General features: G+C 39.1%; 1 protein-coding gene and 1 pseudogene across 2 annotated transcripts; one reads left to right on the top strand and one right to left on the bottom strand.

The window, feature by feature from the left end:
• Window positions 1-86,152: 86,152 nt before the first annotated feature.
• Window positions 86,153-283,101, top strand: FRMD4B (FERM domain containing 4B). 2 transcript variants are annotated; one of them, XM_054595254.1, is made up of 24 exons: window positions 86,153-86,394; window positions 159,839-159,904; window positions 162,287-162,381; window positions 169,722-169,814; window positions 182,447-182,531; window positions 220,020-220,076; window positions 220,907-220,929; window positions 241,648-241,731; window positions 243,217-243,282; window positions 247,376-247,433; window positions 248,810-248,896; window positions 261,296-261,372; window positions 262,541-262,679; window positions 263,150-263,291; window positions 264,186-264,319; window positions 264,420-264,539; window positions 265,637-265,865; window positions 269,326-269,382; window positions 270,616-270,763; window positions 272,691-272,810; window positions 273,619-274,424; window positions 277,448-277,580; window positions 280,200-280,291; window positions 281,502-283,101. In XM_054595254.1, exons 1-24 carry the CDS (start codon window positions 86,233-86,235, stop codon window positions 281,618-281,620), a joined length of 3,192 nt encoding a protein of 1,063 aa, XP_054451229.1. In that variant the 5' UTR covers window positions 86,153-86,232; the 3' UTR covers window positions 281,621-283,101. The 2 variants fall into 2 exon arrangements, with proteins under 2 accessions (XP_054451229.1, XP_054451230.1); XM_054595255.1 differs by lacking the exon at window positions 280,200-280,291.
• On the bottom strand, window positions 131,831-132,850 carry LOC129088103 (heterogeneous nuclear ribonucleoprotein A1-like; annotated as a pseudogene).
• Window positions 283,102-288,358: the final 5,257 nt, after the last annotated feature.

Here is a 288,358-nt window from a genome sequence, read left to right as displayed (position 1 = left end):
GGATAATCTTTTAAATGTATTGCTGGATGTGGTTTGCCAATATTTTGTTGAGGATTTTAGCATCTATGTTCATCAGCAAAATGGGCCTGTAGTTTTCTTTCTTCGTAGGGTCTTTATCTGGTTTTGGGATCAGGTGATGCTGGCCTCATAGAAAGAGTCTGGGAGTCTTCCCTCCTCTTGGATTTTTTGGAATAGTCTGACAAGGACAGGGGTTAGCTCTTCCTTAAATATTTTGTAAAATTCTCTTGTGAAATGGTCCGGCCCTGGGCTTTTGTGTGCTGGGAGTTTCTTGATTACTGCTTCCATTTCCCCAGCTGTTATCGGTCTGTTCAAGCTTTCTGTTTCTTCCTCCTTCAGTGTTGGAAGATTATACTTTTCTAGAAATTTCTCCATTTCATCAAGGTTTTCAAATTTTTGGCATATAATTGTTCATAGTAGTTTCTGACGATCATTTGTATTTCTGTGTTATCAGTTGTTATCTCTCCTCTTTCGGTTCTGATATTATTAATTTGGGTCCTCTCCCTTTTATTCTTGATGAGTCTGCATAAAGGCTTGTCAATTTTATTTATCTTTTCAAAGAACCAGCTTCTGGATTGGTTGATCCTCTGAATTGGTCTTTTTGTCTCTGTGTCATTCAGTTCTGCTCTAATCTTGACCATTTCCTTCCTTCTGCTTGCTCTGGGATTTATTTGTTGTTGTTTCTCCAGTTCTTGAAGTTGTAGTGTTAGGTCTTTTATCTGAAATGTTTCTATGGTCTACGGCCATACCACCCTGAATGCGCCTGATCTCGTCTGAAATGTTTCTATCTTTTTTTGGTAAGCTTGTATTGCTATGAACTTCCCTCTCAGGACTGCCTTTGCTGTGTCCCATAGGTTTTGGACTGTTGTCTGTTCATTTTCATTTGTTTCCAGACATTTTTTTATTTCTTCTCTTATCTCATTATTGACCCATTCATTGTTTAATAGTCTACTGTTGAGTCTCCATGAGTTTGCAAGTTTTTGAAGTTTCTGTTGGATGTTGATTTCCAGTTTCAATCCCTTGTGGTCCGAGAAAAAGTTTGGTATTATTTCAATTTTCCTGAATTTGCTTAGGTTTGCTTTCTGTCCTATCATGTGGTCTAACTTTGAAAAACTGCCATGAGCATTTGAAAAGAATGTGTATTTTTCTTCTTTGGGGTGAAAGGTTCTATATATGTCAGTTAAGTCTCTTTGAATGAGTGTGTCATTCAGTGCCACAATATGTTTATTAATGTTTTGATTGGAAGATCTGTCCATTTTTGACAGTGGGGTGTTGAAATCCCCTACTATCAGTGTGTTGCTGTCTATATCTTTTTTGAAGTCATCCAACAATTTCCTTATAAACTTGGGGGCTCCTGTATTGGGAGCATATAAGTTTACAATGTTGATGTCTTCTTGATAATTCTTCCTTTAAGTATTATAAAGTGCCCCTCTGGGTCTCTCTTTATGGCCTTTGTTTTGAAATCTACTTTGTCTGATACAAGTATGGCAACCCCGGCCTTTTTCTCATGCCCATTTGCTTGGAATATTTGTTTCCATCCCTTTACTTTCAATCTATGTAGGTCTCTTGCTCTGAGGTGGGTCCCTTGTAGACTGCATATGTGTGGGTCATGTTTTCTTATCCATTCAGCTACCCTGTGTCTTTTGATTGGGGCATTTAGTCCATTCACATTGAGAGATATTACTGATAGAAACTTACTCATCTTTTATCTTTGTACCTGTGTTCCTCTCTGTCTCATTCTTTTCCTTCATCTGCTTAAACCAGTCCCCTTAGCATATCTTGGAGTGCTGGTTTGGTAGAGATGCATTCTTTTAGCCTTCTCTTGTCTGGGAAACTCCGTATTTCCCCTTCTATTTTAATGGAGAGCCTAGATGGGTAGAGCAGCCTTGGCTGTAGACCCTTGCTTTGCATGGCTTGGAATATTTGTTGCCATTCCCTTCTGGCTTGTAGTGTTTCTGTTGAGAAGTCAGCTCCTAGGCATATCAGGGCCCCCTTGTGTGTTACTTTCTCCTTCTCCCTTGCCGCCTTGAGGATTCTCTCTTTGTCTTTGACATGTGCCATTTTAATGATGATGTGTCTTGGAGTGGACCTCCTTGAGTCCCCCTTGAGTGGGGTGTTCTGTGCCTCCTGGATCCATGAGAGCCTTTCTCTCCTCAAATTAGGGAAATTTTCCATCATTACTTTTTTGAGGAGGTTCTCTATCCCTTGCTCCTCTTCTTTTCCTTCTGGCATCCCTATTATACAGATATTATTGCGTTTCAGGTTGTCCTGCATTTCCCTAAATGCCTCTTCATTCTTTTTGAGTCGTTTTTCCATTTCTTGTTCTTTCTGGGAGCTTCTTTCTACCTTATCCTCCATCTCACTGATTCGATCCTCGGCTTCATCCAGCCTGCTTTGGATTCCTTGTACTGTGTTCTTCAATTCAGAAATGGTATTCTTCATATCCTCTTGTGTCTTCTTGATAGTTTCTATGTCCTTTTCCAGGCTGATATAGTTTGCTGTAAGACCCTGATAGTTTCTCTGCAGTTTCTCATAGCTATCTTTGAGCTGGCTGAGCTCATTGAGCTTCCTTAGAACCATTGTTTTGAATTCAATATCTGATAGTTCCCTTGCCTCTATTTCATTGAGCTCTCTCTGTGGGGAGTCCCCTTTTCCACTCGTTTGGGGGGAACTTCTTTTTCTTCCCTTTTTTGTGAGAGTTTGTTAAGTATTTTTGTCCTGTCCTTTTCTTCTGGGCCTGCCTCTGATGATGTCAGTTGTTGACACTATATGACCTTGGGTTGTTCCTTTGAGCCTTCCACAAGTATACTGTCTGTGTCAGACTCCTGCTTGGGGCAGCTCTGTGACCCCTTTGGTCAGTGCTGGGCTATTTTTTGGGATCACTCTGCACTCTCACATGGGCTCCTTGAGCGCTCTGCTGGCGCGGCAGGATCCCCCGCCTGCCTGGGCTCGCATATGCTTGCCCCAGCCCAGGGGGCCTATTCGCGACCTTGTGTACTCATCTGGCCCCCCTGTCCAGCGAGCTCCCCGGCACTGGTCAGTTTAGGTCCTTCCATTGTGTTTACCCCGCTTTTGGCTCTTTGGGTGCGTTGCTTGCCCTCGTCAAATGGGGACTATCGAAATGGTGTCCAGTTAATTCTGTCTCTGGTCTCTCCTCCAGGGACTCTGGGTAGCTCTGTGACCCCTTTGGCCGGGGATCTAATTTTTTCGGCTGCTCCGCTATCCCTGGCGGGCAGGTCAATTTATGCCTTCTCTTGCCGCTCTGTGCACTCCCTCGCAGGCCATATGGGTGCCAATCTGTGGGCAGCGTTGCCGGCGGGTGCAAGAGTTCACCAGCCTCCGCGCGTAACACACACACTCGCCTATGTTCGCTGGTCACTCGGCGCAAGTGTGCTCGCCTGCACTGGGTGTTTTTGGGGTGTCCATGTGTGCTTTTCGGCTTTTTGGCTCTTGGGGGTGTCGCCTCTTCCCGCGCAATGGAGACTATGGCATGGAGAAGGAGTTGGGACTTCCCGGTTCCTCCTCCCATTCTTTCCCCAGTGCCTCCGTTTCTAGTCTCTCCTCAGGGGTCTCTGGGCAGTTCTGTGACCTCTTCAGCCAAGGATCCACCACCTGTGTGGTCTGCGTTTCAATCGCAGGCAGTCTGGTTCCTGCATGCCCTCTTCTGCCTCTTTGGGGGCACGCCATTCCAGCCCACAATGAAGACTACAGAACGAGGAGGGAGTCGGTACTCCCCGGTTCCTCCTCCCGTTCTTTCCCCAACGCTTCCCTCTCCAGTCTCTCCTCAAGGCTCTCCCAGCCAGTCTGCACTCAGCCCCGCAGCTCACATGCACAAACTGTGTGCGGAGCGCACAAAAGGCAGGTTAATTGATTCCCTTATGCCTAAGCGAGATGGAAGCTGCAGAGTGGGAGGTGCGTTATCAACTGGGCTCCACCGGCCACCGTGTCAGTTCTCTTCACAAAGTTTTCCTCACCAGTCTTTTCCCAGGCACCAGCCCACCCTGCTGCCGCCTCTGCCCAGAGATCAAGGAGGGTGGCTGCCACTGCCATTTTTGCGTTGGCCCTTTAAATGTCTCTTTGCATCCCCAGCCACCTGTCTCTGGCAGAGAGTGCCCCTAAGCTTTTTGGGGTTGTGTTTTGTCTGTATTTTCTTGGTTTTCGCTGCTGTAGTTTAGGGGTCCCTCTTTATGATTCAGACCCCATTCTTCTCGGGGGAAGCTAACGGCTATTTCAATGTCCCTCTGGTGTTAGTGCCCGTGGGCACCCAGCCCACCCTCTTGAGCCTCCACCGCACTTCTCACCCTTTGGGATGTGTGAGAGTGAAATCCGCTGTCTGCAGCACCAATGCTCCTCTCCCACTATCGTTCCATTGTTTTCCAGGTGATTACTCCACTATTTAGTTGCAATTCCAGTTGGGTCTTGTGAGGAGGTCAGCATGACTCCCATTCACTCCTCCGCCATCTTCTCTACTCCTCTTTCTTTCTTTCTTAAATGCAGATTGATTTTATTTATTTTTAAACATCAAAGTAAATTATAAAATATTAAAAGATTTAAGACCATTATAAAACCTCAGCAATTAAAACAACATGACACTAGCACTGAAATAATCAAGTAGATCAATGAAATATAATGAACATTCTAAAACAAATGTATATATCCATGTAACAATGTAATATATGATTAAATTGATATTTCAAATGAATGGGTAAAATAAGCCTTATTCAACAAATAAGGTGTATGGACCACTATTACTTGAAATAAAACAAATATAGAGCCCTATTTCACACATTATACAAGAAATATGCTGGTGAGTTAAAAATCAATATGTAGAATCTAAGGAGTTTTAGGAGAAAATACAAAATAATATTTTTCTTACCCTGAAGTAAAATATTCAAACCCAAAAGCTATAAAGTAAAATATTGACAATATGACTGTATTAAACATTTAAGACTATATAGTAATATACATATAAAAAAGTTAAAGGACAAGTAATAGAATAGGAAAGTATTTGCCACATCTCTGAAAAAGCGTTAAGAGTTGTAACTTTCTTTTTAGGGAAAAAAAGTCTACAGAACTTTAATTGATAAATGGGTAAACAATACCAAAAAGTCATTTAAAGCTTTTTTTAAAAAATAATAAAAATAAGCAAGAAATATACAAAAGAAGGTTTAGTTTCAACAAATAATAAAGGAACAATTAAAATAACACATCATTGTCAAATTAGATTAATACATATTAAAAATATTGGTAATATCAAGTATTGGCAACTCTGAAAGGAACTGGGTATTCATAGACTCTTTTTCTTTATCTTCTTTAAGCAGTCCCTTTAGCATATTTTGCAGTGCTGGTTTGGTGGAGGTATATTCTTTTAGCCTTCATTTGTCTGGGAAACTCCTTATTTCGCCTTCCATTTTAATTGAGAGCTGGGTAGAGCAGTCTTGGTTGTAGGCCTTTGCTTTCCATTCCTTGGAATATTTCTTGTCATTCTTTCTGGCTTGCAGTTCTTCTGTTGAGAAGTCAGCTGCTAGCTGTATTGGGGCTCCCTTATATGTTACTACCTCTTTCTCCTTGCTTGCTTTAGGATTGTCTGTTTGTCTTTGATATTTGCCATTTTAATGATGATGTGTCTTGGAGTGGGCCTCATTGGGTTCCTCTTGAATGGGACCCTCTGTGCTTCCTGGACTTGTGTGACTTTTTCTCTCCTCCAATTAGTGAAGTTTTCCATCATGACTTTTTCAAACAAGTTTTCTACCCCTTGCTTCTCTTCTTCTTTTTCTGGTGTCCCTATTATATCAATATTATTTTTCATGTTGTCCTGCATTTCCCTAAATGCCTTTCATTCTTTTTGAGTCTTTTTACATTTTCTTGCTCTTTCTGAGAGTTTTTTCTACCTTGTCCTCCAGCTCACTGATTTTATTCTTGGCTTCATTGGGCCTGCTTTTGATTCCTTCTATGGTGTTCAATTTAGAAAATGTATTCTTCATTTCTTCTTGTCTCTTATTAATAGTTTCTCTGTCTTTTTTCATGCTGATATAAGTTGCAGTAAATTCCTCGTAGTTTCCCTGTAGTTTTTGGTAATTCTCTCTGAGCTCACTGAGCTCATTGAGTTTCCTTAGAACCCTTGTTTGTAACTCAGTATCTCATAGTTTACTTGTCTCTATTTCATTTCATTCTCTTTGTGGGGATTCCTCCTTTCCCTTCGAGTGGGGGATATTTCTTTGTCTTCCCATTATTTGTGAGACTCTTGTTTTCTGCTTCTGCTTCTTAAATTGATCTGTCTTGACTTCCTGACTTTGTGATGTGAAATTCTATGGTAGGAGACTGCTGGTTTTTCTTTCTGGATCTGCCTCTGATGATGTCAGATATTTTCCCTGTCTGATCTTAGGTGTTGTGTTCGACATGTCCAGGAGTCTACTATCTATGGTTGTCTCCTTCAGCTGTTAATCTAGTCACTTGCACTCAGCAGGCCAGCTTAGACAGCTCAAGGAAGGGCAAAGTCCCTCCTAGGAGTGGGGCTACTGGGTCCTCTCATGCTGCTGACACTCAGGGGAGAGGTCTCTGCCTGAGCAAGATGGCTGCTTCCGCATGGGGAAGGAGTCAGCACTGGGATCTCGCCAGCTACTCTCTCAGTTCTCTTCCCAAAGCCTCCTTCCCCCGTCTCTCCTCGGGCATCTCTAACCCACTCTTTCCCTGCCTTTGCTGGAGACCAGGGTAAGTGGCTGCAAATAAAAATTTATGTGTTGGTCCTTTAAACAGCTCTTTGCATCTCCAGCTGCCTGTGTCTGGCAAAGAGCAATCCTGCTGCTTTTCACAGCTGGCTGTTTTATGCGTACTTTTTTGGACTCTGGTGCTGTATGCTAGAGATCCCTGCTTTTGGTTTAGACCCCACTCTTCTCAGGGGATCTAAATGGCTATTTCAATATCCTTCTGGTGCTACCACCTGTGGGCACCCCACCCACCTTTTTGAGTTTCTACCACACTCCTCACCAGTTAGGTTGTGCTAAAGCCGATTCTTCTTTCTCCGAGATAAGTCTCCTCTCTCATCTATTGTTCTGTTGTTTTTTCCTCATGATTTCTCCACAATTTAGTTGTAATTCCAGGTTTATCCTGGGAGAAGGTCAGTGTGACTTCCACTCACTCCTCCACCATCTTGGTCTTCTCTAAGAATGAATCATTTCATTGTATTTTTAGATTACATTTGGTTTATCCATTGATCTGTCAGTGAGCACTTGGGTTGTTTCCACCTTTTGGCCTGCAAACAATAAAATAGATCATGCAGCTGTGAACATGGTCTACAAATATCTATTTGACTCCTTGTTTTCAACTCTTTGGAATATATACCCAGAAGTTGAATTGCTGGATCAGATGTTAATTCTTGTTTAATTATTTAAAATACTGCACAACTTTTTCACAGAGGCTGCACCTTTTTACATTCCCACCAGTAAAGTACAAGGGTTCCAGTTTTTCCACATTTTCCCCAACACTTGTTTATTTGCGGTTTTAAAAATAATAGCCAAAGCAATGGATGTGAAGTGGTAATGATGTCTCATTGTGCTTTTGTCCTACAGTTCTTTCATATGTAGAGAAAGCATTGTACATGGCTTCTGTCTGGTTGATCCATAATACTCATATCTTTTAGTATATCAGCATTTCCTCAATTGCTTTATGTGGATGATAAGTCCCATTAGTGGCTTCTGTCCAGAGGAGAGAGGATATCTGAGGTGAAATAACATGAGAGATGATGTAAACTCTAGCAAAGTCAGATCAAGTGCACATTTAACTCACATTTAACTTCAAAAACTCCAAGAAGAGGTGTGAGATGATCTCCCAAATCTCCCAATTCCTGCTTCATCTCAGTTTTTTCAAGCATTTTACTAAGCCGAGAGTGATTCTATTATTTAAAAATATGCATCTTTTTATACAAGTGTCCCATAAAGCATATTGTTTTGTAGAATTGCTGGAAGGAAATTTCATCTGTTATAACTCTGGAGGGAAAAATGGCCCTATTGATGGTGCCTGGGATGGTGGACTCGTCCACAACACTTTCTTTAAGGGATTTTCAGTGCAAATTTTGACCATGCAGTTTCAGTTTGAGCTGACTTTAAGAACTCTTTCCCATGTAAGATGGGGTTTTACTGTATATCTTCCTCTTGAAGTTTGAAAATGTATGTTTTAAAGACCCTAAGAAATCCTACAATAAAAGAACACTAATTAACATAGTTTAAATCAGACTTTGGCAAATTATCTCTTTGAAGGGCTTGATAGTAAAAACTTTTGTTTCTGTGTCTCCATCACAACCAACAAACTGTGCATTTGTAGCTCCAAGGAAACCATAGACAATCTATAAATAATTGACATTTTCCATGTGCCAATAAAACTTTATTTAAAAAAACAAACAGCAGGCTGTATTTGAATGACAGGCAGTTTTATGGCCCCTAGTTTAGACCATTGTGAAAAAGTTTATTAAATTATGGCCCTTCCCTCCTGTAAAAAAAACCCAACACCTGAGAAGAGAATCAAGATGGCAGAGGAGTGAGTGGAAGTCACGCTGACCTCCTACCAGGACAAACCTGGAATTATAACTAAATTGTGTAGAAATCACCTGCAAACAACTGAACAATAGCGAGAGAGGAGCCTTGTAACCTCGGAGACAGAAGAATCGACTTTAGTACAATCTAACTGGTAAGAAGTGTGGTACAGACCTCAGAAGGCAGTTGTGGCACCCACAGGTAGCAGGACCAGAAGGATATTGAAAGGGCCATTTGGATCCCCTGAGAAGAGTGGGGTCTAAACCAAAAGTGGGGATCTCTAGCCTATAGCACCAGAGCCCAAAAAGTACACAGAAAACAGCCATCTGCGAAAAGCAGCAGGGTGCTCTCTGTCAGACACAGGTGGCTGGAGACGCAAAGAACCTTCTAAAGGGCCAACGCAAATTTTTATTTGCAGCCACTCACCCTGGTCTCTGACAAAGACAGGGGCAGAGTGGGCTAGAGACATCTGAGGAGAGACTGGAGAAGGAGACTTTGGGGAGAGAACTGAGAGAGTAGCTTGCGGGATCTCGGTGCTGACTCATCCCCCATGCTGTGGCAGCTGACTTCCTCGGGCAGAGACCACTCCCCCTGAGCAGCACCAGCATCAAAGGATCTGATAGCCCCACCCCCAGGTGGGATTCCACTCCACCTTGAGCTGTCTAAGCTGCCTGCTGAGTGCAGAGTGACAGACACAGACAGTAGATCCCTGGCTAAAGGGGGCACAGAGATATCTGGTGACACTTGAGGAAAGATTGGGGACAGAAGCTTTGGAGAGAGACAGAGTGAGTAGCCAGCTGGATCCCAGTGTGGACTCCTCCCCCATATGGCAGCTGGGTAAGAGGACCCAATAACCCCGCCCCCGGGAGAAACTCTGCCCTGCCCTGAACTGTCTAAGGCGGCCTGCTGAGCAGAGTGAATACATTAACAGCTGAAGGAGACAGCCACAAACACTAGATTCCTGGAAGTTTTGAACATACTGATTAAGGTCAGACAGGGTCAACATCTGACGTCATCAGTGGCAGATCCAGGAAGTAAAAAGAGCAGTCTCCAACTATAGAAGTTCACACAACAAAGTCAGGAAATCAAGACACATCAGTTTAAGAAGCAGAAGCAAAAGAGAAGAGTCTCACAAATACAGGACAACCTGAAATGTAATAATATCCATATAACAGAGATACCAGAAAAAGAAGAAGAGAAGCAAGTGGTAGAAAACTTGTTTGAAAAAGTCATGATGGAAAACTTCCCTAACTGGTGGAGAGAAAAAGTCACACAAGTCCAGGAAGCACAGAGAGTCCCATTCAAGAGGAACCCAATGAGGCCCACTTCAAGACAAATCATTATTAAAATGGCAAATATCAAAGACAAACAGACAATCCTAAAGCAAGCAAGGAGAAAGAGGTAGTAACATATAAGGGAGCCCCAATACAGCTAGCAGCTGACTTCTCAACAGAAACACTGCAAGCCAGAAGGGAATGGCAAGGAATATCTAAGTCATGGAAAGCAAAGGCCTGCAACCAAGACTGCTCTACCCAGCAAGGCTCTCAATTAAAATGGAAGGCAAGATAAGGAGTTTCCCAGAGAAAAGAAGGCTAAAAGTATACACCTCCACCAAACCCACTTTGCAAAATATGCTAAGGACACTGCTTTAAGATGAAGAAAAAGTTTCTGTTAACACCCAGTTCCTTTCAGAGTTGCCAATACTTGATATTACCAAAATTTTTTAATATGTATTAATCTGTGACAATGATGTTATTTTAATTGTCCCTTTACTATTTGTTGAAACTAAACCTGTTTTAGTATATTTCTTGCCTACTTCTATTATTAAAAAAACTTTAAATGACTTTTTGGTATTCTTTATCCATTTATTGATTGAAGATTTGTCAAACCCCCTCTCCTCCCAAAAATACAAAACTTATTAACCACGTTTTAGATGTGTTGCAAAAACTTTTCTTCTATTCCTTGTCCTTTAACCTTTTTTATATGTAGAATACTATATAGTTAAGTGTTTAATATAGTAATATTTTCAATATTTACTTTATAGCACTAGGGTTGAATATTTTACTTCAGGTCATGAGAAATATTAGTTCTATTTTCTTCTAAAACTCCTTTGATTCTACATATTTATTTTTAACTCACCTGAATATTTCTTGTATAATGTGTAAAATAGGGCTCTATATTTGTTTTATTTCAAGTAACAGTGGTCCATGCACCCTACTTGTTGAGTAAGCCTTATTTTACCCAGTGATTTGGAATATCAATTCAATCATACATATATCAATCAGATATATATGTTTGTTTCTAGAATATTCATTATATTTCATTGATCTACTTGATTGGTTCTGTGGTGGTGTCATGTTGGTTTAATTGCTGATATTTTATAATGGTTTTAATTTTTTTTAATATTTTATAATTAACTTTGACATTTAAAAAAATAAATAAAATCAATCTCCATTTAAGAAAAAAAAAAGTGAGAGATGGAACTCCTACCTTTTGCAACAACATGGATGGAACTGGAGAATATTAAGCTACGGAAATAAGCCAGTTGATAAAAGACAATTACCATATGATCTCACCTATAAGTGGACTCTATTCAACAAAATAAACTAATAAACAAAATAAACCACAGGAACGGAAACATGGAGCAGACTGTAAGTTCCCAGAGGGGATGGCAAAAGAGGACAATGGTGGAAAGAAAGGGAAGGTACTAGACAAAGGGCATGTATGAATGACCCATGGACATGGACAACAGAGTGGGAATTGACTGTGGGAGTGGGGGTTGGGGGTGGGATGGATGGAGGAGGGTATAGGGGGAAAAATTGAGATAACTGTAATAGAATACATATGATTTATAAATTTTAAAGTAAAGAAAAAACAAAACTTCAGAAATTTTAAAAAACCCCTAACACCTATAATAATCTTGGATTTCTGAATACAAATATTAGAGGGCTTTAACTCTTCAAGAATGCCATTGAAGTTGATGCCATAAGCTGAACTAGTTACCTGTTGGGTGTTATTGGCTGAATTATGTTCTCCCAAAATTCATGTATTGAAGCTCTAACGTCTAGTATCGTAGAATATAGATAGAGCAATAGAGCCTTTGAAAAGGTGATTGGATTAAAATGAGGGTGTTAATGTAGGCCCTGATCCAATCTGACTGATGTCCCTATAAGAAGAGGAAATGTGGACAGAAAAAGACACACAAGGGATGTGCAAGCACAGAGGAAAGACCATATGAAAAGGCAGTGAGTGGGCAGCCATCTGCAAACCAAGGAGAGAGGCTCAAGAGAAATGACCCCAGCCAGCACTTTGATCTTGAACTGCCAGCCTCCACAACTGTGAGAAAATAATTGTCTGTCGTTTAACCCCCTCATATATGTTGTTATGGCAACCTGAGCAACTAATACAGTGGGTGATCATAACTCACTGAGGCCTTGAACTTCTTTGGTCATCTTTTTATCACAAGTATCTTTCACATAACTTTATGAGTGAAGTTATATGATATGCTGTAATTTGCAAACTTAGCATGTTTGAAAATCTTAAGATATATCAGAGCCATTGTAGAATATATTCTCATAATGCTCTTACCTCTCTTCCTTTCTTTAGTCTCCTTCCAAATACTCTCCATTCTGTTTGCATTCCTGCACTGAGGTTTCAGAGAGATGCATATTTCTGTGTTTTATAGTGCTGCGTGTCACAGGCAAGAAATTGGTGTGCATGGTGGGCCATGTTATCAGAGAACTGACTAGCTGTGTATTACATTAGATAAGGTATCGTATTTCACTGACTCAGTTTTCTCATGTTCATGATATAATAACACCTATATTACTTTCAGAGTTTCTAGAAATACTAGCAACTATTTAAGTGGTATGCCTGAGACCCTGGCTTATGGCTCCATATATGGTAGTTTTCATAGGCCATCAGGAACTATGTTTATTTTTTTTCTGCTTTGTGGTCTGAGCTGACATCAGCTGTGAAGTCATTGTTAACCTAAAGAAGTAAAGTCATTAATCTGTTTCTTACACATGATGTAAACACTGCTTGTTGTACAAAGTTTAACCCTCTCAAGAAACAAAATGACAGTTGTGGAGAGACGTGTCAATTAAGCAGAAAACATGTTGAGTCATTCCAGGGCCAGGATCCTCGTGGGTCCTTTTGCAAGTCACCTTCTCTCTCTCTCTGAGCCTCATTTATTCTATCTGTAAAGCACAGGCTTGGTATATAACATATCTCTACTGTATTCTTTCTAACCCCAATGCTTTATCTAAAAGTCATGGGAATTAAGGAGATGACTGGGTGTGAGAGGTCTTCATTCTGATTAAGTGCTACCCAAACCATTACCCATCCCATTGACTACACTCTATTAACATTAGCTTTCAGTATTTACATTTAATTTTGTTAACATTTTAATGTTTAATTTAAAATATGTAACATCAAATTAGCCTCCTAGTAGCATTAAGGATTTTCCTCCTAATAGGATACTGAAAAGTACTGCCTGCAAGAAACTCCAAACCTATACCATACTCATTGTAGTTGAGTTTGTTGAAGATCTAGTTTCTGTTAGAAAAAATAAATTTGTCATATGGCATCAGTAAGAAGAGAAGTGGCAACAGCACTTGTGATGTAATTGTCCTGAGTTCTTTCTGCTTCCTGCCACTATCTTTCACTTCATGCCCACATCCTCATCTAGGGAAATTGAGGACCAGATGGGATGAAGGTTCAGGGAGGAGGTGCAATGTAGTGTTCCTTTAACCCCATGGTAAAACAGTACACACTCTTTTGCTGCTCTGCCTTCTTCTTCTGGTCCAGTGTTTGCACAGTGCTGTCTGTGAGACAGTTTGGGCCTGGTGTTGACAAGGGAAAATCACAAATACATATAAATGAGTATCTTAAATGGTACAGTATGCTAAATTTCATCAGTATTCATGACCTGCCTTGCATCCCCTCCACACTGACATCTGTTAAAAATGAGATTCAGGAATGCCATCCTGGTTTCAATCATTCTGAAACACGAATTCTGACATGATGGCTTATTGATTTTTCCCCCACTTTGACAGCTCTGATTTTACAACTTACTGTAGATAACTTTTAGTGCTTCAGAATCTCCTACAGAAAAGGAAATCTAACACCTTGTTTTCAATGCAATGCATTTGTAAGAAGCCAAAGTATCAAACCTTTAGTTGTTAAGGAGAATAGCCTCAATTTCATCTGTATTTTGAGATAGCTCTATTCTAAATCGCATCTAATTAGGTGAATTCCTAAAACTGTGATTAAACTGTAGCCATCCAGGGGACATTAGAAATAAATTAGCAGTGTCACTGACCTGAGCTTTTAACTCTCTCCTACATGCCTACAAAAATAAAGGAACTTCTCCCTTCTGTGTTACAGGCTTTGATGAGAAATCCATAGGAAATAATATGTGAGAGAAAAAGATAACCTCTGTCATGGCAAACAAAATCTGAAGATTATTATAGTGACAACAGAGAAGGCAAGAAAACACTCCAAGTTCAAGGTAAGTGGACATCTCTGTAAATGCTGAACTTGAATGTATCAGAAGGAAGAGTGATTTTGTCATGTTTATATGTCAGTGTTCATCCACTTGACAAGTAAAGGTATGAGAGAATATGATAGGATCTACCATCAAAATGTTTGTTTTACAGTACAAAATGGGATTTGGCCCCCTGCTCCCATACACAAGCATAACACAATAATTGGTGAGGAAGGAAAAAGGTTTTTATTAACAGGTTGCCCAATTGAGGGGAGTTGGAGCTCCCTTGCCCAAGCCCTTCTCTTCTACAAAACCAGGACCAGGGCACACTGCTAGATCACTGCAGTAGTCATGGGAGAGGCTCCATCCACCAGGCCCTAGCACCTAGGGCTGCTTGCACCCTCAGGAGCTGGCAAAACATTCCCAGCCCAGGTGTCTGTGCACCACTCTCAGGGCAAGAGGATGGGAGCAGTCCAGGACCCATACCCTGTAGCAGGACCTTTGTGTGCCATCGTCAGGCCATTGACAGGCACACATCCTGCCTGAGCCTGCTCCAGACCATGTGAGCAGGGCAAGCAAGAGCTACAAGTGGGGTCCAGGGTCCACTGGGTCCCAGGAATGCTCAGGCTTCCCCCTGACTGGGCTGGCAAGAGGAAGGAAAGAGAGATTCTCTGTGTCTTCCATTTTTAATGTCTCGCATTTTAATGTCTGGTGGCAAAAATGCCACCAGAGGTGGAAGTATTCAAATTCCTAGCCATTTTGGGCTAGTGTCCACCACGCATGTCAGTCCTCACTGTGTCCCTGCCCCTCCTCCCACCACCATGGTCCGGAAGCAAGTAGGAAGTGTATTCTACCCATGCAGGGACACCATGTCTCTTTTGGGGCGGGAGAGTCACCTTGTTACAAGTTTGTTGTGACCTTTCTAACCCTGCACAGGCTCTGCGCAAGCTGCACCCTTCTCCCCCTATGGCCCACGTGTCACACCACACTGCTCAGTTGCCAGGGCAATGCATGCTCCTGCACTGTGCTAGCTTGTTTACTGTTGCCTCTGGGGGTATGGAATCACACCCCAGCTCTGGTTTCAACCTGGGGCTACCTTTGGCACTTTGCAACCCTCTCAGGGGTTCATTCTTTCTTTGGGGGAGTCAAACCTCTTGCTCCCCAGCCATCTGGCCAAAACCCTCTGTTACATTACTAGCAATGAGGTAAAAAATTATTTCATACATATGTCTGCTACTCTCAAATACAAGATAAATGCCCAAAAGTTGGATAATAGACTTACATTTTATAAAAGGGTTTTCTTCCCAGAGAGCAAAACAAACAAAATAAACAATGTACTAACTATACTGTGCTTATTTCCAATATTTTATATATAAATGTTTGTAAAATTATTTTCTTTTTATTTGCAGTTAAGCACTTGACCAGCTCAAGCCCCATGGGCAGTTGAGGAAAGATAATGGTTTATTGGCTCTGTGTGTTTTTCAAACTCTTATTGATGTAGGTATTTTGAAAAATATTGGGGAATATAGATTTAAATGATGTAGGCTCTTCTTAAATTACAGCATATCCACAAATAATGTCATTTTATTCAACATCATTTCATCATAATCTTGATTTTTTTTTTAAAGTCAATTTCTGGTGGGGCTGTTGTTTATATGGAGTTGTTTACATTCATTTAATGAATGTATAGAGATTTGAAGTTGTCTCAAACATACTTTTAAGGCCACAGTCACTTGTGATCTCAAGCAATTGATCCTCTTCTAGCATGGTCAAAGTTGATTTGTCTGGCTTAGTCACAAATGGGTGACAGATCCATTTCTTCCCAGTTTGGGGGTCTTTCATGGTTGGGAAATAATGCTCACACTCTTTTGAAAGCTGAGATAGGTGATCATGCACCAGCTGGGAGAAAGAAATCTCTGGCTTAGTCTCTTTCAAAATCTCTGCTTATGTTTGAAACATGTCAAAAATCCCGATGTTTGTTCATCATCGTACCCTATATTTCAGTTTGGCTTTGAATGCAGCCACTTTACCTCTTGACTGGAACACATTGTTGTTCTCCCCTGAAGTGATAGACTGAGTTCATTGAGCAGGCTGAATATGTCACAGAAGTAAGCAAGTTTTGTGACCCACTGTGTGTCATTCAAATGTGCTGCCAATGGTGACCGTTTTTCTAAAAGAAATTCCTGTAGTGGCTCTTATAACTCAAAACTTCTGGTCAGTGAGCTACCTTTAGAAAGCCATCTCACTTCTGTGTATAAGACACGTGTGCTCTGTATCCATCTCCTCACAGAAGTGTGTGAACAGACGTGAGCTAAGGGCATGTACTTTAATGTGGATGATAATTTAAATCACTTCCTACAACATGTTGTTAAGTTCAGGTGACATTTTTTGACTAGCCAGCATTTCTCTCTGGGTGACACAGTACGTAAATTAACATTCAGAAGTGACCTCTTTGACCCAAGCAGTGAAACCAGAAAGCCATCCAATCATGGCAGCTGCTCCGCCCATGTTTATGCTGACACAAAATGACCAATTCAGTTTTCTTGATATGTAATCATTCAAAGTCTTGAATAGTTCTGCAGCTGCGGTGTTGGTTGGCACCAAAATGCATATAACATATCCTCATGCATATCCTCCTGAAAAATATATCACACAAGAACAAACATTTTTGCCTGCTGTCAATATTGGTAGATTCGTCAAGCTGGATTGTGTATCACAGTGACTCATTAATTCTCTCTAACAATTGTGTCTCAATATCCTCTACTATTTCATCAATTACTCTAGTTATGGTGCTAGGCAAAAGAACATGTGCCACCTTTTGAACTGAAGCCTCTCCTAAAAGTTCACAACAAGTGTCCTTAGCAGCAGGCAGCATCAATTCCTCACTAATAATAAAGAGCTTTTTACCTTTAGCAATGCAGTTAGCCACTAAGAATGATGCTCTCAGTGCAGACACATTTGATGAAGTGGTGGCCTTCAATAATTGCTTCTGTTCTTTGTGTTCACAATTTTTTCTTTTGAAAAACTCCAAAGCCTTGTCTTTTAATGCAGAGTGCTTGGTCTCCATGTGGCGAAGCACTTTTGAAGGTTTCATGGCTTTGTTGGATAGCTAGTTGCTCCATGTTATGCAAATTGGGCTTGGAGAATGTGAATCACTGTTGCAATGAACCCATAATTTAAGTAAGACTCAGTGTTTTCTTTTAAATTCAGCTTTCTTTTTGTTGGCAGTCTTAGAGTCTTCTGCTGTCACATCATTGGGTCTTTCCCCCTTTTCAAAGAACAGTGACATTTATCTTTTACTCATTTTGGCTAGAGTCAGCAAGTGGGCTTACCAAAACTGCTAGTGAGACAAGTGTGCAGTGCAGGAAAGAGACACAGATGGAAGTGGTAAATAAAATGATGGGTGAGCCATGCATGGATTAAAATGTGTAAGGTTCTGACTTAAAGCCTGCCGCCAGGTGCAGTTGTACATTTGAAGTACATCAACTCATTTGCCTCACTACAAAGCCTGCCACCAGATGCAGCTTAATTGTCATTTGTCCACAAGCAGTTGATTTATTATGGTCTCTGTGCAGTCAAACCTCTCTGCTAATGATAATCTTTATTTGCAGCCTCTCCCCAGCGCTAGCATCACCATCTCAGCTCCACCTCAGATAATCAGGCATCAGATTCTCATAAGGAGCATGCAACTTAGATCCCTCATATGCTCAGCTCACAGTAGGGTTCACTCTTCTATGAGAAGCTAGTGCCCCTGCTGACCTGACAGGAGACAGAGGTCAAGTGGTAATGCAAGTGATGGGAAAGGGCTATAAATACAGATGGAACTTCACTCCCTCACTGCTCACCTCCTTCTGTGCAGCCTGGTTCCTAATGGGCCATAGACGGGTACCAATCTGTGGCCCGGGGTTTAGGGGTCCCTGCTTTATAACACTCATTACTATTGGGAATTATTTCACTTGGCTCTTTAGTTATTTTTACCTGCTTTGCTTACTGTTCTGTAAGTTTCACGAGGCCCGGGATGGTGTTTGCCTTTTCACAGTAATACTCTGGGATCCTGGTCCAGCAGCTGTTGTATATGAAATGCTGGAAGACATTAGGAGAATAAAAGAGGGAATGAGAAAGACAGGGTACTGCCCTCTGGAGTACAGGGGTTGTAAATGAGATAGACAATTGCTTCACAGTGCTCCTAAAGGTTCAGAAATAGAGCAAGGAGAGAATCAATGGGTCACTCAAAAAATTACTCATGCAATCAGAAGCAACATTCTAAGTATTAATAACCGGTCAGTAAAATAAGGATCCATTAGAACAGGCATCAGCCACAGTGTTGGGCAGGGTGTTCTCCCGTCATTACTGGGTTGTGGGTACATGCAGTAGGTTTGGAGAGTGGAGCCAAGGGATAGCTGCATGTGTGCATTTCCATTGAATATCAGCCCCAATCATAGTACCTAGTGGACGCTCTGCTGGCCTTGTTTGTCCTGAAATCCTGTTCTCTACCTTAATCTACAGGACTCTAACACCCTCAAATTTCACCCCCTCACCTTCTGCCCTCATATCATACCTGCACATCTTCCTTTATACCTACTTTAAACAACCAAGCTTATCACCATCATACTGTCAAGGATCAAAGATTTCTACATATTCTTTGTGGGAAGGATATGACAAAAATGCTCTCATACTCACTATTGGTGAGAATGTCAATAGGGGCGATATTTTTGGAATCAATCATAGCAGGATTTATCAAAATGTTAAATGCACATTCTTCATGATGAAGTAATAGAATTTTTAGGAGTTTACCTTCCAGGCAAACTGGTACAAATATAAAACAATGATGTACAGGTATGCTCACAATGATAAAAAAGATTTTATACTTAAGTAATATTTGATTTTATATGTGTACCACATCTTTTTAATCCAATCATTTATTGATGGTCACTTGAGTCATGTTTTCTTTTTTTTCTTAATTTTATTTTAACTTATTTTTTCAAATACATTTGTCTCTGCCAACCCCCCATCACTTTCCCTTGCCCCCTCCCTCTTTTCCTCCCTCAGCTCTTCCCATTTGGTTTTGTTCATGAGTCCTTCTATATGTTCCTTGACTTTCCCCTTCCTTGGCTTGTCCCCGCACCCCCTCCTTCCCGCTTGTCTCTGTTGATTTCTTTGCCTTTCATGGTTACTGGTCTTATTTTCCTTGCATCTTTGTATTGTTGGTTAGGTTCCACTTATAGGTGAGATCATATGGTATTTGTCTTTCGCCCCCTGGCTTATTTCGCTTAGTATAATGCTCTCCAGTTCCATCCATGCTGTCCCGAAGTTTAGTAGTTCTTTTTTTCTTTCTGCTGCGTAGTATTCCATTGTGTATATGTACCATAACTTTTTGATCCAATCATCTACTGATGGGCATTTAGGTTGCTTCCAACACTTGGCCATTGTAAATTGTGCTGCTATGAACACTGGGGTGCATAGGTTCTTTTGTATTGGCGTTTTGGTGTTCTTAGGGTATAGTCCCAGCAGGGGAATCACTGGATCATAAGGCAGTTCCATTTTCAGCTGTTTGAGGAAATTCCACACTGCTTTCCACAATGACTGCACCAGTCTGCATTCCCACCAACATTGTACTAGTGTTCCCTTTCCTCCACAGCCTCGCCAGCACCTGTTGTTTGTTGATCTGTTTATGATGGCCATTCTGACCAGTGTGAGGTGGTACCTCATGGTGGTTTTGATCTGCATTTCCCTGATGGCTAGTGATGCTGAACATCCTTTCAAATGCCTCTGGGCCCTCTGTATCTCCTCCTTGGAAAACCGTCTGCCCAGGTCCTTTACCCATTTTTTGATTGGGTCATTTGTCTTCTTGGAGTGGAGTCGAGTGAGTTCTTTATATATCTTGGAGATCAAACCTCTATCTGATGTATCATTAGCGAATGTATTTTCCCATACGGTTGGCTCCCTTTTCATTTTGCTGATGTTTTCTTTCATCGTACAGAAGCTTCCTATTTTGATGAGGTCCCACTTGTTTATTCTTTCCTTTATGTCTCTTGCTTTAGGAGACATATCAAAGAAAATATTGCTGCGTGGGATATCTGAGAGTTTCTTGCCAGTGTTCTCCTCTAGACTTTTATGGTGTTGCAACTTATATTTAAGTCTTTTATCCATCATGACTTTATTTTTGTGTATGGTGTCAGCGGATGATCCAATTTCAGTTGTTTGCATGTAGCTGTCCAGCTCTCCCAACACCATTTGTTGAAGAGGCTATTACTGATCCATTTGATGCTTCTGCTCCCTTTGTCAAATATTAGATGCCCATAGAGACTTGGGCTTATTTCTGGGCTTTCTATTCTGTTCCACTGGTCTATGGGTTTGTTCTTGTGCCAGTATCAGATTGTCTTGAGTATAGTGGATTTGTAGTAGAGTTTGATGTCCAGTATTGTGATCCCTCCTACTTTGTTTTTCTATCTCAAAATTGCTGAGGCTATTCACAGTCATTTATGGTTCCATATAAATTTTTGAAATGTCTGTTCTATTTCTGTGAAATATGTCATTGGTATCTTAATAGGGATTGCGTTGAATCTATAAATTGCTTTGGGTAGTATGGACATTTTGATGATATTAATTCTTCCAATCCATGAGCACGGTATATGCTTCCATTTATTTCGGTCTTCCTTAATTTCTTTATTCAATGTTGTATAGTTTTTTGCGTACAGGTCTTTTATGTCTTTGGTTAAATTAATGCCTAGGTACTTTATTTTTCTTCTTCCTATATCGAATGGTATATTTTTTTTCTGATTTCTTCTTCTTCTATTCCATTGCTGGTGTACACAAATGCCTTTGATTCTGAGTGTTGACTTGTATCCTGCAGTTTTGCTAAATTCACTTATAAGTTTGAGGAGTTTTTTGATAGAGTCTACAGGGTTCTCTATGTACACTATCATGTCATCTGCAAACAATGATAGCTTTGCTTCCTCCTTTCCAATTTGGATGTCTTTTATCTCTTTCTCTTTTCTGACCACTGTGGCTAGGACTTCCAATATGATGTTGAAAAGAAGCGGTGAGAGCGGACATCCTTGTCATGTTCCCGATCTTAGTGGGAAAGCTTTCAGTTTTTGCCCATTGAATATAATATTGGCGGTAGGTTTTTCATATATGGCCTTTATTACATTGAGGAATGCCCCCATTTATTCCCATTTTGCTGAATGTTTTGATCATAAATGGGTGCTGGACCTTATCGAATGCTTTTTCTGCATCTATCGAGAGGATCATGTGGTTTTTGTCTTTTCTTTTATTTATGTGATATATCATGTTTACTGATTTGCATATATTGAACCATCCCTGCATGCCTGGGATGAATCCCACTTGATTGTGGTGGATAATCCTTTAAATGTATTGCTGGATGTGGTTTGCCAATATTTTGTTGAGGATTTTAGCATCTATGTTCATCAGCAAAATGGGCCTGTAGTTTTCTTTCTTTGTAGGGTCTTTATCTGGTTTTGGGATCAGGTGATGCTGGCCTCATAGAAAGAGTCTGGGAGTCTTCCCTCCTCTTGGATTTTTTGGAATAGTCTGACAAGGACAGGGGTTAGCTCTTCCTTAAATATTTTGTAAAATTCTCTTGTGAAATGGTCCGGCCCTGGGCTTTTGTGTGCTGGGAGTTTCTTGATTACTGCTTCCATTTCCCCAGCTGTTATCGGTCTGTTCAAGCTTTCTGTTTCTTCCTCCTTCAGTGTTGGAAGATTATACTTTTCTAGAAATTTCTCCATTTCATCAAGGTTTTCAAATTTTTGGCATATAATTGTTCATAGTAGTTTCTGACGATCCTTTGTATTTCTGTGTTATCAGTTGTTATCTCTCCTCTTTCGGTTCTGATATTATTAATTTGGGTCCTCTCCCTTTTATTCTTGATGAGTCTGCATAAAGGCTTGTCAATTTTATTTATCTTTTCAAAGAACCAGCTTCTGGATTGGTTGATCCTCTGAATTGGTCTTTTTGTCTCTGTGTCATTCAGTTCTGCTCTAATCTTGACCATTTCCTTCCTTCTGCTTGCTCTGGGATTTATTTGTTGTTGTTTCTCCAGTTCTTGAAGTTGTAGTGTTAGGTCTTTTATCTGAAATGTTTCTATGGTCTACGGCCATACCACCCTGAATGCGCCTGATCTCGTCTGAAATGTTTCTATCTTTTTTTGGTAAGCTTGTATTGCTATGAACTTCCCTCTCAGGACTGCCTTTGCTGTGTCCCATAGGTTTTGGACTGTTGTCTGTTCATTTTCATTTGTTTCCAGACATTTTTTTATTTCTTCTCTTATCTCATTATTGACCCATTCATTGTTTAATAGTCTACTGTTGAGTCTCCATGAGTTTGCAAGTTTTTGAAGTTTCTGTTGGATGTTGATTTCCAGTTTCAATCCCTTGTGGTCCGAGAAAAAGTTTGGTATTATTTCAATTTTCCTGAATTTGCTTAGGTTTGCTTTCTGTCCTATCATGTGGTCTAACTTTGAAAAACTGCCATGAGCATTTGAAAAGAATGTGTATTTTTCTTCTTTGGGGTGAAAGGTTCTATATATGTCAGTTAAGTCTCTTTGAATGAGTGTGTCATTCAGTGCCACAATATGTTTATTAATGTTTTGATTGGAAGATCTGTCCATTTTTGACAGTGGGGTGTTGAAATCCCCTACTATCAGTGTGTTGCTGTCTATATCTTTTTTGAAGTCATCCAACAATTTCCTTATAAACTTGGGGGCTCCTGTATTGGGAGCATATAAGTTTACAATGTTGATGTCTTCTTGATAATTCTTCCTTTAAGTATTATAAAGTGCCCCTCTGGGTCTCTCTTTATGGCCTTTGTTTTGAAATCTACTTTGTCTGATACAAGTATGGCAACCCCGGCCTTTTTCTCATGCCCATTTGCTTGGAATATTTGTTTCCATCCCTTTACTTTCAATCTATGTAGGTCTCTTGCTCTGAGGTGGGTCCCTTGTAGACTGCATATGTGTGGGTCATGTTTTCTTATCCATTCAGCTACCCTGTGTCTTTTGATTGGGGCATTTAGTCCATTCACATTGAGAGATATTACTGATAGAAACTTACTCATCTTTTATCTTTGTACCTGTGTTCCTCTCTGTCTCATTCTTTTCCTTCATCTGCTTAAACCAGTCCCCTTAGCATATCTTGGAGTGCTGGTTTGGTAGAGATGCATTCTTTTAGCCTTCTCTTGTCTGGGAAACTCCGTATTTCCCCTTCTATTTTAATGGAGAGCCTAGATGGGTAGAGCAGCCTTGGCTGTAGACCCTTGCTTTGCATGGCTTGGAATATTTGTTGCCATTCCCTTCTGGCTTGTAGTGTTTCTGTTGAGAAGTCAGCTCCTAGGCATATCAGGGCCCCCTTGTGTGTTACTTTCTCCTTCTCCCTTGCCGCCTTGAGGATTCTCTCTTTGTCTTTGACATGTGCCATTTTAATGATGATGTGTCTTGGAGTGGACCTCCTTTGGTCCCCCTTGAGTGGGGTGTTCTGTGCCTCCTGGATCCATGAGAGCCTTTCTCTCCTCAAATTAGGGAAATTTTCCATCATTACTTTTTCGAGGAGGTTCTCTATTCCTTGCTCCTCTTCTTCTCCTTCTGGCATCCCTATTATACAGATATTATTGCGATTCAGGTTCTCCTGCATTTCCCTAAATGCCTCTTCATTCTTTTTGAGTCGTTTTTCCATTTCTTGTTCTTTCTGGGAGCTTCTTTCTACCTTATCCTCCATCTCACTGATTCGATCCTCGGCTTCATCCAGCCTGCTTTGGATTCCTTGTACTGTGTTCTTCAATTCAGAAATGGTATTCTTCATATCCTCTTGTGTCTTCTTGATAGTTTCTATGTCCTTTTCCAGGCTGATATAGTTTGCTGTAAGACCCTGATAGTTTCTCTGCAGTTTCTCATAGCTATCTTTGAGCTGGCTGAGCTCATTGAGCTTCCTTAGAACCATTGTTTTGAATTCAATATCTGATAGTTCCCTTGCCTCTATTTCATTGAGCTCTCTCTGTGGGGAGTCCCCTTTTCCACTCATTTGGGGGGAACTTCTTTTTCTTCCCTTTTTTGTGAGAGTCTGTTAAGTATTTTTGTCCTGTCCTTTTCTTTCTGGGCCTGCCTCTGATGATGTCAGTTGTTGACCTTATATAACCTTGGGTTGTTCCTTTGAGCCTTCCACAAGTATACTGTCTGTGTCAGACTCCTGCTTGGGGCAGCTCTGTGACCCCTTTGGTCAGTGCTGGGCTATTTTTTGGGATCACTCTGCACTCTCACATGGGCTCCTTGAGCGCTCTGCTGGCGCGGCAGGATCCCCCGCCTGCCTGGGCTCGCATGTGCTTGCCCCAGCCCAGGGGGCCTATTCGCGACCTTGTGTACTCATCTGGCCCCCCTGTCCAGCGAGCTCCCCGGCACTGGTCAGTTTAGGTCCTTCCATTGTGTTTACCCTGCTTTTGGCTCTTTGGGTGCGTTGCTTGCCCTCGCCAATAGGGGATTACAGAAATGGGAGGAAGTCAGCTCTGGGACTTTCCGGTTTATCCTGTCTCCGGTCTCTCCTCCAGGGATTTTGGGTAACTCTACTAATTTTTTCGGCTGCTCCGCAATCCCGGCGGGCAGGTCAATTTATGCCTTCTCTTGCCGCTCTGTGCACTCCCTCACAGGCCATATGGGTGCCAATCTGTGGGAGGCGTTGCCGGCTGGTGCAAGAGTTCACCAGCCTCGGCGCGTAACACACACACTCGCCAACCCTCCCTGGTCACTCGGTGCAAGTGTGCTCGCCTGCACTGGGTGTTTTTGGGGTGTCTTTGTGCTTTTCGGCTTTTTGGCTCTTTGGGGGTGTCGCCTCTTCACGCAATGGAGACTTCAGGAAGGAGAAGGAGTCGGGACTTCCCGGTTCCTCCTCCCATTCTTTCCCCAGTGCCTCCATTTCTAGTCTCTCCTCAGGGGTCTCTGGGCAGTTCTGTGACCCCTTCGACCAAGGATCCACCACCTGTGTGGCCTGCGTTTCAATCGCAGGCAGTCTGGTTCCTGCGTGCCCTCTTCTGCCTCTTTGGGGGCACGCCATTCCAGCCCACAATGGAGACTACAGAACAGGGAGGGAGTCTGGACTCCCTGATTCTTCCTCCCATCTTTCCCCAACGCCTCCGTCTCCAGTCTCTCCTCAAGGCTCTCCCAGCCAGTGTGCACTCAGCCCCGCAGCTCACATGCATACAAGCTGTGTGTGGAGCGCACAAAAGGCAGATTAATTGATTTCCTTATGCCTGAGCGAGATGGGAGCTGCAGAGTGGGAGGTGAGTTATCAACTGGGCTCTACCGGCCACCGTGTCAGTTCTCTTCACAAAGTTTTCCTCACCAGTCTTTTCCCAGGCACCAGCCCACCCTGCTGCCGCCTCTACCCAGAGATCAAGGAGAGTGGCTGCCACTGCCATTTTTGCGTTGGCCCTTTAAATGTCTCTTTGCATCCCCAGCCACCTGTCTCTGGCAGAGAGCGCCCCTAAGCTTTTCGGGGTTGCGTTTTGTCTGTATTTTCTTGGTTTTCGCTGCTGTAGTTTAGGGGTCCCTGTTTATGATTCAGACCCCGTTCTTCTCGGGGGAAGCTAACGGCCGTTTCAATGTCCTTCTGTTGCTAGTGCCCGTGGGCACCCAGCCCACCTTCTCGAGCCTCCACTGCACTTCTCACCCATTGGGATGTATGAGAGTTGAATCCACTGTCCGCAGCACCAAGGCTCCTCTCCCACTACCGGTCCATTGTTTTCCAGGTGATTACTCCACTATTTAGTCGCAATTCCAGTTGGGTCTTGTGAGGAGGTCAGCATGACTCCCATTCACTCCTCCGCCATCTTCTCTCCCTCCCGAGTCTTGTTGTCTTATCCATTCAGCCACCCCATGTCTTTTGATTGTAGCATTTAATCCATTTACATTTAGTGTGATTATTGATAATTGTTACGATCCCCGCAAGTATGAGCTCAGGAATTAGAGTTTGATCACATGCTCTTTATTATTTGGCCAAGTTTTACCTGCGCAGGGGCCACCTTTCCCTCGAAAGGAAAAAGGCGCGCCGCTGTAAGGGTACACGGGTTTTTATAAGCAGAGCAAGCAAGCAGGATACAAGGGCGGGAAGTGGCAGTTAGCGATAGGCTACTTTAGGCTGCTTCTTTTCTACTGATTGGGTTCAAGGCTGTTACTGGGCCCCCCTACTCTGTGGTCAGGCTGTTTATCTGAGGCAAGGCTCAACCGTTGTCCTATCTTGTTACTAAGGGGGGCTCTAATTCTTCTCTTCATCTTGGGGTATTGTTTGTTCTAGTTTGGGTCAACTTGTTCCCCTTAGTCTGCTCACATCCGTGTTGTTCTTGTCCCATCTGCAAGTTGCAGCACCCTGATGTTGTTTAGTCTTTCAGCTTAGTTCCTAGTTCCTGTTTCTTGTTTCGGCCTAGACTTGACCTAGTTTTAGAGTTTGGCCCCTTCAATAATGTGATTATTGATGTAATTATTGTCATTTTATTATTCATATTTATGTTCTTTGTTTTCCTTCTCCTTAAAGAAGTTCCTTTAACGTTTTTTATAATGCTTGTTAGGTGGCGATGAACTCCTCTAGCTTTTTCTTGGTTAAGAAGCTCTTTATCTCTCCCTCACTTTTTTTTTTTTCCCAAGCTGCAGAAAAACAGAGTAATTAATCACATTAGCAGAAAACTATCTTACAAAGTCCTGATCAACAAAATATTGAAGAACCATTTCTGGAAATGTGGCTCATTTATCAGGGTTGGCAAGAGGGCAGTATATCCTAAGAACAAGGCTGGAGTGATTTCTGAGTGATTAAAAAATTAAATAACAGCTTTCCGGCAGTTATCTTCTGAATGTAAATTCAAGAAGCTCCAATGAATTTTATACTAGCAAGTGAGTTCTCCAATTTAGATACTCACATCTAATTTGTATTATACTTTTGTAAATGAAAACATACATTCAAAAAATATTGATTAATCACCATGTTCTAGACACTGGGAATCAATAGTAAATGACAAAGACCCTGCCCTTAGTGAATTTATATTCTGGTTTGGACAACAGCAAACTAAGTCAGTAAATTATTTAGATGACAGATGATGTTATGTACTATGGGAGAGAACTATGGAGTTACCTAGAGAAAGATGATGCCAGCAGATCTTGCTGGTCAGAGAGTGGAAAAATGTCTGTTAAGGTTTCTTGGCCATGGAAAAAATGACTTTACTCAGAGATGGAAAACCACTGTAAAGCTTGAGCACAACAAGAACATAATCTGATTTACATATTTTTTAGTTTTTCATGTGTGTGTGTGTGTGTGTCTGTATGTGTATAAAATTGATTATGCTATAACAGTTGTCACATTTTTTTCTCCCCTTTATTCCCCTCCATCTTCCACCCTCCCTCTCACCATCATCGCCCACCCCTTAGTTCATGTCCATGGGTCATACATATCAGTTCTTTGGCTTCTCCATTTCCTATACTATTCTTAACCTCCCCCTGTCTATTTTGTACCTACTATTTATGCTTCTTATTCCCTGTGCCTTTTCCTCCCTTCTCCCCCACCTGCTCTCCTCCATCCGCTCTCCTCTGATCTCCATTTCAGTGATTTTTTTCCTATTCTACCTGTTTGCTTAGTTTGTTTTTGTTTTTGCTTTTCTAGGTTCAGTTGTTGATAGTTGTGAGTTTGTTGTCATTTTACTGTTCCTAGTTTTGATCTTCTTCTTTTTTCTTAGATAAGCCCCTTTAGCATTTCATATAAGGGCTTGGTGATGTTGAACTCCTTTAACTTAACCTTATCTGGGAAGCACTTCATCTGCCCTTCCATTCCAAATGATAGCTTTGCTGGATAGAGTGATCTTGGATGTAGGTCCTTGCCCCTCATGACTTTGAATACTTCTTGCTAGCCCCTTCTTGCCAGCAAGGTTTCTTTTGAGAAATCAGCTGATAGTCTTATGGGAACTCCTTTGTAGGTAACTGTCTGCTTTTCTCTTGCTGCTTTTAAGATTCTCTCCTTATCTTTAACCTTGTGTAGTGTAATTATGATGTACCTTAGTGTGTGCTTCCTTGGGCCCAACGTTGGGATTTTCTGAGCTTCCTGGATCTCCTGGAAGTGTATTCCCTTCACCAGATTGGGGAAGTTCTCCTTCATCATTTTTTCCAATAAGTTTTCAATTTCTTGCTCTTCCTCTTTCCCTTCTGGCGCCCCTACAATTTGGACTTTGGAATGTTTAAAGTTGTGCCAGAGGTTCCTAAGCCTCTCCTCATTTTGAATTCTTATTTCTTCATTCTGTTCTGGTTGAATGTTTATTTCTTCCTTCTGCTCCAAATCGATTTGAGTCCTGGTTTCCTTCCCTTTACTGTTGATTCCCTGTATATTTTTCTGTATTTCATTTTGCATAGCCTTCACTCTTTCCTCCATTTTGCAGCCATACTCAACCATTTCTGTGAGCATCCTGATTACCATTGTTTTGAACTGTGCGTCTGATAGGTTGGCTATCTTTTCATCACTGAGTTCTATTTTTGGAGCTTGGATCTGTTCTTTCATTTGGGCCATATTTCTTTGTCTCAGTGTGCTGCTTATGTTGGAAGGGGCAGAGCCTTAGGTATTCACCAGGGTGGGCAACCCATGCTGCTGTGTTGTGGTGCTATATGTGGGGGAGGGGTCTGAGAGGGAACAATGCCGCTTGCTCAGCTCTCGGCAGGCTTTCAGTCACTTCTCCCGCTACCCACAAGAAAACTGGGCCCTTCTAGGGCTGATTCCTGGGTGGGTGGGTTTGTGTACATTCTAGGACTCTGTGGGTCTCTCCAAGAACCTCTCCTGTTTCTTTAGGCTGGGAACTTATTCTGCTGCTGCACCCCCCACAGATTTTTATAGCCAGAGGTTTTGAGGCTTTCTTTTCCTGCACTGGAACCCTGGATTGCTCAGTCTGTCTCGTTCCCCAGCTGTTCCTCCTGGTTTATACACATGCAAATGTGGCACTGTCTGGTCTGCCAGCTGCTGCTTCACCTGCCTGGCTCTCCATCCACCACCCTGTAGGTGTAGGTGTAGGTGTTGCTGTAGGTCCTCTCCATCCTGGCTGCCTGTCTCAGCCCCTCCTACTCATCTGGATTAATGTCTGTTCTTTAATTCCTTGGTTATTGGGCTTCCAAACAGTTTGATTTTCTGGCAGTTCTGATTATTTTTTTGTTTTTACATTTGTTGTTGTCCTTCTTTCGGTTGTGCGAGGAGGCAAAGTGTATCTACCTATGCCTCCATCTTGGCAAGACTCTCCGTCAATTTTAAATGACAGCCTTGTGCCCTGGCTTGTCTGGCTCAGTGGATTGAGTGCCAGCCTACAAACCAAAAGGTCACTAGTTCAATTCCTGGTCAGGGCATATGCCTGGGTTGTGGGTCATGTCCCAAGTAGGGGGTGTATAAGAGGCAACCACATATTGGTGTTTCTCTTTCTCTCTTTCTCCCTCACTTCTCCTCTCTAAAAATAAATAAATAAAATATTTAAATGACAGCCTTGGGTTGGAGTGGTCTTGGCTGTAGCTCTTTGCTTTGCATCCCTTTGAATATATAATGCCCATCCCTTCTGATCTGAAAATTTTCTGTTGCGAAATCAGCTGACAGCCTTATGGGTGCTCTCTTGTAGGTAACTAACTGTATTTCTCTTGCTGCTTATAAGATTTTCTCTTTGTCTTCAAACTTTGGTATTTTAACTATGATTTGTCTTGCTGTGGGTCTTTTTGGGCTCCTTGTTAGGGGCTTTGTACTTCCTGGACTTTCATGTCTATTCTCTTTGCAAGGGAAGTTTTCAGTCTTTATTTCATTATTTCTTCAAATATGTGTTTAATCACTTGCTTGCTCTCTTCTCCTTCTGGTACCCCCATGATGTAAATGTTGTTACATTGGATGTTGTCCTAGAAGTCCCTTAAACTATCCAAGTATCCTCATTTATTTTACTTTTTTTTTCTGTTCCAATTGGGTGTTTTTTGCTACCTTGTCTTAAAATTGTCTTCCAAGTTGATGACTCAATGCTCTGCTTCATCTGATCTGCTGTTGGTTCCATCTAATGTATTTTTCATTTCAAGTATTATATTCTTCATTTCTGAATGGCCCTTTTTTACAGTTTCTATATCCTTTGTTAAGTTTACTCTCTTTGTTGAAATTCTCACTAAGTTCATCTATTCTTCTTCTAAGTTCATTAAGGATCCTTATAACCAATATTTTGAACTCTGCATCTTGTAGGTTTCTTGTCTTCATTTTGTTTAGTTCTTTTTCTGAGGTTTTGTCCTGTTCTTTCATTTGGGACATCTTTCTTTGTCCCCTCACTTTACCTGCCTCCTTGTGTTTGTTTCTACATATGAGGTAGGTCTGCTACATTTTCCTGTCTTGGCAGGGTGGCCTTATATAGTAGGTATCCCTTGGGGCCCAGTGGTGGAGTCTCCCTGGTCACCTGAGTCAGGTTTCCAGGGGTGTCTCTTCTGCAGGTTGTCTGTGCCCTCCTATTGTAATTGAGCTTTGAGTGCAGTTGACATGTCAGTGGGTAGAATTGACCCTCAGGCTGACTGGCTATGAAGACTGGCCATGACTACAGCAGACAAGCTGTTATATGAGGACTGACCCCATGGAGCAGGATTTGCTGTAGTGAGGTTCTGGTGCCTGCTGAATCCATCTTGGGTGTGTTGTCTGTGGAGCTATGTGGTACACTGATGTGGCCCAAAGCTGGTCACTGGGTGTGTGGCTCTGGGGCCTCAAGTGGAGGAGCTGCAGTGTAGACCCAGATCAGCTGCTTCCTTTGCTCAGCTTGGGGCCACCTGGTGTGAGCTACAAAGTATTCTGTGGTTGGTAGCTGCCTATGCAAGACTTGGAAGCACCTGGGAGAGGCTAGGCTCTAACCTAAGACTGGCTGCCACTAGAGCCTGGTTGGGGGCAGCTTAGCAAAAGGGATGGGGAACTCCATGGCCAGCCACCATCTGTCTGACATTTGTAGACCTTTCAGAGATTTTAGGTAAATCCATAGTGCGGGCTGAAGCCAACTGCTTGTGAAAAACAGCCACTGAAAGAGATTCTAGTCTGTGAGCAAGTTGGGTCAGGAGAGTTATCAGGGAATCACCAAGGTGGAGTGAGTTTCATGGAGACTCAGGTTTGGTCCCCTCCTATACCTGCAGGCTAGATTAGGGTAGGGCTCAGCAAAGGAGCAATAGTACCTACCTGCCAGTTCTGTGAAGGAAAGGCTCAACAAACAAAGAAAATGCCTGGGTGCTGCCCTGCCTGCCCTCACCCTGAAGCCTGACAATTTAATTCCTCCCCGTCTATCCTGGTTCTTTTTGAGCTGCTTTCCAGTGCTGAAACTCAGAGCAGGGGAGTCCATCAGTGAGGAGGTCCATGTAGGCCTTTAAAGAGGAACACCTGGTCTCCAGCAGCCTTTCATCTCGCCTGTAAAGAATCCTCACTGATTTCACAGCCAGGTGTTGAAGTAATCCTTTTCCCACCACTGCTGATCTGTGCTGGGGAGCCCAGTTTGATGGTGGGACCCCTTGTTTCTCAGGGGAGACCCTGAGATATCCTTCTTGATTCTCAACCACCATATGTGGGAGTGGCACCAGCCCGTTTCCTTCGATACAGCTTTTTTATACCTTTGGTTATAAGAATTCTGTTCAGCTAGCCTCCAGATGGTTCCTAAGGTTGGTTGTTTTATGATTCAGTTGTAATTTTGATGTGGTGGTGGAAGGAAGTGAGCAGAGTGTTTATTTACCTACTCCTCCATCTTGATAGGAGGTCTTGCCTGACTTCTTTCCCTCAGCACAATTATATTGAGGTTCATTCATGTTGAATTGTTGCATGGATATTCCATTTCTTTTTATTGAATAAATGCCAGTTTCTTTATTTATTCAACTCTGATGGACATTTGAGTTTATAGTTTTTCACTATTATGAATAAAGCTACTACAAAGTTTGGTGGTCAAGTCTTTTTATGGACACATGCTTTCATTTCTCTTTGGTAAATACCTAGGAGTGGAATAGCTAGATCAGATGCTAGATGTATGCTTAACTATTTAAAAAATTGCCAAACTGTTTTCTAAAGTAATTTTACCATTTTACATCTCCACCTGCACTGAATGAGGGTTCTTGTTTCTCCACATTCTTGTCAGTATTTGGTATGATCAGTCTTTTTCCATGTTATCCACTCTAATAGTTATGCAGCAGTAACTCATTGTAGTTTTTACCTGCATTTCCCTAATGTCAAGTTATTGAATATCTTTCCATGTTCTTATTTGCCATCTGTATATCTTTTCAATAAATTTCCTGATTCAGTCTTTTGCATAATTTTAGGGGGGTTGTTTTTTATTGAGTTTTGAGAGTTCTTTATTCTGGATACAAGTCCTCTATCAGGTGTATACTTTGCAAATATTTTCTCTGTCTCTAGCTTGTTTTCTTTTTTCTTTTTCTTAACAGTGTCCTTCAAATAGCAATAGTTTTTGATATTTAATTTGTTTCACTTTGAATTATTACAGTGAGGGCCTTTAAAGATATTCATCAGCCATAGGAATTTTTACATTTAGATACCTGCCTTGCATGATATCAAGCATATTAAAATGAACATTTTCCTCATTAAAAATAATTTCTTACTCTATACATTTTTAAAAGACCCTAAAATTTTGCTTTGGAAACATTTGTTACAAGGTATTGCCATAATTTATTAGGACTTATTATGTGCCCTTGATATTCATGCCAAGTAAAAAAGTCTAACCTAAAAATTATTATAAAGCCTAATACAATTTAATGAGTACAAGGACTTATCAACTAATGAAGGAGACAATGTGTTAACTTTTATAGATATTAAATTAAATATTTATTATTTTAGATTAGGTAGTTTTTTTCTCATATTTAGAAGCAAGTAAGTTTTTTTACTTGCTTTTTAGTACTAGATTAATTTTTTAAGTCCCTGGAAAATGTGTACTTTCTTGACTTTGGTTAAAATACATTTAAGGAAAATATATAATAATTAATAAATTAAAAAGAAAACAAACATCTTCCCAAGCATGTAATAAACAATCATTAGGTAGGAGTAGCAGGATTGGAAACAGATATTTAGAGACTGGCATTTAAAACGTATTTAAAACATTAACTGTTGAAGAATTTGATGTGTTTCTACTGGTACCTGAATTTTTTGCTGAGTTTTGATTAAAACAAACAGACTCTCCTCTGGCTCTGAAACCTCCCAAAATGGTGACTATTATTTTAAATATTTTCCTGTTTTTAAATTATTTTTATTTCAAAATTAATGCCTGATTTTTGTAAAAAATATTCAAATGGTAAAAGTATTTTGTGATGTTAAATTTAACTGTTAAACATTTTTTTAAATTTTATTTAATTTATTTTTTCAAATACATTTGTCTCTGCCTACCCCCCACCACTTTCCCTTGCCCCCTCACTCCTTCCCTCCCTCAGCTCTTCCCGTTTGGTTTTGTCCATGAGTCCTTGCTATATGTTCCTTGACTTTCCCCTTCCCTTCCTTTTCCCCGCCCCCTGCCTTCCCTCTTGTCTCTGTTGATTTCTTTTCCTTTCAGCGTTGCTGGTCTTATTTTCCTTGCATCTTTGTATTGTTGGTTAGGTTCCACTTATAGGTGAGATCATATGGTATTTGTCTTTCGCCCCCTGGCTTATTTCACTTAGCATAATACAAACACAAAAAATAGGTATCCTTTTTCTTCCTTCAAAGCAAGGAATATCTTTACCTCATTAAAGTTGTGTATGAATTTAGAAGAACCTAAATGTCAAGTGAGTGCTAGGGATTAAAATAAGTGCTGTTCCTATGGAACCCTGAAAACCATTAAAAAAGTGTTAAATTCTCAACATCACCAATCATTAGGGAAATGCATATCGAAACCATGATAATATACCACTTCACATCCATTAGGATGGCACATATATACACATAGATGTATACATATATAAACATGTAAAGTTTGGTGAGGCTGTGGAGAAATTATAATTTTGTGCACTGAGGGTAGAAATGTGAATTGGTACAGCCACTATGGAAATCAGTATGGGGAGTCTTCAAAAAAATTAAGCATCAAATTACCATATGATTCAGCAATCCAACTCTGGATATATACTTAAAAGAATTAGAAGCAGAGACTTGAATAGGTATTTGCACACTGATGTTCATAGCAGCTTTATTACAATAGCCAAAAGTAGAAACAGCTCAAGTGTTCATTTAGGAATGAATGGATAAACCAAATGCAGTATTTATTATACATACAAAGAAATATTATTCAGCCCTAAAAAGGAATGAAATTCTGACCCATGGCATTATACAAATGAACCCGGAAGACATTATTTCATTTATGCTAAATTTATGCTAAATGAAATAGCCAGACACAATAGGACAAGTATTATAGATTACAGTTAAATGAGATACCTAGAGGAGAGAGGGAAGAGAGGGCCTGCGGGAGAAACAAAGGGACACAGACTCTGGGGAACAATAGGAAGACCGTGGGGAGAAGAAAAGGTGAGAAAGGACTCTTGCTAGTGGGCCAGGAGAATGTGCCACCTTGGGTTTGGATTAAGAACTGGAGATCTTGGTGATGCAGCGGATGGTGCTGAGACCCGCGAGAGCCTGCCTAGCCAAGCCAAGCCCTGGACTTCTGGTCTTTTCCTTTTGAAGGATGATACCCCTTACTGGGCAAAGAGAGGGGAAGGGACACAGAAAGGGAGATGGACATCAGTGTGTGAGAGGAACATCCTTCTGGCAGGTCCCCACATGGTTGATTACATGGATTGCATGTGTCCCCTCCATTAGTTCTCGTCCACAGGTTCCAGAGCATAGAAGAGGAAGCATTACAGTCTCCTGACAGTTGAAAAGGAAATGCCATTCATGAGAGCTCTACTATTATGACTTCATCTAATGCTCATTTCCTGGAAAAAACTCTCCTTTCTAATATTATCAATTTGTAAATTCTATCAGATTTTCTTTCATGTATTTTTGGAAATACAGTAATTTCATCATTAAAGATCTGCAGGAAAATTCATTTGGGTTTTGCTGAATTCTTCCTGGTCTCTTGGGGCTAAGACAAAGGGCAAGGCTACCTGAGCCCTGTTTACACTTCCATCAGAACAATTCCATTTTTATCTGGTTTATTTCGTGGGATTCTATGGAAGCTTATGTTTGAAGAAACGACTGTGCTGCTGCAGAAACAAAGTCAAAACCTACACATGTGGTGTCAAGAACACTGCGCTCAGCGTCCGGAAATGGTGGTGATGATGATGGTCTTTGCTAATACAGATACAAATGTGAAGCAAATCTTCAGGCTCCTGATAAAAACTACTCAAGTCTGGATCAAAAAGTGAAATCATAATCTAAAAGAGGAAGGAGAAAAGATGATGGAGGAGTGAATGGGAGTCATGCTGACCTCCTCCCAAGACCAAACTGGAATTGTGACTAAATAATGGGGAAATCACCTGGAAAACAATGGAACGATAGAGGGAGAGGAGCCTTGGAGGTACGGACAGACAGTGGAATCAACTTTCACATATCTGAACGGGTGATAAGTGCAGTGGAGGTTTGAGAGAGTGGGCTGGGTGCCCACGGGCACCAGCACCAGAGGGACATTAAACGGCCAGTTGGATCCTCCTGAGAACAACAGGGTCTGAATCCTAAACAGGGACCCCTAGACTACAGCAGCTGAAACCAGGAAAACACACAGACAAAATGCAACCCCGAAAGGCTTAGGGGCGCTCTCTGCCAGAGACAGGTGGCTGGAGATGCAGAGAGACATTTAAAGGACCAACGCAAAAATTTGCAGTGGCAGCTGCCTTCCTTGATCTCTGGGTAGAGGCAGCAGCAGAGTGGGCTGGTGCCTGAGAAAAGTTTGGTGAGGAAAACATTGTGAAGAGAACTGAGATGACGGTCAACAGAGCCCCAGTGATAACTCACCTCCCCCTTGGCAGCTACCATCTCGCTCAGGCATAAGCGAATCAATAAACCTGCCTTCTGCGTGCTCCTGAGTGCAGAGCGGCTGGAAGAAATAGAGGATCCCTGGATAAAGGGGTCACACAGCTACCCAGAGACCCTTGAGGAGAGACTGGAGACGGAGGCATTGGGGAAAGAACTGGAAGATTAGCCAGGATTCCTGGAGCTGACCCCCTCCCCATTCCATAGCTTCCACTCTATTTTGCGTAGGCAGGCCATGCCACCAAAAAGGCAGAAGCAGAGGCACAAGCCGGTCAGCACGCAATTATAATGCAGTCCACAGAAATAGTGGATCCCTGACCGAAGGGGTCACAGAGCTGCCCAGAGACCCTCGAGGAGATACTGGAGACAGAGGCCTTGGGGAAAGAACTGGAGGACTAACCGGACAGTCCTGAACTGACTCCTTCCCCTTTCCATAGTCTCCATTTCACATGGGCAGGCCACACCCCTAAAGAGCCAAAAGCGGGAAAGTACACAACAGACAGCCCTAAACAGCCCAGGGTGTGCGCGCACTTACGAGTGACCAGGAAGTACATGCACGGCCGGCAGGTGCGTGCCTGGTCCAGCACTGGGGTAGGCCAGCAAGTGTGTTGCCGGCATGCAACTGCAGAGCGGTCCACAGAAATAGTGGATCCCTGGCCGATGGGGTCACAGAGCTGCCCAGAGACCCTCGAGGAGATCCTGGAGACAGAGGCATTGGGGAAAGAACTGGAGGAGTAACCAGAGGAGTCTCGGTATTGAATCCTCCCCCAGTCCACGTTCTCCATCTTGCTCAGGTGGATTACTCCCCTGAGTGACAGCAGCCTATAAGGACATGCCATCAGAAGGCACTGCTCTGCCCAGTGGTGCCTAAGCCTGACAGATGAGGAAAGAGTGACCAGATTGACAATTACAGGAGACAGATACAGACAGGAGATTCCTGGAAGACTCAAACAAATGACCCAAGGTCAGATAGGGTCAACAAATGACATCATCAGAGACAGACTTAGAAAGAAATTAAAAGAAAAAATAAATAAATAAAAGACACACCTAATACCATAGAAGTTTAATTCACAAAGTCAGGAAATCTAGATGGATCAATTGAAGCAGAAGCAAAAAAAAAAACAAAACAAGACTCTCACAAAAATGGGAAGAAAAAGAAGTTCCCCCCAAATGAGGGGGAAGTAGGAATCCTCACAGAGAGAGCTAAATGAAATGCAGGCAAGTGAACTATCAGATATTGTATTCAAAACAATGGCTCTGAGGAAGCTCAATTAGCTCAGCCACCTCAAAGATAACTGAGAAACTGCAGGGAAACTATCAGGAGCTTACAGCAAACTATATCAACCTGGAAAAGGACATAGAAACTATCAAGAAGACACAAGAGGATATGAAGAATACCATTTCTGAGTTGAAGAACACAGTAGAAGGAATCAAAAGAGGGCTAGATAAGCAGAGGATCAAATCAGAGAGCTGGAGGACAAGGTAGAAAAAAAGCTCCCAGAAAGAACAAGAAATGGAAAAAAGACTCAAAAAGAATGAAGAGGCATTTAGGGAAATGCAGGACAACCTGAAACGGAATAATATCTGTATAATAGGGATGCCAGAAGGAGAAGAAGAGGAGCAAGGGATAGAGAACCTATTTGAAAAAGTAATGATGGAAAACTTCCCCAATTTGAGGAGAGAAAAGGTCTCACGGGTCCAGGAAGCCCAGAGGACTCCACGCAAGAGGAACCCAATGAGGTCCACTCCAAGACACATCATCATTAAAATGTCAAATATCACAGACAAAGAAAGAACCCTAAAGGCAGCAAGGGAGAAACAGGTAGTAACCTACAAGGGGGCCCCGATATGGCTAGGAGTTGACTTCTCAACAGAAACACTACAAGCCAGAAGGGAATGGCAAGAAATATTCCAAGTCATGAAAAGCAAAGGCCTACAACCAAGGCTGCTCTACCCAGCAAGGCTCTCAATGAAAATAGAAGGGGAAATAAGGAGTTTCTCAGACAAAAGAAGGCTAAAAGAATACATCTCCACCAAACCAGCACTACACAATATGCTAAAGGGACTGGTTTAAGAAGATGAAGAAAAAGAGTGAGAAAGAGAAAAACACAGATACAAAGAGAAAAAATGAATAGGTTTCTAGCAATAATAACTCTCAATGTAAATGGACTAAATGCCTCAATCAAAAGACACAGGATAGCTGAATGGATAAGAAAACATGACCCGCACATATGCTGCCTACAAGAGACCCACCTCAGAACAAGAGACCTACACAGATTGAAAGTAAGGGGATGGGGAAAAAGCATTCCAAGCAAATGGGCAAGAAAAGAAAGCAGGGTAGCAATACTTATATCAGACAAAATAGATTTCAAAACAAATGGCATAAAAAGAGACACAGAGGAACATTTTATAATACTTAAAGGAAGAATCCATCAAGAAGATATAAACATTGTAAACTTATATGCACCCAACATAAGACCACCCAAATATATAAGGAAAATCTTGGACGACTTCAAAAAAGATATAGACAGCGACACACTGATAGTAGAGGATTTTAACACCCCACTGTCAAAAATGGACAGATCTTCCAAACAAAACATCAACAAGGATATTGTGGAGCTGAAGGACGCATTAAATCAAATGGACTTAACTGACATATATAGAACCTTACATCCCAAAGAAGCAAAATACACATTCTTTTCAAATGCTCATGGAACTTTTTCAAAGATAGACCACAAAATAGAACACAAAGCAAGCATCAGCAAATTCAGAAAAATTGAAATACTACCAAGCTTTTTCTCAGACCACAGGGCTTGAACTGGAAATCAACCTCAAAGAGAAACCTCAAAAACTTGCAAACTCATGGAGACTGAACAGTAGACTATTAAACAATGACTGGGTCAATAATGAGATAAGAGAAGAATCAAAAAGTTTCTGGAAACAAGTGAAAATGAAGATACAACAGTCCAAAACCTATGGGACACAGCAAGGCAGTCCTGAGAGGGATGTTCATAGCAATACAGGCCTACCTAAAAAGATAGAAACATTTCAAGTAAATGACCTAATACTACAACTTCAAGATCTGAAGAAACAACAACAAATAAATCCCAGAGCAAGCAGAAGGAAGGAAATAATCAAGATCAGAGGAGAACTGAATGACAGAGATGAAAAGAACAATTCAAACGATCAATCAACCCAGGAGCTAGTTCTTTGAAAAGATAAACAAATCAACAAGCCTTTAAGCAGATTCATCAAGAAAAAAAGGAGAGGACCTAAATAAATAATATGAGAAAGGAAAGAGGAGAAATAACAACTGATACCACAGAAATACAAATGATCGTCAGAAACTACTATGAACAATTATATGCCAAGAAATTTGAAAACCTCGATGAAATGGACAAATTTGTAGAAAAGTATAATCTTCCAACACTGAAGGAGAAAGAAGCAGAAAGCTTGAACAGACTGATAACAGCTGGGGAAATGGAAGCAGTAATCAAGAAACTCCCGGCACACAAAAGCCCCGGGCCAGACAGTTTCACAGGAGAATTTTACAAAACATATAAGGAAGAGCTAACCACTGTCCTTCTCAGACTATTCCAAAAAATCCAAGATAAGGGAAGACCCCCAAACTCTTTTTATGAGGCCAGCATTACCCTAATCCCAAAACTGATAAAGACCCTACAAAGAAAGAAAACTATGGGCCAATTTCACTGATGAGCATAGACGCTAAAGTCCTCAACAAAATATTGGCAAACCTCATCAAGCAATACGTTAAAAAGATTATCCACCACGATCAAGTGGGATTCATCCCAGGCATGCAGGGATGGTTCAATATATACAAATCAGTAAACATGATATATCACATAAATAAAAGAAAAGACAAAAACCACATGATCCTCTCGATAGATGCAGAAAAAGCATTCGATAAGGTCCAGCACCCATTTATGATCAAAACACTCAGAAAACTGGGAATAACTGGGGCATTCTTCAACGTAATAAAGGCCATATATGAAAAACCTACCGCCAATATCATATTCAATGGGCAAAAACTGAAAGCTTTCCCACTAAGATCGGGAACATGACAAGGATGTCCGCTCTCACTGCTTCTTTTCAATATCGTATTGGAAGTCCTAGCCACAGCGGTCAGAAAAGAGAAAGAGATAAAAGGCATCCAAATTGGAAAGGAGGAAGCAAAGCTATCATTGTTTGCAGATGACATGATAGTGTACATAGAGAACCCTGTAGACTCCACCAAAAAACTCCTCAACCTAATAAGTGAATTTTGCAAAACAGCAGGTTACAAAGTCAATATTCAGACATCAAGAGCATTTTTGTACACCAGCAATGCAATAGAAGAAGAAGAAATCAGAAAAAAAAATACCATTCAATATAGCAACAAGAAAAATAAAGTACCTAGGCATAAATTTAATCAAGGAGGTAAAAGACATGTATGCAGAAAACTATACAACATTGGAGAAAGAAATTAAGGAAGACACAAATAAGTGGAAGCATATACCGTGTTCATGGATTGGAAGAATTAATATCATCAAAATGTCCATACTACCCAAAGCAATTTATAGATTCAACGCAATCCCTATTAAGATACCAATGACATATTTCACAGAAATAGAACAGACATTTCAAAAATTTATATGGAACCATAAATGACTGCGAATAGCCTCAGCAATTTTGAGAAAGAAAAACAAAGTAGGAGGGATCACAATACCGGACATCAAACTGTACTACAAAGCCACTATAATGAAAACAATCTGGTACTGGCACAAGAACAGACCCATAGACCAGTGGAACAGAATAGAAAGCCCAGAAATAAGTCCAGGTCTATATGGGCAACTAATATTTGACAAAGGGAGCAGAAGCATAAAGTGGAGCAATAATGGCCTCTTCAACAAATGGTGGTGGGAGAGCTGGACGGCTACAATGCAAAAAATTGAAATTGGATCATCCACTGACACCATACACAAAAATAAACTCAAGATGGATAAAAGACTTAAATATAAGTCTCAACACCATCAAAGTCCTAGAGGAGAACACTGGCAGGAAACTCTCAGATATCCCATGCAGCAATTTTTTCCCTGATATGTCTCCTAAAGTAAGGGACATAAAGGAAAGAATAAACAAGTGGGAACTCATCAAAATAAGAAGCTTCTGCACAGCAAAAGAAAACATCAGCAACATGAAAAGGGAGCCAACCGTATGGGAAAATATATTTGCTAATGATACATCAGATAGAGGTTTCATCTCTAAAATATATAAAGAACTCACATGACTCCACTCCAAGAAGACAAATGACCCAATCAAAAAATGGTAAAGGACCTGGGCAGACGGTTTTCCAAGGAGGAGATACAGAGGGCCCAGAGGCATTTGAAAGGATGCTCAGCATCACTAGCCATCAGGGAAATGCAGATCAAAACCACCATGAGGTACCACCTCACACTGGTCAGAATGGCCATCATAAACAGATCAACAAACAACAGGTGCTGGCGAGGCTGTGGAGGAAAGGGAACACTAGTACAATGTTGGTGGGAATGCAGACTGGTGCAGTCATTGTGGAAAGCAGTGTGGAATTTCCTCAAACAGCTGAAAATGGAACTGCCTTATGATCCAGTGATTCCCCTGCTGGGACTATACCCTAAGAACACCAAAACGCCAATACAAAAGAACCTATGCACCCCAGTGTTCATAGCAGCACAATTTACAATGGCCAAGTGTTGGAAGCAACCTAAATGCCCATCAGTAGATGATTGGATCAAAAAGTTATGGTACATATACACAATGGAATACTACGCAGCAGAAAGAAAAAAAGAACTACTAAACTTCGGGACAGCATGGATGGAACTGGAGAGCATTATACTAAGCGAAATAAGCCAGGGGGCGAAAGACAAATACCATATGATCTCACCTATAAGTGGAACCTAACCAACAATACAAAGATGCAAGGAAAATAAGACCAGTAACCATGAAAGGCAAAGAAATCAACAGAGACAAGCGGGAAGGAGGGAGGGTGGGCAGGGGAAAAGGAAGGGAAGGGACAAGTCAAGGAACATAAAGCAAGGACTCATGGACAAAGCCGAAGTGGGGAAAGATTGAGGGAGGGAGAGGGAGGAGGGGGCAGGCTAAAGTAGTGGGGTAAGGTGGAGACAAATGTATCTGAAAAAATAATTAATTAATTTTAAAAAATGAGATACCTAGAGTAGTAAAATTCATAGACAGAAAGTAAAATGATGGGTGCCAGAGGCTGGAGGGAGAAATGGAGTCAGTTTTTTCGTGGATACAAAGTGTCACTTGGGGATGACAATGTCCTTGATATGAATGGTGGTGATGATTGCCCAACAATTTAAATTATTTAATGCCACAATACTGCATACTTAAAATGGGTAACATGGTAACATTTTTTTAAATGTTAAGAAAGGGAAAATTCCCAGTGTTTCAAAACAAAAAGGGTTAATAGCTTAAAATACCACCCTAATACATTTTATTGATGTGACCAAAATCTCTTAACAGTCCCATGACATAAAACAAAAATATATTTTTTAAACAGAAAAATAATTATTTTTTTAAATGATGTTTTATAGTCCTGATTTTAGTAGTGCAAATTCAGAAGCATCAAATTACTAGCCAAGTGCCAGGCACTCTTTTAAGACTTTATTTGGTCCCTTCATTTAATCATCAACAGAAGTAGGCAATACTGTTATTCCTATTTCACAGATGAGGACATCCAGAACTGAGGGGTTGTATAATAGCTCAAGATCATACAGCTAGTGAGGATAGAGCTAGTCACGAAACACTGGAGATATGTCTGTAGAGGCCACAGATCTTTGCAGACCTTTAGTGTCAGGAGAGCTGCCTATAACTGTGCAAGCCTTTCTAGGGTTTCCACTAGATGGTTATAACTGAAAAAGGTGAGCATATTGAAGCACTGTAAGCTTTTCTTCAGAGGAAGCCTGTTACCTGAAATATGTCGATGATTTGTCTCAAGCTGGGAATTACTCTTTAACGTTTACCCAGCTCTTTATAAATGCCAATAATGACAGGGATATAAGAGTATGGTATACATAAAAATATAAGTTTTTGAGATTTTATCAGGGAAAAACTCTGGAAATCTCTGCTTGAGAGGAGGAAACATGACCCCATAGTCTTTCCTTCCCCCTAATATTCATATCTCCCAAAATAATAGGTTAATTAAAATATTTTTCATGTGTATGTTCAGATAAATTTAGGAATTATTTAATGAAAAGATGTAGTTTCTTACTGTAGAATGTCTTAGGGACTTGCATACTAATAAATATTGTGATTTGCCAAGAGAGGAATAAATATGTTTAATATATTAAATAATATATGAGTATATAATATAAAATTGTTTCCTGAAGTTATTTTACCTCAGCGTACTTCTTTGGAAATCACGAAGGTTTCATGCTTCCTGGCACTTTTGTGACTCTCACATAGTTCTAGGGATTTCCCAAACCTGCCACGAGAGGGCAGTCCCACACACACTTCTATGTTCTGACAATGAAAGTTTACTTTCCTTCAGTACACCTAAGAGAGGCTGACTTTCAAGCAGACTTTGCTAAAAACTTTTAATGGATGAAAGAAATAAATAAAAAATAAAAAGCCATATAAGTAGTCACATTTCCAAAGTCCAAAAGGCTGAACCGAAGAAATAGCAAATCTGCCCATTTCTCCTGGGCCAGCCTGGGACACTAGTTCTCAGCCATAGTACTTTTTCCTCCTGTTGCTCAGCCAAGTGGCCTTCCTGTCATCTCCACCCCCGAGAGCTTTTCTTATGGGCTTATCTTGTCACAACTGATGATGAATCCCATGGTCTCTTGTGTTTTCACAGCTCAAATTCTTTCTGATTTAAATTTGCCAGATCTGCACTGGGACATTTCCTCTCAGTCCTGGTTAGCAGCTCTGAGGTTACTGCTGTGGTGATGAACAGAAGTGGAGTCTACGAATGTCACTTCCCATGACAGGCCAGACATTAATCAGCACAGAATGCTCCTTTGTAGGACTCAGCACCAGCCTCACAGTCCTTTCTCACTCTGGCTTCAGGCAGGCATTACCAACTGATTGCTGGTACTGAGAGTGGGACAAGTCTGTCCTCCAATCCTGCAGGTACAATTTTCCCACCTCCAGACAAAGCCTTTTGTGGTGTCTCTCTCCACAATCCTCTATCCCAAACTCTCTCTCTCTCTTCCTCGCTTGCTCTCTCTCACACACACACATTTTAAAAAGTGTATTTTACATCTGCGGTAATAAATGTCTCCCTCCCAGTCCCATGATACCTGCATTCATATCTTATCTAAATGTAACACACCACACAGATGCCCACCTTTTTGGAAGACGGGACTTGTTCCATCCCAGCCTGTGCCAGAGGTTTCAAACTTGGCCCATTCTGTTGTTTAAATTCTGATTGCTACTGATATCATGTGGTATGTGCGCCATTTAACTTAGCATGCCCTTGAACTTTGCTTTGTATAAGGTGCTCAGAAACAACCTGTATTCTTTGCCAAACAGAAGCAAAAGCTGTGTCAGGTATTAAAAGGTCCAACCTGTGTGGTAGGCTTTGAAACTATCATCCGACAGGTGTATTTTTTTTTAATGCCTAAAGTTTACTTTAATAAACTTAATATGTGTTCATTATATGTAATTTATATTAATATATAAACTTAATTAATTTAACATAGGGGCGGTGGAAGTGTAGTCATTATGTGTGACCTCTGGAGTCACAGGGGGTTCCACTCTTTGCTCTGCCAACCCCTTCCTTTGGAGTGTTACTACTAATCCCTCCAAACCTCTGAAAAATAAACATGTTAGTTATACTCATTTTGTTGTATATCATTTACAAAATAAAGGTTACTGTACATTATTGTGAGGATTGAGTGGAACCAGGCATTTGATTCCCCTGGCACCAAAGTTATACTATCATTACCCCTCTTTTAAAGTACTCTTGTTTCAGCTGAAGCTGTCATGAAAGGTGGGCAGAAAAAAGCTATGTGTGTTCCTGAATTCAAAACCGACCGGAGATAAGAATTAGGTGGCAGGCCAGCAGAGTATATATTTAGTTTTTAAACTATGCATTGGAGGTGAACATTCCTGGTGGCCAGTGAGGTGTGCTGTGTGAACACAACAGCTACTCCCAGGGCCAGTTCCAGGGGACAGGGTGACTCTTCGGTCCCGGAGAGTGGGATCTGAATATGACAAGCCCAATGAGCTGAAAGTGAATTCTGCTGCTGCTCTCTGGCTTCTGTTTCCTATTAACTCTGACTCCACCCACGTTTGTGTAGCAGCATACTTGAGTGACATTTATTAAATGTCCTCTTTGCCCAGTGTACTTCAGAAGTGTAAAGATGGGCTTGAGGATATTTCAATGTGAGAGGAGGTGACTGACACATTCAGTGATGGCTAAGAAAGCATTATGGAAATACTGTAAATGAGAAATTAACCACTGAGGAAAGAGAATGCCACTATGAAAAATTGAAAGACAAGGAAATTTTTTTGAAGCAGGTGGGCCTTCCACCTTCCTACCAGCCTAGTCACCAGTCACAGTGACAAAGGGATGGGGACAAAATGTAGGTAAAGGCAGAGGACAAGAAGTATGCAGAAATATAGGCTGTTATACTCTATGTCCTGATTACCAAAGAGGTAAAGTTAATATCAACAGAATCTAAGATTTTTTATATTGCTTGTATTTAATTTGTGATTTAGAATATTTAATTCTTTCATTCTTTAGCCTTGCTTCTTGAAATCAGCTTCAGAAATTAACCCAGTCCTCCTAAGTAAATTTTAGTTATCTTTCATTTTCAAAAAAGTTGCTTGTATTTCAACTGTGAATTGTTGGAATTTAAGATAGTCAACATATATCTTACATCAAATCATTTGATTTACAAAAATAACCCAGCTTCTGAGAATTTGACAAGACAAAAATTTATCTCATTTGTTTAATATTTATTTTTGATTATCAATGAAGTCAAGAATTTTTTCTTATGTTTATTGGCCATTTGTATTCCTTATGAAACTTACCTATTCCCATCCTTTTTTCTCTTAATTTGTTTATTACATTAATAAGTTAAGAAAGAAATAATTGATTCAGAGGTGACAGATCAAAATGTAAACAATATGTCTGAATACTGCAGGCCCAATCACCATGTGAATCCAAGTAGCTGCAGAACATCAGTGTTCAGTTTCTGCCTCATTTCCATAGTATTTAGTGCTGCATCTGTATGTCTCTCCACCTCAGACCTGAGCCCTGTGACAGGTGGCACAAGGTGGGGGATCAGCAGTCTGTGGTCCAGGTGGATCCCAGGGGCAGGTAGGTGGCACTGTCCCAGAGCTGGGCTGTGAGGGACACAGCTCAACTTCAACCAGCAGCTTGAAGAAAAGGAAATGCTTAGCATAATATTCTCCAGTTCCATGCATGCTGTCACAAAAGGTAGAAGGAGTTCCTTCTTTCTGCTGTGCTGTGTTTAAATGTGTAAATGTACCATAGTTTTTGATCCACTTATTTACTGATGGGCACTTAGGCTGTTTCTTGCACTTATGCTAAGTAAAATAAACCAGTCAGTGCAAGACAAATACCATATGATCTCACCTATAAGAGTAACCTAATGAACAAAATAAACTAATGAGCAAAATAGAACCAGAGGCATGGAAACAAGAAACAGAATGACAGCAACCAAAAGAGAGTAGGGAGGGGAGTAAGGGTAAAAAGAAGGGAAAGGGACTAGTCAAGAAACATATATGAACGACCCATGGACATGGGCAACAGCGTGGGTAATGACTGTGGGTGTAGGGGGTAGGCTAGGCAGAGAGGGCGAAGGAGGAAAAATTGGGACAACTGTAGTAGAATAACAAAAATATTCTTTTAACAAAGAAAAGAATGGGAGATGCATAATTCTTCCATTAGTCAGGGAGGCCAGGGCAGCGTGGTGAAATCATACTCAGCTCTCTGTCTTGAACTTTGGGCAAATGTTGGTTGGGGTAATGGGGGAATAAGTTATGTGTTATTTATTTTTCCAAAATATGGTTTCTCTTAGCACCATGCTGAAGGAAAGAGGATGCCTTCAGTAAGGTGAATACCTTCTCAAAAAAAAAATGTTTTTAAGTTAAAGTTATATTGAATTATATTTAAATACAGTTATTAAAACATTTGTGATATTAAAATTTGTGAAATAATAACAAACGTGCTTATTTATTAATGCAATAAATAACAAGATCTGGTGTACCATAATTTCAAAGCAGTCAAGAGTAGAAACAATGTTTTGCAATATTGACAATTAGTGTAATGTGATATGAGAATATTTGATTTCTACTCGAGACCAGTGATGGTACTGATAACATCTTCAGTTTGTTCCTTATAACTGAAGTAATGCTAAATTTTAATTAAAAGTTAGTGATATATTTTTAAAAGATATTCTTTTACACTAACTTAAGTTCTATTCTTGAATTCTGTGCAAGGATCCCTTGGTCTCTGGGTTGGGGTGGGGACAGGGGTTGACTCCAAAGGGCCACAGAGGAACTTTTTCAGGTGATAAAACTGTTCATACTTGATTGTGATGGTAGTTAAGTGATTGTATATGTTTGTCAAAAATGGGAAATTTTACACTGAAAGAGAAAAAGAGCGAAGAAGGGAGGGCAGGAATAGAGAGATGGAGAGCGAGTGAGAGAGATGAGTTAATTAGTTAGACATTGTTATTAATGGAAGTGGCCACTGTAAAAATCCCTTTTGCATTGGAGCTGGGTTTCTTCTACAATTATCCTGTTATTTATTGAGAGTCAATGTAGCAATAATGATCAAGGGAAAGGACTCTGAAATAAGACTCCCTGAGTTGAAATCCTGACTCTGCCATGTTTCCTGCATGACCCCGGGCAAGTTACATGATATCTCTGTCTCTTAGTTCTATCATCTATAAAATTAAGATGATAATAACTGTGCCTACTTCATAAGATTATTTGAGGAGTAAATCAATTAATATACTTAAAGTGCTCAGAATAGTGTCTGGCATAAAGTAAGTATTATAATGTCATCTAATATTTAGAATGCTTGGGGAAGAGGCCAAAACCATGATGAACTCAGTCAATGCTAATGATTGCAGCAGTAATTACTGAATGACTTTATGTGGTCAAGAGAAGTTAATTGTTAACAAAAGAAAGTGTGTGTATGTGTGTCTCTAAGATACGTCAACGTACTTGTTAATATTCTTTTAAGTGCATTTGAAACTTTTTTTCTGGCTCTGCTTGAACCTCGGCTCTCAGTTGTATCGGCTGCCAGCATCCTGCTCCGTTTCCATGTAACTTCCCATGCTGGACCACCTCACGTGATCTTTCCAAAGGATAAAGCCAGTGCATTTTATGCAATGTTGCAAATGAAAATCATTCCCAAGGACATAACAAAGGTGCGAGGTCTCCTGTAAAGCCCTGGTTGACCCACACAAGGAATACTTAGATTTTGGTTAGTTATTATGATTGATATTTAGTACCATTCATAGTCTACAAAACTGTGTTGAATATTTACAGTGTGGCAAAATGTTCACCAGCCAAATTTGTAAGAGTCCTACAGAGACATTAGACCTGGGGTGTTGGAGCACAGTTTGTGAGCCTGTAAATTACCTAGTAAAGTTTTTACTGAAAATAGCTTTCTGTGTCATATACCAGCAAACAGCCCATTTATCTGGAGAAACAAAAACCAAGGAATTGTGGAAACCTGAAATCATGAAATAATTAAATTTTTTAATTTAAAATAGTTTCAACCATTCTCAGTAAATATGAAGTACAACTTATATGATAGAGGAGAAGGAAAATACAGGATATCACAGGAAGAGCTTCTTAAAGCCAGTAAAAATGTACACAGTCAGTTCTCATTATTTGCAGCAGTTCTATTCTATAAAGTCTCCAGGAACACTGAATTAGTGAATACTGAACCATGACACTATTACAGGGTTAGGTTCCTTTGAATCTCTGGTCACAGCATTCTCATCAACCAATCAATACATAAGCTTGTTTTATGTGTGTGTGTGTTTTTAAGATACTTTATTCATTGTGCATCCATTAACATTGAACTCAGCCAACAGCACTGTATCCCATGTCTGAATGAAACCTACAAAACACACCTTTGTTCTCTGTAAGGCACATCACAGCCTTCCTAAGCTGAGTACCACCAACCAGCATTTCAGCACTAGGACCAGGAACCATTTTAACCAGCAAAGTCACCGACAAAAAGCACAAAAATGTGAAAACATTGTGCTACAAAGACCATGAAAACACACTGTTGACAGTATAGAGCTGAGACAAAAGACAAAGTCACTTTGCATGACCTCAGCTGGGGCCTTGTCCAAGGGGTGACTCAAATTTTTTGCCCCTCTGCACGTATCTGAGAATGACTTCAAAAGCACCGCAAGTACTGATTTTGGGGTTACATGTAAATTGTAGCAGGCAGACAGATTTACAAATATAGACTCTGAATAATGAGGACCACTCTATAAACACAGAAGTCACTAAGAAGGGCCTGTGTGTCCCCCCCTTCATTCCTGAACTCCTTTAATCTGAAACCTCTATCGGACAAAATGCCCAGTGAATCATGTACATGTACCAGAACACAATGCTCCCTGGCTTGTGGCCCACCAGTCTGTCTACCAGGAATTGCGTGGGACTTAGGGGTCAGCAAACTCCAGCCTGTGAACCAAATCCCACACACTATCTGTTTGGTATGGTCCCAAGCTAAGAAACTTTTTTTTCACTTATAATAAATAGAGGGGGGAAAAATCAAATGAAGACTCTTTCATGATACTTGAAAATTATATTAAATTTAAATTTTGGTATCCGTGGGTAAAGTTTTATTGAGACACAGCCATGCCCATTCGTCTACATATTGTTCATGACTGCTTTCATGCAGTAAGGCAGAGACCAGTAGTTGCCACCAAGGCCATGTGGCCCACAAAGCCAGAAATATTGAATCTCTGGTTCTTTATAGGAGAGTTCAATGAGCCCTGATCGAAAACCTTGCTGGTTGTCACAGTCACTTCAAAGCTCTAAGGAAGTGAAACTTCTTCTTCCATTGGGGTGGGGAGAAGGGTAGTTCTTAGCAACATAAAATAGGACTTCTTCCTTCCCTACACCCACCTCCTTTTCATGCAAGTTTAGATTTTAAATTCCTAGGAATTAAGTAACTCAAGAATTTACTTTGCATGTTGAGGCAGATTAGAAACTATCAGCTGTTTCTATTAACAAAACTGTTGAAACCAATTTAAATGCAGCTGTAAGGAACTCATCAGGGTGAAGAAAAATGATGACAGCAACCTTTCTGTGTTAGAGTTATGCAACAAAGTTCCAGTAGCTTTGTTTCCTATCAACTGAGAGAGTAAAGCTCATTTCATTTTGCCTTTATTTTGAGTTTTAAAAGCTGGAAGTTATCTTATAGATCACTTAGCTCAAGCCTACCAGTATTGTCTGTGACATTGGGCATGTTCCACATTTGCATTGCCTGGTAGGCATGTCCCATGCAGTGCCTAGGTTATTCCTCCCTTTGGTTTCAAAATGGAATTATTCTTAATGACCTGGCTCGGTTTTGGTTCTGGGAAGTATGGACAAATTCTCATCTTCATTTTTCTTCTTCTTATTTTTTAATTATATCTTATTGAATATGCTATTGCCATTGTCCTGATTTTATCCTTTGCCCCCCTCCATCCAGCACCCCCACTCCCTCAAGCAATCCCCCCACCATTGGTCATGTCCATGGTTCATGCATATAAGTTCTTTGGCTACTCCATTTCCTACACTGTATTTTACATCCCCATGGCTATTCTATAACTGTCTATTTATACTTCTTAATCCCTTCACCTATTCACCCATTCCCCACCCCCCAATCTAGCAACCACCAAAATGCTCTGCATATCCATGATTTTGTCTCTGTTCTACTTGTTTGCTGAGTTTGTTTTTTAGATTCAGTTGTTGACAGATATGTATTTTTGCTATTTTATTGTTCATAGTTTTTATCTTATTCTTTTTCTTAAATAAGTCCCTTTAACATTTCATATAATAATGGTTTGGTGATGATGACCTCCTTTAGTTGTTCCTTGTCTGGGAAGTTCTTTATGTGCCCTTCATTCTAAATGATATCCTTGCTGGGTAGGGCATCTTGGCTGAAGGTCCCTACTTTTCATAACTTTGAATATTTCTTGCCAGTCACTTTTGGCCTGCAAGTTTCTTTTGAGAAATCAACTGATAGGCCTTATGGGAACTCCCCTGTAGGTAACTCTCTGCTTTTCTCTTGCTGCTTTTAAGATTCTCTCTTTATCCTTAACCTTTGGCATTTTAATTAAGATGTGTCTTGCAGTGGACCTCTTTGTGTCCATCTTGTTTGGCACTCTCTGTGCTTCCTGGACTTTGATGTCTATTTCTTTCACCAAATTAGGGAAGTATTCTTTAATTATTTTTTCAAACAAATTTCCAATTTCTTACTCTTTCTATTCTCCTTCTGGCACCTCTATGATGTGAATGTTGGACCTCTTGAAGCTGTCCCTGAGGCTGCTTATACTATCCTCATTTTTCTGGATTCTTTTTTCTTCTCGTTTTCATTGGTGGTATTTTTTCCTTATGTTCCAAATCATTGACTTGATTCTCGGTTTCCTCTAATATACTGTTGTTTCCCTGTAAATTGTTCTTTATTTCAATTAGTTTATCCTTCATTTCTGACTGAATCTTTTTTGTGCTGTTGTCTTCACTAAGTTTCTTGAGCATCCATATAGCCAGTGTTTTGAACTCTGCATAGGAGAGGTTGCTTATCTCCATCTCATTTAGCTGTTCTCCCTGGAGTTTTTATCTGTTCTTTCATTTGGGCCATGTTTCTTTGTCTACTGATTTTGGCAGCCTTGCTCTGTTTGTTTCTATGTATTAAGCAGAGCTGCTTTCACTCCATATGTTGGTAGTGTGGCCTAATATAGTAGGTATCCTACAGGGTCCAGTGGCACAGCCTCCACTGTCACCCAAGCTGGATTCTAAGGTACACCCTTCGTGTGGGCTGAGTACACCCTCTCTTATAGTTGAGACGTGGTTGTTATTGGCACATCAATGGGAGGGATTTACCCAGGCAAGTCAGCAGCAAGGATTAGCTGTGATCACTTACCACCAACCTCCACCTTCTGTGGAAAATCAGCTGTTCAGGGGTAGGGTTATGTGCTCCAACATGGTCTGTAGCTATCCACTGGGTGAACAGGCTCTGGAGTTTCCTGGGTGGTGCAGGCCAAGATCAGCCCCTACCTGCATTTTGCCTGGGGCCACTCTGCCTGAGCTATAAAGCATGCTGAGATATCTACCACTTGTGCTGGGCTTGGACAATCTGAGGCAGCCAAACTGTGAATTAAGGCTGGCTGCTTCTAGTTCCTGGCCTGGGACTCACTGAGACCAGCTGTTGCTTGTTTGAGAGGATTTAGGAAGTTGTACAATATGAGTCAAGACCAGCCATTCATATGGAAAAGCAGCTTGGGTGAGCCTATAAATTGGGCAGGGCAGAGTCTCTGGGCACTCCAAAGTGGGTCAAACAGTATTAGCCAAGTTGATGGGGTCTCAGATATGGTACCAGCTTGCCAGCTCTATGGGTCGAGGGTTTAGAAAGGAGATAATGGCCTATGCTCACATTAATGCCAGACACTTCAGTTTTTCCCTTTATACAATTAGTGCCTTTCAAGCTGCTACCCCAGTGCTGGAGCTCAAAGGGAGTGAGCCTGTGTAGGTGTGTGTGTAGATTCTTTAAGAAGAAGTGCTTGGGGCTCCAGCACTTTCTTCTACTAACTCATCCTCACTGGTTTTTGCAGCCAGAAGTTGTGGAGATTTCTCCTGGCACTGGAACCCTGGGCTAGGAGGTCTTTTGTGGCACTGGATCTCCTCACTCCTGAGATATCTCTCCTGTATTTTTTCCACCACATGTGGTGTATGTGACTAGCCCATTCCACCTTTATGCCCCTCCTACTTGTCTGAATGGATTTGGTTTTTTTTAATTCCATAGTCGTCAGACTACCATTCAACTGGATTCCTGATGGTTCTGAGTGATGGTTGTTCTATATTTTAATTGTAATTTTCATGTGGTTGTGCAAAAATGTGAGCCATGTCTGCCTACATTGCTATTTTGACTGGAAGTGGTCCCATCACCTTATGGCTACTTCCTGCTGGTTAGGGAAGTAGAGTTGTTCCTACCTGAGGGTCCAGGTATGGCTGGAATTGGACAGCCCAAAAAGCAAGAGGTATGGCCAGTAGCCACTTGTGGAGGCACTAACCCAAAGCCCGGATGCTGTGCTGAATGAATGTTATGGAATATTTGAGGAGACATAGCTAAAAGTGAGAATAAAGAAAAAGGCTGCAATAGGTCCTAGGAAGGGAGTTAGCCAGGAAAACCAGGACCGTATATTGTCCTTAAAATCCCACCTGTCAAATCCTCCAGATGCAGTAGCCAAGGAATTGAGAGAAATGATAGCATTGAGGATGTCCATATATCCCAATGATCAAACAAGTGTTGGAAGAAAGTGGCCCTAGTGAGTGGGTCAGAGTAGAGCAGGAAGCCCCCATGCCTTATAAGATGTAATGGGCTTACCTGCCACATCAAGGCCAACTGAGGCTCCTCTGATATGTTGATCCAATGATCAGTAGGGGTGGCGAGATGCCTCAGGCACCATCAATTTTTGGAGACACTAGGTTCCCGTTAGAGCCTAGAATACTCATTTTCTATGGTCTTCCCTCTTGCAGAGGGGGCACAGTTATGGAGGTATTTCATTCTGATTTTCTGTGTGCACTCCCTTTCCAACATCCTCCTTGACTGTAAAAAGAGTTACTTGACTTTTTTCCCATTGCAGTCTGAAGGCTCGGTGACTCTGAAGTGGCATAAGGCTTAAAACTACAGCTGACAAGTAAGCCTTTTGTTTCCACTGAGTGGTCTTTTGCTCTCCCTCTGCTCTGTCTCAATTGTTAAAAACATTGAAAGCCATCTCCACCAATTGATCAGTGAGGGTCTGGGGTCCCAAGGCTAGCTTTGTAGCTTTTTCTTGATGTCTGGGTTTGCCTGCTGGGTAAAATGCATCCTCAGTAGTGCTTGGCCCTCAGCAGACTTGAGTCAATGTGTGGGTGCTTTTTCAGAGCTTCAGTTAATTGTCCCGGAAAAAAGGCAGGATTTTTAACCTTTCCCTCATGTTCTTCTTCTGTCCCAATTTGATAGACCCAGTTAGGGTCCTGATTTGTTGTATTCCCCTTGGATGAAATATGCCTTGGAAGAAAACTAGAAAAAATAGGATTTAATTTAGTTTTCAATGACAGTTGGGCATTGTGTTTTCCACTTAAACACAATTTCTCTCCCTAAAATTACCCTCATTTTTATCAAAGAGACTGCCTTTAGTCCAGCTTCAATTTGGCCTGATTATTTGTATGAACACAGCAAGAATAGTAATTGATTATATAGGCTGTTACAAATCTGCTTTGCTGGAATTTCACAAGGAACCTTCAGATTGAGCTTTAGTCAGCCCTTCAGGGCACAGAAGGCAAGCTACACAGTTGCCATAGAACTTTGCCTGCGTTACCTGCAAGTTTGGGTGGATTCCTGAAGTTCCGGGAGGTCCCCGGTGTGTCTTCAGGTTCTTACTTGCCATCTTTCAGAAGAGCAACCTTTGTCCCTTACCTGGAAAGACTACCAGGAGCCACATGACAAAGCAAGGTACCAGGCCATTTCTCCAAGGGGCTCTTATTTGCTTTGAAAGTCAATCTTAATTCTTTAAAGCTTTCTGGTGACATCCAGAATCCAGGCATGACTCTTTTGATCATGACATTCCAGACAAAGACTTGGTTAATAAAACCACATTTGGAAACTGGTAATATTATAAACATAACAGATTCTTATTGGATTTATGCAAACAAATATATTGTCAAATTTTGGAGGAATTATATAGGGAGAAAAATATAAATGCTTCAGTATTGTTTATGAGGGTATAACATCAAATTGCTCTAGGGAGAAAAATGTTTCCTTATATCTGGAAAATAAAAATATTTAAAATTAGCAATATTTTGAACAAAGTCATAAGAATAATAATTATCTTCAGTTCACTTAGTCTCATATAACCAATTTTGTTTGTCTTGATTATATACCAGTATTTCCATGAATCCAGTTATTCCTTAGGGTTCTATAAATCTTCATTTATGTCAAAGATATGACCTACTTAGATACCTGTAATTTAGAGTCAGTTACAGTATTTTTTTATGAACTTTTCCAAAGACATATTTGCAAATGCATTAGAATAAAACAATGACTGTTTATAAATGACAAATGGCATGGTTTATAAATTAAAATGGCATGGTTATAGATTCTATTAAAATGAAATTGATAAAATTTGCTTCTTTGTAAGATACAACATTTCAAGATAACAATTTCTTGGAAGGTAATAATGACTATCAGATGAGATAAAAGAACAATATAAAGCATATATTTTTATATTTAACACACAATCTCCATAAACACCAAACAGTATGCAAGGTTTTAAAACACTATAAAGGATTTATCAGAAGTGCAAACTGAATATTGGAAACAATTCATAAATTCCTAACATGTGGGTTACAAATACGAGAGTACTACTCTCATATCAGGGAGCCATCACTCTTGGCTTGTGCAGTGTCACTGACAGGACACCAGCTACCCCTGAAAGTTTATTATTTGAACTTAACTTTGAATTTTTGCAAGTTTTTTCCAAAGGCTGGTTGAATTTATACAATATCTATTTTGATAAAAATATGTGTATACAAGTAGAACATATTATTATTCTGTTTGGCAAAACTTTCCATATAATTTCAAGCATATTAAATAGGACTAATTAATTCAAAAACATTTCTCTTATAAGGAAAGAGAATAAATCCTTGATTCCAGGGCCCATTGGAACAACCCAAAGCCATTTCTCAGTTAAAATGTCTCCTGAAATTTAAACTTTGGGAATGTTGTCAAACAAGCTTAACTAAAAGATGGTAACATAATCTTCTTGTAAACCAAACATTTTTAATAATAAATCTATAAAACATTAATCAAATTTAAAACTTGTTTTGATATTAAACAGTTTATCTAAAGCACAAGATCCTGTTTAGTTTATATCAGTATTTAATTTCTTTAGACCAATAAAATATTATACGATAGTATGCCATCCAGAGGCAGAAAATGTTCAGGTACCACATGTAATATACAGATATACACATATCACATAAAACCACAGACATTAAGCCTGAACATACAAAGACGATACACATAATATGAATTTCTAATTTTTGAAGAGAAAGCCTATGACTTTTCTCATTTGCTTTTAACAACTTTCAGGAAGACTGGGAAAGGGGATGGAAGATCCTCTATACCAAGTAGGAAGACCTGTTGATTCTTAATGAAAGCTTCAAGGACTGTAAGTGAGCAGTGGAAATAAAGAAAATCTTGGCTTCAATCCAAGGAATCAAGCAGCAAGGAAGAGCCTGGGTGGGGCTGCGTTGGCTCCCTGAATGGTCAGAAACCCATGACAGAAAAATAAATGCTCCAGAAAGAGCACCAGATGTTATAGTCAACACCAGCAGAGAAAAACAAAAAGGTGGATGTGTTTACCCTTTGCCTGAGGGTGACCTTACCAATGAGGAGAGCACCAGCTAGATGCCCTGTGGGAATGCATTTAACCCACTCAGACAAGGGACTCAATAGAAAGTCCATTTGAGAGAGCCACACTGCCGAGAGAGAGAGAGAGAGAGAGAGAGAGAGAGAGAGAGAGAGAGAGAGAGAGAGAGAGAACATGTATGAGAATGAAAACAACTCCAGGTACCACCAGTCATCAGATAATGTCACCAGAGAGAAATTAGGTGGAGGAAAGGGTATTGTAGCCTGACTGAGGTTTCTTCCTTTACAACCTCCACAACATTCTATAAACCTTTGTATAAATTTCACAAACTTATCCATTCAGAAATAACCATCTTTAGAATAACTCATTTCCAAGTCTTGTCCTTCAAAATTGCATCTCCATGCCTTATGCCTTCTATTACCAAAACCATATGAAATGGGGTTACAATGATTTGTGACTGTGCACAGGTGCAGTTTGGAGGAGGAAGTAAGGTGGGAAAGTATTCAAGAAGAATTTGTGAGAGAACATAACACACCTAATTGCCTTCAAGCAGACCAGTCAATGAGGGAAATGCAGTAGGAGGTTAAGAGATCAGATTGTTGTGGGTCAAATTCAGGCACCATCTGGGCAAGTTCCACCTAGATAAGTGACCTTGAGTAAGTTATTTCACTTCCCTGTAAATGGAGATAATGTGAATAATGTCTCCATTATAGAGTATTTAAGAGATTGAATGAAATTATTATATATGTAAGCATTTACCTCATTAGTGATCAAGAAATATTAGCTGTTAGTTCTATTGATATTATTGATGAGTTTCATGTGTTAGACTAGTCGGGCATCTTTAATCCAGTCATTTAACAAACATGATTCATGCCCAGCATACATCAGACACTGTTCTAGGTGTCAAGAATGTGGTCATGAACACTTATCTAAGGCCACAGGAATTATTGTATGAGAAACGAATAAACCACTGTAGTGGAACCAATCAGGAGACCATGATAACTCTGGGACCCAGCACTAAAGGGAACTGCAAAGAAGTTTTTAGTGCCTGGATAGTATGAAGTTTCCCAGTGGCTTTGGAGGATCTGGGAAGAAAATAGAGTTTGTTGTTGGCATTCTCTGAAGCATCTTCTGCCTGCCCTCTATCCACCCTCCAGGGCTCTCACCCTGTAACCAGGCAGCATGGGGTCTGGCCCCTTGTCACAATGTATTGGGGTCTGGCCACTTGTCACAATGTATTTGCATAATATGAAGAATCATGGGGAAGAAAATAGGTTTTCATTAACAGGGTTCCCAATCTGAGGAGGCTGAGAACATTCCTGCTCCAAGCTGACAGAGCCAACCTCTCCTGCAAAGCATAGAAAATCAGCCAACCCCAGGGATTACATTTCAAATCCACATTCATAAGTTCCCCATTATTGTTCATCTGTAGCTGAAGGCTGTTACTCAAACAGGCCTCCATCTCTCCAGCTCCAGGACTGCTTGCTCTCTCTCTCTCCCTCTCTCTCTCTCTCTTTTTCTCTCTCTCTCAGGGTTTGGGGTACGCAGCCAGATCATTCTAGAGAGTAATGCAGGGGAAGCTCCCTCTGCAAGAAACTTCCCAGTTCATACTGCCATATGTTGCTTTCAATGTCTGTGCACTTCTCTCAGGTCAAGGGAGAGTAAGAAGTCCAGGACCCATGTACTGCTCTGCACTGGGTCATAGTGTCCCAAGGGCTAGAGCCTGTCAAGGCACACATCCCAGGATGGGACTCTGCCTCTGGGAGCTGGCTTCTGGCAATGTGAGGCCTAAGCCCCAAGCAATCCCAGCATCTGCTGCTCCTACCCCTTCAGGGCAAAGCAAGAGAACCCAAGAAGCCAAAAGGCCAAGCAACCAAGAGGCCAAGAACGAAGAGAGCAAGCCTCTACCCGCCTTCTGTTTAAAAGTCCTCTCCTAGAACACCACATGCACCAGAAGCCAGTAGGAGTGTCCAACTTTCCAACCAATGAGGGCCAATGTCAGCCATGTTTGTCTTTGCCCTTCTTCCAGCTGCTACATTTAGCAAGGGGGCAAAGTCTTGAACCACACATGCTCTGTACAAACTCCTTTCTGCCAGTCACCTGCCTCAGGCAATCTCTTGCCTCAGGCCCCTCCCTTCACAGGCAAGCCACTTTTAATCTTCAATTCCACTTTAGGGATTATTTTTCCCTGCCCCCTGCCTTTCCTTGGCCATCTGGCCTGATCCCTCTGTTACAATCCCAGTATCTGCTGATTAAGCCCCATCTTGAGCATTTGCCATAAGTTAACCCTTTCCTGCAATAACTCTTAAATGATTGGAGAGACTGCCAAGTTCTGCATCTCTGGTAACCTGAGTAAATTCATGGTTAGAAAATTATGAATGCCTGACAAGCTTACATTGCATTATATTACAACCATTTGTGCTTTAAAATGAATCTCAGCCATGTGGATTTCTCTTCGGCACCATCAGAGAACTTTCAGCAAGAGCTCTCTTCCTTTTACTAATTTAAGTTGGTCCACAGTTCAGTATTATCTCTTTTCTCCTTGCTTGTACCCGCTTTCACTCCCCTCAGTTCTCTCTAACTTTTGGGGAATCAAAAAGAATATATATATAGTAGTCAGTGAAATAAAATCAGCCTTCTGACAGCTGTCCAATCCACCATATAGTCTAACTCCAACAAGCTTTTTTATGTTCCAGGTGTCCTTTTTCTGCAATATCAAGTGTCCCCAGTTTATCTGTCCACTGTTCTTATTCAAGAGGCCTTTTTTCTACATTTCAATCCACTGAGGCAATGAGGCATGGGCATGGGTCCTAAATGCATGGGATTTGAAACCTGGCTCCCCCATCCACTGGCTGGAAAACCTTGTGTAATTTTCTTTATCATCCTCTGCCTCATCTGGAAAATTAGGAAAATAGTGTGCACCTCATAGGGTTGTTGAGCAAATTAATAAGTTAAAAAATGAAAAGTGCTTAGAGTACCGTTTGGCACATAGTAAACACTCAGTGAATGTTAACCGTTATTATTCTCATCTAAGGAGAAGAATTCTAACTAGGTGAACAAGTGGGTAACATTCCTGCTGTGTTCTAACTATTCAGCTACTTGTTTTGCAACTTATCTTAAAGGCAATCAAATTTAAACATCACTTAGGAGTTGCTCAGATTTGATATAAATAATTGTTCAGAAGCATGGACCTTAGATATCTTCCATTCTAAGAAATATATGGTGAAACCAGGATTTGAAGGTAGTATATCATTAATCAGAGAGACTTCCAATGTGAATTATATTACAACCACATCCCTAGATGGTTGTCCAAAATGTAAATTACTCAGTACTTTGTAATGGGCTTCTTCAGGGTTCCCCTACAAAGGAGTGGAAGGGGAACTCACTCATCTTTGCAGCTGAAGACTTTGTTCAGCAGGCAACCATTTTCATGAAGATGAGACAAAACATTTGCAATTCTCTATGTTTCTGGCAAAGAGGTTTGCCCTATGTGATTCATATCCTGTGTGATGAAAAATAGAATTCAGAAATCCAGTGCTGTCAACTCCTCCCTCTCTAAGTTTGAATGATGTTGCTTAGATGCATTTATAACCATCCAAGTGCATCTGGCTTCAGACTGAGGTGTGGTGGTTAATTGTACTTTTTGTGAGTTGAGTTGTTTTTGAACGGTTCTCCCAGGTCAATGAGTATTTAAAGGAATTTAGGTTAAACCCATTCTAATCTAAAGAGAAAACTGAGAATTTTAAGCATAGTTTACACACTGCTGACTTAAAGTTTAAATAGCATGGGAATTAATAGCCACCATACAAAAATTGGGATGGTTTGTGTATAAAGTTGGTGTGCTTTTAAAATCTATGTTCTGCCACCCCTAGGTCACCACTGCCACTTGTCAATGCTCAGAGCAAAATGTTCATGTCCCCTTCCATTGGGTATGCCATCTCTACTTTGCCACAGGAGAACATGGTCCACAAGGCTCATAGACTTCACCTGGATGACCCTCCAGCTTTTGCAGCCCCTGTTTCAAAGCCCAAGTAGGTTTTCAAACATTATATTACAATAAAAAATGTAGTTCCCATTTTCCTTTGTTCCACAACCTTTTATTATTTACTCTTATTAAAACAGAAAGCTGTGCCTTCTGGGTGAGTTATGCTATTTTCTTTCTTGGAGGTCAGCCCTGGATCATAATTCCTTCCTGTGTTATCAGAGGGCATCAGTGTGACACCACCCCTAGGTGAATCACTTTTCCAGAGACAGCTGTTCACACACTACATACACTCACACACATGAACATGCACATACACACTTGTGCATCACACACATACACTTATAACACACTTAGACATTCACTCCTTTGCATAAGAATGTCAGTAGCATGTGCAGAATTATGAGAATTTCAGAGTTGAAATTAGATCTGCTTTAGGGACTTGAAGTTGCTCAGATGTTGTTGATCGCAAATCATTCCAAAAGGAATGTCAGGAAAGAGAACAGTTAGGAGCCAGAGATGGGCTCAGAGGTAAGAAGCTGCCAAAATGAAGTTCTATCCCTTTGTCTAGGGATGCACAGCCTGAGGGCAGCAAACCAGGGTACGTACCCTCAGCTCTCCACTAGGAAATTGCACTTGATGTCAGGAAATGTGACCCCTTTAAGGAAAGGGTGGAGTTCTTCTTGGCCTTGCTGGGAGCTCTGAGAATCCTGGAGGTAAGAGAATGCAGGTGAGCAATAGAACCTCAATGTGAACTGGCTTAAACAATAGGGGTGTTTTATTGGCTCATGTAACTGAGAAATCCAGAGAGTTCTGATTTCAAGTGAGGTTTAGTCAAGAGGCTGACACAGTTCTCGAGTTCTCTCTGTTCTGTCCTCACCCACATGTGGGCTTGTTGTCACATTTTCTTCTTTCATAGCAACAAGCAGTCTAGTCCTCATGTCTTTGCCTTACATGAGCAAAGATATGGTTACTTTACCCAGAATTCCAAGTAGTAATCCTGAGACTCCAATGGACTGGCGTGAGCCACAGGGTCATTCATGTGCTAATTGATTCGTGCCAGTTATATTTCCCCATGGAGTGGGAACTGGGATCAGCACATGGGTTGAATAAGGTAAATAATTTTTAAAAATATGTATTTCCATGCCAAGAGGGAGGGTGGATGCTGTGGGTATTGCATTACCTGACAACTCCTTGACAATAGGTCATTATGTTCCTTGTGCTTTATGGGTACTGATGGATGATAATACCCCTGCTCCTGAGCTACAGCTACCTTGCTGTGGTAAACATGGAGAAACGGAGACATGCCTAAGGATCTCCCTGACTTTACTGGTTTATTTTTTGTGAGTTCTTCTTTGAAATCACTCTATAGCCCAGTAGATTTGCCTTTCCAGTTTAAGGAGAGAAGTTGAAGCATCTAGATCCAGGTAATGATTAAACCAGAATTTACTAGTAACCTACTGTTTCTTCCTTTTGTGGCCTCTGCTTGACAAAGGAATGCTGAATGAAGTGGAAGTGTCCTGCTGAAAAGGTCTGAGCATTAAAGGACTGGATACACCTCATGGAAACCCACTGGGAGACTGACTGTCCTGCAGATGCTACCGCTGTGCACTTATTGCTCATTAACAACCATAGGAAGGAAGGGTTTTCTCTCTACCTGACACATGAAAAACCAGAGCCTTAGAAGGTTCAATGATTTCTCCAAAGCCACAGAGCAAGTGGGGCAGAGCTGGGAATTTTACCCCAGGATGGGTAGAATCTGGCCTCAAACCTGCACCCACCTCTGTCTCATGGACTTGGAAGTCAGTTCTCCAGTCTTCTCCCCCTGCCTCCTTGACCTTCTCCCCACTCATAGCCATCCTTGCGCTCAGAGTGGCCCTGCCCTCTGCCAGATGTATGCAGTATCTCCAAATACTGTTGGCCTGTACCTCAGGACAGATGGGCTTGTTTCCTGCCCACTCAGACCAACCCTGCCCAGCCAATGCAGCAAGTACTGACACTTCAGATTTTATTTTCCCATTTTATTGCATTTTCCATCCAAAATATACATGTTCTGTGCCCCCCACCCCCGACTATCACAGCCCTGGTGTCTATTAGCTAATACATTCCCCAGCACTGTGGCTTTGTTGTACTAAGTGATCTACAGAGATAAGTTTACTTTTCAACAAGGGCATTCTGGAGAAAATATCCAATAGGTGGAATCTTCAGACCAGCAAGATGGTGCCTTTGGGAGCATTTGGCTCTTGTGCCATCTGATAGGAGCAGTGGTCTTTTGCTTGCACACAGGGAAGTCCATGTTTACATTGCTGACTACTAATTGGCCGGAATATTTCATGTACCAGAAATGCAGGTTTGCTATTACTTCAAGGGGTACTTTTCAGGTTTGCTTCTGAATTCCTTTACAGACACAAATTTCCTCCTGATTTCACTTTCTTATTTCATCCATGCATTGTCTCTTAGCTGTATCACTCATAATCTTGGTCAGGGGTCAGCAGGCCATGGCTTGTTTTGGTAAATAAAGTCTTATTGGCACACAGCCATGAAGGTATTTTCTCTTTCTGCTTTCCCACTACAGTGACAGAGTTGTATAGTCTCAACTAAGATCTTTTGTCCCACAAAGCCTGACATAGTTACTGTCAGCCCCTTTAGGTCACTAAGCTCCATACATACTCCTCCACGACCTCTAGCGATCTTCCCAATATGGCTGGAAATGAAAGCCTCACATAGCCTGGACAACAACAACAAAATCAAATGCCGGATGTTTGGAAAGAAAAAGTACAGTCTCACCCTCAGTTCTGTCTCAAGGAAAGCAAGTGTGAAACACTTATGCAGCCACTGACTTCCTACTACTGGATCCCTGGAGATATGGCTAACTGATCATAGCATTATGTCTGTTCTTCAAAGCAATTCCTTCTTCAAAGCAATTCCCAGGCAACCACTACCAATCAATCGGAGTTGGCAATCAAGTGGAAAACTATTTTCCACCCCCAACCCAGTGGTTACCATCAGATCAGAGAATTACATAAGACAAAAGTCATGTTTAATGGATAAATCTTGAACATCTTTTGGGTAGTCATATCAGAAGCAGACATAGTATTTCTTGTTAAGTCAGAGTTGGAACTTAACCCACTGTTTCTGTTTCTTTGATTAAGCACCAGATGAAGTAGTTGGTTTGCAATTAGGGACCATGTTGTATGAAAAATGCCTCCACCTCCTTTTATATTAGAGATTCATTATTTAAGTGAATCAGTGTTCACACCATGAGAGGCACCCAGGAACTGAGGTCCATGGAGAGTATTCTTGCGTCCCATATCAATGTCATGCTACCTAAGAGGCTTTATCTGAAGAATCACTGACACTGTGGACATTTTTTCTTTTTCTCTTATGGTTAACTCACTCTCTCTTCCAGCCAAGGTCCTGTTGTTGAATACATATCAGGTAAAAGCACATATGCCATGTTGCCAGGGGCTGGACTGGGGGCATCCATATTACCATACCTTCCTTAAACTCTGTTCTGGTTTATTCAAATTTCAGGAAGCCCCTGTAAGATACTCTTCTCAAATGCTGGTGCAGACATTTGCTGAAAAACCTGACATAAATAGGGGATAGGTCAGAATTGGCTAAAGACAGTTCTCCATTGATATCTGTGGGAAACTGCCCCAAAGGCCATATTGGCTACCACAACATTGGCTGAACCTACTTCCCAGGAGGAGGAGATGAGGATAGGTTTCAAATGAGGAAGAAGCATCACTTAGGAGTTTCTCCAGTTCTTTTTCCCTGCAGAAGTTGAAGAAGAGGGCAGGAAGAAAAGTGAATATTTTATTTAAAAAAAAACATGACAAGGATATTTAAAGGGGCTGTTGGTGGGAGAGATGTGCACCTTCTTACTGTCTTGGGGGCATGTGAGCCTGTGGGAGTAATGAGTACTGACTGGGAGGATCCAGGTGCACTGGGAACTGGTTCACACCTTGTATGCTTGGCATCTTGACTTAAAAGTTATAAGCACGACTGTGGAGTGTTGGCTGGGGTCTTCCCACACAGTGTGGGGTCTTCCAACAGCCATTGTTCATCAAAACTGGCACTTTAAAAGTTGAACCAGGGAAGGTGTGAACATGCCTTTGGACATTTAAAAACATTAAGCCAATCTTAAAATATTTTAGCATTTGGCACCTGTGTCTTTTTGCACTGGATTATGGAAAAGGCATAAGAAGTGCCCTCCCAGGTGGCAATGGTGAGAGCCTTTTTAATAATGCCCTAAGCTTTTAGATTTATGGAAACCCAATAAAATTGATAATGTGGTATTACTGATATTTTGGGTGTGAAAAACAAAAAAACAATGCACCCTTTCTGGAACAAATGGGAACATTTAATAAGTATTATACCCAAGTTAACATATAACCAAATCACTGAAAATGCAAAAGAATATTACTAGAAATCACTTTAATGTAAAGGCTGTGACTATGAATATGGTGAGTATCCTGGGATAGTGTTTCATTAAGAGGGACCAAGTTAAATTGAAATTTCAGTTGGATGGAACTGAACCAGGAGATCTTTTCTGCAGACCAGAAATCAGGTCACCATGAATTTTTTAAATTTCTGGTGCAAAAGAGGGAAGGACAGGAAAATAAGTATCAGTAAATCAGACCTCATGTTGTATTCCAGAGTAAGGGTGTCATGAGTCAGCAATGGTTCTGCTTTAGCTTGGGGTTGGTTTGCCTCAAAGGCAGGAGGCCTTAGAGAAGATATCTGCTCTTTCTGTTGCCCAATACCCCTTTACCCTCTTTTTCTGGGAACAGGAGGAACTGCCTTCATTGGGAGAAATGTTCTTTCCACTTTTTGATCCAGTTGTTTAGCTGGAGGCTGCCAATAATGGATCCCCACCCTTCTGGACCCCGGGATGGCTCCTGCTGCTGACTGAGCCAATCACTACACACACACCCAACCCCTCCATCCTGGTCGCCATGCTTATAATAGTTACTCAGCATTCTTTCCCCTGATTTAACATACGGGAACTGAGAGGAAAGAGTGCTTTCTTATCTTTTATTAGAAGACTACTAGAACATGCACCTAGAGCAGCTTTTGGTAGCGGTTTTACCCTGTTGAGATAGCCCACCTGTTGAGATGACACACCTGAGAAATGAATGAAATGCAAAGGAAAAAGTGGCAAGTACAAGGAGAAAGAAAATTCTTGGCACCCTCAAGATCCATTTGACCCTGACTGTTCCCCAATCTGATCATATAAGCTAATAAACTCCCTTTCTTGTTTAAATTAGAATTATCTTTATGACCCAGTGATTTTACTTCTGGAAATATATCCAAAGAAACCCAAAACACTAATTTGAAAGAATATACACACCCCTCTGTTCATTGCAGCATTATTTACAATAGCCAAGATATGGAATCAACCCAACAGCCCATCAATATATGAGTGGATTAAAGAGCTGTTGTACATATATACAATGGAATAGTACTTGACCATGAAAAAGAATGAACTCATACAATTTGTGACAGCATGAATGGACCTAGAGGGTGTTATGTAAGTGAATTAAGTAAGTCAGATAGAAACAAATACCATGTGATTTTACTTAATGTGAAATCTAAAGAACAATATAAAGAAACAAACAAAACAGAAACAGACTCACAGATACAGAGAACAAACTGACAGTACTCAGAGGGAGAGAGGTGGGGGGATGGGTGAAAAAGAAGAAGGGTGTGAGAAGTACAGATTGGTAGTTACAAAATCCTCACAGGGATATAAAGTGCAGCACAGGGAATATAGTCAATAATATTGTAATTAACTATGTGTGGTGTCAGGTGGATACTGGAAATATCAGGGGACCATTTTATACAGTCTATGATTGTCTAACTACTATGTTGTACACCTGAAATTAATACAAAATAATATTGAATGGAAACTAATTTAAAAAATTAAAAAGCAAACAACAACAAAAAGAAATTACAGCCTCTGTTTATATGGCACCCACATTCCTCCCCTAGGAGAACACATGTCTCACCCCTCCCATTTCTGCCTCTTTCAGTAAGATTTTTTTGAGTGCCTTGGGTGTGCCCCGTGACAGTCCCTGAATAGATAGCTGTGAGGAAGATAGTCATTCATGGTCCCTGCCCTCTTGGTAGACTCCAGTGGATATCACAAGACCCTTGTACTTCTTTCCATTCCTGCAGAGTTTTGGGTTCTGAACCACCAGACTCACCTTTCTCCATGCCTTGCCCTCCTTTGTTGGTGTCCTCATTTCTAACTGTTCACATGAATTTGGCTTTTGTCTTTCTTGGCCCACTTTATTTGTGCCCAACTCCACCTAGTATCAGGTGCTAACCTTACTGCTCTGCCTTTATTGTTGGCCTCTGGGTACCCCAGTGTCAGCCTCTCTCCAGGCTCTGAGTCTATCCTGTCACTCTCTTAACCCCTCTATGCCTCAGTTTCACCACCTGTAAAATAGAGGTAATAATAACTATTCCATAGGTGATGATGAGGATTAAATGTTAACTGGGTGCTTTATAATTAGAAATCAAGACAGAATAACCATAGATATCTCATACTTAACTCTATTAAGCAGGTTTAAATATACAGTCACATTTTTATCCTTAGTATTAAGAAAATGATATTAAAATGATTTTCTAAATTTTTACATTTTTTATGCATTTTTTAAATTTTTCAGTTTTATTACTGAACAGAAATTTCATGGGAAAAATCACATTTGCACTCATTTGTGAAATTACATTTCCCATTTGACTTTTTTTTAATTTATTTATTTTTCAAATACATTTGTCTCTGCCTTCCCCCCACCACTTTCCCTTGCCCCCTCCCTCCCCCCTCCCTCAACCCTTCCCCTTTGGTTTTGTCCATGAGTCCTTGCTATATGTTCCTTGACTTTCCCCTTCCCTTCCCTTTCCCTGTCCCCCCTCCTTCCCTCTTGTCTCTGTTGATTTCTTTTCCTTTCAGTGTTGCTGGTCATATTTTCCTTGCATCTTTGCATTGTTGGTTAGGTTCCGCTTATAGGTGAGATCATATGGTATTTGTCTTTCGCCCCCTGGCTTATTTCGCTTAGCATGATGCTCTCCAGTTCCATCCATGCTGTCGCAGGGTTTAGTACTTCTTTTTTTCTTTCTGCTGCGTAGTATTCCATTGTGTATATGTACCATAATTTTTTGATCCAGTCATCTAGTGATGGGCATTTAAGTTGCTTCCAACACTTGGCTATTGTACATTGTGCTGCTATGAACACTGGGGTGCATAGGTTCTTTTGTATTGGCGTTTTGGTGTTCTTAGGGTATAGTCCCAGCAGGGGAATCACTGGATCAAAAGGCAGTTCCATTTTCAGCTTTTTGAGGAAATTCCACACTGCTTTCCATAGTGGCTGCACCAGTCTGCATTCCCACCAACAGCGTACTAGTGTTCCCTTTTCTCCACAGCCTCACCAGCACCTGTTGTTTGTTGATCTGTTTATGATGGCCATTCTGACCGGTGTGAGGTGGTACCTCATGGTGGTTTTGATCTGCATTTCTCTGATGGCTAGTGATGCTGAGCATCCTTTCAAATGCCTCTGGGCCCTCTGTATCTCCTTCTTAGAAAAGCATCTGCCCAGGTCCTTTGCCCATTTTTTGATTGGACCGTTTGTCTTCCTGGAGTGGAGTTGAATGAGTTCTTTATATATCTTGGAGATCAAACCTCTAGCTGATGTATCATTAGCAAATATATTTTCCCATACGGTTGGCTCCCTTTTCATTTTGCTGATGTTTTCTTTCGCCGTGCAGAAGCTTCTTATTTTGATGAGGTCCCACTTGTTTATTCTTTCCTTTATGTCCCTTGCTTTAGGAGACATATCAGTGAAAAAATTGCTGCGTGGGATATCTGAGAGTTTCCTGCCAATGTTCTCCTCTAGGACTTTGACGGTGTTGCAACTTATATTTAAGTCTTTTATCCATCTTGAGTTTATTTTTGTCTATAGTGTCAGTGGATGATCCAATTTCAATTTTTTGCAGGTAGCCGGCCAGCTCTCCCAACACCATTTGTTGAAGAGGCTGTTATTGCTCCATTTGATGGTTCTGCTCCCTTTGTCAAATATTAGATGCCCATATAGACCTGGACTTATTTCTGGGCTTTCTATTCTGTTCCACTGCTCTATGGGTCTGTTCTTGTGCCAGTACCAGATTGTTTTGAGTATAGTGGCTTTGTAGTAGAGTTTGATGTCCGGTATTGTGATCTCTCCTACTTTGTGTTTCTTTCTCAAAATTGCTGCGGCTATTCGGGGTCGTTTATGGTTCCATATAAATTTTTGAAATGTCTGTTCAATTTCTGTAAAATACGTCATTGGTATCTTAATAGGGATTGCATTGAATCTATAAATTGCTTTGGGTAGTATGGACATTTTGATGATATTAATTCTTCCAACCCATGAGCATCATATATGCTTCCATTTATTTGTGTCTTCCTTAATTTCTTTTTTCAATGTTGTATAGTTTTCTGTGTACAGGTCTTTTACGTCTTTGGTTAAATTTATGCCTAGGTACTTTATTTTTTTTCTTGCTATGTCAAATGGTATTTTTTTTCTGATTTCTTCTTCTATTGCATTGCTGGTATACAAAAACGCCTTTGATTTCTGAATGTTGACTTTGTATCTGCTGTTTTGCCAAATTCACTTATTAGGTTGAGGAGTTTTTTGGTAGAGTCTACAGGGTTCTCTATGTACACTATCATGTCATCTGCAAACAATGATAGTTTTACTTCCTCCTTTCCCATTTGGATGCCTTTTATCTCTTTCTCTTGTCTGACCGCTGTGGCTAGGACTTCCAATACGATGTTGAAAAGCCATTTGACTTTTTTAAAGAGAACCCAGAAGAAAACATTCTTAGGAATAGACTTGTCTATGTTTCTAGGTAGAAATAACATGTGCAGCGATCAGTGCATGTGTTTGTGTGTGTGTGCCTGTGCACTCATGTGGAATAGAGAGAGAATGCTATACTATATTTAATAAATGAACTACATTTAAACTTGTAAGGTCTGACCATGTCCTTAAGTCTCTTTTATTTTCAAGCCTGATTGCATTAAACACATTTTTAAAGTTCCTACACACCAGAACCTGCCCAACCTGTTTATCCAGCCTGTGAAGTATCCTGTCACTCTGTTTGAATAGTGTCTGATATTTCATAGTCTCAGGGGTAAGCAGTAATGGCAGGAACTCTGTCTGTTTCTCCACTTACCTGATGAGGAAGGGTTTCCTCCTTCCTTGTTGTAATTTACCTATCACTGAGCCTTTTACTTTGCGAGGAAAGGACCTCTGGTAGAATGCTTTGTTACATTGCATTCCCTGTTGTATTTACCATTAAATGCATTATTTACTTAATGGAAGTAACTGCCCCTGTAGACCAATTTTAAAATAGGGATGGTGATAACATTTCTGAATTGTTGGGGACATTAGGATGGGTTGATGGGTGGGAAACTCCCCAACTCAATGTCTGACACATAGCTGCTTTTCTCAGGAATATCAGGAAGGACTAAATCTGTCTTTTCTGGAAATATCTGTGTGCCCTTTGGAGGCTCTTGAATCCATGTTAAACCTCAAAACACCTCTGTGATCTGAGCAGTACCTGCTAATGAAGTGGTGTGGATCTTACCTAGCCTTTGTGTTTCACCAGTGTAAACATACACAGTGTCATCAGGATAGCCTACACATCCAGCTGCCACTGTGCACTATTCCTCACTGGCATCCTGTGTTAGAATGATTACTGTCATAACTCAGACATCCCAGTGCTATGTCTCCTTTGACCAAAATAATCATTTTGTATCTTTTTCACCTGCTCTTTAGCCAGCCATTTTCTTGCTTGCATTTCATAGGTTCCTTATCCCTTTTTATTGCTGTTTGTCATGTACAATATTAGTAATAAAGTGAGGTCAAATGTAGTACTAGCTCCTGAAGCCAACACTCCACCTACCTTCATGGCACAGTACCTATAATCTGGATTGCTCATTTTGATATTAGATGTCTTGGAGGCCTGGAGTTGACAGGGATTTCCTGTTGTACAACTTAAGTTTGATAATTCATTCAATACATTCTTACATATATGAATTAGGCCCTCACTTATGTAGGATATTGTGTTGGCCTCTGGGATACAAAGACAAATCATACATCCTTACCTTGACCAAGCTTCCAGGCTAATGTAAAGTGTATTGTTAAAGATCTTCCGAAGAAACAGAGAAGGCACAAATTAATTGGCTTAAAAAAATTACCTCAAAGAAACAGCCTCCTGGGTGTGGGAACCCCAGCCCCTGCACAGAACTGCAGGTTTCCTTCTTGGGAAATGTCTTGCTTAAATCAATTTCTGCATGGCTTCATCCTGGAGTTGGTACAAAGTGGCTCAACCAGTTCCAGGCAAAGTTCCCCAGAAGCCCCCCGTAGAGTCACCAAGATGGACATGCCCTTTCTTAAACCAAGCACATGGGGAGGAAAATAGGAATACTGCAAGTGGCTTAGGCTAATCATGGGTAGAAATGGAGGCTGGTAATTGCCCTATGACCACAACAGTTGGACAGATGTGAGAAATGAGGAATTCACTGTATTGTGGCATGTGCTATGATAGAAGTCTCTGTGAGACTGCAGAAGAAACATGTATACATAGCCTACCATAGCTAATAACTTACTGATGAAAAATTTTTATTTTACTCAGCTAAAGGCTTTTCTAAAGTCTGTATAGATTAGAATGAATGTATCTCCTAAAGTCTGTATTTGTGCTTCTACATGGGATTAATGCAATCTCCTCATCAAGGCATTGGGAAAAAACAAGCAAGGAAAATATAACCAGCAACATTGAAAGAAGAAAGAAACCGACAGTAACCAGAAGGAAGCAGGGAGAGGAGTAACAGGGAAAAGAAGGGGAAGGGTCAAATCAAGGAACATTTATAAAGGACTTATAGACAAAGCCAAAGTGGGGAAGGATTGAAGGAGGAAGGCGGGAATGGGTGGGGCAGAGGAAAGTAGTGCCAGGCAAATGGAGACAAATGTATTTGAACAATAAAATAAAAATTTTTTAAAAAGGAAGTGTCCTAAGTAATTATTGGAAACGACAACAACAACAAAAACATGGTATGAACTTTTATACAGAAAAGCAAAGATATATTATGAAAAAGAATATAAAATCCATGTGAATCTTTAAAATATAATAGATGAATTCAATTCCTGATTGCTAAAATTGCTTTGGGACCTGCCCTTGGCTGCTGAGAGTTCATATCCGCTCCCTTTTGCTTTGTCGTTACTTGGAAGGAAGAGTTGAAAGCAAATTAAATTAATCTGAATACTCTCCTTTCCACAAAACCATATTTCAATGATTGTGGGCTTTTGAAAGTTCTTCTTCAGCTTGAACATAGTCTAATATTTATGGTAGTTGTGCTTTAACGTGTGCTTTAAAATATAATGTTTCCACTTTATATATTTATCTACTACATATCTTAAATTATTTATTTTAATTCTTTATCTTCTCTGAAACTGTATATTAGCATGTATGGAAAACGGTATTCAAAACCTCAGCAAAGAACGCCAGTAACTGCTGACATTATCTGCACTCTTGTAGTTAATCCGTTAACAGACTTAAGTATTCTGTTCTAGAAATAGAGACAGAGAACAAATCTGCAAGGCAAATGAGTTCAAGTCTTATCCTGCTCTTAGCACACCTTGAAGTAATAGAAACAGAACTAGTTTTAAATGTCCTAAAACACTTTTGAAAGGAGCTTTAGAGAACTAAACCACTCAGGAAGACAAATATGTCTCAGGTAATCCCTGCCGCTATTGTCCAGATCTATTTGAATCAGGTCAAATTAAAATTAACATAGTTCAGCTCCAGAGATCTTACATGTCACCTTCTTTCTCAGTCCACAGTGTGCCCAAATATATTAGAAATATCTCACACTTAAGCCACCTGATGGCCTTCCTGGTCTCAGCCATTCTCTCTCAGTGTGGTTGTTTTCCATCCAATGACTGGCCCTAATCCACTATCAGCCTCACTTTTCTCCCTACTTCCTCCTTGGAAAATGCTTCTAGATCTCAGAGTAGCTTTCAAGCTTTATCATTTTTGGCTCTCAATAAATTTCAAGCTTTCTTTTAAATTGCACCTGATTTTTTTAAATGAGTAATTTCTCTCCATATTCTCTCCATAGGGTTATGGGTAACTTTTACATTTCCATGTAAATGTAAACTCAATTAACAGGTTATTTAATGCCCACTATGAGCCAGACACCTTGATAAGCAATGGAGATGCAATGGTGACCAAGCAGGTGGTCCCTGCACTCACAAGTTTATGGTCTGGTGGCAAAATCAGGCTTTAAAAAGGTATATTCAATGTGATGAATGTTCAAGGGGAGATTAAGTTGCTGTGATGGAGAGCACTCACCTGCTTCTGGAGAGCCACATCCAAGCTAAGGCTGGAATGATAAATGGGAGTTCATTGGGTGAAATCCTGGGGTGAGAAGAATGTTCAGGAAAGAAGGAGCAGAAAAGGTGAACAGCTTGAGGCAGAGTTGAAACCCAAAAGACCAGCATTGCCTTCTGTGATGAGGCAAAATATAACAGAAACATAGACAAAAAACCTAAAATGTTAGTCAGTTTGAGAGCAATCCTTGTAATTCAGATCTCATAATTTGAATTATTTACTGATTTAACCATTATTACCCTAAACAAGTTGAAACTTCAGCCCAAGTTGAATGAATATAGAGATGTTGGGATATGAATTAATACAGTGCTGTAAGGATTTCTGTGTGAATAGTTTCCTTGTTTTGGAGGACACTGGAATGAATAAAATGTAAGTCCCAGCTTCACATGGGGGCACTCATTTTCAGGTTTCTCAGCAGATTAAAATCCAATTTTGCACCAAGGAAGGTGGACCACATACACGTCACATCTGCTAAACTATGGGGAGTGTGGTGAATGAAATACCAAATATGGATCCATTTGGCAATGAATAACGAGAAATTTCATTTGCTGCTTAAGCAATGTATGTGAATTGGGGATGGTTAAGGTGGAAAACAGTCTAAGAATCATCAGAGTTAGGGCTCTTCCCTTGAGGCTCATTTGTTCCAAACGTGCTTTCTTTCTTTAAATCCAATTTTACTATGTTTCTTTGATGAATTCTTTAGAAGTACTTGAATTCTAATTATATTTTATTGATCTTCCCTGCCATTTCTTCATTCTTTTTAAATAACTTTTTCATACAAACAGTATCATGTGTATGTTTGGATAACACATACTATGTCTGGAGGGCTATGCAAGAAACTGGACGTCATGGTTGCCTTTCTGGTATGGAGCTAGGCAGAGCTTCCACTTCTGTACACAGCATTTTCCTATGGTTTAGATGCAGAGGACTTTTTTTTTTAATTTTATTTTAATTTATTTTTCAAATACATTTGATAGAGGACTCTTTACTTAGAGCCATTCATTGCCTTAGCCAGATGCCCTTGTGCAGTAAACATCTTAACAACCTTACACAACAGCCTGGACCTGAGGAACCAGGATGCAGAGCGGTATATACTTCCTTCACTGAAAACCTTCATGTATGATGATATATGCATTTCAAAATTAGAAATTAAAAGTAATATGTGCTGATACAGAAAACCAGGAAAACAGAGCCCTCCACACAAGCAGATAAAAATCAGCCAGTAACACCAATTCAGAGATCATTACAATTTGATATCTTTCTACTTTTTTTTCTATATGTATGTACTCAGTTTCACAATGCAGTTCATGTGCAGTACTTTTTTCCTGTTTTCATTTTTACTTTGTTTTGTATAATAGGCAAGTCTTTTTCCAAATAAAAATTTGAACACCATGTTTTTAAATGTATTTATTAATCTTTTTAAATTTATAAATCATGTTTATTCTATTACAGTTGTCTCAATTTTTACCCCTTTACCCCTTTCCACCCATCACACCCTCACCCCCCACTCTCATAGTTAATTCCCACTCTGTTGTCCATGTCCATGGGTCATTCATACATGTACTTTGTCTAGCTCCTTGTTCTTCTTCTTTCCACCATTGTCCTCTTTCCCCATTCCCTCTGGTCACTTTCAGTCTGCTCCATGTTTCCATGCCTGTGGTTTACTTTGTTCATTAATTTTGTTGAATAGAGTCCACTTATAGGTGAGATCATATGGTATTTGTTTTTCATCAACTGCTTTATTTCACTTAGCTTAATATTCCCCACTTCCATCTATATTGTCACAAAAAGTAGGAGTTCCATCTCTCTTTCTTTCTTTCTTTCTTAAATGCAGATTGATTTTATTTATATTTTTAAATGTCAAAGTTAATTATAAAATATTAAAAAATTTTAAAACCACTATAAAGTCTCAGTAATTAAACCAACATGACACCACCACAGAAATAATCAAGTAGACCATTGAAATATAATGAGCACTGTAGAGACAAACGTATATATCTGTCTAATGATATATGATTAAGTTGATATTTCAAATCAATGGGGAAAATAAGGCTTATTCAACAAATAAAGTGCATGGACCACTATTACTTGAAATAAAACAAATATAGAGCCGTACTTCACACATTATACAAGAAATATTCAAGTGAGTTAAAAATCAATATGTAGAATCTAAGGAGTGTTAGAAGAAAATAGAACTAATATTTTTCATGACCTGAAGTAAAATATTCAAACCCAGAAGCTGTGAAGTAAATATTAACAATATGACTATATTAATCATTTAACTATATAGTAATATACATATAAAAAATTTAAAGGGCACGGATAGAATACAAAAGCATTTGCAACACATCTAAAATATGGTTAATAGGTTTTCTTGGGTTTTTTTTTTTTTTTTTTGGAAAAAAGTTCTACAAACCTTTAACCAATAAATGGATAAAGACTACCAAAAAGTCATTTAAAGTTTTTTTTTAAATAATAGAAATAGGCAAGAAATATACTAAAACAAGTTTAGTTTCAACAAATAATAAAGGAACAATTAAAATAACATCATTGTCACAATCAGATTAATACATATTAAAAAATATTGGTAATATCAAGTACTGGCAACGATGAAAGGAACTGAGTATTCATAGAAACTTTTTCTTCATCTTGAAGCAGTCCCTTTAGCATATTTTGCAGTGCTGGTTTGGAGGAGGTATAGTTTTTAGCCTTCTTTTGTCTGAGAAACTCCTTATTTTGCCTTACATTTTAATTGAGAGCCTTGCTGGGTAGAGCAGTCTTGGTTGCAGGCCTTTGCTTTTCATTCCTTGGAATATTTCTTGCCATTCCCTTCAGGCTGCAGTGTTTCTGTTAAGAAGTCAGATGCTAGCCGTACTGGGGGGCTCCCTTATATGTTACTACCTCTTTCTCCTTGCTTGCTTTAGGATTCTCTGTTTGTCTTTGATATTTGTCATTTTAATGATGATGGGTCTTGGAGTGGACCTCTTTGGGTTCCTCTTGAATGGGACCCTCTGTGCTTCCTGGACTTGGGTGAGTTTTTCTCTCCTCCAATTAGGGAAGTTTTCCATCATTACTTTTTCAAACAGGTTTTCTAACCCCTCCTCATTCTCTTCTCCTTCTGGTATCCCTATTATATGGATATTACTACGTTTCAGGTTGTCCTGCATTTCCCTCAATGCCTCTTCATTCTTTCTGAGTCTTTTTTCATTTTCTTGCTCTTTCTGAGAGCTTTTTTCTACCTTGTCCTCCAGCTCGCTGATTCAGTCCTCAGCTTCATCTAGCATGCTTTTGATTCCTTCTACTGTGTTCTTCAATTCAGAAATTGTATTCTTCATTTCCTCTTGTCTCTTATGGATAGTTTCCATGTCCTTTCTCATGCTGATATTGTTTGCAGTAAGTTCCTCGTAGTTTCCCTGTAGTTTTTGGTAATTCTCTCTGAGCTCCCTGAGCTCATTGAGCTTCCTTAGAACCATTGTTTGGAACTCAATATCTGATAGTTTACTTGCCTCTATTTCTTTTAGTTATGTTTGTGGGGATTCCTCCTTTCCCTTCGAGTGGGGTGTATTTCTTTGGCTTCCCATTATTTGTGAGACTCTTCTTTTTTGCTTCTGATTCTTAAGTTGATCTGTCTTGATTTCCTGATTTTGTGGTATGAACTTCTATGGTTGGAGACTGCTGTTTTTACTTTCTAGATCTGCCTTCTGATGATGTCAGATGTTGACCCTGTCTGAACTTAGGCAGTCTGTTCGAGACTTCCAGTAATCTACTGTCTGTGGCTGTCTCCTTCAGCTGTTAATCTAGTCACTCTGCACTCAGCAGGCCACCTTAGACAGCTCAGGGTGGGGCGGAGTCGCTCCTGGGGGCGGGGTAATTGGGTTCTCTGACCCTGGTGCGTATAGGGGAGGAGTTCGCACTGGGATCCTGCTGGCTAATCTCTCCTTTCTCTCCCCAAAACCTCTGTCCCCAGTCTTTCCTCAAGTGTCACCAGACATCTCTTCACCCCCGTTAGCCAGAGTTCTACTGTCTGTGGCACCACTCTGCACTCAGCAGGCAGCTTAGACAGCACAGGGCAGGGTGGAATCCCACCTGGGAGTCAGGCTATTGGGTCCTTTGATGCTGGTGCTGCACAAGGGGTGTGGTCTCTGCCTGAGCAAGATGGCTGCTGCCACATGGGGGAGGAGTCAGCACCGAGATCCCACTAGCTACTCCCTCAGTTCTCTCCTCAAAGCCTCCCTCCCCAGTCTCTCCTCAGGCAACTCTAGCCCCCTCTGCCCCTGCCTTTGCCGGAGACCAGGGTAAGTGGCTGCAGATAAAAATTTATGCGTTGGCCCTTTAAACAGTTCCCTGCATCTCCAGCTGCCTGTCTCTGGCAGAGAGCAACCCTGCCACACTTCCCAGCTGGCTGTTATCTGTGTACTTTTTGGGCTCTGGTGCTGTGGGCTAGAGATCCCCACTTTTGGTTTAGACCCTGCTCTTCTCAGGGGGATCCAACTGGCTGTTTAAATATCCTTCTGGTGCTGCTGCCCGTGGGCGCCCCGCCTGCCTTCTCAGGTCTGTACCGTACTCCTTACCAGTTAGATTGAGCTAAAGCCAATTTTTCTGTCTCTGACATTACAAATCTCCTCTCTTGCTCTTGTTCAGTTGTTTGTTCCAGGTGATTTCTCCACAATTTAGTTGTAATTCCAGGTTGGTCCTGGAAGGAGGTCAGTGTGACTTCCACTCACTCCTCCGCCATATTGATTTCCTCCCAAATTTTTATCCATTGCATGTGATTGTGAGACCAGCCCAATACACTTTTCTGCCCCTCCTACTAGTCAGGATAGATGTGGTTTCTTTAATTCTGTACTTGTCAGACTTCCATTCAACTCTGATATTTCTGATTTTTCTGAAACATCTGAAAATTTTATAAAACAGACACGGCTGTTTTATATTTTAGTTGTAAGTTTGATGTGATAGTGAGAAAAAGCAGACCATGTCTGCCTATGCCACCATCTTGACCAGAAATCTTGCTTTTTATTTTTAATTTTATGTTTTTATTCTTACTTAAGGACATGCCTAATGATTTTAGAGGGAGAAGAAGGGAAGGAGAGAGAGATGGAGAGAAATATCAATTGGTTGCCTCTCATACACACCCTGACCAGGGACCAAACTTACAACTTAGGCATGTGCTCTAATAATGAATCAAACCTGTGACCTTTAGGTTTACAGGACACTGCTCCAACCAAATGGGCCACACCAAGCAGAGCTTAACTCTTGCTTTTAATTCTTTGATCTATCTTGAGTTATTTTTTTGTATATGACATGAGATAGGAGTTAAGACTCATTCTTTTGCATGTGGCTATCCAGTGGTCCCAGCACTATTTGTTGAAAAGACTATCCTTTCCCACTGAATGGTGCTGGAACTCTTGTCAAAAATGAGACAACAATCAATGTAAGGATTTATTTCTGTATTCTTGATTCTATTTTACTGATTCATATACCCATCTTTATTCCAGCACCACACTATTTTGATAGTGTAGCTTTGCAGCAAATTTTGAAATGTGATCTATTAAAAGTAACAAAACATCCCATTAATATGAGCTTAAATTGTGTGAGGCCATCTATTGTTTACATCTCATTACAAGTTCTCTATAATTCAGCCGCTCCCAGGTTGTTTGACATCTAAATATTGTCAAGGATCCAGATTTTACCATCCTCTTTTCTACTGTCTTTGCTCTCAACACATGTCTTCTTGGTCACAAGATGGCTGTTGAAGCTCTAAGTGTTGTGTCTTCAAATAACTCTATCCCAAACAGGAATCAAGCAATATATTAACAAAATTCTTATGTTGTTTCATTTCTTCAAAACGGGAAATTTTTCCAAAATTCTTTAGAAAGCTTTCCTTTCTATCTTTTTGCCAGAATGCCTTCCGTTAGAGCAATCATAGGTGATCCTGGGAGCATGGAAAATAGCCACCTACAAAATCAGTCTTTGAAAAGGAGGTAGATATTGATGGATAGCCAGCCAACGCTATGTGACAAAATATATAAGCATACAAAAAATGAATCAAATTTATCTGTAAGGCCATCTAACTGAAATAATAATAGGATCTTTTTAGGGTGAGGAGAATTTATTTGAGGCCAGCTCCATCCAATGTGAAATCCCTGTTTTCTTTCTCTTATGGAGTCAAGACAAGATCATGGTTCTTCTGCTCATTTCTCTCAAACACTGCCAGGAACTATCTGAACTCTTGGTCTGAAGAATACACAGGCAGTATTCTCAACTTTATAAAATATCCATAGGTCTTGAGGCCTGTATCAAGCTGCTTTTGGCTTCTTCATCTTCTTGTAGATGATTTATTTAGTAGCTGAGAACAATATATTGTTACTGTCCACTTTAAGTTAATTTCAGGATAACAAAGTACAAGAAATACATTTATGCCCCTTTTTTTCTGGATGCTACTTTGCTTTTATTTCACTCTCACTTTTAAGGGCCAAATAGTTGAAATTTTTATCAAGAGGCCTGCCAAATCATTCTGTTTTTTAGTAATAATGTGAAAATGATATATTTTTATAACCTATTGCCCATATTGTTTGACAGCCAGACACCTGGCTTTGAGAGTCTTAGCTACTTTGCAGTGCATTGATCTTGGCTGATTTCAGTTTTTCATTTTACTGCAATTATCTGCACATCAATAGGATGGTTAATCATTGGAGAGTCAAGATTTTTTATATCTTTCCATTTTTCTTCTATCATTAATTGTATGGAGTGAAGATCCACTGGGTTTCAGTAACTATTCTCTTATCTCCCATTTAAAAAAAATGTTCCTTTTGTCATAGATTTTCTTTTTCTCCCCATTATTGTCTTATTCTTATTTAAATTGGGCAAACCTAAAGGATGGACATTTTGTCACAATCAGTTCCTGGAGTATTAAATAAACCTTAGAGCCATCTGTACCTCTTAAATTTTAGTATGAAGCCAAAGCAAAACAAAACTGGTAAAAGAAATTGTCCTTTTGCTCTCGATTAAAGTAGAACTAAAAAATTAACAGCACACCTGTTTAAAAATGCTTTTAAATGATTTTCCACTGCTCTTCAGCAAATTACCCAGCTCTTCTGTGCCTCAGTTTCATTACCCATGAAATGAAGCCAGTGATAGCTTTCTTCTCTAGACCTTGGGAGATTGTGAGAATCAACTGAAGCTTTATGTGAAGCTGCCTTTGTTAATTTAGAAATAAAGGGTGCTACATAGACCAATTTATTACTATTTTTGTCATTGTTGACACACATGTAAGTCAGGTGTAAATAAAAGGTGACAAATTATGGGGAGTGTAGAAAGTGATCAGACTGATACTATTTCTCTAAAGAAGAAAGTCAGCTCTTTCCCTCTGATATACGTGGGCTTCCTTGGAGCCAGCATCCAAGGGCCTTCACAAAGACCAGGTGACTTCTAAAATTTGAACTGGCTAAAAATCTCCATGTCTGTTCAGTGGAATAACTAGTAAAAGTAGATACAATACAGAGTCTAACATGTTGCTCTCTTTTTTGTACTTCTTTATACAATAAAGATAGCATCTGTCCTCTCCTGTGAGCAAGGAGAATTTGATTTAATAAACTAACAGATGGTTTTTTTTTTTAAGAAGATGGAAAAGTTTTGTTTTCTTTTTTTTTTTTTTTTTTTTCCTTCTAGGAGTTTGCCAAAGATAGAAGCTGGGTAGATACCTTGGCACTTGGATATTATGTGTATCTAGTTTGCAGTGTTTTAAGCTAAAAAGCTGTTGAATGTCATGAAGGCAGCTGCAGAACTTAACCAGCTTACTTACCAGTCAGCCATGGGCTCCGATGGCCATGGCTGATTCCGTCCCCTTCAGATTCCACTGCTCTGAATGCTCCCTTCCATCTCCTTCTGTAGACCAAGACTGAAGTACACACCTTGCTCTTTCAGCCACAGAGTGAGTGTAGGGAAAGCAGGAGAAGAAAGAGGAGCAAAACCACCCAGTCCTGGTCAAGTGAAATTGAAATAGAACTTGTCTCCCCACAAGCCCTCCTGCCTCCTCCTTGGGACAAGAGGTGGAAGGGGGAGGGCAAGCAGACCTGATGAGCCAACTGGGCAGCCTTGCCTCTGCACAGTTGGGCAGCTTTCCCAGAGGCCACAAGAGGTGCTTGCTTTGAAGGGGACAACTTTTCCCACCAAATGCATCCTGTGGTACCAGGGGATGCAGACACATGTTGACTCCTTTAGCTTAGATGTGCAGACATTCCCACAATCCTACCATAAGCCCTTTATTCTCAACCCTGGATCTCTTCAGCTGCCTCCCAGCTGGGCTTCCCTGGCCTCCAGACCTCTGAAGCATCCTCTTCTGCCCTTTTCCCTAACATTGCACAAACCTGAATCCCTCTTGCTGCAGAGCCTTAGTTCTTACAGCTCACTCTGCCTAGGACTGCTAGTTCTCCCTACTCAGCCTTCAGGTCTAGCTGAACTGTCACAGCTTCGGGGAGGCATTTCATCTCCCAAATCCTGCATTACACATCTATGTTACAGCTTCTGTGGCAGTGGGTGCTCCTCCGTATCACTTGTTCAACTGTCTGCCTTCCCTACTCTCCTCCAAGTCCCACTCAAACAGAGACTGTCTCTGTTTTGTCACAGTGCATTCCAAATACTTAACTCATGTCTGTTATGGCATGAAAGCTCAATACACAATTTTTTAATCAGTGAGTGTGTATTTTGAGAATGGATGAACTTCTTTCTGCATTCTCTGTTGAGACAGAGTCATTCATCTGTCAGCTCAGTAAATATTTATTGATTGTCTGTAATATGCCAGTCACTGAAGAAACAAATATGAATAAGGCCCTGTCCCTACTTCTACCAGTTTTTGACCAGGGTTGTCTACCACCCACCTAGGGGCACTCCAAAATGTGTTCTTGTTGCTCTCACAATACTTGGGGGCACTACCAGCACGTAGTGGGCAGATCCCAAGGTCATTAAACATTTTCCAAGCAGGGATTCCTTACTGAGCTTACAGACGAACAGAGAAAAATAGACTCAAGTGTCAGTACACTGTCAGAGCAGCACACAGCCCCAGGACACATCAGCATTGCATCTTGGGCTCGATGTGGGAGGATCTTTTCTCAGTGTGCTTCATCCCCACTAAGCAGCTTTTAATTTAAATGAAATAATAAAACTAGAACTTAAAGTAACAAAATATATATTAGCTTATGGTGAAAATTACTAACTTCATTTTTATGAAAAATATTCCAAAAAGGTAAATGAAAATAATGGAAATGATACTTCAGTTCTTTTTCAAAGGACTTACCTCTTTGTTGAGGTAATGAAAACAATTACATAATGATTGTTGCATTTCTTTATCAATTTGTCTTTTGGGGAGAAAATATCAAGAGGGAAATATGTTTCCCCACAAAACTCATGTGAGAAGAAGAACAGAGTTTAGTGTTTAACTAGACCAGAGTTCCTCAATCTTTGCACTATTAACATTAGGGAAGAATAATTCTTTGTCATGGGAACTGTCCTGGGAATTGTAAGATGTCAAGCAGCATCCCTGGCCTCTACCCACCAGATGCCAGTAACACTCAAGTTCTGACAACCAAGATATTTCCAGACATTGCCAAATGTCCCTTGGGTAGGAAGGAGGAGTACAAAACTGCCCTGATTGAGAGTCCTGTATCATATGCTCATGGTCTATCAGGATTTAGCCACATTGGTGTCACAGGTGTGTAAAGTACAGTTTAACAATGTCCACAGGCATCAGGTGGACTCTGTCTTCTGATGGACAGAGGAGACCTCTGGAAGCTGCTCTATTACCATCAGGCAATTTCTTTCTAAAGACAGGTTGGCATTTGTGCCGCCTTGGTGCTGATTGCTCAAAGGAGAAACTACAGGAGCCTCAGGGATGAGGAAACAGTTTCTCTTTTTCATCTCTAGCAGAACTCCCAGGAGTGTGAGTAATGCTGTCACCTGAAGCAGCTCTGTAAGCCTCCAGAGACAGCTGCAGGAAATTACAGTGAATTGCAGGGAACTCTGATGCTGGAGAGAAAACAAAATGCTCTTCTTAAATTAAAAAGAAAACAGAAAGAAAAAAAACAAAAGATAATTTTGAAGCTAGCTTGATTTAACAAACACCCTTTGTACAGAAAATTTTAGACCAGTTTCAAGGGTGAGTGTCTGAGATCTGGTATGTCCCACTTGGCTACTCCATTTTAAGAATGATGTCACACTTGGGTCACCCTTTTCTCCACTGTTACACATTCATATTCCATTGCCACCCAGTCAGTCCCCTGTGTGAAGGTCCTTGCACTTTCTTCTCTCAAAAATCCCACTGGTGCTACACTCAGCTTCAAATTTTTCCTGCAGGAGGTAAGAAGAAGCATCAGTGTTTATAGAGGTGGAAACAAGATATCTTTTCCTGACTTTGCATGCAGCTTTGAGCATACACTGCACAGAGTCCTCAGGAAAGATCGGCTGTGGTGGGGAAAATCAAGCTCCACAGCTTTCTGGGGACTTGAACAAGATTGGCAATACTACCTCCCAAACAAGTCACTACCAGCTTTAACGCCCAACACACAGAAAGGGATAGGAAAGCAAATGTTGATAATTAGTTGAAATTTTTTAGAAAGATCACACAGTTTACTTACACCATTTTATCTAACTACAAAAAATAAAAAGAAACAATTGCTGATTTCATTGGTGGTTGTAGTTTCTTTTCTTTGTGTGCTTATGTTTTGCCACCACTACATTAAATGCTTTATACTGAATGTTTTATTTAATTTCCCCCAAAACCCTCTGTGGTTAATTGTGATAGCATACCCATTTTATAGATGAGGACATTGAGGCTTTGTGGGTTTAAAGAGCTTGTGCAAGATCCCAGAGGTCTTAGAACAGGGATTTAAGTCGGTTGTGTCTCTCTTAGGAGACTTAGCTCTTAAATACTATACCCTACAGCAGTGGCTCTCAAACTCTAGCATAAGTGGAATCACACAGGCTTCAGGATAACTCAAATCCCTTACTTCATGTCCTGGAGCAGCCTGGGAACTGGCATCTCTAACCAGTTCCCAGTGACATTGCTGAAGCTGCTGGTTCAAGGACCACCCTTTAAGAGCCCCTAATATTCCACATCCTATTTTCTAGAAAGTAGTGTAAGCATTGACTTTGGAAATCTTGAGTGAAAATGACTGAAGCTGTAATCCACCACTGACCTTAGACCTATGCACAAGCAGATAATAGCCATGGTGTTTCCAGAGCACCCCTTCTGAGAGAGAGGTAGTATCATGAGACATGGGTAATTGCCCCGTCGTAGGTTTTATCCTGGTATTCCCTTGGCTGCTGAACATTTCCAAGAACACAGTCACACTGCATCATTTAAAAAAAGAAATGTACCACTACATTCACTCCTACAAATAGGCCATTTTTGAAGTTCGGGAGTTTTCCGTTAGAATTACAGCATTTCTTTTTCAAATTGTCCTTAATTTATTTTCTTTTGATTCAGTAAGACCTAGTATATTCTGATTCTGTGTAAACACTGTGACCATTATGTTGGAAAATATGTTTAGAATGCTAATATAATGAGCACGTAGAGCAGATTTCCTGTTAAAAAAGGATTCACAGACCTTGGATCAGATCTTGTCTCCTATTAACAAATTCAGCCAAAACTCTCAGGCAATTTTATTGATAATAAAAAGAAATAAAAAATAGTAAAAGAAGAAATCTCATTTAAAAGTTTCTTTGAAAACAACAGGCACTTTGAGAACAGATTTTTGTGTTCTTTTTGCTGATTGAGTTTCACCTGAATTAAGATTCCAATGGTACATTTGAAACCTGAAATAAAGCTGATTTACTTGTTGATAATCTGTTCTGAAGCCTTCTGAGCTAGTTCAGGAGAAAGGCTTTGGGCACCTTACCCTTCTGCCACTTTATGGCAGAGATAACAGCACAGGTGTGAAAGTGCCAGTAAAATACAGACAATTGTCTTATAGGTGGATTCAGGACAACATAATAGGCTGAAATGGGCTGCAGTGCTTTCGCTATGAGAAATGTGAGTCTACCAGAATGAAATCAACACACATCCTACTGAAAAATAGACTGGTAGTATGTGCGACAATCCTCAGGATCCCCTTTCCAAATGCTTTGGGCACTATCAATTCCTGGGGGTGGGGGAGACTTTAAAAAAACATTAACTAGTGAGTTCATGGGTGGTGGAATAGCTTCTCCTGGTTTGAGTAGAGAATAAACTACCTATGCAGGTTTGTGCTGGCAGCAGCTGCTAGACATGTCCAGTGGCTGAATTTTCCAGAATCAAACCAAGGATTCTCTTATGAGCTTTTATGTTCAGCAAATAATAAGCAGGAGCTACCTGCTAGAGACCAAGAGCCCCTCCTTGTTTTCTTACAACTGACTGTTGCATTGAAATGAGCACAGTTCTAGGTGTCCAGGGACCTGCCTCCTGGCTGGCAACAACAGGCAAGTTGTCATTTTTTCGTAGACCTGCAAGTTTGGAGCAAAGGCAGGTTCTGGAGCCACACACACACTGTTGCTTTGAGACTGGTATCTTCATCTCCTGGCTCCAGTCCAACCAAGGAAACATTCAGGGCTGTTCCCCCAGGAGTGGGGTCCAAAGGGATGCTATGGAAGATTTCTTTTTCCTCCTGCATGGGTTGTTGCCCAGGGATATTTATCAATGTGAACAGAGCCAGACGCCAAGCACAGACCCTGCAGGGAAAAGTAAGGTGGTCCCCGAAGCAGATTAGGAGACTTAGCGGCGGGGTCCGGGGAGGGGGGGGCGGGAGAGATGTGCAAGCCAAGCGCGCTGAAATGCAGCTCTCCTCTCCGCCTGCAGAGTTGCTCCGCTTACTCCTCTGCCCAGCGCACTTGGGGAGCGCCAGGGGGAGTCCTCGCAGGCCAGGGCTTCCCGCGCCCCAGGAGCACCCGAGGGCTCGCCTGGCAGAGCTTAGCGCAGCTTGCTCGGGGCTGCCAGCGAGCGGGAGGGGTGGACACTGGGCTTGTGTGTGCCAGCCGCAGCCGTTGGTTGGCGGGCGCCCAATCCCGGGGCATGCGGCCGGAGCCTGGCCAGCTCACACCGTGTAAGGCTAGTTTGGTGGATGGCTGACCCCCGGCTACTAGCAGAAGCCGCTGTCTGAGCCCAGGTGCTAGGGTTGCTGTGATCTGCTCGCTCGGCTGCAGCCAGGGGAGCCGGGCACCCCGGGTTCTGAGGGAAGGAGGAGGCATGGCCTCGGTGTTCATGTGTGGAGTGGAGGACTTGCTGTTCAACGGCAGCCGCTTCGTGTGGAACCTGACCGTGTCCACGCTGCGGAGATGGTACACGGAGAGACTGCGGGCTTGCCACCAAGTGCTGCGGACGTGGTGTGGGCTGCGGGACGTGTACCAGGTAAGGCAAGGCACGCGGCGCCTGAAAGACTTGCAGGGTGCCAGGAGCTCTTGGGAAGCCAGTTCCACCTGTATGATTTTTTTCTGTCTCCCTCCACCTCTCTTAAACTCCTAGCGGGCTGCTTTACTCTTGGGTCAAATGCTGAGAAGCTATGGGTAACTGTTGCCCGATAAAGCTTGTGAATTTTTCCCACTGGGCAAAGGGGGCACTTGTGAGTTAGTCCCTGCATATGCAGACATCTGGTGTAGAGTGAGGGTGTGCTGGCTCACACTCAGCTAAGAAAGCTGTAGCTTTGCAGCACAGGGTCTGCAGGAAGCAACCTTGACAGTCAGATGATTCCTTCTTTTTTTTATTTCAGGGACAGTGATTTAAGGGAGCAGTCTAATCAGGGGGGCATTAATGAATTTGCGTTTTACCCCTTTCATTTTATTTAGTTTTCTATCAGGCACCCCCAACTTTTAAGGCAGAGCCAGGAAAAGCTGATTCTGTGTCTCCTGGCTTTGGGAAGGAAGGACTGAAAATTGTGAACATTTGCAGGAAGATGATGGACTGGGGAAGGGAGGGGTGGCCTGGCTGGCCTTTGAAATGCCTACGTTTGTATTTACTCCCTGTCACACAATACAGCCCCTTTATTTCTTTGCTAAGTCCCATCCTGCAGGCAATAAAAAGCAGCAACTTTATTCAACTAGGAGACACATCCTCTCTAGAACGACAGCTTCCCTGGGTTTTTGTGTTTCTTTTAAACAGTCATTTGTAGATTTAGAAGTCATGTGCATTGGTTGTTAATATCTGTGGTTAAAAAAAAAAAACTACATTGCATTTAAGAAGATTATACCTGGTGTTTATTATAGGCATACAGCATCACGGTTTTTATTTTTTTCCTTGTTATGTGGAATAGCTTTGTTGCAGCTTCTAAATTCCCCCTACCCTGGCCCCAATCCTCATATAACTGTAATTTATATCTCACCTCACTGAGTTCCACATGTGACCAGAATCCTGGTTCTGACAAGCCACAGTCTTCCATTACTCAAGTAAAATGAAAAAAACAGCACTTGCCATTAAACTGGGCATCTAAAGAATCAGCGTCCCCTTGTCATCCTTGTTAACAAGGATGATGTCTCTGTTGCAAACCGAAGCAGCATGTGGGGGTTTGACAGTATTATGAAGCTGGGGATATATCCCATCTCACCATATTACACAGATTACCTGGCTTTTTGGAGCCAAAGGTATGTCTGCTCTCAACCTTTTTCTCTTTTGGGAAATCATTGTTCAGTTTGGTCTATAAGATAATTAACCTTGATATTTGTTTTTGCTTTTTAATGTTTGAAAAACTTTCAAAAGGAGAACACAAGTATTGCAGCCAACCACACAGCTGCCATGCCTCTCTCCCCAAAGAATCAGAAGACTTGTGTTTTATTTCTTTTATTATTAGTGACTAATTCAAAAGTGAAGTTTCCAGAAACCTCAGACCCAATGGGTTCTTTATAAGGTTGATCAATAATTTTAAAGCAGAACAGCAACTTGAAGGACTAACTTACTAAACTATAGGTTTTCTCTTTTATAAAATGGATGGTAGCTGAGCCAATAATACCCTCTCATAATAAGAAGAAAGAATATCTAAAATAATGATGCCCATTTTATGAGTCATAAGTAGAAAATGATCTCTAAGTTTAAACTTGCCTGTGTCTTTGGAGAAATAAAATTTTAAAACTATTTTAAAACTTTGAGAGAACCATAGATTTCTTCATTGCACAATATAGTTCATTGTTAGCAATAAAACACCATTTTCTCTAATGCTTTTGAAATATCTAGCAAGAAAGTAGTGACTTTAATTGCATAGAACTGAAAAGAAGTAAAATAAAGTGATTAACACCTTCAGCTCCAAGTTATATAGACATAGGAGTAAATACTACCTCTACCTATGTATGACTGTGAGTTAGTTATTTAATCTTACTGTGTTTTGGTATCATTGTTTATAAAATGAGAAATATGATAATACTAATCACAGACATTGTTAAAAGAAATAACATGTAAGATATTTAGAGAAGTACCCAGAGTTTTGGAAGCATTCAATAAATGTTATCTGTTCTGTCAGTTAGGACTCATTTATTATAATAGGAAGCCCAATTCAACTAACCTACAGAATAAAAAGAAGGGACTTTTGATACAACTGAGAAGTTTAGCAGTAGAATGAACTTCAGGTATGGTTTGATCAGGACATAATGCTTGTACCCCATGATTCTTTCAGCCCTGTCTGATTTGTGTGTTGATTTTTCCTCAGCTGATTTCTTCCCTCAGGAGAGCAGACAGCCACAGTAGTTTCAAAGCTTAGATTCATGTACCAACCCTTCAGATAGAAAGAGAATGCCTCATGTTCACCAACTACCAAAATATTTTCCAGTTCGTACTCTGTGGGTCAACTGAGGACCTGTGCCCACCCCTAATGTCATGCACTGATTGGCACAGGGAATAGGATTATAATAAATGCATTCTCAGTAAGAGTGATATGGTCCCCAAAAGGCAAAAATAGTTTCCTGAGGGTAGGAGGGAACAAAAAACCTTACTCTTTTTATACATACAACAGATATACAATACATGAAGAGATACATAGTATGTCCGTGGCCTTAGAAGACAGGGTAGGGGAAACTAGCTAACAAAAAATCTGCCCTGGCATGTGTGGCTCAGTGCATTGAGCACTGCCCTGTGAACTGAAAGGTCACCAGTTCAATTCATGGTCAGGGAACATGATTGGGTTGTTGGCCAGGCCCCCAACTTGGGGTGTGCGAGAGGCACGGATCAATGTTTCTCCTTCACATCAATGCCTCTCTCATTCTTTCTCCCTTTCTTCCCTTCTCTCTAAAAATAAATAAATAAAATATTTTTTAAAATCTAAACAGGTTTCTTAAGGGGGTGATAATGAACAAAATACTAATAAACACTGAATTATATTAATTGGTATAGGTATGGAGGAGAAATAGGTATACCTATTTCTGAAGCTGGGAGTGAGGTTGGCCACCAGACCACCACGTAGTAGCCAAACAACAAGAGAGGGTCAATGCTTGGTTGAAATGCAATCAGCAATGTTCACTGCACCTGCATTATTAGACTCTCAAATCTAGAGCTCCTTAAATAAAATAATGAGTTGGTTTTCAAAGTAAGTACAAAAGATTCTTGCATAAATACATTTGTAAGTATTTTGCCACAGTAATGTGAGTTAAGGAGTTTGGGACTCATTATTAGGAAATCCATATTGCTATCCCATCATTATGAATTCTAAACCATAGAAGGTAGTGTTCCATTGGACCACCCAGCGTTCTGGCATATGAACTAGAAACATACACCAGAGACTCACGTATTTTATTGAACCAAGCTTTTTTTATCATCTTGATAATAAAAAGGTGTCATTTTTCTTGCTTCTTGTCTGAATGGTCTTGTTTGTAAGGAAATCCAGACCTCAATCACTCTAGAAAGAAACAAGGGTGGGGGTGGAAATATCCTTTACATTAAATACCTGGCCTTCCCCTGGGGTGTTTTGTTTATTCATATACTATAAGTGATATAAGATCTCCCACCTATTCATAAGGAATTTAGCAACAACCTATTGCCTGACTGGCAGCACCAGGGAGGCATAATTTATTTGAAATGGAACGCTTCCTCCTCTTCTAGATACTGGAGAGGCAGGTGCCTTAATTTGCCAATAACCATGAATAATTAAGATACAAGCTATAAGGCACTTCTGTAGTAATGCAAATAAACGAAAAGCAGGCTGAAGATACACTGAGCTGCCTTTTAACAAATATGTACTTTGTGAGTGAAGCTTTGAATTAGGTTAAAGGTGCCAGTATGGAATATTCACCTTCAATTTTGAGCTAAATGCTAACAATTGATTTGTCAGCCATATAGCTATCCTGCTTATATCTTGCCTGGATGGATTGCATTATAGCTATTAATTAGGTGTTACAAGTTTCTGATAGGAGAATGTTGTTTTAAAAAGAATCAACACTCTTTGCTTCTTATTAAGGGTGACATGTCTGACGAAGCCCTCAGTTGTGACAGGATTAAGTTTTCACTTCCTTCCCAATGTCTCAAAAGTAGAACTTTGTACAAGCCCTGAATGAAGTCATTGCCTCCAGCAGAGGCAACTTGGATAGAGTCCCGGATATTTAAGTGACTGGTAGAGGCTGAGCCCACTCTCCTGAGGTAGGCTGCTGACACTGATGGGGTAGCATGCAATGCAGAACATAGCAGAGACTCCAGACTCAAACTTGAGCAAATTTGACCTTGAGAAAAGTTTGTTCCCTCTTTGAGCCCCATTTCCTCATGGATTAAAGGGAAGAACTGTAATACATGCACTGTGGAATAGGATCAAAAATTCATGAGATAACATGAACAACACTGAGCGCCCTGACTGGTACAAGCAAATGCTCAATAAATGTTGGTCCTTAGTTACATAAAGTACTTAACACCAAGCCCATAGAAAGTACATGATAAAAGGTAGCTAATAGTAATACCCATTACCATTGTTTTCATAGGTAAGAATAGTTCTCTGGACACTGAATTCTCATCTTTACATGTGATGATGTTCAGTAAGAGAAACTATGGAATTTCCACAGCAGTGTATATAAGATGGATCTTGGATATTTGTATTTGTCTTCCATGTAGCAGATCCATATTCTCTTTAAGCCCATTATATAAAATCTAGGAGACCATAGACAGTTTATACTAAGGTGATAATCTCATTATTGCAAGACACTGATGATCCATAAACTTGTAACACCTGAATTTAGCAACCTATCACATTGGATGGGAAAGACCAAGTCTCCCAAAGAGCAACTTCTCACTGAGCATTCAGTGACCTGTGTGCATTTCAAACCATCTACACTTTGTTTGCTCCCACCTTTCACTCTCCACCATCCTATGAATTATAGAGACTAGATGGGGGCTGACAAACTATGACCCACAGGAAAAAACTGACCTACCTTTGTGTTTATAAATAAAGTTTTATTGGAACACAGACTTGATCATTCATTTACATGTTGTTTAAGGCTGCTTTCTCACTATGGTAGAAGAATTTAGTAGTTGTGACTCAACTACTTAGAGATGACTGGTTGAGACAAAGACTGTATTGGCTACAAAATCAAAAACATTTACTATGAAGCCCTTTGCAGAAAGAGCTTTGCCAATCCTGAACTAGAAAAACATCAACAACAAAAAATGTTTCGGTTAGAGAATGCTACAGGAAATCCAGAGCTTGATCACAGAAAAACAAAACTTAAAGGAATAAGCAAGAATTTTCTCATGAAAAACTTAGTCACCAGGAAATTAATAAACAAATGATGAATGCTCAGTTTACTTTTACTGGGTTTTTCTTGTAGAACATAATAATTGGAGTTATATATTGGTTCATTTGTCTATTTATACCTAAAAACCATCAGTGTTCACCACATCCAGTTACTGTGCCAAGGTGTTAGCAACACAAAGTCAAATAGACATTTTTCTTTCCCTCCTCAAAAAGTGTATGGTCAAGTAGAGGAGACAGGTAAGGAAGTCAAACTGTATGGAAAAGCTCTTCCCAGAGTGCTTTAGGTGCACAATGGAGGGATCTAAATCAGACAGGGGTAAAAAATAGGTGCTGAGAGGAGCCAAAGAAGTTTCCTAGAGTTGAGCTCTAGCTGAGGTTTGAAGGACAAGGAGGAGTTCGGTAGATGAAGAAAGGCAGAGGGTATTTCAGGCATGGAAAGACATGGCTTTCAGGAATTTTAAAGCTTTTTAAGGTTGATGAGGGAGAGAGAGAGAGAGAATCAAGCAGACAGAGACATTTTGGGAGAGAACATCTGAACTTGATTGACCTTGTATTTTAGGATTAAGAGTTTGATGTTTTTCTTCAGAACTTTGGGGAAAAGGGAGAAGTTGGTAGAGAACAACACTGATGGCACTGACTGTTTCACTGACAGATTTGGGAGAGGGTGACATAGCAGAGGTAGGAAGGGGAGGGCTTTTGGAGGCTGCTGCAGTGAGGAAGGTTTATAAATCAGGATAGGATAGGTTTTGCTATAGCAACAAACAGCCCCAGGATCCTAGTGGCTTAAAACAATAAAGGTTTATTTTTGGTTTATACTACCTGTCCAGTCACAGGTTGGCTATAACCTCTGCCATCACTATCACTCAGGCTCTCAGAATGTTCCAGAACATTGCCAGTAGCCATGATAGAAAGTGAAGAACTCTTTGGGCCTTTTCATTGGCGATTAAGTGCTCAGTCCCAAAGTGGCTCATGTCACTTTTATAGGTCACTGGTCAGAGAGGGGCATGTAAACCACTCAACCACAGAGACCAGGGAAAGCATTCCTTCTTTGGAACAGCATGAATGTTGATACAGATTTGGTTCCTTAGGAAGATGATTATGAACTGGAGATTACAAAGAGGGAGTTTACTCTGAGGGGTCACGTTCTGCAGGAGGGAACAGGAAGAGGCAGAGTTTAGCAGAGAAGACAGACTATAATTCAGCTCAACAAAGCCCTCTGCTGAACTCATGGGTAGCTCTGAAACTGGGAATTGTCCCCAGTTGGAACAAGAAGGCTATATATTTCCTTCTTCTGCATCAACCTATCATTGTTAGTGGGCTGCCCTTGAGAAGGCTGTGTGACCTTGGACTAAGCAGCTCTCTCTGAGGCAGGGCAATTCCCAGAAGGACATGAGAGCTGAGAGCTGTCAGCTCACAACAATCTCAAGGGCTGATAAAATAAGTCTGGATGGCACATCACAGCAACGTCTACAAATGACTGCCCAACAAGTGCTGGGATCAAAGCCTGGACTAAGGTGGGGCCAGTGGGAAGGAAACAGAGAGTAAGGATTACATTGAAGGGAAGGATGTACAAAAGTCTAGCTTTAAAAGATGGCCTAGCTATCAGAGCGGTCTCCTGACTGGGTTCCTCACACTGCTAAAGGGACAGGTAGCCATGGAGTCAGCTAGCAGTAGTAACACATACAGAAAGGAAAGAAAACTTGGCTGATAAATTGTTCACTTACTGCTGAGCAAATTCATTTTCCACCTTTTCTGGGTTGAACCAGAGATTGCAATTATATGGCAGGAAACTAGGGTGCTAAGGTTCCCAAAAACTGGGAAAGAAAACTATCTTAATGTTTTAGCCCATCACCTGATATAAATAAATTTCTATAAGACCATGACATTTATTTAGCATCAACAAGATTAGTGTCAGGATCTTTGAAGTGATTTTTGCACCTTTGTTGCACAGCTTGAAAAGCACCAAGTTAAGAATAGACTCTCCCACCTTTTCAAATTGGTGTTTGTTTTTCTCATTCCATCTTTTCCTGGTGGAACTATAGCATAAAACAGCTTTATATTCATTGCCTATGTACATATATTCTGAATGATCAGTTGTGATGTCCAATTCAGTTGTTGTGGTAAAGTTTCAGTAATTCATACAGGGAATAGACATGTATTTCTAAATTTTATAAACAGCTCTGGCTGGTGTGGCTTAGTGGATTGAGCTAGAGACTGCAAACCTAAGGGTCGCCAATTGAACTCCCAGTCAGGGCACATGCCTGGGCTGCCAGCCTGGTCCCCAATAGGGGACACTCGAAATACAACCACATATTGATGCTCCTCTCCCTCTCTCCCTCCCTTCCCCTCTCTAAAAATAAATAAATTAAATCTTTAAAAAATAAAAAAAGTAAATATTATAAACAAAACTATATTACTGACAGCATGGAAAAGAGGCAGAAATTAGCCTCCATACAGAATTATATATGTGTATCTATGTGCAGACATAACATATACATTGTTCATCATTGAAATAACCTTTGCCATGAAAGAAATTGGAAAATGTGGAAATGAAATAGTACCATCGTCCCCAATGTCCTAATCATTTTTAAGTCTCTTGAATTTTATGTTTGGGTAAGTAAAGCTTGTTGATTAAATTATTTTTTCTCGTTAACTTGTGCTTTTATACCCTCATTATCGTGATTCAACTAATAGCTACTAATTATTAAACAGCTCCTGTGTGCTAGGCCTTGTGCTTGGAATTATCTTTTTTTTTAAAAAAAAAGGTTTCTGGAATTTTCCAATACACAAAAATGTAAAAGATAATATAGAATAAACTCAAACATCCACCACTCAGTTTTAAGATATCTTAATATTGTGTTATATTTGCTTCAGATACTTTTCATAATACAGTGAAATTTTACAGAATTAGTTGAAACCACCTCTATACCTCCCTCATTCCCTATAAATAATCTACACTGAAGTTGGGGTTATTCTCTTTTTTAATTTTTTTTATTGTTCAAGTACAGTTGTCTCCATTTGCGCGCCACCACTCTCCATGCTGCACCCAACACCACCTACCACCCTCAATCCTTCCCCACTTTGACTTTCTCCATGGGTCCTTTGTACATGTTTCTTAACTTGATCCTTCCCCTTATTTTCCCTGTTGCCCTCTTCTCTCCTCCCCTCTTGTTACTGTTGGTTTGTTTTTCCTCTCAGTGTTGCTGGTTTTATTTTCCTTGCTTGTTTGTTTTCTTCATTAGGTTCCACTTATAGGTGAGATCGTATGATATCTATCTTTCACCCCCTGGCTTATTTCACAGAGCATAATGGTCTCCAGTTCCATCCATGCTGTTCCTAAGGGTAGGAGTCCGTTCTTCTTTCTGCTACATAGTATTCCACTGCGTAAATGTACCAGTTTTTTGATCCACTCATATATTGATGAGCACTTAGGTGGCTTCCAGCACTTGGCTATTGTAAATTATGCTGCTATGAACATTGCGGTGCATATGTTTTTTTGAATTAGTGTTTTGGGATTCTTAAGGTATAATCCCAGCAGCAGAATTCCTGGGTCAAAAAGCATTTCCATTTTTAGCTTTTTGAGGAAATCCCAACCTGTTTTCCACAGCGGCTGCACCAGTCTGCATTCCCATCAACAGTGTACTAGGGTTCCCTTTTCTGCGCAACTTTGTCAGCACTTGTTGTTTGTTGACTTACGATGGCCATCCTGACTGGTGTGAAGTGGTATCTCATTGTGGTTTTAATTTGCATCTCTCTGATGGCTAGTGATGCTGAGCATCCTTTCGTATGTCTCTGGGCATACGAAAGTCCTGCTTGGAGAAGTGTCTGTTCAGGTCCTTTGTCCATTTTTTAATTGGATTGTTTGTCTTCCCAGAGCGGAGTGGTGGGAGTTCTTATATATTTTGGAGATCAAACCCTTGTCCAAGCTATCATTGGCAAATATATTTTCCCATACAATTGGTTCCCTTTTCATTGTGCTGATGTTCTCTTTAGCTGTGCAGAAGCTTCTTATTTTGATGAAGCCCCATTTGTTTATTCTTCCCTTTAAAGCCCTTGTTCTAGGAGACATATTGGTGAAAATATTGCAGCGTGGAGAATCTGAGAGTTTCCTGCCCATATTCTCCTCTAGAACTTTTAAGGTGTCACAGCTTACATTTTAGTCTTGTATCCATCTTCACTTTGTTTTAGTGTATGGTGTAAGTTGGTGGTCAAATTTCAAATTTTTGCATGTAGCTGTCCAGCTCTCCCAACACCATTTGTTGAAGAGGCTATTTTTACTCCATTTTATGCTCCTGCACCCTTTGTTGAATATTAATTGACCATAGAGACATGGGTTTATTTCTGAGCTCTCTATTCTGTTCCATTGATCTGTGTATCTGTTCTTATGCCACTACCAGACTGTTTTGATTACACTGGCATTGTAATATAGTTTGATGTCAGTATTGTGATCCCTCCTACTTTGTTCTTCTTTCTCAAAGTTGCCACAGCAAGTCAGGGTCATTTATGATTCCATATAAATTTTTGAAATGTTCTTTCTATGTCTGTGAGATACGCCATTTGTATTTGGTACAGATTGCATTGAATCTATGAATTGCTTTGGGTAGTTTGGACATTTTGATTATCTTAATCCTTCCAATCCGTAAACATCGTATATGCTTCCATTTATTTGTGTCTTCCTTAATTTCTTTCTTCAGTGTTGTATAGTTTTCTGTGGACAGCTCTTTTACCTCCTTGGTTAAATTTATTCCTAGGTAGTTTATTTTTCTTGCCTATAGCAAATGGGATTTTTTTCCTGATTTCTGCTTCTGATATTTCACTGTCGGTGTACAAAAATGCCTTCGATTTCTGCATATTGACTTTGTATTCCGCCATCCTGACAAATTCACTTATTAGGTCAAGTATATTTTTGGTGGAGTCTTTGGGGTTTTCTATGTACACTATTATGTCATCTGCAAACAATGACAGTTTTACTTCCTCCTTTCCACTGTGGATGCCTTTTATTTCTTTTTCGTGTCTGATCGCTGTGACTATGACTTCCAATACTGTGTTGAATAGAAGTGGTGAAAGCGGCCAACCTTGTATTGTTCCCAATCTCAGTGAGAAAGCTTTTAGTTTTTGCCTGTTGAGTGTGATGTTGACTGTAGGTTTTTCATATATGGCCTTTATTATGCCGAGGTATGCCCCCTTTATTCCCACTTTGCTGAGTGTTTTTACCATAAATGGATGCGTACCTTATCAAATGCTTTTTCCACATCTATTGATAGGATCATGTGGTTTTTGTCTTTCCTCTTGTTTATGTGATGTATTACATTTATTGATTTGCAAATATTGAACCATCCTTGCATCCCTGAGACGAATCCCACTTGATTTTGGTGGATGATCTTTTTAACGTATTGCTGGATGCAGTTTGCCAATGTTTTGTTGAGGATGTTACTGTCTGTGTTCATCAGTGATATTGGCCTGTATTTCTCTTTCTTTGTTGCATCGTTATCTGTTTTGGGGATTAGGATGATGCTGGCCTCATAAAAAGAGTCTGGGAGTCTTCTCTCGTCTTGGATTTTTTGGAATAGTCTCAGAAGGACAGGGGTTAGCTCTTCCTTAAATGTTTTGTAAAATTCTCCTGTGAAACTCTCCGGTCCAGGGCTTTTGTGTCCTGGGAGTTGTGATGACTGCTTCAAATTCACCAGCTGTTATCAGTCTGTTCAGGTTTTCTGCTTCTTCTTCATTCATTGTTGGAGGTTACATTTTTCTAGAAATGTGTCCATTTCATTGAGGTTTTCAAATTTCTTGGCATATAATTGTTCATAGTAACTTCTTACAATCCTTTGTGTTTCTGTGGTATCAGTTGTTGTTTTTCCTCTTTTATTTCTGATATAATTTATTTGGGTCTTCTCACTATTTTTCTTGATGAGTCTGCTTAAAGGCTTGTCAATTTTGTTTATCTTTTCAAAGAACAAGCTCCATGATTTGTTGATCATTTGAATTGTTCTTTTAGTCTCTATGTCACTCAGTTCTGCTCTGGTCTTGATTATTTCCTTCCTTCTACTTGCTCTGGGCTTTGCTTGTTGTTGTTTCTCCAGTTCTTGAAGCTGGAGAGTCCAAGATCTAATATAAGTATTGCTACTCCTGATATTTTTCCCTGACATTTTCTTGGAATATTTTTTCCATCACTTTACTTTCAGCCTGTGTAGGTCCTTTGTTCTGAAGTCGGTCTCTTGTAGGCAGCATATGTGGGGGTCATGTTTTCTTACCCATTCAGTTACACTATGCTTTTTTATTGGAGTATTTAATCCATTTATATTTAAAATTATTATTGATAGGTACTTATTCACTTTTTCCACTTGTACCTATGTTCCTCTCTTTGCACTCTTTTTCTTCATCTTCTTAAAGGAGTTTCTTTAGCATATCTTGCAATGCTGGTTTGGTGGAGGTGTATTCTTTTAGCCTCCTTTTGTTTGGTAAACTCTGTAGTTTGCCTTTCATTTTAATTGAGAGTCTTGCTGGGTAGGGCAGGCTTGGTTGCAGGATTTTGATTTTCATTACTTGGAATATTTCTTGCTCTTCCCTTTCTGGTTTGTAGTTTTTCTGTTGAGAAGTCAGCTTCTAGCTTTATTGTGGCTCCCTTGTGTGTTACTACCTGTTTCTCCCTTGCTGCCTTTAAGATTCTCTCTTTGTCTTTGATATTTGCCATTTTAATTATGATGTGTCTTGGAGTGAGCCTCTTTGAGTTCCTCTTGAATGGGACCTTCTTTGCTTTCTCAACTTGTTTGACTTTTTTTCTCCTCCAATTAGGGAAGTTTTTCATCATTACTTTTTCAAATATGTTTTCTACCCCTTGCTCCTCTTCTCCTCTGGTATCCCTATTATACAGATATTATTATGTTTCATGTTGTCCCACTTTTCTCTTTACTCCCCTTCATCCTTTTGAGTCTTTTTTCATTTTCTTGCCCTTTTGGGAACTTTTCTCTCCCTTGTCCTCTGGCTTGCTGATTTTATCCTCTGTTTCATCTAGCCTGCTTTTTATTCCTTCTACTGTGTTCTTCAATTCAGAAATTGTATTCTTCATTTCCTCTTGCCTCTTGTTGATAGTTTCTATGTTCTTTTTCATGCTTATGTAGTTTGCAGTGAGTTCCTCAGTTTCCCAGTAGTTTTTTATAATTCTCTCTGAGCTTACTGAGCTCATTAACCTTCCTTATAACCATTGTTTTGTATTCAATATCTTATAATTTACTTGACTCTTTTTCAATTTGTTCTCTTTCTGGGGATTCCTCCTTTCCTTCTGATTAAGATGTGTTTCTTTGTCTTCCCATTATTTGTGAGATTCTGCTTTGTTGCTTCTGCTTCTTAAATTGATCTGTTTTGACTTCCTGACTTTGTGGTATGAACTTCTATAGTAGAACACCTGTGAGAATCTGTGCTGCAATCTCCTTGATCTCCTAAACTTGATATTCTTTCTAGGATTTTTATGCCATTTATTTTGTTGTCTGGAAGTAATTGGGTTTTGATTGTTTTTTGGTCATTCTTTCATGGGTCCTTCCCTCCATCTGGTTGACTGAGTGTAACTTTACCCACCACACCTTGTATGTTTTTGTGCAGGTGCTGTCAGAACAACACCACAAAGCCCAGGAAACAAACCCACATCTGTAAAAATAACTTCCCCCTGCAATCCCACTATCAACAGCAAATTAACCAGTATTGATATGTCTGTAGAGAGATTAAGACTATTATAAGAAAGGAGAGAAATAAACTATTAGTATAAAATCCAATGACTTAATATGCACAAAATTGATGGACCTGAAATGAAAGTGAAAAAGCTATGTAGTAAAGAAAATATCACAAATCATCGGGATGACTACAGTGGATTTCATCTTGGTAGCCTCTAGTATTTACTGCTATTTTTCTTTCTGGATCTGCCTCTGGTGATGTCAGATGTTGACCGCCTCTGACCTTAGGCAGTCTGTTTGAGACTTCCAGGAATCTACTGTCAGTGACTGTCTCATTCAGTTGCTGATCTAGTTACTCTGCACTCAGTAGTCAGGCTTAGGCACTGCAGGGTGGGGCAGAATTCCTGCTGGGGTCAGGGCTATTGTTTCCCCTCCGGTTGCTCAGAGGGGAGTGGTCTGCCTGAGCACGATGGCATATTAGATTTATATTTGGGTGGATGTACATATGGATCAACAGAATGATGGTTGGATGGATGATTGGATGGATGGCTGGATAGGTGGATGGTTGGGTGGATGGATACATGGCAAATAATCTTCATATGTACTGTGTTCTCAATTTCTTATGCACATGAATAACCTTTAGAACTTCTAAAATCTGCAGAAGCCTTGACTCCTTTCTTTTCCCTCACCCCAGATTAAGAATTATAGGCCAGGAAAAGGGCCCACTGACCACTGGATAGAGACACTCTGCCCGGATGTTTTCATGATACAGCTTTTTATCTGGAGATTCTGACAACTCATTGCTGCTGTCTCATTGGTTTATTTAGTTGCTTAATTCTTTCTCTCCCACAGAAAGCTATTAAAATTTCTTCTTCGCAACCCTGAACCTTATTCCACAGGACTAAAAGCCCAGATTTTCATGCATGAAGGCTATGAGGCTCCACTGACTGCTTTCTCATCTGCGTAAGCTCACCTCCCATAGGACCCTAAGGTTTGCAACTACTAAGGAGACCCATCTATTACAAGCATCATGCTACCCTTGGGTGTGGTAGCCAGCAAATATTTTCACAGGAATCAGTTTGCCTCATTAAAATGTGATTAGATACTTAGTATCTAAGAAGGAAAAGGACCTTGGTAAAATAGGGAAATAGAATGGGTTATAGTCAGCTGGACTTGGGTAAAAACCAAACTTCATCATTTACCAGCTGTGTGACCTTGAGCCAAGCTACTTAATTGCTCTGAGCCTGTTTCTTTATCTCTACAAAAGATTAAATAAGTTCTACACTTTAAGTTTGGTATAAAGATTTGAAAAGCACTGATTGAGAAGTAGTCGCTTTTTAAATGCAAAAATGTGGACCCTTTGTACAAACTTGATCCAAAGCAAAAAGTGACCATGCTAAGTGGTTCTGAGTGCAAGCTCTGATCAGGTTCCAGCTCAAACATCCACAGTCTAGGAGCTCAGTGTCTCATTTTTTTTGTGTCCAAGGTGGGGATGATAGTAGTCCTACCTCCAGGGGTCATTGAGGGAACAACCCTAGATCAGATGAATGAAGATCTCATTAGGGTGCCTGGCTCATGGTAAGTATTTAAAGTGTTAGCTATGGTTATTTCTATTTAGTGAATATTTTCTGTGTCAGACATAGTGCTAAGCAGTTTATATTTACCATTTCATTTGATCCTCCTAACAATGACATGAATTAGGTATTATTAAACCCATTTGGCATATGTGGATATTATTTAGACATATTAAGTAACCTATCCAAGAGCAAAGATCTGTCTGAATCCAAATCCCATTCACTCAGTCATTGTATACAATGGACTTAGTTTGCAAACCATTCAGCCTCTTCCTTTTCTACACTTCCCTTCCCCGAGTTCTTCCCAGCACATTCCCAGTCTCTAATCTCTCCCTCTACAAAATCCCAGAGCCACAGCAGGAATTAATAAAGTCATTGAGGCTAAATGGATAATGCCATTTTCCCCTGAGGTCTATTCTCAACCTAGCATGCAGAATTTTTTCTTTTTTTTTTTTTTTGGTAGACAGACCTATTTTTTATTTATTTATTTAATCTTTATTGTTTTTTTCTACTACCATTTAGTCCCATTATATCCCCCTCCCCCAAGCAATCACTACACTGTTGTCCATGTCCATGAGTCCTTTTTCTTTTTTGCTCAATCCCTCTGACCCCAGCTAACATCCTGCTTTCCATCTATGAGTCTGTCTCTGTTTTCCTTATTCGTTTAGTTTGTTCATTAGATTCCACATATGAGCGAAATCATATGGTGCTTATCTTTCTCTGGCTGGCTTATTTCATTTAGCAAAATGTTCTCCAGGTCCATCCATAGTGTCTCAAAGGGGAAAACTTTCTTCTTTCTCACAGCCAAGTAGAATTCCATTGTGTAAATATCCCATAGTTGTTTTACCCACTCAACTACTGATGGACACTCTGATTATGTAATTTGCCTATTCAAAACCTTCCAATGACTTCCCAACTTGAGAGTAAGATAGAGGCTTACTCTACCAACAAGCCTTTCATGACTGGTGCCTTCTGCTCAGGGTTCCTCTGCCCATACCACCAGCAAATACACTCAAGGTCCGGTCTGAACTCCCAACTCTTTTCTCCCTTCAACGTCCCCCTTCGAACTTTCTCCAGCAACACTGGCCTCCTTGCTGTCCCTCAAACCATCTGTGCACATTCCAGCCTCAGAGGCTTTGCCCTTGGACTTTCTCTGCCCAGGAACCTCAGCACCCAGAAAACCACATGGTGTGCAGGTCTTCTTTCACATACCACCCACCCCAAGAGGGCACACCAACCATTCTCTTCACTGCTTCATTTTTCTCTGTACCCTATCATCACCCAATGTTGGGATGGATTTATTTACATGTTTATTGTATCTCCCTGCCCAACCAGAATGTCAGCTGGAAGCCTGGAGGAACTCATGTTCACTGTAATTTCCTCAGTGCCTGGAACCTAGTATGTCCTGCAGAAACACATGTTGACTAAATGAACAAAGGAATCAGCTTGCTCTTGCCATTCTAGGGGAATGACTGGGGAGGGGTAAAGGCAGTTAGGAGGCCTTTTCTCATGTCCAGCTAAGAACTGATGGGGACCTAGGCTAGAGTGGAGGAAGCATGTGGTATAGAAGATGCTGACAATTTGGAGGAGGAAGAAGCAGCATTAGGAGGGACTCTATCCAAAGAGAATGTTTGAATTCTAGGAAGTTTTGGAAACTTCAGGAAGAAAGCCATGCATGTTGAAATGTATCTGTACATGTGTATTTATTCTTTATTGTAATGGAAAATAGCCCCAAATCTTGTAAGCTGGTTAAGAATATATTTGTTTGGGTTCTCTGGTGGCCATTTTAGTAAGGAAGCAGCCTTTCAGAGAGCAGAGCAGGCCATTGCCTCCAGCCCCTGGAAAACAGGTTCACCCAAGAACCCTAGCTAGCTTTTATGTCCCGCCAGCTGCAAGTCCTAATCGTGCCCGGCCAGGGTGGGGAACTTGGCAGTTTCTGCAGTTCTTGTCAGCTCCAACAGTCAAGTGATGGCTGCTTCCTGTACCCAGCCCTGCTCTGGAAAGTGCCCTGCTTTGCCTGACCAACACTGACCAACATTTCAGAAAATTTTTTTCTCTTTTGGCATTCTGTGGGTGTCATTTTTCACTCGGACCCTGTCTCAGGTTTTTCTCATGCTCTGGGGTTAAATCCTTTGGATTTGCCTGGATTCTGGGAGGGGAAAAAGAAAACAGCATTATTTCTGGTTCTCATTAGAGTTTAATTAAAAACTTTCCTTCCCCAAGTCTTTGGCTACATCCAAGCTTTTAAAAATTCTGCAAACACAGACAGTATTATAAAGAGAGTTTGACCCTTTGAGTTACAAAAGCTAGTTATTGTGTCTAATTATCAACCTCAAATAATGACAGAATCATAATCTCTAGAACAAAAAGTAATGCTAAGTATTGCCCAAATAGTTCCTGAAGACAAAGTATATTTACTTTTAATAAGTAGTCTAACACCAATTTTTAAACAAAATTAATATTTAAGTTTGAAACAATTTGGTCAGGGTATAAAGAATCTTAACTCAGCTCATATTTAAATTTATGAGATTCTTTCTCCCTTAAGGTTTTTATACATTAATCTTTCTAGATATTGATGCCAGATATAGTTCCAGCTGAGCTCATAAGATTCTGCTTTCAAATTCTTTTTGAAAATGAGGGTTTGTTTTTTTTTTAGTGAATATGTTTTTCCTTTAATAAATTTTTGAGTTTATTAAAGAAACCAACTCAACTAAAATTTCAAAAAAATTGTTTGAGATGTTAGTGCCAGAGTTCGAACAGTGTCCTTTATTCACTACTAAGTTGCATCGGTTTAATTTTTTTCAGGCTCATACACTACATTACAAATATGACAAAATTTTTTTACAGTTTATGTAGTTTACAAATTTTGCCATTCCTTTGTGCTGTACACTGTGTGTTTTAAGTATCAAATTTACTTATGTTCTTTCTATCTTTTTCTCTTGTTTCCTGTGGGGGTTTTTTTTGTATATTTTCTCTGATCTAAATACGCCATGTTTAAATGTATAAATAAATTTTATATATGAGCACTTATATCAAAAATGTGTATATACCTGGACATATATATGTATATATGACTGTATCCAAATTTTTTCCAGAAAATAAAACCATGAACCAACATATTCACCAAATATAACATATTTTCCCCAATCTTCAACATCACATCTAAGGTTATGTTATGACCCTGAAATAAGTAGTCAATATCAATAATATGGTTAGGTTCCATAATATATTATATCCTTTAGGAAGTTGCTATCAATTTTGATGAAGTTCAATCAATGAAATTTTGGTGAAGAACCAGAAAACTGGTTATGTGCTAGAGCTCCCATGTAGCCTCCTGGTTGGCCTGGCTCACTCATCTGTGAAATGGGACCATATCCTGAGCTGCCTCCCTGGGGGCTGCTAAGTAGTAAATAGAGAACAGCAGAGCGAATCACTCAGTATTGAGCACTTGCCCACCCTCCTTCCATAGCAACCCTGTTCCAGAAGGAGGACCAGGTAGGTGGCTACAGGTGGGAGGGACCTGTGAGGAGAAAGACAGAGGGAGAAGCCTGGGAAACAACAGTGCCTTCCTTGGCCAAACCAGCTTCATTCATTATCTACAGCTATTTAATGACATCAGTCTCTTTTATAGATGTTATAATAAAATGAAAAGTCTTACCTATTTCCTTTGAGTGATTTGCACATATCCTTTGAATACATGTTATAAAAAATAATGAGATATGTCAGTATCTAAGGCATGTTAGTAAGTAAACACATTTCAAAACAAAATGTATAGGAGGATTTCATCCCTGTAAAATTTATATCAATATACATGTATGTCACTATATGAAGATGTTGGAGTCAGATGGATGTGAGATCCAATCCTGTGCCTCTCTGGCTGGGTGCTTAATCCCTCTGAGCCTCAATTTTCCCCTTTATAAAATAAGAACATAATATCTTATAATGTTCTTGTCAGGTTTAAAAGGGAGGATGCCATATGACTATTTAGACTGGTGTCTAGGACACGACAAGAACTCAACAAATTGTAGTTTAAGTAAAAAGCTCTGCATGTGTGTGGACCCACACAGGCTGGCGAGGGCTCGCACAGGCTGGCAAGGCCTCCCACAGGTTGACACCGATATGGCCTGTGAGGGAGTGTGCAGAGTGTCGAGGGCAGGTGTAAATTGACCCGGCCGGCCCGCAATTGCGGAGTGGCTCACAGAATTAGTGGATCCCTGGCCGAAGGGGTCACAGAGCTACCCAGAGTCCCTGGAGGAGAGACCAGAAACAGGATTAACTGGAGAGTCCTGGAGCTGACTTCCTCCCATTTCCATAGTCTCCATTTGGCGAGGGCAAGCAACGCACCCAAAGAGCCAAAAGTGGGAAAAGCACACAACAGAAGACCCTAAACTGAGCAGCGCCAGGGTGCCTGCTGGCCACGGCGAGTAAGCGAGGTCGCGAATAAGCCCCCTGGGCTGGGGCAAGCATGTGCGAGCCCAGGCAGGCAGGAGATCCTGCCAAGCCGGGGAGTGTGCTCAAGAGACTGGCATGAGAGTGCAGAGTGATCCACATAAATAGTCCATCCCTGGCCGAAGGGGTCACAGAACTGCCCCAAGCAGGAGTAAGACACAGCAGACTCCTAGAAGGCTCAAACAAATGACCCAAGGTCATATAGGGTCAACAACTGACATCATCAGAGGCAGGCCCAGAAAGAAAAGTAAAGGAGAAAATAAATAAATAACTAAAAAAAAGGCCCACCTACTACCATAGAAGTTTAATCCACAAAGTCAGGAAATCTAGACAGCCCAATTGAGCAGAAGCAAAAATAAATAAATAAATAAATTACTTAACAGACTCTCATAAAAATGGGAAGAAAAAGAAGTTCCCCCCAAATGAGTGGAAAAGGGGACTCCCCACAGAGAGAGCTAAATGAAATAGAGGCAAGGGAACTATCAGATACTGAATTCAAAACAATGGTTATAAGGAAGCTCAATGAGCTCAGCCAGTTCAAAGAGAACTATGAGAAACTGAAGAGAAACTATCAGGATCTTACAGCAAACTATATCAACCTGGAAAAGGACATAGAAACTATCAAGAAGACACAAGAGGATATGAAGAATACCATTTCTGAAATGAAGAACACAGTAGGAGGAATCCAAAGCAGGCTGAATGAAGCCGAGGATCGAATCAGTGAGATGGAGGAAAAGGTAGAAAAAAACTCCCAGAAGGAACAAGAAATGGAAAAACAGCTCAAAAAGAATGAAGAGGCATTTAGGGAAATGCAGGACAACATGAAACGCAATAATATCCATATAATAGGGATACCAGAAGGAGAAGAAGAGGAGCAAGGGATAGAGAACCTCCTCGAAAAAGTAATGATGGAAAATTTCCCTAATTTGAGGAGAGAAAGGCTCTCATGGACCCAGGAGGCACAGACGACCACACTCAAGAGGGACTCAAGGAGGTCCACTCCAAGACACATCATCATTCTAATGACAAATGTCAAAGACAAAGAGAGAATCCTCAAGGGAGCAAAGGAGAAGGAGAAAGTAACATACAAGGGGGCCCCGATACGCCTAGGAGCTGACTTCTCAAAGGAAACACTGCAAGCCAGAAGGGAATGGCAAGAAATATTCCAAGTAATGAAAAGCAAGGGCCTACAGCCAAGGCTGCTCTACCCAGCAAGGCTCTCAATTAAAATAGAAGGGGAAATACGGAGTTTCCCAGACAAGAGAAGGCTAAAAGAATACATCTCTACCAAACCAGCACTCCAAGATATGCTAAGGGGACTGGTTTAAGCAAATGAAGGGAAAGAATGAGAGAGAGAGGAACATAGGTACAAAGAAAAAAAAAGAATAAGTTTCTGTCAGTAATATCTCTCAGTGTGAATAGACTAAATGCCCCAATCAAAAGACACAGGGTAGCTGCATGGATAAGAAAACATGACCCACACATATGCTGCCTACAAGAGTCCAACCTCAGAGCAAGAGACATACACAGATTGAAAGTAAAGGATGGAAAAAAATATTCCAAGCAAATGGGCAAGAGTAAAAGGCCGGGGTTGCCATACTTGTATCAGACAAAGTAGATTTCAAAACAAAGGCCATAAAAAGAGACCCAGAGGGCCACTTTATAATACTTAAAGGAAGAATCTATCAAGAAGAAATCAACATTGTAAACTTATATGCTCCCAATATAGGAGGCCCCAAGTATATAAGGAAATTGTTGGATGACTTCAAAAAAGATATAGACAGCAACACACTGATAGTAGGGGATTTCAACACCCCACTGTCAAAAATGGGCAGATCTTCCAATCAAAACATTAATAAACATATTGTGGCGCTGAATGACACACTCATTCAAAGAGACTTAACTGACATATATAGAACCTCACATCCCAAAGGAGAAAAATACACATTCTTTTCAAATGCTCATGGCAGTTTTTCAAAGATAGACCACATGATAGGACACAAAGCAAGCCTCAGCAAATTCGGGAAAATTGAAATAATACCAAACTTCTTCTCGTACCACAAGGGCTTGAAACTAGAAATCAACCTCAAAGAGAAACTTCAAAAACTTGCAAACTCATGGAGACTCAACAGTAGACTATTAAACAATGAATGGGTCAATAATGAGATAAGAGCAGAAATCAAAAAATGTCTGGAAACAAATGAAAATGAACAGACAACAGTCCAAAACCTATGGGACACAGCAAAGGCAGTCCTGAGAGGGAAGTTCATAGCAATACAAGCTTACCAAAAAAAGATAGCAACATTTCAGACGACATCAGGCGCATTCAGGGTGGTATGGCCGTAGACGATAGAAACATTTCAGATAAAAGACCTAACACTACAACTTCAAGAACTGGAGAAACAACAACAAATAAATCCCAGAGCAAGTAGAAGGAAGGAAATAGTCAAGATTAGAGCAGAACTGAATGACATAGAGACGAAAAGAACAATTCAAAGGATCAACCAATCCAGAAGCTGGTTCTTTGAAAAGATAAATAAAATTGACAAGCCTTTAAGCAGACTCATCAAGAATAAAAGGGAGAGGACCCAAATTAATAATATCAGAACCGAAAGAGGAGAAATAACAACTGATAACACAGAAATACAAAGGATCGTCAGAAACTACTATGAACAATTATATGCCAAAAATTTGAAAACCTTGATGAAATGGAGAAATTTCTAGAAAAGTATAATCTTCCAACACTGAAGGAGGAAGAAACAGAAAGCTTGAACAGACCGATAACAGCTGGGGAAATGGAAGCAGTAATCAAGAAACTCCCACATACAAAAGCCCAGGGCCAGACGGTTTCACAGGAGAATTTTACAAAACATTTAAGGAAGAGCTAACCCCTGTCCTTCTCAGACTATTCCAAAAAATCCAAGCGGAGGGATGACTCCCAGGCTCTTTTTATGAGGCCAGCATCACCCTAATCCCAAAACCAGATAAAGACCCTACAAAGAAAGAAAACTACAGGCCAATTTTACCGCTGAACATAGGTGCTAAAATCCTCAACAAAATATTGGCAAACCGCATCCAGCAATATTAAAAAGATTATCCACCACGATCAAGTGGAATTCATCCCAGGGATGCAGGAATGGTTCAATATACACAAGTCAATAAACGTAATACATCACATAAATAAAAGAAAAGACAAAAACCACATGATCCTCTCGATAGACGCAGAAAAAGCATTCGATAAGGTCCAGCACCCATTTATAATCAAAACACTCAGAAAACTGGGAATAACTGGGGCATTCCTCAACATAATCAAGGCCATATATGAAAAACCGACAGCCAACATCATACTCAATGGGCAAAAACTAAAAGCTTTCCCACTAAGATCAGGAACACGACAAGGATGTCTGCATTCACCACTTCCTTTCAACATCGTATTGGAAGTACTAGCCACAGCGCTCAAAGAAGAGAAAGAAATAAAAGGCATCCAAATCGGAAAGGAGGAAGTAAAGCTATCATTGTTTGTAGATGACATGAGAGTGTACATAGAAAACCCTGTAGACTCTACCAAAAAACTGCTTATCCTAGTAAGTGAATTTGGCAAAACAGCAGGATACAAAGTCAACATTCAGAAATCAAAGGCATTTTTGTATGCCAGCAATGAAATAGAAGAAAAAGAAATCAGAAAAAAATACCATTCGATATAGCAAGAAGAAAAATAAAGTACCTAGGAATAAGTTTAACCAAAGAGGTAAAAGACCTGTATGCAGAAAACTATACAAAATTGAAGAAAGAGATTAAGGAAGACACAAATAAATGGACGCATATACCGTGCTCAAGGATTGGAAGAATTAATATCATCAAAATGTCCATACTACCCAAAGCAATTTATAGATTCAGCACAATCTCTATTAAGATACCAATGACATATTTCACAGAAATAGAACAGACATTTCAAAAATGTATATGGAACCATAAACGACCCCAAATAGCCACAGCAATTTTGAGAAAGAAAGACAAAGTAGGAGGGATCACAATACTGGACATCAAACTCTACTACAAAGCCACTATACTCAAAACAAGCTGGTACTGGCACAAGAACAGACCCATAGACCAGTGGAACAGAATAGAAAGCCCAGAAATAAGCCTAGGTCTCTATGGGCATCTAATATTTGACAAAGGGGGCAGAACCATCAAATGGAGCAATAACAGCCTCTTCAACAAATGCTATTGGGAGAGCTGGACAGCTACATGCAAAAAATTGAAATTGGATCATCAGCTGACACCATACACAAAAATAAACTCAAGATGGATAAAAGACTTAAATATAAGTCTCAACACCATCAAAGTCCTAGAGGAGAACACTGGCAGGAAACTCTCAGATATCCCATGCAGCAATTTTTTCACTGATATGTCTCCTAAAGCAAGGGACATAAAGGAAAGAATAAACAAGTGGGACCTCGTCAAAATAAGAAGCTTCTGCACGATGAAAGAAAACATCAGCAAAATGAAAAGGGAGCCAACTGTATGGGAAAATATATTTGCTAATGATACATCAGATAGAGGTATGATCTCCAAGATATATAAAGAACTCACTCGACTCCACTCCAAGAAGACAAACGATCCAATCACATAATGGGCAAAGGACTTGGGCAGACGCTTTTCCAAGGAGGAGATACAGAGGGCCCAGAGACATTTGAAAGGATGCTCAGCATCACTAGCCATCAGAAAAATGCAGATCAAAACTGCCATGAGGTACCTACCACCTCACACCGGTCAGAATGGCCATCGTAAACAGATCAACAAACAACAGATGCTGGCGAGGCTGTGGAGAAAAGGGAACCCTAGTACACTCATGGTGGGAATGCAGACTGGTGCAGCCATTGTGGAAAGCAGTGTGGAATTTCCTCAAAAAGCTGAAAGTGGAACTGCCTTTGATCCAGTGATTCCCCAGCTAGAACTATACCCTAAGAATCCAAAAATGCCAATTCAAAAGAACCTATGCACCCCAGTGTTCATAGCAGCACAATGTACAATAGCCAAGTGTTGGAAGCAACCTAAATGCCCATCACTAGATGATTGGATCAAAAATTATGGTACATATACACGATGGAATACTATGCAGCAGAAAGAAAAAAAGAACTACTAATCTTCGCGACAGCATGGATGGAACTGGAGAGCATTATGCTAAGTGAAATAAGCCAGGGAGCGAAAGACAAATACCATATGATCTCACCTATAAGTGGAACCTAACCAACAATACAAAGATGCAAGGAAAATAAGACCAGCAACACTGAAAGGAAAAGAAACCAACAGAGACAAGAGGGAAGGAGGGGGGTGCAGAGAAAAGGGAGGGAAGTGGAAAGTCAAGGAACATATAGCAAGGACTCATGGACAAAACCAAAGGGGAAGAGCTGAGGGAGGGGCAAGGGATAGTGGTGGGGGGTAGGCAGAGACAAATGTATTTTAAAAAAATAAGTTAATTAATTAAAAGAAGAAAGAAAGAAAAAAGCTCTGACTACTAAAATACCCCCCCCCCCACACACACACACAAATGAAAAGCATCCTAGAAATGGGATATTCTCTTTCTTTCTCAGGCAGATGGAATTAATTTTGAAGCAGAAATGATAAATCATAATTGATTTGGTAAATTCTTACAACCTTTTTGTAAGACAGTTATATCCAGTCAAAATGTAAGATATGTGCTCTCTTTGACCAAACCTTTCCATTTCAGGAAGTCACCTGAAATGACATTCTCATATATTGATATATGTGCAAGACTGTTTATTGCAACATTATTTGATATAGCAAACCAGTGGAGACATGAATTGGGAAATGATTAATTAAATGATAGTACCAGTTGACCCTTGAACAACACAGGTCTGGACTGCACAGGTCCACTTATATACAGATTGTTTCAATAAATATTGTAAGTGTATTTTCTCTTCTCTTACTAACATTTTATTTTCTCTAGCTTACTTTATTACAAGAATACAGTATGTAATATTACAAAATATGTGTTAATCGACAGTTTATGTTATTTGTAATGCTACTGGTCAATAATAGGCTATTAGTTGAGTTTTGATGGAGGTCAAAAGTTATTTGTGGCCCTGGCTAAGTGGCTTAGTTGACTGGAGCATTGTCCCATACACTAAAATGTTGCAGGTTCCATTCCTGGTTGGGGCACATACCTGGGTTGTGAGTTTGATCCCTGGTCAAGGCACATACAGGAGAAAACCAATAGACTTCTCTCTCTCTCTCTCACCTCCCACCCCTGACCTTCCCCTCTCTCTAAAGTCAACAAGCATATCCTCAGCTGAGGACTTTAAAAAAAGTTATATGTGGACTTTTGACATCAGGGGAATAAGGGAGTTAGGTGAGCACCCCTGACTCCCATGTTGTTCAAGGGTGAACTGTACTTCCCTACCATGGAATTCTGAGATCAGGAGGAAAAATGATCAGAGCTCTATGTCACAGAAAAAATCATTGTCAGTGATATGTTTGGGGGTAAAAACAAAAACAAAAGAACAATATACAAGATGTGTGTATGTATATATAAAGATAAATAGATAAGATATATGTAAACAATGTGTCTCTGTGTTCCATTACATGGGAGAATAGGGTTGGAAATATATACACCAAACCATTAATAATTTTTACCTCTAGGAAGTGTAAGTGGATGAAGAGAGAGGTTTCTAGTTATTTTACTTTCATAATTCTGAATTAAATTTTTATAGCAAGGGTATATGTAATTTTTGTAAAATTTTCTGTTCAAACATTCAATCCAGGCGCTTGTGTCAAGTGTTTCTGGAAAGCAGAGATCTGTCCAATTTCACCTTGAATCACAGCACCCAGCATGTAGAAGTGTCTCTGCAAGTGTTTATCTAGTGTGTCCATTTAATAAAGATCATTACTTACTATGATGTGATTACTGTTGGATAAAACGGAATATATGTGCTCATTTGAGAACCATAGATTTTTTTTATAAGTAAAATAAGTCCATACATTCAATTGTTATAGAAATGCATAACTTAAAAGTGAGAGAATTTTATCAGTGGTACACACTCATTAGATATTTTCTAAATATATAGTGACATACATATTACATCAATATAAATTTTACAAAGATGAAATCACCATATACATTTTATTTTGATATATATTCACTTACTAAGATGCCTTAGATATTGACCTATCTCATTTTTTATAGTTTGTGTATTCAATGGTATGAATGTAGCTTAATTAATTTCACCAAGCCCCTATAAATGGGCATTTAGGTTGCTTCCAAATCTCTTTTTTTTTTTTTTTAAGAGAAAGAAGAAGGGAGGGAGAAAGAGAGACAGGGAGAGAAAAACTGATGTCAGAGCAAAACTTCAATTGGTTGCCTCATGCCCCTGACCTGGAACTTAACCCGAAACCTAGGCATGTGCCTAGGATTGAACCAGCAATCTTTTTGCTTTGCGGGATGAGGCCCAACCAAATGAACCACATCAGTCAGGATGGTTGTTTCCAGTTTTCACTAAGACAGTGCTACAGTGAAAATCCTTATATATAAAACATTTGTGGGGAAATTTCTATAAGATAAACACCTTGTTTGGAAGGAATTGGATTTCCAGAAAGTTTGCACAACTCATGTTGCCATGAATGAGCAAGAATCCCCCTTTCCATACTCTAGCCAACAGCTTCTGATTTATATCATTCTACTAGCCAAAGAGTTATATTTTATACCTATTTTTATTTTATTTCATGCTTTAGTGGAGCTGTCCAGTTTTCATAAGTTTCTTAAGGGCCATGATGCTTGGAGCATGGGAATTGTTCTTGCCTGAGAACATGAGGGGAAGCATTCTGCCTTTTATCATACTGTAAATCACTCTACATGTTTTCAGAGCCAGGCTTGAGAGAAAATTTTATTCTCTGAGAAAATGTTTGTCATCTCAAAGTAATATGGAATTTCCTTGCATAACAATGCTTGCAACAAGCATTGTTGGTTGAACTCCTGTAGCATCATATAGAGTCTCATATAACCCCTCTGTCATGCACCAAAGTCTTAAGATTTCGAAATAGCTGAGCATAGTGCTTTCTTTTTACATTCACTATATTGTTTGGTTTCACACAGTACTTCCCCTTATCCATCATTTATTTGCCTTCTGCAGTTTCAGTTTCCTGTGGCCAACTGTAGTCCAAAATTATTAAATAGAAATTTCCAGAAGTAAACAATTCATAAGTTTTAAATTGTATGCTGTTCTGAGTAATGTGATGAAATCTCAGGCATCCCCCTTGGTCCTTCCTGGGAGATGAATTATTCCTTTGTCCAACGCCTCTAGCTATATCAGACTGACTATTGAGGTGTTGCAGTGCTCATGTTCAAGTCACCCATTTTTACTTCATCATGTCACATTCACATAACCTTCATTAGAGAATATTGTTATTATTGTTGTATTTCATTATTAGTTATTGTTAACCTCTTATGGTGCCTGATTTATAAAGCAGACTTTATCACAAACATGTATGGATAGGAAATAACATTGGATATATACAAGGTTTGGTACTATCCACGGTTTCAGGCACCCACTGGGAGTCTTGGAACATATTTCTTGTGGATAACGGGGGACAATTATATGGTTTTCCCATTTACTATTTAGTGGATTTCAGCAATTTATATCTTCTGTGAATGCTCTATACTTCATTGAGAAAGCTGGAAAATGATCACCATGGCATTTATTTATTATCTATTTATACAAGGGATTAAGCTTGGCAGAAGAAAAGAATGGTGCACCATTTATTTTCTCTTTTTCATCTTAGATACTTGAGGCCTCTAAGCTTATTTCGCCTTCTAAATCCATGTTTACTAACTTAAACATAATTAATCAGAGTTGAATTGTCTCAAAGAGATTTCATAGCCACAAGCAACTATCTATCATTTGTATCATTTTTGGAAGGCACCAAAACTGATTAGTTGGGAGATGATTGAAATTGCTGGTCCCATAAATGTCATGGTTATTTGCTAAAGAATGGGTTGACCTGCAGGTTTGCTCAGATATAGCCTTTCTCCAGGGCCAGCCTAACTCAGAGGTAAAAACAGGGGGCCCCTCAAAGAGGGCTTTTGTCATATTTTAGCTGGCCAGCACTCACCATCAGCATCTTGTTAGCTCTCTGCCTCCCTCCTAAAAGTGCTGACCAGACAAATATCCAAAAGGCAAGTCCCAGTGCAGGCTTCCTGCCCTGATCTTCCTGTCTGCCCCTGTTTAATTAGGGACAGGCCTAGGGCCTCAGCTGGCCAGCGGATTCCTGTACATTCCTTCACTCAGAGTGTTGCACTAGAGGAGGGAATGTTTGAAAGTCAGAGCCATCAAGGCAGCAACTGGGGGTGGGACAAAGACAAGACAGTTGTAGAGCATAATATTGGCTATGTTTGCTCCCTTATGGCTTCTCTTGTTCTTGTCCATTTTCTAAGCCTGCTTCTAAGAGCCGTTTTTTCCTTCTTCTATCTTGAGACACCTGATTTGGTTCAATATCACATACACACACCCTGCCCATGTAACTTGGAGATATCCTGGTTGGTCTCTAAGCCAGTGCTTCTCAACCTTTTTCCAAGTCATAGCATACATACAGAATGATAATGTCTGTATGGTATCCACGGAAAATGTATATGAGGCTGGTTAGGGCTTGAGGTGACCATTGGAGGGTCTCACTGAGGGCTGAGAGAATCTTATCGCAGGATAACTACTGCCCAGTATATCCACACATTTATTGTGAAGCTGTGGTCAAAGCTAATCAGGATGACCTTGTACCTCTTGCCAGGGGCTACTTTAGGGTAAAAATATGACCCAGCTGTGGCCAGTGGAGAGTGGCTTGCTGATGCATTTCTGTACACACTCTCTAGAGAAACATAGAAGAGAGAGGGTAGTCCTTTTTTTGGGAACAGTGGCAACTACATTGCCACCACTGGGATGAAATGTTAGCTTGAGGAGAACATGCTGAGTGAAAAAAGAGAAGGGACCTGGAACTTTGGTGGCATTGCTAATCTGTGGACCTCATCAACCTGGAAGTATCCTACCTTTAGACACTGAAACAACAGATCCATGTTATTAGTTATTCTCCCTTCTTACCCATTGCAGTTGTTCCAGTTTTTCCCCCTACAGTTTTTTTTAAATGTGATAGTAGTTTTGATTGGAAATGTTTGCCAGCATCTCAGAAAAACATTAGTGAAAAGGAAAGGATTCTTTTTTAATTTTATTTTTCAATTACAGTCTACATTCAATATTATTTTGTATTAGTTTCAGGTGTACAGCAGTGGTTAAACAATCATATACTTTACAAAGTGTTTCCCCCAATATTTCCAGCACCCACCTGGCATTATACATAGTTATTAGAATATTATTGACTATAGTCTCTATGCTGTTCTTTACATCTCCATGGCTAACGGAAGGGATTCTAATGAACAACTGCAAGAGGCAAAAGAGCCTACAGGTCAGGGGCCTGAACCAATGAGCAAATGGTTGCTCAGATCCTGCATCTGCTACTTCTGCCCTGTGTGACTTCATGTAAGTTACTCATCCTCTCTGTACTTCAGTTTTCTCATCTGTAAAAAGAAGGTAATAGTTCCTATCTCAAAGGTATTACTGAGTATAAGCTTATAAAGTATGGGAACAGGGTCTGGTGTATATGTGCTATTATTAACTTACTCATTTTGCATGAGTTATGCAAAAAAGAAGTCACATAAACTCTGGTGCTTCTACTACTACATAGTCACTAAAGTAGCTAAGTTATAAAAGAAGATCTGTAATACCGAGTGTCAGCAAAAGTCTCTCATGCAGTACTTGTGGAAGAGGAAAATGGTATAGCCTTTTGGAAAACTGGTCAACAGTTTCTTAAAAAATTAAACATATATCTGCTTTTTGATCTATTCTACTCCTATGTATTTCTATAAGCTAAATGAAAATGTATGTAAACACACATACAAACCTTGTAAAAGAATGTTCATAGTGTATGTGTTTATAATATCCCCAAACTGGAAACAGCCCAGGTTTCCATTAACAAGAGAGTAAATAAGTAAACTATAATATACTGATGCAATAGAATACTACTCAACAATAAAAAAATGAATGAACTACAAATATATGCAATGCCATGAATGAATCTCACCGTTGGCTCAATGAAAAAAGCCAGACACAAAAGAATACATACTCCAATATTCAATTTATATGAAGTTCTAAAAGAAGAAAAAATTAATCTATAATAATAGAAATCTGAACAGTGGTTGCTTATGGGGAATGGGGAAAGGCTGGCAGAGGTAAATTTCTGGAAGCATTTTATATCTTTGTAAGGATATGGATAACATAGGTGTATACATTTGTCAAAACTGATTGGATTATAATACTGAAAATATAATTTTTACTATATAAAGCATAACTCAATTTTTAAAAATGAAACAAAAGCAACAACATGCCGCAAAGTTCTTGGTTAGTAGTTGTATAAGATGAGCATCCTTTCATCCCATGTAGCAAGGAAAAACACTAAAGAGTATTAGGTGTCATTATTTTAATGACACCTGGTAAATGAAAGTAAAGAATCAAGCACTTGCTCCATCTTTCCTGCATGAATTGTATCACAGGGTAACTCATTAGTATGTGAGGGGAAATTTCTTGGTATAGAAATATCCTAATTGGTAAGTAAAGGGCAATAGAATTGGAAAGTCATCATATTACAACACTTAATTAAATGATCTAGCTATTGAGCATCACAGCTGCTAACCTTACAAAAAGAGATATCCCTTCCCCCATGAAAGGATTCAGGCTGGTGTCCTCTCAGACTGTCTTGCCATAAAAAATTCTAATCAGAATTTGATCAAGCTGTCAGACTCTTCCAACCTTTGGAAAATACAATAGACAGAGGAATATGGTGAATGACACAATAGAGATGTAATCAGCAATGTTCAGATGGTAGAATTTACAGCCCAGTTGCCCAGTTATTCAACAAATAAATTGCAATTAAGGGAGAGTAGAAAAAAAGAGATAGGGATTGATGGAGATTAACAGGAACCTAAAAAAGATGTCAATAAATTACAAAATATAGACTTTTTAAAGTCTCAGTTCAGACTTGAAAAATATTACATTAAGAAGACAATTGGAATTTTGACCACTAATTGAATATCTGATGATATTAAGAAATTGTTATTACATTTTTTAGTTAATGGGGGTCATGTTTTTAAAGAGTTCTATTATATTAAAATATTTACAGCTGAACTTATTTGACATCTCAGATTTGCTTCAAAATAGTACACACAGAAGGACAGAAAGTGGGTGGACATATTGATGAAACCAAATTAACAAGGCATTGAGAACTGTTGAAACTTAGGAGGGTTCATTACACCAGCCTGACACTGTTTGTAAATGCCTAAAATTTTCCACCATAAAAAGTTTTGTTTTGTTTTTAAAGGAAGAGGGAAAGGGAAAAACAAAACAAAAAGTCAGATTCTGCAGAAATACAGGAAGGAAGTCTAACAGCACGCCTGAATGTTAACCCCTGCACACATTTCTCATTGACTGTTGCAGCCAAATGGAAAGGTTGTGTTTAAGAATGTGGGCCTGGGTTCAGATCCTGTTCTTCTACACCCACCTGGAGGGACTTTTGTTACCAGATCCTCTGAGCCTCAATTTCTCATTTGTAAAATGGAAATTAACTAGTATCCACTCCATAGGGTTGTTGCCAGGATAAAAGAATATAATCTGTGGAAAACATTGGGTATAGTGCCTGGTACTAGTCAGCACACAATAAATGTGGGCTGTTGATTATTACTTTATTGCATGTAGTATTTAAAATCAGAAAATAAAATAAAAGTGAATATATCTACTTTTCAATAAAGGTTGGAGCATTTTTTATGGTTTCTGAATTTCAAAGGTCTTTTTCTGTTTATTTTTTCAAACACGGATGACATTACATTTTACAAAGCTTATGTCCATTGCCTGAAAAACTGCATAAGTCTATGGTAAAACCAAACCAAGAGTCATAGTACTCATCCTATTAAAACAGACAAAGTAACCACTGCCCCCCTACAAATACACACACACACACAATGCCTGCCTTTCTTTCTAACTCTTTTTCACCTCTGTTTTTCCATTTATGGTTAAGAAAGCAAGAGCATCTGCCTAGAAAAAGAAACTTTCCTCTTTTTCTGCCTGAAGGAGACCATGAGTAATGGACTTTTCCATCAGGGTTGTTTTTCCTGCCTAGTGTGTGACCCCTACAACTGCTAAAACATGTGATCCTGAAAGAGACCTTAAGTAAACTTCAAATATCCCCTATCGGTCAGAGATGCTGTCCCAATTTCTAATAAATTATGAATTAGTTTTCTGTATTTGGTGTGCTTCTTTTTTAAACAGAAGTTCCATTCATTCAAAACATTAGTTGAGAGATTTCCACATGCCACATATTGTAGCAGGACAAGGCAGAAATGGTCCTGAACTCAGCCCCCAGTCATCCACAGTCCTAGCCTGGCTCCCTCTCACCACCCAATGCTCTCCGTCCTTCTTTATCATGTCCTACTGTTTTATTTTCTTCATATGTCTTACCCTTATCTGAAATTGCCTTATTTATTAATTAACTTATTTTTATTGCTCACCACCCTCTAGATGTCTCTGCTTTTTACCGCTGTGTCCTACCACCTAGCCCAGTACCCAACAGAATCAGCTACATAATTTGCAGGGCCCAGGGCACAATGAAAAGGTGGGGATCCTTATTCAAAAAGTATTATTATAAGACAGTAAGCAGATATTAACCCAAGCACAGGAACCTTCTGAGCATAAGATGTTGTGGGACTACACAAGTTATAAACCTATACTAGCCCAAGCACCTAATAAGCACCCCAAAATAGTTATTGAAATAAATGCAAATCTAAGAAAAAATGTTAGTTAGCAAAAGAGCTCTGATGTACAGAATAATAAAATATAAAGAACACAAACCAGTATGTGTGTAAAAGGATGCATAATTCCAACCACAGTGTTGACTGTAAGGTGAAAAATAAGATGATCATTCTGCTCCCTTGGGAAACACCAAGTGTAGCCTGTAATCCCTGAGGATCAGGACTGCAGTGTTTCTTTCTGACTCTCTTACAGGGCCCTGCACATATGTCATGTTCAATGAACATTTGACCTGAACAGAATTGGTTCTAGAGGCAGAATTAGAGAAGGATGAGGAGTTATAGAAGAATTATTCCTTTTTTTTAGTGCAAACCTCGCTAAACTTAGAAAGAGGTGAGCCGGTCTTAAAGTTTGTCCTCTAAGTTTATGACAATGATTCAGAATTATACTCAGCTGTCAAAGTTCTAGAAATCTTATGTTTGGCCTGTGTTGGGATTTTATAGTGTTTCTGGTATTCATTCAGTATATGAATGTTTTGTGATGAAAGTGATAGTTTTGTGATAAATGCAAAGCTTCTCATAAAGATTCCTAAGACCCTGTATTTCTTTAAAATTTGGGACTACACTTCCACATATTTTTCCTAAATTGGTGGACATATTTCCCTTGTCCCACTTCCAGGCCTGGTAAAATCTCCCATGAAGTCCAATACACTTGTCCAAGCTCATCAGTTGGATGATCATCTAATTATGTAACAATTTGTATTATATAGGCATAATTTCCAGTATGCTTTTATTTCATTTGGACTTATTCTAGCATATACTACCATTTTAATGGGACTTCTTATCAGGGCTCTCAAAGTCTGTATTCCTAGATCCCAGGTTAAGCCCTGTCCTGCCAGGAGCCTTGTGAGAAAGCAGTTGTTTCAGACTAGATGGAGAGTGAGTTTTGTCACTATGCTTGTTTGGGCCTTTGAGAGACATTTCTCTAGGACCACTTCCAAACTGATTTACAGATCACAAAACCCCTGTCTGACACCCTAGTACTGCAGGAAATATCCATTCCACCACTATTGAATCCCTAGTACCCAAGCCTACCTGTGTCTGCAACTGGAGTTCCCCAAGCTCCCCAACTCTGTGTTGATAAGCACCCAATTTGTTGAACACTATTTGTCAGCTGGTAAAGAGTATCTGACTCCAGCTCTCTTTTCTCTCACAAACTAACATATTAAAAAATACTTTTTGTTTACAAGTGGATTGTTTTTTAAATTACAATTAGCTAAAGAAATGTGTGTTATGACTTCCAGTCAAGGTGGTGTAGTTAAACTCTGTGCTCACCCTCTCCCATGACTGCATAAAAATTATAACTAAATTGTAGAACAACTACTTTGAGAACCACTTGAGGACTAGCTGAACAGAATTCCTATAACTAAGGATATAAATAAGTTCCATGGCAAGACTGGTAAACAGTGGAAAAGATCAATGAAACCAAGAGCTGGCTCATTGGAAAGAGAAGCACAACTGACAAATCTTTAGCCAGACTTATCCAGGGGAAAAAAAAGAGAGATGGCCAAAATAAATAAAATTGGAAATGAAAGAGGAGAAATGATAACCAACACCACAGAAATACAAAGGATTATAAGAAAATTCTGCAAACTATTGCATGCCAACATATTAGACAACCTGGAAGAAACTGATAAATTCTTAGAAATGTCAGTCTTGCAAGACTGAAGCAAGAAAAAAACAGAAAATCTGAACAAGCTGATAACTGCTAACAAGCAAAGGCCCTGGGCTTGATGGCTTCATAGGTGAATTTTACTAAACATACAAAGAAGAATCAATACCTATCCTCAAACTATTCCAAAATATTGGGAGAGGAGGGAAGATTCCCGAGCTCATTTTATGAGGCTAGCATTTACCCTGATACCAAAACCAGACAAAGACAGTACAAAAAAAAAATTGTAGGCCAATATCTCTAATGAACACAGATGCAAAAGTCCTCAACAAGATATTAGCAAACCTAATTCAGCAATGCATTAAAAAGATCATATACCATGATCAAGTGGGATTTATTCTTGGGACGCAAGGTTGATTCAATAACCACAAAATAATTAACATGATATTCCACATAAACAAAATAAAGAATAAAAAATCATATAGTCATAGTAATAGATGAAGAAAAGACATTTGTTAAAATCCAGCATCTATTTATGATAAAAACTCAGCAAAGTGGGAATAGAGGGAATATACCTCAACAAAATAAAGGCAGTATATGACAACCTTATAGCTAACATCATACTTGAGGGGTAAAAGCTAAAAGCATTTTCCTTAAGATCATAAATAAGACAAGGGTGTCCATTTTCACCACCTCTGTTCAACATAGTATATTTTAAGTCCTAACCAAAGAAATCAGACAAGAAAAAGAAATAAAAGGCATCCAGATTGGGAAGGAAGAAGTAAAGCTGTCACTATTTGCAGATGACATATTATAGAGAGATTCCACCAAAATATTGGAACTAATAAATTCAGTAAACTTGAAATATACAAAATTAATATTCAGAAATTAGTTGCATTATTATATACCAATAGCAAACCATCAGAAACAGAAATTTATAAAAACAATCCCATTCATAATTGCATCAAAAAGAATAAAATTCCTAAAGATAAATTTAACCAAAGAGGTAAAAGACCTGTTCTCAGAAAATTGTAAGACACCAAAGAAGAAAACTGAAAATAAGGCAAATAAATGGAAAGATAGTGTGCTCATAGATAGGAAGAATCAACATCATCAAAATGTCCATACTACCTAAAGCAATGTACAGATTGTTGCAATCCCTATCAAAATACCAATGGCATTTTACACAGAATAAGTACAAATAATTCTAAAATATACATGGAACCACAAGAGACTCCAAATACCCAAAATAATCTTATTAAAGAACAAAATTGAAGATATCATGCTACATGATATCAAACTATACCAAAACTCCATAGTACTCAAAAGAGCATGGTAGTGGCATGAAAAACAGACATATAGATCAGTGGAACAGAATAGCGAGCCCAGAAATGAACCCACACCTTTGAAGTCAATTAATATATGACAAAGGAGGCAAAAATATACAACAGGGTAAAGAGAGTCTTTTCAAAAATGGTTTTGGGAAAACTGGACAGATACATGCAAAAAAAATAGAGACCACCACTTTCTTATACCATATAGGAGAATAAACTCAAAATGAATTAAAGACTTAAATGTAAGACTTGAAATCAGAAAACTTTTAGAAGAAAACATTGGCAGTAAACTCCTCAACATCAATCTTAGCAATAAATTTTTGGACATGTCTCCTCAGGCAAGTATAATAAAAGAAAAATAAACAAATGGGATTACATCAAACTAAAGAGTTTTGCACAGTAAAGGAAACCATCAACAAAGCAAAAAGAACATACTGATTAGGAGAAGGCATTCACCAATGATACCTCTTATAAGGGGTTAATATCCATGATTTATAAAGAACTCATACAACTTAATACCAAACCCCCTAAATAATTCTATTAGAAAATGAGCAGAAGACTTGAATATACATTTCACCAAAGAGAACATACAGATGGCCAATAGACATAAAAAAAAAGATGTTCAACAGGGAAATTAAAATCACCTCACACCTGTCAGAATGGCTATCAATAAATTGTCAAAGAACAAGGATGTAGAGAAAATGGAACCTTTATGCACTGTAGGTGGGATTGTATATTGGTGCAGCCACTATGGAAAACATTATGTTCCTCAAAATATTAAAAATAGACCCCACAATTCCACTTCTGGGTGTTCATTCAAAGAAATCAAAAACACCAATTTGAAAAGATATATGCACCCCTGTGTTCACTGCAGCATTACTTGCAATAACCAAGATATGTGTCCATCAACAGACAAATGGATAAAGGAGAGGTGGTGCATATAGTATACAATGGAATATTAGTCATAAAAAATAAAATTTTATCATTTACAATAACATGAATGACCCAGGAGGTATTATGCTTAGTGAAATAAGTCAGACAAAGATACCAATGATTTCTCTTATATATGGAATCTAAAAAACAAAATAAACAACAAAGCAGAAACAAACTCTTAGATACAGAGAATAAATTGATGGTTTCCAGATGGCAAGGTGGTTGAGGGAATGAGTGAAAAAGGTGAAAGGATTAAGAAGTACAGATTAGTAGTTGTAAAAATAGTCATGGGGATATAAGTTATAGTATAGGGAATATAGTCAATATTATTGAAATAACTATGTGTGGATGGGTACTAGATTTATTGCGGTAATCATTTTATGAGGTATATTCATATACATATCTAATCACTGGGTTGTACATGTGACACTAATATATTTTATGTCAACAGTAACTGAAAAATAAATTTAAAATTAATTCAAATTCCTTAAAATTCAAAAAAGTAAAAATTAAAATTGGCTTAATCAAAAGTGAAAACTATAGTGATTCAGATGGTCATTAGAGTCTGTCTCCAGTACGGGAATAGACTATTATTGGTTATTCCTGAATCACATGTTCCCCTGTGATATGGGGGCAGAAGTTTAGATTCTACTCATTTGGACGGTATCCTCATTGGAAAGCAGGTATCTGTGATTAGAAAAAGGTGAAACAGACCCACCCTGAACAGGCAAACACAACAAACACTCTGATCATCTCTAAGTTTTAATCATCTCATATGCTTCCATAGCCATAACCTGACCTTGCCCCACATGTTTTTGGTCTGGCAGCCTTCACTTCAAATTGACCATTTAATGGTGTTAGCCTTTCCTAAATGCCCTGAATCAAAAATTGCTTATCAAAATTGTAATTGTCCTTCAGCCCTGAAAAGTTTTTACCATCGGAAATGTCCCATGAGATCTCTCAGTAGTCTATCCAACACAATGAGAAAAGTCACTATTTATTGAGTTTTCACTGCCCATGCATCCAAATAGAAGATTTCTCCAACTAGAAAGTAATTACTCATTTTCCCAGTGAGTACATTTAAAACAAATGTTTTGGGTCAACTTGAATATATAAAAATTTAGGAATGTAGATGAAACTGTGGACTAGCTCTGATGTCTAAGTCATTCTGTAGATTAATCATTGGAATGATTGCTGTCTTGAACTTTCCCTCTTTTTTCAGCCTCTTTACTTGCATCCATGTGTTGGCCCAAAAACAAAAGTCCTTCTTTGAACCATCGTTGTGGCTTTCCTAAGCTCAGCACCTTTGTTTCTGCCTCAATACTTTGAGCTGCAGCATCTTTTGAATCTCCATGTGTGATATTTCACTGGAAAGAAAATGGCATGGCTCTTTCTTCCTTTTCTATCCATCCTGCAAGTATACATACAGTCTCCCAGAATAACCACCTACTGCAAATCCTTTTAAAGTAATGTTTATGTAACCTGTTTATTCTAACATCCAACCCCTCGAACTGTCAGGTCACATGCACAAAATAATTACTAAACTTGCAGAAAAATTGTTGACACCTCTCTATTGACTTCATCAAATGACCTGTGTAGGTGTCCAAACTTGTCAACAGGCTGTTTCATGCCCAGAAAATACATTATAGTTCAAGGAAATTAGCGTATTTTTAATTTCTTTTTTAATGTTCAAATACATGTTTCCATTTTCTTGCCACCACTTCCCCCTGCCCCACCCACTCTCAACTCCCACCCTCCATCCTTCCCCACTTGGGCTTTGTTCATGGATCCTTTATACATGCTACTTGACTTGATCCTTCCCCTTCTATTCCTCAAACCCCTCTCCCACCTCCCCTCTTGTTACTGTTGGTTTGTTTTTCCTCTCAGTGTTGCTGGTTTTATTTTCCTTGCTTGTTTGTTTTCTTCATTAGGTTCCACTTATAGGTGAGATCGTATGATATCTATCTTTCACCCCCTGGCTTATTTCACAGAGCATAATGGTCTCCAGTTCCATCCATGCTGTTCCTAAGGGTAGGAGTCCGTTCTTCTTTCTGCTACATAGTATTCCACTGCGTAAATGTACCAGTTTTTTGATCCACTCATATATTGATGAGCACTTAGGTGGCTTCCAGCACTTGGCTATTGTAAATTATGCTGCTATGAACATTGCGGTGCATATGTTTTTTTGAATTAGTGTTTTGGGATTCTTAAGGTATAATCCCAGCAGCAGAATTCCTGGGTCAAAAAGCATTTCCATTTTTAGCTTTTTGAGGAAATCCCAACCTGTTTTCCACAGCGGCTGCACCAGTCTGCATTCCCATCAACAGTGTACTAGGGTTCCCTTTTCTGCGCAACTTTGTCAGCACTTGTTGTTTGTTGACTTACGATGGCCATCCTGACTGGTGTGAAGTGGTATCTCATTGTGGTTTTAATTTGCATCTCTCTGATGGCTAGTGATGCTGAGCATCCTTTCGTATGTCTCTGGGCATACGAAAGTCCTGCTTGGAGAAGTGTCTGTTCAGGTCCTTTGTCCATTTTTTAATTGGATTGTTTGTCTTCCCAGAGCGGAGTGGTGGGAGTTCTTATATATTTTGGAGATCAAACCCTTGTCCAAGCTATCATTGGCAAATATATTTTCCCATACAATTGGTTCCCTTTTCATTGTGCTGATGTTCTCTTTAGCTGTGCAGAAGCTTCTTATTTTGATGAAGCCCCATTTGTTTATTCTTCCCTTTAAAGCCCTTGTTCTAGGAGACATATTGGTGAAAATATTGCAGCGTGGAGAATCTGAGAGTTTCCTGCCCATATTCTCCTCTAGAACTTTTAAGGTGTCACAGCTTACATTTTAGTCTTGTATCCATCTTCACTTTGTTTTAGTGTATGGTGTAAGTTGGTGGTCAAATTTCAAATTTTTGCATGTAGCTGTCCAGCTCTCCCAACACCATTTGTTGAAGAGGCTATTTTTACTCCATTTTATGCTCCTGCACCCTTTGTTGAATATTAATTGACCATAGAGACATGGGTTTATTTCTGAGCTCTCTATTCTGTTCCATTGATCTGTGTATCTGTTCTTATGCCACTACCAGACTGTTTTGATTACACTGGCATTGTAATATAGTTTGATGTCAGTATTGTGATCCCTCCTACTTTGTTCTTCTTTCTCAAAGTTGCCACAGCAAGTCAGGGTCATTTATGATTCCATATAAATTTTTGAAATGTTCTTTCTATGTCTGTGAGATACGCCATTTGTATTTGGTACAGATTGCATTGAATCTATGAATTGCTTTGGGTAGTTTGGACATTTTGATTATCTTAATCCTTCCAATCCGTAAACATCGTATATGCTTCCATTTATTTGTGTCTTCCTTAATTTCTTTCTTCAGTGTTGTATAGTTTTCTGTGGACAGCTCTTTTACCTCCTTGGTTAAATTTATTCCTAGGTAGTTTATTTTTCTTGCCTATAGCAAATGGGATTTTTTTCCTGATTTCTGCTTCTGATATTTCACTGTCGGTGTACAAAAATGCCTTCGATTTCTGCATATTGACTTTGTATTCCGCCATCCTGACAAATTCACTTATTAGGTCAAGTATATTTTTGGTGGAGTCTTTGGGGTTTTCTATGTACACTATTATGTCATCTGCAAACAATGACAGTTTTACTTCCTCCTTTCCACTGTGGATGCCTTTTATTTCTTTTTCGTGTCTGATCGCTGTGACTATGACTTCCAATACTGTGTTGAATAGAAGTGGTGAAAGCGGCCAACCTTGTATTGTTCCCAATCTCAGTGAGAAAGCTTTTAGTTTTTGCCTGTTGAGTGTGATGTTGACTGTAGGTTTTTCATATATGGCCTTTATTATGCCGAGGTATGCCCCCTTTATTCCCACTTTGCTGAGTGTTTTTACCATAAATGGATGCGTACCTTATCAAATGCTTTTTCCACATCTATTGATAGGATCATGTGGTTTTTGTCTTTCCTCTTGTTTATGTGATGTATTACATTTATTGATTTGCAAATATTGAACCATCCTTGCATCCCTGAGACGAATCCCACTTGATTTTGGTGGATGATCTTTTTAACGTATTGCTGGATGCAGTTTGCCAATGTTTTGTTGAGGATGTTACTGTCTGTGTTCATCAGTGATATTGGCCTGTATTTCTCTTTCTTTGTTGCATCGTTATCTGTTTTGGGGATTAGGATGATGCTGGCCTCATAAAAAGAGTCTGGGAGTCTTCTCTCTTCTTGGATTTTTTGGAATAGTCTCAGAAGGACAGGGGTTAGCTCTTCCTTAAATGTTTTGTAAAATTCTCCTGTGAAACTCTCCGGTCCAGGGCTTTTGTGTCCTGGGAGTTGTGATGACTGCTTCAAATTCACCAGCTGTTATCAGTCTGTTCAGGTTTTCTGCTTCTTCTTCATTCATTGTTGGAGGTTACATTTTTCTAGAAATGTGTCCATTTCATTGAGGTTTTCAAATTTCTTGGCATATAATTGTTCATAGTAACTTCTTACAATCCTTTGTGTTTCTGTGGTATCAGTTGTTGTTTTTCCTCTTTCATTTCTGATATAATTTATTTGGGTCTTCTCACTATTTTTCTTGATGAGTCTGCTTAAAGGCTTGTCAATTTTGTTTATCTTTTCAAAGAACAAGCTCCATGATTTGTTGATCATTTGAATTGTTCTTTTAGTCTCTATGTCACTCAGTTCTGCTCTGGTCTTGATTATTTCCTTCCTTCTACTTGCTCTGGGCTTTGCTTGTTGTTGTTTCTCCAGTTTTGTAGCTGTAAGGTTGTCATTTATTTGAAATGTTTCTATCTTTTTATACGTTGGCCTGTATTGCTATGAACTTCCCTCTCAGTACTGCCTTCGCTCTGTCCCATAGGTTGAACTGTTGTGTGTCCATTTTGATTTCTTTCCAGAAACTTTTTGATATCTTCTTTGATCTCATTATTGACCTATTCATTATTTAATAGCATGCTATTCATCTCCATGAGTTTGAAAATTTTTGAGTTTTTTCCTTGAGGTTGGTTTGTAGCTTCAAGCCCTTGTGGTCTGAGAAAAAGCTTGTTATGATTTCAATTTTCTTGAATTTGCTGAGGCTTCTTTTGTGTCCTATCATGTGGTCTATCTTTGAAAATGTTCCATGTGCATTTGAAAAGAATGTGTATTTTTCTTCTTGGGATGAAAGGTTCTATGTGTATCAGTTAAGTCCATTTGATCTAATGAGTGACTCAGTTCCACAATATCTTTTTTGATGTTTTGTTTGGAAGGTCTATCCATTGTTGACAGTGGAGTGTTAAAATCCCCTACTATCAGATTGTTGCTGTCTATATCTTTGTTGAAGTCCTCCAAGATATCCCTTATATATTTGGGTGCTTCCATGCTAGGTACATATAGGTTTACAATGTTTATTTCTTCTTGATGGACTCTTCCTTTGAGTATTATGAAATGTCCTTCTGTGTCTCTTTTTATGGCCTGTGTTTTGAAATCTATTTTTGTCTGATATAAGTATTGCTACCCTTAGGGGGTTTTCCTGTCCATATGCTTGGAATATTTTTTTCCATTCATTTACTTTCAATCTGTGTAGGTCCTTTTTTCTGAGGTGGGTCTCTTGTAGGCCGCATATGTGTGCATCATGTGTTCTTATCTATTCAGCTACACTATGTCTTTTGATTGGAATATTTAATCCACTTACATTTAAAGTTATTATTGATAGATACTTATTCATTTTTTCCCTTTGTACCTGTGTTTCTCTCTTTCTCACTCTTTTTCTTCATCTTCTTAAAGCAGTCCCTTTAGCATATCTTGTAGTACTGGTTTGGTGAAGATGTATACTTTTAGCCTTCTTTTGTCTGGGAAACTCCTTACTTCTCCTTTCATTTTAATTGAGAGCCTTGCTGGGCAGAATAGTCTTGTTTACAGACCTTTGCTTTTCATTACTTGAAATATTTCTTGTCATTCCCTTCTGGTTTGTAATGTTTCTGTTGAGAAGTCAACTACTAGCTGAATTAGGGCCCCCTTGTATGTTACTACCTGTTTCTCCCTTGCTGCCTTTAGGATTCTCTGTTTGTCTTTGCCATTTTCTATTTTAATGATGATGTGTCTTGGAGTGGGCCTCATTGAGTTCCTCTTGAATGGGACTCTCTGTGATTTCTGGACTTGTGTGATTTTTTCTTTCCTTAAATTAGGGAATCCTTCCATCATTACTTTTTCAAACAGGTTCTCTATCCCTTCCTCCTCTTCTCCTTCTGGTATCCCTAGTATATAGATATTGTTATGTTTCAGGCTGTCCTGCATTTCCCTAAGTGCCTCCTCATTCTTTTTGAGTCCTTTTTCATTTTCGTGCTCTTTCTGGGAGCTTTTTTCTACCTCATCCTGCACCTCACTGATTCAGTTCTCAGCTTCCTCTAGCCTGGATTCTTTCCACTGTGTTCTTCAATTCAGAAGTGGTTTTCTTCATTTCTTCTTGTCTCTTATTGATAGTTTCTATGTCCTCTTACATTTTGATGTAGTTTGCAGTAAGTTCCTCATAGTTTTCCTGTAGTTTTTGGTAATTCTCTTTGAGCTCACTGAACTTCCTTAGAACCGTTGTTTTGAACTCAGTATCTGATAGTTTACTTTTCTCTATTGCATTTAGTTCTCTTTCTGGGGATTCCTCCTTTCCTTTCGACTGGGAGGTATTTCTTTGTCTTCCTATTATTTGTGAGACTCTTCTTTTTTGCTTCTACTTTTTAAACTGATCTGTTTGACTTTCTGACTTTGTGGTGTGAACTTCTATGGTAGGAGACCACTCTTTTGTCTTTCTGGAACTACCTCTGATAATGTCAGCTGTTGACCCCATCTGATCTTAGGCAGGCTTTTCGAGACTTCCCATAATCTACTGTCTGTGGCTTTCTCCTTCAGTTGTTAACCTAGTCACTCTGCACTCAGCAGTCAGGCTTAGGCACCACAGGGCAGGGCAGAGTCCCTGCTTGGGGCGCGGTTATTGTGTCCATTCATGCTGCTGCCACTCAGGGCAAGTGTTCTGCCTGAGCAAGATGGCTGCTGCCATATGGGGAATGAGTCAGGACCAGGACCCTGACGACTACTCTCTCAGTTCTCTTGCCAAAGCTTCCTTCTCCAGTTCCTCCTCAGGTGTCTGCAGCCCACTCTGCCCCCGCCTTTGCCAGAGCCCAGGGTAATGGCTGCAAATAAAAATTTATGCGTTGACCCTTTAAATGGCTCTTTGCATCTCCAGTCACCTGTCTCTGGCAGAGAGCAACTCTGCTTCTTTTCATAGGTAGCTGGTATCTGTGTACTTTTGGGGCACTGGTACTGTAGGCTGGAGATCCTCACTTAAATTTAAAACCCCACTCTTCTCAGGGGGATCCACCTGGCCATTTAAATATCCCTCTGGTGCTGCCACCCGTGGGCACCCAGCCCACTTTCTCAAGTCTCTACCACACTCCTTACCAGTTAGGTTGTGCTAAAGCCGATTCTTGTGTCTGTCTGAGGTCTCTCTTGCTATTGTTCAGTTGTTTCTTCCCGTGATTTCTCCACAATTTGGTTGTAGTTCCAGATTGTGGCTGGGATCAGGTCAGCATGACTTATATTCACTCCTCTGCCATCTTTAAGTCTAGCGAAGTTAGAGTTTTAAAAGAACTTGAAGATAAAGATACTTCCTGATTTCTGAGGAATAATATTTTGGGGGTGCAGTCATAGGAGGGCACCGCACCCTTTATTTACATAAATGTTTATGCCTATGTGGTTTGCATGTTTTATCTCATTTAATTCTTCCAACATTCCATATGAGGTAGGGGTTTTTATCCCTTTTCACTGAGGAGGGAATGCATTCTCAGAGCATTCAACTAACTTTCCCAAGGACAGACAGCTACAAAGTACCAGGTTTGTCTGACTCTATAACTCATATTCTTTGCCATACCACACACTTGAACAAAATTCCAAACTGCTCTTTTTTTTTTCTATTTAGATATCTTGCATAGGATGTGTCAACAAACATTAATAACCAAATAAACTCCATATGACCTGGAGTTCACCCTTTTAATGGTGAACTCCAGGTCACAACATAGTAACTTATCAATTCAACTGCACCAGGGTTTCTGAAGACAATGGCTTGTGTGCCCAAGCAGGTTGTAAATAAATTTCAAGTGGAATCTGGCATCACCCTGAAAGAATTCTAACTTAACACATTTGGGCTAATTTACCAAGATGGCTTCAGAGTAGGCTAACTTTACACAGCACATTTTTTTTTTAAAAAAAGAACGCATTTATTCAGTGTCATGATCAGTCTATTACATTTAGCAATCAACAGCATGGGTACAAAAAAAAAAAGAAGAAGAAAAGAAAAACTACAGTAAAAACCCTTTGTTGGAATGTGTTACACTTTCCACAGAACAGAAACTAAAATAACCTGTTATACAATTAGTCACAAATACAGTCCTCAAGTTTTTTGCCCATTCACATGAGTATTGTCTAAAACATGTCTTCTTTGTAGCAGCTAGGCCCTGCCACCACTGTGCTTGGCTGAGTTCATATATCTGTTGTAACCTGTAGCTTCCCTGTCACTTCTCTGGCTCTCATCTCCTGCTAAGCTTTGTTAAAGCAATTAAAACCTTCTGCCACTGCCATAGCTGCTGCTGCTGCTGCAACTACCATAGCCACTTTGATTTCATGGTTTGGCAAAGTATTGGCCTCCACCACCATAGGGGCCAGAGCTTCTGCCTCCAAAGTTTTCTCCCTTCGTGGGTCCAAAATTTGAAGATTGATTGTTGTAATTGCCAAAATCATTGTAGCTTCTGCCACCTCCAAAATTGCTTCCATCATTACCAAATCCATTATAGCCATCCCCACTGCCACCATATCCACCACCACCACGACCACCACCAAAGCCACCTCAACCACTGAAGTTTCCTCCACAACCAAAGTTGTCATCCCCACCAAAACCACCTCCACAACTACCTCCAAAGTTTCCAGAACCACTTTGACCTCTTTGGCTGGATGAAGCACTAGCCATCTCTTGCTTAAATAGGACTTTCCTTACTTCACAGTTGTGGCCATTTACAGTATGGTATTTCTGAATGACAATCTTGTCTACAGAGTCATGGTCATCAAAGGTTACAAAAGTAAAATGTCTCTTTTTGCCACTGCCTCAATCAGTCATGATTTCAATCACTTCAATTTTCCCATACTGTTTAAAATAATCTCTTAGGTGATCTTCTTCAGTGTCTTCTTTAATACCACTGACAAACTTGTGGAAATCTTTTTCACAGTGAATTGGGCATCTGGTTTTTGAGAATCTTCTCTTGGGACAGCCTTCTTTGGTTCCACAACTCTTCCATCCACCTTGTGTGGCCTTGCATTCATGGCTGCATCCACCTCCTCCACAATGGCATATGTGACAAACCCAAAGCCTCTGAAGCACTTGATGTTTGGATCTCTCATCATCACACAGTCTGTGAGCATTCCCCATTGCTCAAAATGGCTCCTCAGGCTCTCATCTGTTGTTTCAAAGCTCAAACCTCTGATAAAGAGCTTCCATAGCTCTTCCGGCTCTTTGGGGGACTCTGACTTAGGCATGACAACTGCAGGAGAGGAGGCTCCAATGGTGCTTACTCAGAGGCATCCACCGGCAGAAAGGAGTAATCTAACTAACATATCCCCTAGACTGTTCTTTTCACAATGGAAGACAATGGTACCTTGTAATGGACTCTTACTTAACCATTCTAAAAATAAATGGATATACTATTTTTCCTGGACTGTGTAATACAAGGGAGGACCCAAAAAACAGAATTTATAAGGAAAAAGCATTTGGTAAGGTATGGTGCCCATTTATGATTAAAAAAAAAAAAAAACCAACACTCAGCAAAGAGAGAATAGAGGAAGCATACCTCATTGAGAAACATATAGCAAACATCATAATCAATGGGCAAAAACTAAAAACTTTCCCACCAAGATCAGGAACAAAATAAGGTTGTCCCCTTTCACCACTTCTATTAAAAAAAGGAAAAAAGGAAAAGGAAAAGAAAAAAAATGCTTCTCCTTCAAATTGATTGTTTCAATACAGGACTCTGTTTTCAGTTTTACAAAGTGATGTGAGAAATGGGTCCAGATTTTGCAGGATACATAGAAATATTTTTTTATTTTGTCATTACCTCCATAAACCCCATTCATTTTCATGGCCTAATCTCATTTGAGGTTGGGATTGCTTTCTGTTTTTACTCTAATTTTTACATCACCAATCTTTGCTAAATTGATAGGTAATATCCTAAATATGTCCACTTGTGGGTTGTCACAATGTTCTATCACTATTTGACTCATTTATTCCTGAAACTCTTCATTTCTAAACTTGCTATTATTTTGATTAAAATTAGCTTTATTAGTTTTTTATTTAAAGACAAAACAGCTACTGTAATCTTTTGTAAGTCTCCTAACTAAGACTCATCCTCAATTCATCCAATGTCATCTTTTTAAAAAAAAAGAATTTATTTATAAGAAATTGTATATTTAGTCTTACATATTTAAACTCAGTCACTTTCAAAGTACTCTCCATTTGATATAACACACCTATCGAGACACTTTTTTCCATTGCTCAAAACAGCTTTTGGAACTTATCAATTTTGATGCCTTTTAGTGCTTCTGTCATTTTGTGTTTCTTCTCTTCCACATCTGCAAAACATTTCCCATTGAGGATTTTTTTTCATCCAGAGAAACAAACAAACAAAGTCATTCTGAGCAAGATTGAGTGAATAGGGAGGGTAGGCACTGGGGTCATGCCGTTTTTTGGTCAAAAACTGCTCAACACTCAGCACGATATGGGCAGGTGCACTTGTAAATCACCCATCAAGATATGGGCAAACACTTTGGAAGAGTCTTCAAAAAAAAAAAATTCACTGATGCAGAACACAACAACCCCAGCTGCTACACTGAGAGTTCCTAGAACACTCACCTAGCTGGGGAAGCCTGTACTACAAGGGGCCTGCCCTCCAGAAGATAATGCCAGTTTTAGGGGAGTTCCCCCTTGTACTTTTCTCTCTCTTTCACCTTGAAGTATAACGTATTTTTATTTATTACCTATTTGTTGAGTAATTTCAACAGGCATCCTTTTGTTAAATGCAAATGAGGAAATAAATCTTTTTTTTTTGAGACTACAGTCATGCTGCCAAGATTTTTGTTTGTGACTAGCCTTGCTGATTGATATTACAAAGGTTGTCCCATGAAATTCCGTTTCTTTCTGAGTGTAAAAGCAAAGTTGAATTCAATATTATTTCTACTTGTATACATTAAATTACTTACTTCATTCAGTGTATGTAGAAGCTAAAAAGCCACAGTGGAAGTTTGGATTCTTAAATGGCATAGCCCACTTGTGATTAATTATCCAGCTCAGATTGAGTATTATCAATGAAGTTTAGAAAATAATAAACATTTCATCATGTGTTTCAAACATACAAAGCATAGACACTTTAGGTGGCCAAAAGCAATAGCAGAAGTGTTTGGTTGTTGTTGTTGGGTTTTCCCCCTCCTTGCTCTCCTGACTCATGTTGAAAGGCTTTTGTTTCTAATCACAGCAACAAACAGTAAGGTCATTTCCTTGCGATTATATGGCAGCGGAAGGCGTAGGGGGTTTTTAGGTCCCTATTTCCACCAGCTTGTAGTTGGAGAACACACACACACACACACACACACACACACACACACACACACACACACACACACACCACAAGTCCTTAATACACGTGTTCTTTGTCCTGCACGTTCTCTCCAGTCCCTTTAAATGAGCCGAGATCATGGTTTGGAGGTAAGAATAATTTCTCTTATAATCTTCTTACTACAGATAGTGTAATGCTGCTCTTACTGGCATTTCTTAACAAAATCTTGGGAAGATTTTAATACTATGCTGAGGTAGACAGGGTATTAGTACTTCAGAACCCAAATTTCAGAAAAGGAGACTACGAGAAATGTTTATTTCTGCTTTTTTTCAAAGAATCGCTCTTTCCAAACAAGAATTGGATAAGCTCCAGTTTGACACTGAAGTGAAGATGGTCCTTACTACTAATGTTTTGGAGGGTTTTCCTGTCATTACTTTAAATGTTATCTCTGCTCCCTTCAAGCTCTTAAAAGGCTGATTTCTTGTTTTCACTTCAGAACTTTGGTAGTTACTGCTGAGGTCTATAATTCTACTTAACCTCACCCTCCACTTCACTACTACCCTTTATCCTTTTTTTTGTTCATTTAGTTTTTTACAAATTTAAAGACTAGAGCTCTCTATAGATGTGGGAAGGAGAGTGAGATTGTGAGAACTGTGTCAGTAAGCAACACAAAAATGCTCTGAGGTTGGCAGCTGTTAATGATCTCAGCAGAGTGTGTTTGGGGTCTTCTATATCTTTGTGAGCTCTTGGCAGCACAGATCCTGTGGGGGACCTAGCACTCGTTAGTAACTTTTATGAGACTATCTTAATATTCATCCCTGTTTTGTTTCAAGAAAAAAGCAGGAAAATTGATTCTGTCTCCCATTCTTGTTTATGACAAAAACTGCGATCAGATTTAGCAGCTCAAGGTAGCTGCTAAACACCATTCTCGGAAACACCATTTTTGGTGATGGCTATCAATTAATTAATAAAACTTTTATGATTTTTCAGAGGAAGTCTTACATCATAATTAAAGGGAAACTTTTTTTTCTTTCCTTCCTTGTAATGTGGTTATGGTAAACTCATCAAGTCCAACTCCTATGTCTGTCCATTTTTTCTTCCCTGGTAGGTTGATGTTAGAGATGGAGGGGGGTTGGGGAATCTAGGCAGACCTCAGAAAACAAAAGGAAATTGTGAACCAGGAGACTGCAAAGCTCTTGGGTATAAAAGGAAGTCTGTGGAGGAAGTGGGTAGGATTGGGGAGAGAAGAGAAACGTCAAGGAAATAAATATATCACAATAGGGACTGGGATAGTGCACCCTTACCATAATATAACACAATAATGTGGCCTTAGAAATGAATCAGTTTTCTCTAAATCAGTCCTGTCTAAAGGTATTGACTGATCTGAAGGAGTAAAAAAATATACAAATTATCCAAAATGCAACCCTTGGACCTGGATTGTCAGGACTGTCAGCATGTCATTATTAGATGACCCTACTCCTACAACTCAGTCCATAGAAGCTTCCTAGAAGTAAGATCATCTTTTACAGCAGCCCTTCCAAGAATCAGAAACTACACTTTTTAACAGAGAATCTAAAATATTCCCAGGCACTACAACATTATCCCTCCCTTATAATCATAATCTCCCATGTTAATAGGTCTGATTGATATCAAGTGACTTATTAATATCAGGTCAATGCTGCTTTGATAGCAACTCAGACTCTTCTGTCTTGTAGATAACTAGACCTCATATAGTTTCTTAAATTAACATCTGGCCAAAAGTTTGCCAAGAACACATAAAACATTTATTACCAAAAGAAGGGGGACATGTTAGAAAAGGTGGTAACAGTTATCCACTAGGTATTTTGTCCTCTGAATTTCCCAAAAAAGGAATCTGGATACTGAGTAAAAGGCAAAGATGCCGCCTATAATAAATACCTCAAAGCAGAAAAAACAAATAAATAAAATAAAATATTCCCAGGCATACCAAATCCTAATCTCAAGCATATTCTGTGTGTACAAATGTACCATTTATTTGGTCCTCCACTTGGAGTATGTAGTTATTCCCCCTTATTTGCATGGGATATGTTCCAAGACACCAGTGGATGCCTGAAACTGCAGGTAGTGCCGAACTCCTCTGTATACTATGTTGTCCCTATACATACATAACTATGATAAAGTTTAATTTATAAATTAGGCACAGTAAGAGATTGACAAGAGTAACTACTAGTAAAATAGAATAATTATAACAATGCAGTCTAATAAAAGTTATATAAAAATATCATTATTAAGTAAATAAGGCTGACTTGAACACTGGCACTGAGATACCTCAACAGTCAATCTGATAACCAAGATAGCTACTCAGTGACTAACAGGAGGGAGCACATATGGGGTGGGGACACTGAACAAAGGGATGATTCATGTCCCAGGCTGGATGGAGGGGACAGTGCGATATTTCATCACACTACTCAGAATGGCATGCAATTTAACACTTATGAATTGTTTATTTATGGAATTTTGCATATAGTATTTTAGACAATGGTTGACTGAAAGCAACTGAAACTGCATATAAGGGAGGACCACTGTACAGGGAGGTGGAGGTTCCTATGTCTCCCAGTAAAGAGGATGCTCAGTAACTATGGGAAGAGTGGTAGTCTAATACCATTGGTTGAGTTGAATCATTAAATATATTTATGTTGTGGAACATTTGAGCTGGAAGAAATCTTGTCTAATTCTTTCATTCTATTGCTGATGAGATTGAAATACAGAGAAATGAAGGAATTTTCCTAAAATCTTATCCTGTTAGGGGCAGAGCACAGCCTAGCATCCGTGTCTCCTGAGTCCTGATTCTGTACTCTGTCCACCACTATGCTGTTTCTAGAACCCACTATTGCTTTACCTGATGTCTGGCTTCTCTGCATTCCATGCAGCATGTTTCTCTCATGCACATATTTCTGTCTTGGATTAGAAATGTGGGAGCAGCATCCCTAATGAGGTTTTGCATTGCTCCCAGCTGCGGGCAGAAACCAGAGGACAGGTGCACGAAAGACCCTATGAAAGAGAACCAGCAGTCTTACTGCTAGTCACAACAAGCTGTATCCCTGACTAAAATTTACTAAAACACTTTTTCCTTGTTGTGTAAGGAATCTGAAAATATTAGTGAGCTCTTAATAGAGGCCTGTCTGCTTAATTTTAATGCAAGAATGAGATTATCACCTATCCCTGACATGAAGCTCTAATTAAGACTTTTTCTTGCTTAATGTTGGAGAACTATAAAAGAACTCAAATGAAAAACTTTTTGTTAACTGGAAAGATAAAGCGAAGAGCAGGTAAAATATACATTAGCATAGGTTAATACAATCTGACAAGTTTAGGCAACCTGTATTATTCCAATAAAAGCAATATAATAAAAGGAAAACATTGGGTACATTCTCTGTTTATTTCAGATGTTTTAAAAAAAGCAAAAAAATCTTTGCAGGTGGGTCTATAAAGGTATGTTCACCTCTGTTCCTTTATATATTGGTTTATTTTCTTCTTTTGGTTATTTTTTCCTCTATCATTGTAAGTTAAAATGAACAAGTCAGCCGAGTTTATACTTGATCTTTCAAGATTTTACTTTATACCACCCTATCAAATGTGTTTATATTCAGGTTTTCAAATCAAGAATGGAACTAGTCCAGAAGCTGACCTTCTATAATAGAGACTTGATCCCAGGTCTAACAGCCACTTTTTTGACAACCTCTATGACCTTGGGGAGCTCATTTTTCCCATCCAGGCCTTGGAATCCACATTTGTGGGTGAAGAGGTTAGACTAATACTGAAGCTCTTTTTTCATCTTTAAAATGCTCTGATTATTAGTAGTTCCTTCCATGTCATCCAGATAAGTTGCAGCTGTATCTCTCTCCCTACTCATCTCGGTCTCCTTGCTCTCTTTGATCCTTTTTTCTGTTCCTCCTTTCTTCTTCTTTCCTCTCCTTCTTTCCACTGATCTTTTCATTTTCACTAGAGAAAAATTCAGGGCTAGGACTACATGACCAGATGTATACAGTGCCAATGGCTGTATATGGTTGGAGAAAACTGAGTAAGGCAAGGTACAAGATGGAGAAATTACTGAAACCACTAACTGGCATCAGGCACTGTCTAAGAGATACTGTCTAAGAAGACATCAGGACCTTGTGGGTAATGGATATAACTCTTACATCGAAATTCGACAATGCTCCCTAGATTCCAAATTTTTAAAGCCAACACACATTTCCTTGCACCAGCAAGGAAAGTTCATTGCACCAGCAATGTGACAGGCTTGGGCTTGCACAGGTGAATGAGATTCAGCCACTGCACTTAGGAGGGCTGATCAGTGGGAGAATGCAAATGGGAACTCTCCAGTTACTGCAGCTCTCACAAGCTTAACTTTTAGTTCAGTTGCCACCTATGTTTGGGGAGTGTGAACACTGTTGATGTGAAATGGTTGTAAGTAGTGGAATTTAATTAATATGATTTTGAAGTCAAAGGGTTAGACAGACAGTGGTGAATTTAGGTAGAAATTGAGCAATGTCAACTACAATAAACAGTGACACCCTAAAGCATTCAGGGGTCCACTAGTAAAGGTTCTGTTTTTTTTAATAGGCTCTGTCTAAATGAAATACAGGGAAGGAGGAACAGTGAGAGAAAATTTTTTGAGTTTTAACATATAACCCCTGCTTTGCCACTTATGAACTGAGACTCCCTCTGGCCCTCTTATGGGGATAATTAAAATTACTTTATCAGGTTATTGGGAAGATTAGAGCTAGTCTCTGGCACTGAAGACATACCTAAGGAACATCTGTTAATATTATTCAATAATAATATTATTATACATCTATCTCAAGTGAGGCAAATAAAGACAATGATATGATGAAAATAGGTACACACCACACAAAGATTGAATATACAAAGTAATGACTGGGTAATTTTCAGGGCTCTTTATGATCACGATAGCATAAATATGAACCGCTTATTCATTACCCCACTTTAGGGTAATCTTTACATCTTCCCATTATCAGGATATCCATCATCCTTTCATCATTTTGGACACATGAGATCACTTGACTGCACATATTTGTCTAGATTTTACTGGGCACAAGCTCACAATTAAGTCATTGTGGTATATTGTCATGGGCTTGAGGTCAAGTTTTCATCTTTTTAAAGACCTGGTTCTAAACCATTTTAAGGATGTGGAACCAATACAAATCTGATGAAAGTTTTGGAAAGTCTTCTTGAAAAGATTCTCACTAACACATTTTACCTATACTTGCAGAGGGAGAAGCAATTTGCAAACCCTCCTAACCTCATAATAGACCTATGTGAGGTTCATGCATTCCAGCTGAAGAACTGGAATACACTGTGTGTGTATTTCAGAGAATTAATAGGAAACTAGTTGACCTCTGTGGGTAATGCCCAAGAAGTGAGGTTTTCTGAAACTCTTCAGCACCTAAACTTATTTTAGCCTGCCAGAAGTGTGGTGTCCCAGAATTGACATGGGCTCCACAGAAGATATTTAGACTTTCAGAATAAAGTCTGTATAATAAATAGTCTGTAGCTATTTATACCATTTCTCTGGGAGCGGGAGTCATACCTTTAGCAACACCAGGGTGTGGAGGAGGCAGTCTTTCTCCTGGTACTTGGCCATGTGTTGAGTTGAGAGTAAGGTCACTCTAGCGGGACTGGAGAGTAATAGCTCTGTTCACCATTGTAACAGTCATCTGACTATAAGGATGCATCTTAAACTCTGCAGAGATTTCTTAGAAATCACTATATTTGAGTTGGAATAATAGGAGATTGTTCTTGGTAACCATGCATAGCCCCAAGTGCCCACATAAAGGGGCAAGCACAATGCCTGAGGTCCCACACACCAAAAATATTACTTTGCATTATTCTTTTTGCTTTCTTTTTAAAAGAGACTATTCACAGATTAGTGCTACTTTGAAATATTTTATAAGAAAAAAGAAGGCTACTTTGCTTTCCCAATTTTTAGGAAGTGAATAAGCGCTCCATTTTTTCATTCAACAGATGTTTATTGAGCAGTTGCTGGGATCCAGTGGTTAAAAAGATTGAGATGGTCCCTAGCGGCAGGTATTATATAAAAAGTACCTCATTATTTACAATTGTGAAAAGTGTTACAAAAGAGAAGTATAGAGAGCTAAAAGAACAAATAACACTCAGAATAAGAGTTATGGAGCCCAGAGCTATTCCAGGTACACTCTGTGTATCAGCTCATTTAAACTTCATAGCAAGGCCCCAGTGTCATTTCCATTACGCAGATCACAAAGTCAACTAACAAAGAGATGTGATCATTTACCCACAAAGCCAATATTTGAACTCTGGGCAATCTGACATCAGAGTCTTCACTGATAATCACTATACATGGCTTTTAAGAGAAAGTGACTTTTAATCTGTTTTGATAAACTGGGACTGTTGGCAACTCCTCATGCTTTGAGGTGGGAGGCTCATACAGAGAAGGAACTAGAAGAGGATCAGTGTGGCTGGTGTCCTGAAAGTGAGGAGGCAGGACAAGACAGGGCCAGGTGGGCAGGAAGCAGGAGGAGCAGGGCTTGGGGGCTGCCCAAGGGATGAGAACATTCTTCAAATAGAATTCAGTCATCTCTAAAGCTAAGAAACCTGGTTAAGAAGACACCTTCAGGAGCCTCCCATGCTTGTGAAATGAAAGCATCGAGAAGCATTCTCCTGACCTGCTTGATTATTTCATGTCAATTTGTTATTGTGTATATAGAAAGCAGCCTGCTTGAGGATGCTTTATCTGGTAATCAACCTGTCCCATTGATGTCCTTCTCAATCCAAAATGTGTTCTGCCTTTTCTGAGACTTACAAGAATACATTTTCCATAATGGTTCATGTAGCCCCATTGTGCCTATGGCATACCCGGTAATCATCACCATCATGGTGGCAGGCACTGTATTGTGTGCTTTCCATGCATTCTGTGTTTCAGCCTCAACTCGGTGAGATAGGGACTGTGACAGTTCAAAACCAATCTACAATGATTTTCCCAAGGTCCCGCTGGCTAGTGTCAGAGTCAGGACCTTGCATACATGCTTGCTTAATGCCCCAGTCCATGCTGAACCGTACACAGTATTGCCTCCTTGCATACAGTACTTCCCATTTAACAGCTGTGAAAACTGCACAAAGTTGATGATTGAACAGATTCTAAAACTTAGGTTTCAGATTAAGTTACATTTTCTAGGCCAACAGTTAGATCTTGGAAAAAGAAAGGAAATTGAATAGAACACTATGACCTGAAGCAGTCTAATAAACATGTTACAGATTTACCAGCCCACTGGCTGAATTGGTGGAATTAGCAAAAACAGAGAGATCTCATGGGAGTGGGGGGTCTGTATTTGGATAGTAACCAATAGGAGTTTGGAAAAAAGAATCAAGAATAAAACAGAATAGTGTTAATATTTATTAGGTACTTCTTATGTTCTAAATTCTTTATATGTATTCACTCATTTAACCCTCACAACACCCTGGTGAAGTTGGTCAATTTGTATCTCCATTTTACAAATGGGATTTCAGACCCTCTGCTTAACCACTAATGAAACCAGGGTCTTTAAATAAAGGTACCTGGTAGGAATGGTGTTATTACAATTTCCTGGGCCCTACAGATTACTGTGTCAATCAGAGTTATCTCACAGGCAGAGGAAGGAACAAAATTTTTCTAAAGTTTTTTCCAAATTGCTTAAGCTCAATCCCACCCCTTTATTTTCTTCCAAGTTGTCACAACCAGGAATAAAAAGAAGGAAAGGAAACCTCAGTGGTTTCAGGTAAGGAGATCTATGAAGGAATATGGATAGTATTACCCTCCCATTTTACAAACAAGAAAACTGGAGCTCCAAAAGCTTAATCAAATGCCCAAGGCAACAGAGCCAGGAATTTAAAAGACTGTAAAGCCAACGTATATTCTTTAATCTTCTTCTAAAACCTGTCCTTGAAGCTAACACACCTGGTCATAGCTCCATTATTTTGAGTGTCAGCCATACACTACAGCCAACACACTCTAGAATGGTCTGTCATCATGGAGAGTTCTACTGGACATTGATGTAAAAGACTGGTCCCTTAGCCTCATCTCTGCACTTCCTTGATTGGGAAAGTGGGGAGGTCACTTAATGTGACATATCTTATGGTCTATACATCAAAGAAAAATAATTTCTAGTCTCCTACAACCAAACAAAAATGTGCAGTCACTATTTTATCCCCAAGAGCCTGACTTGGTGCAGGTGCTCAAAAAATATTTATTCATTGGACAGCAAACAAAACAATGAATGAAGCCAGCAAAATGGGCACTGTTCACAATTTTGTAGAAATTGAGTATTGTATAATCAGAAGGAAGAAATTGTAAAACAGAATAATATCCAATTACAGAAAAAAAAATAGTCCTGGTTGTTTTCAATATACTTTTCATCAATAACTTACCACTGTGTTTGCAGAAGAAGGAGACACACCTGAATGTGTGTAGAAATGAAGCAGAACTTCAGTTGACTATAATACAAAACAAAGGTATTATAATGGAATAAAGTGGAAAATTCTACAAATATTTCTAATACTCAGGCACAATATTTGTGGAAATCTAAGGAGTGACAGGCAAGCGTCTGACTCTGGCAGGTCCACATCTTCTTCCTTCACCCTCAGTCCTTGCCAGCACCAAGGGACCCATTTTTCTTGTTTAAATAAATCACTTTCTCTTTGATAAAACTCTTCTCCGTTCCAAAGCATCTAACCCTTTAGGTCTCTGAAAAGGTGACAGCCATTACAATAATTGTTCCCAGGCCATAAAAACCAAGACTTTTATTTCCAGGGCTGTTATAAAATTCTTCTATTTCTTAAAAGTGTGCCTCTTTTCACTGACTTCAGCGACTGACAGAGGGAGCCATCAAGGCAGCCAGGCTGTGCTGATGGACACTGCAGACTCTTCACAATTCCAATTTAATGTTATAGAAGCCTTCACACCATGAAATGCATGAGGTGAAGCATTGTGTGCAGAGCTGGCTTGTATTTCAGGGTATATTTTTAAACTTTATTTTTTGGTGAATACTTTTGTAAGGATGTCGAACTTATTTGGAGAAATAGAAAGCAGGAACTCCACATCTGGATCCTTGGATCTGTACAGCTGTGTGATGACAGAAAGTCACATCCTTTCTTTGGGTTCTCTTTAAAAGAAGAAATAGCAGTGAAGGCACTTTGAAAGTTTAAAGCACTCCAGCAAGTTAGGTGGTATTATGGCTAATTGGAACATTCAGACCAAGTTTGTTCATGGCCAGAGCTCCTTCAAGTTCAGGGGCAAAGTAGAATCTGCTCCCTGTCCACTAAGCACTGATCATGGCCTTTGAGAACATCCACCGTGAAAGAGTCTGTAGCAATTGCTTGGTTTTTAGTAGTAAAAAGTATAATAATATTATTTGAAATTGCAGGCACATTCATGTAAACCTCCCAGACCTGGAAGGGAGTTCTATTATTATCCTCATTTTCCAATGAGAAAACCAAGGTTCAAGAGAAGTGATGTACCCTGCATGAGGCCACACAGGTACTAATGAGCAGGGCTGGGGTTGAAACCCAACTGACTCCAGAGCCTATGTTCTTGACCTTCACACTTCTTAAAGAATATACTATCTGTACTTAAAAAAGGAATAATAGCTGCTTCTTATGGAATGCTTACAATGCACTCGGAAAAATTCTTCCCATTTTACAGTGGCTACTCAGAAAGGGTAAGTGGCTTGCCTGAAATCTCCAGCAACTTAGAGGCAGAGCCAGGATCAGACATTATGCCCATCTGATTTCCTAGGAGCTGACTTCCCAACTCTGCCCTGCACCAAGAGGCTGAGTAGGCAGCTCCACCCTGTATCATCTCCCTGACTAAAGCAAGTGTGATTGAAAAAGCACTGGGACTTACAGAGGTTAATGACTTCCCAATGAGTTTGCATAATGCCCTGTCCAAGCCACTCTTACCAGAAGCACCCATGATGCTTGTTTAAGTGCCCAGCCCATCATATCCCTTCAGTCATGCTGCTCCAGATCAGGAAGTCCAAGAGACAAAACTGAGCCAGGGCCATGGGGTAAATATTTGGTTCCCTGGATACAGCTGCAAGTATTGGGTGAGATTTCCTCTCACAAGACTCATTCCATCTGATGGAGGCAGGAGGGAACTGAGATTAGAAAGAGCAGGAATAGAAGTGGGGAGAAATTTGCCAACAGAGCATAATGACATGTGCTCAATTCTGCTTGTGAATGAAAACACTGGAAACAGCTTTCACCAAAGCTTTAAGGTCATGGTGGCTTCCCTCAGCAAGGAAAAGCGTGCCAATGGTTTGATAGACTCCAGAAGGACAGTAGCCACACAGTGGGTTGGAATTTGGTAATTAAAAGAAAAAGAAGTCGCTCAGTTCCCAATGAGATCTGAACAATGGAAATGATAGAAAACTCAGAAGTGAAACAGGAGATTCATTCATTGTGCCTATATTTGTTAAGCCTCACGAAGAGCTAGGCAATTTCTTAGGAGATAGCAAAGCAGCAGTAAATGAAACATTCTGGTGGCAAATGACAGTGAGCATGAGAGGTGCAGTCCTCAGCCAGGAGAACCTCAGAGGTGAGCTTTCCCACTGGGGATTGTTCTGGAAGTATGTGTAATAATAAATTACATAGTTATACATGAATCTTAGACTGCATAGGAGGTCCACACCCCAGCCCCCAGTGCTGCTCTAGAATTAATGGTGCACCAGTCACTTTTCATGCCGGCCTCTGTTTGCCAAGCTCCATGCCAGGCATCCTGAGGGCAGCCACTCTGTTGGGAGATATATTAGTCCCATCTTAGAGATGTACAAAATAAGTCCTGGGAAAGTTAACTGTGCTGGGCATTCAGCACAGTTCTGTCTGAATTTGCAGCCTCTCTTCTTTCATCTTTGCCACATGTCTCTCCATGGCCTCAGCATCCTAACATCACACTCTGAGGACGCACTCTCACCCGGACCTTCTCCCATTAAGCTTCTCCAGTGGTGTGCTGTTCAGTGTTAAACAACTAGCTCTCTGGGAGAAAGGGTGCCTATATGTAGCATTTACCAATTTCCATGGTGTGAATACTCTCACCATGACAGATTTCATGTTACCAATTAACATCACTTAGCTGGAAAAAGGTGAGCACACCATTAAATACCATGGCTACCATACAGATTAAACAGATATAAATCACCTCGAGAACAAAGATAATAGTGAAATGTCATAAAATAATTGAAAGTGACAAGTTTTGAGCATTTATTACCTTTGCTTTTAATACAATTTATTTCATTGTAAGTTCATAAACTTTAATTTTTAACATTGGTTGTGCATAACTACCAGCTTGAAAATGGGTCAGTGGGCTCTTGTGGGCTGCTGTGAGAGACCCCATGTCACCATCCCCCCACTTGAAGGGTTCTTTGTCCCTCATTCTATTCCCTGGTGTTCTCCCAGAAATATTTTTGGGCTCCTTTTTTATATTTATTTTGTCTCCCTAACCTGTGACCTTTCAATTTTGTTTTTATCCTTGAATATTGTGTTAGCTTCAAGAAAAGACTGACTCTCATTTCAAAACACAAGGAGCATTAGGTGACAAAAATACTGCTTCACTAAATGTTAGAAGAGTCTAAGTACAGAGGGAATGTTTCTTCTGTGATCTTAAAATCAGTCCTGGACATTATGATTAAGAATTTTTCTATATTGTCCCAAATGAATTTGAGTCTTCTGTTTAGTTTGGCAATGCTTTTCTAAATCCCCTACTCAAATATGGCAGTGCCACCAACCAAGCTAGGGCTCTGACCTAATACAATTTGTTTGTATGAATTATAAACTCCCTAAGAACTTATTTTAGCCTCACTTGTACATGGACCACTTAGAACAAAGAGGCTTTGAAAAGCAGAAGTTAGAGACATTCTAACAGGGTTAATGAAAAATCGAAACAGGAAAATTCTGACAAAGAGTACTTGAAAATTAATGTAAAGTTGGTTTAGATTTTCTATTTAATTTTTGTTTATTTTTAGGTTCCAGGGCAATGTATGTGATTTGTTTGCTCTGTGAATGGCTTATATTCAGCCAGAATTCCAAGTGAATAAATAGTATCTATACTATCTATAACTTACAAGCACTGCCATTTATTTTTAAAATCCCTTCACACTACTTGTGCTTGTCTTTACTTCTAAGTTTTTGAAAGTGCTCTTGCTCCTTCCTACAGACTGTTTTTCATGGGAAAAGAGAAAACTGACATTTGGCAAAGCAGAAAGTTTCCAGACCACAGGGTGTCTGCTACTTGCATAAGTGCTGAAGCCAAAATTTCCATTTTCTACAGTGTGCCTGGAGAACTTCGTTTTTGGTCAACCTGAACTGCACACAAGAGCTAAAACCCCCCGCAACCCACGGGCTGTGCTCTAGGCTTTTCTTGGTTACACTTTGTGACTTCCTGTTTACAATATCTGTGCCTTCCCTTTTTTTTTTCTTTTTTGACTCATTGATACTGTACTGTGACATCTAAAAATATAGCCTAACAACTGGTCTTAAGTAAAGAGGATGTTTCTTTTATGGAAAGGGGCAGCAGAAATATCCTGCATGATTTTCTGAAAATAAACATTTGACAGTCTCTCATCTAAGTTTCTAACTTGAAAAGTGCAGAGTATTTATAAAGAGAATCCTTCTTTTCACTACAGCTTCTTCCATGAAGACATGTCACCTGTTTTCCCCCTTGTCATTTGTTGAACTTGGCTCAGCCCTTTATTAGCTAGGAACCTCGGGCAAATTATTCTCAGCTTCTTGTGGTCTCAGCTTCTTCAGTATGAAACGAAGGGCACAACATTTACTTCAGGGGGTTTGTGAGAATTCAGTGGGTAAAATGTATCTCAGAGCACATGACGTAGACAATACAGGCAGCACACGTTCATCTCCACGTCCTGTTGATGAGAACAAAAGTGGCTGGCACAAGCCATCATCTGGTCACAGTCAGATAAGGAGCAAGGGTTTGCAAGAGTTCCTAGCTTTGGGCATATGGGCAGCTAAAAATGGGGTTCTTGAGTTAACCTGTTGATTTATCAAGAAATTAAAATGGAATTTATTTCTACCTTTTGGGTTGCTGATCCTTCCAGGGTTTAACTGGTGGGTTGATTTGCAACTTGAGTATGACAGTTTGACCTCTTATTAATCCAGGACAACTTTTTTCCTAAGAAAAATATCATTCATCCAACTCAAAATAACCACTTACAATTAACATAACAGCAATCAACAGCTTACAAATCATTTCCACTAATAATGGTACTCATTGCACTGAGGTAAAGCTGATAAAGCATGTTAGGCACTTAGCACAGACCCTAACAACCAAACTGTGCCCAATAAATAAAGTCTGTTACAGGTGACAGGATTATCACATGTACCTTTTGGGTAGATTTTAGGTTCATCCCTCATTAGTACTATAAAAGACAAACAAAACTAAATGAGATTGATTCTTACCATTCCCATTTCTCAGAGGCAGAAACTAGTATAATGGACAAGCTAAGACATAAACCTGCGCTTCCTGATTCTAAATCTTATGCACTCCTCAGGGATACCAGCCTGGGATCTCCTGATGGGCTGCAGCTCCAGGCTTAATAAGTTGTTTTGTTTCTTTCTTTCTTCCTTTGAAACCTGGCCTTTCTTTACTCCAGCCTTAGGAGATCTGGCTGTACTCTGATAAGGGATAGTCTTTTATGAGAACACCCTCTCCAGGGAGAATCTGCCAAAGCTGACTGAAATTGCTTGCCAGGTGGATGCTGGAGCTGCAGAAATGTCTTTCCCCTGACCAGCCTTTCTTGTTTGCTCTCCTCCAACCTCTGCCGCAGAAAGGAGCATGCAGTTGAGTGCTATTGTCCATAAAACTGGGTTATCCCTCCCATCTCTGCTGCAAGTCACTTGGTATGAGCAGCAGTTCAGTATAAGTTCTCTCCGTCGATTTCCTCATTTCTCATTTTCCTGGGTAAGCATGGAGTTTTGAAGTAAGTTTTGCTCATACTAGGAAATTCATTCCAGTCAAGCAATTTCAGAACCCTTGCCGTTATCTGAAAATATCTTATTTAAGTGTTAATAGTTTCTTTTCTTCTTTTTACCTCTAGAGCAATTGTTTTCAATCAGGGTTTTGTTCCCTGAGAGATGTTTGGCAGTGTCTGGAGACATATTTAGTTGTCACAAGATGCGGTAGGGTGGGTGGGGTGTTACTGGCATTTATTGTATGAAGGCCAGGGATGCTGCAAACATCCCACAATGCACAGGACAGCCCACAAGAGAGAATTATCCAACCAAAAATGTCAATAGTGCTAAAGCTGAAAACTTGTACTCTAGGACAAGCTCCAGAGACAGTGGCCTTGCTGATCTCATTTATGGATTTATATAAGTACCCAGTGCATTGCTTGCACTTAGAAGTGTCCAGCAAATACTGGTTGCATGAATAAATGAGCACATGATCCAGAGATTTTTCCATACTGAATTATTTCATTGTGTGCTAGAGTACATCTTGAGCCCAGCTAGTAATATGGAGGCAGGCCCAGGCAGCCACATAATTGATCAATATCATCCTGTACCCAATGTGTTCACATCAGATGAGAGGGCCAGCAGCCCAACAGGTGGGGATAAATTCTATCCTGAGACTCAAAGAAAATCGATACCAAACACATAGACAGGTGCCCATTTTTTAGGAGGTGCCCATATTTCTTCAGTGCAGAGCTAAGAGATGGCCAAGCGTGATCATTACAGAAACTCTGCTTCTCTTCTTGTCTTCCTTCTAGTTGAACCAGACAACTGCAGTTTGGGGAATCCAGATCCAGCTTTTCTAAAAGTGTTACACTTGACAATCAAATATGTGAAATCCCTCAGCTCTGTGTGATTTAACATATAAGGCTCATCAATGGGACATACAACAGAAGTAATACAGTACAGCAGGGAACAGCATGGACTCTGTAATCAGGGTGCCTGTGTTTCCGTCCTAAGCCACATCTTCCTATCTGTGACCTTGTCAGGTGGGTGAGGTCAGTCATGTACCTTCTGTGAGCCTCAATTTCCTCATCTACACGATGAAGCTAGTATTGGAATCTACCTCACAGGCTTGTGTGAATAAATTTGAACAGCCCTTGTAAATTAAAGCGAGGACTCTAGAGAGAGCCAGGCACATGATTAGCTGCTATTACTCAATAATATTTTTCCTAAAGCAGAAAGTTAATTTTGTCTTTGGTAAACTGGACTTACCACCTCTTTATCACTCCCAACTCCTGTCCATTTTCCTTTCTCCTTTTGTTCCTTTTATGCCTCTTCTCTCTCTTCCTCTCTCCAGTCTCTCTTTTTCCTCCTCTACTTCCGGTGAACCTGCAAGAGAAAGAGGCATACCAGAGCCCTGCTTTTTTTAGAGCCCCACAACTAATGGAATATGAGATTCTATCCCAGGTCATAGCCACATGACCCTCTCTGCAATTCAGTTTATCCATCTATAAAATCTAAACGTCTTACCTCCTAGGGTTGTTAATAGCATGAAGGAAGATATTATTATGTGTGTGAAGTGCTTAGAATTCCCAGGGCATCCAGCAAGTGCTTAATAGAATCTAGGAGAATCATTTATCAATACTGAGAAAGCAGCCTCCAATGACTGCACATTGGGAGGGAAGCACCCTTGAAACCTGAGGGAAAAGTCACAGCTGACATAGCTTGGAGACATCTGTGTTAGTAAAGGCCATTATCTGAACGTGAGTGTCAATAGCTCATGTTCAGTCAACACCCACAGATGATATAAAGGGGCCCTGTTCAGCTGAGGTTGACATCATTTGAGTGAAATATAAAACTCCATACACTCAATAGAACCCAAAGTAAGAATGTCCTAGATACATGCCTTCTACCTCTCTTCAGTTCCTCCAGAGTAGCTCATCTGATGAGGAGTTTAACAGCACACCTTGTTCTCTGGATGGAGAGCTAGCTTTGTATGTGTAAGTCTGTCTGGGTCAAGGTTTGGGAGGTGTTTTGGAACATCTTCACTTAACATTATGCTCTGTAAATTTAAATCATTTGTGAATTTCTTTTCACTGTTCACTGTGTCTAGGTTCTGAATAGTTAAAGTTCCTTCACTTAGCAGATATTCATTTACCACATTCTCATCATGTGCCAGGTACTGTTCTAGGCCCTGGGAATACAATGGTGAGCAAATCAATCAAGGTCTCTCCCATGAATTTACCTTCTGGTGGTGAAAGATTGGGAAGTATGAACAAAAAACAGGGAAGTGAAATACTAACTGTAGAGAAATGAAAGCAACATGATATGGGAGAGCTCCACTGTATTTGAGGACAGGAAAGGTCTCCTGGAAATGGTGTCATTTGATATAACGCCTGGAAGAGGCAAAATCACTCAATCATTCAATGATCTGGGGAAGGGTAGTCCAGACAGAGGGAACAACATGTTTGGTCTTGAAGTAAGAATAGGCTTTTATTCTGAGGAGGAAAACGAGGCCAGTGTGGCTGGTGTGTCAAGGCAAGGCATATTGGGGGCACAGGTAATGCAGACATTGTTAGTGAGCTGAAGATTCTCCACTGTTTTACATGAGAAGCCAGTGGGCAATTTTGAATAGAGAAGTGAAGGGAATGATCTGTATTTTAGAGATATCAGTATATGGCCATGCAGAGATTGCACCATCCTGGGGCTCAGTGAAAAGCATGCAGCCTGGACAGATAGCTGAGGTTGCACACATCCAGGCAACAGACAAAGGTGGGTTAGACTGTGGACAAGCAACCTCACAAAAAATCTTGAGGAGTCATTTTTGTGAGGTAGGCCCTCTCATGCTAAGTTTTCAGAGAAGGTCAAAAAGGAATGTGGGTGGGTGGGAGGGGGTTTGTAGGCTTGCTGCTTCCTTAGCAAACTTTCAAACTTCTATGTCCCAAAGAACTATTAAGCAAAAGCAGGTTGGGCTTCTGCTCTTTTTTTTATAGCTGTTATTCCCTGTTGCTCTCTAAGCTGATCCCAGTCACCCTGCATGGTCCCACACTGCCCTGCGCTGACTCGCCTTCAGACCTCTCTGTCTCCTTTCCTAAATGAAGTAGCGGGGTGGGGATTGGAAGAGGGTAATATTCACGCAAAATGACCCCACAATGGGCTACACATCAGGGTACTCCTGGAAACTAGAGGTCTGGCCTGAGGCCAATTCTTACTTCCCTCCTGATCTTCCTCATTTGACCAGTGACAGGGGGGACAAGTCCCTCCACCAACATGCAGTGCTTACTCTGAGGACCCGTCCTGTCACCTGGGGGGCACATGCAGGGCAGCCACTGACCAAGGTGGATTATTAATGTAACATACACAGTCAACCTCCATATTCCTGTGCTCTAATGGACGGGGAGGTGGCAGGAAGTGCCTCAAGTCTGGGTGGGTACTACATGGAACTTTCCAAAGAGATCATCTTGATGTTTTTTATTCCACACGAGGCATTGCTGCTTTTGGCTGTCACTGGATAGGGGTCAAATCTGAAACTTCCAATGGTCTCTGTGGGGTTCAAAAGTTACTCTTTGTACCTCAATTCCACACAGAGGAAGAGAGGAAATTTCTTATGGAAAGAAATTTGTACTTTTGGGGAACTCCTTAAAATGAAGTGTGTGGCCTAACTTAGCAAACTGGTTTTTGTCTAGGATGAGCGGACTGAAGAGCTAAACAGGGAAATACAGACTCGTCCATCTTAAAGAAGGAAGTTTGTAATGAGAAATGCTTATTTACTTACTCTTCTCCTAAGTGGAATTATAAAACTCCTGTTTTTGTAAAGAAAGCAAATTGTCAGGAGAACCAAGTAGAATGTGAAATGGAAAGACAATATATTTCATTCCTTCCATGGGTAATAATTACATTGAAAACTGGGGTAGCCCTGACTTCTGTGGTTAAATGAGTTGGTTGTCAGCCTACAAATCGAAAGTTCACCAGTTCTGTTCCCGGTCTGGGCACATGCCTGAGTTGTGGACAAGGTACCAAGTTGGGGGCATGTGAGAGGCAACTGATCAATGTCTCTCTTGCACATCGATGTTTCTCTCCACTCCTCCCTCCCTTCCTCTTTCTCTAAAAATAAATAAAATCTTTAAGAAAAAGAAAAGAAAAATGGGATAATAATGAACATGAGCTCAGGAGCTAGTCTACCAAGGCTGAAATCCCAGCTCTGCCTCTTAATAGCTGTGTGACCTTGAGCAAGTTACTTGGCTTCTCTGTGCCTCTATTTCTTCAACTATAAAATACAGATAATATAGAGATACTTACCTCATAGAATTAAATGAGTTACTATATATTAAATATATTGAATCTGTTCAATAAAATAAAGTGCTGTTTTTATTTTTAAATTTACTCTGTATTTATGGATATAATTATTGTGATCCATGAATAGCTTCCTACAAATGTAACTCCTGTTGTTGAAATTAGAAGACAAAAACATCAATGGGACTCATGTTTGAAATAAATAAGAAATGCCTAGTTTGGTGGTTTTTTGTAGTTACAGGTTTTTTTTTTAAAAAAAAATCAACCTGGTGGCAAAAATGCATTTGAATAAGATGGTATTATTTATTAGCTGAATAACCGTTACACAGCACTTATGCTCTGGCCTTGAGGTCAATGTCTTGAATTTTAATCCCTGGTCTCCCATTAACCAGCTGTGTGGTTTTGAGCAGATCCATTCCTTAGTTTCCCCAGATTTCAAATAATCAATGGTTATTAGATGCCTTGAAGATTCTTTCTATTTACAACCTCTATACTTCCAACTACTTTAGTCAATGGATTTTTCTCTGCCACCAAAAGGATTTTTCTATGCCCATTTAGGACACTTCATTTTCCCTTTTTAGCCCATGCATCTAACCATCAAGAAAGGGCTGGGTGGGGGACTGCCGGGGAGGCTGTCCCCGAGCTGACACTTGGCAGTGTACTGAACACACATAGCTAAGTGCGGAAGAGCTTGGGCTTTGGGTTTGGGTCTAGTTCTGCCATTTATAAATCTTGCTATTTATAATCTCTCTAACACCATCCACTTGTAATATTGATATAAAACTATCTCATGTGAATATCACAAGATTGAATATATTAATCTGTGACAAGTGCTTATTGTAATGCTGGAACATAGAACATGCCTGTTAATAGTTTTATTATTGTTATTATTAAAATGTCTAGCTGGGTGCCAGGCACACAGAATGCACACAGGAACCAGTGGGCCCCCCTTTTTCTTTATTTCTGCTCCATCAGCTCTAGAGGATATCTCTGCCATGTGATTGTTAACTAACTTGTCAACTTTACCTGTCATTTATCTTCTTAAAATGGGTTAGGAATAGTCTTATTAAAATGCTTCTTCTGTTTTTTTTATGGGAGAATAGATGGATTACAGAAAGATTTAGTTGATTGTTAATTTTCAAGCCGATAAGAACTATAATAAATGTAGCCTTCAGAAGTGGTTTATTTCCCTCTCAGAATATCAGATGGAAAGCAATCAGGACACTGCTAATGAGGTTTAGAAAGTTTAAGTGGCTTCTCCAAAGTAACACAGCTCCTAAGGGATGAAATACGATTTTTGAGTCTGAGTCTAGCTTAGAACTCCTGTGCAAGTTACATCACTTCTCAAGTTTCAGTTTCCTGATCATTAAAATGAGATGCCCCCTTCATGGGCTTCTGTAGAGGTTGAAATACTACACATTGATGAAGGTTGAGTGTCAGCACTTTGCCTGGTGCACAACTTCTTTGATGATGGTTGAGTCTCTTCCTTAGTGTCACATGAGCTTAGGGTTTGCTAATTCACAGGGCAGGGCTTCCAGGAACCTGCAGGTAACAGGTTTAGGTGAGCCAGAAACCACAGACCTCATCTAGACAGGAGCTGCTGTGTCCCACCTTGGCCAGATGTTGCCACAGAGGAAATCCAGCCCAGTGTTTCCAAATCTTACCATCCAGACTTTTATTAAGTGACATCTCTTGATTTATGGTACTACCAACTATAATTTGTTCAAAAGCATTGTCTTGATGAACAAAATACATCCACCACATTTCAGTCTTCAATTTAAGTAAGTGACAAGGGCAGGACTTGCTGTTGCTGGCTATGATCAAATCAGCCCTGTGACCTCCCAGAGCAGCCATCCTCAGGAAGGAAAGGGCTTAGTGAGCACTGTGAATGGATGTGCAGATGTGCTGGGTCGGATAAAACTGTAACTCTTTTTTCTCCATCATCTGCACTGCCCTTCTCCAGGATGAGCGTATCTTATCATGTCACACAGTGAGATGTTCGTTCAGAACTCCTCCCCACAAAATGTCAGCCTTGCTTTTGGCCATTGTATTGTCGTTGGTGGGAGCATCAGTGATTATAAACTGACAACTTTACCATATTAATAACATCACTGGGGGAAGATCATCCTTTGGAAACCTTTTGCCTTGTTTTAAGGTAGAGATACTTGTGGTATCTTATGAAGATGCTTTTAGTTGCAATAAGCAGAATCCAACTCAAGTTAGCTTAAGAGAGAAAGAAAAATGTGGATTTAGTGAAGGAGTACAGGGGTGTTCCATGGAGCCCAAAGACAAAAATTCACCCAGACCAGCGGAAGGACTAGAAGTGATAGGAAGACATAAGGGACACAGACAGCAATTCTCTCAGCTATTCCTCTGAGGCTGCAGGATTTCTCCTGCTTTCAATTAGCTGCTCACCTTCTTCCTTCTCTCTGCACATGGCTTTCCTTCTCTTCCACACACAGTAGACAGTGACTGCCTCTCAGCAACGACTTTGTCATCCTCTCAGACTTAATTTCACATTCCCTGGACTGAGGTGCTGAGTGGCCCATCTTGGATCAGATGTGCATCCCTGGTCCAATTAACTGAGGCCAAAGAGGACCATTTTATACAAATACAGCCACTACTGCCCATGTTTGTCCTGAGATGGGCAGGCACACCAAAAACTTTACAATTTAATTCTCTAAGATAAAATAATGTGTTCACAGAAGAAATATTGACTAGTCCAGAAGAAGTCCAAAGCAAAATAGAAAGGAAAAATTTTTTTAAAAGGTCAGGGAATAAAGCCCTGGCTGGGTAGCTCAGTTGGTTAGAGTGTCATCCTGATACACAAGGGTTGCAGTTTTGTTCCTTGGTCAAGGCACATACAAGAATCAGCCAATGAATGCATAAATAAATGGAACAACAAATTAATGTCTCCTCTCTCTCTCTCTCAATAAATAAATTTTAAAACTATATAAATAAAATAAAATCATGAAATAAATTCATTTAGATTATGCAACAGCATAGCTTGAAATGCTTTATGAGTTTTGATATATTCCTTAATGGATTCATACTGCGTGAGTTGATCTTTCGAGTATTATTTTCTTTCCATGGGCCATGTATTTGAAATTTTCTTGTGTGGGTTTTACAAAAGAAATAAAATGATTTGAACTGATACATTTATTTATTTCTTCCCATTGTAAAGTGGAAATAAGATGACTTTAAATCTTAACTTAGCTTTTTTCTTGCTTAGGTAACTTTGAATAAACTACCTTAAACTAAGTTTTCCTGTCTGTAAAGTGGAGATGTTGCAAGCACATAGATTTTTGTGGAGCTTTAATAAGGTAATATCCATGCAGTGCCACAGCTTAATACATGGAACAAAGGTGTGTATTTGGCTTTTGCCTTGCAAAGTTCAGGAGATAAAAAAATCCAGTGCAATCACTTACTAGCATGAACTTATATGTGAAATTGGGATAATAACACCAATCCCAGAAGGTACCTTTGATGTGCAGCTCAGAGATCATCCATACAAAGTACCAGAGCAACACTAAGGATGTAGTTGGTGCTCAGTGGTGGAAGCTAGTTTTTTTTTTTTAAATTAAACTTACATGTATCTGAGTTTCTAGGTCTTATTTATAGTGTTGTACAACAGCTGAGAAACAAAATGCTATGCGTGCTTTTCAAAAGTGACCCAGTAACTATACATCCGTGGGCAAAGCTGGATGTGCAAAGCTTATGTGACATTGCTTGCAATAACAAAAGACCAAAAACAACATGTTTGCCAGCAGGAGTCTAGCTAAATTAGTGCATGTCTGCATAGATGATTTGATACTTTAAAAAGAATGAGGTTGGACCATATGTTTTGACCTTGGAAAGATCTCCAAGAAATAGCATGGTTCCACTTGAACTGAAAACAGGAAAATGTACACACATACATATATACACACCCCACATACACAGGCCTACACACACAGAGTCGTGTGTGTGGGTGTATAAAATTTCTGGATGGTTACACACATACAAGCACAAATAGTAAGAGTACTTGCTTCATTTTCAGAATATGTGTCCAATATAATAATAAAGTAAAACACTGAATATGCAATTTTTAAAAAAATGTATCTGTATATACCTGAAAGTCTGTGTAAAGATGGTCTGGGGATTCTCCTCAAAATAGCAGGGTGGTAGTTTCAGTAGATCAAATGACTTGAAACATGAGTTAATCAAGGGAGACCTTTGGATTCTATGCGTTGTTTAAATATTTTACGAAGAATATTTCTCAGTATTGCAATTATAAGTGATAAAAATTAAATCTAATTGGATATGTACCCATCATTTTTAACTGTGTATCCTAATTGTTCTTTAAGTATATTTTGTTGATTATGGTATTACAGTTCTCTCATTTTTCTCTCCCTTTTATTCCCCTCCACCCTGCAGCCCCCCTCCTACCAGCATTCCACCCCTGCCCCCCACCGCTTAGTTCATGTCCATGGGTCACACGTATAAGTTCTTTGGTTTCTCCATTTCCTATACTATTCTTAACCTCCCACTGTCTACTTTGTACCTCCCATTTATGCTGCTTATTCCTTGTACCTTTTCTCCTATTCTCCTCCCTTCCCCTCCCCTCAGATCTTCATTTCTGTGATTCTGTTGCTGTTCTAGTTGTTTGCTTAGTTTGTTTTTGTTTTTGTCTTTAGGTTCAATTGCTGATAGTTGTGAGTTTGTTGTCATTTTACTGTTCCTAGTTTTAATCTTATTCTTTTTCTTAGATAAGTCCCTTTAATATTTCATATAATGAGGGCTTGGTGATGATGAACTCCTTCAACTCCATCTTATCTGGGAAGCACTTTATCTGCCCTTCCACTCTAAATGATAGCTTTGCTGGGTATAGTAATCTAGGCTGCATGTCCTTGGCTTTCATGACTTTGTATACTTCTTTCCAGCCCTTTCTTGCGTGCAAAGTTTCTTTTGAGAAATGGGCTGATAGCCTTATGGGAACTCCCTTGTAGGTAACCATCTCATTTTCTCTTGCTGCTTTTAAGAGTCTCTCCTTATCTTTAATCTTGCATGGCGTAGTTATGATTTACCTTAGTGTGTGCTTCCTTGGGTCCAACTTCTCTGGGACTCTGTGCTTCCTGGATCTCCTGGAAGTGTATTCCTTCACCAGATTATAGAAGTTCTCCTTCATTATTTTTTCAAATAAGTTTTCTTCTTTTGCTCTTCCTCTTCTCCTTCTGGCACCCTTGTGATTTGGATGCTGGAACATTTAAAGTTGTCCCAGAGGTTCCTAAGCCTCACCTCATTTTTTTTTTATTCTTGTTTCTTCATTCTGTTCTGGTTAAATGTTTATCTCTTCTTTCTGCTCCCAATCATTGATTTGAGTCCTGGTTTCCCTCCCTTTACTGTTGGTTCCTGGTATATTTTTCTTTATTTCACTTTGCATAGCCCTCACTTTTTCCTCTATTTTGCAACAATACTCAACCATTTTTATGAGTATCCTGATTGCCAGTGTTCTGAACTGTGCATCTGATAGGTTGACTATCTCTTCATCGCTTAGTTGTATTTTTTCTGGAGTTTTGATCTGTTTTTTCATTTGGGACACATTTCTTTATCTAGGCATTCCTGTTATGTTGTAAGGGTCAGAACCTTACATATTCACCAGGGCAGAGCAACCCAGGTTGCTGCGTTGTGACACTGTATGTGGGGGAGGGGCCAGAGAGGGAATAATGATGCTTGCTCAGTTCTCACCCCACTTTCAGTCACTCCCCCCATTACTCACAAGCAAATTGGGCCCTTCTGGTGCTGATTTCCAGGTGAGTGGGTTTGTATGCCTTCTGGGATCCAGAGGATCTCTCCAACATACACTTCAGTGAGGCTGGGAGTTTCTCCTGCTGCTGCAACCCCCACAGGTTTTTACAGTCAGAAGTTTTAAAGCTTTCTTTTCCCATGCTGGAACCCTGGGTTTCACGGTCTGTCTCATTCCCTAGTTGTTCCTCCCGGTTTGTCTGCACGCAAATGTGGAACTGCCCAGTCTGCCAGCTTCTGCCTTGCTGTGTGTCCTCTCCACCCCAGCTCCCCATCCCTGCCCCTCCTACCAGTCTGGATGAATGTTTCTTCTTCAACTCCTTGGTTGTTGGACTTCCATACAGTTCAATTTTCTGGCAGTTCTGGTTGGTTTTTATTTTTAAAGTTGTTGTTGTTCTTCTTTTGCTTGTGCCAGGAGGCAAAGTGTATCTACCTATGTCTCCATCTTGGCCAGATGTCTAATTGTTCTTAATTATAGTAGTGACATACTTATAAAGGGAACAGAAGTTTCAAAAATGGAAACTTTCAATTTGAACTTCAGAATTACAATTTTTTCCTATAATTATGCATATATCGTATTTATTAAAACACACCAATGGATAAAGGCATTTCATTTGAAAAATAAAATATTGATTCAAAGAAAAATATAGTAGTTTCCTCTGGGTATAAAAAGAAACCTCCTTTTTATAATAAAATCTTGTGTGCATGTATAGGTATTATTTTTTCAATACATTGAGTCATCTCTGGTTTGTTTCTTCTTTTAAATCAAAATGCTAAAAATGTTTAAATTAAGAAATCCAAGAGCTAATGCCTTATAATAAATGTTTATGATCAAGCTTGTTGATTAACTCAGGAGAAGCCATTTTTAGGCTGAGCACATCACATGTGAAATAAATGATAAATCAAGTTCAAAGGTTTTCCTGCCATCTCTGACACTGACACCTCTCTTGATGTCTTGTCCCACAGATGACAGAAGGCAGGCACTGCCAGGTGCACCTCCTTGATGATAGGAGGCTGGAGCTGCTGGTTCAGGTATGTGTTGCCCACATGGTGACAGTCTACCCTGGTGCCCTCTGGGAGCTTCATAGCCTGGATTCAGGTTGCTTGCTTACCTGTGCCTCGAAGCCAATGACTCAGGATTGACTGAGGAGGAAAATGTAGCTTTGAAACCAGAAACCTAGTCTGCATGGAACTGAAATACGAGAGGGGACCTAAAAAACAAAAACAAAAACAAAAAACAGAATTATCTTCTGAAAGGTTGCCCCCTTGTAGTACTGACTTCCCCCGCTAGGTCAGTGTTCTAGAAACCCATCTGTATCAGCTGACGTTGTTGTGAGAGGCTGCATTCAGCTTCAGTAAATTTTTTTTTTGAAGACTCAACACATTTACCCATTTCATGATGAGTGATTTATGAGCACAACTGCCCACACTGTGCTGAGTGTTCAGCAGTTTTTGACTAAAAACAGCATGACTCTACCAGTGCTCCACCCTCCCTACTCACCCAATCTCGCCCAAGTGACTTTTTTTGTTTCCCCAGTGAAAAAAGTCCTGAAAGGGGAACATTTTGCCGATGTGGAAGAGGAAAAACACAAAATGGCAGAAGCACTAAAAGGCATCAAAATTGATGAGTTCAAAAACTGTTTTGAGCAGTGGAAGAAGTGTCTCAATAGGTGTATTGCACCAAATAGAGAGTACTTTGCAGGTGACTGAAGTTTAAACATGTAAGAATAAGTACAAAACTTTTTATAAATAAATTCAGGTTTTTTGGGGTCCCCCCTTGTATATACAGAAATATTTGGGTTCCAAACTCAGCTTTGACACTCAGTATCTATGTGACCCAGACCAAGTTACTTTACTTCATTGGACCTTTTGTTGGCAAATTGGGGAACATAATGTTTCCCTGAAAAGGTTATTGTGAGCTTAAAATCTGCATTCCACCACTTTCCTGCTATATGATATTGTTCAAGTTAAATACCCATTTCATAAACTGTAAACTGGGATTAAGAGTGCCTAGACTTCCTTGCAGAATTATGGTTAAAATCAAGCTAGATTATATATGGGAATTAAATCTCTGTGTAAAATATATGGGACTATATGAGTCAGGATATAGTAATTGTTGATGCTACTCACTTTACCTAGCCAATACTGTGGACCGAGAGCCTTAAAAAGTGTGGAAGTCCCTGCTGACAGCCACACCTATGGCTATGGCTAGAATTCTTTCCTTTGACCAAATCTAAATTTTTCTCCCTTCTGAGGCTTATCCCAAGCTCACTATGCATAGGCTTCAATTAGAATGAAAATAGTAGAGTCAACAATAGTTTCAGCAAAGGAGACATTTTAGTCTAGATTTCTGCCTGCTTTTCTTTTCTTTTTTTCCCTTTTCATTTCTTTCTTCCTTTCTTTTTTCCTTTCCTCTAATCATGACTATTCTTTCTCATGAACAGCAAACATTCATGCCTCAAACTATCATAATGAATCCTAAACTGTTTGGCTCAAAGTTGAAACAGAACCCATCTAGTACACTCTCCTGCAAACCCCTTTTCTTCCCCAAATCCAGCAAATCCAGCACCCATGGTCACTCCAGACATTCTGGCTAATTCCAAACCATGCTTCTTGCCACCACCAAGTCCAGTGCTTCTTAAAAACTCATAGATTAAATCCTCCTACTACGTGCTCCATAAGTACTCATGGTCACCATCTATACAATGGGTATAATTACTCCCTAGAGAGAAATGAAAAGTTTAGGCCTTGTAACCAGACAGAACGGAGTTCGGATACATGCCCTTCCTAATTGCAACATCAAACAACATCCTTAACTTTTCTTGGCCTTGGCTGACTCATCCATAAAATGGAAATAAGAACTTGTACCTCAAAGGCTCATTGTAAGTATATGAGATAATAGAGATAAGGAGTTCAGCACGATGAGTGGTTATTGTTGTTGTTGTTGTTGTTGTTGTTGTTAGTTCGTTCTGTGATGACCCTTCTCCGCACCACAACCTGAGTCTTGATCCTCTTCAACTAGCTCCCACCAAGCGAAGTTATTTCTATAGTCCAGACAGAGAGGTGTTTAATATTCTTTGTCTTGGTCATTAGCACCATACTACATATAAAAGAGTGTTTTTCCAAAATACCAACGCATTAATAAGCACAGTTTTATCTTAGAAGAAAGAAGTAAGGTACTGGACTGAATTTCAAATATATGAAAGTAATGATCTCATTGATGTTCCTATTCCCATTTCCCTTCCTTCCCAATCGCTTAGAGAATGAGCACATTTTAACAGACAGATGCAGCACATGGTGGCAGGTATTTAAAAACAAACAAAAGTTGTTTCAACTATTTGGGGTAGAGGAAGTTGGTAGCAATAAAAGAGAGAGGCAACCAAATTGTTTCTAATCAAATTTTCACACTAACAGCCCAAACTTTTATCAAGAGAATTGCTGGACCTTGTGGCTTCACATTTCAACCTGAAAGAAAAGGAGTACTTTGGAATCACATTTACAGATGACACGTAAGTGTTTTTCCAATCGTTTTTATTTCTTTACCTTTTTTCTGGACTACCTACTCATTGTTCTTCAGAATGAACAAAAAAGGAGGAAAATTCTTCAATAATTGGAGTATGTCCTGCTTAGTTAAAGATTTTATAATGCAAGAGTTTTCTTCTAGGACTATTACAAAAAGAGAAGGAAAAGAATATTGATCGTTTTAAGAACTCAGAATATTATCCTGTTTTAGAAATTGGAATGCACTGTGCCTGCTTATTGAGCTCATGTTTCATTGAGAGAAATACTAGATAGTCACTCATTCAGATCTTAAAATTGAATAATGTTTTGGTGTTAGTGACAAGAAAGTTTAAAGGAAAATTTATGGCCCACCCATAAAATATGTATATAGTTTAATATGGAGTGGACTTTTTAACTTTCATCTAGGAACATTTTATGTTACATCCTTACCATCTTTTTTCTCTTTTATATCCATTTTTTATGATAACTTGGATATTGTATATATTTCTCAACAATTTAAATCTTCTCCAAAATGTGACAAGTAGAGTAACAATAAATTCGTGATCATTTAAAACTTCATGTAAACAAATGTGTTTGGACTTGTCAACACTTTTTTACATATGTGTGTGTATGTGTCTATCTGTCACTAGCAGCCCAATTCACCTGTATTCTAATTTGCCCATATTATATTCAGCCTGCTTCATTACATTATCAGAGGAATTCTCCCCCTTTCTGGGGATAACTTCCAAAGATCTCTTCAAATATTAAAAGTTAAGAAAATGTATTCCAGACCAACTATATTGGCCAACAACCAGCATTCTTTCTAACTGTCCAATTTAAGTATTCTTTCAGTCTGCAGCTTCACCAGGTATTATAGGATAATCACCAGAAGCTGTTTATTCATTTTTCACACCTGTGACTTCTGATGATTCCCAGCCTTGTGGACTACGAGCCTAGGACCTCCTGGAAATGCCATTGACTCAGGACTTGGGCTGGGGAAACCAGGCATCTGAGTTCTCAGGAGACAGGGAAAAACCTAACAACTTTGATTCTGGACTCAGTATATTGTCTTTTTTTAAACTTTTATTTTTTTTTATTTTTTATTCTTTTATATTCTTTTTTATGTTTATTGACTTTAGAGAAAGGGAAAAGGAGAGAGAAAGGGAGTGAGAGAAACATCAATGTGAGAGAGAAACATCAATTGGTTTCCTTTTGTAGGACCCCAACCAGGTGTGTGCCCTGACTGGGAATCAAACCCATGAACTTTCTATTTGCAGGACAACGCCCAACCAACCGAGCCATACTGGCTAGGGCTGAACTCACTATATTTTCTAAGTCGGGTTCAACAAAGCAGAGAAAAATACACTCAACATCACCTACCTCACTCTGAATCACAAAATTATCTCTTCACTCAGCAACTCATTGGGACCCTGCATGATCAGTCTTCTGCTGGATGAAAGAGGAAATGCAGGTGCCCATTGGCCAAGTGCTCTAGCATGAAAACCAGGACTAGTACATGTGAATCAGTGATTACACACACACACACTGAATCTGAATGTGAATGAAATAATAGCTAACAGTATAAGACATAAAACCACAAACACTTAATGGCTAAGTTATATGGTACAATCTGTATGTGGCATAAACACTATAATTTAAAGAGGTCACAGAGTAGAGGCTAAAAGCATCCACTAAAATGCTTTGCATGCCCCCTAATGCCAGGCATTGTTCTAAGTCCTGGGAAATCAGCTGTGAACCACACAGACAAGGTTCTTGATTTCTTGGAGCTTACATTGCAATGGTATGGTCTAGCAGAACAAATAAAGAAATAGATACATGGGGAAATACCAGAAATGATAGTGTTTTGAAGAACATAATATAAGAGGACATGATCAAGAAAAGCTGGGGTGCAGTTTTAGACAGGGTGAGCTAGGAAGGTTTTTAAATGTATAATAAAAAGGAAGAACCAGTATGGAGTTTCCTTAAAAATCTAAAAATGGAACTGCTGTTTGACGCAGCAATCCCACTTCTGGGAATATATCCTAATAATCCTGAGACACCAATCAAAAAGAATATATGTATCCCTGTGTTCACAGCAGCATTGTTTACAATAGTCAAGATCTGGAAAGAGATCAAATGACCATCAGTAGATGAGTGAATAAAAAAGCCATGGTACTCCTGACCAGTGTGGCTCAGTTGGTTGGATGTCATCCTACAAAACAAAAGATCCTCAGTTCGATTCCCGGTTAGGGCACATTCTTGCATTTTGGGTTTGATCCCTGCTCAGGGCACATATAAGAGGCAACCGATTGAAGTTTCTCTATCACATTGATGTTTCTCTCCCTCTCTTTCCCCCTCCCTTCCCTTTTCTCTAAAAATAAATAAATAGCCCTGACTGGTATGGCTCAGTTGGTTGGGTGTTGCCCTGCAAAGCAAAGGGCTGCCAGGTCAATTCCTGCCCTGGGTTGAGAGGCAACTGATCAATTTTTCTCTCACATATTAACATTTCTCTAAAATTTTTTTCAAGCCATGGTATATTTACAATGGAGTACTATCCAGCTATGAAAAAGGAACTCTTACCCTTTTCAACCGCATAGATGGACCTGGACATTATTATGCTAAGTGAAATATGCCAGTCAGAGAAAGACAAATACCTTATGATCTCACTTATTTGTGAAATCTAATGAACAAAATAAACTGACAAAATAAAAGAGCCATAGATACATGGAACAGACTGACAAATCGGGGGGGAGGGGCTGGAAGAAATTAAGCAAAGAATATATTTTTTGAGGGGTGCAGTGGCTGAGTGGAAGGAACAAGAAGGGGAGAAATGGGGAACATCTGGAATAGTTTCAACAATAAAAAATAAATAAATATATTTTAAAAAGCAAGAACCAGTTCTATAAATTGTAGGGTTGCATTCCAGACCCAAAAAAAAAGTAAAAGGCAGAGCTGAACTTGACTTTTTTTTTCTGAGAAACTAAAAAAAAGTGCCAGTGTAGCTAGAATACAGAGTAAGAGGCAAAATGAGACAAGATATTATATTGGGTGGGAGGAAGGGAGTCATGTCATAGAATGTTGATTAACTGTGTGATCTTGGACCAATTACTTAATATCTCAGACACTCAAGTTTTCTCATCTGTACAATGGGCATAATAATAGTACCCATATAATGAGAACTACATAAGGTACATGCAGTAGGGCACTAGTGTTACATACTTTTAAATCAGGTAAGTATGCAAAGCCCATAGCACAGGTACATAATAAAAGGAAGGTGTAGTGGCAGTAGGTAAGTGTTCTGCAGGAGACCGGAGGAGGACTGGGGTCGGATTCACACAGCAGGATATCTAAAGTTGGACCTGGCAAGGCTGGTAGATTTTAGATAGAGGGGACAGGAGATGACATTCCATAGAAGAGTCATTTTGTGGACAGTGCATGGACACGATAATGAATGTGGTACATTTCCCTGAAGGGAGGAGTGTGACCTAACTGTGGAGTAAAGTATAACAGAGACAAGATCTTGGTGAGTCTGATGATCATGACTCATGTAGGCGGAAGAGGAACCCCTCAGCCACAGGAGGGTGTTATTTAGGGGAGTGACACGATTCGGGACTGTGGGGTCACAGGTTCTCCAAACCACAAGGCCATGGTGGGTGGTAAAAAAGAGTGCTGGCCCCATGGAAACTTCTGGAAAAGCTCTGAGCTCAGGTGAGCAAAACCAGACCATGCATAAATCAGGAGTTCAGACTATAAGGCCGTTTCTTCAGAAAGAAAAGAAAGAATAATGAATGACTTCCTGAGCCACTGTCCCCCTCTCCTGCCCTGGGATTTCTTTCTAAATCCTCTATTGAGAGAGGACTGTCTCAATCAGGCATTGCTCAATTATCTCTTTTGGCGGCAGTGGCCAATGTTACAGTCCTTCCAAGAAGCCTGGCTCCAAAATGTCTTCTATGCATTCCCCTGCAAAGGACAGCAGAGTCTATTTTTGAATTATGACCAGTTTGGAAGGTGTCTTCTGGCTTTAGCTATGTTTATTTTCAGAAAAGTATGAGCTGGGCTTTTTGATGGAGTGGGAGGCAGTAAGTGGGATTAGCCGTTTCCACCTTTCTGTGCAACAGGTCTGGAAAATCGCTTCTGTCTAAGGGTGTCTCCTTGGAATGTCTTGGTCACCAGCCTAGTTCTTTTTGCCTGGTAAATATTTTTGGAAAGTATTTTCTTCCAGCACTCCCCCTTCACCGCCCCCACCATAAGACCACTGAGTCGGATCCCTACCAGGAAGCAGTCTGAACTGAATTTTCCAGCATAGATGCCACCTCAGCCGTTCGCTTTTGGGGACCAGCTCTAAATAAAGTAGAAGCAGAGTTGGACATTTTGTCACTAAAACTAGCTACGTCGATACCCTACAACACAGGCCAAAAAGAGAAATGGAAAAATAGAATTTTGCAGTTACATAATAAAAGTAGTGATGGTGACCAAGAAAAACAAATTCATGATCCTATTAGAGGGAGGGGCGTACAGTTCTTGAGATTTCTCCGTTACTTTGTTTACCTTCTGGTGTTCTGTGTGCAAGGTGAGTCTGTTACCCCTAGAGGGCAGTCACGTCCCTCCTGACACAGTGGCTCCTCTGTTCACAAGGGTTCCCATTTCCTTCAACCCATTTCATGCTTTTTCTTCCCTTGTTTTGAAAAGACTTTAGGAATAAGCTTTATCAAGTCATAACAAATAGACTTTACAACAGTTATGACTTTTGCCTATCATTCCATCTGATGGGCCTTGAACTGAAACAGTTCTAGCCAAAAAGGAAACGGGCTTTAAGGTTGACTTCCACAGCTTGATAGAAGTGAATGTGTAGATTCAAACATCTCACTGAGGAATTGATTAGATCTGTTATATTTGCTGATAGAAAAACTTGAGCAAAAGAGGTTACTGTATAAGCTTTTAAATCTCACATAAGCCTCAAAGACTATAAAATAGCATGTTAACTTTGATTACATCTCAGTGATAGAGTTGTGTAATTTTTACTTCTTGTTCTTTTATCCTGTTGATGAGATTATGGATGGATTTTTTTTTAATCTAATTTCTAATTTATCCTTTAGAAGTTATATTACTTTTACATAAACATCTTGTTATAAAAATATATAATATCATAGTTAAAGCCAGTCCCTTTTGATTGTAGCAATTTGTTTTATATGTCTCCAGAACTATATCCAAGAAGTTTCATCCATATATAATAGTGTTTTGAGTGTGCTTCTCTGGTTAATATAATTGATTTATTCATTCTTGGACATCATTCCATGCAAGTTCATATAAATATACATTATACTTTTTAAATAATGTCACATCTTTCCTATGTAAAAGTAAAAAAGACAATTAAAAATAAGTCATTTTCTACAAGAAAACTTTTAAGATCTGATACTATACAATATTTTATGTACTTTAAGGCACACATGTGAACACCTGTGAACCTGGGATGTGTCTTTAACTCAGTACCATCCTAAACTTGATAAAATATAATGTAAGAAACCCTAAACTTCCAGTCCTCCATTTTTATATTATTTTACACATAACACCAATAGTTCCATGAACCTCACCTTATCTCATTTATATCAGCTTATCTTCATAATATTCCTCTAAGAAAAGCTAGGAACAGTTATCAGAAACCTCAGTTTATAATTACAGAAACAAAAATAGTTTTTTCCAGTGTTAAAATTGTAAGTGACAGAGATCAAGCCATAAGTTTTTATGAAAGCTAATGCAACCCTCTCATCTCATTTTCTCCTGTATTGACTATCCAGAGTTCAAATCCCAGCTCTGCCACTTTCTTTGCAGAGTTATTGTTAAACACAGCATTCACACATAAAAGTCCCAGCTTGGCTGGCACAGAGCAGTTGCTCAATAAAGAGTAGCTATTATTATTAATATTAATACAAGTTATGCCCACTTTTCCTCTCTATTTATAATTAACACATCTTAGAGTTTTCTGATTTTTTAAAAAAGTACTTACTTAAAGACCAAAATAGGCTATAAAATGTTTTCTGGCCCATTACAGATTTTGTGATGATTTGACACACTCCACCACTGTTGGCATGTTCTTAGATTTTACATAAGCAGGCAAAATAGAGTCTGTACCCAGAGGGAATTCACAGTCCAAAACAGATCAACTAGTTAAACAACCTTAACTCGAGAAAGTCAAGTAAGCAGTCCTGAGCCACAGTGTCATCAATCCCTGCCATCTCTTGGAGGTCAAAAATTGGGAAGAACTATTTATACCCATAAACCCGGTAAGGATCTTGAGTAAATAAACAAATATACAGGGTGGGGCAAAAGTAGGTTTAAGTTGTGAGTATCAGAATGTAGAGCTTCTTCTTGCATTATTATTTATTAATTATAGTATTAATTTCCATATGAAGAACTGTAAATGTACTTTTACCCCACCCTGTATATGCTTAACTATTACAAAGTTCATCTCATATATATACGCGCGCGCGCACACACACACACACACACAGAATCAGCACCCAGAGAGTAGTCAACCCTGAACTTTTTTAAAAGCTCTAGTATTGTTATCTGTGTCTGTCCAATTTCATTAAATGACCCAAAGTTTTTCTCTTTAGTAACTATCTAAAATATTTCAGATTTTATATTTAATAAGAATTTAAAGATTAATATACTTAATGCCACCTGGTTTTCGGTGTCTGAAACAACCACTGTTATTTCAGTGTTTAACTCCCCAAAGGTATTTTTTATAGATATTCATATATATACATGTATACCTATGTGTGCACCTATTTTTTTAATTTTAAAAAGTAATCTACTGTATTTAGTGTTATACATCTTGCTTTTTCATTTAACATTATATCTTGTATATTGTTCAAAATAAGTTTGTAAGGATATTATTGATCTTTTGTATGGCTGCATCATATTTTATCACTCAGGTTAAATTCATTTTTTAAAACAATACCCTATTAGACATTTAGGGTGTTTCAAGCCTTTTTGCTATTACAAATAATGCTACGTTGAGTGACTTCATATGTATGCCATTTTCCACAAGTGCAAGTTTATCTTTATAAACTCCTGCAAGTGAAAATGCTGATTGAGAGGCAGCATTTTACAGAAACTTTTACAGAAAAGCACCTGAGAGGCAGGTGCTTTTATAATTTTGATAGAAATTGCTAATTGTTCTTATTACTAGTTGTAACAAGTGAAATAGCTACCATCAGTGTATGGGAGTAACTGTTTCTCCACAACATTGCCAACACAGTGTATTATTGAACCTTTCTCCGATTTTCTAGTTAATCGTTTCTTTTTTTGTTTCTTTCTTTTTTTTTTTTTTGCTTTGCTCTCACAGAGGTCAACAGAACTGGCTACAGTTAGATCACCGAGTCCTTGACCATGATTTGCCCAAGAAACCAGACCCAACCATTTTGCACTTTGCTGTGAGGTATGTAACTATAGACACACCCAGCATCCCTGCCTCCCTTTCAAAAAAAGAAAAAAGAAAAAATTCTGGTGATCAGAGATCAAGAATTAAAAAAAGAAGCCACCTATCAAAACATTATTATGTGAAAGAGGTTCTCTACTTTCTTAGTCTGGAAACCAAGTTACCATAGATACTGGGTAGGATGGTTTTCTTTGAAGATGAAGGACAGAATCATCTAACTTTATTACTCAAAACATCTTGGATCAATTTAAAGTTGAAAAACATAGGTAATGAAACAAACATTTTTGTTTGAATTATGGGATTTTTATATCTGAATTATGGGAAACATTTATTATTACATTTTCTGTAGGAATGTTTTATAGAGACTGTGGAAATAATGAATCTATATAATTCACACCTTTAATTTTAATAAAAGATAAAATGCAAACAAGTGCTCACTGAAAGAAGGATTTTAACAGTACAGAAATGTGAATTCAGCTTGCAGGCAGAGACTGCTGAGAACAATGCAGTCCTTGACTATCCTCTGAGCTCTGCTTGGGCAAGCCCTGTAATCACGTGAGGGGTGGGGGACGGGGAGTCAGCCATTTACTCCTGCAATGGATGTATTCGTTAAATCAATGATTTCTTAAAACCAGCCCATGATGGAAATATTTTTCACATTAATTATTCACATTCTAAGATAAGTGAAATGTTATGAGTAGTAACACCCATGTTCCTATACCTAAGAAATAAGACATTACCAATTTTGCTAAAAGCCCCTCTCCCCACTATTCTGAATTTGATGATAAATTTTGCTTTCCTGGTCTGAAGCCAAATATGATAAAATAAGCTAAGATAATATATTTACTATAAGTCTATATCAATCTGAAAAATGTTCCTTTAGTCTGAGCTTATGTTATTTTTCAGGTGTTGAAATGTGCTTTGTTTTATTACATGACAGTGGAAGCTTCTTATTTTTCTTTTTGGGGGGGTTTTATACTATGATTAGGGAAAATCATGTTGATTTTTACACTTGTTTTATTTAACTTCAGTGTGTTCCATGAAATCCAAAAGTGTGGTAATAAGATGTCCTCTCTTTAAGGATCTTTTTATGTATGAATTGATGGTGACTGTAGATGGTAGCCCTCTTTACTCAGTAAACAAATTGTCAACAACCCCAATTTGCTTTTTGCTTCCTGCTCTGAAATCTGGTTGAGAATTTCTTTTTTACCACCAGAAATACATTTTTAAACCCCGGGAAGGGGGAACATAATGGAGATTTGTCCAGAAATGTAACCAGTATGGAAAAATGCACAGAAATCTGAAAGAAAAACACAGGAGTTTCTTGGAAGCAGTGTGATGTGAGACTACTGCTTGTGTCCATGGAGATACAGAAAAAGACAAACATAAGCCAGCAAGGAACAGGAAAAAGTTCTAGTAGTAATTAAGCAGAGATCACAGAATAAAGAAATTTTAATCTTGTATTATATAGGGAAAATAGCTCAACATATATCATGTTTTTTAGAAAGAATTATATTATCACTGTAAACATTTCAACTATATGAAAGAAAGGATTAGAGTGAAAAATAAAAATTACTCTCTGCCAGGCTTCTTTCTTAACCTCTACCCCCAATTTGTTCCCCTTCTTAGAGAAAAGTAAGGGTGATAAGTTGTTTGGTAACTTACTTTATTTTTTTTATTTAGAGATCTTTCATTTGAATGGATAAAAATCTACTTTTGAGCTTCCATAATTAAGCTCTCCAGTCTCCTATTAAGCATCTCAGCTTCAGGTACTCCAATCTTTGCACACACGAGCAGTGCTCATGGAGAGGAACATAGCGAAAGTGTTACGTCTTTGAAGAATTTAAGTGCCACATATTTAGTCACCAGACCTGTGTTCTAGTTATTTACAACTCTGATGTGGTCTATTGTTGGTCTCAAAATACCAGGGGAGGAAACTATGTCTTCCCTTCTGTACAGTCATTCAGAGAGCCACCCTATCTTTTCAGAGCAGGTTCCTGAGATGCCAGAGCATCCTGCTTCTTGTCCCTGAGTTTCAGCACTTACTAGTGTTATCTCCAGAGTGCTCCACAATTACTTGGCATGACTGCTTAATGTTTAACACCCTTATCAAGTTTTTAATTATTCACTTAATCCTTCCTCCCAACAGAATAGTGAGATCATAATAGTCTTTGTTATTATCCCAATTAATTACTTGTTGCAACTCCAATTTAATTAAAGAAATGATCAAGCAAAAACACATACCAAAGAATTAAGGGAACTTAACAGAGATCATTGAGTGAAATGTAGTTCTAGGAGATCTTACCAATTTAGTTGCTGTGCATCTGGTGAAGTCATGCCTTCAAGAAAACAGAAACTGACGGTGATACTTACATCCCAACAGGTGATACTTACATCCCAACAGACAGCGGCACCAACCCTCTAGGTTGCCTGCATTACTAAACATTCACTGAAGAACGGAGCCAATGACAGTGTTTGCCTCTGATGGGTATTTGGTCACTATAGGAGCCTCTGGAAATACCCAGGACCTCTTAATATAGCAGAGGTATTTCATTGCCTCTCCCATCAGCAAGGTGCACTATGACTTGGCTGCCAGCCTCATTCACAGTCACCCAGCTATGCAGCTGCCAAGTTGTCGATGCACAGGGAGAAAAGAAAGTATCCAAATGCCAACAGTGAAGATAGGTTCATTAAGTTATGGCATTTTTATGGTGAATAATTGGTTTCTTTAGTAAAAGAGATAAGATGAAATGGTGCATTGCATTTCAGAGCTTCTCCCAGGGAGGGGACATAGATAATTATCCTGGGAAATTTTTCAAATGACACAGTCATATTCCTCCAACCCCCAAGTCCCCCAACCCACCCGCAATCCTGTCCCAGATTCTGGTACAGTGCCCTGGAGGTGGTGAGTATGGTCTTGGACAGGTCAGTTGTGAGCAGTAAAGAAAGATCAGGAAGTACAAAATTATTTTGTAAAGTATTATGCAAACATAATAAAATATCACTTTTTTTCATTGTAGTATTTTTGATAAAAGAAAATATCATACAATTTTGCTCTCCAGAACTTTCTTCTCTATTGAAATATAGCATTAACCTAGGGCAGGCACTAGGCTAAATATGGTTTCATTGATTCCTGAATTAAGACCTGGGGTCCTACAGATTTGGAAGGTAGGACTTTCTCCTCGGTATTATTTCCCAGGAGGTAGGAAGCAGCTTAGAAACACCTGCTGCTTCTGCATGGAGCAAAGAAAACATTTATGGTGAGAGCGCTTAGTTCACCCTTTATTAAACAGTTGTCTTTTCTTCAGTTATAAAATCTCAATGATATGTGCTAAATATGTACATGACAAATGTGTGTGCAGGTGACCCATAATTTATGCACCATAGTTCATTTAACCCAGTCTCCATTCCAATGTGAGTCCCAGCTCCCCTAGTTGCTGGTGGACTTCTCCAGGCAAGGCTTGTTATCGTTATCTGCTGCTGTAAATAATCTTCCCCAAACACATGGGCCTCTTTGGTAATGCAGCCCAGATGTGAGCATTTTAAAAGCTTGATAGTGAGTGCAAGCATTTAAATCTGAGAATGGGGACTTAGAGTGACCTCATGAGAAAAGCTCCCATTCCCTCCAGGGAGGGCAAGCAGAGGTAGCTCGGGCTGGTACCACCCAGCTGCAAGCAAAGCCAAGATCTTGGCATCTTTCACCCCCTTTCTTCTGAATACCTCTGGCGTTTTTTCTTCTTTCTGGTCTTTCCCTCCTTCTCCTCTCTTTTCCTCCTCCTTTTCCCAAGTCACCTTTGCTATTCCCCAGGACTATAAGGGGCAATGAGAGGTACCTTGAAGCATTGTCTGTAACACTCAGGCCTGAAAAGTCACCACATTAGTGAAAGTTCTAATAGGAAATGTGGGATGAACTGCCATGTCTCTGTCAAAGTAGCTGCAAAAAAAAGTAGTCTTTGAAAGATGGCTGAGTACCTTTTCACCATCCCCTGCCCTGGTTCTAGAATTTTTGGCCTTTAGAAAGACTTTAACTCAAGGAAGCATCATAAGTAAACCCATGGGTCCCCATTATTTGGCCTGATCTTTTTTTTTAAAGAGAGCCAAATATATGGAGTACAATCTCACAGATAAAGACTCTGGTGAATATGGAAAGGTGCTCACAATATATTGCAGGGAAACGAAGCAGACCACAAAACAGAATGTACGGCATAATTGCACTTATTTAAATGGATGGAAAAAAGTTTTTAAATGTTAATAGTCAATCTCTGATAGAATGATTGTAGGAATGATTTTTATTTCTTTTTGCTTTTCTATATATTTTTTTCCTACAATGAAGATATAACTTGAACATTTTTTTAATGCAAGTCTAAGGAGTAATAGAAGGAAGAAAAGTTAAAATGTTTGTGACTTTATAGCCATGAGTTATTTTAAAGATATCAAAGAGTCAGTCATTTACAATAAAGAGAGGACAGGAAAACTTATCTCTTTGGGAAGGAATGTTAATAAAAATCCCTGGGAAATTAGTGATTTCCTACTGTAGGTTTACCAGAGGCTATTTGAGGGTGAGTCAGGCAGAGCTCTTTGCCGACCCACCACATTCCCACCTGAATGCACGATATCCCAGCACCCAGAGAATGCACTGTCAGTGTTCCTAATATCCACCATGACCTAACTGGCCTAACCCATTCTTGAACTTCCAGGCAATTGGTTAGCGGCCTCCATCTTTGAGGACCCAACATTCCTAATTCATACAAGAGTTCCAAAAAGACACACTCCTTCAAAACTCATACCCAATTCTGAATCCAGTTTCTTACAGGATTGTATTTCTATGTGCTCCCTGGCCCAACATCAGGCATCGTTTTAGGAATCTGTTCAGTCTTCTCTGTAATCTTTCCTCAGGGTAACATCAAAGGGGCAGAAGGAAAGAATCAGGATTGTGAAGTATGAAAAATAGCTGTAGGATGCAGAAGTGAAAAGCTTGGCCTTTAGTGTAGTTTCTCAATAGTGGCACTATTGACATTATAGGCCATATAACTTCATTGTAAGGAGCTACACTGTGCCTAGGATGTTTGCAGCATCCTGGCTTCCACCCTCAAGATGCCGGTAACACCCTCCAAATCAGGAAAATAAAAAATGTGTCACATTATTGCCATGCACACTTCACCCACCCAAAGAGAACCAGTGCATTAGCATCACTCTTGGGTTCTGTAGAAGCTCTTCCATTTACTGAGAGCTATGTGGCTCTCAGCCCCACTATGGGCCTGTTTCCTCACCTATAAAACAGAGCTGAACTGGTTGTAGTAAAGAGGGTGTCAGAGGATTGCAGGTGTTAGCATGTAATGTAGAATTTCAATGCATGTTAACTGTTTTTATGATATAAATATCAGAAACTGCTTCAAGCACATGTTCAGCGGGTAAAATATTTATAATGTGACATATGGCATTGATTATGGAAGTGTGGGGACTATCTGGCTTGGGGCTAATCCATTCACTTTGTCTTTATCATTCACCAGGCCCAGTCCTACCTTCTCTATCTAGCTTACCTTTCCTGTCCCCTACCTGTCTCCTTCACAGAGCACACTCCTTACTTTCCTCTGGAGTGAGGGAGCAGACTGTTCTGCAGTTTTGAAGGGAAGAAGCAAGCACTTGGAATTCTGCGACCCTGACACTTCATATTTGCCTGGGAAAGAAGACTCCCTCCCCTTTTGGACAAGTCACAGCAAGGCCTTCCCCTCCTGGGCCTCCAGCCCTTTGCTGTAGAACTCAGAAAAAACACCATTGTGGGAGAGAGGTGCAGAGGGCAGGTTTCTACAAGCTTACTTGGAGGGCCGTCTTTGGTACTCCTGGCTATGCCTGTAAATTTAGAAGTGGGGAAGAGTTTTCCTGGCAGGGAAGTCACCAGGGCTGCACCCCTTCCAGAGATGAAAGGAACCTATGAGATTCCCACAAGCACAGCATAATAGCCTGGAGAAAGGGAAATACACTTAAATTACACTGCTATCTTCAGCAGCATTATAAAGTGAGGCTATGACGTTGCAGGGTCATTACAAGCAATGAACAGAGATCTCCCTGCTCAGAATGTGAATTAGGATCAGATCAAAATATATTTACACAGGTGGCCACAGTGAGTGACTAAAATTACCCACAATGACTAAATGAGGTGTTTTAATTTAGCCCTCACTGGATGCCAGTCACAAACTCAGCATTGTTCAGAATGCAAAAATAATTGAACAACCCTTGCCAATTTACCTTCTTGTCTGAGATATCACCCGGACATAGCAAAGGCCCTAGAACTCAAAGAAAATATGCACCATTGGGCCCTGGCTGGTGTGGTTCAGTGGATTGAGTGCCAGTCTGTGAATCAAAGAGTAGCTGGTTCAATTTCCAGTCAGGGCACATGCCTGGGTTGCAGGCCAGGTTCCAGTGGGGAATGGGAGAGGCAACCATGCATTGATGTTTTTCTACCACTTTTTCTACCTCTCTTTCCCTCGCTCTAAAAATAAATAAATAAATAAATAAACAATTTTTTTTTTTTTTAAGAAAATATGCTCAGTTGGTAAGGAAAAGTCATAACTGCTCAGAAGAGCTTTCATTTCACAATATTTTCTCATTCTGTGTCAAAATGGGTGCCTCTGCAGCATTTTGCTTCCTTGAAAGAAAGATCTTAGGAAAGATACCTCGAATTCCCATTCTTGCTTTTATAGTTAAAGTTTTAAAGAAGTTCCCAACTAAGTCATCACCTTTTGTTACAGTCCTTCAGTGGAAGAATAATGATAATACTGTAATAATCATCACCACTCAGTGACTATTGACTGTTGACCACATTTAAAACATCTCTCACCCTGGCTGGCATGGCTCAGTGAAATGAGTTCTGGCCTGCAAACCAGTTCGATTCCCAGCTGGGGCACATGCCTAGGTTTCAGGCCAGGTCCTCAGTTGGGGATGTGCAGGAGATAACTGATCATCTCTTACACATCTCTCTATCCTTCTCTTTCTCCCTCTTTTCCCCTCTCTCTAAAAATAAATAAGTAAAATCTTAAAAAATAAATAAATAAAATAAAACATCTCTCCCTTCTCTGATGTGTGGTGCAAGTGAGGAAGGTAAGACACTGAGAAGCCAAGCAGCTGGCCCAAGCCCCAAGACCCATCAGTGCTGGAGTTGGGGTTCAAATTATTAGGTTGGCAAAAAAAGTCTATTTAGTTTTCTCTGTAAAATCAAAGATATATTTTTCATTTTCACCAATAACTTTATTGATTTGGATTTTATTGATAACTATTGATTTTGAATATGGACTTTATTAATAACTTTATTGATTTTGAGTATGCTGGCTATCTCCCACTATTGGCTTCTAGTGGATAGAGACCAGAGGTGCTGCTAAATATCTTCCAATGCATATGACTGCCCCACGGTAAAGAGTTATTTGGCCAAAATATCAATAGTACCAAGAAACTTCACAAACCACTTTGACACGTTTGATCAGTCACAGCACCTTCTCCATATACTGCACAAATCTTTTCTTTGTGTTTCAGTTGCATTTTTACCTTTCTTGAAATAATAAAGCATAATACACTGAAATATTATGCTTCACCATCTTCAAATATAGCACACCATCTTCAATATTAAAATGGCTGCACAAAAATTCACCAATTTTTACATGTTTTTTTAAATGCACACCAATATGTCAGCTGTCATAATACAATCTAACAAAATTGCTTTGAATGAAGTTAAAGACAACTAAGCACTACTAGAGCCATTGTACAAAAAAAAACTAAACAAACACTTTGGCCAATCCAATTGTATCTCCCTAAATCCATGGTGTTGACTTTGACCATGATGAGCAAATGCCACAAGATAAAAATATTGGACACCTACAAGTAAGAGACAGCTGATGATAGCCCATGCAAACAATCAGTGTTCTGCTCTGTGATACGCATGTGTTGTCACCTGGCTAACAGGTCTGCCTCCCCTCCAAACCACCTCTGTCATGTCGTTGAGGTGAGATGTTCTACTACCACTGATTAGTAGTTAGGTGAACAGCTGTCCCATCAGGAAAGGGGAAAAAATGCTAATGGGAGGAACATGAAAAGTAGAGACAAAACCTCCCCAAATAAATTATCTTCTAATAAATTGCGCTTGTTACACTGTATGAGATTTGTCTCCAAAACATATTCCTAGTCAAAAAGCCTAGGTTCATTTTGAGTCTGAAAATTTCACCATGGGCTCCATCTTCACGAAATCCTAGTGAAATCACTCATAGTAAGCATGCAGAAAACAAATACTATCCTTCTGTCAAAAACAGCTGAAACAAAAGGTTTATTTTATGAGTCTGGGATAGTCCATTTCATTTAATGAAGAAGCTCTAGATTTGGGTTTCAGTTCATGGTACATGTTGATAGGTGTGCCTGGGAGTCATTCTCCCGGAGGACCATTCATATGTTTCATACACTCCATAAATATGAAGTCACTACAGCGGTCCCCTTGAGGGAGAGATGGGATCATGAGTTTAGGGAGCAGGTAATCAGATGCCGAGGCAGAGCGGTAGAAAGCAGTAGGGCAAGTAGCCAGAAAGTGGTGGGAAACAGGATAGGTACCTGTTTACTGGAACTAAGGTACAGTCAGGGGCCTGGGCTTCAGGAACCAGTTGAGCCCAGTTTCTAGTACAAAGGTGTATGTTCAGGGTTGAATAAACCACAGTTTGATTTGGTGCTCAGCCACCCATTTCCCTGCATTTGGTTTCTTAAATTCACGAAGACTAGTAGGAGTATTGCTCTGGCTAATATGCCCTTTCCCTGGAAGGCTGTTCCTCCCTTCATTGCCTGGTGAACTCATGAATTTTTTAAGACTCAGTTCAATTGTCCCAGGGGACACTTATACTTAGTCCTATGGATTTCAGTTTGGCAGCCTTCTCCCACTTGAGTCATAAGCTGAGTTCATTGTATCCTTCCCTTGGGACCCACTTCATTGTGTACATGTTATATTTCATTGTACTTGTTATTGTAGGAAAGCATTATATCATATTGGTTTGGAATATGAACTCTGAAGGCTTTAGTTTGAATCATGGCTCCACTACTTCCCATCTGTATGGCTTTGGAAAGCTGCTCTAAATCTCAGTTTTCTCATCTGTAAAATGGGTTTATAATTTGTTAACTACAGCATCTGTTTGTACTGAACATTAAGGGAAATGATGCATGCAAAGTCCTTTGTATTGTCCCTAGCACATAGGAAGGCCTCTATTAATTTGTAACCTTTGGTTGCCAGCAACAGGAGCCCATTGTGGCTAACCAACAGAACTGAAAGAAAACTGAATTTACAAGGCCTCAGAAAAGATACGAATCCAGGCAGGGACCTAGAGAGCAGAAGCCAAAGGAGGATTTCATCAAGCATTGATGGCAGAACATATTGTGTTCTCCACATATTGTGGCTCCAACCATCTTTGATCTTCAGGTCATTCAAATTATATTGATATTCCAGGGTGAAAGAATCTGACTAGTCTGGCTCCGTTACTGCTCACACATTGGAGAGCAAGCTTGAGCTGAGTAGAAGGAATGTGCTCTGCTCTTTCACATCAGTCAATAACCCTCACAGCTTTTTGCACATGTGACTCCTGCTGTAGACCACAAACACCAATTTAAAAAAAAAAGTTTTGGAGATAAGGAAAAAATTTGAATAACTAGATTTTAAATAAGGAATTATTATGAACTTTGTTAGTGTGAAAATTCATTGGGGTTCTGCTTTTAATACAATCCTTCTCTCCTAGATATATACAGGTGTAATTAAAAGTGAAAGGAAAAAAAGAATTACCCAATTTTGGCAGAGAAAATAGGTCCTGCATTCTGTCAATCTGACCTGAGATTTTTGTAGGACAGGAAGAACACTTCCTTCTGAGACAACTCCTTCAACTTTTAAAAAAGTGTCTCATAGGTGGATTTCAAACCTGTCACATTATTTTTTTCCCCACTGGTTCTCATTCTGTTTTTGCAGCACTGGAGAACAAATATACTTGTGTGTGTTAACCTGGGGAGCGTTGCAGTGATCTTGTTTCTGTGCCTGTTTTTAGCATGGTTGAGCTGCACACAGCTATCTAGGGCTTGGCTTCCCGCGTAAACACAAGTTGAATGCGGAGAGGCAGTCAGAAGGAGGTTTGCTTAAGAGCGTTATCTATGGAGTCCCAGCGACCCAAATCAAGATCTTGCCCTGCCATGTAGGCACAGCTCTAACACTCGGTTTCCGCACCTGTGAAGTGGTGGCAATGTTAGATATCTGTTACCTGGGGTGGTTGTGAGAATTAAATGAAGCACATGGAAAGCATTAGGCATGGCCAGGCCATCAGAGAGCTCAGGAAACAGCTGGGATGCTGCTGCTGAACCTGCTCAGTTTCTTAGAGGAAAGGGATAAAAGTACACGATGCAAAAGCAAAGAAAGCCGGAAACCACCATCACCTAGTTGAACCAGAAGGTCCTTCAGGCTGCAAGGAACTGACTGACACAGGTCATTCCAGGTCCCCTGACTTGTGTCCACGACCATCATGGTGACTCAGTGCTACATCAGCTCCTGCCCTTGACTTGTCCTTCCCTGCCTCCTGGCTGCTGCTTAGAACTTCTCTGTCTCCACCTTTTCCTTCTTGACCTGTCTCTCTGCGAGATTATGCATGGTTGCTGTGTCTAATCCTTTTCTCAACAAGGAGCGTCTGCTGCCACAGTCCTCCTTCACTCGCCCCACCCCCACAACCCACCCCCCTCACCCTGCAGAGGCTGCTCTTGAGTCAGGTGACTAACTTCAGTCTGTCCAGCAGTGGCCAGGGCAGGAGAAACTATACTGATGGGAGAAAACCCAGATTATAAAGAATTCTGCCCTGGTGAAAGCCAAATTATGAGTGTTGATCACTGAAAAGAGATGTTCTTTACCTACAGTATTTTCCCACCTGGATTTATTTTTATCTTTCAGAATCTTGTTTTATCTTAGCCTTCAGATATAGTTCAAATCCCATCATGTCCTTTAAACTGATTTAACACACTGCAAATTTTGCTGTTAGAATTTCTTGAATTCCTTTTGTGTGATAAGCACCATATTGGTACTTCATGTATATCTCATTTAAATTACACTTGTAGGTAAGCATCATTATCCTCTTCTGTATACTAAGGATCTTAGACTCAAACCTGAAGCATTAAATTCCAGAAAATAAATTTTTTTCAAAAAATTGTTGAATAGTTTGTTTAAAAATTTGTTAACTGTCAAAATGTATTGAGTGTTTTACATATATTATCTCATTTAATTCTTCCCAAAACCCTGTGAAGTAAGTGCAGTCATGACACCCATTTTAAAAGAGACACAAAGACTCTGTATTCTAGATCTTTCTGATTCCAAGCCTATTTCCCCCAACCCTCATTGCCCTCCCTACCTAAATCCTTAACTCTCTCCTCTCACAAACCTAACACTCATCAATCTTCATTAATCTCACTTAGAAGTGAGGCAAACCCTTGTACATAAAAATATAAAGGACTTATTCTCTTTCTGGAATTTCCCTTGATGATTCAACATTAGAGGTGGAATTCTTCAAATGATTTTACCATCTCAGTGATAAAACCTTTCATGGCCTTTTTCAGTTTTATTTATTTCTTAAATGTTTTGTAATTGTTGAGACTGGTAGGGGGCAAGCAAATGCCCAAGGTCTAGCATGATTTTGCAGAACTAAGGACAAGCGCACCACACCACAGTCAGCTGGCTTTGTCTTGACTCTCAACCATTTGAGAGTAAATTCTCTTTCAGGACCCAAGCTTTAAACTGTCTTGGGGCATTATGCTCTTCCTGCATTATTCAAGTGGGGTTCCAGCTCTAGAGAAACGGAACCTCGCCTGGCCCACTCTCTCACCCCAGAGGCCACAGCTTCATCATATAGGGATTAAGAAAACAGAAATTGTGAAGGACTCTCCTCTCCTCCTGTCAGTTCTAATAAAAGAGGGTCCTGCAATCTCTGGCCAAACAGACTTGACTGAACAAAAGCCCTGACACAGGGTGGGGAGAGTGGGGCCCAGAATGCTCTGATTTGCATGAGAAAAGACCAAGGTTAAGTACTACTGAGACCTTGGCTTCCAGCCCTGGGAAAGCCCAAAGCCTGGAAGAATGACGGAGAAGGAGGAGGCTGTTACTGACACTCTCCTGCTGGAAGCGGGTAGGTAGGCAGTGGGCGTGGGGCCCTCACACCAACCATGACTGTAAACCACTGCACTGCCAGCAGGCCTCAAGGTTCAGTTACACAGTGCTTACTCAGCTGACTTCTGCTTTCAACCCTCAAAGCTCACCTGGCCCTGTTTTGAAGCTGCCTGGGGTATTATGAGCTCCCAGAACATGTGTCAAGGAATGAGCCCCACAGGGAAAGTGGAGTTTACTGTTGGATGCCACTGTGGATTCACTTTAACTCACCTTCCAACACACAAAAACCTAAGAGACTTTATATGCAGACATTCACCTGCATAAATACATGTTGCAGATTCTTTGAAAAGGGAACAAAAATCACAACATCCCCTGGTTTCTCAAAACCCTCTCATTGCTTTGGGAGAAATTAAGTAAGGAAATGAAATCATGCTGAGAGAAGGAAAAAAATCTGAAGAAACACATTTATGTTATTGTTTTTCAGGTTTTACATTGAAAGCATATCGTTTTTAAAGGATAAGACCACCGTGGAGCTGTTTTTCCTGAACGCGAAGTCCTGTGTGCACAAGGTAAGGTGCCTGTTTGTTATCTTCAAAGAATGAGTCCAGACAGACTGGAGATGTAGGCAAAAATGGTGATGCTTGTGTTTTCATGTTCAAATGAAAAAAAAGCCATGATCTTTTCTGTTGATTCTCCTACCTCAGCTCCAGCCCCAAAATGGCAGCTCCTCTCAGATTCTGAGAGGGGAAGACAATCATCTGCCAAGAAATAATGTTCACACAATCACTACTACTTTCAATACAGCTAATACTCCACACAGAAAAACCCAGAAAGAAAGATGCATCAATCAGATTGTGATTGCAACCTCCCAAAAGTCAGACCAATAATCTTTTTAACAGACTATGCCCCACATTCAGCACAAATTCAAACCCAGGATTGTTTAGGGGCCTCTGCTCAGATCCAGGTACTTTAAAGCAGTGTCTCAGTTACCTGCAGTGAAGGATCTTTTTTAAAATTGTTTTTTATATGTATTAAATTGTTTTTATATGCATCCAATTCATCAAAGACAGATTTCTTTTGTAAAATTCAATGAACACCTATTGTTAGAAAAATGACCCTATGCTTGGATGTTGCACCCATGTCACATTGCTGTGTTTAAATACACTCAGTTTCTGTCTTATCTCCTCACAGACTGGCATTGCTTTACATGCCTCCTGCTCTGCCTTCCTGGTTATGGTGGTCTCAGTGCTCAGGACCTCAGACTCCACGCCTGCGTCCAGGGCTGGGGTGAACCTCTTCAGCCCATATATATGTATTGCCCTAAATCTGAGGGTTCCCAGGGCAGCTGGGTGGTGCCTGGCCTGGAGAGACAGGCGAGAAAGGCTGTGGGTTAGGGCACTCACATTTGTGCTCTTCCCATATGCTCCCAAAACATTAAGGGTGTCCCACTGAACACACATGGCTTTAATTGGTGTGAGGCTCAGTAAGAGTGGAGTTTTGTTTGTTTTTTAACAGTTATTTGAGATATAATTGATTTTACATATTTAACTATTCAATATTTAAAGTTTTGATATACATAATAATCAGGAAATGATTACCATAATCAACATAGTGAATATATCCACCCACTACAGGATCTGCTTTTTCTCACAATAGATTAGTTTACATTTTCCAGAATTTTATATAAATGGATCCATATAGTAGATAACCTTTTTGTCTTCTTTCAAAATTATATTGAGAGTCATCCATAATTGTTGCATGTATCAGTAGTCCATTCCTTTTGATTGCTGAGTAGTAGTCCATTGCATGGCTATACCTTAAATAACTTATCTATTTACCTGTATTTTTCCCATTTTTTTTCAGTTTTACTGATATATGATTTTCATATAACATTTTGTAAGTTTAAGGGGTATGATGTGATGATCTGAAACACATATTAAATGATCCATTCACCTACTGATGGACATTTAGATTGAACTAGTTTGTGAACTATTACAAATTGAAGTACTATGAACATGTATGTACAAATCTTTGTAAGCATATATATGCTTTCTTTTCTCAAGGGTAATAACCTAGGTGTGGAATGGCTAGATCATATGTTAGATATATGTCTAACGTTTTAAGGTAATGCCAAACTGTTTTCCATATTGGGGTGCTATTTTAAATTTCTACTAGCAGTGTGTGAGTCTTAGCTCTTTCACATCCTTTCCCACACTTGGCATTGTTAGTCTTTTTCATTTAGCCATTCTAATAGGTATGCAGTTGTACCTCACTATGGTTTTAATTTGCATTTTCCTTATGACATATGATGTTGAGCATTTCTTGTACTAACTTACCATCATATCTTCTTTATGTTGGACCTTTTGCCCAATTTCTTTGGGTTGTTTGTTTCCTTCTACTGAGTTCTGAGAGTGTATATATTCTAGATACAAGTATTTCATTGGTTATAAGGATTGCAAATATTTTCTCCCTGTCCATGGTTTGCTTTTCACTCTCTTAGTGTCCTTCAAAGACTAGAAGGCTTTTATTTTGATGAAGCCCATTTTATCAATGTGCTGTTACATGGATTGTGCTTTTGCTATTGTACCTCAGTAAACTTTACCTAACAGAAGGTCACGAAGATTTTTTTTTCTTTATTTTATTCTAGAAGCTTAGAGTTTTTGGTTTTACCTTTACGTCTGTGATCCATTTTGAGTTCATTTTTATCTATGGCATAAAGTATGGATTGAAGCTCCTTTTCCTTTTCTTATTTGCATGTGTATATCTAATTTTTCCAGGACCATTTGTTGAAAAGACTGTCATTTCTCCATTGCATTGCCTTTCACCTTTTTCAAAAATCAGTTATCCATGTATGGGTATATTTATTTTTAGACTCTCTATTCCATTCCACTGATCTATTTGTCAACACTTATGCCAATAACATCCTGTTTTGATTACTGCAGCTTTATAATATGTCTTGAAATCTGAATAAATTTCAACTTTGTTCTTTTTCAAAGTTGTTTTATTTATTCCAACTTTTTCCATATGAATTTTAGAATCAGCTTGCCAATTTCTACAGAAAAGTATAATAAGAATTTTATTAGGATTGCACTGAATCTGTAGATTAGTGTGGAAAGAATTGACAACTCAACAGTATGAGTCATCAGACTAATGAACAAGGTATATATCTCCATTTATTAACATCATCTTGAATTTCTCTCACTTACATCATCTTGAATGTTTGATAGTTTTCAGTGTATAGGTCTTTTGTGAGATTTGTCCCTAAGTCTTCCATATTATTTGACATGATTTTAAATGCTATCTTTTCATTTCAATTTCTTAATATTCATTACTAACATACAGAAATACAATTAATTTTTATAATTGATCTTGAATCCTCCAATCTTGATAAAATTACTTATTACTTCTGGTAGTTTTTTGTAGATTCCATCAGATTTTCTTTATAGATGATCATGTCATCCTCTAAAAAAGATAGTTTTACTTCTTCCTATCTCTACATTCCTATCTCAACACCTTTTTATTAGTTGTCAAATTTATAGGCATAATTGTTCATAGTATATCCTTATTATCCTTCTGATATGTACAGTCTATAATGATGTTACTCTGTCAATTCTGATATTAATAACTGCTGTCTTCATTTTATTTTTTTATAATCAATCTGGCTAGAAGTACATCAGTTTAGAGCTTTTCAAAGAACCAGGTTTTAGTTTAAATTACTTTCTGTTGTTTTATGTTTTTCTCTTTCATTGACTTCTACTATGATCTTTATTGTCTTTATCTTTTATCTTTATTATTTCCTTTCTTCTCTTTCCTTTGGGTTTAACACATTCTTCCTACGTAGTTACTTAAGAAAGAAGTTGAGATCACTAGTTTAAAATGTTTCTTGTCCAATATAGGCATTTAGTACTATAGTATTTCCCCCTGAGTATTGATTTCATGGCATCCTACAAATTCTACGTTGTATATTCATAGTCATGCACTTTGAAATATTTTCAAATTCTTTTTGGTATATATTCACTGGTCCCTTGTTATTTAGAAGGGTGAAGTTTGGTTTCCAAATACTTGGGAATTTTTAGAGATCCTTCTGTTTGTTTGTTTTTTTTTACTTCTAACTTAATCTTTTTGTGGTCAAAGAACACACTTCGTACAAATTAAAGCCTTTTAAAATTATTGAGAGATCAAAGATGACGGCAGAGTAAATGGAAGTTATGTAACCTCCTCCCAGGACCAATTTAGAATTACAACTAAATTTGTAGAGAAATCATCTGTCTCTACAATAACCAACTGAACACTAGCAGGAGAGAAGCCTTTTAACCACAAAGAGACAGAAGAAAACACTTCACCACAATGTGACTGGTAGGGAGTGCAGAGGAGACATGAGAGGGCTGGCTGGGCTCCCAGGGCAGAGGAATATTTCAGCAACTGGGGGATTACCCCTGAGAAATGTGGAGTCTAAACTCCAATCAGGGCTCCCCAGCCTGGAGCAACAGAGCCAGAAAGGAACCCAGATAACTTCCAGCTGTGAAAGCAGCAGGGGTTCTGTCAGCCTGGGAGAGATGGCTAGAGATGCAGAGAACCTCTTAAAGGGCCAAAGCACAAAATTTCATTTGCGACCACTTACCCTGGTGCTGGCAAAGGGAGGGCAGGCTGGGCTAGAGACACTTGAAGAGAGTCTGGGGTTGGTGGCTCTGGGGAGAAAACTGAGGGAACAGCTACCAGAACCCATATGCTGAGTCATTCCCCAAACTGCAGGAGCCATCCTTCTAGAGCAGAGCACTCCTCTCTGAATGGCATCAGCCTGAGGAGAAGCAATAGCCCACCTGCAAGAATTACTCTACCCCGCCCTGTGGTGCTTAAACCTGACTGCTGATTACAGATTGATCAGATTAAAAACTGATAAGCTTAACAGGTGATTAGATTATCATTCTAAGGCAGAAAATACAGAGGCAGCCAAAATGGGAAGAAAAAAAAAAACAGACCCCAAATAAAAGAGCAAGAGAATTTTCCAGAAGAACTAGATGAAATGGAGGTAAGCAACTTATCAGATAAATAGTTTACAGTAATGATATAAGGATACTCAACAACATGAAAATAGTCACAGAAACCTTAAAAAAGGATCAGTCAGAAATAAAGAATGCAATGGCTGAGATAAATGCACTGGAAGGACTAAATAGTAGGTTAGGTGTAGCAGAGGATCAAATCAGTGATTTGGAAGACAAGGTAGGAAAAAACACCCAGGCAGAGCAGCAAAAAGAAAAAAGAATTTTTAAAAAATGAGAAAAGCTTAAGAAACATTTTGGACAACACGAAGCACAGCAGCATCCTCATCATAGGAATACCAGAAGGAGAAGAGAGAGAGCAAGAGATCGAGAACCTATTTGAAGAAATCATGACCAAAAACTTCCCTAATCTGGTGAAGGAAAAAGTTGCACAAGGTCAGGAAGCTCAGAGAGTCCTAAACAAGTTGGACCCAAAGAGGCCTACACAAAGACACATCATAATTAAAATGACAAGGCTTAAAGATAAGGAGAGAACCCTAACAACCACAAGAGAAAAGCAGGTAGTTACCTACAAGGGAGCAAATCTTGATAGATGTAAAAGGAGAGATTGACAGAAATACAGTCATAGTTGGGGATTTAAACACCCCATTGACTTCAATGGATAGATCTTCCAGGCAGAAAATCAATCAGGAGACAGACAAAAAAACTCACAACTATCAACAAATGAACCTAAAAAAAAAAAAACAACTAAGTAAACTAGAACTGGAACAGAATCACAAAAATGGAGAACACATGGAGGGTTATCAGTGGTGAGGAAGAGGGGGATAATGGGGGAAAAGGTACAGGGAATAAGAAGCATAAATTGTAGGTACAAAATAGACAGGGGGCGGTTAAGAATAGTATAGGAAATGGAGAAGCCAAAGACCTTATATGTACAACCCATGGACATGAACCAAAGGAAGGGGAGGGAATGCTGGAGGGTAAGGGTGTGCAGCACAGAGGGGGATAAAGGGGAGAAAAAAACTGGGACAATTGTAATAGCATAATCAATAAAATGCACTTAAAAAAAAGAAAGATAAATCTGAATTTTAAAAAAATTAAAAATAGATCTGCATTTGACCCAGCAATCTCACTTCTGGGAATATATCTGAAGGAACCCAAAACAGTAATTCAAAAGAACATAAGCGCCCCTATGCTCACTGCAGTGTTATTTACAATCATCAAGATAATGGAAGCAGCCCAAGTATCCATCAATAATAGTGTAAATAAAACAACTATGGGACATCTACACAATTGAATTCTACTCACCATAAAAAAGAAAAAAACTTTATTCTTTGCATCTATATGGATGAACCTGGAGAATATTATGCTAAACGAAATAAACCAGTCAGAGAAAGACAAATACCATATGATTTCACTCATATGCAGAATCTAATGAACAAACGGAACTAACAAGCAAAGCAGAGACAGACTCATACATGGTGAGCAGATGACAGCTAGTGGTGGGAGGATTTGGAGGGGGTGGACGGATTGAGCAAAAAGGAGAACATACTCATGAACGTGGACAACAATGTGGTGACTGCTTGGGGGAAGGCAGTATAAGGGGACTAAATGATAATGAAAAAAATATAATAAAGATTTAAAATTTTTTAAAAAATTGGCACTTGTTTTATTGGCTCCAAAATATGTCATATCTTAGTAAATGGTTCATGTGCAGTTTGGAAGAATGTATATTCTGTTGTCATTAGGTGAAATGTTCTATAAATGTTAATTAAGTCAACTTGGTTGATAATGGTGTTCAAGAATACAATGTCTTGTTAATTGTCTGCTTGTGTCAAACAGGGGATACTGAAATCTTTGACTATTATTGTGGATTTTTCTCTTTCTCTTTGCAGTTCTATTTCTGTTTCACGTATTTTAAATCTATGTTATTTGGACATAACTATTTAGGATTGTTGTGCCCTTTTGATTATCATTATAATTCTTTCTATCCTGGTAATATTTTTTATTCTGAAATCACCTTTGTTTGATATTAATATAACCAGTCCAAGTTTCTTTTGAAAAGTGATAGTGCAGTAAATCTCTTTTTCATCCTTTTAAGCTATGTGTTTGTGTGTTTAAAGTACATTTCTTATAATCAACATATAGTTGCATCTTGACTTCTGGCCAAGGTGGAGGCCTAAGTAGATATACTTTGCCTCCTCCCACAACCAAAAGAAGGACAACAACAAATTTAAAAATAAAAAAAACCCAGAATTGCCAGAAAATTGAACTGTATGTATATCTGACAACCAAGGAGTTAAAGAAGAAATATTCAAATGGACTGGTAGAAGGGGTGAAGATGGGCACCCAGGGTGGAGAGAATGTGGCAATGGGGCACCTGGAGGACCAGCCGGGCAAGGTGGCAGCTGGCAGACCAAATGGTCCCACATTTGCATGCAGATAAACCAGGAGAAACAACTGGGGAATGAGACAGATCACAAAACCCAGGGTCCCAGCATAGGAAAGAAAGCCTCAAAACCTCTGGTTGTAAAAATCTGTGGGGGGTTGTGGCAGCAGGAGAAACTCCCAGCCTCACTGAAGAGTTCATTGCAGAGACGCACAGGGTCCCAGAACGTACACAAACTCACCCACCCAGGAATCAGCACCAAAAGAATCCAATTTGCTTGTGGGTAACAGGGGCAGTGACTGAAAGTGGAATGAGAGCTGAACAAGCATCATTGTTCCCTCTTGGACCCCTCCCCCACATACAGTGTCCCAACACAGCAACCCGGGTTGCCCCGCCCTGGTAAATATGTAAGGCTCCGCCCCTTGCAATGTAATAAGAGCGCCAAGACAAAGAAATATGGCCCAAATGAAAGAACAGATCAAAACTCCAGAAAAAAATACAACTAAGCAATGAAGAGACAGTTAACCTATCAGATGCACAGTTCAGAACACTGGCAATCAGGATACTCACAGAAATGGTTGAGTATGGTCACAAAATAGAGGAAAAAATGAAGGCTATGCAAAGTGAAATAAAGAAAAATATACCGGGAACCAACAGTAAAGGGAAGGAAACCAGGACTCAAATCAGTGATTGGGAGTGGAAGGAGGAGATAAACATTCAACCAGAACAGAATGAAGAAACAAGAATTCAAAAAAATAAGGAGAGGCTTAGGAACCTCTGGGACAACTTTAAACGTTCCAACATCCAAATCATAGGGGTGCCGGGAGGAGAAGAGGAAGAGCAAGAAATTGAAAACTTATTTGAAAAAATAATGAAGGAGAACTTCCCCAATCTGGCAAAGGAAATAGACTTCCAGGAAGTCCAGGAAGCTCAGAGAGTCCCAAAGAAATTGGATCCAAGAAGAAACACACCAAGACAGATCATAATTAAGTTACCCAAGATTAAAGATAAAGAGAGGATCTTAAAAGCAGCGAGAGAAAAGGAGATAGTTACCAACTAACATGCCTTGTAATATTTAATTGGATGTTGGACATTATTTAATTTTATATTTTGGGGATGATGCATATTTTTCTGTTCCTGTAGATAGTCTTCACATTTGTTTTAGGATACATATTAGTTACTTGGGTGCAGTTTGATTTTTTTCTCAGGTCTTAATTTTATGATATGGTAGGCTGGTCCAGAGCAGTACACATTCTAGAGTTAATTATTCCCCATTACCAAGGTGAGGCCTTCCTGAGCACTCTACTCAGTGCTCCATGAATAATCAGTTTTTTCAGTCAGGCTGGTGGGAATAAGCACCATTTCCTATGTGAGAACCAGGCCCTCTTCCCTTTCATCCTTTCAGATAGTTACTGCTCCAACCTTGGATAGTCTTTTTCCATTCATGCTGTGATCAGTACTCTGATGAACATTCAAAGGACACCCTCTGCAGAGCTTCAGAATTCTCTTTCTGTAGCTGTCTTTTCTCTGGCACTCTGTTCCACGAAGTCTATCATTCTGGTCTCTCCAGTCTCTCAGCCCTGCCTCCCTAGCTCGGAGAAAACCCCACTCACCCCACCTGTGTTTCCCTATTACCACTTGGAAACCTGATGGCAATAAGTGGGGACAGCTGTGGGGTTTACCTCCAAGATTCACTGTGTTCCATTGCCTGATGTTCAGTGTTTTGAAAATTGTTGTTTCATATTTATTGTCTATTTTTGTAGGTTTTTTTCAGGTGAGAGGGTAAATCTTCCATCTTGGTCAAAAGCAGAATATTCAAAGCAGACTTTTTAGTAATACTATGGGGAAATTAAAATGTCCCCAGCACCAAAGACTTTATTACAGTCTCTTTTCTGAGATTTGGGCTTCCTTAAGAACTCTAGTGATAGGCTGATAAGTAAACAAAAGGGAGAGAGAGAGAGAGAAAAACATCGATGTGAGAGAGAAACATCAATTGGTTGCCTTCTGCCCATACCCTGATTGGGGATCAAACATGCAACCTTTTTTGTGATCCAACCAACTGAGTTCCCCAGCCAGAGCCTAATTACAGTTTTTATCAAAAATTGAGAATGTGTCCATAAAAAAGAAAATTTTACATCCATCCTAATATTTAAAAAATTCAAAAGCCCATTAGATTTTTTTCTTTAATCTTTTTACATATCAATTGAAAGTCAATAGTGATCTATTGGAAACTAGTTCTGGTCAACTCTAATTATGAAGCTTTGGTGTATAGTCCAAACTCAACCATGGCAAAAGCTAAGTACATATAAGAATACTTATTAAAGCATTATTTATTGGATGAATGCTACCTGGTCAACACTGTGTAGGCTGTGTGCAACTGAAAATGCTTTCAGGATTTCTTAATTTTTTTCTTGTTCTTTTTTTTAAGAAATAGCTGTGGGTTTTTTCTCTGCAGAATATTAAACAGCATTAAAAATACACAACATGGATAAATATTAGAAATCACAATATTTTTTATTAAAGTATAGTTGACATACCACATCATACTAGTTTCAGGACAGTGACTAGACACCTATGTACATTACAAAGTGAGCAACACAAAAGCCTACCTCAGCAGTAGTTATGACAAAACTGGTTTAATGTATGCCTGTCCTTATAAAGTAATTCAAATGATTGAGTGTTTCTGTTTTCTGTACACTATGACCTGCAATAATTTGCAATATAAGAAAATACATTAAAAATCAAACTATGTTTTGATCTTGAAATGGGTATGTAATTCTAAGGAAAAGTCCCTGGGCTAGAGCTACCTCTTAGCCATGCCAGCTGCGTGATCTTAAGAAAGGTACTTTACCTCACTGAGCCACTTTTTCCTTTTCAAAGTGAAATTAGGGCAGTATTTCTTATTGTGTGACCTTTGACTACTTTTATGAGATTTACAACAAATGCTCATTTTTAGAGAGTACACTTTTGCCACTCTGCCTCTCTCTAGACTAGTGTCAGAGCTGAGGAAGGAGCTAGAAATCAGCCTTTTCAACAGGGTTCTCAGGTGATTGTCCTGAACCCCTTAGTTGAGGAATCATGAGTTTTTCTACATGTTAAATAGTGTAGAATGTTTTCATAAGTGCTAAATTTCACTTTGAGAAATATGAATCAAAGTCCAGAGAAAAGACACTAGACAAATACCTTTTCATTCATACTCCTTTTTTACTGGCAGTTTGAAAAGAAAATGGCATTTCACCTTACCAGCTGGGGAGCAAAGGGAGGCACAAAATTCATTCCAGCTCTGAGACTGATAGGAAGGAAGGAGGGAGGGAAAGAAGGAAGGAAGGAAGAAAGGAAGGAAGAGACAGAGGGAGGAGGGAGGAAGGAAATGTCTTCCTGTACCCTACAGTGTGCCGACATTATGCCAGATGGTGCACATTTATTCCGCCCATGAAGAAGTAAACTTATGATCCCCTTTTACATGTAGGAGAACTTAAGCACAGAGAGGTTAAGTAGTTTGCTTAATGTCACAGAACTCATAGGTGGGAAAAGCGTCCTTTGCAAGTTATACCATCAGGAGACCTTGGCCCTTAAAAGTGACTCTCATTTGTCTCAGCTTCATTTTAGTCATTGTTCTGGGGAAATAAAAGTGTCCTCAGTAACTTACAACTCAGGGGCTATTATTACACAAAAGTCTGGTCGTAGTTGCTAACAAGTATTGAATATGCATAATTTGCTAAGTCGGCACGTACTATATATATTCATTCATTTAGTTCTCACTCCAACCCTACTAGGTAAGTTAGGTAACTTAGCTACTAGATAAGTTATATTATTATCCCCCATTTTACAGATGGGAATACTGAGGTACGATGGTTATGTAACATACACAAGTTTCTAGAGATAATAAGTGGAGGAGCCGAGCTTCATCCTAGGCAGTGTGACGCCAGCCAGAGTTTGTAAGTTTACCCACTGCACTTACTGCCTCTCAAGGGATGAGGACTGTGTACCCACTACAAAGGGAGGCACATGTCCACAGCATCATGAGTTCAAACTCAGTCTTTCTCTTATTTCAAACATTGTTTTACATGCTGATACTTGTAGCCCACAGTTGTTAATAAGGTGTCTCTGGGCATAAGGGCCAATTGACTTTCACAGGCTGGGCTGGGGCACAAACTAATGTAAAAGGATATTTCAGAGGTGCATTAGCACTCATGTTGGAATAGAACCTGCCAGAAAGTTACAAACTGCTCACACGGGTCAAATGTTCCCCAGGAGAGAACTGTTGTCTGAGTTGTCATTCAAGTGAGGGCTCTTGAACCTGTTTGGCTTCCTTGGTGAGAATGCAGAGGGGCACACCTTGCCTTTGCAAAACAAGTGCCTGTGCCAGGTGGTGATATGAGGAAATGCTGAAACTGACTCAGGAATGTGGAAGTGAGCACTCACCGTATGGACTGAGGTCCACCTTGGACCCCCTGTTGCCAACTTGGAAAAGCCTAAATGCATGAAACAGCTGTAGATTTTTTCCAAGTTATTATTTTTGGAGGCCTCCTTGACCATATCTGCAATTTCCATAGTCAATCCACATTTACCACCGCTTATTTTTAAATCAGCTATTTGAAGATGTGCTTGGAAAATTAAAATAGTATTGGCCACTTTATCTCTTTTGGTGTGTATACAATTATTATAATAATGATAAGGCAAAAACTGTGGAGAAGTAAATGGGGTTCAAAAAGTGCTTTGTGGTAGAGATCACGCACAGAGATGGGAGAGGAGAGCAGCTGGAATTCACCGAGAGCTCACCAAGGAGCAGACACAGTTTTCTCATGTACTAACAAACTCATTTAATCCTCACAGTAGTCCATACTGTTATTTATTATTACTTTGACATATGAGGAATTGGAAGCATAAGTAAGGTAAATAACATGGCCTGGTTAAATGACTCATTGGTAGTGGAGTAATCACCAGGCAGTCTGGCTCCAGAAAAAATAGTAATTGTCTTCATTTACATTCAATAAAAAAATTTTTGTGTTCCTCCTAAGGGCCAGGATTTCTGATGAGTGCTGCATTATCTGTGGTATAATATTTAGTTCTGGTACCTTGCTGTGGCCTGTCCTAAAGATTCTTTCATTTCTAGTCTGTAGGTGTGTATCGTTTATTTTAGAGGTTATATGTCTGATGTTATATTCTAAGATATAGTTGTGAAAGATGCTGGGAACTTGCAGATGCTGAGCATACCCAGAAGTCCTGATGACACTTGCTACTTCTTCCTACAATAATATAAAAAGAAGTTTGGGATTTTTCTTAGTTCTGCAATATAAGAAATCTCAAGCAGATTTAGGATTTTGTTATCACACACACACAAATACTGTACTTTATATCTACAGCTCAAGAATCTATCTCATGATCATAAGCTATTTTCATACCAAAAAGTGTTTAAGAAACTTTGAATATTTGACCACTTTCTTGGAGATTTACCACATGCTTTAATATATTAACTGCTACAAGAAGTTCTTCAACATATAAATATGTAATTTTTTAACCCAATATTTTTCAAACTTACTTGCATATGAAATTCTTTTTCCAAAGAATACTTATTAATGGACTTCTGACCACACTTTTGCAAATGGTGTTCTAAGTACTATAGCATTAAATAATAAAACAAAGATATATAACTCTAAGTCTCCTGGGTGTTACCCTAGGTCAGAGCTGGCCACAGGTAGAACCTAAGTCTATTAAGTAAAATATTTTAAGAGTCGATCAGAATCGAGAATCAAAATGGCATAGGAGTGAGTAGAAGCCACACTGACCTCCTCCCAGGACCAACCTGGAATTACAACTAAATCGCGGAGAAATCACCTGGAACAAACAACTAAACAATAGTGAGAGAGGAGCCCTATACCTCAGACAGACAGAAGAATCAGCTTTAGCACAACCTAACTGGTAAGGAGTGCAGTAGAGACTCAAGAAGGAGGCTGGGGTGCCCACGGGCGACAGCACCAGAAAGATATTGAAATGGCCAATTGGGTCCCCCTAAGAAGAGCGCGGTCTAAACCATAAGCGGGGATCTCTAGCCTACAGCACTAGAGCCCAAAAAGTACACAGATAACAGCCAACTGTGAAAGCGGTAGGGTTGCTCTCTGCCAGAGATGGGCAGCTGAAGACACAAAGAGACGTTTAAAGGGCCAATGCATATATTTTTATTTGCAACAACTTACCCTGGGCTTTGGCAAAGGTGGGGGCAAAGTGGGCTAGAGACACATGAGGAGAGACTGGAGAAGGAGGCTTTGAGTAGAAAACTGGGAGAGCAGACATCAAGATCCTGGTGCTGACTCATCCCCCAGACAGCAGCAGCCATCTTGCTCAGGCAGATCACTCCCCTGAGCGGCAACAGTGTGAGAGGACACAATAGCCCCGCCACCAGGAGGGACTTGGCCCTGGCCCAGTAGTGCTAAAACCTGATGGCTGAGTACAGAGTGGCAGCCACAGATAGTAGATCCCTGGCTATAGGGGATGCAGAGTGGTCTAGAGACACTTAAGGAGAGACTGGAGACAGAGGCTTTGGGAAGAGAAAATGGAGAGAGTAGCTGGCGGGACCCCAGCGTTGACTCCTCCCCCATATGGCATCAGCCATCTGACTCAGGCAGACCACTCCCCTGAGTGGCAGCAGCATGAAAGGACACAATAACCTCACTCCCAGGAGGGACTCTGCCCCACCCTATGGTGTCTAAGCCAGCCTATTGAGTCCAGAGTGACTAGATTAACAACTGAAGGAAAAAGCCACAGACAATAGCCCTGGAAGTCTCTGAACAGACTGCCTAAGGTCAGACACGGTCAACATTTGACATCACCAGAGGCAGATCCAGAAAGAAAAAAACAGCAGTCTCCTACCATAGAAGTTTATACCACAAAGTCAGGAAATCAAGGCAGATCAATTTAAGAAGCAGAAGGAAAAAATAAGAGTTTCACAAATAATGGGAACACAAAGAAACACCCCCCACTCGAAGGGAAAGGAGCAATCCCCAGAAAGAGAACTAAATGAAATAAAGGCAAGCAAACTATCAGATATTGAGTTCAAAACAACAGTTCTAAGGAAGCTCAGTGAGCTCAGTGAGCTCAAAGAGAATTACCAAAACTATAGAGAAACTATGAGGAACTTACTGCAAACTACATCAGCATGTAGAGGACACAGAAACTATCAATAAGAGACAAGAAGAAATGAAGAATGTCACTTCTCAGTTGAAGAACACAGTAGAAGAAATCAAAAACAGGCTAGATGAAGCAGTAGATCAAATCAGTGAGCTGGAGGACAAGGTAGAAAAAAGCTCCCAGAAAGAGCAAGAAAATGAAGAAAGACTCAAAAAGAATGAAGAGGCATTTAGGGAAATGCCGGACAACCTGAAACGTAATAATATCTGTATAATAGGGATACCAGTAGGAGAAGAGGATGAGGAAAGGATAGAGAACCTGTTTGAAAAGGTCATGATGGAAAATTTCCCTAATTGGAGGAAAGAAAAAGTCACCCAAGTCCAGGAAGCACAGAGGGTCCCATTCAAGAGGAACCCAATGAGACCCACTCCAAGACCCATCGTCATTAAAATGGCAAATATCAAAGACAAAAAGAGAATCCTAAGGCAGCAAGGGAGAAAGAGGTAGTAACATATAAGGGAGCCCCAATACAGCTAGCAGCTGACTTCTCAACAGAAACACTACAAGCCAGAAGGGAATGGCAACAAATACTCCAAGGAATGAAAAGCAAAGGCCTGCAACCAAGACTGCTCTACCCAGCAAGGCTCTCAATTAAAATGGAAGGTTAAATAAGGGGTTTCCCAGACAAAGTAAGTCTAAAAGAATACACCTCCACCAAACTAACATTGCAAGATATGCTAAAGTGGCTGCTTTAAGAAGATGAAGAAAAAGAATCTATTAATACCCAGTTCCTTTCACAGTCACCAATACTTGATATTACCAATATTTTTAATATTTGTTTTCTGATTGTGACAATGATGTGTTATTTTAATTGTTACTTGATTATTTGTTGAAATTAAACCTGTTTTTGTATATTTCTTGCCTATTTCTATTATTTTTAAGGAGCTTTAAATGACTTTTTGGTATTCTTTATCAATTTTTTGATTAAATGTTTGTAGAATTTTTTTCCTTAAAAAAACCCAAAAACTATTAACCCTATTTTAGATGTATTTAGATGTATCCTATTCCATTACTGTCCTTTAACTTTTTTATATGTATATTACTGTATGATCTTAAATGTTTAATATGGTCATATTGTCAATATTTTACTTTATAGCTTCTAGGTTTGAATATGTTACTTCAGGGTAAGAAAAATATTATTTTGTATTTTCCCCAAAAACTCCTTAGATTTTACATATTGATTTTTAACTCACCTGATTATTTTTTGTATAATGTGTGAAATAAGGCTCTATATTTGTTTTATTTGAAGTAATAGTGGTCCATGAACTTTGTTTGTTGAATAAGCCTTTTTTCCCCCATTGATTTGAAATACCAATTTAATCATATATTATATTGTTAGATATATATGTTTGTTTCTAGAATGCTCATTTTATTTCATTGATCTACTTAATTATTTCTGTGCTGGTGTCATGTTGCTTTAATTGCTGAGACTTTATAATGGATTTAAATCTTTAATATTTCATAATGTATCTTGACATTTAAAAAAATAAGTAAAATCAATCTGCATTTTTTTTTAAAAAAAGTAAGAAAGAAAGACCTCCTCACTTTTGCAACATCATGTATGGAACTGGAGAATATTGTGCTAAGTGAAATATAAGCCAGTCAGTGAAAGACCAATACCATATGATCTCACCTATAAGTGGAATCTATTCAACAAAATAAACTAATGAACAACTAAACCACAGGCAAGGAAACATGGAGCAGACTGAAAGTGACCAGAGGGGATGGGGAAAGAGGACAATGGTGGAAAGGGGAAGGGACTAAACAAAGAACATGTATGAATGACCCATAGACATGGACGACTGTAGGAATTGACTGTGGGAGAGGGAGGTGAGGTGGGATAGGTGGAGGAGTGCAAGGGGAAAAAACTGAGACAACTGCAAAAATAAAAATGATTTAAAAATTTTTAAAAAATGTCTTTCTAATCGCCAAGAAAAAAAAAGAGTCAGTCGAGATGTTGGCCTGGGCACTTAGGCAATTAAAATCTCATCTGCCCCAGGCTGAGCAGGAGACCATATCAAGTTCATTGCAGGAGACCATATCAAGTTCGTTGCAGGAGAAAATGGGCCTATAAATCCTTGATTGATTTCATTATGGTCCTTTTCCTTTTCTCATTAACATTCATCTCTTTGTACTTTGAATAAATGTAGATGTACAAATTAACCAAACATTGGTAATCCTATTAAAAAGTAGAATTATTGTAAGACTATCAATCATGTTTATTTTTATCCTCCTTATTGCCCCATTTATTGATTGAGACCTTGTTAGACATGCTCTTTCCTTAGCAGGCATGGTGAGATTCTCTCTATCATCTCAGAACACACTCTCACCCCACTCAGAGTGACATAGCCTATTGCAGAATGTCCTTAGACTCTTAATGGCATTTGCATTTAACTGTGTGAGCACATAGACTCCAACGCTCTCTTAAAAACCCACATGACTTTGGAAGGCAATTTGGCCATGTCCATTAAAATTAAGATCATGTATACCTTTTCACCCAGCACTCCACCAACTTTAGGAATAATCCCATGCAAGATCTCACTGAAATATGAAAAGATAAATGTAATATATCTGAGGTTATTATTTCTAATAGTGGGAAACTGAAACTGCCTAAACACACTTCACCAGGGATTAAATAATTTGCAGTTATCTTATGATAGGATACTGTGTGACCATTAAAAAGAGTAGACCAACCCTCCTCAGCTGACATGCAAACATGTCCAAACTACATTGTTAAGTTTAAAAAAGAATTGAGTTACAGAACAGCAAATATTGGGTGATTGTTTTTAACTGTTATTTACTTTTATGTATATAAAATGTACTCATATGAAAAACTATAGAAAACTGTATAGCATAGTGTAAATATTTATTGTTTCTAGGGGTGAGATTATGGAAGGGCTTTTTCTTCTAAGTAATTCTTTTCCAGTGATTTTTTTTAACAAGAAACTTGAATTATTTTTTAATTTTTTATTGTTGTTCGATTACAGTTGTCCCCATTTTCCTCCCATCACTCTCCCCTGCCCACCCCCCTCACACAATCAATCCTCACTCCCACCCCATTGTCTTTGTCCTTGAGTCCTTTTATACATGTTGCTTGACTTGACCATTTCCCCTCTTTCCCCTGTAATCCCCATATCCCCTCCCCTCTGGTCACTGTCAGTTTGTTCTTTATTTCCATGTCTCTGGTTCTATTTTGCTCACTTGTTTGTTTTGTTGATCAGGTTCCATATATAGGTGAGATCATATGGTCTTTGTCTTTCATTGCCTGGGTTATTTCACTTAGCATAATGCTCTCGAGTTCCATCTATGCTATTGCGAAGGGTAGGAGGTCCTTTTTTTCTGCTGTACAGAATAATAAAGACAAAAATAATCATATGTTCATTAAACTTGACCCCTTAAAGCTGCAGGAATAGAATAAAAACATGTGCTGATCACTTTCTCTCCTTAGAAAAGCTCTCAGTCATCTTTCTCACTGTACAGGGCTACATGGAAGTTGACAAAGTTCCTACTCACTTTATCTAGAAAAGCAAATGTTCTACTCTTAAAGACAACTGAAAGAATTGCTTTTATTCTGATCGTAAAAATAAGACTTGATGATTGTAGAAAATTTAAAGAATTCAGAAAAGTACAATTAAAAAAGAATTAACACATAATCCCAATACTAGAACACTAATTGCATTATTTTGACCTATTTCTTTCCTTTGAGTGTGTATCTTTCTTGTTTGAGATCAGTTGCTGCCTACATTTTACTTTTTGTTAGATGTTTCACTTTTTATGCATTTTGGCTGCTTTAACCTCATCTTGTCCACTTTTCTTCCTATATTATCTATGGTCTTGTATTATAAGATGAGTATGCCACATAAGGGAGGATTGCAGAGATACTTTGAAAATTCACATGTTTATTTCACTAAATGTAAACTTGCACATTGAGGGTAGGGACTAGGTTTTCTTTATTCTGGAATCTCCAGGTGTTTACTCAGATGTTAGGTAAAAGGTTGTTGAATGGATGAATAAGGAAATAAGTGAATAATTAAAGAATGAACAAATGGATGGCAAGATTGAGGCATTATAGAACATAAAATCAACAAGGTTTAATACCTCCCATACTTACCATTTTAGCCTGCCCCTGCTCCCTCAAGAACCATGTGATGTAGTGGCAGTGGTATTGTGTTTAGACTGAAGCCAGGCAGCCTGGTTTCAGAAGCATTGCCCTGGCTCCAACGTGGGCATGTTACAGTTTTAAGTCTTTCATCAACTGTAAAGTGGGGATAATAATAGTTCCTACCACATTGGATGAGTTCATATGTGCATGGTAGATAAGATAGTATCTGCCACAGAGACTGTTTTGCTATTAATATTTTTGCTCTTATAACTACTACGATTGCATATCAAGCCCCTTAACAGGACACACAAGCCCTGGCTTATCACTCCAGCCTCTTCCCACACTCACCCTCTGGTCATACTGAAATAACTTCTTATTCCCTGATCAATATCAGTCTTTCTCAAGCTTCTGTGCCTTTTTTTATATACTATGTCTTTGCTGAATGTCTTTCTTTTTTTTATGTTCTTGTTCCTCTGCTGAGTGCCCTTCTCTCTCCCTTCATTTCCCTGTGGCAAATTTCCACTTATCCTTCAGAACTCAGCTGCAGAGTTCCAGCCACCTAAGCAATTCTCTCCTTCCTTTGTGTGTACCACCACCCTTTCCTACAGGGAGTTAAGTTCTTCCCACCTCTAGAATATCCTTTAAACACTTTTTCTAACTATCTTCTCATTGTGTTGAATTGTTTATGTATCTGCCACCCCATAACAGGACTGACTCCTTGGGACCAGGGTCAGCTGCAGCTGTCACTCATCTTTATGTACCCACCAGTGGCTTAGAGCCGGACATACACTAGAAGCTCTCAATAAATATTTGTCAAGTGAGCAAAATAAGTCTAGTTTACATCAGTAACTAAATTGATCAAATTTTACAAAATGGGCTTGTGAAAATATCAAGCCTAATTGAAAATCAGTTCTGGTAACCATCATAAAATTAGACTTTTTCAGTTTTAAATTTTATTTTGTTTTTACTATCTACAAAAGTGCTACTGCTCCTAAATTCAGTTTTCCAGAGTTGGCATTGTACTTGTAACCTTTAAATTTAATATGCTGGAATACAATTTGACACCACATGATCAGATTTTAGAGCATATGAGTCTCAGCATTGCTGCCGCTTTATTTGCTCTAAGTGCCTTTTGGGGACATTTAGAACCATCACTGTAAAAATCATCTACAAAGATTGGTAGACACATTTCTCTATTTTTTATTGATTTTAGACAGAGAGAGGAAGAGGAGAAAGAGAGATAGACATTGATGTGTTGTTCCACTTATTTATTCATTCATTGGCTGATTCTTGTATGTGTGCTGACCAGGGATCAAACCCACAACCCTGGAGTATCAGTTAAATGCTCTAACCAACTGAGCTACTCAGGCAGGGATTATACTTCTCTGCTTTTAGATTCAAACACCTTTTTTTGGAATTCCAAGGAAATGTCATGAACTTCTGATTGCCTTGAGGACAGAGCAAGTATGTATAGAGAGAGTCCAGCTAATCTTAAAACATCATAAGAACCGAGTCTTCCAACATATTCTACCACCCAACCATTCAGCCAGACTATGCGGAATGCCACTGACTTTCCTTTTTCTTTCTTAGAAGAGCCAGAGTTATCATACAAGCAAAACAGGGATGGGAGAAAATTTCCAGGGATGGAGAAATGAATCATCCCAACAGTCAACATTGAGCTCCTGAATAATCAAAGTGTGACTGCTTTTTTGAGAAACCTTCTCCTAAAATCTAGAAAGATATGTTGATAATTTAGTACTATTCCAGCTGCCTCTTCTTATCAAAAAGCTTTGTTAAAGTACACATTCATGGTACTTTCCTTATTACTATTGCTATTACCTGTTACTATCCCTATTTATAATGCCTTAAGCAAGAGGAATTATTCTCAGCTCAACTTAAGCTAACAGAACTTGAAGCACATTCCTCTGTAACTAATGCATTATTGTTGGCATCACATTCATGGTCTTATCCTGGAATTATTCGATCTAGTTCAGCAACCAACAATTTGAGTAATTATAAAGAGCTGAAATATTTGGTACATCTGCTAACCTGACAGAGTTTCAGCATTTGGGATTTGAGACTGTTTGCCTATGTCAGTGTGTATGTGTGTATGAGTATGTGTGTGTGTGTGTTAATCCTCAAGCTAATTTCAATATGCTGAAATAATTTAAAAGATCAGAAACTGAATTTTGCAGCCCATAAATTCTGTCCATGGAGAGGTGAGTGTGCCTTCTCATAATAACTGGCCATTGATATTTACCAAATGAAGTCACTTGGATGAAGGAAGAGCCAGACCAAAGAAATCTTACACCATACTTTAAAGGGCTACTGAAAATTTTATAACCATCTCATCTTCGTGTTTCATATGGCTTTCCATCTAGATTTTCATAACTTTGAAATGATGTGTCTTAAGCCATGAGCTTTCAGATATATACTGCCTTTTGCATTTGTAAGAATCAGTTTTCATAATAATAGCTTATAACACATGCCAATTTTAACCCTCAGGGACTTCCCATATGCCCTATGTCATATGTCTTTACCACCTCTCGGTGGTGGTAAAGGAAGGTGTTGGGTCCTCAGATGAAAAAACCGAGGCCCATGAGGTAAAACAACCTAGTAATGGAGTAGAGGACCAGGAAAGTGCCCTACTGTTGGCACCAGCCAAGTAAACTTAACACAGGATGAATTCTTTGTTCACTGACATATCGCCATTACAAGTAGCCTCTCAAATATTTGTTGCGCTCACTTGTTGAGATGACCTACAAAAAATCCACGGGGAAGATGTACATTTCATTATGGTGCTGCTTAGCATACATTATCTTAAAACATTTAAATCTAATACTAATACTTTTGGTAAACTATCATCACAGAAATGCTCTATAAAATAGCATTACAGCTAAACTGTGACTCAAAAAAAGTCATAAAAATAGTATGATGAATGCTTGGATGGAAGTAGGAGGTAGAAGGTTCATTCAGCTGAAAATACAAAATTTTTAAATCTAGGTATGGGTAAAAGACCCTGTAAGATATTTTCTATTTATTTCAGATGTCAAATTTCTTTGTACATTCCCAGCTTTGGAAATGCTTAGGCTAACAGCCTTGAAGACACAACCATGTATTTCAAAAGGAATATGGCAAAGAAACTTCCAAAAACAAATTCACCCATACCATCCATTTACCTGTCCATTTACCATCTATCTGTTATCTCTTTTTTTTTTTTTTTACCCATTCTAGAAGCAGATGTAAGTTGCCTTTCTGCAGTGTTACAAGAGTGTGGAGGAGGTTTGAAGGGCCATCTTTACATTTTTTAGAAAGAAGAAATTGAGTAGAGGACCTTCATTTCATAATTAAGTAGGCCTAATATTTAATGTTTTGCAATGTGGATCTATTAGGTAGTAAACTGATATATCCATTTCAGGTAAACCTGTTGAATTGGCCACAGATAGTTACCATTTTAAATTTACTAGGAAAATATGTAATGTATATTATGAGTACAATTTATCTCAGTTAAAGCAAAGTCCGTAAGTATATTTCAAACCAATGAAGACTCCTTGGAGACTCCTTGTGCACTCCTTGGAGAGACCATTCAAAGAAGGGAGCAGGGTCTCCAGAGAAGAGGTCTACCTGGCTCTACCCCTTACAGGCTGGCCCTAAGTTCCTTTTTTTTAGTGTTTTCTTTCATTTTATTGATTTATTTTTAGAGAGAAGGGAGGGGAGGGTCCTTAAGCTTCTTTATCTTCCTAAGCTTCAGTCTCCTCACCTGTGGAGTGAGGTAATACCATTATTTCTTCACAGGGTTGTCCTGGGAATTCAAAGAATCAATGTATTCCAACATCTTGGAACAGATGATTAGCATATAAATGTTTCTTGTTTTTTGTTGTTATTGACAATATTATTCTAAAATTCCCAAGAGAACTGCTACAAAATGTTCTCATTTATAAGAATTACTTGAGCAAAAATAACCACAATTATGGCATGAAAGGAGAATGTTGGTGAAAATATTTTCAAAATGATATGCCCTGTGGGAAAATAAAATTATAAATGGGAGGCCCAACCAGATGAATGCAAAATAGTCTTGAAAATAAAAGTTTCATTGCATACTTACTCATACAAAATGTCCAGAGAGGACATTGACTTTAGCAAGGCCTCTTTATTCAAAAGCTCAGGTTTAACTTCATGACCATAGCTTTCTTGCTCCTCTTTTTGCCCTCTGATAACCCTTGATTATTTTGTAAGCACCTTGTACTTTTTAAAAAATATATATGACTGGTTTTCCATCAGAACACTCCACTCCTACAAATTCAAATTGTAAATTGGTGCCAGCCTGCATTTAAGCAATTAGAATGCTGTAATTAAAGTCTGTTCTGTATGTAATCTTATAATGAACAAGGGTAAGTACAGAAGTTGAGAGCTGGGTTCTAGGTGTTTGTTTAATGATGATTATTCATCTTTTCTCCAGTTGTCTCCCTGCATACTTAACAGATGTGGGTGCCTTGAACTTCCATGCTTATTAGCAGAGCCTGACCTAGTTAGGCTCCCTGCCTTTCTTGCATCACATAACAATTTGTCCTTAGATTGCCACACCTCTAATTTTCAGGGCAGTCCCATAACTATTAACTCCCTTGCTTTGAAAATACGTTGGTGGAAAAGTTTATTAAAAGGATTGGTGGAGCCAGTCTTCTGATGTTGACCATGTGACAATCTCATTCTTCCTGGGCTTAAAAGGTAAATAGTGGAACCAAAAGACCTCAAAACAGGAGAGTAAAAATAAGAATTGGGGGAGGAAGACTCAGTCCTGATGATTTTTTTCAGACTCATTTGGCAGAATATTGTCATCAAAAGCTTTAGCTTTTAAGTATAGATTAATTTGTTGAAATAGTTATTGAATGTCCACTCTGTGCTAGGCACTACTACAGGTGCTGCTGGCTGTGCAGTGGCTAGCTAAACAGATCTGTGTCTGTTGTGGAGTTTAGAGTTGTATGACATTAATCCCATATTTCACAAATTGTGTGTATCTAATATGTATTTATTGTTCAACATGTAGTTATTGGTCAAATATTTATCATCGTCTAATTGTCTCAATAATGTTCTTTATAGCTCTTTTCTCCATTTCTGATCCAGGATCCAGTCCAGATCCACACATTGCATTTAATTGTCATGATGCTTTAGTTTCCAGAATTGGAAACAGGTGTCCAGTCTTCCTTTGGCTTTTCTGACACTGGTATTTTTCAGGGTAAAAGGCAGTTGCCTTGCAGAATATCTCTGAATTCAATTTGTGAAAGATGGATCTTTCTAATTTAGTGGTTCCAAACATGTATTATGTTGGACATCTCCCAAAATTATCTGGGAACTTGGTGAAAATATAGACAGCCACACTGATTTCATCCTCCCCTACTTCAATGAGCCTGGGTGTGTCTGTCTGTCTGTCTGTCTATCTCTCTCTCTCTCTCTGTTCATTATTAGCTTTTCGGGTAATTCTGCTACACACCAAAGTCTGAGAGCCTCAAGTCCAAAATGATTGCCTTGTTGCAGGAACACTACATCTTGTCTTCTTCTCAGTGTGCCTCAAAAAGAGACTTGCAATGCCAGTAAGCCTTGATTTTGGTTAAGGCAGTATCTGCGAGTTTTCTCTTCATCTTTTCCCCTATGTGATTAATCACCTATCTGGAAATGATGCTTAGAAGTCATTTGGCTATGCTGCTTCCCAAATCTTTGCCCCAGTGGTCTTGGCCTCCAACGGGGACCTTGCCAAGTCAGTTAGCACTGTGGTGATTGGAAATGGTGAGTCTCTAATTCTACAACCTTCAACATTTCTCAGCATTCACTTGTAAAGAACAAATTTCCCTTCTTCTCCCTCTCAACCTTTGAAAAATACTTTTTTAATATCAACATGGACTCATAGATTCCTTTGTATTCAATGTATTGTAATCCATTCTGTCTTTCATTCATGCTAAAAATAGTCCCACTGCCATGGCCTTGGAATCAGCTGCTTTTCCTTTTAATGGAGAAACGGAGCTAGAAACCAAGATCTGGTTTCTATTTAAACTAGTTGGAACTTCATCACAAGGACAAAAATATATGCAACTTGTCCACCTCAAAGTAAAATGCATTGCACAAATTGCATCCGGGCTGATCCTCAAAAGCATGGTCTGGTTAATTTTCCCCCTTTTCCATATCCATATGTTTATTTGTATTATCCTCCCACAACCAAACACTAATTCACATGCTACAAACTTTATCTCTTTCTCTTTGGTCCTATCTTCATTGTGATCAAGTTTCTGAGAAGCGGCCTACCCAGATACCGTGGCCATACTGCTCATGTCTTTGAAACTGTGATAAATACCCACAAAAATGCCCATACTTGTTTGCTTTTCTTGTAATGCTTTTTTACTTTTTTTCAAAGTACCTTTAAATCCAGTTCTCCTTTTTGTCCTCCAAACTCCATGAAGTTGTGAGACAAATATTATTATTTTTCTTTTGCATTTTAAGAAATTGAAGCAAGAAAAGTGAAAGACTTTTTGAGATCTAGTGCCTCACTATGTTTAGTGTTTCGTGTTTACATGTCTACTCCTGCCCACCCAGGCACTACACTTGCAGTTCTCACCACTGTCATTGGAGAAGCCTGGGCTATGTTCTCACAGTTCAGAAAGCTGGGATTCTTTACTCTGAGTTGTAAACCAAGTCACATCAACAGCATCGTGAATCAAAAAACACAAGGAGCATTCCCTTAAAAGAAAGACTGATAAAAATACTCCTATCATCTTTTTACTTTACTACTCTTTTAGTTGATATTCTACAAATACATTAAGCACGTGCTATGTGTCAGGCAGTGTTCTAGGTCCTGGAGAGATAGCTAGGGTCAAAACATCTGAAAACCCATCCTCTTAAAGATCTTACCTACCAGGCAGGAGCAATGGCATGTGCAGAGAAAGACAAGAAAGAAAATAAATAAGATATATAATGTACTCAAAGGTGCAAGCAGAGTCACCAAATGCAGTTGCACAGGCTGAGTTACAAAGATCTGTACCAAAATATTGCTGGGAGACAATTCCACTTTGCACCTAAAAAATGAAAAAAAATTAGCTAAAACTTAATGGCATTATTGGCTTTGATGAAGAAATTGAATATAAGTTAAATATAATAAATAATAATCCTATAAAATGATAACCAGATAAAAAGTACAATGAAAAAAGTATCCTATTTATATTGGAAAATATAAAATACCATACTTTGCCATGTATAATGTGCACCCACATCTTTGGCCTAAACTTTTAAAAAAATATCTTTGTTTTAGTTTTTTAATTAAATTTATATTTATTTATATTTAGATACTTGTTTTTTGTATTATAAAGGAATTTTAGCATTTATTTTTGAACATATTCTGGTAACAAATAATTACAAAACACAAGAGCAGATACAAGTTATTTCACGTACTACCCATGTATAAAGCACATCTTTATTTTTCCCTCAAAAATTTGGGCAAAATAATGTGCATTATATATGGCAAAATATAGTGTTAACCCTAACACCAGATTATGTGATCTTTATGATATATCATAAAACTTTATGATCACTATAAAGCAATTTCAGTAGAGACATATTATGATCCCTGGGGAAGATAAATTATTATACCTTTTTATAAAGTTGACAAGATAACTTTAAAACTTCTTTTAAACATAAGTGAAAGAGATTATCAAAAATTTCATAAAATTAAAGCATTTAGCCTATCAAATATTAAGACATATTATAATGTAACAGTGATTAAATGTTATGGAACTACCAAAAAATTGAACAGTGCACCAGAACAAAGTAGATAACCATAGATCTCATGGTACATAGGAATATAAGAAGCAGCATGGCAAACATTAGTGCAGAGAGTCTTTGAGTGCTAGACTTTATGATAAATGCTTTGTATATGTATTTCCCTTAAAGCCCTAACAGCTCAGTAAATTCAGCATTCTGTAATTTTCAGATAAGGTACTGGGTTTCCGAAAAAATAGTTTGCTTGGGCTCCACAGATTCTTCCAGAGGGAGAAATAGGCCCCAGTCCAATCTGAATTCACAGGTCAGGAGGAGGCCAGAAGAAGGAGAAACATCAAAGGAGAACAGACTGAAGGACATAACTTGTTCCCAATAGGAAAAGTGTTAATATTGGTAGCTCAGATTAAATCTAACTCACTTCTCAAACAAGTAAGTTTGAGAACAAAGGCTTATTTCATACATGAGCAATAGCAAACAATATGTGATCGTGAGGAAAGTATGTACTCAAATTGGTTAGTAAAGAATTGCAAATTCAATTTTACAGTATTGTTTTATACTTTTCTCATTATCAAAAATAATTTTATTGATTTTGATGTGGTTTATAAAAATACATGCATTCTCCTCAGATGAAAAGTTAGAGAGAATGTTTGACATCTTGTCCTAGGTGATGGCTACATGAGTATATATACATTTCAAAATTCATTGAGCTGTATGCTAAGATTGGTGCATTTTATTGCATGTACCTCAATAAAAAAGAAAAACAACTAAAAATAAGAGATGAGATCAAAGTTATCTGTAAGAAAATAAAAGTAGAAATAATTCATTGCTCTCAGGGTTAAGGTTAATATAAAACAATCAGCATGGTTAGTATAATGCACTGAGCCCGCAAATGTGAAATTCAAGTTCTCTTAAAAGCCAAAGCAGAGAGGGGCTTATGACCACTGACATATCTTACAGAGGTCATTAGGGTCCAGACAGAGCAGCTGCTTGAAGGAACAGTCACTGCTAGTCCTAAGAATCAGAAACTTCTCCCAGGGTCCACAGAAACAGACATTAGATGGTGAAATGAAATGTGTCCTTGGCATGCCTGAAGTTATTAAAATAATGAGTTTCTGAGGGTTGTTACTTACACTGATTCTACAGAAGTCAGTGGAGTAATGCCAAAACATTGTTCCAAAAATGCAATTGTACCTGAAACAAACTTTGTGGTTCAATTTTGTAGGTTTCTGATGATTCTAGCTTAATCTAAGAATGAGATTTAGAGAATCAACTGGATCAGTTTTGTCTTCCAGGGATCATTGGAAATGCCTGGGGACATTTTTGGTAGACACAGCTCAGGGAAGGCTGCTGCTAGAATCTAGTCAGTAGAGGCCTGGGATGCTTAATACCCTACAATGTACAGGACAGTCCCACAGTAAAGAATGATCTAACTCAAAAAGTCAATTGTGCCAAGGTTGCAAAACCCTGACTTAGGAAAATGACCGAGCAATATATCATTGAATCCATCCTCCATAAACATTACCTCTCGCAACTAACTTGGACAAAAAGTAGAAAGCATTGGTTCATTTGCATGAGGGGAGTAGGGGAGTACAGATGTGGCAATATGGTCTGGCATAATAACCCCTAGAAAATAGGACATAGCATAGGGAAGTATGTTTCTTTGGCCTAGCAAGGATTGCCTTTTTAGACAGTAGGTAGGTATTAAGTGTTGATGTGGCCCCTCCACCAGCCTAACTGTCTGAAAACTAGTCAGCTCATAGATCTGGGCTTCTCTGGCCTGTCAGATTCCTCCTCCACATAGAGGTGTCTACAGAAGGAATTACAGAGGCTCCATGAAGCTACACCCCACTGACTGACTTATTTGTGTCCTTATCACATCTGCCCTTGGCATTGTTAGCAGACATAGTGGTAAACCAAAATGAGAGCAGCTAAGCAAGGTCTAAGGGATCATTCTTTTTTATTTAATTAATTAATTTATTTTTTCAAATACATTTGTCTCTGCCTTCCCCCCCACCACTTTCCCTTGCCCCCTCCCTTCCTCCCTCCCTCAGCTCTTCCCCTTTGGTTTTGTCTATGAGTCCTTGCTATATGTTCCTTGACTTTCCCCTTCCCTTCCTTTTCCCCCGACCCCCTGTCCTTCCCTCTTGTCTCTGTTGGTTTCTTTTCCTTTCAGTGTTGCTGGTCTTATTTTCCTTGCATCTTTGTATTGTTGGTTAGGTTTCACTTATAGGTGAGATCATATGGTATTTGTCTTTCACCCCCTGGCTTATTTCACTTAGCATAATGCTCTCCAGTTCCATCCATGCTGTCACGAAGTTTAGTAGTTCTTTTTTTATTTCCGCTGCGTAGTATTCCATTGTATATATGTACCATTACTTTTTGATCCAATCATCTAGTGATGGGCATTTAGGTTGCTTCCAACACTTGGCTATTGTAAATTGTGCTGCTATGAACATTGGGGTGCATAGGTTCTTTTGTATTGGCATTTTGGTGTTCTTAGAGTATAGTCCCAGCAGGAGAATCACTGGATCAAAAGGCAGTTCCATTTTCAGCTTTTTGAGGAAATTCCACACTGCTTTCCACAGTGGCTGCACCAGTCTGCATTCCCAACAACAGTGGACTAGGGTTCCCTTTTCTCCACAGCCTCACCAGCACCTGTTGTTTGTTAATCTGTTTATGATGGCCATTCTGATCAGTGTGAGGTGGTACCTCATTGCAGTTTTGATCTGCATTTCTCTGATGGCTAGTGATGCCGAGCATCCTTTCAAATGTCTCTGAGCCCTCTGTATCTCTTCCTTGGAAAAGCATCTGCCCATGTCCTTTGCCCATTTTTTGCTTGGATCACTTGTCTTCTTGGAGTAGAGTCAAGTGAGTTCTTCATATATCTTGGAAATGAAACCTCTGTCTGATGCATCATTAGCGAATATATTTTCCCATACAGTTGGCTCCCTTTTCATTTTGCTGATGTTTTCTTTCATCGTGCAGAAGCTTCTTATTTTGATGAGTTCCCACTTGTTTATTCTTTCCTTTATGTCCCTTGCTTTAGGAGACATATCAGTGAAAAAATTGCTGCATGGGATATCTGAGAGTTTCCTGCCAATGTTCTCCTCTAGGACTTTGATGGTGTTGCGACTTATATTTAAGTCTTTTATCCATCTTGAGTTTATTTTTGTGTATGGTGTCAGTTGGTAATGAAATTTCAATTTTTTGCATGTAGCTGTCCAGCTCTCCCAACACCATTTGTTGAAGAGGCTATTATTGTTCCATTTGATGCTTCTGCCCCCTTTGTCAAATATTAGATGCCCATATAGACCTGGGCTTATTTCTGGGCTTTCTATTCTGTTCCACTGGTCTATGGGTCTGTTCTTGTGCCAGTACCAGATTGTTTTCAGTATAGTGGCTTTGTAGTAGAGTTTGATGTCCGGTATTGTGATCCCTCCTACTTTGTTTTCCTATCTCAAAATTGCTGGGGCTATTCGGGGTCGTTTATGGTTCCATATAAATTTTTGAAATGTCTGTTCTATTTCTGTGAAATATGTCATTGGTATCTTAATAGAGATTTTGCTGAATCTATAAATTGCTTTGGGTAGTATGGACATTTTGATGATATTAATTCTTCCAATCCATGAGCACGGTATATGCTTCCATTTATTTGTGTCTTCCTTAATCTCTTTCTTCAACGTTGTATAGTTTTCTGCATACAGGTCTTTTACCTCTTTGGTTAAATTTATGCCTAGGTACTTTATTTTCCTTGTTGCTATATCGAATGGTATTTTTTTCCTGATTTCTTCTTCTTCTATTTCATTGCTGGTGTACACAAATGCCTTTGATTTCTGAATATTGACTTTGTATCCTGCTGTTTTGCCAAATTCACTTATTAGGTTAAGCAGTTTTTTGGTAGAGTCTACAGGGTTTTCTATGTACACTATCATGTCATCTGCAAACAATGATAGCTTTACTTTCTCCTTTCCTATTTGGATGCCTTTTATTTCTTTTTCTTGTCTGACCTCTGTGGCTAGGACTTCCAATACGATGTTGAAAAGAACTGGTGAGAGCGGACATCCTTGTCGTGTTCCCGATCTTAGTGGGAAAGCTTTCAGTTTTTGCCCGTTGAGTATGATGTTGGCTGTAGGTTTTCCATACATGGCCTTTATTACATTGAGGTATGCCCCATTTATTCCCATTTTGCTGAGTGTTTTGATCATAAATGGGTGCTGTACCTTATCGAATGCTTTTTCTGCGACTACGGAGAGGATCATGTGGTTTTTGTCTTTTCATTTATTTATGTGATGCATTACGTTTATTGACTTGCATATATTGAACCATCCCTGCATCCCTGGGATTAATCCCCCTTGATCATGGTGGATAATCTTTTTAACGTATTGCTGGATGTGGTTTGCCAATATTTTGTTGAGGATTTTAGCATCTATGTTCATCAGCGAAATTGGCCTGTAGTTTTCTTTCTTTGTAGGGTCTTTACCTGGTTTTGGGATTAGGGTGATGCTGGTCTCATAAAAAGAGTCTGGGAGTCTTCCCTCCTCTTGGTATTCTTGGAATAGTCTTAGAAGGACAGGGGTTAGCTCTTCCTTAAATGTTTTATAAAATTCTCCTGTGAACCGTCCGGCCCTGGGCTTTTGTGTGCCGGGAGTTTCTTGATTACTGCTTCAATTTCCCCAGCAGTTATCGGTCTGTTCAAGCTTTGTGTTTCTTCCTCCTTCAGTGTTGGAAGATTATACTTTTCTAGAAATTTGTCCATTTCATCAAGATTTTCAAATTTCTTGGCATATAATTGTTCATAGTAGTTTCTGACGATCATTTGTATTTCTGTGTTATCAGTTGTTATTTCTCCTCTTTCGTTTCTGATATTATTTATTTGGGTCCTCTCCCTTTTTTTCTTGATGAGTCTGCTTAAAGGCTTGTCAATTTTATTTATCTTTTCAAAGAGCCAGCTTCTGGATTGGTTGATCCTTTGAATTGTTCTTTTTGTCTCTATGTCATTCAGTTCTGCTCTAATCTTGACTATTTCCTTCCTTCTTCTTGCTCTGGGATTTATTTGTTGTTGTTTCTCCAGTTCTTGAAGTTGTAATGTTAGGTCTTTTATTTGAAATGCTTCTATCTTTTTTAGGTAAGCCTGTATTGCTATGAACTTCCCTCTCAGGACTGCCTTTGCTGTGTCCCATAGGTTTTGGACTGTTGTCTGTTCATTTTCATTTGTTTCCAGACATTTTTTTATTTCTTCTCTTATCTCATTATTGACCCATTCATTGTTTAATAGTGTACTGTTCAGTCTCCATGAGTTTGCAAGTTTTTGAAGTTTCTCTTTGAGGTTGATTTCCAGTTTCAATCCCTTGTGGTACGAGAAGAAGTTTGTTATTATTTCGATTTTCCCGAATTTGCTGAGGCTTGCTTTGTGTCCTATCATGTGGTCTATCTTTGAAAAACTGCCATGAGCATTTGAAAAGAATGTGTATTTTTCTTCTTTGGATGTAAGGTTCTCTATATGTCAGTTAAGTCTCTTTGATTCCGTGTGTCATTCAGCTCCACAATATCCTTATTGATGTTTTGTTTGGAAGATCTGCCCATTTTTGACAGTGGGGTGTTGAAATCCCCTACTATCAGTGTGTTGCTGTCTGTATCTTTTTTGAAGTCGTCCAACAATTTCCTTATATACTCGGGGGCTCCTATATTGGGAGCATGTAAGTTTACAATGTTGATGTCTTCTTGATAGATTCTTCTTTTAAGTATTATAAAGTGGCCCTCTGGGTCTCTTTTTATGGCCTTTGTTTTGAAATCTACTTTGTCTGATACAACTATGGCAACCCCAGCCTTTTGCTATTGCCCGTTTGCTTGGAATATTTTTTTCCATCCCTTTACTTTCAATCTGTGTAGGTCTTTTGCTCTGAGGTGGGTCTCTTCTAGGCAGCATATGTGTGGGTCATGTTTTCTTATCCATTCAGCTACCCTGTGTCCTTTGATGGGGGCATTTAGTCCATTTACATTGAGAGTTATTACTGATAGAAACTTATTCATTGTTTCTCTTTGTTTTACCTTAAATTTCTCTTTTTCTCTTTCTTATTCTTTTCGTTCATCTTCTTAAACCAGTCCCTTTAGCATATCTTGTAGTGCTGGTTTGGTAGAGATGTATTCTATTAGCCTTCTTTTGTCTAGGAAGCTCCTAATTTCCCCTTCTGCTTTAATTGAGAGGCTTGCTGGGTAGAGCAGCTTTGGTTTTAGGCCCTTGCTTTTCATTACTTGTAATATTTGTTGCCATTCCCTACTGGCTTGCACTGTTTCTGTTGAGAAGTCAGCTCCTAGCCATATCAGGGCCCCCTTGTATGTTACTTTCTCCTTCTCTAAGGGATCATTCTTGCCAATTTTGCACTTTAACCAGATTCTGAAGACTGGTCCAGCTCAGCAGTGGATACCACTGACTACTAGTGTCAAGAAGCCCCTTTCTGTCCATTTGCAGGCATTGATTCTCTTTGGTTCACTTCTTCCCCGACTTTGGGGGGGGGGTGCGGGGGAGAGAGAGAGGGAGGGCAGGAGGCAGGGAGAGAGGGAGAGAGAGAGAGCTTTCTACCTTGTTTTAATTTAGAAAATCGCTGGGAAGTTTCCTGGACCAGCATCCATTATTTGCCCACAAAAGGATGATTGTGTTTTCACTAGAGCCAATAGAAAAAGAATCACTTCTCCAAAAGAATGGGATATTCTGCTCAGAATAAGAGAGGGATACTAGGCAGTCAAGAAAAATCAGTATCTTCCACTCTAGGAAAATGTCTTTTTTTTTAAATAAACTTTTTATTTTGAATTTCAATCTCACAGAAGAGTTGCAAGAACAGCACAAAAATGCCAGTATGTCTATCAGATAAATCTGCCATTTGTTAACATTTTGCCACATTTTCACATACTCTCTCTTTCTCCCTCCCTCCCACCAGTAAGTGTGATTTTTTTTTTCCTGAAGCATTTGAGGGTAAGTTACACTGTTTATCACTAAATATTTCACTGAATGTTTCTTAGGATCAAGGACATCCTTTATATAAATACCACATAACAATGTTCATATCAGAACATTTAACACTGAATCTATACCATCGCCTAATATATTGTACAATCTGGTTGTACCAATAATGCCCTTTATAACAACTTCTCTTGATTCAAGGTAGTGCACTGCATTTAGTTATAACTCTTATCTCCTTTCCTTTGGAACAGCTTTCAGCTTTTCTTTTTTTCTTTTTTTTTGGGGGGGGGGGTCATTTATCACATTAACATTTTTAAAGAGTGTGGGCCAGATATTTTACAAAACACCCCTAGGTTTGGTTTCTTCTCATGCTTCCTCATGATTAGATCTAATGATATATTTTTGGCAGGAATACTAACCAATGGTGTGCAGGACCCAGCTAGTACCAGCTATGACAGCCAATTCTCACATCTTTTCCCAAAGCCACGTTCTGTGATATCATATTGGTAGCTTGAAAATCAGCCAAGGTGGGAGTATTTACACCATGAATATCAACAAATGCTACAAATCAGGACTCTCCTCTCTACTCCTACCCCCAGATTTCTGTTTGTGAAACATTTACATTTATAGCGCAGCACTGCATGTAGTTGTGTCCACATTGCATACCATCAAAAGGCACAGCATGCTGGTGTATCCAATTATTGGTGATATTTTGTTCATTGGTTAAGACAATATCTGTCAGGTTTCAATTCACCATGAAGAGTTACCATTTTCCCCTTTGTAATTAATTTTCTCCAAGGCCAGATCCTTTGAGATTATGTAACTATCCTGTCCTATTTCTCCTCTAACTTTGTCCCAATAGTTTTTATCTATTGAAGTCTCTGTCTGAATCGATTAGTACTATGATTGTTGCAAGTGGTAACTTTCTGTCTCTTTCATTTCTTCTACATTTGTCAGTATTGTACAAGTTAATTTTTTTTAGACTTACCCCTAAAATATATAAGTAATTGGAAATAGACTTGTATGTAAACTGAGGTCTCCCAACTATCAAGTTGTTCTAAATCCTAAGTATTTGTGACCAAGTTATTAATGCCCATTGTTATAATGCAGAATCATTTCCATGGACAACATCTATACAGAACAAGCAGAATGACTGTTCAGAAATTATTTTCCCATTCATTTATGAATGTGTGTGTTTGATGATGACATACTGTTCCACTAACAGCAGAGGGACAGTCTTTTTTCCAATCTACCTAATTCCAGTTTTTAACAGAGCATGGCTTTGTAACATATCTGGTGAGATATTTGCACTGGAGTCTAGAAAGTTAGCTAGTGCTTGGCAGAGTGGGAAGGGCACGGCGGGGAGCCCAGAGTAATATCTGCTATGGGATTGGGTAATGCACTGAGGATCATGTCCCTGTGGAGTGCCATCATCTGTAAAATAACAGGAGTCATACTTCCACTGAATTTACTCTCACATTCTAAAACTGCCTTGTGCTTTGTTCTCCTATTTGGGAAGCAATAATGAAGTGAGTTCACCTCATTAGCATGATGTCTCCATCAATTAAGCCAACAAGCCAGGGGAAAAAATAAGGTATCCAATGTGGGAGCCTGAACCCAGTGACCCAGTGATTGAATCCACAGTCCAGTTAAATGAGCCATGAGGGTGAAGCACCAGGACTTGATACTGTTTTATATTACCTCTGTGCATTCAGCCACATCATCTGACTGACTTCTCTGCTTCTCTTTGTTTATCCTTGACAGTCATGTAAACCCACTGAAGGATCCCATTACCTCTCTCTTTGAGGAGATCCATTTCTCAAGTGTTAGTTTGCCTAGTACCTATAAGGTTACCTCTGTTGCTGTGGTTGTAAGTAAAAGAAATGTTCTGTCCTAGGCCAGACTGCAGTTTCTAAAGAACTTTTAAACTCTAGGCATGAAATTCTAGAGTTCAGTGTAAGTCTAAATTAAATTTCACTATGTGGAATTGCTGAGAATCAAGCAAATAATATTAGTTCTGGTTTATCCATGGTTTGGTGAATTCCATGCAAAAGTCAATTAATCTTGACATGAGTGTTAGAAGTCAAAATAGGTTGCCTTGCATTTCAAGAACAGAGGTTAGCCTGAGGGTGAGGTGGGGGCTGAGGTATATGAAAGAATGCAGGGCACTGCCAAATTATGCTTTCTCTCTCTCCCTGGATTTTGATAGGGCCCACCCCTCCAGCCTATCACAGCCCCCCTCCACCAGGATTGTGTCGGGGTCCCTCGTGTCGGTAAGAAAGTCTACAAGTGAGTTGTGAGCCTGCCTCCTGACTCTGTTGGAGCTGTCTCAACCTGGTACTTCCATGCTCCAGCTCCACATTTCAGTGTTTTTAATATTTAATGACCCTTCTAAGGTAGAGAATTATTTGGCAGCATCCTTAACAGTATCTGTTTGAAGTCTTCCATCTGCTGAACTTCCATTTACTAAATTGAAAAGTTGGTATCTAAAATATTGTTTGGCCCTGACCGGCATGGCTCAGTTAGTTGAGTATCATTCACGGGGTGAAGGGTCACCGGTTCAATTCCCAGTCAGGGCACATGCCTGGGTTGTGGGCCCATCCCTGGCTGAGGAGAGGGGCAATTAATCGATGTTTCTCCTCCACTCTTTCTCTATCCCTTCCCCTTTCTCTAAAAATAAATAAATAAAATCTTTTAAAAAGTATTGTTTGGATGACTCACCTAAGGTTCTGATGAAGCAAAAGGGATCTTGAGGGGATGACAAATATTTTCAATATATTTTATTCAGCTCTAGTTATTTTAATACCTAAAATAATGCACTTTTTCTCTTCTCTAAGATTTTAAGACAAATTTAACTTTAACTTTGAATTTAAGCCTAATTTCAAATTCAAAGATGCTTTAGAATTTCCTCTCCTCTTCCCCCACCCCCCTCACTCTACATGAGTTTCTTTTACTTTGAAAGCAAGGAATTTAATCTTTCTAAAATTTAATCTTGATCAACACCCACCTCACCTGTTGGGTTAACTGTTCCATCATCTTTCACCAGATTAGAAAACCACTGCCTCATGCCTGAAAGACAGAGGGCAATTAATTTCTACCATCAACCTGGCTTCTCTTTGATTGTATAATCTGTTTCTAGAGATAATAGGCGAGCTTTAAATTCCAAGGCTATGGGCCTTTCAGCTTGTGAAGCAGAAAACTTTGAAGCGGAGCAGCTGCCTCAGGTTTCAGAAGGGACACTTGAGTGTTGGTGAATGAAGTTAATTTGTGTTTATTTTGTAATGTAAGAGAAAAATGGATAATTATCACTACTGACATTGTAATGTTCTGGGTGTTTCATTTGTTTATTTCATTTTATGGCCTTAGTTTAGTTTAGTTTTGTTTTGTTTTTGAAAACCCCAGCGAAATCATTCAGAAACCTGAGAGAAAAATATAATCCTTCCAGAAAACTTCACAGAGCTAACTGCTTCTGTAAATCCACTGAGTGTGCCTTTACTCTGATCTACTTAATTGCTCCCCATTGCTGTACTTGGTATAACTGGAAAAACCTCCAGCCTGGATTCTCAGGTAAAAGGGAAAAGGAGACAGAGCAGGGCAACTTCAAGGCCCAAGAGTTCCACATCATTAAATACTATGCACCCTCAAGTGCTGATTTACACAGGACCTGGGCAAGGGGTGGGTGATGTGGAACTGTTTTTACGTGTGTGCATGCTTACAAGCAAGAATATCACCAAAAATTTTTGTAAATAGAGATCCTTCTAAACCACATATTGTTACATTATGTTCCATAATGCAGAGACAGTATTTACATATGTAACTGTATTTAACAAAATAAATGAAGGTGCATTTGAGTGTTATTGATAGATGCAACATCCCCTCCACACACACTTGTAACAACTGCTATTGTTACAATCAGGCCATTGAAAAAGCATTTCTGTTAACAAGCCCAGAACTCCTATTGTATTTGAGATCTTGAAAGATAAAAAAAATAATGAAAAATGACAAATTAGAGCTCATCAAACTTCAATGTAAAGCAACAGAATTTTAGTCTTTGAAGCATTTGCTGTAACTACTTTTTAAGATTTTACACTTTATCTATAATGGTACAAATATTAATTCAATAATGTGTCACTGTCACAGAAGTGAATTTATATTTTTAACAATATTTGCATTGTATGGATACCAAAATGAGCATGCTATGACACAAAGAAAAAAAAATTCTCAAGAAAATACTGAACTGATCTATGAAAATATCATAGTTTATAAATAAACTTGTAGAGACATAAATTATTTATTTAGAAGTTGTCTGAATTTTCAGCCTCAAAGTCATTCATGTTCCTTCTAGAAGTGCTCTCTAAATAAACTCCCACAGCTAGCTAATTCTCTCTCTCTCTCTCTCTCCCCCCCCACACACACACACACCCACGCACACCCACCCACAAATGTGGCTTTCTCTTAACCCTAGAGGCGGCTCTGCACAGCTCCTCTCCCGACCCCGCCCCCTCCCCCCCCCCCCCCCCCCGCCTTTCTCTCAATGGTATGATCTGCATTTGATCCCACACTGAGGTGCCAAACTCTGACAGCTTCTCCAACTCCACAGCCTTTTGCTACAACCAGGGGTGGCCTGAGTCCACTGATGCTTTCCTTTCCCACCAACAGGGGCAAATTGAAGTAGACAGTGAAACCGTCTTCAAGTTAGCCGCGCTGGTTTTACAGGTAAGAACGAACCAGCTGCTCCTTTTTGTTTGTTGCTTTTATGAACGGCCTGCCACTACGAAACTTTTGCAGGGGCCAGTTGCCGATGGATTTTTAAGCCGGGAGTTTGTTTGCCGACGAAAAAATGTGAGCCACCATGTTCTGTTTTGGTATAGTTTGTATGAGCTACAGGGTGAGATTGTATATCTCAAAGGAAAATGAATTTGGACTGCTCTAAAGGAAGAGTTAAGACCATCTTCCTGGAAAGGAGCTCTGAGTTACCTGAAGGGCAGCAGTTGTTACAATGGCTGCAGTTGTCATTTAAACTTAGTAACTTTCATTTACATTTTCTTGAGGTTGAGTTAAAGGGCCCTTCAATTCTTTTTCCCCCTTTTTATTGAATTTATTGGGGTGACTCTGGTTAACAAAATTATACAGGTTTGAGATGCTCAATTCCACAACACATCATCTGTACATTGTAGTGTGTGTTCACCACCCCAAGAGAGCTCTTTAATTCCTAAAAGTACTGGTAACTAAAAAACCAAGCATGCCCCATGCTGGTTTAAAAAGCGTAAACAAATAGCATGTGTTGATTTACCTGTGTCATGGTTTAAAAGGTCTGCTCCCAAACTGAAAAGTGTGCTGTTCCAATAGACAGCTTATGACTACTAGTGTTTCCTTAAGGACACCGCATTCTTCCCTGCAGAGGTAGAGAAAGTGTTCCTTGGTACATTTTTCAAAACAAAAGACAATTCAGGGACTTTAAGAGGGGTAAATGATCAAGAGTAAAGTTCATTTAGCTTAATTAACATAAATACAAATCGACCATCTATTTTTGTTTTTTATTCCAGGAAGCTAAAGGAGATTACACCAGGTAAAGTGGTTTCTTTTCTCATACTACTGTGCAAAATAACATGGGCTGAGTCTTTTTATGCTATTTTAAATAACAATGGATGCAAAATCAAAAGAAAGTAGATCCCAAAGCAAGAGACTGAGATCTCTTCCCTCTTCACATAGATACCTATTCTTTTTGTGAACAAGTCAGGCAATGAAGCTTTCTTACCACTTTTCAATCCAGGATGACAGTGAATTGTAACAAGAAGCCCTCAAAATTCTATTTTCTATTATCTGCTAACTTGATGAAGAAATCTATAAAAAGCTTTGATATCCTGTGCTGACTTTTTTTAACTTACAATAATCCTATGTTTGAAGAGTTATACCATAAACACAAAAAGATTAAATCAGCTGCTTAGTTAAAGGATTAATAGGGGCTTTCTCTTTGCAGCTGCCCTGAAGGGGCCTCACCCCTCATACACTTGACCTAACAGTTGTATTGTTGCCACTGAATCTCTTACTGGTTCTAACTGCATAACCGGTCACATCATCACAGACTTCATATTTGAATTTAGCCTCTTACCTGCTCTATTCTGTCCTTTTAATGTGATAGTTGTAGTTGGAGAAGTCGAAACAGTTCACGGTGGTAGAGTGCATGCCTCGCCCCCATCGTGTTTGACCCCTGTAAACTTTACCCGTGGATTAGTTACAGCTGGGGTAGTGCTCAGTCCCAGCCAAGTCTTTGAATAGTGTGTTCCTTAACAAAGTGATAAACTAATGCCTTCCAAATTTGAAAACTTCCAGTCTGGAGTAATGCTTCACTTCAGACTCAGAGCACTCTTCTTGGCTGCCCATTTGCTTTGGTAGTATGACTGAGGAGTGCACTTAAACACATCATGATCTGCTCACCAAGTCCCTTGCTAGCTTTGTTTGTGCTATGTTATTATTTTTAATTGTTTTAGGTTGGAAATATGTTTGAAGAAATAATATCAATACACACCATTTTCTTAATTAAAAGAAAATTTCAGGAGATAAAATGAGGATCAATTATCAATAGTTTCTGGGTCATTAAGATCAAGAACTACTGTGTCCTCCTTGTTGTCTTTCCTGGAGGAGCCTTATTTCCTAGGAAGATCAAATAGGCAAGAAATACCATCATGTAGGGGGTGATTCTGAAGTTGACTTAAAAATGAGGGCTTCAGGGCCAAAAGCTCACACTGTGCAGTCTGTGGATGGCTAGCCCTTCCTTCCCTCAGTTTCTCCCAGGCTCTCTGAGCCTTGTTTCCTCATCAGGAAAAGGGCACCCATCCTGGACCACTGTTTTGGGATCAAATGTATGTAAATATTTCCTAAGGCAGCATCTTGCACTCATCAAACTCTCTATACACTTTGGCTATTATTATTGTTACAGTATCATTATTGCCCTGATCATTATCATCAACCTGTGTAATCTCTTGGCAACCTCTGAAGAGATTTTTGGGACTAAGGTGGGTCTGGAGAAGCCATGATAACATGTCAGGGGGAAGAATAGAAGAAAAAGGTTGACTCCAAAAACTCTCCTCAGAAGAGGAAGAAGTTTTAGAAGGGACATTCCCGTGGTCGTCCAGACCTTTTAGCCCTAGTACTTAAGGGTTAGCAAGTTAGTCTGGCCAAGTCCAAACCAACCCATTTTCTTAACTTCTGTTTGTTCCTGGTGGGTTCCTGAGTGATTACTAGCCTGAAGAAATGCGGGACACAGGTTTGAAATTGTCTAAATAATGCTGACCAGTAGGAGCATGGCACTGGGAATCAAAAAGTAGCAACATGACCTGGAGGGAGCCATTTGTCTTTCCTGGGCCTCAGTCTCTTCATCTGTAAAATGGGACTTATAATAATAGTATACTTCCCATAGGATTGCTATGAGGATTAAATGAATTAAAATTTACAAAGTCCTTAGAATAGTTTCTGCAATTGCCAGGTTAATATTCCATCAAATTGATGGACATGTCACTCCCCTCCCCTGTTGTTTCAAATATGAACTATTTCTCACTTTATTGCTAATATGAAAAATGCTGTGGTGGACAACAACTTCATGTCTTAGGATTGTAGTTAACAGTGGTTATTTTCTTAAGTGTTCTCAGGTGGGAATAAACGAAGGGACATTCCTTAAAGGAGGTAAAGTGCTAAATGAAATGTACTCAGCCCTGATACCACTAAATTAAAATCAGACAAAACTCATAACTCTATCCAGTAACATCTAGTGGATGCCTGAAATTTGACAGCACCAGCCTTGGCTCTGAGGATGCAGACTTACAAGGGCAAGGTCTTCCTTCCAGGGAACTTGCTTTCTAGCAAGACTACCTAGGGGACAATTCTAAATTCCACAGTATTTTTGTTCACATGTAGGTGACTGCAGCTTTTGGCTTGTAGAACTTCACAGAGTTTACCCGGACCTTTTAATATGGGCCAGAAGCTCTCCCCAGATACTTTCCTAGGTCAGTGCAACTTGGCTTTTTCAATTAAAATGAATTGAACACAGTCTTACAGCTCTAGTCTAACCAGTCCTTGTGAATATCTCCCTCTTTCTCAAATTCAGTATTTCCCAAGCTGATCCCATCAGCATCCCAGCACCCAGACCACCTCTTCTTCCACTGTCTGCCCTTGAATAACATCACCAGTCTCTCGGTCATCTCTGAAGATTGTCCTTCTGTCCTTCCATCCTTTTCTCCCTGTCAGCTCCTCTTTTTTTGCCCTTTTTATCAGAACCCCAGCTTGCTCAGACACTTTCCTTCACCTGACCTGACCACAAAAGTATATGTGTGTATATTGTTTGTTTGAGTGCTTTCTATGACAATATTTAAAACATCCATCTCTGATTTCATTCAGTCTTTATATAACTGTTATCATTGCCATTTAACAAATGAATAGATGATAATTGTAGGCCTAAACAGACTTTGTCCCAAGGCCAGTGAGTCCCCAGATTAGTTCTGATCCCATTGCACACCACCCCTTGCACATAACCCCAGTTAGTTTCCTAAGACATAAACTTGATCTTTGCTGTTGATTCCAACAATCTCTTAGTTTCTCATTCCACTGTCCCACACCCTAACCTGACATTCAAGGCTGTACTTAATCTGTATTATACATTTTCATTTCCATTCTCTATTGTTCATGCTCCTTGAGATCCACCTATGCCTCTTCTTTCTCTTCTCCACATAGCCTTTGCTTTTGTGGCTTTGTTCAACTCCTTTTCCCAGAGTGCCTTTAAAAACAGCAGTCCTCCTGTTCTTACTCTGCTTCCTGCCCTGTTTCCTTAAGAATATTTTAAGTTAATATTATCATAACCAGTAGGAAACCTCAGTCTCTGAAAGTTAATTAAAATAGTGAAGTGAAGACTTCCATTTTCTTGAAATAGTTGACAGTCTGAATTTCCAAGTCAGCCTTTTAAGCTGCAAAGATAACAAGCTACTGGGGTGGCACAACACAGACAAACTCAGAGAATTCCTAAAAGCTGTCTTGACAAGGTGAGAAGGCTTGATCACTGAGCAGCCACAAATGAGTTTGTAAAAGCCAGGGTTTTTTTTAAATTTCTCTCTCTCTCTCTCTCTCTCTCTCTCTCTCTCTCTCTCTCTCTCTCATAACTATGCAGTTAGGTCACTTCTGCTTATAAGAAAAAGCAAGTGACTAGAACTTACAATTCAGTGCTGGGTCAAAATGAGAGTATATTGTCACTCAGCTTCAATGGGAAGGGTTAATTCACAAGATACAGCTGTGCTACCAAATGCACCTTTTTCCATGGAAAAGGAGCTTCTCTGGACACCCTGACAATAGTTAAAGAAGAGAGCAGGGGTGGGAAATCAAAGACTTTAAAGAAATTCTCCCACAGTCCTTACACCTCTAGAGCACTTAAAGCTCTAAAATGTCATTCTATTTCTCGGACCTTTAAAATCAGTGACTACCCTGGCTGGGCGGCACAAGTTGGTGGGAGCATCATCCCATGCACCAAAAGGGTACGGGTTCAACCCCCAGTCAGGGCACATATGGAAGGCAACCAGTTGATGTTTCTCTCTCACATTTCTCTTTCTCTCTCCCTCTCTGTCTAAAAATCAATAAAAAACATCCTCGGATAAGGATTTTTTTTAAAAATTAGTGACAGTAATAACAATAGCAGCTCCTAGGGGATGGTGCTGTGCTGAGTATTTACTCTCACCAATGAGGAGGACACAGTGAAGGCAGGAGCTCTAGTACTTAACTGCATGGGTTCAAAAGCAGGCCCAGTCATTTGCTGCATAGCTGTGGAATTAAGTTTTTATCTCAATATTTATTATGTGTTGTTATTATTATTTATATGTTCACTCTCCACATCAACCTGTGATGATAGGCACTGTTAGTGTCCACATTTTATAGTTAGGGAGGCTGAGCTTTGCAGCAGTAAATAGCCTGCCATCCAGGTCATGGCTAGAGTGCAGGGTCAGGGCTCTAAACCTCATGCTCTTGATGTACAGGAGCCTCCATCTTTTTTTTTTATTTCAGCACAAACTTGTAAAAATCATTCCCTTCTTCGCTGGTAGAATGAAGAAACCTGACTTGACAAAAATTGAACATTTCTGTCTTATTTTAGGTCAGGGTTTTAATGAATCAGCAAAATGTTTGCGTGAAAACATTGTTGAGAAGTGGTTTTCTTCTCTCTGGGAAATGACTCTGTTAAGAATTGACTTAAAGATACAGATAAATTCTTTTGTAGATCAGTTTGTTGTATTTGTATTTTGTTTTTAATGATTTGTAAATACTGCTGTGTTAAACTGTTTTACATGGTTTACAAACATTGACTCATTAATTGTAATCTTCACCTTATGAAGTTGGTGTAAGAGTATCCTCACATTACAAATGAGATTAAGAGATTTCATGTGGCTTTATACTTGTATTACCATGCTATGGTTTAACATTTATTTATCCATGGCTTGGCCAAGATGTTAAGAGTTATTATTTAAAAAAACAGTAACATAACAACAAATAGGGCACCATGAACAAATAAGTATGGGAAATACCTAATTAAAAACTAAAAAGTTCAAGTTTTTTTCAGTATGTTTCCAATCTGCTCACGTGCGCTATGAATCTCCCAGGAAATACATAAGCAGTTTCCTACACTTAATTGTCCCATGATGTGTGAGCATCTTGCAGAACCATGTTCTATGGACTTCACTTTGTAAGGTGTAGTTTACTTATTTGCTGGAAGCTCAGTATTGAAAGCTCAGTAATGAAATTTAAAAGATAAGCAATCTGCCCTGACCAGTGTGGTTCAATTGGTTGGATGTCGTTCTACAAAGAGAAAGGTTGCCCTTTCAATTCCTAGGCAGGGCACAGGCCTGAGTTGCAGGTTTGGTCCCAGGTCAGGGCGCATACAAGAGGTAACTGATCGATGCTTCTGTCTCACATCAATGTTTCTCTCCCTCTCTTTCTTCCTCCCCTCCCCTCTCTCTAAAAATAAATAAATAAAATCGTTTTTAAAAAAGCAGTCAGGGGGAGTCTGTTCTTCAGACTCCCTGGAAGCTTCATTATTCCCTTGATTTTAATGTCATTAACCCTCAGACAGGGTAAACATCCATTAAGTTATGAAACTGCTTTTTCTGAAGAGCCGTAAGTTTGGAATCATACGATGGGTACTTTTTCATCGCTCTGAGCATAGAATGTTAGCGCTGCCCTAAATCATGCATTTGACCCCTCTTTTCACAGCTGATGAACTAAAGAGTGACATATCCATGACAATTCAGGTAGACAAGACCAGGTCTACAGTCCCCAGGTCTCTCCAGCTATCTCAGAGGGACTGTTTTAACTTATACCTACTTAAAGAGGCCTACATGGATCCTTGCTGTCCCTGATAGAAGCCAATGAGGGACAGCAAGCAGTGGACTCCACCATGCTTAGTGGTGTTATCAGTGGAGTGGCCCCAAGTCTAATATTAGTCACTTGATGAGATAGCTTAAGAGTGAGAAGGCAGGAAATGAGCACTCTCATTAGTGCCCTTGGAATACCTTCCTTTTTTCTCACTGTTCAACCCCATTCATTCTTCAGAATTAAATACTTACAATGTACAAGGCACTGGGCCAAGCAAGGGCTATGATGGAGACAGACTGAGTGTCCAGTTTTCCTTTTATTACTAAACCAACAATTATTCTACATCCTTTATAGGAGCCGTTCCAGAAAGGCATGAACTCTGGATTCAGAAGTGAATTTGAGACAAGGTCTCATCTTCTAGTGGGGCACCTTGAGCCAGTTTCAAGCCATCTGAACCTCAGGTCCCTTTTCTTTGAGAGGTTTGTTGTGAGGATTGAATGAGACAAAGCACATTGCACAGTGGAGACTCAGTACATGGGAGTTTACTTCCACTGTCCACTGAATCCCATTTGTTCTAATGAGATGTGTTTTTTTCTTTTACCATCTTAGTCATTTTAAGTCCAAATTTAGTGGTATTGAGTATATTCATATTTTGTGCAACCATCACCACAATCCTCCATGACTTTTCATCTTACAAAACTGTAACTCATATCCACTAAAGAATAACACATCCACTAAGCAATAACACATCTCTCCTCCTCCCCCGGTCTCTGGTAACCACCATTCTACTTTCTGCCTGGGTGATTTTGCCTTTTAGGTACCTCGTGTAAGTGAAATCAAACCATACTCATCTTTTTGTGATTGGCTTATTGTATTTAGTATAATGTCATCAAGCTTAATCAATGTTCTGCCATGTATCAGAATTTCCTATATTTTAAGGCTGAGTAATATTTCGTTGTATGTATATACCACGTTTTGTTTATCCATGCATCCATGGATGGACTCCTCTGTTGCTTTCACTTTTTGGCCTTTAAGAATAATGTTGCTGTTTAAACAATAAAAAAAATTAAAATTAAAAGAAAAGAAAAAAAAGAATAATGCTGCTATGAACAGGGGTATGCAAATACCCCTCTTTGAGACCCTTATTTCAATTCTTTGGGGAAAAGAGATGTATTTTTTAAAAAGAGTCCCTGGCTTCCAGGTACTTAATTATATTCCACCATTCATTAGGGTTGGGGTAGGGTTTGGGTATAGGAATATAAGATGGATATCAGATCATTATTCTAAAATATTGGAATTTACCTATTAAAATTAATACTTTACATTAAAAATACTGATGTAGGTGAATGCTTATTGACATGGAAAGATGATTACCACATATGAAGTGGAAAAAAACAAACATATACATATTATTCATTCTTTTTTTTAACAAAACACTTATATACCAATATGTTCAAACACATGATACATATATAAAAACTGGTGTACTGTGACCTCTAATTTTGGGGGGTATTCATTCAGCCCTATATATGTACTCTCAATACATGTATACTTTTTATTTATTTATTTATACAATTATGTACACTTAAAACTATACTAACATTGTATACATTTCTAAATATTCACTAAAGATGTTGGCACAAGTGTTGCCCAGTGTCCAGTCTTCCTTCACCTTCAGAGTAGTTGGCTTATAGCATGGGTACATATTCTTACTTCCCCTTTAGGGGGTGGCAGAGGCAGGCTCTGCCATGCCAGGGGATATCTGAAAGTTTCCTGCTTTAGTGCCTACAACTGGGTCCAAAAGTTCACCTGATTCTGTGGAAAGACTGAGTTATTCAATTGCGGCCTCAGGCTGCATTGTCCAATTCAGGCTTACCATAATAAAACCAGTATGTTGATTTGTATCTGGGAAAAATTTTCACAAAGGAGCAACATGTCAGAATGAATGAAGTAGAGTAACATGTTCAAAGAAATGGATAAAAATAAATATCATTCAAAGTTCCAATATTTTCTTTCTGCACAGCTGCAGACCTCTCCACCGTAAAGACTACACTAGAGTAGATTCAGAAGATAGGGCAAAGCTGAGTTTAGTTCCAACTTCCACTTCTCAATGGTGAACAATATTGGCAAAATTATTGAACATCTCTAAACCTGTTTTCTCATGTAAATAGGCATAATTGTAGTTCTTTTTTAGTTTTTATTACTGAGGTATGATTGACATATAACAGTGTGTTAGTTGCAGTTGTACAATATAATGATTCACTATTTGTATATATTGCAATATAATCATCAAAATAAGTCTAGTTAAAATCCATCACCACACACAGTTACACATTTGTTCCTTATGATAAGGACATTTAAGATATATCCCTTAGCAACTTTCAGATGTGCAATTCAGCATTCTAGTGCTTGCACCCTGATTTATATAGTAGGAGCAGAAAAAAATGAAGCTCTTATTGCTGTCAGAACTAATGGTTGCTTCAGGATGGTGGGAGTAGAAATGTTTTCACCTTTTCTTCTTGATATGGCATGGTGTTTTCATTTAACAACAATGAAAATGTAGTGCTTTTGTCAGAATTGTTTTGTTTTTTTTTATTTTTTAAAAACTCAAAGCTTAGCACAGTCACTTACCCTTACACTGAATCCTCTCTCAAAATGAATTGTAAGAGTTGTGGAAGACTACTCACTTTGCCTTATGGAAACTTCCAAGCCTGTCCCTGCCCCCCAGAGCAGCAAGCCTTGTGGCAGCCCTGTCCACAGCCTGCTGCCCGCTGGAGACCTGTGTGTCTCTGTGAATAGCTCACTCAGTTTTGGGCACAGGGGCCTGAGGCTGGGCAGACAGAAAGGAAGCAATTAAGAGAGTGGACACCAACCAGCGAATAAGCTGTGGGCAGGGCTGACTGCTTAGGGTGTTACCTGTGCAGTCACAAAGAGTCCCCTGCTCAGAAGGGTCCCTTGCTTTGCTGAGGCTCCTCTGTCGCTAAGTAATTCTTAATGATTTTTTTAACAAAGGTTCTGCATTTTGTTTTTTCACTGGGCCTTGAAAATTGTATGGCAGATCCTGGCTGTCAAAAACTGTAAGGCGTTGAGAAGGTCTGAATGTGGAATGGATCATTAAAAGAAGGGGCCCTTCTGTAGGCATCTGAATAGGAGCTCCACCGGGACAGGTGGAACCACCCAGAATTCTACAAACCAGCTTTTTTGCATATATATCTGGGAACCTCTTAGCACTTTCTGATTACAATATGCATGATCTCCCAGGTCCAAACATATCCTCTACCTGTTAATGAAAATCAAGAGGAAAAATGCATATGAAGGAGTTAGAATAGTGCCTAGCACCTGAAACACTCATTTCTAAAAGCTTCCTCAGTATTCAGTCCCTCAATACTTTTATCAGCTCTATGAGCTAGGCAGTATTATTATCCTTATTTTACAGATAAGGAAACTGAGCCCAAGAAAAGTGGAGTGAATTGCCTAAGTCACAAAGCTAGTAAAATGTGGAGCTGAGATTCACACCCAGGCCATCTTATGGCGGAGCTCATACTCTTGCTTCACCATTATGTACGCTGCTTTTGCAGTTATCTATAGGTGCCAGGCACTCTTACATACTTTATACATTTTCTCTTCAAACTGTACCTGTTGAGATGCTCATTGTGCAGATTTGGATACTGAGGCTTGGCAATCAACGTCACATATCTGCTCCACATGTGGTCATCAATATTATGACATTATCCAAGACAGGACTTGGGAGAACCTGTAGGAGAAGCTCTCACATCCCCTGTCTGTGATGGGATGTTGGGGGAGGTGGAGGGAGGAGCTACGAGGACTCCACAGTCATAACCACCCTTCCCCTAACTTCCTCTTACCCCCTTGAAAGAGACCTGCCCCGTTCTTTGTCTCAAAACTAGCTAAGGATCCACATACCAGACTGCAATACTTTCTCTGTCCTCGAATAAATCCTTTTTTCCTGATGGAATGCCTAGTCAGCTTTTTGTTTACATTCACGTGGTGGAACTTGGATTTGAATCCACATCCTCTGAATTTCCACTCTGCCTTTCCACTTGATAATTTCTCAAAAGTGAATCCAAAAGATGTTTAATGATATCTGATGGACTGGGTTGACAATGCAGGTGCAGTTGGACTTTGGGGAACTCCTGGACCCACTGGACAGGCAATTCTAGGTTTTTTTCAGGCAGTAATGAAACGTCCTCTGCACTGGCTCAGACCCTGGAATCCTGCCCAGTTCCAATCCCGACTCAACCCTGAGCAGCTGGCGCAGACTTCTGCACACCTCATCGCCCCTTTATGTCTTAGTTTTTCCCTTTGTAAAATGGGGTGGTAATCTTACCTGTGGAAAGGATTGTTGTGAGGATTACGTAAAGTAGCTCATGTCATATGCTTAGTTCAGTGCCTAGTATTCCAAAAGGTGATATCTTTACCCAGCTACCAACAGCACAGTGAGGATCAGTCCTGTGTAGGAAGTGACATTCTTGACCTTTTCCTCTCCAGGTGTGAACTGGTCCATTATACCCATTCCTGGGACTTGGTACCAAAATGAAACAGTCTATCTGGGCTTTTCAGATAGCGGCTAACTACATTGGCATGTTTGGTGTTTGGTATGAATAGAAGCTAGCATGACATGCACACCATCCAGAGCTTACCCAAGCTATGGGATGGCATTCGGGGATGACATCTATATTCCCTCACGGGCACACATTCAGCACCTTTGGTTTGGTTCAAGAAATACAGAGAGACAACATAATGCATATTCAGCCTCATTATCTGTGTTCAAATAGCTGATGTAGTTAATCCAGTTTTTTGTGTGTTCAGGAAGGACACACGGGAGGAAAGAACAAAGCTTTGGGGCTGTAAATTGACCATAAATAATTCTCGCTTGTCTAGTAGGAAATTTCCCAGGAGAGGAATAGATTTCTTTGGCTTTACATTCTTTTGTAGGAGAACACTGTTTGATTGCTTTTCTTCCAAGTGCCTTTTTTTTCTAACTCTAAATTTGTATGAGAGGAAATTTTTTAAAATTGTGGTGATATATACATAACAGAAAATTTACCATCTTAATAATTTTTGAGTATATAGTTCAGTAGTGTGAAATATATTCACATTGTTGTGCAACCAATCTCCTGAGCTCTTCATCTTACAAAACTGAAACTCTGTGCCCCTTAAATAATTCCTTCATTCCTCCTTCCCCTTAGTCCCTGACAACCACCATTCTGCTTTCTGTCTCTATAAATCTGTGAAATATTTTTATTTTAAATATTTATAGATTTTCATTTTAACCTGCTCCTCATTGTAAGTCACTCTTGTAAGAGAACTGAAAGTTCAAAGTAGATGCAATCAGAAGCCTCAGCGGGCTGGCTAATGTTTAGAAAAATCTTTCATCACATTTTCATTATTATTAGATATTCTTTAGAATTAAAAAAGAAATAGTTTGACAGTTGATCCCTATCAAGCATGCCGATGAACAGTGTAATTTGTCCTCTATTACTGGTTAGGCCACAGACGAAAATTTAATGGCAAAATATTTCTAGCTGGGACGATTCTCTGTTTCCCAGAACACAAGCAGCTTTCTTGCATCTTTGGGAGAGTGCTGAGATAAAAAGGGTCCTACAGAGTCCACGGTTCAGCCCTGATGTTGGGAGAGCAAGTGTTAAGGCTGGACTTCCCCAGTGACTATTGCTCTCTATTGAAAAAACCCTAAAATTGCTTACAACTTTGGACTTGTCAGTGATTTTTAAAGTTCTTTTCCCTTGTGGTTTATTACCAACCCTTAGGGATGACAGATTTAGCCAATAAAAATATAGGATGTCCACTTAAATTTGAATTTCAGATAAACACTGAATTTTTTTTTAGTATAAATGTCTTAAATATTTAAACTGGCATTCCTGACCTAGATCACCCACTGTACCTTCTTAGTGGTAATAATCCACCCCTAGCCCAGTCTGAGAGTGGTAGGAATACAATGTTTGGAAAAATCTTTTTATGATGAGGAAACCAAGGCTTACAACGATTAGTTTATCTAAGACCACAAAACTCCTTCGAACATGGAGATGTGGTACTGAATCCAGTTCTATGTCCAAAGCATATTACTGCAAATCACAGTTCTAGGGCCAGTTGGTGGGTGGGTCTGTTGATTTGTTTCTAAGTCTGTGGAAGTTTTTTAGTAGCCTGCATCTAAATCCTGGTTGCCCACACCTGCAGTGAGACAGTGGGCAGCTGTCTGAAGCTCCGTTTCCTTATCTGTAAATTAGAAATGGCACCTATGTCAAGGTTTGCTATCAGATTAAATGAATTCCTATAAGTAAAATGGTGAGCACTGGTCTGCCACACCACACTTGCCCCGGAGAGTCCCCTTTAAAGGCACCAGAGTTTCTTTCACTGTCCTGTGAAGGGGCTGAGAGGTCTGAGGGAGCAGGGAACCAGAGGCAGCCTAGAAATGGTCACACCTGAAACTCCTTCAACACAGTGACGGAGTTTCATTTTGTGAAGATGAAGGGGGCATCCCTTTCCCAGAAGCAGTGGGGCACCCCTAGCTTCAGCAAAGGCCAGGAGGATGGCTTCTATAATATTTCAACTCTCACCGTCCACACCATGGATGACTACAACCTGATTTGGCTAGAGGCACGATCAAGAATATTTAAAAGAGGTAGGGAGGGGCGAGGTGTAGCCAGTCCAGCCTGCTTTTCCAAGCCCTGCCCCTCCTCCATTCTCCTCACCACCCAGCTTTCCAATTCCCTCCATTCCTCCCTGCTGTTGCCCCAGGGCCAGCCCCCAGCTGCTGCCCCTCTAGCTTTAGGGCGATTTGGTAAGTGCTCACACAACAGTGGGGCTGTCTCCCAGCTGCTAACGGAGCGCTTCACAGGCTCGCTGGGGTTTGGCTGGGAAGGGCAGAAAGTCAGGAGGCATTTCATTTCGCTGTTATGCAGTTGCCCCGGTCTGTTAGCAGTTTTCCTATCTGAGTACTTAAAATAACCGGTAGTGGCATTAGACGTGGAGTGGATTTGAGCCCCAGGTCTCTGACAGCTCATTTCCAGTTCTCCCACTGGTCCCAGGCTTTGGAATCCTAAAACAGGTGCCTTGCCAGGGGGAGAGATCTTACAAGGAATTTTTTGAGTCACTATAAAAAGTTGGGCTTCAGCAGTACCTGTGTAATGTAAGGTATCTGTTGGGGTGTTGGGCTTCTCACCTGAAGTGACACGCAGGTGAATTTGGATGCCTTGTTTTACAGTTGTGCTGAAAATGATTGGGGTCTGATCTTGTAGCTCTTTTAGAAAAAAGAAATTTAAACTAAATTTGGTATCTTTGTTGTTAGGGGATGACTATTGACTGTAGACATTTTGGTTTGGTTCAGGAAACACTAAGTTATAACATATATATTTGATCTTGTTATCTGTGTTCAGGTCTCTTATGTGGTTTAATCCAGCTTTTGGCTAATTCAGATTGTTCTAGTGTTTAAAAGCAGCCTGTCCTCACCCAAGAAATAAACTTTTTAGTGAATTCATCAGTGACCACTATAATTATAAGTGCTGAAGCCCCAGGTTAAAATGAGGAAAGTCTTCCCTTCCTCCCCATTTACTCCTTCCCCATTTCTTTCCCCTCTTTTAGGAATTCTGGAGGAGTTAGGCAAAGTTACATAAAGCACAGGTTTGGACTCACATCTGCTTTCTTCCTGTGTGAGTTTGAATTAATCTCTCTTAAATCTCAGTGTTCACATCTGTAAAATGGGGATGCTGGTGATGATAGCATAATATGCCTATAGAGAGAGGGTTACCCAGCCTCTGGCACCTAGTAATGCCCAGTGAGTGTGAGCTGTTGTTCAAAGCGTTTATTTCAGGGACTGAATGACTGCTCACTTTGTATCACTGCTGGTCAGCCTCCAAGAGTTTTCTGGGCTGTCAGCCTCCTTCACTTTCTTTCCTGTTTTAAATTGTTGATTACTGTCTCTTTCTTGAAAACCTCCCAGTGTTTTATGATGTGTTATTCAGTTATTCTATTGCAGATTGCTGGATCCCGCCTTCAGCCCTTCTGATTTTATAGGTCTGGGGTAAGGCCCCAGAATTTGTATGTGTAACAAATTCTCAAATAATACTCATATTGTTGGTCAGGGGATTGTTGTAGGATTTGGCCCTTGAACAATATTAGGGGCTTTGATCTTACCATTATGTAGTCAAAAATTTTAGAATAACTTTTGACTTCACAGAAACTTAACTACCCTCAGTATCTGTGGGGGATTGGTTCCAAGACATCTCCCCACTGCAGATATCCAAATCTGTGGCTGCTCAGGTCTCCTTTGTAAAATGGCACAGAACAATTCATATAGTGGGCCTTCTGCATCCACAGACTCCTAACTGCAAAACAAAAACAGTACAAGTATTTATTGAAAAAAAATCCACCTACTGCATTTTGCTGTGTATAATGCACACTTTTTTGCCCAAATTTTTGAGGGATAAAACAAGAGTGTGCATTATACATGGGTATAATGATTTACATACTATGGGTATAATAATGGATGTAGTAGTCCCTTGTATAATACACACAAAAACATGTGTGTACATTATACACAGCAAAATATGATATGTGGGCATATGCAGTTCAAACCGTATTGTTCAGGGTCAATTGTACTGTGTTTTCTTATTCTTACTACCTTTAATAATATTCTTCTTACCTTTACCTAGGAATTGGTAGAGAGAAATTTATTGTTAGCATTCCATAGTTATTAAGTCAAGAAGATAATAAATGAGAATTATTATTGAAGGCCAAGTTCCCAGACAGCTGAGAGAAATGTGATTTTTTAATTAAAAATGGGTGATTTGAAGACAATCTGGCCAGTGAAAAACTCCTCTAAGTAAACTGATAACATACCTTAAACTGCTAACCACTGAGTTATTGATCAATGCCAGTAGCTTAGTTGAGGAAATTAGTGTTCATATCCTTGGTTCATTTTTAGAAGGAACCAAGATTCTTTCTAATAATGACATGTTTAAGCAAGCTGCAATCCTCAAACACTGCTCAAAAGCTTTAGTAGGTAAGTTAGCAACTGTTACACCATTTAGCAGACATGAAATGCACTTTCACTAATGTTATAATCATTGCTGTGTCCCACTCCTTCGGGAACACACAATACTTTGATGGTCGGCATGGTTTCTCGCAAGCATCGGTAAGGAAGAGGCTTATCACCAGGATCTGTACAAGGCAACACCCAGAGAAGTGCAAATGTCTCTAATTAGCACAATGCCCAATGACAGGAAATCTGTAGTTCGTATGGGACACAGCATTAAGTAGGGCTACCATCGGTGACAACTTGCCCAAGTTCTCGGACACCCCTTCTCGTAATCTTTTATTTAATTTCTGATGATATTTAAGCTACAGGTTAGATTTTATCCTGAGTGTTCAGATAGGTAGTATAACATTTTTACATTTGCATGTACATTTATATGAAATACATATTTTTTTAGTTATGCTCATGTGTGAATGGAAGAAGACTGCAGTCCCGAGTTACATTTTAAATGGCTCAGTTTATTTCTTTCTGTGAACTACACAAAGTTCCTACAGACATTTGCATTGAGTCATTGTATTTAATATATGCTTTTTAGGCACCTTTGCTTTGGGTTTCAGGTAAGGGAGAGCTTTAGCTTTGAAAAGAAAAGGAAGTTTGGGGCTTGGGACTTTTTTTCAGACCATCTTAAAACCGAGGGATGCCCCACACCAAGCAGAGCTGGGTACCATCTTCTAGGGAACTCAGTGATTCCTTTGCTCTAGGAAGGCTAATACCTATGGTTTGCTAATTTTCCCCAGTCCCTTGCCCTTCATCCTCAGAATGGCAGGTGGCTGATTGTCAGTGGGAGCAAGTTCCCAATTAGCCACAAACAGGTGCACACATTTGCTGGTGGTGGCTGTTTCCTCACAAGTGCTCCAGTGCACACAAGGGGAGGCCTCAATTTTGCCAACCATGTGGCTCTCCCGAAAATAAGTGAGGTCAGCACATTCCTACAGAGTTTTTGAGGTCAGTGAAGAAAAACACCAGGCTATGAAAGGGGGTTTGACAATGCCAAAAGGAATCATTGCCTGAAACATTGTTGCAGTGGTTAAATTGGTGGGTCATGGGCAGCTTCCTTCCAGAAAGCTGTCAGAACAGGAATCTAGAGCACCTAAAGGATAGCATGAGCCTAATCAGATAAAACACAAGCATGTTCTTCATTGTGACATCTGAATTCCTGCCAAAATTATGAAGGAAAGCAATTGCTGGTTTCATTTCTGAGAAGTAGCAAGTCTTTGGTTTATAGGCATTCTCTCCGTCTAGGACCTGAAGAATCAGTGCCCCCTGGCAATTCTGGTCAAGTGCATCTTTAAAATAACACTTCCATTTGCCATTTAGGTCAAGAACGTGCACCCAGAGTGGGTGCATTTACTGCTAGGGAAAGGCAGAGACACCCCATCAGGTGGCTCACATCCGGCCTGCTTTCAGGCCCTCCCTCTTGATCCTGAGTCACGTAAGCCCAGCCCCCTTCCTGCCAGGAGTGGGAAGGGGGCTCAGCGGACCCATGTGGCCTCAGGCTCCAGGCAAATTCCCCAGCCAAGGTTCTTCTAAGAGCAAATAAATAAACACTCAGATACTGTCCTCCACTCAAACGTGAAATCCTACTTGGTCCTAAACTCTGAAAATGACTGGGATTAACTTTAGGATAATGTGCCAGTGTTTCTAACATTCTGGTGGTTAAACTTTTTGGTTAGTAAGCCCTGGCCTCTTACACAGGCTGCTCCTCTGTACCCTCAGTTTTCCAGGTGAATTTTGTCATACTGAAGAATGCATAAAACCTGTATATAGGGTTTAAGGAACAAATTAGAAAATGCAAGGCTACATAAGCCCACCCAGTGAGGAATGTTGCCAAGACCCCACTCACTTCACTGTGTACAGTGACTCCCAACACCCTGCCCACCCACAATAAAATCCTCTATCCCGAGAGGTACTCTGACTCTGGTACACATTTTCTTGTTTTGTTTTATAGCTTTATCACCTCTGTATGATTCTCTCCAGTCTCATTTTACTTGTTTTGGAATTTTACATATATGGCATTTTAATATATGTATTTTGGCTCTTGCTTCTTTGCTTAATATTTGTGAGATTCATCATGCTTTGTGAAGCTCCAGTGTTTTTTTCTCTGCTCTGCAGTCATCTGTTGTATGATTACACTGCAATTTTGATCTCTATGGTTGGAGAATATTTGAGTTTTTTGTTGTTGTTCTTGTTGTCCTATTGTGAACAATGCTGATATAAACCTTTCTCTTTTGTGTATCTCTTGCAATATATACCTACGAAAGGAACCCTGGGTCCTAGGGTATGCAGATTTCCAAAATGATCATAGCAATTGCCCTACCCACTAGCAATGGATGGGAGGGAGTATTCCTCTTGTCCTACATCTTCATGTAAACTCTGTATTGTCAGAGTTTTAAAAGTTTGGTAGTCCAGTGCATAATGGTGGTTCACTGAGGGTTTAATAGACATTTCTCTGTGTACTCATAAAGCTGAACACTTGCTTCTGTCTGTTAGCCATTTGGATTTCTACTTCTGTGCACCATTTTTCTACAAGATTTAACCCATCTTTCTGCCAAGATGTTTGTTTCAACCATCTTTGGATCCTGCTGGAGCTTTCTTTTAGTGTTGCAGCTAGGTCCATAGCTCAGTCACCTTGATTTAAGTGGTGGCTTGTTTGAAATGGGTTATTGAATAGGTCCTCTTTGGAAAGTAATGCTTTATATTCACAAGGAAAAGATGTTTTGCAATAGCACAAGTAACCAGTTTCGGAGGAGCAGTCTTTTCCAATACAATGAGAAAAGGTTGTATTCTTTCCTGAGAATGTAATAATTTGGGATGGTCCAGATTTAACATTAGTCAAAATTACTTATGTATCTCTTTTACTCATGCACTACTAACAATTTTGAACTATTAATAAATTTTCTAAAACTGGAAACCAAGTTGAGAAGCTAAGAAGGCCTCTCCCTATCCATTCTTTACTAAGTTTGTGTCAGAAATTGCAAAGTGACAGTGATGGTCTGCTGGTATTTTTTACAAATATATGGCCTGAACTAAAAAATGTCTTAGTTTTTATTTTAGGCCGTTTTTGCTGACACGATATTTTAAAATTCAGATATCTTACATAAAACTGAGATTTTGCCTTATTTTTGAAAGCATGCAATCAGTAGTGGCTACCCATTCCGACATGGCAGAAATTTCCTAGATTTGAGTAATGGTTCCTTATCAACAATGGAGTCTGATTATTTTTCCCCACTATCCAATATCCCTTTCTTCCACATTAATAGAATTTTTAGCTAGCCATGTGGCTTCCCAAATAAAGACTACATACCCCAGTACCCCTTGCAGTTAAGGATACTCATGTCATTCTGGCCAATAGGATTAGGGAAAGTGGGTAACTTTATCATGTGACACTTGCTTTCTCTTGCTAGGTATGCAGTACATACACGTAATACATACTTGCTAAATGAATAAATGAACTTATAGTAAATCACAGCTTCTACTCTAGTGAGGTCTTGGTTGCCACAAAATTAACCATAATCCAAAGAATAAGTGAATGCGGGGCTCATACAGTTCACGGGGATCCAGAAGATAACACAACATGCATGTAGTTTGTGGTGATGATTAATAACAAAAGTGTTTTTTGCCTATAATTTTAGAACATAGACATGTATTTGCCCTTCATTAAAAACTTGCAAGCCAACTTCTTTAAAAAGGAAATTGGATTTGAAGGACAACACATCACATAAAAGAAATTATTAAGAAAAATAAATATCATTACTGGAAGTTGACAGGTGACCTTTAGTATGAATAAATTGGACTGTAATGTATTTTGGTTTTCAGGAAGCCCAAACCAGTTTCTCAAGATTGTCAGTGTGGTTAAGCCATACTGCCCAGATTTCAAATAAATAGAGAGACTTATCCTTATGTAAGAACAGGAGCCAAATGACTTTATTTCCTGTAGAAATTTGTAAAGCCAGATCTTTCACCTTGAAGAAGGGCCATGAACCTGATTTTGAAATGAAATGTTGGCAGGTGCAGATCATAGTGTCTCCAAACTAGGTGACACTCAACTCTAATTCTCTGCTCCTACTGAAAGACAGTAAGTATGTACAGTTTGCTCATTGGGTTCACTTGGTTGCCCATGGCATGGTCAAGAAACTTGGAAACCAGAACCAGAAAACAAGCTTCTGTAGACAATGAAGAAGGTCACTTACACAAAACCTGATCAAGTGACAGAAGTGAGCAATTTCTAAGATAGCACAGCACATTGTGGGCCAGACAATACCTGTCTTCTGGCCGTATTTGGTTCCCTGTTTGACCTATTATAAGTGATGTATGAGTGTTGAATGAATGCTTCAGTAGAAGATTCGCCTTGGGTTCAGTGTTTGGTCCTTCAGATGGGGGTTCATTTTCTTTCAGTATCATGATATGGGCAAACCCTAGGGAAGCTAATGTAAAAATGCATAAATGATGGATTTTGAGACTAATGGGTTCGTATTTTCATTGGTAACTAGGGGTGAGGGTTAAGGGGAGCTATGCCTTTGCAAGAAATGAGAATATCTATGTGGGCTCTCTAGAACACGCTCTGGGAGTCTGTCAGTGAATCGGGTAATAGAATATAATGGTTATGGTCTTGGCCTTTAAAGCCAAACAGACTAGATTTTACTTCTGGCTTCTCCACATAGCAGCTGTGAGACATTGAGCATGTGGCTTAGTCCCTCTAAACTTCACGCTCTCCTCCACAAAGCTGGGTAAAAATAGTACCTACTGCATGGGAAGAGCTATGATGAGACTTACATGAGGTCAGTAATACCCCCAAAGTGCATTGCATGGTGCCTGGCTCTTGGTAAGTTCTCTTCAAAGAGTAGCTAGGCTACAGGTATGAAGAGGTGGAAAGTAGTAGAGTTATTGGCACGCTGCTTGATGAATAGCTCCCTCTTCAAGTCTTGTAGTAGCTCTTTTAGGGACTTGTTCTAGGTTCTCATAGACTCTGGAAAATCAAGTCTGCTCCTCAGATCTAGGTGCTCATAGCTCCTTAAATATCTGGGCTAGGTAAAGAGTGTTTTCTCCCATGCAGTGTAGGACCAAGTATGACTGGGCCATATCATCAGCTCTCTTTCTGTTAAACTCTGTAAAGACCATACTCTTTTCTTTTGACAACCTGAATTTTGCCATTTTATAATTAGATAATAGCTGACCTTACATGGGGTACATTTTAGTTCACTTGATGCAATTTAAATGATACCTTGAATCTCATTAGAAATACAGTTTTAAGTCATCTATTCCAGTGATTTCCACAGATGGCTGACTTTGTCCATTTTATTTTAGAGTTATAGGAAATAACATATGAGTAACAGATAGGTCCACCTAAACCTTTTTATTGCAGTGATATCTATTATGAAATATTGGTGACACTATGTGAATGATTTTATGATAACTCATATTTTAAAATGATGAATATTATGTAGCCACTAAAGATAATTATGAGATTGCTATAGAAAGGTAGAGAAAGTATATAACAAAATTTGAAAAATGCTGTATTAAAATAGCATTGTGAAATGTGCACAATATAATAATAGTTATGTAATAATATAGATACATACAGGAAATATGTAATGTAAATGGCTGCAAGTTTATGAAAAGGAAAATGGTGTTAGGTAGCTTAATGTGATTATTTTAATTTTTTTGTCTTTTTAAACTTTAAAGTAGCAAATGATTTGGAAGGGTTGTCAAATTAGGAGCTATCTCTGGTTAAAGACCAGAGCCTTAATTGTGCTGAGAACATTTTGATAGAGCCCAGTGTGCCATAGCTATTTTTCAGATTCATCTGGTTACTAGCTTGGATAATACTGTAGGTAACAGTGACTGACATTACTGTCTTACTCTTCTTTTTAGTGATGAAAATGCCAGGAAAGATTTAAAGACTCTACCAGCCTTTCCAACCAAAACTCTTCAGGAGCACCCATCCCTTGCTTACTGGTAAGCCAGAGCGAGATGGCATGTGACCCCATTATCACAGCCTTCACTGAGAACTGCATGCTTCGCAGTAAATTAAAAGAAATATAAGTGAAGACAATATCAAATTGCCCACTAAATGTGTCAGAGTAACCATAAGAAGACTTTGATTCATTCAGTGAAAGGATCTTGTCAAAGTTCCCTGGAAATCGTTGTACCACGATCATAGTAATTTATAATGAACAGCTGGCTGTGTGCCTTCTTATCAAAGTAAGTGGAGATTCTGCAGAGTGTGCTTTTGTGACATAATGCTCAGTGGATGTGCAGTCATTGTGTAATATGGTCTGAAGCTAGAAGAATGCAATATAAGTGGTATAAAATACAGATTTCCTTGGATAGAGGTTTTCTTAAATACCGGAAATGACTTGAATGACCAGAAGTTTCCTATAAGGCCAGAAATTATTGTATATTTTCAGTTATTTGTTTGTATTTTAATGAATCTTTAGTACCAATTTTTTATGTGGCATTTTTTTCTAGGAAAGTTGTCCAACTCCCCTTTGAATTACTTACTTTCATTCCTTTAAATATATATTTGGTTTAAGGCTCTGAACCCTGAAGATGGTTTTCCTTTCTACTAAAAAACTGATTCAAAAATAAATATTCAACATTAACAGCTTTAATATGAAGGATGGAATACATTTCCCAAATAAGCAGTGAAAATGGCTACTGAGGTTACATTGCATCCTGAGTCTAGAATTTTCTAAACAAAATATTGTTAAGTGATATTTCCTTAAGGGGAAAGAAAGACTGATTACTATTGATTTCCAGTTATATAAAGATAAGAACATTTATTCTTCTAGCTTACACTTGAAATATGACTGAAAATGCTACCTATCTGAAAGTAGGGTACAACAGCTGAATGCCAAGGTCGCTGGACTTCAACTCATATCTCCCCCTTTCAGCTGCCATTTTATCCTAGGACAATAATGAAGGGTTTCCCCTCAAAGCCGCGTGTCCCAAATAGTGACAGTAGAATATTTTAGATTGAACATAAACTCAGAAGCAGTTTTATTTTTTTCTGAATCTTTCTGAACAATTTAAGCAAACTGCTTTTAATACCTAATACCTGTTGCTCTCTCTTTACTAACATTATTCTGTATTTACTGTATTTCATTCAGTTATAACAAAGGATATTAGTTTTTCATTTGATAAATTGATATTATGTTCCTTTTTCTAATAAATTAAGTTTTTAAAGTATTAATATATATTATATAAATACATTACATAAAATATGAATTAAAAACCATGACAAAGTAATCAAATGTCTGAGGTTTGAATCCTTCCAGAATCCATGTCCTACAGAAACAGATATCAGCCAGCTTCTCTTCCAATCAAGCTAATGAAGGCCTTCCTTTGCAAGCTTCTCAAAGAGCCACCTGAGAACCTTGTAATAAGCCAGTATCTCATGTAATCATGCATTGTCAAACTGTTCATTTCTTTGTTTTACAGTGAGGACAGGGTAATTGAGCATTACTTGAAAGTCAAAGGTCTGACTCGAGGTCAAGCTGTGGTTCAGTAAGTATCTTTTTTTTTCCTTTTGCTTAAATATAATTTTAATGTCTTCTGTTTGCAGAAGCCATCTGAAATTATTTCTGTTGTGTGGTTTGTGTGTGTAAAGTCCTTATCTGATTAGAAATATTGTACCATGAATTATAAAATGTCTTGGCTCATTCCATATACTAGTGTTATCAATTCAGATGCCATCAGTGTCAGGCAGGTAACAAAAATGAGAAATATAGGCCAAGTGTGGGGCAATGGGGAATGGTGGGAACTGTGGTAAACTGGAGAACTTTTGCCCTGGGTAGAGGCAATGCTACACAGCTTAAGAATTCCATCAGAATGTTACCAGATCTTCTGATATTTTCCAAGAAAAGCTGGAATTTCTGATTTTTAAATCCCATTTTAAACATTGCAAAGTAATTTTAAGAAATTTTAATTCAATGTGAGCCAAACAAAACCTGTATGAAGGCCTTGTTTAGTTGCCAGATTTGTGACCCTACTTTGGGTGGAACACAGTGTTGGTGTTGGATAATCTGCTTCTTCATGCTACCAAGAAAGGCCATACTGCTATAATTCTGCATTTTCCATTCTTAGAGTTACCATCCATTCATTAAGAATAGTTCACAAGTGCCCTGACTGCATAGCTCAGTTGGTTAGGCATTGTCCTGCAAAGCAGAAGGTTTCTGGTTTGATTCCCAGTCAGGGCACATGCCTGGGTTGCAGGGTCAGTCTCCCCTTCAGGCACATACAAGAGGCAACCAGTTGATGTTTCTCTCTCACATCGATGTTTTTCTCCCTCTCTTTCTCACTCCCTTCCCCCATCTCTTAAAAAACAAACAAACAAACAAAAGTTACGTTGAAACTTTAAAATTATAAAAACTAAATTAAAAAAAAACTATTGAATATAGCTCAGAGTATGTGAGAACTGAAATAAAGCCTTGGAGATCATTATTCCCCAGTCACTGTAGACATAGATTTCCCCTATATCCCTACCTCTTACACCAATCTCCTTAGCATCATAACACACTTTCTGTGATCTTCAATGTAAAAATCAGAAGTATGAGAAGTTAGTAGTCTTGAAGTTGAATCCCTGACATTTTCATTCATTTTACCTATTTTCTGAAATGAAATAACTAAAAGAGTAAGAATTTCCCTGAGGATTTTAGGTTAAGCTAGTGAGCATATTATGAAGTATACTTGCTTAAATGCAGAGTCTTTTTATTTCCCCTGATCATTATCATTCTGGCTCCAAATAAAAGACTATCTAACTTGATAGTTAAGGCTCTAGACTGTAAAATTCAACTCAATTTATTAGAATCCTGGCTACGCAGTGTAATTGATACATTATTTTGGCACACTTACCTGACCTCTTATATTCACTTACATGTAGACTCTTTGCTTTTAAAATTATCAAATTATTGATTACAAAGTCCAGAGCAATTAATCTTCAACTATTATTAAGTCCACTTTTATCAAATCTGAGCTTCAATTCCTTATAGGCAGAGAGGAAGTCTTACACAATTTAGTCCACTCCGTAGAGTCTTAGAGGTACACAATAAATACTTGTCGAATTACTAATAGCAAATGGTGACTTCCGGCCAAGATGGAGGTGTAGGTAGGTCCACTTTGCCTCCTCCCACAACCAAAAGAAGGACACAACAAATTTAAAAATAAAAGACAACTAGAACTGCCAGAAAATCGAATTGTATGGAAATCCGACAACCAAGGAGCTAAAGAAGAAACATTCATCCAGACCAGTACGAGGGACAGAGACAAGTTGCATGTCAGAGAGGACGTGGGGCAATGCAGTGGCTGGAGGACCCGGTGGTCCCACATTTGCATGCAGTTAAACCATGAGAAACAGCTTGGGAGCGAGACAGACCACGCAATCCAGGGTTCCAGCATGGGAAAAGAAAGCCTCAAAACCTCTGGAGGTAAAAACCTGTGGGGGTTGCAGCAGTGGGAGAAACTCCCAGCCTCACAGGAGAGTCCGCTGGAGAGACTTGAGAGGTCCTAGAGCACACACAAGCCCAGCTCCCAGAAATCAGCACCAGATGGGCCCAGTTTGCTTGAGGATAGCAGGGGAAGTGACTGGAAGCTGGTGGGGAGCTGAGCAAGCAGTGTTTTTCCCTCTCGGGCCCCTCCCCCACATACAGCATCAGAACTCAGCGATCTGGGTTGCCCCGCCCTGACAAATCCCTAAGGCTCTGCTCCTTACAAGTAACAGGTGCACCGAGACAAAGAAATATGGCCCAAATGAAAGAACATATCAAAGCTCCAAAAATAGAATTAAGCGATGAACAGAGAGCCAACCTATCAGATGTACAGTTCAAAACACTGGTAATTTGGATGCTCACAGAAATGGTTGAGTATGGTCTCAAAATGGAGGAAAAAGTGAAGGCTATGCAAAGTGAAATAAAGAAAAAAATACAGGGAACCAACAGTAAAAGGAAGGAAACTGGGAATCAAACCAATGATTTGGAGCAGAAGGAAGAGATAAACATTCAGCCAGAAGAGAATGAAGATACAAGAATTAAAAAAAAAATGAGGAGAGGCTTAGGAACCTCTGGCACAACTTTAAACGTTCCAATATCCAAATCATAGGCGTACCAGAAAGAGAAGAGGAAGAGCAAGAAATTGAAAACTTATTTGAAAAAATAATGGAGAACTTCCCCAATCTGGCAAAGGAAATAAACTTCCAGGAAGTCCAGGAAGCTCAGAGAGTCCCAAAGAAGTTGGACCCAAGGAAGCACACCCAAGACAGATCATAATTAAGTTACCCAAGATTAAAGATAAGGAGAGAATCTTAAGAGCAGCAAGAGAAAAGGAGACAGTTACCTACAAAGAGTGCCCATAAGACTATCAGCTGATTTCCCTAAAGAAACCTTGCAAGCAAGAAGGGCCTGGCAAGAAGTTTTCAAAGTCATGAAAGCCAAGGACCTACATCCAAGATTACTCTATCCAGCAAAGCTATCATTTAGAGTGGAAGGGCAGATAAAGTGCTTCCCAGTTAAGGTGAAGTTAAAGGAGTTCATCATCACCAAGCCCTTATTATATGAAATGTTAAAGGACCTTATCTAAGAAAAAGAAGATCAAGAACTAGGAACAGTAAAATGACAACAAACTCACAACTATCAACAACTGGACCTAAAAAAAAAAAACCAAAACCAAAAACAAACTAAGCAAACAACTAGAACAGGAACAGAATCATAGAAATGGAGATGAGAGGGGAGGGAGAAAGGGAAGAATGGGGGAGAAAGTACAGGGAATAAGCACCATAAATAGTAGGTACAAAATAGACAGAGGAAGGTTAAGAATAGTATAGGAAATGGAGAAGCCAAAGAACTTATATGAATGGCCCATGGACATGAACTAAGGGGCGGTGGCGGGGCGGGGGGGGGGTGCTGGGGGGAGGGGGGTGCAGGGTGGAGGGGAATAAAGGGGAGAAAAAAGAAAAAAAATTTTTTAAATGGTGTAAATGTTATCTGCAGTTACACTTGTGGGCCTTTTAGTACAATAGTAGACATGGGCAATAGATAGAAAACAAGCTATTTAAAAAAAAATAGCAAATGGTAGCACCATTAATTTTTATTTTGGGGCGGGAGTGGGCATATTTTTTAGTATCAGGTTTTTATAGAATAAACTTATTTGTTTTTAAGTGTCTATTTCTAAGAGGCTTGATGTAGGAGTTGATTATATATTTCTTAGAGTTTATTATGATCAATACATGGAATAGTTTTATTTTTTACTTACGAGAATGACCCAAAAGTTGATTTTCATTGCTTTGCATTATTAGGTGCTTAGTTTAAAAAATACTTGCAGTTTGAGTGTATCATATAGTCATATATGTTTCTAAGCCACATAACTCTTAATATGCTGAAAATAATATTTCCTATAGCTTTTTGAAATTGAAGTTTTGTTAGCTACTTTCTAACATTGGGATAAAGTAAATATATTATTCCCTAGAATGGTTTATTTTATTTCTACTTTAATTAAATACATGGTTATAATGAGGAAGGTAGATACAAAATGTGTTTCTTTCAAGCACTTCTCCCAGAAGAACTCTCTATTTTAATAAGAGCTTATAATATATATTCATTTTCTACAGGTATATGAAAATAGTAGAAGCTCTACCAACATATGGAGTCCACTATTATGCAGTAAAGGTAAATACTTGTACATGGCTAAGCTTTCATAATGCCCTTGCCCTTGTAATTCTATGAGAGTTACTGAACAACACCAACTTTCTAAAATTACATAAATCAATATGCAAATATATGTAAATTGTCTCTAGAAATTTGAGCATTGAGAATAGGATTGATTTTCTTAAAAAATATTAAAGCTTAATTATATCTTGTCAGTTTTAGCAAATTACAAAACACATTTCTGCCAAATACTTGCTATGTTTAAATGTTTCCCCAAAGCCTGTTTGTCCTAAGATATTCAGATCATCCTCTCAGCACACCTGTTCCATTAGCTATTCTTATTTATTCTTCTCTTTTCCAGTTGTTTCCTTTCCTAGTGCTACCAGAAATTCATTTAATAGTGCCTTTGTATGAGAACCATCCACTCTCCAATGTCATTTGAATAGCTTCATAAAATTCTCACATTTTTCTAGGATTTGCAATACCAATTTTTGCTCAATATGCTTTTATTTGTGCCGTGTTTTCAAGTATTTACAGTAGGGAGAAATATTGTGTAATGATAAGGGATAAATCAAGTTAAGACAGGAGTGTTGTTTGAAAGAGGAGTTAGTTTTCCAAATGATCAATCTTGATTGACTTTTCAAATTCCAACAATGTTTGCAATTCAAAATGGTGGGGAATGGGAACTAAATACTTGCATAATGGGGACACCCTGTACTAAAAATGTATACTAATGCAACTTTAATTCCTACTGATTCTTAGTGGGTTTGCCTATAGGTATATGTTTCAGCCTAAGTTTTTCTTTCCCTGTGTCAATACCTCTTTGCTTTTCAAGACCGAAAAGATAAATTTATGAAAAAAAAATTCTCCCCTCCCCATATGTGCCCCAAAGACATTATTCAAACATCCTGTTTTTCAGTCTTCTCATGTGCACTGTTAAGTGTATTATAAACATCAAGATTTGGAACCACTTTTTATATCTTTGTAATTCTTTGGAAAGTTCCCTAACCTTTACAGCTGGTTACTAATCAAGAGAACAAAGAGCTTTTCTTTCTTTCTTTTTTTTTTTTTTAACAGATAACTGGCTTTGTACTTTGGAATAATTCTTGAATTACTTACATTTTATTTCTTCTCCAACTGTTTAATTAAAACAGTAATGCTTTATTCTTTTTGATGGTATTAATAGCATTGGTCCCTTTTGACTTACAGATCTTATTTGAAGAAGCTCTAAGGAGGAATTTTAATAACAAGTTAAGTTTTCAAGTACTGTTTTGTTTACCAAGACAGCTTTATTTTGGCTTGCTTATACTTGTTAAAGAATGAAACTGGTGAACATTACTTCACCTCTAGAAGACTTAACAATTAGGTCTTGGTTCTCATGCTTTTCCATGTTCCAGGATAAACAAGGACTTCCTTGGTGGCTTGGAATCAGCTATAAAGGAATTGGCCAGTATGATTTACAAGACAAAGTGAAACCTCGGAAAGTAAGTGTGAATCACTTTAGACACTTTGGAGAACCTTGAGCTGTTCTAGAGCTGGGAACATTGCATTGAGAGGCACTGAAGAGTCTTGGGCAAAGGACATTTGATTGGTGAAGCCATGGGTTCAGGGAAGGCTCAGGTTAAGTGTGAAATGTGTGCACAAAGGTTAACACAGATAACAATATAGTTCGCAAGTGCACACAAGGAGGTTTCTATCTTAACTGAGCATAAAAAGGACGATGTCATTTTTTAAATAAATTTTATATATGCACATATACATGCAGTTACATATTTAATTGGATGGATAAACGGATGAATTGTAAAGACATAAGCCAAAATTTTTTGATGCCATTACCTCTCAACACTATAGTTATGAGTACTGTAGTCTTCTTTTTACTACTCTTGCTATATTTGCATCTCTTTGTTTCACAAATTCCCACACTAAACATGTCTGCTTTTTGTAAAGAAACTAAGTTATGTGCTATTTAGTAAAGAGTCACACTTTTGGGTTTGGATTTTCCAGAGCTGATAAGATACATTATTTTCAATTTGAAACTTGATTATGAAGTTGTTTCTTTTGATCAAAGCACAAACATACAATACATTTTTGCCTATGTAAGAACTGATGAGTCCATAGACATAACTACCCAGCTGCCCAGGCCTAGTCAGTATTCTAAGGATGTAAAGATTTCCTCATGCTGCTTGGTCTGTTTCGCCACCCTTGCTATGCTCTGCTGCATCACTAGGAGTCACAGCAAAGAAACAATGACCTATAATAACAGACCATGGTCAGGCTGCCTGCGTTACGACACCCCAACATCACAGCATTCAATAACTTCTATCATTAATGTGTTTTAGAAAAACAGCCATATTCTTTGTGAAGTTAGGCCCTTGTAATCATAACACAGGCTCTCCATCTAAGTGTCCTTTCAGTTTCAATCAATGTTCACAATATTCCTTTAAATTAAGAGAATGAGTAAAGCTTCTGTTTTCTCTCCATTTTATGGTGATAAACTGATGCAGACAACATAAAAGCACAGGCCAGGGTCATCAAAGTCCCCTTCCACTGCCTATCCATCTCTCCGAATCAGACTAGTTGGGCATTGAGGCTTATCCAAATTATCAATAAAAATATTAAAACATTAATTTATAATCAAGATCCATCTAGTTGAGAACAGTGAGAGAGCATTTATGTAGTCATACAAATAGAATGTTGTCTCTGTACGTCCTGTGACCAAGAGCAGTTGAAGGAAGGGGATACTTGAAAATTTGCTTTTCAGACCAAATTAGAAATGAGAGCCATATAATTTTTTCAAAATGATTTTTATTTACAGTGATATACTTTAATTTTTACCAAAATGTGTAAATATTCATTGTAAAAGAAAACAGGAAAAGCAAACACCACAGAAACATGTCAGTGATGGCAGGATGTCCTTCTGCCGTCCCCATTTCTCCCCTACAATGACCCGTGTCAAGAGAAGGCTATGAAATGGTTCATTTAGACTTTGTCAGTGTGTCCTAAGCTTTTACAGAGGAAAAAAAAAAAACCTAACTTTGTACCCTGTTCCACACTGTGTCATGTTTCTTCAGGTCACTTAGACACAGGTGTCTTCCACTCTTTGCAAAGCTGCCTAGTATTCCATTATGAGGAAATATACAATGCATTTAACGAGCTCTCTTTCAATGCCTGTTACAGGATTTCCATTGGGGGAGGGAGGGCAGGAGTTAAATCCCAGCCAAGGAAGCAACTAACCCCTAGTTTATCCATTTTATAAGATCAAATTATGGCTTATCCTGTTTTCTTAAGGTAGATCTGTTATTTTTTTGTAGATCTGTAGAACATTTTTTGTAATTTATTTCTCCCCTTAATTTTTACTTTAAGAAGTAACATTCAGGAGTCTTGCTGATTTTCTGAGTCTTGCATGTAAAAATATAATTCAAGTTGGCTCACATGTAATTTCTTAGCTAACATGGCTTGATAAAATTGAGATTCCCACAGACTGTATATGCTTCCACTGAAAACAACCAGCCTTCCCCCAGAATCACAAAGAATCAGAACGTGCACAGTGAACAGTGCAGTGAATCTGCTCTTGGTTGCTCATGACTCACAGACCTTTCTTTCCCTTCTCAGTTTCATAGAAATTGGTAAATGTTGTTTGACACTGATCATAATCAGGTGTGCTTGTTCATTCTTGAGACTAGACAGGGTCAGAAGCCACTTCCTTTTTTCAATTTGCAGTTTTCCTGTTTCATTTACAAAACATGCCATTCAGCTCAAAAAACCATAAATGAGCCATCTTGTGTCAATCACTGTCCTGCCTTCCCCTGATTGGTTATGTAAGCAGGTGTCCACTCTGTACCATTGTTTGCCTCCTCCTTTCTTCTTCTATTAAATCTGACAATGGGTTTTGCTTCTTTATCTTTATTTTTCTACATTCAAACAATTTAAGAGTTTATTGGAGGGAGAGTATTTTACAAGTGTCTGCCTTGGACCACCTGGAAAAAGTGAAAAAAATGCATTATTTAAAGGTCCATGAGAGCAGACTTATAAAAGGAGAATCATGCTTCAGCTGTTTGCATGGACCTGTGCATGCAGCAAGTTACCAATGGCCAGGCACAAATGAAGGTCAAATTGGCAAACTCAAATGAAACAAAGGCTGGAATGGGAGGCCTTGAACATGCTCAGCCTCTTGAACCACATGCCTGCTATATTATAATTATATGGTCTGAAAACAGGCCAGAAGGAGGAAGATTTGCCAACAGTAAGAGAACCGAACTGATGCCAAAAGGCTCTTTTGAAAAAGGGTTGATCAAAGATCCACAGGCTGAGTCCTCCTATCCTTTCCACATAATGTTTCTTAATTAAAGCTATGAATGTTGGTGACTGTGTTAGTCTTCCCTCCCAGAATACCCAGCTAGTGTCCTTTATGTATTTTGGCTGTAAGGCTTTTGCCAGTCATGGGGCCAAGTTGTTTTTAATCCTATAGTATTGTAGAATGATGAAGGAAACAGTTTGGGAAGCAACCCAAAGCCTGTCTCTGATGTCTATTTGCTGTGTAAACCTTGAGCATGATGTTTAATCTCTCTTTCAATGCAGTTTCCTCATTTGCACAATGGTAATGCCCCCAAATGTGTAGGGTGGTTAAAAGAACTAAATGGGGTTATATGTAGCACTGGGCCTGATACACAGCCATCACTCAATAACTGGTAGTTGTTAGTGAGGGTGAGAGACAATAAAGAAGGGTAGGAGAAATATTCTTAGATCACCATTTGGATAGAAAAAGACCCAACATTTCTACAAACTCACAGCCATTATGCTTCACCTACTAGTACACACTCAAATTTTTTGTTTTCAGAGACTGGTAAGCACTTTGTCTCTCCCAATTCATTAACAATAATGCATGATGCAAATTAGGAGAAAATTTTTTAAAATTCTGTGTTACAAAACACAAAAATTCAGGGTCTTAGAAGTTCAGATCATAAGCAGTTTTTTTTTTTCAATCTTCCCTTTGTGCATGAAACATATTGCAGACTCTTATGGAATGTGAAAACACACGAGAACTCAACTGAATTTCAAATATAGGACATTTGATCTTAAAAGCAATGAAGTTTTACTTTTAAAAGAAAACGTGCAGACTTGTATATCTTCTAGGTTTTTATTGTTTACTCAGTACTTCATGGAAAATGTCTGTTCTTCACAAAGTAGACTGTGGGTTAGTGGCTGATTAAAGTATATGTCATGACTGATTTGTACTCCCCTGGCAAGTTAGTTCACCTGGGAAAACCAGAACCAGTCAGAGAGGAGAGACAGAAAAATGCCATGCTAAGTCAAAGTGTCATACAAGTTGGTGGGATAAAAAGGCCTTTCAAGATTAGTATCTTTCTGTATTATACCAGGCAGAGAAAGTTTTATAATCATCCCAGGGCATTTCAGGGTGGGGAGAAAGGGTTCTCAGCCTTCAGTTAACTGATTATTTTTTTATATTAGAATTCCCAAATGCCTAGAGCCAGATGAATTAAGTAACAAGCACAAATGTCTTTCTGTTTCTTTATCACAAAAGTACAGGGTTCATTTCATTTAAACTCAGAGTGACTTGCTTGCTTTTCTAAGCAGAGCCATCTCGATTATTTCTAACCTACCTACTGTTGCTTTTCCCAAACTATCACATCATCACATCATCATGGGTCTCTCTTAGGATGCTACTTCTAACACTGCTCAAATGCTGGATGAGGCTAACTGAAGGAGAGAATGTGTGCTGTTCAGTCACACTTCCTGCCTCAATACAAAACACAGTATGGTGTGTAAGGAAAAAACTGAATCACCAAGTGCCAGCCGGAGACTGGTCCATCCTGTTTGTAAAGTGTATAATTAAGTTTCAGCCACACCAATAATCAATCTGATTGTTAAAACCTTCTTCAGGATCAGTAGGTGGAGAACTCAAATCCTATAGCTTGGATTTGAAATAAGAACCAGCCCTGCAGTCCTGCTTACCAGTTGGCTGACCTGGAGCTATCACTCAACCTTTCTGGGTTTTTATTTTTCAACTGTTAAGTTCAAATAATTCTGTCGTACTCTATGTACCTCAGAGATTATTCTGAGGACCCAATGAGTTAGTGGATTCCTTCACTGAGTAGATATTTTCCCTTCACACAATACTCTATAGAAAGTTTACTGGACAGCATTGGTATTTCTTTTCCTCTCCCACAACAATCACATTTGGGTTTTTCAGCAGCTTTTCTAAAACAAGGAAATCTTAGATAATTGGTTGGGCATTGGTGAGTTTTCATTTCAAAACCAGCAGGCAAATGGAAAGAATCAAAGGCAGGCAGCCATATTATTCATAAACCACCCAGTCTCATTGCAAGGGAGGCTGGGGCAGGTAGTCTCAAGGTAGCCACGGTGAAGCCTTACCTTAAGATGTTCTATTACTAAAGAAGAAGGAAGAAAAACAGATTCTGAGGGTGATAAGTAGCTTTTTTCACACTGTGTTGGTTTCTTTGAAGTGTTTTAGGGGGGTAGTTAATGAGAAACAAGTAAGCAAGAAATAAGGACGATTACAAATTTTCAATAGTCTCTGATGGAACCAATGAGATGGCAGGATAATAATGGGATTGGCGAAAAACATTTTGTGTATTCAGGGAAGGCCTATCGGGAAAGATGACACTTAAGTTGAAACATGAAGGGTGAGAAGAAATCGGGCTTGTAAGGAATACGTTGGCATGTTCTAGTCAGAGAACAGTGTGTGCTGCTGGGAAGAAGGTCAGCACCTTATAACGGCTGAGGGGAGACCACTGAGCTACAGCTTACAGAGTAAGAGTGATCCTTGTATAAACTGAGGATGGCATGTGAAGAGAAACACTTGCTGGACAGGCAAAACCATTAGATTTCATTATTTCATATTACCTTACCTGTCCAGGCATTTGCCAAATGGCTGAATTGTTGGCACATAGAGAAAAATGAAAGATAGCTCTTTAATAGGGTTGATTAGTCCAAATGCAGACAAAACAAAATAGTACATAAATCATTATGAAAAACTGTTCAATGAAGGTGCATAAACAGTAAAGGTTTCTTCAGTGTGTGTTCATGACTGAAGATTGGTTTTATTTTAATTCATTCAACCTTCAGGAACAAATTTCTAACAAGACAGTACAATGTACGAAGTGTTTTGTGTTTTTTTTTTAATTTATTGATACCATTGTGATTGCAAGGGCCTTGAGCTTGTACTTTTTATTCTTTATCTTATTTAAGGAAAAAGCTAAGTCCCCGTTATCAAGGGCATGACAATCCATCTGAAAAGACTGAATTATATTCAAGATTAGGGATTTAGTTGAAAATATTTAATAACCAGACTAAGTACCATCCTGTGAGAAGGGATGCCAGTTCTAAACATCTGGAAGAGCCACACAGCATCTGGTCAGCACTGGTTGTACCACATGGATGTGATCAGTGCTCTGATGCATGTACGGACAGGAAGGCATGAGGTCAGCCTGGAAGGTTAAACATTCAGCCACAGAGGAAATCTGAGGAAGATGACATCCTCCTAGAAGGTCAGATTTTTATTTTATGCATTTCATGATACCTAGAACTTCATCTAAACTTTTTCAAAAATATGCAGAATGTTTTACCCCTTGCATTTTGGATGTGATGTTTTATGTATGGAGGGTTATGACATTATATGTGAAAAGTAATTTTCACTACCTGAATGTGTGCCATTTGGGTATGTTATGAAACTTGAGTTCAACATACGTGACACTATTAGCAGGCCCTCTTCTGGCTTGATCAGGTGTTGTGAGTCCCTGTGGTAGGTAATATCTACATTTAGAAAACAATCTGAACAACCATTTTTTTTCTAAGACGTTATCTAGGTGAGAAAAATAGAACCCCAAACTTCACTTTTTTAGAGCAAAAATATTATCTTCCTCAGCAATACACTCCACTGACCCCAGTGTAGTTTCATCACCAAAAGTTATCCTCTGAGTCAGGGTTTCTCAGTCTCTGCACTTTTGACATTTGGGGCTAGATAATTCTGTCCTGAGCATGCTGTGATGTTCCACAGCATCCCTGGCCTCCAGTGTGATAACCAAAAATGTCTCCAGACCTCTCCAGATGTCCTGGGGTTGTTGGAGAGGATGGGGAGTGATGCAAATTCATCATTGGTTGAAAACCACTAGTCTAAGTAAAACGCTAGGGACTCAGTGTCCTTTTCTGCAAATGCCATAATTGCTGCTTTTTCTTCCTGTGAGGCAGAAGTGGGAGTTACTCCTCTTTTCTTTCTTTCTTTTTTTCTCTTTCTTTTTTCGTTAACATAACAAATGTCCATAGAACACACTTGTGAGAAAGGTAGGATGGTGGGCTGTGATTAGGCACTGGGGTTTTAGAGCCTGGTTGTGCCTTACTATGAATCCCAGATCTGTCCCCGTCTAGGCATGTAACTTTGGCTAATTTACTATCTGAGTCTCAGTTTCTCTTTTGTAAAAGGGGACTAAATGTAGTACCTCCCCATCAGGTTGTTGGGAAGATGCAATCTCAGTCACATAAACATTTGATGGATAGAAGGATGGCTGGGTGGATAAAAGGTAGGGCAATTTGGCTTTCTAAAAGACCATTATCCAGCAAAATTCTATTTTTGTGGTACTTCAGAAGGCAAAATGGATCCACTAGCGGGCTCGTGAACAGTATACTCATCAAGTGTACAGTTTTTTAGTAAAAAATAAATTAATCAATGATACCATGATTTTGTTTTCTTTAGTTTATAGCAGGAAATGATCCTATGTGAGTCATTGATGTACAATCATACACTGCAACTCTGACTAGCCCACATTTAGTCATTTCAAGGTGAATTTGTAGTTAAATGATTAACCTATATTATAAGTGCTATTATAAAAAAAAAAAAAAAAAAAAAAAACCTCTAGTGACGCCTTTCCTGTCCTAGCCTAGTGTTAATCCTCTGGGTGGTGTCTACTTTCAGTTTGTCAAGATTTAAAAAGACAGTTTGATCCTTTATGACTGAGGCTTTTTCTGTCTTTCATTAACCCAGGAGGTCCATCTGGCTGGTGGCAAGTGTGCACTCCTCAGCATTCTTGTATCCTACTGGGGCATGTTCCTTTACTGGGTACCCAAGACAAGAGGGAGCTTGCTGCCTTGCATCTCCCTGCAGGCATGCCCTTGACCCACTCCTCCTTCCTCCTATGTGACCTCCATGTTGCAGGACAAGTGAACACATTTCCTACCTAGAGGGTATATTCAGAAGCCACCGATGAAATCAACAGACACAGCAGTTTTCACAGAGGCTGAAACTTACAGAATTGGAAGCCTGAGTGATATAGGTGTGTCAACATAATAACTTGGCTGTTTTCATCAGCAGAAAGACAGATATGGGATCCAGACAGCTGTTTCTTGTTCCGTTTCTGCCATTAAATGGCTATCCTCCATCTGCACAAAGGCATGATAAAATTAGGGAATTAGACTGAGAGTCCTAACAAATATAACTAGCATTATCACTTACCAAGTGTTTATTCTCAAACAGTAGGCTAAGTCTCTCACAGACATAATCTCACTGTACCTTTCAACCCTCTGAGGCAGGCGCTGTTGGTCCTACTTTACAGATGAGGAAGCTGAGACTCAGGAAAGTTAAGCAATTTGTCAAATAAAACATAAGTGGTAGAACCAGAATGCAAACCAAGGTAGTCTGACTTGCTCCAATTGGTTCAGGTAAGCCCCACGAGGGAGGGGACCTGGCCATTATTCACCAACAAGAACAGGACCTCTCACATAGAAGGTGGACAAGAAATATTTGTTGATTCAAGAGGAATGAATAAATAACTCCATGAGGTACTAAAGTATGCATCACCCTGTCTCCTAAAAGTCCCTGTGCTTTTCCTTGTAGTCTTATAATCAAAAATTGACAGTAGTTTCCGGTGTTTAGGAACCATTGAAATTGTGGGATGGGAATGAGGAAGAGGTGATTTCTTCTGGTTCTTTTAAGTCTGTAACAGTGGTATCCAACTAAAAAATTGATTGTAGACTTCAAGAAAATGGCTTAAATATTCAACCCATGCATTTCATTAAATGAAGTGTAATGATGCATGGCAAATTATTCTAAAATCATCAACTTCCTTTACATCTAAAGATAACAGGAATTTGGTCTGATTACATAATATTTTGCATAAGTTCACTTTCAGAATAGGGTTTGAGTCTGCTTTGGTTTTCTGCATCAATTTTCTAAAATTCTGACACTTTAAAAAGATTTTATTTATTTTTTAGAGAGAGGGGAAGGGGGGAAACGGTATGTGAGAGAGAAACATCGACCAGTTGCCTCCTGCATGCCTCCAGCTGGGGACCAGGCCCACAACCCAGGCTGTACCCTGACTGGTAATCAAACCACTGACCCTTCGGTTCACAGGCTGGCACCCAATCCACTGAGCCACACCAGCCAGGGTGACACTTTCTTTTTTAAGACAGAATGATTACAGACCTTAGGATATGTTTTCTCCCTATTGTAGCTTTTGATTATATCTTTGTTAATATCATTGTTCATATTGCTTCTCTTTTACTTTTTCTGTTTTATCTATTTATTTATTCATTTTGTGGTCTCAAAGTTAATCCCAGCTATTATTTCATCAGTTGTTACCTACTTCCTTCTTTTGACGCTGATGAGCACAACTTGTTGTTCTAGATTGGTGTAGGGTAGGAAGAAATCTGGGAGACCTAATTTATAGTTTTATTTTTACCATATAAGTAATTTCCACCATAAATTCTAAACAATAGTACAATTTCTAACTATTAGCTACTAGTGACTATCACATAAACAACAATAAATAATAATTGATTGTTATAATGCTCATTTAATGATCACTTTAGAAAACAGTCCTGTTTCATACTCTTAACTCTGTGTTGCAAGGCAAATAAAACTCCTCATTTAAACCTCCAAGAATGGTAATTTGGGCTTGGCCAAAACATTCTTTTCAATTTTAATATGAAAATTACAAATGTGTTTGTGTATATACACATGCATAAATAATATATATAATAGTCTTATCCTACCCTTAAGACATTGTACCTGGTAATAATCCTACCCTATGTGGGCACCAGTTATTCTCTATATAATAGAAAATTTGCCTCCTTCTACCTTTGAACTTTGACCTCTTTAAGGCCCCTCATATTTCAGGTGATTTAGAGTATACCTCATTCCATTATAAGACCATTTCTCTAAAGTAGAGGGCCCAGTAAGTCAGGTCAGCCTGGTGGATAGTTCTTTGACCAATTCCCCCTTCTCCTTTCATTGCTCTGAAATCTGCATGATTTTTACAGGAACATGGAGGGGGCTCTTTTTTTGTGCTTTAAGGAAAACACTGGCAAAAAAGAAGCTAATGAAATTAGTTGCCTGCTGTGTACAAGGCCGTGTTGCGTGGGCAGTCTTTCAGTAAATGAATACTTCACATCAGCTCCATTGCCATTTTCAGTTTCATCCTGCCTGAGATCAGGAGCACAAAAACAATACAAAAACTCAATAGAAGAATAATTTCAGGAATTTCAAAAGAAATACTAGCCTATTTCTAGCTGCCAGCTGAATCTAGTGCCACCACAATTACAGGTATTTTCCTAGCAACCTCAAACATTGATAAGAATCACAATGATAATAAGTGTCTAGAATAGAGGCTTCTTAAATGGTTGGGAGGTAGACATCACACTGTTGTATAAGATAGACTGACCTATGTTCACTTTATGTAAGCATATCATTTTAATTTGAGAAATTTTCATCTCTTTTAAATTTTTGAAATATATAGGAGTACCAAGAAGATGACAACACCTACATAACCACTCAAACTGAAAATTACTAATATTTTGCCATATTTTATCCCTGCCCTTGTGGCAACCGCTGTCACAAATTATTTCATCACTCCAATTCACTATTACAGGCACATATATGAAGTTACATTTTGCATACACTTTTACGATTTCAGGTAGGGAAATGGCTTTGCCTTTCAGACTGAAAATCTCGTTCCCAGGACATCTTTTGCAAACCCAGTTGCCATCTAATTATTTCCAATTATTTAAATAAGCTGGAGCCCCTCACCTTTTAAGTAGGGTTTTGCTTGCAGAAGGCATGTTCGCTCTCAATGCAGGGACAGGCTGAATGGAAGCAAAAGCACTAGGATTTCTGTTCGCAAGTGCTGGGGGGAGGGGGTGGCTTTCAGAGATCATATTTCAAGTCCAGCCCTGGTTTTTATGTGTGTGGGAATGGATGCAAAGGAGAACACAGCTGAGCTGTGCTGTGGCTCTTCCTGTAGAACCTGTTCGTGTCCAGGGTGAGTAACAGGGTACAAATGGCTCCCTGGGCAGCTCGTGTGAAATCTGTACCTGCGTGAAGAGCAACCTACTTCCCAGGAAGATCGTCTGAATCCATACTATAACCTGTTTAAAAAAATGAGTCTCTCTCCTGAGAAAAATCTGCTGGTGAGAGCTTTGCTCTCTCCCACTGGCCGCGGAAGAAGGAGTGGAACTGGGGAGGTGTCACCTGATATGAGTTGCTGATGTCAGCCGTGGGAGGCTCGCTTTGTGAAACTGAGTTACACCTAAGTAAGTGTCTTATGAAACTCAGTTCAGAGCTCACCGGTACTGCTGCTCTTTGGGAGGGGGAAGTAGAAAGAACCTTCGGGTTTTCTTTCACATTTCTGTCCCATTTTTGGAAACTCTGGATTAAAAGAAACAAAAGCCTCAATTCTACGGACATTTTAGGAAATTGGTATGTTGCTTTAAGCTTTCACTAATAACTAACTCTTTGAACTGGGTGAGTGTTGTAGTTACTGATGACTGCATGTGTCTTAATGTGAGCTGGTGTGTTTCACTCTGGGAGTGCAGGTCTAGTTTGAACACTTGTCTCCTAACTGTATATGCATGGGACCCTTAAACTCATGCTTTTCCCTTACATGAGAGTTACATGTTTATGAAATACCTTGGTTTCTATACTTCATTAAATGGTTTTACTGATACTGCATTGCAGAGAAGTTATTTAGATAATGAAAATGCTCTTTGAAGAATATTTGAGCATAATTTTTAAAATCCGGCCAAAGTCTAATAATAGAATGAAATCACTGTTGCTATTATTTTCCTAATAATCAAGACTAGAAATGGAGTATGATGTCCAAGGCTCAGGCTAAGCACAAGGTCTAACATAATGAGGCTGAAAAACACAGCAGGGCACGCTCAGTTCTGTGAAGCTGCTTATTTACAAATCATGTGGTTTTCAAAAAGTCAGTTTTCTCCCAATAAACTGACAAAAAACACCAAGTGCAGCATTACAATGTCAGCAGTGAAAATATGGAAGTGGGTTCTACTTACAAAAGCTGGAGGCTTCAGCTCAGAAACCGAAAGGGCAGCCAGCTCCTGCATTAACCCCTACCCCACCTCTGCCTCCAATTCCTGGTTTCTGTTCCATTTAGGGGAACACTTGTAGGCAAGAAAATTGGTGTCACGCAGAATCACCCCTGTTTGGGGTTCCAGTTTATTTTCACTTTGCTATCTTTTGAAATTTAATCTGTGGTCTTAGTGAAACATTTCGTCAAATATCTTTCCATTTAAATATGATATCAACATCTTTGATCAGTAGGCATGCGCTTACTGGAACCTACGAGGATTTCCTTACTAATTCTTTTATTTGGTTGAGTCACAGGAAAAATAGTATGCATGTTCCCCACAGTTGCCTAATTTTATTGTTCAAAGAGTTGTTAGTAAAGATTATTAACAGAAGAAGGAATAAAATGGTTTCAGGTTGTAGTTGGTTTGTAAAGAGACTGAATCACATGTTTGTGCTTAATCTTGGTGCTCCTTCTTGATTGTGATTGTTAAGTAAAACAACATAAATTAAAGCTATGTGGTTTTGTGTTTTCTTAATTTATTAGCTATTCCAATGGAAACAACTGGAGAACTTATATTTCCGTGAGAAAAAATTTGCTGTTGAAGTTCATGACCCACGGAGGTGAGGATCAGTTTTTTCTCTGTACCGTCCTGGTGACTTTACGAATAATGCTATGCACATTCATATGCAGTTTTTGCATGGACATGTGTTCATTTCTCTTGGGTATATACCTGGGAGTAGAACTGCTGGGTGAAGGGCTAACTCTTTCTTTCACTTTTGGAGGAACTGCCAGAAGGCTTACCAAAATGGCTACACCATTTTCCATTCTCACCAGTAATGTATATGGCTCCATTTTCTCCACATCCTCCTTCACACTTGTTATTTTTAGTTGAGTTGTTTCTTTAATAGTCATCCCGGTGGTGTAAAATAGTTCATTCTGGTTTGGATTTGCTTTTTTCTCATGATGATGATGGCTGAGCATCTTTTCAGGTGTTCATTGGCCATTTGTATATCTTTGTAGAAATATTTATTCAGATCATTTGCTTATTTTAAAATTTGGTATTCCTAATCACTTCAAAAAATAGCTGCCAAGTTATCAACATTAAAGTCAGGATTGTAGTTTCTCCAAACTCTCCAGAGCAATTCTGTATCAGTCCTCAGTGGTTGCTTTTCAGATACATTTATGGATGTTTGGAGGTAAGAGGCATGGGGGCCCTTAACAAAAAGATGACCTAAATTCCTACAAAGGAAAGTGGTCCCTTTCTCCCTCCCTTCCCTCATCCTTCTATCTTTCACCCTGTCCTCCTTTTCATCTGTTTTGCGCCTAAGCCTCACTCTGGACTGGGTTTGGACTTGCATACTTTCAGTTAATATTATGTTCATCCTCTAATAATGTCTGAGCCAGACAAGTCTATCTAGATCCTAGATGCTCTTTCACCATGAGGAAGATGCTGATTCCATAGATCTGTACCTCTGAAACATTATCACATTTGTCCCTGACTGCCCGTGATGGTTTTAACCAAGTGTTTGAGTGCAACCTAATTTGACTAGTCTTTATCTGATTTTGAGAGGGTGTATGTATTTTTAATATGCTAGTTTTACAGAAAGATATTACCTAGGTGTGATTTTCTCCTTTGTCAAAAAAGGAGAAAACCAGAACCCTGTCAGCATGAGAGTGTGGCAGCAGAAAAACAGTTAAGAAGATGCTTTACTACATTACTCACTGGATATATTTTGTGCTGTGCTCGGCCAGAGACAAATAATTTGAATGCATTTCTTAATCTTTCAGGATTTCGGTGTCAAAAAGAACCTTTGGGCAAAGTGGCCTTTTTGTGCAAACCTGGTATGCAAGTTCTTCTCTCATCAAGTCCATCTGGGTAATGGCAATTAGTCAGCATCAGTTTTACCTGGACCGGAAGCAAAGCAAAGTAAGTGACTAGAAGAGGTTCTATCAGAAACTCATTTGCTTTGTGTTCAAAAGATAAGTATTCTCAGAAAAGATGCAAGCACATGGGTTTTTGCTCTCTTAGTTGTTTTTTTACCTTACTACTGTTTTAATTTGTCATATATTTAAAAAATGAGCTATATACTCATATAACCTGATTTGAACATTGTCAGATTTGACAGCTTTTTGGCACGTACGTCTATGTACCCTGGTGACATTTTAAAGCTATTGATTGAACTATACCATAAGAAAGAATAGTGCATTGCTATTAATGTTTCAGCTACAAAGCTTCAGTATCTTTTTTTTTCCTGAAGAGTGTCATTTTAGTATATGTATAAAAATTCTGAATTGTCCTCCATGTTGACATTTTTATTCTATCATAACTTACTCAGCATATTAACTTGAAATAGGTTTAATTAAGTGAATTCCATTACAATGTTTTATATCTTTTAGGCAAAAATTCCTTCAGCCAGAAGTTTAGATGATATCGCAATGGATTTGACAGAAACAGGAACACCAAGGACCTCCAAACTGGTCACTCTGGAGGCAAAAAGTCAGTTCATTATGGCCAGCAATGGCAGCTTAATTTCCTCAGGTAACTTCTGGGATTAAGGAAAATATAAGCAATCTTTATTTTATTTCACTTTTTTTGTTATAGTTGTAGACCAATTTTAAATGCATCTTTTAACAAATAAATAAGCCTGTTAAAATTACACTATGCAGCAGTTTTGAATAAAATTTTTAAACTTATTATACTTTATACTTTCAAAAAGTATAAAGTTATAAATAGTCAGGTTGCATAAGTAACAGTATGTACAAAGATAGTGAGTACCTAGGGGTGGCTTAGAAAGACATTTTCTCCTTATAAGTTCCATCAGCTTCTTATTCCCCCCAATATTTAGTTTTTGATACAGTTGTCTAATTCTCCATTTCATACAAAGTTAAATGTAACTAAAGGCTTTGAATACCCACCTCACCCCAGTCCCACAGTGATTGACCCCCCAATCCCTTCTTATGCAGAATTCAGGAATTTTTTATCACTAAGTACTCATAACTTCACTAAAATTAATATTCCCATTGAAATCCCATTGTCAACTTGTGAATCTGAAGCACAGAACATTCCTTTGCCCTGCTTGCTTGCTTTCTAAAAGAACATTCTAATCAAGTACCTCAAGGAACATCTAACCTTCTCACCTGCTCTGAAAAATTAAATGTTTTCCTTGGGTGTGTCTAAAACATTAAGCATTTTATTATTTCTAAAATGACTGAGCCAAAATGCAAAAGGCACATTTTATTACCAGGCTATGTTTGATGCCCAGAAGCATGAGAAAATGTTCTCCAGTTTCCTTTTATTATGTTCAGAAACAAGGAAAAACAAAAATAAACTACTATTTAATAGCAGGTTTGACTTAAAAATCCTTTGTCCTTTGAAAAGGAAGGAAACTTTCCTTGTATAAACCTTCCCTGACCCCCCTTTCCAATTCTCCAGGTTCCCAAGACTCAGAAGGTAGTGAGGAACAAAAGAGAGAGAAAATCCTTGAACTCAAGAAGAAGGAAAAGCTGTTGCAAGAAAAACTCCTGAAAAAAGTTGAGGAGCTTAAGAAGATCTGCTTGCGGGAGGCCGTGAGTGTCTTCTGCTTTGTGTTGGGGGGTGCTCCTCAAATTGTGTCTGACAACTCCAGCCATAGTCCATCATCCCCTCTAATTCTGTTTTGTGCTACAGGAGCTCACAGGCAAAATGCCAAAGGAATACCCACTGAACATAGGTGAGAAACCTCCTCAGGTCAGAAGGCGTGTAGGCACCACATTCAAATTAGATGACAACTTGCTGCCCAGTGAAGAGGTATGAGCACCAGCTCCCAGTGTTTCCATTAACAGTAAGACAGAAAATCTGTCCATTGAATGTAGTTGACTTGTTCCTTTGGTTTTTGAGTCAGTGCTGTGCAGTTTTATCTCACCAGTTGAAAGTGATAATGTAGACCAATTGAATTCTTTCTTTTATGCACAGTTCAATTGAAATTTTTTCTCACTGGCTACTCTTCCAAACATAGAGAGCATTCAACAAACCCCAAATGTTTATAAACTGAGAAACACAAGAATTAAGAATTCTGACATTAGACTCTTCCACTTAAAAATAAGCAGCAACCTTTGACAAATACTTTTCCCTCTTTGAAGTCTTAGTTCTCAGGTCTCAGTTCCCTTATCTTTAAAAAAGCAGATGCAATGATTGTTTTTCCCTCTGAGGATACAAGGAGTATTCAGTGAGATAATACATGTACAGCATTTGAGTACAATAAAGTAAAAAGATTTGTTAGACAATATAGAATGTCCTTTCTCATCTCATGTTATCAGTGTGACCTTACTACTGTTTCTTACAGAAATTTAGCCATCCTGAAATTATAGCAATTTCCATCAATAAGAGTGTGCTTTGCTATTTATTGAGTGCTCACAGTATATTCAGCTCTGAACTAAGAAATACACATAAGCTTATATAAAGTACATGTTATCTCTATTTTACAAATAACTGAATTATTAAAAAATTAAGCAGTGTGTCTAGGGTCATGCAGCCAGGAACCACCAAAAAGAAGAATCAAACCCAAATTTATCTGTCTCTAACACTATGCATGTGAACACAACATTCCACATCTATGAATCTTGGGTTAAGAATCCCTTCTTGAAATACATGATCTGTACCCAACTAACTGAATGAATGAAAGGCCATTCCTTTTGCAAAGGGAAGAGAATCAGAAGTTTATGTAAATGGGTGAGGGAGGTCTTGTCTTTTAGGGAAATGTTTGAGGATACCCAGGTAGTAAAACTTAGGAAGATTTTATTCCTAAAGGGCATCTGATTTGAGAATTCACAAGTTTATTACCCAGTGAATGTGAGAATGACTGTATGTGGCCATAGAAATAAAACAGTATCATTGTATAAATGCAGGATCCCACTTTGCAAGAGCTGGAGAGCAATTTCCTGATACAGCAAAAGCTGGTTGAAGCTGCAAAGAAACTTGCCAGTGAGCCAGACCTTTGTAAAACCGTGAAAAAAAAAAGGAAGCAAGAATACACGGATGCAGTGAAAAAGCTTCAGGAGATTGAAAATGCAATAAATGAATACCGAATTAGATGTGGAAAGAAACCTAGCCAGAAGGGGACAGTAATTTTACCAGGTTAGTAACAAAGTTTTTTTGAGTCCCGTAGTCAAGACTCTTGATGGTATGTAGCATTTCCAAAGCAGTTGATTTTGTGAGACATAAAAGAAAGAACAAGATTAAAAGTAACTTTCTTAGGATAAAAATGGTTTGGAATTTCAGCCTTACAAGAATGTAAACTTGGTTTTTGGTGACATTCTCACTATTTTAATAATGCTATACTACTGCATTACTTTAATTTTCAGGACAAAAGAGCTTTCACAACAATATTAGTTCATAATACAGGTTCACCTTTAACTGTCCTGACGTCATTTGACAGCACAGCATATTAAGAGAGTTGGGTCCTACCCAGTAGTTTTGCAAAGGTTTTTAATGCAGACCATAGTTTTTAAGGAGCTATTCAACTTAATGTGGCTGGAAAAGAGTTCTTACAATTACTATCATGTAATTCTATGGAGACCATTTAAAGATACAAGCAAGTGTTCATGATATAACATAAAATGCAAAAAGGCAGGATATGAAATTGTAACAACAACATGATCCCGACATTATATAAATACGTCCACACAAAGACTTGTTGGGAATATTTCCCAAGAAGTTGTGGAATTTCAAGTGACCTAATTTTCTTCTTAACACTCTTTTGTACTTCCAGAATTCTCAACATTATGTATTTAAAACTTTCATGTTCAGAAAAAAAGTACACTGAAAAATCTCATTTGCGTAGAGTTCAAGTCCAATTGGCCCTACATATTTATTAGCATGGTTTTTAGCCCTGATCATTGGTTGAAATCTGATTATATATTTTTTTCATTCCCCAACTTTTTCTTTTTCACATTTAAACATCTGTAAAATTGGGATAATTCTTATACTGAACTTATATAGTTATGAATGGCAGTAAATTTTTCTTTTTTTCACTGGGACATAAAATAACCGCATATATTAGATTTGACAAAATATGGTAACTAGGTTTAAAGCATATTCAGGTTTAGGGCACAGGATTTTAGAATAAGAGATAAACCCTGGCCAGTGTGGCTTAGTTGGTTGAAGTGTTGTCCCATAACCAAAGGGTTTTAGGTTTGACTCCCAGTCAGAGCACAAGCCTAGGTTGTGGGATTGGTCCCTAGGTGCAAGCATTGCTCAGTGCTGGGGTGTACGGGAGAGAACCAATCGATGCTTCTCTCTCTCTCTCTCTCTCTCTCTCTCTCTCTCTCTCTCTCTCGTGCACATGCACGTTTCTCTCTCCCTTCCTCTATCTCTAAAAGCAATTTAAAAATGTCCTCAGGTAAGGATTGAAAAAAAATTTTAAAGCAGAGATAAGACTTTTGCAAAGCAAATGCTCAGATATCAATACACAGATGTTAGTCAACTACAGCTGGAGAATTTAGGATGGCTGTGACTCTGAATACAAAATCCAGCTGGCCTTGGTGGCGGTTGTGTTCTGTACTTACAGGGAAGGATAATTAGCAGTGCACTTAACTTTCATAGCCATTTGCTGTGGCCCATTCCTTTCCAGATTGTGCAGGATTCCATTGTTCTCGACAGTGACTGACGTTTATTTGGGCACCAGGTGGTGCCAATGGTTGAGCATTTACACTGGATAGATGTTTTTTAAGAATGCCTTACAGCTGACTATACTGGCATCTTACCTTCAAGCTCCACTCTGTGTCCAGTTAAGAGATAGTCTGCTTGACTCTGATAGAGGTTAATATTTGAGATTAGATGGGGTAGATTCCCTTCACAATGGCTTTGAAGCTCACATTGGAGGGTCGTATTTGCCTGTAATCTTGCCAATACTTGACACCAAGTAAGGAATGTTTGCCAAAGCAGACCAACTAATACTGAGAGCACTGTGGGCATGTCCAACCACCAGAGTTCTTCTGCCAGAACACTCTATCTAGCTAACAAAATAGTTAGTACAGTTAATGTTTATTGACTATTTGTCCTCTGCAACGAGCTGGGCTAAAGTCTTTACATCCATTATTTCATTTAATAGTCACCTCAGGACAACTCACCACGTCCTGTTCTTAATCCTACTTTAAAATTGAGCCAAATAGTATTCAGAGAGATTAAGTAACTTACCAAGATTTGAACCCAGGTCTGTCTAATTCAGAGGTTCTCAACCAGAGCAATTTTGGCCCCCAGGGAACATTTGGCAATGTCTGAGGTATTTTTGATTGTCAAACTGAAGGTGAGGGTGCTGTGGACATCCAGAAGTGGGAGCTGGAGATTCTACAAAGCAAAGGGCAGCTCCCCCTGACAAGAATATACAGTCAGCCCAAAATGTCAGTAGTGCCAAACACTGCTGAGAGACCCTGGTCTAACTTAAAAGCTTATATACCACAAAGAGTCCACACCCTATTAAGTAAAGGCCCTGTTCTTCAGGAAAGGTTTCTAAAAATAAGTAATACCAATAGATTCTCAAATGAGTGTTCATTTATATGAGGTCTGTCTGGGAAAAGTCCAGCTATTGTTAATATAACAAGACAATTTGCGACATGATGTAGCTTGATAGGCAGGAGAGTAGACTGGAATGTGCATTTGTGAACAATGACAACTTCACTGTACCAGTAAGCGTGGGTGGTAGATGCCATTGAGTGAGTATGTGTGCTGTGCGGCCATTGCGTTCAAAATGACTGAGTAGAGAAACAAATCTGCATCACATTTTGATTTAAGCATCAGCATTCCTCCATGGAAACTATTTGAATGATTCAGAAGGCCACAGCTATGGGCAGCTGCTGATTGTCAGCTTCATCATGACAACTCACCCCCTCACACATCATGTCTCGTGCAGAGGCTTTTGGTGAAACATCAAATTGCCCAGGTGACACAGCCCCCCTACAGCCCATATTTGTCACCCTGTGACTCCTGGCTTTTCCCAAAACTAAAATCACCTTTGAAAGGGTAGAGATTTCAGGCTTCCGGTGAGATTCAGGAAAATACAAGAGGGCAGCTGATGGCAACTGGGAGAACTGTGTAACGTCCCAACATGCGTACTTTGAAGGGGACTGAGGCATCATTGTCCTGTGTACAATGTTTCTTCTATCTTCTATCTTCTTCAATAAATGTCTCTATCTTTCACATTACATGGTTGGATATTTTCTGGACAGACCTAGTATATTATGTAACAGTTAGTACTTATGACATGAATGGCATGATTTTTCTTTCCAGTTTGTGGGTTATAAACCCTCAATATATAGAGTAAAGTTTTCATCCCATGTACAAGCTATACTGAAAACTAGTTGAAAACAAAATCTCCCTTGAAGTCTATTCCATTTGAGAAATAATCCAATGTAATATTTATACAATATGTGAGATGTTTACATCTTCAGTAGTAAATGGTTGCTCTCTTATAATAATTAATCTTAATGTACTGTAGTTACATTTATCTAAAATACACTCGACTAAGAATTGCTTTATTAAACTCACAATAGGTGTGTAAATGCACAATTATACTAAAGGCATTCATTGTTATTCACAGAAGACATAATCCCCTCAGAGAGCAGCTCCTTGTCTGACACTACCACTGGTGACGATAGTAAGTAACTCCCCTTTTTTGGTTTAAATATTACATATTCTGAAATAGTAAGATAATTTTTTAGTTAACCGAAGGCTATTTATTACTCTTCAGGGAACAGCAGAATCAACTTATAGTCATGCAGAAAGGCTGGGAAAGGGGGGTTACAATGAACTTCTGCACAGGTCAGCACTAAATAACGTACAAATGTCATGACTCTGGGAATAAGGAGACTTTGTAAGGTTTTTTTAAAATTTTTATTGAAGTAATTATACACCTGCATAAATAATACAGATTCCTTCACCCAGACTTTCCCAGTGGTGACATTTTGTATATTTGGCATCTAACATCACACCAGGAAATTATAGTGTAGACTGTATTTGAATAACTGGGAGTTTAGTTTATTTTCCTTAGGAAGAAATACACATTTTAAAAATTAGGTTACATGTCACTATGTCAGCTTCATAGACACAATGTTGTACACAATGTTGTGTCGTTGTGTCTATATGTTATGTTGTGCAAGAACACAATATTGTGATTTCCTGTGTTTGTTTCCATTTCATGATGGAATGGATTTCTTTTCAAGTGATAGAGTGTTTCCTTGTAATCCCCTGTGCCGAAGCAGAGGCATGACTCTCTTTCTGATGGGATTTCAGCAATTTGGAAGAGCCTCTGACCCATACTGCTTTATCTTTCCCCAAGTTCTATGGTGCATGAAATGCCACCATCTCAGAATTCTTCCTTTGGGTTGAGGTTTGGTCATACTTGCTATTTCTCTTTGAAAATACAAATATTAGTGTGAGACAAAGCAGGTCTCCAATCTCTCAGCGTAAATCAGTTTCATCACTTTTCAATGACTAGACGAGCCTTTGGTCAGCCAAAGAGGCCTAAGAACTTCAAAAAGTAAAGGTGAACAACTTCCTCTTGGCCCTGTATGCACTGGGGTTTTTCTGTAATATAACTTCTGAAAAACTATAGTATCACCCGTACCACCTAAGTAATTTCTTTGCTCAGAGTGGCACCTATTTGGCAAAAGTTGGATTAGACCCCACAAGACTATTCAGCAACTTCCTTTTTATAGTGTATAAAATATAAAAATAATTTTTCAAAAGTTACGTGTCTCTAAAAACGTTATCATTGGAACAACAGTTTGTTGACCAGATTTTCTGATTCCTTCTTTGGGATTGTTGGCATGGTATTTATTAATATTTATTTACCTACTTATTCATTCATTCATTCATTTACTTCTTATAGCCGGTGACACCTTCACACTTGCTGGGCAGCGATCAAGTTCAGTACCTCATTCTCCAAGGATTCTTCCCCCCAAGTCTCTTGGTATTGAGAGAATCCATTTCAGAAAATCCCCCATCAATGAACAGTTTGTGGATGCCCGGCAGTTCAGGTGAGAAGCTGTTCAGACTCTGTTCACAGTGCTTTAATGTATATTAATGAATTTAACCCTCACAACAATTCTGACAGTACTGCTACTATCATTGTCATTTAGAGATGAGTACATAAAGGGCCAGAAAGCAGGCATAACTTTTTGGGTTCATCAACCAGTAAATGTCAGAATTAGGATCTGAACCTAGGTAGCCTACTCCCGAACCTGTGATATGATTTTAGTCAATATGTTATACCATAACTCATGAAGATGGAAATTGGTTTCAAAATAAAAGATTATTTAGATTAAATTTTTCACTCATGAAAATTAAATCAACCTTGGTTATATAACTGATTTGTCAAAGATCATATTATCTCTAGTTTGTGGAGATATTCCACAAACTTTTAAGAACTGACATTTAAGAACTGTTGCCTTAAACAGGAGAGATCTAAGTGTATAGAGCTCTGCTATTCAACATAATTAAAAGTAAATAAAATTAAAAATTTATTTGCTCAGTTATACTAGCCATTTCAAGTGTTAATAGCCTGGTGTGGCTAGTGTCTGTGCTATAGGACGGAATAGATATAGCACATTTCCATCCCTGAAGAAAGTCCTGTTAGATAACACTGGACATGTGTAGAAAGGTGGGCAAAAGTAGGTTAATAGTTGTGAATACACAAAACACAGAGTTTATTTTTGTATCATTATTTATTTATTATTGTATTATTTTCCATATGAATTATTGTAAACCTACCTTTGCCCACCCACTCCTGTATTTATTATATAGGAAAAACAAAGCTATTTCAGCAAAAGGAAGAAAGCTATTTCAGCAAAAGGAAGAATTATTACTAAGAATCGTTATCTTAAAAATTACTATGCCGACATCCATTATAGTTTTAAAAGGGTTTGCTCTTTGACCCAGTAATTTCACTTATAATAATTTTTCCTGTTGGACTAATTAAATACAGGATACTCATTGCAGCATTTGTTTGTATTAGTGACACATTGAAAACAACCCAAATGTATTATGTAAATAAATTATAGTAAATCTCTACAGTGGAAAGTTACATAGTCATTAAAATAACATTATAAACAAATATTAAGCAACATGAAACATTAGATATAATTTAAATTTTTAAAACTGTGTTCTAAAAGAAAACATACAGTAAGATCTCATGTTTGTTGTTTGTACATATATATGCTTAGGAAAAGTATCTGAAAATATTTAGTATTCATTGGCTACATCTAGGATATCAGGTTATGGACATTTAAAAATTTTTTAAATCTGTATCTTTGAACTTTTTTTGCAATGAACTTGACATGCTTTTGTGATAAGTAAAAAGGTAAGCAAAGTCATTTAATAGAGGATTTAAGTATGTTGCCTTCTAGACCAGGGGCCAGCAAACTATGGCCCACTGGCCAGATTCTTCCTAACACCTATTTTTATATGGCCCATGAGCTAACAGTCGGTTTTATGTTTCTAGATAGTTGGAGGGGAAATCAAAAGCAATATTTTGTGATGTGAAAATTATGAAATTTAATTTCAATATTCAGAGTCAAGTTTAATTCGCTTACATATCTCCTGTACTACCTTCACACTCCAAGGGCAGAGTTCAGTAGTTGAGACAGATCACCTGGCAAACACAGCCAAAAATATTTAGTCTTAGGCTCTTTACAGAAAAAAAAGGTTTGCTGTCTCTGCTGTAGTTGATTTCAATCTACTTAGTATACACTTTATTTTAAACTTTTTAATTTTTTCCTTCATATTCATGACTCAGAGAATCAAACCACATGAATGTCCTTAAAACTTACCTAGGACATACCAGGATCCCATACCACCAAGACATCTTTCTAAGTTTCTCCCCAAGCACCCTTTCTGTCAGCTTATGACACATTTGCTAGAGATGTTGGGAACTCATCATTTTCTGAATTCTTTTTACCATCACAGAGAAATGCTGTCAACACACAGCAGCCCTTACAAAACCCTGGAAAGGCGGCCCCAGGGAGGACGAAGCATGCCTACCACCCCTGTGCTCACCCGAAACGCGTACAGCAGCAGCCACCTGGAGTAAGAGCACTTTGTGCGGTCACTTGGGCTTTGTTAATCTTTGCTTTAAGATTTTGTTTCACTTGCATTTGTAATCATTTTAAGGGACTTTGGCAGCAGGTCACCATTTTATGAATCTGTATTTTCTACTCACAGTTTCACATATGTCAGCAAAGAAAATATATTATGTTCAAGTTGATATTGGATTTTTTTGTACCTTAATTTTTCCAAAGAGATGTTACAATTTATTATGTATGTCATGGTGAGGATGAAAATAATGACAATAGCGACATTTTGAAGTGTTTCCTGAAGACTGTTGCTAACATTTTATACACACCATACTATTTAGTCCCAACAACAAGCCTAATTGTAAATACTAGGTACTATGTTTGTCCTCACTTTAAGGGAAGGCAGCAAGGCTCAGACAGGTTAAATACCTTGGCCAAGCTCACACACCTGGGAAATGGCAGAGCTGAGACTCACCCAGATTCTGCCAGCGGAGTCCAGGCTCTGTGCGTGTATTTTCCTAGCCTGTTGGAAGACAGGACCCATCAAAGAATTTTTTTCAGACTTAGGTGCAAATTTGCATCATCAGTTTATCTTCCTAATTCCAAAGAAAGGATGTGGCTTACGCAATTGACGGAACCTGGTTCTTTTCTCGTTTTGACCATTGCAATGAACTGTAGGTGAACCAGTAGGTTCTGTTGTGCGGGTCAGCTTTGAAAACCTTAAAAGTCCTATTAAACCCTTCAATGTGCTGTTCTTTTTCCTTTTTCCAATCGCCCTTTCCTCCTTTCCCTTTGACAAGTTTGCCTTTCTTCTGTTTCAGGCCAGATTCCTCTCAGCACTGCCGCCAACGGAGTGGCAGCCTAGAGTCCCAGTCTCACCTGCTGTCTGAGATGGACCACGACAGACCCTTCTTCTCCCTCCGCAAATCCCAAAGGAGCAGCAGCACTGAAGTCTTGGATGACGGGTCCTCCTGCACCAGCCAGTCCAGCGCTGAGTACTACTGTGTGACGCCCGTGACAGGCCCCTATCACTGTGCTCACACCCTGGACACCCGTGCCAGGGGCCGGAGAAGGTCCAAGAAACAGAACGTTTCCACTTCAAATTCGGGAAGCATGCCCAACCTTGCCCAAAGGGATAGTCTGAGGAATGGCGTCTATGCAAAGAGCCATGAGCAGCCTTCTTCCAGCTACTACATAGCCGGGTACACGCCATATGCAGAATGTGACCTTCATTACAGTGGCAGCTATGTCTATGAGAATGACACTGAGGGACAGTACAGTGTCAATCCTTCCTACCGCTCCTCAGCCCACTATGGATATGACTGCCAGAGGGACTACAGCAGGTCCTTCCATGAAGATGAGACAAACCGGGTGCCCCATAACCCATATGCAACCCTCCGGCTGCCGAGAAAGGCAGCTGCACCCGAGCACATCACCAAGAACATCCACAGGGCCTTAGTTGCAGAGCACCTGCGTGGCTGGTACCAGAGGGCCTCTGGGCAAAAGGAGCATGGGCATAGCCCACAGACCAGCTTTGACTTGGACAGGGGGTCACAGGGATGCCTAGGGTTTGCTGGGCTACAAGTACCCTGTTCTCCAGGCAGTCGTGCATCTTCCTACTCTTCAGGTAAGAATACTGAGGAAGCACTTGATACTCGGATATAATTTATCCTTGTTTCCCTCCCACCCAAAACTATGCCCCTCAAGGATCAGGAGACCAGTACCCAAGATCAGGAGGGTGGTACCATGGGGTGGACCCAAATTGCCAACATAAAAATGGTTCCCTCCAGCTTTCCAAAGAATACCATCACATAGGTCTGATGAAGCAAGTTGTAGATTGAAATCCAGCAAACATTTATTGAGCACTGGCTCCGTACGCTGCCCATATGAGGAGCTTTCACATGCTTTATCTTTTCTAGGTCTTGATAGTCACATCTCTTAAATGTGTTCAGGTCATTGAGTTTTGATATATTAGAAGAACAGACTAAACCCTTCAGGTACAAAGAAAACAATTATACATCCTTCCCTGTACACCACTGGGAGTTTGATCAGTGTGTTTTGAGTGCTCTGGTACCTGCATACAGCTTTTCATAATTGTAATGGAAGCTGGCATTTATTAAGTACTGTTCCTGACACTGTTTAAAGAATTTTGCATGTCTTGACTCAACTCAATAATCATATATAGTCCAGTTTACAGTTGATTTAAGAGATTTTCAAGATAGTTTGTATTACTGTCCCCCTTGTGCATTGCCTTTGGCCCCTAACTCTGATGACACTTTTGGTGAACTTACTGAATATCTTCCAGCTGTGCCAAGTATTTTAAGTAGAGAAGTGGGTGATAAGAGTGTTAGTCTCTGGTTTAATTTATTTAGTAATAAATGAGCACATCCAGGATACTGGGGAGCCAGTGCTGAAACAGTTCTGTGCCTTGAGGAGCTCACGCTTTAGTTAGCAGCCAGAAGAATGTATGAAAATTAAGCAATTTTAAAGCTTCTAAGAAATGAATGAATTCTTGAACAGCATGAAAACCTGGGAGCATGAGTCTTGCCCCCTCCTTCAAGCATGACTCTTTAGTGAGACATGCACAGGGATTCCCAAATCATGGTGTAATTAGTCAGTGAAAACTGTGCCTTTAAAAGTTTCATAAGCTTGTTGACCAGAGGCATTTCCATGGAGATTTCTGTTTGGGTTTGAGTTCTGTTTGTGCAGGACTTTGGACTTCGACTAATACTTTCCCGTCTATTGCCACACCTAACGTAGGAAAGTCTCCTGTAATTATATCTTGTTACTTATGGCTTCAATCTAGAAAATACCTTTCCTCCCCCTAAAATTCAAGGCATCTCATGAGAAACTGACAGAACCCAAACCTGGGCCGAGTGCTGCAAAGAAAGGACTAAAGAGGGCTGAGAAGCTTGTGGGTGGTCCTCAGGATGGGGGTAATGCCCCCTTAAGCAGCAAGGCCAGGGAGAAGTAGGTGTGACCCAGAACCATCAACGCTCCTAGCAGCTGGCTCATTTCTGCTGCAAAGGTGAGAACGGAGTTAACACATCCTGATTTGGACCCGGTGTGAGCCTTGCTGATACCTGCAAGATTTGGCCCCACAGAACAAAAGGCACCATTTTCCAAGGGATGAGAGATATGGAATCAGTTCTCCCAAAGTTGCTTTTGAAAACTTCCTTGTTCCTGTCTATATTTTATAGCTACTGAAATGTATTATAACAGGCATGCCTCATTCTCATTCAGAGATAAGTTCCTGATTATTTGCCACGCTAGTTAGGGGTTTTGTATTTCCTTCCAGCCACCTAAAGGCTCTCAGTGACTCAGTTTTAGTAGTAATGACAGCCTCCATTTATTGGTATTTTACCATGTGCCATGCAGCGTGCTCAACACTTTACCTGTACTGTCCCATTTAATGTATGCAACAGTTCTATAGGCAAGTGTTTTTATGTTTATTATTATTGTCCTAATTGTGCAGCTGAGGCAATTCTGGCTAGGAGAGTATAAATGAGCCTACCCAAGCCCCAAAGCTAGTAAATGGTAGAGTGAGAATTCAATCCCAGCTCTGACATCTTAACTATCAAGCCTCACAGTGCCAACTGATACCAGTGAAACATTCTTGAAGCTGGAAGTGAGACTGTTACATCTTTGTGTCAAAACCAGGTGGTATCCAGGGTTCTGAAATGTGTTTGTCCCACACAGGTCATAAGTGCTTTGTAGATATGAGAGAAAAGAGGAAGGAATTAGCTGCCAGGAACAGAAATGGAGGACAGCTGGAAGGACCCATTAGTAGTGATGGTTATTTGAGTCTTAGATGACCAGATGGCACTGTGGTCACTTGTACAGCCTAAGTGTGGAAGAGGACTGGTTTTAGAGAGAGGACAACAAACACCCAGTTATGAGGCACCCACTGGGTTTTGCTCCCAGATTATTTCCTTGTCTTCTTCAGACAAGTCCCCCAGGAGAACTAAAGTTATTCTTCCTGAAATCCTTCCTTTACCAGTTACCTTCTCCACATCTCCACCTTTTCATAAAAGAAAAAAAAAAAAAAAAGCCTTGATTCTGCTAGTGTTCAGTTTGTCTTTGGCTGGGGAACAGTCAAGTCTCAACAACTCAGTTTACAGAATGCTTCCTCAAAAGGCCCCCAAGAGACTCAGTCATCACCTTACCTAGACAACTGAAGCCTTATGCACCAGCCAACATAAGCCCAAATGGGAGGATTCTCTCAATATACAAGGGGGCTTTTCTGGCTTGTTTTTGGGGTTTTTTTAAATAGAATGTCTTTTAATTAACCTTATCCCCAATAATAATATTGATAGTTATCATTTATTGAGTCTACTCTGTGCTAGGAACCGTGCTAAATATTTTCATACATAACCTTATTTAATCCTGATATTATCTCTATAAAAATATATTTATATTGTTATCCCCACTTTTCAGATGAAGAAACTGAGGTTTAAAAAAGATAAGCTATTTGCCCAAGGTCACATGGCCAGTAAGTGACCAAGCTAGAATAGGAACTTTGTTGATTACAAATATTGGCTCTTAATCTCTATTTTGCACACAGCTGATTATAAGGTACATGTAAATCACCTAAAAATTTTTCACTTTAAATATTACCACTAATTTTTCTATTTTTCCATTTTTTTCTAGTGTCTTCTACAAATGCTTCTGGGAACTGGAGGACCCAGATAACAGTTGGGTTTTCTGAATACGAGACCCTGGCACATCCTTCTTACACCAGCTGCTACGGCAACATCTATAATCCTTTGTCCTCTCCAGGCAGGTGAGGGAGCAGTGCTCAAAAATTCTAGTAGCCTGTTCCTGGTCAAAAGAATCCAGGAATCCTATTTTATTTTATGAATGCTAAATAATCTAGTTCAAGGGTTGGCAACCCTAGCCTATGGGTAAAAAACAGCTGCCATCTGTTTTTTGTAAATAAAGTTTTATTGGAAAACAGCCATGCTCATTCATTTCATGTTATCTATGGCTGTTTTTGCACTAAGAGGGCAGGGCAGAGTAGTTGTGACAGAGACCACATGGCCAACGAAATACACTCATATCAGGCCCTTTAAGGAAACTTTGTTGACCCCCAAATCTAGCTCATTCAAATGTGACCCTGTTCTTAGAGTTCTGTACATTAAATTTTGTGCCTGAAGGTTTTGTTTGTACCAATAATTGCAGTATTTAAAGCTATATAATTGATTTATCTATTTAGACTCTCCTGGAACCTTGCAGGAAAAATATCTCTGCTCCAGAAAAAGGCTGTTCATAGCAAGATTCCTTATAGACAGTTGGTAGGCTGGATTTCAAACATTTGCTGCCTTTTTGTGTCTGACCCTGTGTTTATTAAGAAGCAACAGACACAGCCAGCTGTCCTATTTGTAAAAAGTAATTCTTTGTAAACATTTAGAGGAAATATATGAGAAGAGTTTGTTCAAATGTGATTTGTAAAAAGATTGCAAAGTCTGAATTACATATTTTTCAGTTCTTCATATTATACCAAAATTAAGTTTGAAGAGGTCATTTGTCCTTGTCACTTTCTCACAGCATATAATCCACACCCATGGTGGCAAGAAGTGGAACATTTCCTGGAGGGATTTAGAAAATTAATTTTGCTTTCTTTAAATCAGATACTTCAGGCACAGGCAACTTACACAGATTCTAATTATAAAGGTCTTTATACTACTGAATTTGAGAGGTTAGTTTCTTATTAAAGCACTCAGTCATAAGCAAATTGGACATATGCACACCCCAAAGCCTTATTTTTCTTCTCCATATTCAGCAAGAGTTTTTCTTGGCTTGAAATATTAGTCCAATTGTCTTAACTCAACAAAGAGTATACTCAAAATAGAATGTTAATGAAAATGTACTTCAGAGGAGGTAGCATAGTTTGGATTTCTGCAAATGATGGTTGAGAATGAGTTAGGAGCAAGAACCAGAATGATTTTAGCTCAAAATTAGTGCTGAATTTTTTCAGTTCAGTTCTAATTATTTTGTATAATACATGTGCAAATAGTTTAAATGTTTATATAATTTTACTTTCCTTTTTTCTTAACTCAGTTAGAAATGATATAAAGCATTCAGTGTATAAGACAGTTCCAGTAGTATCCTTAACACCACTCTCACTAGATTCATGAAGTGCTACACATTTTTAGGGAACATCTCTTTTTAGTGAGTCTATGCACCTACTTCAGCCAGCCTAAGATGGATTGATAGGGTAGTCTGATGTCCAAGGGGCACAATGTACAGGAAATTAAAACTATTTAAAGATCCATACTGTCTGTGTGTGCACATGCACATAATATGAGCTTATTGTGTAAAATTAAGAAAATAATAAAGATAAATAAGTAGGAAATAATTTACCTATAATTCCACCATCTAGAGATAGCAGCTATTAACATTTTGGCACATTCCCCTCATTTTTCTGTATCCATTTTTACCATGATCATAATGATATCTACAATTATATATTTGTTATCATATATGAAATTCTACATTCCAGTTTTTTATTTAATATTATAAATATGTTCCCATATTTATAGAAGCTCTTTAAACCTCTTTTATGTGACCAATATGATATTCCATTAATAAATACACCATACTTTATTTAGCAGTCACCCATATTTTTGAATTTGAATGGTTTTAGGATGTTCATTTTTTTATTGTAAGAAATGATGCTATTAATAACATCTTTGTATAAAATATTTGCCTGAATTCCAGATTATTTTGCTAAGATATGTTCCAATTAGTAGACTTTAAGGATTAAACAGAAAAGTATAATTTTTAATCTCTTGTTTTCCAGAAAATTTGCCAATTTATCATCCCATCCACAGAGTTATGGGAGTGCTTATTTTCATTCATATGTCTATTTAGGAGTATTTTTAAATGATGATATAGTTTGATCAATTTAACTTGGCTTATTAACAAGGCAAGTATAATAGCAATCATAAGCTTTAGAAATTTTGCCCCAAAGTTGCATGTTATTATTGATGAAAACATAATTTTTAAAATAAGAGAAATTGGGTTTCAGGATAAAGATAAAAAACTTCAGATCATCTCAGGTAAAAGATTTGAAGTGCTTAGAAATAGATCAGTGATTACATCAATACAAATGAAGTGCATATTATATAAAGATATTTTTCCCCAAAGTGTCCGGGTCTTACTACTACAGAAAGCTACACACTTTAACCAAAATTTGTTTTCTTAGTATGATGTGGTATAATTGTCAACAATATTAAGTTTCCAGAATTAGAAATGTTAAAAGTCTGTTGTGCTACCTAGTATATAGCATACATAATATGTGGCTCTACTGCCACAAATTGCATTTTCAAATAACTTTTTTCTTTCACTCCCTGTTTTCCATTTCCCTTCTTCTTCTTTATTTCACCCTACCTATCACTAGACAAAACCAAGGGCTTCTGTCCCAGAGAACGGTTGTGTCTCCAGAAATGAGATCAGTTTTAAATTCTCTTTTGCTAGGTGTAGCCAGCTGTAGTAAGTACAGTTGCTCAAACCTGTGTGTTGCTTCTTGCATAGGAGGAGTTCTGCTTGCTCTGGCTGATGTGTGAAGTTATGGAAATCTGACTTTGTTTTTATATCAGATGAAAACACTAAATACCTGGATTCACATAGTTATTTCCAAATCTCTTCTTCCAAAGGCTTTTTATTACCCTTACTAAAAGGCGCTGAAATTTAAGATAAAAGGAAATGTACTAACTACCTAATCTATTCTAACCTGCTACTGCAAGAATGAGGTTTTGCTTATTGGAATGTTTTGTGTAATAAGATGTTCCTATTTGGATATACCATCTAAATACATCTACAATTTTCATGTATGATGCTGCTTCCAATTTACCCTTGACCCATAAACCCTAGGGATCTAAAATATGTCCCAAGGTGCCCCCACATCCCTCTTAATATATTCCTTCGTCCGTGAGAAAATATCTGGTATGTTCCTTTGATTAGAAGAATAATTAAAATATGGCTATCAAAAATACCTTTTAAGAAGTTAAAACTATGACTCTCACATACATGGAAAATGGAAATGTGTCAAAGATTTATTTACCGTATTTTGCTGTGTATATTGTACACCCATGATTTTGTGCACATTATACACAGGATTATTATACCCATGGTATGTAATCATTATAACCATGTATAATGTGCATCCTTATATTTCCCTCAAAAACCTGGGCAAAAAAACGCACATTATACACGGTAAAATACAATAACTCATTAATGACAGAACTAACAGAATGGGAAAGCTGTTCCAAGAGAATTTGAGGGAATGTATTCAACACACTACAAGAGAAAATGCCAGATTACTAGATTTGGATACTAAACCAGTTTGTGTCCTACTGGGCAATACAACTATACCCATAATCTCTCTTACTAGACAAAAATTATTTGTATTCTTCCAGACCAAAAAAAAAAAAAACAAAACCTCTTAAATTAACATCTAACTTAACATAATCGGGGTCCTAATCAATGGTAAATGTAAGTTAGAGAATCAAATACTCCTGTATGAGCCTGTTAGACAATGCCCCAGGATGATATTGAAAGAACTACAGTCATCCTTTGCCTTATTTCCAAGTTTTGGATAATTTTCTTAACAGTGTTTCCTACTAACTTCTTTTGAGTGTAGTAATTTTGTACACTGGGAACAAATGACCACAGGTAGTAACTTTCTGGTTTCCTTTAATAGACAATACACAGAGACCAGTCAACTGGACAGTACAGATGGAAACCAGTTGGAACCAGACAGCCTGGAAAATAGTGAGCAGAGGCTCTTTTGGCATGAAGATTCAAAGCCTGGAACATTAGTCTGAAACTGCAGCTGGACCTCTTGACCAAGCACTGCGTTCTCACACTAGTGTGCCTTGCAGAATTAGTTTGTCTTCCCAGAAGGCCATTTGGCTTTAGAAACCTAAAGACAGCATCAGAGGTTGAAGCGAGGACTCACATTGCCCCAGAAGTGAATCCCACACTAAGCTGCACAAAGCCCCTGCAAGAGAACCTGCCTTTCAAAGTCCAGACGCTAACCTAGCAGAGCAAAAGGTCAGACCACATGCTGAACCATTGCCAAGGGAGGATGTAATCTCTATCAATAGCAAGCACTTTTTAAGGAATAAACGTTGAAGGCAAACCTTGAAACTGTGAAAAGTGCTTTCAGGATCTCCAAGAAAAAAGAAAGATGGGAAATTTCAGAGCACAATTCAGAATGAAGACAGAAGGGAAGCCAGAGCTCCGTAGTCATTACTCACCATCAGAAAATTTGGATTTGAGAGCTGACAAAGAATGACACTGCTTCTACACCATCATGAACTGAGACAGTATTGGAAAATTACTTGAAGAGAAGCTGGATTTTTATAAAATTCTGAATGGGTATAAATGTTTTTAGGATTTTATAAAGAGTGATGGTTTTCATAAGCACCATACAATGGGTTCTAGAAAGACTTATTGCCATAGCATCCTGTAATAAAACTTTATGGTAGCAGATTGGGGAAAATGAAGCAGCCCACTGAATAACTGACAAACTGCTTGGAGAATTTTCTGAGGTACAATATCATTGAGCTCCTTTTTTCTTTCTATACCATTGGTATGACGAGCTATTATTCAGGCTGTTAACTCTCCAACTTGGCTGTCATTTGAAATGGCAAACTTGATATGGAAATTCTCTAATCAAGAATTTGAAAAAGTATTTTAAGGTGTTATGGAAAGAACCCAAAACAAAGTCAAGGAAAAAAACCCGACATCATTTTAAATGAATTGTGTGCCTTAAAATGGTGACTGTTAGAAAAATAAGCATATTATCGAGATTCCACAGGTAGTTTTAAGTCACCAAGTGACAAAAGCAAGATTAGTTGGTAACAAGGAAAAAAAAAAAAAACCCTCCAAGCTGCAGTAGATCTAATTATGAGGCTAAAACTACCTCATACTTTCTGTGGAAGAACTAATTAGCTATAGTTCATTGTTGAGGTTTTGTTAAACAAATATTTCCATCTTCCAGATCTTTTTTGTCATCTTTACTCTGCTTGAAAATTCCATAAAAGGTGCTCCTTTACCCCTTTTATACAGGTTTCTTGTTCTTTTTGTGACTCGAGAAGTTTCTGAACAACTGTTTTGGAACATTTTCTATCGCTATTCCAAAGCACATAATATATACATAAAGTTGATTTGTTAAACTGGTCCTTAGTCATTTGTATCATTAAAATGAAGTTTGGGGAAAAAATTTGGAACAAAAAAAGGACATGCGAAAAAATAATAACAATTCCTTTGCGTATTTGTTTAGCCTTCTAGAAACAGAAATGCTCTTCTGCATATTCTTTTACTGTTCTCACTTTTTAAGACCTTTTTTTTTAAGTAGGTCAATAAACTAAAAGTGTGCTACTGAAAATGTTTATGTATTCCTCCATTTATGTTCAGGGTTCATGCAAAGCAGTTTAAGGTGCTATACTTCAAGTAATCATGTTGGACAACATTGCAGATTCTTTTATATAGCATTACCATGTGTTATTGTTTTCAAGATGCAAGTGTTATATATTTCTTATCTGAAATCAGGGTGATCTTTTGTTTGATAGAACATTCTAGTTGACTTGGTAGTATTCTTTCTTAGTGATGCATAAAATAATGCTGTATCTTACAATAACTTGTCTTAAAATTGATGGAATACAGTAGTTTATTGCCTCACTAATGTGAATTTTTAGGCTTTCTAATCTTGCAAATGTTGGGGTTTTTTTAAACATGTAATTTATCCTAGTTTTGCTCACTAGCAAACAGGACTTATAAATTCAGGAAAACATTTCACCTGACATCTTTTTATCCTGCATCGGGGGAAAGGGAATTGGAAATGAAATGTAGGGAGATCTTAGTATTTCTGAGCAAATACCTCACAAGGGAATAAATTTTCTCATTCAAGAAATGGTATGCTCAGAATTGCAAATGTGCCTTTAAAGAACAAATATAATCTGGCTCCCAAATGCAGAAAAAAAAGATGTAGAGATGAAAGCAGAGTGGGCCTGCTGTATAAAAAACATCCCTTGATCACTTTATTGTTATGTTTATTAAAAACCAAAAAGTGACAGAGATAAATTATTCAACATGTAAATTTCCTTTTTTATTACAAAATATACTGTTAAAAATTTTAAATGCAAACACATGACAAATATATAAAATAAAACCATAATCATGCCCTATAAGCCAAATGTTACCAGATATAACAATTAATTTATTGTATATTACTTCAGATTTTTTCCATGCATATAATCTTTTTGTTTAAAATACAACATCATATTACAAGTACAGTATTATAAGGGTTTTTTTTTTCACCTAATACATCTTGGGCCTCACTCCATATCAATATATATCAACCTTACTTCATAAAGATTTGTGTTATGTTTTACAAGATGGATTTAAAAATTGCCTCACCTTTCTTGTGTCTTAATTTTTTCTATATTTAAGTAAATTCTTCAAAATTCTTTCTAATATTTATAAAAGCTTAATATTATGCACAACAGTCATTCCAGAATTGTTTTTAAATTATTAGTTTGGACTCTTCTTAGGGAAAAAGGTACAAACTGAAGAATTTCAAATGTCAGTCTTTAAGAACTTTAATAATTAGAATGATAACTTTCTTCAAAAGAAAAGTTTGGTTTATTTTCTAGAGTAGTGAGTGCTTCTCAAACCTGGTGGTGAAAGACCAATTTTTAAAATTTTCAACCATTGCAGGTATATAGTTTCTTAAATTAAAATTAAAGTGAATTACTAAAGTAAAAAGTTATTTTTAAAAAAATAAATTGCTAGTTGGGGGAACTAAACATACAAAAATATACATTTCTATTTATTATTAGATTCATTTGACATAAAACTACTCTGTCAGGTTTCAAATGCTGACCTCAGTGCTATACTTACCTCGACCCAAGTTCCAGTAACAAAATTGCTACACAACCCTTTGAGTAGCACTGACCTGGGGTTATAGCAGAGGAGGTGTCACAGGTGGGCACAGGTGACCAGGTTTTTGGTGATCGCAGACAAAAAATTGAACCGAACACACAGAGTTTATAACAGAAAGCAAGAGAAAACAGATTTATTAAGCCACACAGACCATGGGAGCAGGCCAACTCCAAGCAAAGCACAGCTGAGCAGAACCTAACAGGCCTGAACTCAGGGGCTAGAGAGCTTTTATTCTTTAGGGGCGGGTTGCTCCTGGCTAGTTTTGGTGGGCTTTTATTGTGCGTATACAAGTAGTTATATTATTTTAAAGTTACTGCACATGGGGTCTCCCATGATTTCCTTGATTGTCCACCAGGAAGGGGGGGCCCACGCTGCTAATTTATTATAATGAAGCAGGGGTCAGGTAGCATCTTCTGCACAGGTGCATTCCTGATTCACTAGGATTCAGTGCTTTTCCAGAAAGCAGGAACTACCAGTCTTAGAACAGGGTTTCTGCCCTTTATCAATTGTTCTTTATTTTAGCCCTAGGGCACCTCTGGAGTTTCCTCCTTCCTGACTGTCTCTTGCCTCAGAGGTGCTATTATCCATGCTTGTTAATAAGGCAAGTCACTCATCCCCTGTTATCTCACAGGGCAAGGAAGTGCAGTCTGTTTCCAAAGAGGAAGATCTTAACATGCACAGGGAGTCCGGAAGATGTTGCAAAACTAAGTCACCTTCCAGCTCAAAATTTGTAAATCTCTCCTCTGAATTCCCATTGGTCTTTCCTACCATTCTACCTTCTCTCCACCCCCATCCTTATGCCACTGTGGAGTAGAAAAAAGAAAAGTATGTCCTGCAGAAGTGAGTTAGCATTTGTTAATTATGATTCAATGTGTGCCAGACCACTGTGCTAAATTGCTTTACAAATTATTTGCTCATTTAATCCCCACAATAGCTGAATGAGGAAATAGAGTGCTGTTATCTCCGTTTTACAGATGAAGAATCTGAGAATTAGAAAGGTCGAGTAATTTGCCTGAAGTTATACAGCTATTAGGAGAAAAGCAGAAAATAGATTCTGAGTTTTCAAACTCCAAATTCTAAACTGCCTTGCTCTGTGAACAGTTTCTCCACAGTAAAGGTAGCAAACAGTATTTTTAAAAATGTATTAATGAAAATGTAAATGAATACATGCTAGACTCAGCTTTCCTTGCTAATTACTTTCTGAAGATAATGGACCTAATTTGCTTCCATTTAACACAGGCACAAAAGCCTCCATCCAAACCAGATCAAGATAACCAGTATCTAGGATATTACCAAGGCTTGGGTGGCTGCCCACTAGGCCACACTATTTATAGCTTTGTGAGCTCATCAGGGGACAAAGAATGTTTCTTAATTGTTTTCTCATCAATAGAATGTCTCACACCAATGAATATATGTGTTACAATCACAGATAGCCATAATAAACTAAATAGTGATCAATAGCACTGAAAATATCTGTTGGTCCATCCCCATTTCTGATTGCTCAGGACAATATGATAATATAAAGTTTATGGGCTCTTTTCCCAATGCCCTGAGGAGTCCTCTCAGAATTCAACTCTGTTAGATGTACGTGCTGTGGGCTTTACATTTTGATTCTCTTTGGAAAGAGTGAAACTAAGATCTATCTCTCTCTCATTATAATCTGAGCCCACTGCCAGAAAGTCCTTATAACACTTTCATCCTCTTCTACCTTTGGTGATTCATTGAAAGAGTTTATCTTCCCTGCAAAAGGAAATAAGAAACATGTATCAAGATTTATTTTGGCAGTAGTTCTTAACCTGATTCTTAACATTAACATATACATATAAACACATTTCCTCCATTTCTTTTTGCTTTTGAATATCAGCAGCCTTAAAAAACAGGGTACTGGGACCAGAAGCAGGTGAAAGTTGACCTGACTTCAGAGTCTTAGAAAATTACCTCTTCTTGAGTGCTTTTAACACTCATAAACTACCCAAGTTTAAAAAGGTTTGTCATTTTCACTAGGGTTGTACCACCCTCTCCGGGCATTTGGAAATGTGTTGCTGTGTTTTGGAAACTCCCAGTGGTTTGGAAGAAGTTTTTACCAGCGTTTAAGAACCAGAGACATTAAACATCCTACAAGGCATGGGATGTCCCCCCACAGCAAATAGTTGCTCGGCCAATCATGATCCCACTGCGAATCCCTGGATGACTTATGTAGGAAAAGGTTTGTTAGACCAAACTATGTGTGCTGTCTTCCAGTGTTTGAAGCAGAGATTTCTCAGTTTTGGAGGGAGGAAAGTGGAAGTGAAGAAGATAATTGTTTTCTGAGCATAGGGGGAAGATTGTACGCAATTAAAAAACCATATATCCAACTGTTAATTAGAACCAACTATGTATGTGTCAGTCGCTATCCTTCCTAGGCAGTGAGGATGCAATGCCTTCCTGAAACTGACAGCCCAGTGAAGGAGAAACAAAAGTGAACAATTTGAATAACTTAAAATGATCATTAGTCCTTTGAAAGCGAAGAGTGGTAAGAGAAGAAAAGAGATGTAGATAATACCTGAGATTAGTGGGGCACATGGGGCACCTTGGGGCAGTGATGGTTATACATAGACTTGAGGATTGTTAAGAGGTCCAGTTAAGCAAAAAAGAAAAAAGCTCTCTCAGGGTTAAGAGAATGGCATTATGGCATTCTCCAAGGCCCTAAAGCTAGGAGAGGCTTAGCCAGTTTTAGAAACTATAAGAATAGAGAAGATTACGCCAGGAGTAAAGAGATACAGGGAATAAGAAAGAACGGTGGGCACCATTGTCGAGCTCTTACTATATCCCCAAAATGGGACTTCGTGCTATTGTACATCACTTCATTTAATCCTTCCTACAACTGGGTGGCAGAGGGGGTCCTTTTCCCAGAAAAACATACAAAGAGAGAGGATCAAAATGTTACCATGGCCTCAGTTACATGACCTTGCAGTAAGTTGTAAAGCAAATATTCTAACCTATGTCGGTCTGACTCCAAATCTCATGTTTTTTATTAACCATGACATTATGAAAAGCAATTGCTCACCAACCACCCCTTAAATGGAAATCAAAGAAAATGAAAAGGGAAGGGAGGGGAGGAAGCAAACAAAAGGGTCAGCCTGGGGAAGCAGGAAGGAGGTAGGGCCCAGGGTGGGTGGGAAATCAGATCGGCATGGTGAAAGTAACCAGGGAAAAGGCAGCCTGCAGCCCTCTAGGCTCTGCACATTTTCAGGCCGCAAACCCAACAATTCAGACACTTCTGATCAGGGCATAGCTGGAAGATATACCTAATGAAGGGCCACTTAACAGCCAACCAGACTGGAATTACCTTTGCAAAAAGGGTGGAGCAAAAGAGCAAAGGCATTTGAGGAATGTGCTCTCAAAAGACTCCTGATCTGAGATTAGACTAGCCATGCAGCTTCCCACCCCTGCTCCCTCTAAATACAAACACTTAACTTTTCCCAGAAAACCATTCTTTATGGTGTCCTCCTCTCATTTGCAGAAGAAAAATGTCTCTATAAGGAAAAGAGATCAAAGAATGGGAAGCCAGAGTGAGAAAGCTCTCATTAGGGATACCAACAGGCCAGACTGGGACGGGCATTCTGCCCA

This window comes from Pteronotus mesoamericanus, unplaced genomic scaffold, assembly GCF_021234165.1.
Source record: "Pteronotus mesoamericanus isolate MK-2021 breed Mesoamerican mustached bat unplaced genomic scaffold, CSHL_Meso_final scaffold_54, whole genome shotgun sequence".
Taxonomy (NCBI): domain Eukaryota; kingdom Metazoa; phylum Chordata; class Mammalia; order Chiroptera; family Mormoopidae; genus Pteronotus; species Pteronotus mesoamericanus.
The sequence above is the reverse complement of the archived record's forward strand: the minus strand, read 5'-3'. Positions and strand labels throughout refer to the sequence as shown.

Excerpts from the sequence above, each read along its gene's own strand:
- FRMD4B (XM_054595254.1), top strand. The coding sequence starts at position 86,233 with ATGGCCTCGGTGTTCATGTGTGGAGTGGAGGACTTGCTGTTCAACGGC. Across the intron at positions 264,540-265,636 it reads ACTTGCTGCCCAGTGAAGAG|GATCCCACTTTGCAAGAGCT; the intron begins GTATGAGCACCA and ends GTATAAATGCAG. Across the intron at positions 274,425-277,447 it reads TGCATCTTCCTACTCTTCAG|TGTCTTCTACAAATGCTTCT; the intron begins GTAAGAATACTG and ends ATTTTTTTCTAG.